At 39.7% G+C, this 272,396-nt stretch overlaps 2 protein-coding genes and 1 pseudogene across 7 annotated transcripts; 2 read left to right on the top strand and 1 right to left on the bottom strand.

Moving 5' to 3' along the window:
• The first annotated feature begins 85,749 nt into the window (after nt 1-85,749).
• Nucleotides 85,750-220,764, top strand: WWP1 (WW domain containing E3 ubiquitin protein ligase 1). 6 transcript variants are annotated; one of them, XM_051844600.3, is made up of 25 exons: nt 85,943-85,984; nt 121,018-121,113; nt 125,406-125,496; nt 129,291-129,429; nt 135,856-135,980; nt 157,036-157,173; nt 157,261-157,327; nt 160,475-160,659; nt 166,425-166,755; nt 171,680-171,775; nt 175,473-175,647; nt 180,654-180,708; nt 180,794-180,878; nt 181,472-181,600; nt 185,934-186,009; nt 186,112-186,183; nt 192,264-192,352; nt 196,418-196,577; nt 199,428-199,561; nt 199,661-199,801; nt 205,964-206,084; nt 208,944-209,048; nt 213,285-213,381; nt 213,813-213,885; nt 219,187-220,764. In XM_051844600.3, exons 3-25 carry the CDS (start codon nt 125,427-125,429, stop codon nt 219,284-219,286), a joined length of 2,763 nt encoding a protein of 920 aa, XP_051700560.1. In that variant the 5' UTR covers nt 85,943-85,984; nt 121,018-121,113; nt 125,406-125,426; the 3' UTR covers nt 219,287-220,764. The 6 variants fall into 6 exon arrangements, with proteins under 6 accessions (XP_051700559.1, XP_089191623.1, XP_051700557.1 ...); XM_051844597.3 differs by lacking the exon at nt 121,018-121,113 and having other exon boundaries at nt 85,751-85,984; XM_051844598.3 differs by lacking the exon at nt 121,018-121,113 and having other exon boundaries at nt 85,751-85,984; nt 157,264-157,327.
• On the top strand, nt 186,526-187,176 carry LOC138849935 (p53 and DNA damage-regulated protein 1 pseudogene; annotated as a pseudogene).
• Nucleotides 220,765-232,627: 11,863 nt separating the features above from the next.
• RMDN1 (regulator of microtubule dynamics 1) lies at nt 232,628-266,792 on the bottom strand. The gene is made up of 10 exons (XM_008255709.5): nt 266,507-266,792; nt 260,387-260,504; nt 250,463-250,550; nt 248,078-248,237; nt 244,993-245,082; nt 240,972-241,027; nt 238,966-239,053; nt 236,516-236,546; nt 233,211-233,344; nt 232,628-232,763 (listed from the first exon to the last, which is right to left on the bottom strand). The coding sequence occupies exons 1-10, from the start codon at nt 266,615-266,617 to the stop codon at nt 232,725-232,727; spliced, it is 915 nt and encodes a 304-aa protein (XP_008253931.1). The 5' UTR covers nt 266,618-266,792; the 3' UTR covers nt 232,628-232,724.
• Nucleotides 266,793-272,396: the final 5,604 nt, after the last annotated feature.

A 272,396-nucleotide genomic window follows, 5' to 3' on the forward strand; every position in this document is an offset into this window, starting at 1 on the left:
CAAGTCCCATTTGCAGGGCATTGCTGTTAATGACTGCTCTGTGTAAAAACCGCTATCGGTAGGATATTTGCCTAAATGTTACAATCAACTTCAATTATTTAACACAGCAACTCTCTCAGGTAACACAAGAGAACAAAATCCCAGCCTAGCATGTTTCGAAGAAGAGATGTCATTGGGGCATTCGAAAATCTCTGGCATTTTCATAAGGATGTAGAAGGCTATCTGCATCCGAAGGCTGTGCAAGTGCCCAGGAAATACCTGAAAGAACCCCAATCTGTCACCTTTGGCTGATCTTTAGGCTATGTGCAAACAGGAAGCAAAGCCTAAAATATACTGGGAAATCGCTTTAGCATCGAAGGAGTGCCTAAACACGTAAGGACAGAGCCCCTTGGCAAACAATGGAAGGTTTATTGACTCAAAGTACTTAAGGAAATCTCTATTAAGTCAATAGCTGTCTACTAAGCCTCTTAGTAGATTCTTTTTCTGAGAGGGGAAAAAAGAATCTTAGAGGGAAAATAGACAGAGTTAGTTTATCAGGATTACCATTAAAAGTGCCAAAAACTGGATGGCTTAAAACAACTGACATTTATGATCTCATTGTTCTGGAGACCAGAAATCAAAAAATCAAGACGTTGGCAAGGACGTGTTCTCTCTGAAAACTCTGTAGATGAGAATCCTTCCTGACTTCTTCTAGCTTCTGGAAGCTTCCAGCAACCCATGGAATTCCTTGGTTTACAGATGCATACTCTTGTGGGTCCTCATATCATCTTCTCTCTGAACCTGTCTGTCTCTGTGTCCAAATTTCCCTTTTTATAAGGACATCAGTCTTATTAAATTGGAGCCTACATTAATGTATTCATTTGAACTCACTCACATCTGTAAAGACCTTATCTCCAAATATAGACAATCCCTTATGATGATACGAATTATGATTGGTTAACTTTAAAATAATGCAAAAGTGGTACACACTCCATGGAAACTGTACTTCAAATTTTGAATTTTGCTCTTTTCCTGGGATAGTAATATGTGGTACAATACTTTCATGATGGGGGGGGGGGGCAGCAATGTAATCACCACGTTAAACAACAAGTACTCCACATTGTATTGTATTACTAAACTACAATGGTCATTAGCCTAGTTGTATTAAATACATCTTTGTCTTATATTTTTTCAATGTACAATGGTTTTATTTATTTATTTTTTATTTATTTGACAGGTAGAGATATAGACAGTGAGAGAGAGACAGAGAGAAAGGTCTTCCTTCCATTGGTTCACTCCCCAAATGGCCACCACAGCTGGCGCTGTGCTGATCTGAAGCCAGGAGCCAGGTGCTTCTTCCTGGTTTCCCATGCGGGTGCAAGGGCCCAAGCACTTGGGCCATCCTCCACTGCTCTCAGGGGCCACAGCAGAGAGCTGGACTGGAAGAGAGGAGCAACCGGGACTAGAACCTGGCACCCATATGGGATGCCAGCGTCTAAGGCAGAAGATTAACCAAGTGAGCCAAGGCGCCGGCCCCACGTGCAATGGTTTTATCAAGACATAGCCCCAGGCCAGCGCTGTGGCACAATAGATTAATCCTCCATCTGTGGCTCCAGCATCCCATATGGGCACCGGTTCAAGTCCTAGCTGCTCCACTTCCAATGCAGCTCTCTGCTATGGCCTGAGAAAGCAGTAGAAGATGACCCAAGTCCTAGGGCCCCTGAACCCCCGTGGGAGACCTGGAAGAGGCTCCCAGCTCCTGGCTTCAGATAGATCCAGCTCCGGCCATTGCAGCCATCTGGGGAGTGAACCAGTGGATGGAAGACCTCTCTCTCTCTCTCTCTTTCTCTCTCTTTCTCTCTGCCTCTGCCACTTTGTAACTCTGCCTTTCAAATAAATAAATAAATCTTTAAAAATAGACATAGCCCCATAATGAATTGTAGACAATCTGTAAGGTCACATTTTGGAGTACATGGGGTTAAGACTTAAACACCTTTATGAGAGGACACAATTCAGCACATACTACAGACTTTACAGAAATACACACACATACACACATACACATGCACCAGCAGCAACAGCAATAAAACAACAATAAACTCTGGGAAAGAAGGATCTGATTTTCAGAGGTGCCATATTATGTTATCAAAAATGTCAGGGGCCAGCATTATGGCATAGCTGGTAAAGCCACCACGTGCAATGCCAGCATCACATATGGGCACCAGTTCATGTCCCAGCTGCTCTACTTCCAATACAGCTCTCTGCTAATGGGCTGGAAAAAGCAGCAGAAGATGACCCAAGTACTTGTGCCCCTACTACCCTTGTGGGAGACCTGGACGAAGTTCCTAGTTCCTGGCTTCAGCCTGGCTCCACGCTGGCCATTGCAGCTGCTTAGGGAGTGAACCAGCTGATGGAAGATCTCCTCTCTCTCTCTCTCTCTCTCTCTCTCTCTCACTTTGTAACTCTGACTTTCAAATAAATAGATTTATTTTTTTAAAAAAAGATGTTGGTTCTGCTGACACTTGCCTGTTTAGCAAAACTCAGCTGAGGGGTAATTTCTGAAGGTGAAAGGAATAGAGCTCAGTAGTGAGTACAGGACAGAAACTGATGCTTGTCAGAGCAGCAAGAGAGGGAGAATTCTGAGAGTTTCTATAGAAAAAATAAATAAATAAACAAATATATAAATAAAATGAAATGTCCAGTTTTCAAAAAAACCTATGTGACTCAAGATTAAATAGAAAAGTGGCCATTCACACAAAAAATAAATAGTTAATAGAAAAATCTCCCTAAGGAAATCTGGATGCTGGATATACCAAATATTTTAAATCAGCTATTATAAATATATTCAAACAGCTAAAGGAAATTAAATGTAAAACAATTAAAGGGAAGCATGGGAGTGACATCTCACCAAATAGAGAAAAATAATAAGGATATATACATTATTAAAATAACCCAATAGAATTTACAGAGCTTTATAATAAAGTATATATATATATATATAAAGTATAATAATTGAAATGAAAAATTCACTAGAGGGAATCAACAGCAGATTTAGGTGGTAGAAAAGTAGAACCAGTGAACTTGAAAACAGCTTAAGTATTTGGTACAATAGTTAAGACGCAAATTAAGACTCCCATGTCTCTCATTCAATGCCAGTTCTAGCTCCTGATTCTAGCTTTCTGCTAACTCACACCCTGACACGCAGTGCTGATGACTCAAGAAATTGAATTCCTGCTACTGACCTAGGAGACCAAGTCTCCTAGGTGTGAGTTCTCAGCTGCTGGCTCTGACCCCAGCCTGGTCCAAGCCACTGCAAACATTTGAGGAGTGAACCAACAAATGGGCTTTCTCTCTCTCTCTCTGTCTCTCTTTCTTCCCTGACTTTCAAATAAATAAGAATGGGGGTGGAAGGAGTTGCACTGAAATAAACTTAGATTTTAATTCCATTTTCCACAAACTTTTTTTTAACATTTGTTTTACTTTATTTATTTGAAAGGCAGAGTGTCAGAGGGAGGGGGAGACAGAAAAAAAAAAAAAAAGATCTTCCATACACTTGTTCACTCCCCAAATAGCCACAACAGCTCTGGCTGGCCCAAGCTAAAGCCAGGAGCCAAGAATTCCATCCAGGTTTCCCACATGAGTGTCAGGGACCCAAGCACCTGGGAAGTTCTCCCCTGCTTTCCCAGGTACAATGGCAGGAAGCTGGATCGGAAGTGGAGCAGCCAGGACTTGAACCTGTGCTCTCATATCGGATGCCAGAATCTCAGGCAGCAGCTTAACCCATTTCACCAAAATGCCAGCCCCATATTCCACAAACTTTTTGAAACACATTCATAATTGAGTAACAAACACAACCACCATGACATAGATCATCTTCACCTTGAAACATTCCTTACTTCTTGTTTACAGGAATTCCCTGCTCCAGTTGTGATTCTGAGCAATCACAGATCTGCTTTCTGTCACTAAGTGTTGTATTTTCTAGAATTCATTATAAACGAAATAGAGTAGTATCAAGGACTTTTGTGACTGACTGCTTTTACAAATATACTGATTTTGAGAGTCACATATAGTGTTAAATGTTTCCACAGTTCATTCTTTTTTACTGCTGAGTTATAGAACAATCTGTGTATCCATTAATCAGTTAAGGGACATTTGAGTTGTTTTCATTTTTCAGCTATTATAAGTAAGGCTTATATTAACACACAAGTATAAGAAGAAGAAAAAAGATGTAACTTGTATACTCATCACATAGGAGGAGGAAGAGGGACTGGAACAATATAGGAGCAAGATTTCTGTACATATATTTTCAAACATTTATTTTTATTTCAATGGCAGAGAGAGAGAGAGAGAGAGAGAGATTGATCTTCTATCTACTGGTTCATTCCCCAAGTGCCTGCGATGGCCAGAGTTAGACCAGGCTGAAGCCGGGAGCAAGAATTGCCTCCAGTTTCCCACATGGTGGCAGGGATCCAAGTATTGAGCCACAGTTTGCTGCCTTCCAGGTGTCAAACTAGCAGAAAGCTGTGCTGCAAGTGGAGGCGGGACTCAAACACAGGCACTCCGATGTAGGGAATGGGTGTGCTAAGCAGCAGCGTAACTGCCTTATTACAGGGTCTGTCCCCAAAGTTCCTCTACATTAACGAAGCTAAGTATTATTAATCCAAACTAGATAGCTTTAAACTAAGACATCAGTGGTAATCCTCATGGAAAACACTAAGAAAATAACTTTTTAAGAAAGATTAAAAGAAGCAATATGGGAATTTAAATGATATATTAGAAAATATCTATCACCAGAAAGGGCAGTAACAAAGGAATGGAGGAACAAATACAGATGTAAGACATAGAAAACAAAATCAAGGTGGCAGTCATAAATCCTACCTTACCAGTAATGACTATAAGTGTACATAATTAACTACCATACCCTAAAAGGCAGAAGCAAGTCGAATGGATTCAAATAATGTGAACCAATTACATTCTATCTAAAAAAGAGAACTAAAATTCAAAGACACAAATTGGTAGTAAGTATGAAAACAAACCATCTCTAAAAAACCATGCAAATCAGTCAAGAGAAACACCTCCTGAGATGTGTCTGCGGGGTGTCCACACCCAGCCATGCATCTCCCAGCTCTAGCTGATGTGTGTGATGTACACATGGGTCTGTTCCATCTTAGCCACCTGGAGCAATCTTGCACGATCCTTTGTCTTTACCTATTCTTTCCTTATCTAGTCTCAGAATCTGTTTCTTAAAATTAATCACTAGCCTTATTTTCAGCACACTTGTCTCTGAAGATGTTTGTAACTGACTATGTTCTAAGAAAAATAATCTCTAACCTGTGGAGAAATGTACCCCTGCGTACTTAAAGGATACATGTCACATCAAAGTGTGCTCGTTGTGTAATGATAAATGAACATTTACTGTCACGGAATAAATAAATTCTGACTAGAATTTGACCACTTTGGAACACTCCCCAAAATACTTAAAAAATTGTTGAGTTTGTGTCTTCCAGGCCTAGGTCACTCCTAACTGCCCTGATTAAACTTCATATTAACCTTTTTTATAGAACTTGTTTATTTCTGTAAAAAGTTGCATATTGCAAACAGTACCCAAATTAGCACTGTAGTAGCTATGCAAAAAAAAGACAAAATTGACTTTAAGAACAAATTGCTAGTAGACAGGAAATATATCATACAATGATGAAAGAATCTCCTCAGTGTGAACAGATAATAATATTGAGCTATAAATACTTTTAACAACTGAACCCAAACTAAAAACTGACAGAATTAAAGGTATGAATAGAAAATTGGGCAATCATAGTTTTATGCTTTAATGCTTAACTTTCAAAAACTGATAGAACTAGAAAGGAAATTGGCAAGAATATATAAAACTTAAAAATAATTATCAACCAACTGGACCAAAAACCTATCAACAGCCGAATACACATTCATTTCAAACACACATGGAATATTCACTAGGATAGATAATATGCTAAACACTGACATAAGTACTAATGTTTAGAAGGAAGGAAATCATCTAAATGGGTCTTTTTATAAACCCAAACTGGAAAGGGAGCAGGAATTTGGCTCAGCAGTTAAGATGCTCTTTGGGAAGTCTGCATTCCATATTGGAGTGCCTGGGTTCAAGTCCATGCTCCACTTCCAATGCAGCTTCCTGCTAATGTCCATCCTGAGAAGCAGCAAGTGATGGCTCAAGTACTTGGGTCCCTGCCATCCACAGGGTGACCTGTACTGAGTTCTCAGCTCCTTGCTTCAACTGGCCCAACCCTAGTTGTCACAGATATTTGGGGGAGTAAACCAGTGGATGGATGGAGGCGTGCTCTCTCTCTCTCTCTCTTTGCTCTGCCAAATATTAATAAATAAATCTTTAATATATGTACGGACACTTTTCTCCAATATTGCTCCTTCCCTTCACTTCTTTTTTTTAAATTTATTTGACAGGTAGAGTTATAGACAGTGAGAGAGACAGAGAGAAAGGTCTTCCTTCCATTGGTTCACTCCCCAAACGGCCGCCACAGCTGGCACTGCACCAATCTGAAGCCAGGAGCCAGGTGCTTCCTCCTGGTCTCTCACACAGATGCTGGGGCCCAAACACTTGGGCCATCCTCCACTGCCTTCCCGGGCCACAGCAGAGAGCTGGACTGGAAGAGGAACAACTGGGACTAGAACCCAGTGCTCATATGGGATGCCAGCACCACAGGCGGAGGATTAACCAAGTGAGCCACGGCGCCGGCCCCACCTTCGCTTCTTATGTTCTATTGCACAGGGTACATCTGTTTTTCTCACACTTTTTGTGTTAATATGAGCTATATTCATTATAGCTAAAAAGTAGAAACAACTCAAGTGCCTGCAGTCACTGGGGATTGAGCACGTGGAGCGAGGATCACCCTCTTTTTCTATCCCTACCTCTGTCCGCCTGTCTCTCTCTCTCTCTCAAATGCTTGCTTTTAAATAAATAAAATACATAATAAAACTTTTAAAAGTAGAAAGAAACTACAGGAATAAAATTGGTATAATATTAGCAAAAGAAACATTGGACAATTAGGTCAAAGCAACATAATGTGGAGCCCAGAAATGGATCCACACAGACGCAGTCAATTGGTTTTGGACAAAAGAACAGAGATAAATCATTATAGGTGATTCTGGTGAGGACGAGGAAAAATCTTATCAAAAATCTTATCAAAGTGGTCACGACCAGAATGTTAATAGAAACATAGGCACTAAAGGCCATTCTGATAAAGTCTCAAATGGAACTGAAGAATTAGTATTAGAAACTGGAGTCAAGATCATCTTTGCTTTATTGTTGCAAAGAACTTGGCTTCACTGTGGCCATACTCAAAGATTTTATAGAGGCAGCGTGTAAGAGTGATGAACCATGTTTCTGTGTGGGAGCAAACTGTTGAAATCCTTACTTAAGGTATACTAAGCTGATCTTCTGTATATTAAGATAATCGAAAATGAATCTTGATGTGAATGGAAGGGGAGAGGGAGTGGGAAAGGGGAGGGTTGTGGGTGGGAGGGATGGTATGGTGGGGGGAAGCCATTGTAACCCATGATTCGTACTTTGGAAATTTATATTCATTAAATAAAAGATAAAAAAAATAAAAAAAAAAAGAGTGATGAACCAGGATACCTGGCAGAAGAAACTTCTAAACAGCAAAGCATTCAGTCTTCTGTGTGGCTACTTGAAACTGCTTACAACAAAATGAGAGAACAAAGACATAGGCTCAGCATTATAGTTAACAGGGAAACAGTGTAAAGATTTGGAACATTCTCAATTCAGCTGTGTGGCCAAGAATGAAAACCCATTTTGAGGCGAGGATGTTGCCAATCAATGGTTTGCTAAGGTGGCTAGTGTGGAGAGAAGAAATCATGAAGCCAATGGAGAAAAACTCTGAAGGCATTTCAAGGATGTTTAAAGCTGCCCTTCCCAGGACAGACCCAGAGCTGCTGGGGCAGAATGATGTGGGAGATGCAACCAAGGCCCCCTCCGTGGGCTCACTGCCCAGGGTTGTCTCAATGCTACAGCTGAACTCAATGCTACAGCTATCCCAGGAACTTGTTCTAGCTGTGACGAAGTATGAAGCAGACGAACAAACCAAGAAGGCAATTTTTCCCAAAAGATGTCATTGAAAAAAGCAGAGAGAGATTGAAAGGGCACAAGGGAAGCTCCAGGGAGAGCAGCCAGGAGGGGCTACTTCAGAAGGAAAAAGCCACAGAAGGGAAGTGATTAGGGGTTTTACACTCATTGGAAAGTTTGTGCAGGTCCTTTAAGAAAAGCATTCCTCGTATGGTGAGCTCATATCTCCCATTTGCTTGTGACTTTCTACAGGACAGAGAAAAAGTTCTATCTTGGGGCCTGGCGGGGGAGTGGTCTGTCTTCACCACACTCCCAAGACTGGTCATAGATGACTCCAGCCACCTGGCCTTCTGCATGGCATTGATATCACAGTCTGCTTTTCTCCCAAGTGACCAACGAAATTCTATCTCCTTTATTATCACATTGCATTCTAGCTCAGACCGGTTTCCCAGCTAGGCTAAGAAAACGTTCCGCATTACAGGAGGGGCCTGTTTGTTCTCTATACCTTTTGACCAGCCCTGCTTTAACTGACTCCTTTCATGAGGACACTGTTCTCTGCATTTCAGGGCAGTGCTCCTGAGCCACCCTAGCCCTGGCTCAGGCCGATTCAGGGGCCGCTTGATCTGTTGCTCTACACGACGCAAACAGTAAACCTTGTCGGCATCCATGTGGCTTGCAACCTGCAGGCACATAGAGCAAAGAGCGGGGGGGGGGGGGGGGGTGGCCATGGTTTCCTCCATCCAGTTTGCGAAGGATGTTGCAGATTCCCTTGGTGCCCAGGCAGAGACTTGTTGCAGTGCCAGAACCACCATGGAGGGTCCCAGCTAGAGTCTTGCCACGTGGTGTCATGGGGATAGGACTGCCGCTGAGAACCCAGAACTGTGGAGCTGCTGGCATGCAATGCCTGCCCTGGACACCTGCAGACATGAGACTCCAGCCTGAGACAGATGAAGCATGAGCTGAGACCAGCAAAGTCATGGAAGCTTGAGCAGCCCAAGGACCTAAGTGACCCAATGCTTGCACCAATGTGCACAAGACGTGGGACATGGAATGAAAGGAGATTATTCTCCAGCTTTAAGACTTAATGAATGTTATTTTCTCTGTGGGGTTTTAGGTTTACTTGGGGCCACTGACCCCTTTCTTTTTGCCTATTTACCCCTTTTGGAATGGGAACGTCTGTCCTATGCCTGTTCCACCACCATGTTTTTAAGTACATAACTTATTTTGATTCCACAGGTTCTTAGGTGGACTAAATTTGTCCCAGGAGGAATTGTGCCTTAAGTTTCACCCACATTTGATTCAGATGAAGTTCTACCTTTAGACTTTTGAGTTAAGAAACTGGGTCTACTGGAATTCAAAAAAGTCCAGAGGCAGAATGGTGTGATTTGAATCTGTCTACCAAAAGTTCATGTGTTGGAAGCTTAACCTTTAAATTCATATGTTAATGGTATTTGAAGAAGAGGCCTTTAGGACAGATAATTAGGGTTAGACAAAGTCCTGCAGGTGGAGCAACTGTGATGGCATTAGTGGCCTTCTAAGAAGAGCCAGCAAGCTGGCACATTTGCTCCGTCTCATCTCGTGCCACCTTCCACCCTGTTGTTACACAGCAACAAAGCCTTCACCAGATGCTGTGCAGACAGATGCTGGCACCACGATTTTGGACATCCCAGCTTCTACTACTGTAAGCCAAAGAAACACCTGTTCTTTATAAATTGCCCAGGCTCGGGTGTTTTGTTATCATAATGGAAAACAGACTAAGTCACTATCTAAAGACTGGATTCATCAAAGCGGAACACAGTTGTCTTACATCTATAGTGAAATTTTATTAACAAAGGAAGATTAAACTTATGCCAAAGGAAAGAAACAATGTTCCAGGCTGTTGTCAATTTTTCAGGCCTATTCTTTCCCCTTAAAAATCATTTGTTATCGATCTAAAGCTGCCTACAGTCTTTTCACTTCTCTCCCGCTACGAAAATGGTATTCAAGCTTCAACCATCTGGCCCTTCTTTGAATTTCACATATTGTATGACTCCCCTGCACTTGTGCCTGTTAACTTGTAGATTTGGAGGGTTTTTCTTCTGTTAATCTATTTAATGACAATTTACTTCAGCAGACTTAAAGACCTGAACCTTCAAATGGAGAGGGCAAAAATTTTTTCACTCCTGCATATGTGAGGAAACTAATTTTGCATGTGGAAAACCTAATGAGGAAACTTGAGCGCATATTTACTTATTTTAATAATTTACAGATTGAGGACAAAGGTTTATTTTCACAAATAGTGGTTTTAAAATTAGAGATCGTTCAACTATCCTGATTCTGAACTTTGGAATCTGGTTAAATGTCTGTTTAAAGTTTCAGGCTAAGACAGAGAAACATTGTTTCAATATATTCCTTTAAACTATCTGAATTTAGTAAAAACTACAAAGAATTTTCTGCTTGTTTCTCTTAGTTACTATGTAGTCAGTCCTTATAAAAATTACATAAGCTTGCTTTCAATATGTTTTACTCAACATTAAGCATTTTTTTCTGATGCTGTCAGTTTAAAACATACCATCTTATATTATTGTTTTGCCTTATTTGTCAGACATTAATGGAGTTGTGCCATTTCACTAATATGTATAATATTCATATATGCAGTATAATTATGCCCATGAATAAAAATATTGCTAAATAATCTATTTTTAACTATCATTTATGATACATATTTTGACTTAGGCAAGCAACTCACAATGTGACAGTGGCTTTTAAATAAGGATTTTATTTCTGTGGGGAATATGGGAGGAAATTATTTAAAACTGAAAATGTAGAAAACTTTTCCATTACTGGTGCTGTTACCTAACATGTTGTACAACATGTCAGCAAAACAAAAACATCACAAAATTCGTAATAAAAAATTGTCACACAGGTCATAAAAAGCTGAAAAGACCTCTGGATTCTTAATGAATATCTATCACATTGCACTGATAATGTGCATTGGACTAAACATGAGAAAGATAAAAAAAAACAATGAGTAGGAAAAGTCAAGATGAAACTCATTGATGAAAAAAATAGAGTTGGAGAGATAGATAAAGAAGAAAGGAAGGAACAAAATCTTATTTATCCTTTTGCTATTAACTAAATTCTATTCCCCAAATCTTAGTAGATCTTCCAAAGTGGAAGTTTTTGAATTGACATATACTAATGTTTTGATGGAAATGACCAACCTATAAATACCTCTTCTTCTAAAACTATCCAGTTTTCCCAGTTCATTTGAGGTGAGAGTCATAATTAGATAGAAAAATGGTAAATGGAAAGAGGAAATAGCCACAAATAAATGCACTTTTCAGTTCTGAAATTGGTCTTGAAATTTTCCATTATATTGAAAAATGGGGCAATATTCAGTTTGGCTCCAATATTATCAGCCCTCTAAGAATTTGGTATAATTATACTCTGGTATAAATATATTCCATTGTATCAGTTAAGGCTACATGCAAGTCAAGTTATAGGAAACCTGATTAAAAAAAAGATAGCCCTCTTGGGACTGGCATTGTGGCAGAGTGGGTTAAGCTGCCATCTGCAATGCCAGCATCACATATGGACACCGGTTTGTGTCCTAGCGGCTGCACTTCTGATCCATCTCCATACTAATGGCCTGGGAAAAGCAGTGGAAGATGGCTCAAGAATTTGGGACCCTGCCATCAACGTGGGATATCTGGATGAAGCTCCTTGATCCTAACTTCACCTACTTCACCTTGGCCAGCTCTGGACACTGTGGCCATCTGGGGAGTAAACCAGTGTATAGAAGAGCTCTCTCTCTCTCTCTCTCTCTCTATCTCTGGAGCTCCCACCCCCGTGTGTGTGTGTGTGTGTCTGTGTCTGTGTGTGTGTATCACCTTCTCTATCTGTAACTCTGACTTTCAAATAAATAAATAAATAAATATTTTTTAAAATAGCCCTCCTATTTTCTCACATAAGAGGAAGTATATAGACAGCAGTTCAGTGACTCAGCAACACTAAGGTATTCTAAAGACGTTATGCAATAGAACTAGCAATGGAAATGGAAAATTTTTCTGAATTTTCAGTTTCAAATAATCCCCCCAATTTTGGTCTAAGAAAATACAATCCTTAGATGAATTCTATAACCTTACGTCACACTTGTGAATTTTTGATCCAAGTCAAAACATGGATCACAAATGATAGTTTAACATTTGATTGTTTACCAATGTTTTTCTACTTACATGTATAAAAACATATTTCAATGTTATACCTATTAGCTAGATGATTTATCTTGTGACATGGTCACAAGATGGATGCTAGAGCTTTAGGCACAGCTCAAACAATCAGAACAAGAGCAAGGGGAAAGAACTATTGCTGCCTCACATGTTTATTTCACCAACATATCATGAAAATTCCTGGGAATTCACCAGCTAGAGTAATAACTCTTGAATCAGCCAATCAATAGTGTCAGCAATAGTTTTCAAGAGCTATCTTTGATTCTTGATCCTAAGATCCTTAGAAAATAAATCAAGTGTAAGAACTCCATAATGAACTGTAAGGAATTTATTTTAAAAAAATATATAGGAGTGAGTGTTTGGCACAGCTGTTCTGATGTGCTTGGGACATTCACATTCCATATCAGAGTGCCTAATTCAAGTTCCATCTCCTCTGCTTCCAAAGCAGCTTCCTGCTGATGTGCACCCTGGCAAGGCTTCAGGCAATGGCTCAAGTATTTGACTCCTGACACCCATTTGAGAGATCTGGGTTGAGTTCTGGGCACCTTGCTTTGGCCTGGCCCAGACCTTACTGTTGCAGGCATTTAGGAGAGTGAACCTACAGATGAGAGATATCTCACTATCTGTCTCATTCTCTCATTCCTGTCTCCTCTCCTCTCTCTCTGAGTATGTATCGGCCTTTCAAATAAAGTGAAAATCAATAAATTGAAAAAATTTTAAAGAATTACAAATTCTAGGAACTAAGGTGAATTTTACATTCTTAGCTTGCACTACAGTCAATAGTTTTATGCTGATCGTGGCTGGCATTGCATACCATCTTAGTCTGCTTTGTATGGGAATAACAAAAATACCCAATATTGGATACCTTATAAAGAAGAGCTATATTCGACTCAGCTTCTGGAAGGGCCAAACAGCATGATGGGCAAGAGGAGCGCAAAGAGAAATAGACACAAGCATAATAGTCTTGTGTGTGAGAAAAGACGCAAGAGAAGGGAAGGGGCCAGGTTTGTTCTTTTGCAAAAAGTCATTCTTGTGAGAACTAATTCAGTCCTGCAAGACCCACCCCTCACTCATGAGGATGGAGTCCTCATGACCTAGTTACTTCACACTAGGCCCCATCTCTGTCTGTTTTATTTTTTAAGATTCAATTATTTATTTGAAAAACAGTGTTACAGGGAGAGGAGACAGAGGGAGGGAGAAAAAGATAGGGAGAGACAGAGAGAGAGATCTTCCATCTGTTGGTTCACTCCCCAGATGTTCACAACAGCCAGGGCTGGGCCAAGCAAAATCCAGGGGCCTAGAACCCCTTCCAGATCTCCCAGGTGGGTGCAGGGGCCCAAGTACTTGGGCCATCTTCTGTTGCTTTCCCAGACACATTAGCAGGGAGCAGCCAGGACTTGATTAGAAGTGGAGCAGCCAGGATTTGAATATGGGATGCCAGTGTTGCAGGTAGCAGCTCAACACCTCTGGGCCACAACACTGGCCCCAAGCTCCATCTCTTAAAAACTTCTACCACCTCAACTATACCACACTGAGAAATAAGCTCCCTGCATATGGAATTTGGGGACAAACCATGTAAATCATGATACACACCTCTTTCTATGAAAATTCCCTTATCATTGTGTCTATCAGAGTAAGCACTTGGCTCCAGGGCATACACAGCTTCAATGACTTATGGATGCTCTTTGGAACCCAATCAAAAAACTGAATTGAGATGCCTTTCTAGATAAATTAAAATTTAACAACAAAGGAAAAAATTGTCGCAGTTGTGAATGTGAAAGCCTCCACAAAGTGAAGTGGATTTAGGATAATCAATATTCATGTGTAAAAAACGCTGTGATGGAGCAGGAATTTATCAAGTAAATTATGAACACTTATAATGCATCATTCAAACTTTTTTCCTACCAGATTTGGAAAACAAAAGGCCTAGCAAATTGCCCACATTAAAGTAGTGGAAAAAGAATAGCACTGACTTTCAGAAATACCTATTTACAGAAATACCTAGTTAGAGAGAGAGAGAGAGAGAAAGAGCGAGAGAGAGCAGGGAAGACAGAGATCTTCCATCTGCTGGTTCACTCTCTAGATGGCTGCAATAGCCAGGGCTGGACAAGGCCACAGCCAGGAGCCAGGAGCTACTTCCAGGCCTCCTATGTGGGTGCAGGGACCCAAATACTTGGGCCATTGCCCACTGCTTACCCCCACCATCAGCAGGGAGCTGGATCAGAAGTGGAGCAGTCAAGACTCAAACCAGAACCCATGGTGCCCTTCTAGGACACTGGTGTTGCAGGCGGTGGCTTAACCCACTAAGCCACAACTTCAGCACCTCCCTAAACACTTTGAGTTTTTATTGTCTAATGAGCATAACCGATCTTATTTTTCCTATTTCATAAAAATTCCACATGATAAACATTCAAGAAAATATCTCAGTATGGACATCATTTCTCTTGTCCCCACAAACTTCACACATAGTAGGTATTGATCAGAACTGTTCTCAGGGGAAAGTCCATCCATAAAATAAATTTAGAAATGTTGGAATCTATCTTCCAGGTGTAATGAAAGAAAGTGAGCAGCCATGTTAATGTTTCTTTCAGCAAGCTGTTAGCCACGTCAGGTAAAAAGAAGTTACTTAACATCAAAGATCCTCAAATTGTTCATAGAAGAATCCCCAGGTCTCTGTCTACTTATGGTTGGTGAAAGCAGGAACTAGCCATTGGGGTCCTGTTCTGTACCTTAGAGGAATTTTACATAAAGAGTGATTTCATCACATTCAGGGAAACTTACGGGTCTCACAGGACCCTCTGTAGGCACTATGTTTGAGATTATTTAGATTTTTAAATTACAGTTCATATTTGAGAATGGCATGAGTTTGTTCTTGCATCCATTGATAGGCAAAGGCAGAGTGGCCTTCATGGCTCAGCACCTGTAGCCAGAAAAGGTCATACACACAAATCAAGGAACTATTTTTGATAACTTGGCCTTGGGAGGACCAGCTTAGCTGTCTGTGAGCTATTTAAAACCTGTTCTGGATTCTCAGGCAGCACCAGCTCTTCCAATTACATGTTTACAAGCCAGCCCTTAAAGATCTGTGTGGTCTTCCCCTGCCAGTCAGGGCACCAAGGCTGTTCACCTTTCAAGGGAAGCCTTGATATAACAGAATAATCTCCATCAATATGTGTGTATGGAGGCAAGTGCAGTCCACCCCATTTTAGAGATCAGCCAACAAGTTCTTTAGCCATTGTCATCAGGAAAATTCACTTTAAAGCTGTCTCTTAATCTTATGTTTTTCCAGTGTATTCATAGCTCTCAAGATGAATGTGATGCATTGGAAATAACTGGAAGAAATATAAGATACATCCTGAGGAGTGTGAGATTATAGTGTGCAAATTCATAGCCTACAGAGCCAGACTGGCTACAACATCTGGCACACTGCTTAATCTGTCAGTCCCTCAGTTTCCCTTTTTAAAAATGGGACTGATGGTAATAAGCACCCCTCAGATTTACTCTGAAAATGAAAAGAGTTTGCTATTTATAAACAGTGAGAACCATTCACTGGAACATTGTGAGTATAGTTAGAGGATTAGCCATCACTGGGGCAATGCAAGAGATCCTGTGCTCCGTAAAGATTTATGTTCAAATACCAAAAACAATTCAAACTTACAACTTCTCTAAAAACAAAAATTGAGGTTGGAATTGTGGCACAGCGTGTTAAAACTCCATCTGCGACACTGGCATCCCATATGGGCACCAGTTCATGTTCCAGCTGCTCCACTTGCAATCCAGCTCCCTGCTAATGTGCCTGGGAAAGCAGCAGAAGATGACCCAAGTGCTTGGATCCCTGCACCCATGTGAGAGACCAAGATGAAGCCCCTGGCTCCCAGCTCCTGGCTTCAGCCTGTCCCAGCCCTGGCCATTGCAACCATTTGGGGAGTGAATCAGTGGATGAAAGATCTCTCCCTCCCTCTTTTCCTCTCTCTCCATAACTCTGCCTTTCAAATAAATCTTTAAAAAAATTGATGTTAATTTTTTGGTCTATCCCCCTTCTCTTACTTCAAAATAAAAAGGTCCCTATCAGCTGTGAAATAATAGATGAGAAGACTTACAACCACAAATATTAGTTGTGAAAAAGTTGGTAAGTAACTTTTATTTCTCTCTAACTGAATTAATTTTAGTCTCAAATCTCAATTTTTATCTGTAGTAGAAAATTCATTCTTATCAATTCAAAGTATCTTGGTGACTTGCAGTTTAAAACTCAGTATCTGGGGGCAGGTCTTTGATGCAATGGTTTGAATCGCCGCTTAAGATGTCTGAAACATATCAGAGTACCTGGTTTGAGTTCCAGATACTCTTCTTCCAATCCAGTTGCCTGATGATGCACATTCTGGAAATAAGAAGATGGTGGCTCAAGAACTTATGTCCCTGTCACCCACATGGGATATCCAGATGGAGTTCTGGGCTCCTCTTCTTGGCCTGGCCCAGCCCTGGCTCTTGTGGACATTTGGGGAATAAAACAGCAGATGGAAGATTCTCTCTCTCTCTCTCCCCCCTTCCTCTATTAAATACATCAATTTTTAAAGACAGCAGGTGTAGTGAGACACTGAGTTAAGCCTCTGCTTGCAATGCCTTTATCCCACATCAGAATGCTAGTTAGAGTTCTGGCTACTCTGCTTTCTAACCAGCTTACTGTTAATGCATCCTGGTAATTCTTAGATGATGACTCAAGTGTTGGGCTTCCGCCACCCACATGGGTGACCTAGATTGAGCTATTGGCTCCTGCCTAGCTTTTGCAGGCATTTGGAGAGCGAACCAGCAAACAGAAGATTTCTCTCTCTCTCTCTCTCTCTCTCCCCCTCTTCCTCCTCCTTCTCCTCCTCTTTCTCCTCCCCCCACCCTGGCTCCTCAGCCTTTCAAGTAAATGCAAATAAACTTCTTAAAAAACATTTAAAATGGTAAAGAAAACTCTGGTGACTATCACTCCTCTCTCTTCTTCTTTGTCTCTTCTTCCTGGAGTAAAGTTTCTGAGATTTTGCAAATTCTTAACAGATTTGTATTGTGCTTGTGAGAGAGAAAGTGTGTGTGTGTGTGTGTGTGTGTGTGTGTGTGTGTGTTAGTGCTGATCTTTCCGGATTTGATTGCAGGCTGCATGATCCTGGGCAGACCTGTCTCAGTGCCTCCCATATACTTGAATATTCTCGGTTGGCATAATATAGTCTGTTGTCCAGCATGGGTAGTCCACCCTGAAAATCCTGCTACAGTGTTCCATTCCTGGCCCTGTTTTCACATGTAAGGGGGAGAGGGAGAAGAACTAGCTCATGTTCTTCTGCCCAAACATGCCACACTATGACTTCTATTGAAGCTCTTTTGTTGGCATGAGACTATGTTACTCATCTATGGCTGTATAACATATTCCCCAACACTTAATGTTTTAAAACAACAAATATGTATTATCTCAGCTTCTGTTGTTCAGGAATTTAGGAGCAACTTACCTAAGTGGTTCCAGCTCAGGTTTCTTAACAGGCTGCAATCAAGGTGCCCAACAGGGTTATAGTTACCTGAAAGTTTGGCTGAGGCTGGAGGATCCACTTCCAAACACACTCAGTTCTTGCTGACTATTGGCCAAAAGTCTCTTCCTTTCCATGTAGGCCACTCTGTAGAGCTTCTGAAGGTTTCCCCAGGTCATGTGTGTGTGTATAGCAGCTAGCTTCTTCCAGAGCAAGCAATCTGAGAACAGAGACAAAACCCATTGTTTTTTATGACCTAGTCTCCAATGTCATCTATTATGAGTTCTGCCATATCTATTGGTTACACCAATTCAGCATGGAAGGGGAATACATGAGAATGTCAATACCAGGAGGTGGAACGCGGGGGAAAGCATCTTGGATGCCAACATTCATACGAGTTCTGTTAGGTTTCTCTTCTCCCAAAATACCCCCATGGGTTGCAGAGCAAAGTCATTCTTTCTTCTGATGTTAAAACCCTTCAGAGATGGCTCTGGAGTTTACTGTCTGTGTTTTAATTCTGCTTCACCACTTACTAACTATGTGACCTTGAGCAATTTACTTAATGTTTCTGTTTCCCCCACAATTATCTTCTTCAAACCAATGAGCAGCGATTATTGCTTATGGCTGTTGAATTTCTGCATGGGACTTTGTTTATTAATTTCCTTATGTGGTGTTTTAAAACTACTCTTATCATTACCACAACTTCATACTTCATAATGGCTATAGTATACTCTTTGCCCTAAGTTCACCAGCTTTGGTTCTTGGTGTTTACAGCTAAAATTTTGACATTCAGAGAACATTTTTTTTTCTCAAGCACCTGGCTCCTGGAAACTTTCATATCCTATTTTGGCATTCAAAACCAATGACTACAGTAATGGCTGATGTTCTTTAAGGGTCAGGCATTAAAGCAAGTGCTTTATAACATTAATTAGTTCAATCATCATAACAACTGCATGACACAGGGTGACGTAATAAGAAATATACATTTGGCCTTTGCCCCTGGTTCCTGGCAAAAAGCTCCTAAAATTCATGATTTCCAGAGTGGTGGGGGTATAGGAGCACCTTTTGTTACAATATTTAGCCTTAATGCCTGTTTCTTACACAAGAGCTTGGAATTTCCTGAGTGATGGGCTGAGAGGAGCATCTTTCATAATTCATAAGAAGCCATTTTCATCCATACCTGAGTGTAAGCAATGGAGATGATTCTGGAAGGATGGAAGTTAGTTGCCAGAGGAATCAACCAAGTAATTAAAGGGTTAGAAATTGCAGCTCTGTCCCTTGACCTTCAGGAAAGGGAAACAGACTAGAAATTGAGCCAATCACCAATAGCCAATGATTTGGTCAATTGCACCTACGTTGTGGAATCTCTATAAAAGCCTTAAACAAACTGTATAAAAGGTAATGATTTCAGAAGACATCTTTTTTTCAAGATTTTAGTTAAATGGAAAACACACTCCTGCCCAACTCTATCTCAGGCAGCTTTTCCATCACTATAATGAAACACCTGACATAGCCTACTTATAAAGAAACAGGGTTTATTTAGCTCACAGGTTTGCAGCTTCATTGGTGAACTGGGAAGCAGAGGAGGAGGACCCAGGCTTGCTCCTCTTACAATAACCTTTTCACAAGCACTACCTAAAGAGGGGCAATGCTGTGGTGCACTGGATTAAGTTACCCCCTGCTGCACTGGCATTCCATATGGGCACTGGTTGGAGTCCCAGCTGCTCCACTATCTATCCAGCTCTCTATTAATGTATCTGGGAACAGCAGAAGATGGTTCAAGTACTTTGGTCCCTGCCACCCATGTGGGAGACCCGGATGGAACTCCAGGCTCCTGACTTCATCTTGGCCCAGCCCTAACTGTTACAGGCATTTGGGGAGTGACTCAATGGAAGGAAGCTCTCTTTCTCTCTGTCCCTCTCTCTGTAACTCTGCTTTTCAAACAAATAATTTTTAAAAAGAGCTACCAAGAGGGTCCTGAAAGAGCTACCTAATACTCCCAGTGACCTAAGAACCTCAACCATGCACCATTTCTTAAAGATTTCCCCACCTTCCAATACTACCATCCTAGGGATCAAGCTTCCAACACATGGGCTTTTGGTGACACCCAAACTATTCCAAAGCATGCATCATGTGTGTGTCAGGATTATGACAACTTGCTGAGCTATGCAGCAGAAGGTAGTTAAGAAAATTTTTGTTGGGATAACAAGAGTAATCAAATCTTAGACTAGAAAATGCACAAAATGATAATAAATGCACAAAACATCATGAGCTGGGGCTGGTGCTGTGGCACAGCTGGCAAAGCCACCGCCTGCAGTGCCAGCACCCTATATGGGCGCCAGTTCACATCTCCGCTGTTCCATTTCTGATCCAGCTCTCTGCTATGGCCTGGGAAAGCAGTAGAAGATGGTCCAGGTGCTTGGGCCCCTGCACCCACGTGGGAGACCTGGAAGAAGCTCTTGGCTTCAGATCGGCATAGCTCTGTCCTTTGTGGCCATTTAGGAAGTGAACCAGTGGATGGGTGATCTCTCTCTCTCTCTCTCTGTCTCTGCCCCCCCCCCTTTGCTTCTGCCTCTCTGTAACTATGCCTTTCAAATACATAAATAAATCTTTTTTTTTTTTTAAATCATGAGCTGTGATACAGTCAGAATGCACCAGGTTAATGGAATAATTTAAGAACATTGTGGGGTGGGGGAAGAATAAAAATAATTGAGAAATAGCTCCCTCAGCCATTTCTTAATTTTGTTATTTGTCTGCCACCCAAATATCTCCACTGTTTATACCAGTATTACAATCACTAATTCCAAACAGTATAGTTAAGGATCCATCCTTCTGTTCTTGATTCATTCTGTGTTTACAAATTTTCTCTTAATTATTGAACACCAGAGTTAGGGGTAAACCTATCACTTAACACCTTTTAGAATATCAGTTAGTCAAATAACCACAAATAATGGAGAAAAAGAATGGGTAGAAGATGAATGTTAGCCAATTATGCCTTGTAATTAAAGCTAGCCTTGTAACTTTTAAAATGCTCATGTAGGGTGAACATTTGGCCTAATGGTTAAGTCACAGGTTGGGATGCCTTTCTCCTATATTGGAGTGCCTTGGTTCAAGTTCCAACTTTGGTTTGAATTCCAGCTTCCTGTTACTGAGCACCCTGAGAGACATCAGGGAATGGCTCAAGCAGTTGGGTCCCTGTCACTGCAGTGGGAGAACTGGATTGAGGTCTCAGCTCGCAGATTCAGCCTGGCTCTGCCCCAGCCATTGAGGGCATTTAGGGAGTGAAGCAGCAGATGGCAACTCTGTCTGACTGTCTTTCGCTGGCAAATAAGATAAATAGATAAACAAAATAAGATACAAGTCTACATCATGTAATAATCATAAACATAAAGCTGGTCTTCATCGTGTGTTTAGTATAAACCAAACACTACGCAGTTCTGCATTGACATTCATCCACTTATTTTTTCAACTACAAAGTGCTAGACACTCTTCTTGGTACATGGGCTATAGCAATAAAGAAATGATATCCTCCCTAATTTCATGGAGTATACATCCCAGTGGGGGAAGCCAAACAGATCAACATTATATCAATAGATGTTAAAAGCTATGCTAAAAAAAAAAAAAAAAACCAAGTGAGGCAAGATGGTTAGTGCATGGATGAAATTATCTCATTCAATATGCATAGGGAACAGAAGCACAAATGAGGACACATGAGACTCTGAGGGGTTAAGCGTCTAGCCACACAGCTAAGATCATACAGCTAATGAGTAGAAAACTTGTGCCTGATCCCAGAGCTTGAACTCTTAATCATTGTATAGGTCTCAGTGTTATTTTTATCTAATTATGTTCGCAACTTGATGACAGAATAGAACAAAGAATAGCAGAGAATAGAGGGAGGGAAAAGACTGCACTTCTTGGAACTTCCAAAGAAGCCATAGTTATCCTTGCCCAGTTAGCAAAGCCTCCCCAGTGCCAGGCATGCAGCATTCCTCTCCCTTATGTGATCCTCACCATGCTATAGTTGTAACCCATTGTCTGTTTTCTAACTGCACCAAGAGTCTGTGAACTGCTCGAGGGAAATGACTACCTTACAATCAATTTTATTTTTATTTTTTAAAGATTCATTTATTTGAAAGGCAGAATTACAGAGAGGCAGAGCCAGAGAAAAAGAGAAAGAGAAGTCTTGCATCTGTTGGTTCACTCCTCAGATAGTTACAATGGCCAGAGCTATGCCTATCCAAAGCCAGGAACCAGAAGCTTCTTCCGGGTCTCCCATGTGGGTGCAGGGGCCCAAGGACTTGGGTCATCCTCTACTGCTTTCCCAGGCCATAGCAGAGAGCTGGATCAGAAGTGGAGCAGCCAGGTCTCGAACCAGCGCCCATATGCTGGCACTGCAGATGGTGTCTTTACTCAAAACTCCAGCCCCTACAATAATTATATTTGCAGGATCAAGCACAGTCCTAAGACCATGGTTGGTGGCAAATAAATGGCTGCTGGATGATCAATTAGCAAGTAAAGTTGAATTTGAGAGAAGCTATTTTGAAGAAAGCTGAAAAGAGGAGAGAGTTGTAAGACAGCTCAGATAGTCTTTGTTCCAGGTGTCCTTTCCTACAGCATTGGCTTAGAGCTTTGACAGCAGAGCTGGAAATCCAAGGTAGACCCTCAGCCTATAAATGTGCTGCTCATACGCCCTTGGCTTTTTATTCAACTTATGAAAGCCTCAGTTGCTTTATCTACAAAACACAGACAATGAAAAATCTACTTTTTTATGTTGACATAAGGATTAGATATAGTAATGGACATAAAATTTGTGTAATGTGCCTAATATGCTGTAATTGCTTTGTATATCTTAGTTGCCATTATCATCATTGGCATCCTCCTCCTCATTATCAGCATTGTCTTGGGTACTTGGCACAAGCTTATTATATATTTTCCTAAACAGTTTCCTTAAGTCAAGATTTGGATCAACAATTATATAATAGGAATATTGTAACCCACTGTTTTTTATTTTTCTGTCAAAATCCTCCTTATCCTTTGAGGTATGGAAGACCAGTTTTCCTAAACCAAAGGAGTAAAGTTTAAAAAGTTGAAATGAAACTTGTAGGTGATGGATTGACATTTTTGTGTGGGAGTTCTCAAAGCATTACTTAAGAAATTGCCTACTCCACTTGTCATCTGGTTAAGAAGAAATGCTAGAATTTCTTCTTAAATGTTAGAATTCAGAATGCTAGTTTGTGAATCATTCAGTAATGTTTTTCAAACCTAAATGCTCAACTAGCTGCATAATTATTCAAACAAACCATCTTTTCTAGAGACCAGTAAGGGTCTTTGTCCATCCATGGAAAGAGCTATCTGCTATCTCTGTAATGAGGAATTATTTTGGCATATCAAACTTATGAGTTCTAGCTGAGTAGGGGCTACAGGTAAGATGCAAAGCAACAAACTGAAATACTCAAATTTAGACAACATTACTGTTGAATGAGTTCACAGTTGACTGAATGGTCAAAGAATTCTATACACATATGTTCTGTGTATCTGTCAGAACATGATAATAGTATCTTTTTCAAGGAAAGGAATATTTACATAAAGACATTCTTTTTTTATAAGATCTAGGTTGCATGTATTTACATTTCAGTTTCCTCTACAATAATAAGAAAGTCCCACTCTGCAAAACAAAAAGATTTTGTTTACTAAAATAATTGTTTAATTCAATGATCAAAATGAATAGACAATGAACATTATCATTACATCCATGACAGGAGAAATGAGGACATCGTGGATTGAGAATAACAAAGACATCTGCTGTCTTTTCTTGCAATCCTTTTCAGTTACACCAAAATGGTACTTTTAAAAATTGTTACTTAAGAGATAACTATTCTCACTCTGTGAATGATATGATTCTATATATAGAAGAACCTAAAGACAATACCAATAAACTATTAGAACCGATAAACCAATTTAGTAAAGTTGCATGATACAAGAGACATCCATATCTGGTTTTGTTACAGGAATCATATAATGTAGATGACACATTTGGATTCTCTAGAGAAGGAATCATTTTACTGATTCAAATTTGATATAGCTCTGCTATGAATAACTAAGGACATTGTATTCCACCTTTTCCTGAATTTTTAATGTAATGGATTCCCCTCTACCATATCTCACAAAATCCCTGAATATATTGACACTGCACTTAGCATACTTTTGATAGTCTTTTGTTTTTCCTAATACACATTGAACATTTTAAAGATTTGTTGTATTATTTTCATCTCCATAAACTTAGTTCCTGCTTTAATTTTTGACATAGTGGGTAATCAAAAAGCATTCACTGAATGGATGAATGGATGAATATTTTCCAAGGTTTAGTGACCCTGAGATGTAGTTACATGCTTCGGGTAAATGCATGAGACAAAGTGCTAAAATTGAAGACGGAGAGAGTGGAAGGGCGAAGAGAAAGAAGACAGAATAAGAGAGGAAAGAAAGGGCAAAGAACTATATCAGTGTATTCTTCTAACCATGAATAGCAGGGCATGCAGACAAAAGCAGCTGCTTCAGGCAGCACAGGTGTGTAAGGCATTGTTCAATTTGTCAAAATAAAGAGAAAAGAATTGCACTAATGTATATATATATTATATAAACATACATATTACTTACAAGGGAAAAGACATCAGTGCTTATAATCACCAGCTCTAGGGAGGCTTGTAGAAATCAAGCACACCAATAAAGAAAGTCACCATAAATGACATAGATGCATATGAATATTCTTGCAAAGAATATTCTAGCAATGGAAAATACATTTAAAGCATTTCTTCCAATTTTTGAAGTAATAGGTCCTAAAATGCAAAGTGTCCTTGAGGATTCATTTGCTCTGGAATTCAGAAACTCCCGTTTGTCTTTGATGGCATCAACATTTTGCCCTCTCATAAAACCATAACGATTTCCAGCATGATGAAATTAAAATGACATCATGTGGTTTAAGGATTTTAATAGCTTTACCAAGTTCATCTTTACAATGTCTAAGAGTTATTTTTATTCACTTGCCAATGCCCCTGTACAAATATTTGCATTCTTGTTTAAAGTTCCCTGTCTTATTCATGTCCAATAATGGCATTGATGGTGGCTGTTCCTGCTCACCCTTACTCACTGTCCTGTTTTTCTACAAGGTCATTGTCTACTAAGAATTTTGAAACGCAGTTACTCTAAAGCAGTCTCTCTAAGACATTTAAGTAGCAGCACAACAACAACAAAACTGCCAAACGATGAAATAGGTGCCATCTAATATCATACTTTTAACAAAAGTAGTGAAAGAAACAAACCACAAATTATGTAGCAGTATTGGACAATGCAATGTGCTAGACATCCTGGCCCTTCTATTGAGAGCATCTCCTATTCATCTTGGGGTGAATGAGAGATCCCTTACCCTAAATAGTACAAAATAGACAAATTAGTGATACCCAAAACTGGACAGATAAGAGTGACAGCAGTTTATAAGTCACACATACTCACATCCCAATGGGAAAAGACACCACACATCATGCAAGGCCAAACAGGGGTTGCACTCAGGAGCAGAGAGAATCAGGAAGAAGTGTTTAAATCGATTTTTGTAGTAACAAGCAGATGGAGTGCCTTCTGGATCCCACCACATGATGTTATCGACTGGTTTGAACAATGTTGTGGGTTGACGTAGAAGTGAAATCTAATAGGTTGAAAGTGGGTGGACTGCAGATGGTCCAACTGAGAAGGGTACTAGCCAAGTGCAGAGCTTTTCCAGTGGGTAGAGGTCATATCTGGCAAGGGCAGGGGAACTTTTGGTCAGACCTGTATGATTCTGTGAGGCTCAAAAATGTCAAGATGGCACTAGAAATATTAAGACTTACTCCTCTATACTAGAGTGAAGCAAATTCCTCAAAATTCTCTCTAATACTCAGGTTTTTGGAGTACAGCTAAGTGAGTCATCTTATTTTGTCATAAAAAAAATGAGTGATGGGAGAAACTGGTTCAGTAGAGGAAACTAACACTGACTCATTGTTCATGAGTCACATTGAATAGGAGAACTGATCTGAAGCCAGGCAATGCTCCCTCTTTACAATCAGTACCAAAGCAAGGAATGAAACTGGGGCAGAAACAGTGTTGTGTGCCCATCAAACCCATTTAATTTTCCTCCTGAGAACACATCTTCCCGACATCCCAAGGTACTTTGCAACCATACTGGGGCTGTGAAACTGAGTTTCAGCCAATGGAATGTGAGCAAAAGTTGCAAATGTCATTTCCAGATTCATATGAGGTCCTTGGTTTTTTGTTCTCCCTACATAGTTATGATGAAAGCCACATGTTGAAGATTCTGACCTCACAAGACAGAAGGCAATTAGCCCCTTAATGATTATGACCCTTCTCCCTTACAAGACCCTATTGGACTATAATGAAACAGATGTACGTTAAAGCATATAGCTCACCCTCATTGATAATCCCAACACAGAAAACTTTAACCTCAATTAAGAAAACTTTAGATATGATAGCAGTCTGGATATTGCTACAAATACTTACACCATTTCTTCTGAGCAACCCCTTCCTCCTCTCATACTTATAAGCTATTTAGAACATCTTTACAATGTAACAAAACATGTTACACATGAAGGACCTCTGTGGATGAGACCCCAGTGGAAAGAAGCAAAGAAAGATGTACTTTCTTCTGAAAGGAGGAGAGAACTTCCACTTTGCCTATGGCCTTGTCGAAATACTGAAGGAGTTCGTGGATCCAAAAGGCTCCCATACCCTAGGCAGCTCATGTCAAGAGCCTCAGGTGGTCATTGACATCATACGTAAGAGTGTAATTGTTAAACAACAGGAGTCGCTGTGCACTAACTTCTCATGCAGGACCTCTGTCCTCAAAGAGTTGTATTATGAGAGTTAATAGTAAAACTTGTTCTCAAAGAATTACTTCATTTTAGTGTATTAAGTGGAGGATATTCTTGTATCTCATAAGTTATAGTTATGTCTAAGTGCTAGCAAAAGATGTATCATTCTTGAGTTCTTCTACGACCTTGTCTAAATATGATCAGAGTCGGTGAACTCAAAAGGCTTCCATAGCCTTGGCAACTCATGACAAGAGCCTAGGGTGATTACTGAGGCCATAAACAAGAGTGTCAGTTTGTTAAGTCAACAACAGGAATCACTGTGCACTTACTCCTCATGTAGGATCTCTGTCCTTAATATGCTGTACATTGTGATTTAATGCTATAACTAGTACTCTAACAGTATTTTTCACTTTGTGTTTCTATGTGGGTGCAAACTGTTGAAATCTTTACTTAATATATGCTAAACTGATCTTCTGTATACAAAGAGAATTGAAAATGAATCTTGATGTGAATGGAAGGGGAGAGGGAGTGGGAAAGAGGAGGGTTGCGTGTGGGAGGGAAATTATGGGGGGGGGGGGGGGGAGCCATTGTAATCCATAAGCTGTACTTTGGAAATTTATACTCATTAAATAAAAGTTAAAAAAAATAAAGATAATTAAGTTTCTAAAAAAAAAAAGCAAAATTATCTTCGAGATGCAATGACTTTGAACAGCCCTTGTCTAGACTGTTGAGGAACAGTTTTTGTTTTTGTTTTTTGTTTCTTTTTTTCTCTTTCTTTTTCTTTTTCTTCCTCATACAAAGTGCTGAACTCTTTATTTAGAATAGAGTTAATCTTCTGTGTATAAAGTTAAATGAAAATAGATTTTAGTAAAAAACAAGACTGGGAATGGGAGAGGAAGAGGAACAGGGGCAGGAGTGTGGGTGGGAGGGTAGGTAGGAAGAATTACAATATTCCTAAAGTTATATTTATGAAATGCATGCAAATAAACAAAAATGAAATAAATAAAAAAGAAAACATCTTTAACTTTTGTTGCAGAAGAGAAAATCAACTCCTACTGGCTACAATGGAGAAAAGACTCAATAAGTAAATGTATTAGAGCAAAGATAAGTTCTGGACAACACTACCCAAGCAAGAATAAGGTGAAAAGGAGTGGGAAGACCATTTATTACATCGATAAATAAAGAGCTAAAAATTAGATGATAAGGAAAAAAGAATGAAAATAAATGGGAGATCATAAGAATTCAATTGGCTCTCTAAAGAACACCATTACAAATATAGCAAATAATGTTATGTTATTAGAAACATAATGGCCAGAGATGAAAATTGAATTACTGGGGTAGAGGAAAAATTTGATACAATCACTAGTAAAATCACTCACCAGATAGAAACACAGGAAAGGAAGACAGTATTGAAATAATAAAAAATAAGCAAATAGATATGGAGCACATCGGGTAAAATGAACTCACGCTACAATAAAACATTCCAAAGAACTGCACACAAAAAAGCCCCTGAAAGACTGATCCCAGAAGTCTGAATATTCCTACAAAATTGAAATAAATTTCATACAGGATAATCAACATTAATTAAATCATACCTTAGTAAAGTAATAATATTTTTGAAATAAAGAAAACAAACAGAAGACCTGGGTGAGTGAGGTGGAAGGGGGATGGGAAGGAAGCAGAAGGCATCCTTCAGGCAATCAGACCATCTTTGCTCTCACAGCATGATCCAACCCAAAGCACAGGGGAGAAATTTATGACGAAAGTTTCTAAAGGAAAAAATGCATATGGCCCAAGAAGATTGCATTCAATGAAGATGTCAGAACAATAAACCTTCTCAAACCTGAGACAACTCCAGGAATATAGGATTCTGGCTCTCAGTGAGAAGTGGAAAAAAAAGTAGAAAGATGAAAACAAATTTCAGAACTTAGAAATGGAAAATCCAAATAAGACAATGAGGGATAGGAATGAAATCCACCAAAATATAGAATAAATATTGAACTAGTGTGGTTGAAAGGCAAAGACATGGAAATCAATATAGGTAATACATAATTTGACATACAAAAAAAGTTCAACTAAGCAAAGTGAAAGGAAGCACCAGGATGAAGTCAGTGGTCCAAGGGCTCTGGACCCCGATTTGACTTAATATTTTGCTGTGTCCTTAGTGATATGGCCTTGAGTAATATATAATCTTTCTATACTGCAGTTTCTTCACTTAAAACAGGGGAAGGATACTTCTACCTCATGGGTTGTTTTAAGGAATACAGGATGCGATACACTCAAGGCATTTCAAATAGTGCTTGGCACATGGTTATCACTTGTGTTAGCTGTTGCAAGCAATGTTCTCATTTCCCAGAGCAGGACTTCAATCAATACTGTTTAAAATAGAAAGAAATTTATTTTAAGGAACATTCCAATTTCTTAATGCTTTTTGATATCACTTTTCTTAAGGTTAAGGAAATCTTTTGGAATATAATCTCTCTGCATTGCATTTCTCATAAAACCAATACATTTAAATTTAATATCCTTTATATATATTTTCATTGAAAAGTTATTTGCATCAATTTACAAATCTATGCTTTCATCTGTACTTATATACAGAAAGATTTATAGAGTAAAGTTGTTTCTATATAGTGGGATTGGCAATAATTTTTTTAACTTGTATTTTTAAAAATTTTTAGTCCTTTTTATGCTGATGCTGTTGCATTAAATCAAAATAATATTATTTGGGAACAAGAAAACTTGTTTCTTGCACTACTTAGATTGTTTATCTTTAGGATGTGTTTATTGCTAAGATATTCAGGGATTTTGTGCAATTGAACACTATATCTCTGTCAAAACTAGTTGCTTTCTTTTGATACAACTGTCTACTTTAGTGGAACCTGCAGGAGCATTTTTGTCAAATTCATTTTTGCATTTTGGAAGTCTTTTTAGGGGTGGGAGCCCATGGTTGACTTGCAGATCCTTGGGCATGACAATGAACACTTGTTTCTATAAACCACTGGATTTGGTATGGTTTGTTATGCAGCATTATTGCAGGAACCACTAATACATGGACAGTATGCTTTTCTTGCATAACACTGAAAAACTTATCCAATGCTATAATAAATAAATAGAAGATTGAAAATGAAAGATATCAGGACAGATTATGTCTCTACACACAAAAGTACATACTTGCAAATGCCTAGGAAACTCCTGACGTGATACAGCAAAGTTGCTGGAATGGAAATAGGACAGGGGGATTGTCAGTGAGAGAATTTAATGTTCTCTTGATATTTTACCTTGAACTTTTCTGATTTTACATTATTCTTCTAGCAAAGAATTTAAAAAGATTTTTATTTTTTATTTAATAAATGTGAATTTACAAAGAGCAACTTTTGCATTGTTGTGACTCCCCCCCACCACCAACCTCCCTCCCTCCTGCAGCCATCCAATCTCCCACTCCCTCTCCCATCCCACTCTTCATCAGGTTTCATTTTCAATTAACTTTATATACACAGAAGATCAACTTAGTATATACTAAGCAAAGATTTCAACAGACACCCACACACCCTCACTAGATATAGAGTACTGTTTGACTAGTAGTGTTATCATTAACTCTCATAGTAGAACACATTAAGGACAGAGATCCTATGTGGGGAGCATGTGCACAGTGACTCCTGTTGTTGATTTAACAATTGACACTCTTATTTATAATGTCAGTAATCACCCGAGGCTATTGTCATGAACTGTCAAGGCTATGGAAGCCCCTTGAATTCACCAACTCTGAACTTGTTTAGTCAAGGCCATATCACAGTGGAGGTTCCTTCCTCCCTTCAGAGAAAGGTGCCTCCTTCTTTGATGGCCCGTTCTAAAAAGATTTTTAATTTATATTTTTAAAAATTTTTCAAGAGGTCAAGAGATAGAGAAATAGAGAGACAGATAGACAGAGATGAGATCTGTAGCTTCATTCTCCAAATATCCACGTTGCCAGGACTGGACCAAACCAAAGACAGGAGCAGGGATCTCAATACATGTCTCCTATATGAATGACAGGGACCTAATCACTTGAGCCAGCACTGCTGCCAGCCAGGGTCTTCGTTAGCAGAAAGCTGGAGTCAACAGATGGAGCTTGGCATTGAACTGAAGCACTCCAGTGTGGGATGCAGGTATTGTAACTGTAAGGTCAAAAGTGCACCCCTATTCTTATTCTTCACATATTTTTTAGCTTCAACAGGAACTTTAAAATATTGCTATTTCAAATATTAATTATTTTCAACAATCATTGTCAAACTGATTTTACAATAAAAACTCAGAAGAATATTATGAATTAATGGTTTTGTGAAACACATACACATACAAAAATAAATCTTTAGTTTCTACTCTTTTAAGAGCTGATGCCTCTTCACAGCCATTACGATGATGCGGCTCACTAGGCTAATCCTCCGCCTTGCGGCGCCAGCACACCAGGTTCTAGTCCCGGTTGGGGCACCGGATTCTGTCCCGGTTGCCCCTCTTCCAGGCCAGCTCTCTGCTGTGGCCAGGGAGTGCAGTGGAGGATGGCCCAAGTACTTGGGCCCTGTACCCCATGGGAGACCAGGATAAGTACCTGGCTCCTGCCATTGGAGCAGCGCCGTGTGACGGCCGCAGCACGCTGGCTGCGGCGGCCATTGGAGGGTGAACCAACGGCAAAAGGAAGACCTTTCTCTCTGTCTCTCTCTCTCACTATCCACTCTGCCTGTCAAAAAAAAAAAAAAAAAAAAAAGAAAAGAAAAGAAAAAAAAGAAATACTGAAAATAATAAGTTATTGCAAGGATATGCAGAAACAGATAACTAAAATGTAATATATATATACATATACATGTTGGAATATTACTCTTTTGCGGCTGGTTTGTTGTACTTCACAAAATGTCATTGAGATACATCCATGTAGTAACAAGTCTGAAGTTCTTTCCTTTTTAAAGGCTGAATGATATTCCAACCTGTATATGTATGTATATACTACATTTTAGTTATCTGTTCATCTGTCAATAGATGCTTCAATTACCTCTGCATTTTGGGTCTCATGAATAGTACTGTTATAGATATGGGCATTCAAACATCCTTGCTTTCTCTTCTTTGGGGTATACATCGAGAAATTTAATTGCTAGATCATATGTTAATTCTATGCTAAAATTGTTGATGATTTAAGTACTATTCACCATACTATTTTAGCAGATACATCATTTTACATTTTCATCAGCAATGAATAAGGCCTCTAGTTTCTGCATATCCTTGCAATAACTTATCCTGTCCTGACTGTCGAGGAACAGCTTATTATTTTATTCTTTTCACTATTTTCTTTTTCTACTTAATATCATTGGTTGAACTCTTAACACAGAATTATTCATAGGTGTTTAAATCCAACTGAAAAATTGATCACTGTGAAAAATAAGAGTGGGAATAAGAGAGAGGAGATGTGCAGTTCAGCACACATTCTCTCAGATTTACCCCTAAGGGTGAGGCTAAAAACTTGCCATGGGACTCCAAATCCCATTAAGATGTGTGGTACTAATGCCATCTTACTAGTTAAAATGATCATTTTAAGTGCATAACTGATCACAAAAATAGGAATAATTTTCACAGAGATCACATAAATAAGACCAAGTATCTCCTAATAACAGTAGATAGAATTAAAAAGGAGAGAATGATCCAGGAGAGAATGATCCAACATTGGAAGCAGGCCACACAGCAGAATCATAGAATGACAAATGCCCTAAATAGCACTCTGGCCTCAGAATTAGCCCTTAAGGACACTGTGAAAAAAATGACCTACATGAAGGATCTCTGTGAGTGAGATCCCAGTGGAAAGAAAAGGCCCCAAAGTAGGAGATACCTTTCCCTGAGGGAGGAGAGAACTTCTGTTAGGAAAAGAGCTGCAGATTACTGCCTGCTCACACGGGGCACCAAAATGTTAGGAAAAGAGGCACAGAATAGAGAGGAGGCAGTGTATGAATTTACAGCTAGACTGAATTTACTCAGAGAAAATAAATTCTTAGAGGTGGATGACCAACTTCCCACGTGTACACTGGTGGAACATGCGGCAGAAGGCCATGACCCCCAGGGGCAGGGCCTTTTTAAGGAAGGCTAGGGATGGTGGTTGGGGTAGGGGACAGCAGGCAGAGGAGAATTCCTGGAACTGGGCAGGGGCTTGAGAACCTGGAAAAGAATGCAGAGTGGGGTAGAAAGGCAATAGGGTGTGAGAGCCAATTGAGATTCAAGAGCAAGGAATCAATTCCAATGTTTATCTTTTGGGCAAGGAGCAAGAATCGCTGAAGCTTATGTCCTTGTTCCATCAACTTCCGCTTTATTTATGGCCCTGTCTAAATACTGATTGAGTTTGCAGACTCAAAAGTCTTCCATAGCCTTGGCAGCTCATGACAAAAGCCTCAGGTGATCACTGACATCATAAATAAGAGTGTCAATTGTTAAATCAACAACAGGAGTCTCTGTGCACTTGCTCCCTATGTAGGATCTCTGTCCTTAATGTTTTGTACTATGAGAATTAATGGTAAAACTAGTCTTCAAACAGTACTTTATACTTTGTGTGTCTGTGTGGGTGCAGTCTGTTGAAATCTTTACTTAGTATAGAGTTGATCTTCTGTATATCAAGATAATTAAAAATGAATCTTAATGAAGAATGGAATGGGAGAGGGAGTAGGAGGTGGGATGGTTTGGGGGTGGGAGGGCAGGTATGGGGGGAAGAACCACTATATTCCTAAAGCTGTACCTATAAAATTTCTATTTCTTAAATAAAAGCTTTCAAAAAAAAAAACAGAAAAGAATCCTGTCTCTAGAGTCCTGTCATTAATTATGTAGTTTGGAATTATCTGGGATTCTTCTCTCTCCCCAAATAACAAAATAAAAAACATTATGAACAAAATAATTATTTCTCATTAGTTACGATTTCTAGAAAAGGTTATATTTTACAGTGGAAAGGAAAAGCAATGTTCGATACGCGTATCACACATTTCTCATGGTATTCAAACTTTCATGAAACTGGAAAACAATCTGAAACATTATTTGCTGTTTTCATGCAGAGTCCCAATTTCTGGTTTTGAAATATGGTCAATAAAAATAATGAGAATAGCAAGTTCTAGTCTCTACATTTCCAGTGTAAGTTGGAAACATTGGATCAGTCTCTAAGCCTCAACTTACTTAAAAGTGAAATGAGAGCTATAGTATCTACTTCGCTGTTGTTGGGAGGAATAGATATAATCAACATCCTTAAAAAATAGTAGATAATTAATCAGTCACTATTACTATTAATAATATTAACAGTGTAAGGACCTGGCTGCAAGAGGGGCATCTGTTTTAGATTATTTGAATCCTCCTGATAACTTTACTACTTACTAATAGGCATTAAGAAGAAAAAAGGCTTAGAAGTTATGTAAATGGGGCTGGCACTGTGGCACAGCGGGTTAACGCCCTGGCCTGAAGCACTGGCATCCCATATGGGCACTCGTTCTAGTCCCAGCTGCTCCTCTTCTGATCCAGCTCTCTGCTATGGCCTGGGAAAGCAGTAGAAGATGGACCAAGTCCTTGGGCCCTTGCACCCGAGTGGGAGACCTGGAGGAAGCTCCTGGCTCCTGGCTTCAGATCGGCACAGTTCTGGCCATTGCGACCAATTGGGGAGTGAACCAGCGGATGGAAGACCTCTCTCTCTCTCTCTGCTTCTCCTCTCTGTGTAACTCTGACTTTCAAATAAATAAATACATCTTTAAAAAATAAAAATAAAAAATAAGAAAAGAAGTTATGTAAAAGGGCAAGCATTTGGTACAGAGGTTAAGTTTCTGTTTGAATGCCTACATCCTCTGTCTATGTGCCTGGTTCAAGTCCTGCCTACTCTGCTTCTGATCCAGCTCCCTTTTAATGTACACAATGTGCAGATGATGGCTCAAGTATTCGGGTCTCTGCCACCCGTGAGGGAGACCTAGATTCAGTTCTGGGCTCCTAGCTTCAGGCTGGCCCAACCCTGACTGTTATAGGCAGTTGGGGAGTGAACCAGCAGATGGGAGATCTCACTGTATTTTTGTCTCTGTCTCTTTGTATCATGGTCTCTGCCTTTCAATTAAAATGAAAATTTTTAGGCTGGCACCGCGGCTCACTAGGCTAATCCTCCGCCTGCAGCACCGGCATACCAGGTTCTAGTCCCGGTCGGGGCGCCGGATTATGTCCCGGTTGCCCCTGTTCCAGGCCAGCTCTCTGCTGTGGCCAGGGAGTGCAGTGGAGGATGGCCCAGGTGCTTGGGCCCTGCACCCCATGGGAGACCAGGAGAAGCACCTGGCTCCTGCCTTCAGATCAGCGCGGTGCGCCGGCTGCAGCGCACCGGCCGCAGCGGCCATTGGAGGGTGAAACAACAGCAAAGGAAGACCTTTCTCTCTGTCTCTCTCTCTCACTGTCCACTCTGCCTGTCAAAAAAAAAATAAAATAAAATAAAAAAATAAAAATAAAAATTTTAAAAAAATGAAAATTTTTGAAAAGTATATTAGTGAAAGGTAATCAAACTCCATTATCATTTATCCTGGGAGCTTGACCCTAAAGGACAATAGATTACATTTTTAAATCTATCTCAGTTGTTTAAATTAGTGTCTTTAAATTGTCCTTACACAAGAAATATTTTATTTCAAAGTAAAAAGTATCACCCAGGCTCACAGCATACACTGACATTTTCTCGACTGCGGGTCTCTGTCCTGCACCAGTAAGGTGGAAAGGACTAAAGGAAAATTTGCCTGTTAACTTTTCTAAAACTGTCTTTAGGAGGAATGATGCTGACTTCAATTCCACCCCATTTCGCATGGAAACTAGAGGAAATTGGTTCTGATTGCAGTCAGAAAGATTTACTGTTATTATGCAAGTGTTCTTCATTTCGCTCTCCCCTCAAAATTGCCGTCCTATCATGCCTTTCTTTCATTACTAATGTCACAGTATTAGCTCTCTCTTACTACATGCAATGTGGCTTCCTTCTCAGGAATTGCTAGTAACTTCAACAGGATCCAGAACACCGCCTTCCCACTTCATCCTCTTCAACTACTCTGTGGCAGGTGAGTCATTGGTCCAGCCCTTCTTTTCTAATTCTCCCTGAACCTAATTTTCCAGCTTTGTGACTAGATCCTTTTCTCTCACCTGCCCTTTAAGAGTAGGCATTATTTAACCTATGCCAACTTCCTTCTTGTTTCCTGATTATCACAGACCCTTGGGTGACCTTACCTATTTGCATGACATCACCAGGATCTACTGGTGTATTACTGCCACCTTGGGCACAATGCCAACTTCAGAAAACATTCTGTTCTTTGCTGTCTCCTTACTTAGCCTTATTTCTATTATTTAGTCTGCAGGAAGTATTCTCTTCAAGGCCATTTATCAGGACCCAGACCTAATGCCTCCTTCTCCATGAAGCCTTCTCTTAACAGAATTGAGCTTTCCTTTCTATGGTTGTCCTTGATAACTTAGTTATATGTCCCTGATGACACTTAGATTTTGCCTTGTTGTTCTTGTATTCTGGAGCCTGAGTTCATATAGAAAGAAGCCACAATTCTGAGGAAGCATAAAATTCATATATTAGAGGACGAGGAATTTAACAACACAGTAAAACGAAGCTGTTGTGTAGAAGAGGCAGCGTGGGCAGGTTCCTAGAAGTTTATGGTTCCTCTGTGTCTCCATGTGCATCTTCACAAGGACTGCCAATGGTACATGTTTTTAAGCACACTTGAGTGGGCTTGCACTCCCAACTTGAGTAGAAAAATTTTGTCAAGTAGCTAGTGCACCATGAGAGGTATACTCATTGCTGGTTTCAGAACCATTGTACAATGCCAAGGGGAAATGAATGAAACAGTAGGTGACGTGTATGGCCCATCAAAGTATCTGCCATGCTTCATCTATTTTCTGACATAGGAAGAGACTTTTAAAGCACCAGGAATGAAAAGTATAAGGACAGCAGTAGTGGTACTCATGGTACAAAACTGACCAAACCATTGTCAAAGGACAGCACAGGTAGTTGTGAGTTCTGACTCCTTTTGAAAAAAGTCTTATGACACAAGCAGACTCATAGAATGGCAGATGCCCTAAGCAGCGCTCTGGCCTCAGAATCAGCTCTTAGGGCATTCAGATTTGGCTAAAAGCCCATGAGAGTATTTCAGGCATGGAAAGCCAAGACATTGTGGCAAAAAATGACCTACATGAAAAATCTCTGTGAGTGAGATCCCAGTGCAGAGAAGGGGCCATCAAAGAAGGAGGTAGCTTTCTCTGAAGGGAGGAGAGAACTTTCACTTTGCTTATGGCCTTGTCTAAGTAAGCTCAGAGTTTTTGGACTCAAAAGGCTTCCATGGCCTTGGCAGCTCATGACAAGAGCATCGGGTGATCACTGAAGTCATAAATAAGAGTGTTAATTGTTAAATCAACAACAGGAGTCACCGTGCACTTGCTCCCTGTGTAGGATCTCTGTCCTTAATGTGTTGTACTATGAGAATTAATGGTAAAACTAGTCTTCAAACAGTACTTTATACTTTGTGTGTCTGTGTGGGTACAAACTGTTGAAATCTTTACTTAGTATATACTAAGTTGATCTCTGTATATCAAGATAATTAAAAATGAATCGTAATGAAGAATGGAATGGGAGAGGGAGTAGGAGGTGGGATGGTTTGGGGGTGGGAGGGTGGGTATGGGGGGGAAGAACCTCTATAATCTAAAAGTTGTACTTATGAAATTTATATTTATTAAATAAAAGCTTTCTATTAAAAAAAGAAAAAGTCTTATGAAGCAAAGGCATGGATGGGGAAGTGTAACTAACCCATATCGAAAGCCAAGCACTTGTCTAGGTGGTAAGTAATGGTGCTTGAGGACTGCCTGAAGTATAGCTCTATGAGGCCAATATCATTAAACCCATTTTGTAGCTAGAGAAATTGAAATTAAATAAATTACTTGGCTCAATAGTTGCTCAATGAGTAAGCAGCAGAGGCAGGTTACTCATGTCTTTACTATGTTCCCAATGATAGTGCTCTTCCTGAACACCCAGGCAAGGGTATTAACTGCCATAGTCACTAGGAAAATTGAACTAAGAATGAAAACTGAATGAAGCATTAACTTTAAAATATAGGAATCATAAAAAAATGCTGAATGTCAGGTAAATATTTAATCTCTCCATAACTTTTGCAAATATTAAAATAGTCTACCAGCTTGTACTTAGTGATACAAATTTGTCAACAAACCATTGGGAATAAATGAGGCAGAGGACAAGTTAAAAATTGTTATTCTTTCTTTTCTCTCTCTCTCTCTTTTTTTTTTTTTTTTGAAGGTCAGTGATGGAGAGGAATAGAGAGAAAGAAACAGAGAGAGAGATTTAGAGAGAGAGATTGGTGGGGAGATCTCTGCTGGTTCACTCCCCCAGTGCCACAACAGCTGTGGATAGGCCAGGCCAAAGCCAGAAGCTCAGAACTCATTCCAGGTCTCCCACATGGTGGCAGAGAGTCAGCTATTTGAACCACCATCTGCTGCCTCCCAGAGTATCCATCAGCAGGAAGGTAGAATCAGAAGCAGAGCCAGTACTTGATAGGGGATGTGAGTATCATCCTAAGTGGCATCTAACAGCTGTGCCAAATGCTCGCCCCTAAATTATTATTATTAATGTAAAAGCTTGGAGATAAAAATTTGCTTCTACACATGATTTAAAGGAAATTTTTCAATGATATTTTCTGTGAATATTTGGATCTGGGATAACCTCTGAATTCAGATTTTCTGACCAGCTGAAGAGGGATCTATCTCTACTTCTCCCTGACTGCCCACATTCCCAACTAATTATTGCCTGAGGAAGGAAGCAGTAAGGCAATGAGATCAACAAATAAGTGAATTCCATTTTATCATTAATATATTTGCTTGATTGGGTTTAGCCATGTTTTTAAACGTTTTGCTGTAAAGTCATTATGGATTATCAAGCAGTGAAAGATAGTAGAGATCTTGTGCACTTTTCAGCCACTTTCTTCCAACAGTTGCATCTTACATAATTGTAGTGTAAGAGAAGTTTGACATTTGTAAAGTGTGTGTGGATGATTCTGTATCACTTTATAATAAAGTTGATTTGTGGAACCACCATCTCAACCAAGATACAGAACTGTCCATTCCTAAAAAGCTCTTCCCTCTTAATGCATACTAAACTGATCTTCTGTAAAAAAAAAAAAAAAAAAAAAAAAAAAAAAAGAAATTATCAATTCCCAACTTGACTCTCACTGGGATTAAACATGACAATAGGTCTGATCTGATTTCATCATCATTAAAAAAAATCATCTATTATTTTTCACTTTATGTTTCTGTGTGGGAGCAAACTGTTGAAATCCTTACTTAATGTATACTAAGCCGATCTTCTGTATATTAAGATAATCGAAAATGAATCTTGATGTGAATGGAAGGGGAGAGGGAGTGGGAAAGGGGAGGGTTGTGGGTGGGAGGCACGGTATGGGGGGGAAGCCATTGTAATCCATAAGCTGTACTTTGGAAATTTATATTCATTAAATAAAAGTAAAAAAAAAAAAAAAACTCTTCCCTCATGCTGCCACTTTATAGTCACACCCACTGTCACACCCCCTCACCATCCCTATCCCCTGGCAACCATTAATCAGCCTTCCATCTTTATAATGTGGTCATTTAGAGAATGTTATATAAACATTTAATGATTCATGTACTATGCAATTTCTTGAGACTGTGTTATTTTTCCATTTAACAGTCTTAAAATCTATTCGTGTTTTGTTTGTATCAATAGTTCTTTTTTGCTGAGTAGTATTCCATGGTATTGGTGGTTATCCCTTAGAAATGGTTTGTTTATGCATTAACATAATGAGAGAATTTAGGTTATTTCCAGGTTTTAACTAGTACAAATAAAGTTGCTCTGAGCAATTGTATACAGATTCTTATCTAGATATAAAAGCTCTCATTCCTCAAGTAAATGCCCAGGAGTGTGATCTGCTGCCACAAAAGATAAGTGTATGTTTAAGTTTTCAGCAAACTACAAAATTACTTTTCAGAGCAGCTTTATCATTTAACCTACAGCAATATATGAGAAATCCAGTTTCACTGAATCCTTATCAGCACTTAATATTATTATTTGAATAAAAAGTCTATACCAACTGATAAGTCATGGTGTTAACTGGCATCTATGTAATGATGAATAATGTTGCAGTTAACATTATTTGCTATTCATATATCCTCTGATGAAAAGTCTTCATGGATTTTATTCATTTTCAAATTGTATTGTCAGTTTTTTTGATGTTGATCTTTGAGAGTTCTGGGTATGGGTCCTTCGTGGAATATGTAGTTTGGAAACAATTTCCTCCAATGTATAGCTTTGTTTCCATCCTCCTCGTGTCTTTCACAGGGCAAAATTTTTTAATTTTTCAATTTTATGAATAACGCTTTCAGTATCATGTCTAAAAAAATCTTTGTCAAACTCTTGGTCAAGGAATTTTTACCTAGGTTATATTCTAGAACTCTCATCTTTTACATTGAAATCCACTATGTGTATTTTGAGTGTGCTTTTATTTAAGGTCTGAGGTTTACATTGAGGACCTCCCCCCCACATTGATTGATTTCACACTATGGGCTGAAAAAGCTATACCTTCTTCTACTGAATTGCTTTTGCGCTTGTGTCAAAAATCAGTTGGTTGTTCATGTGTGAACCCGATTCTTACTTCTGTGTTCTGTTTTGTTTCACTGACCAATGTATCTACCTCCCCCACACAGTCTTGTTTACTATCTTTATGCAATAAGTCTCAAAATTGGGTAGATTGATTCCTCCTAATTTATTCTTCTTCCAAAATTGTTTTAGCTATTTTCAGTCCTCTAGCAATACAAACTTTAGAGTATTACCTTTTGTCTATATCTGAGGAAGATCTTGTGGGTGTTTTGATAGCAAGTGAACTAATTCTGTGTATCAGTATGGGGGATATCAACATCTTTATTATCTTGAGTCTTCCAATCTATGAATACAGTATGTCCTTCCATTTATTAGATCATCTATGATTAATTTCATCATTGCCTTTTTGTTCCAGTCTGTATATCCTTTGTTAAATTTATACAGACATGTTTGAGTACTTACAAATGGTATCACATGTTATTTGTATAAAGGAATACAATTAATTTTAGTTTGTCTCTCCTGTATTCTGCAACCTGAGTGAAGTTACTACTACTTCTTTTCACTATTTATTTATTTGAGAGGCAGATCTTCTGTCTCCTGGTTCATTCCTCAAATGCTTGTGGCAGCTGGATCTAGGCAAGGCTGAAACCAAGAGTTAGGAACCCAGTACAGGTCTCTAATGTGGGTTAGGGACCCAAACACTTGTACCATTATTTTCTGCCTCCCATAATGAGCATTAACAGGAAGCTGGAATTGGGAGCCCACCCAGAACTTCAATCAGACACTCCAATATGGTATTCAAGCATTTTAAACACTAGGCCAAATGCTTCCATGACCTCTATAAGTTCTAAAAGTTGTTTTACTTTTCTTTTTTAAATGTAAAGTAGATTCTGTGGGAGCTATTTCTTCTGTCTAACTATTACACATTTTATTTCCTAATCTTGCCTTGATACTTTGGCTACAATATCCAGTATTAGGCTAATAGCTATGGTGTGAGTGGATATTCCTGCCTTATTCCCAATCTCAAAGAAAAATCATTCAGTCTTTCACAATTAAGTCTAATGTTAGCTGTAGGTCCTCTCTGCCAAATTGAGTTAAGGAAATTCTCTATTCCTGGTTTGCTGAGAGGTTTTTTTTCTTTTTTTTTTTTTTTATAATGAATGAGTATTGAGTTTTGTCCATTTTTTTTCCTCATTTAGTAAAGTGATTTATTTATTTGAAAAGTAGAATTACAAACAGAGAGGGAGAGACAGAGACCGAGATCTTCCATCCACTCTCCAAATGGCCACAACAGCCAGGGCCAAGCCAGGACAAAGCCAGGAGCCAGGAGCTTCATCAAAGTCTCTCCAGTGGGTGAAGGGTTCCAAGGACTTCTGCTGCTTTCCCTGTCACATTAGCAGGGAACTGGATGAGAAGTGGAGCAGCCAGGACTCAAACTGGTGATCATATGGGATTCCAGTACCACAGGTGGCAGCTCAACCTGTTAAGCCACAACACTGGCCCAGTGTGATTTCTTTAACCTGTATATATAATGGAAAACACCGGTTGATTTTCAAATACTGAGCCAGTTATGCATCCCCAGAAAAGTTTCATTTGGTTATAGCATATAATTATTTTTATGTTCTACTAAATTGTATTTATAATACATTTGTTAAGAATTTTTACATCTATATTCATGTGGGATATTAGTCTATAGTATTCTGTGTACTGTCTTTGCTGAGTTTTGGAATCAGGCTAACAGTAATAGCTTCACAGAATGAGTTAGAAGTAGTCCATCCTCTTCTTCTTAGAAGAAATTATGTAAAATAATAAGGTGCTAATCCCTCTATAAACATTTGATAGAATTCTCCAATGAAACCATCTGGGTATGGAAATTCCTTTTTTGGGAGGATTTTAAATGTAATTTTAATTCATTTAATGATAATCAGGTTATCACAGCACTGTGGCCCAGCCAAACTTATGCATAAAATTAAATCATCACAAGCAATTACTTAAAAATCTCTGTATATACATATAAAATCAAGCTCAAAAATACCACAGATAAATCAAAATTGAATTCTAAAAAAGATGTGCAAGCAACTAGTAGGAAAGCAGAAATAGAACACCGAGGAATAAAAAATAGCACAAACAGAAAAATCAAAATAAAATGGCTGATTTACGTGTTAATATTTTAGTAATACATTAAATGTAAATGGTCTAAATATTCAAATTAAAAGAAATGCATTGGAAGAGTGGCTTAAAAACATGCATCAATAATATATTGTATATAAGAAATTGACTTCAAATATATCAATAGGTTGGAAGAAAAAATATGGAAAAATATTTACCACAAAAGCATTAATTTCAAAAGGCAGTGGTGATTATGTTAATATCAGATAAAGTAAACCTCAGAACAAAGACAATTACCTAGAACAAGAAAGTACATTACATAATAAAAAGGATCAATTTAGAAGATACAGCAGCCCCAAATATCTTCACATGAAGCAACAAAGCTGCAAAGTCTGAGAAGCAAATATTGATACAAATGAAAGGAGAAATGGAAAAATTCAGAATTATGCTTTGATACATCAACAATCTTTTCTCAACAATTGATAGAACAAGTGCACCAAAAAATCAGCAAGAATGTAGAAGAACTTGGATATTTCTGTAAAGGTGTTTGGGGATGAGATTTATATCTACATAAGTAGACTGTATGTAAAGCATATTCCCCTCCCTAATGTGGGTAAGCCTCATCCAATAGGCCTGATTAGAACAAAAGACTAACTTCTCCAGATCAAAATGGAATCCTACATATTTTAACTCCAAAATATGTTCTTTCCTGCCATCCATGTAGGAGACTCAGATAGGGTTCTTGACTCCTGGCTTTAGCCTAGCCCAGACCTGCTGTTGCAACCATTTAGGAAGTGAGCAAGCAGATGGGAGGTTGGGAAATATATATCTTTCTCTCTATGCTTTTCAAATAAATAAATCTTTAAAAAATATGTAAGGTACTAGTTTTATTTCATTTTGGGGGGAAATTTCTATGTTGTAAAAGTTAGTTATCTTATTTTTTCTAATCCTTTCCTTTTGACTTAGACTAAAAGTTCATAACTGTTACAGCCAGCATGCTCCAAAAAAGAACTACTTCTTTTCCAGGAAAAATATTCTGAGAAAGCATTTAAAAGTGGAGAATCTTCTGCTATTGAATTTTTTCCATAGCATGCTGACTTGAACTCTTAAATTCATGAGAAAAATACCTGTCTCATGCAAAAACAGATAGTTCCAGAAAACCATCTGGGAAAATTACATGGAAAATAGCTACATTGTACCATCCTATGAACAAAGGAAAGAGTGCAAGTTAAAGGTAATGACTAAAGAACCAATAAAGGAAAGACAGAGGAGGAAGAAATACATGTGGAAAAGGGCGAAAGGGAAGAGAGAGGGAAAAAAGAGAAGTTACACAATTTGGGAAGAGTGAGAGAGAAAAATTATATTGAATAGTTTTTTTTATTTTTTTTAAACTTTTATTTAATGAATATAAATTTCCAAAGTACAGCTTATGGATTACAATGGCTTCCCCCCCCATAACGTCCCTCCCACCCGCAACCCTCCCCTTTCCCACTCCCTCTCCCCTTCCATTCACATCAAGATTCATTTTTGTTTCTCTTTATATACAGAAGATCAGTTTAGCATACATTAAGTAAAGATTTCAACAGTTTGCTCCCACACAGAAACATAAAGTGAAAGTACTAGTTATAGCATTAAATCTCAATGTACAGCACACTAAGGACAAAGATCCGACATGAGGAGTAAGTGCACAGTGACTCCTGTTGTTGACTTAACAAATTGACAATCTTGTTTATGGCATCAGTAATCAACCTAGGCTCTTGTCATGAGCTGCCAATAAAAGGTCATGGAAGTGTTTGTATGGGTTGTTAAGGTTTTAGACAAATAGTCAATGTGCAAAAGAATACTGCTATATATTTTTATAAAATTACACTTTGGTTTGCTCAGTTTGTTGAGGCATTCAAAACAGCAACAAGTAGTAGAAAAATACAGTAAATGGAGCTTTCAAGTATGATCACCTTTCAAAAGTTTGCAATGCATAGAACACCAGACAGAGGCTTTTCCTCCCAATATTTGGTTTCAGCAGTGGTGGGCCTTCCAAACATTTGTACATATTGTTAGTAACAAGTGTTTAATTCTTATAACTGATTGCTAACTCATGCCTATCTCTTTTTCCAGCAAATTGCCTCAGTCAGAGGGGGAAGTACCCTGGGGATTTAAGTTTCTCAGTGCATCTACTCAGCAGGAACTGAGACTATGAGCACACCTAGAGAGAGCTGGGCCAAGAGAGATGGAATATAAAACTGTATATGGATGAGTCTGCTCATATGGGGGACAATTTTCCCATAGCACAGAATTTAATATCTTGGTCAAGGCTTTAGATGGGTGTCCTAATGCACTACTAGGATAGCTCTTGGAAGCTTTGGAAAAGTGATGTCCCAAATTACAAAAAGCATATATAGCAGATCTGTCATAGCAAATTAATGAAGGAAGAGATCAAATGACTTGGTTGGGGGAGGAGGGGTGGCAAGTGTCTGGATGAGGAGCTAAGATGCAGGTTGGAATGCCTGCAACCCATATCAGAGTTCCCGGGCTCAAGTATGGCTTCATTCCTGAATCCAGCTTCTTGTTATTGTGCACCTTGGGAGGAGCAATGATGGCTCAAGTTGGGTCCCTACCACCCATGTAGGAAACCTAGATTAAGTTCCCAGTTCTCAGCTATGGCCTGGTCCAGCTCCAGCCTTTGTCAGTATTTGGAAAGTAATCCAGTGAAACAGAGATCCATTTATCTGTTTCTGTGCCTCTCAAATAGATAATACACTAAATTTTTTAATGTTTTTTTTAACTTTTATTTAGTAAATATAAATTTCCAAAGTACAGTTTATGGATTACACCGGCTCCCCCCCCCCATAACTTCCCTCCTACTCGCACCCCTCCCATCTCCCACTCCCTCTCCCCTTCCATTCACATCAAGATTCATTTTCTTTCTTTTTTTAATTTAATTAATTAATTTATTTATTTATTTATTTATTGACAGGCAGAGTGGACAGTGAGAGAGAGAGACAGAGAGAAAGGTCTTCCTTTGCTGTTGGTTCACCCTCCAATGGCCGCTGTGGCCGGCGCGCTGCGGCCAGCGCACCGCGCTGATCCGATGGCCGGAGCCAGGTACTTATCCTGGTCTCCCATGAGGTGCAGGGCCCAAGTACTTGGGCCATCCTCCACTGCACTCCCTGGCCACAGCAGAGAGCTGGCCTGGAAGAGGGGCAACGGGGACAGAATCCGGCACCCCAACCAGGACTAGAACCCGGTGTGCTGGCGCCGCAAGGCGGAGGATTAGCCTAGTGAGCCGCGGCACCGGCCTAAGTTTCATTTTCAATTCTCTTTATATACAGAAGTTCAATTTAGTATATATTAAGTAAAGATTTCATCAGCTTTACCCACACAGAAACACAAAGTGTAAAATACTGTTTCAGTACTAGTTATAGCATTACTTCACATTGGACAACACATTAAGGACAGATCCCACATGAGGAGTAAGTACACAGTGACTCCTGTTGTTGACTTAACAAATTGACACTCTTGTTTATGGCATCAGTAATCACCCTAGGCTCATGTCGTGAGTTGCCAAGGCTATGGAAGCCTTCTGAGTTCACCAACTCTGATCATATTTAGACAAGGTCATAGTCAAAGTGAAAATTGTCTCCTCCCTTCAGAGAAAGGTACCTCCTTCTTTGATGACCTGTTCTTTCCACTGGGATCTCACTCGCAGAGATCTTTCATTTAGTTGTTTTTTTTTTGTTTGTTTGTTTGTTTGTTTTTGCCAGAGTGTTTGGCTTTCCATGCCTGAAATACTCTCATGGGCTTTTCAGCCAGATCCGCATGCCTTAAGGGCTGATTCTGAGGCCAGAGTGCTGTTTAGGACATCCGCCATTCTATGGGTCTGCTGTGTATCCCGCTTCCCATGTTGGATTGTTCTCTCCCTTTTTTATTCTATCGGTTAATATTTTCAGACACTAGTCTTGTTTATGTGCTCCCTTTGACTCTTAGTCCTATCATTATGATCAATTGTGAACAGAAATTGATCACTTGGACTAGTGAGATGGCATTGGTACATGCCACCTTGTTGGGATTGAATTGGAATCCCCTGGTATGTTTCTAACTCTACCGTTTGGGGAAAGTCAGCTTGAGCATGTCCCAAACTGTACATCTCTTCCCTCTCTTATTCCCACTCTTATATTTAACAGGGATCCCTTTTAGTTAAATGTAAACACCTAAGAAAAATTGTATGTTAATTACAGAGTTCAACCCATAGTACTATGAGAAACAGTGACTTGATCAGCCCTTGTCCTGACTGTTGATGTACAATTTAATACTTTATCTCTTTTAGTATTTTTTTTGTTCTAGTACTATTGATTGAACTCTGTAATACACTAAAATTTTAAGAAAAAAAGACTGAGAGAAGTGGACATGCTAGGATAGGTTTACCATATAAGACTGGGAAACTCTCCAGGTGATATGTTCAACTCCAGATACTTCCAATCTTGAAGGAGGTAAATTCAGAATTTATTCTCAGTCAGAACAAGACTGATAGCACCTCATCCACAGGAGAGATATGAGATGAAGATAGTGATGGGGGAACAGAGATAGGTTCCTAGTCCTAGTTTATTACTAATGACTTTATTACTAATATTTTAAATTAATAAATTGAAGTATTTCTTGAACAGGCAGTGAGAAGGAAAAAGACAGAGACAGACAGAGAGAGATCTTCCATACGCTAGATAATTCCCCAAATTTCTGCAACTGCTGGGACTGGGCAAAGCTGAAGCTGGGATCTGGGAAATCAGTTTTGTTCTTTTATGTGAGTGGCAATGACTCCAGTCCTTGAGCCATTACCTCCTGCCTTTCAGGGTGCATGCTAGTTGGAAGCTGGAATTGGGAGTGGAACTCAATCACTCTGATATGGGGTGAAGGCATCTCAAGTGATTTCTTAACTGCTGCAGCAAAGGTTTACCCTTAATTAATGCATAAATATTTTACAAATGTCTTATTGCAGCAGGCATTTGACACATTGATTAAAAGACCACTTGGGCCGGTGCCTCGGCTCACTTGGCTAATCTTCCGCCTGCAGCACCCAACCCCAGGTTCTAGTCCTGGTTGGGGCGCCGGATTCTGTCCTGTTTGCTCTTCTTCCAGTCCAGCTCTCTGCTGTGGCCCGGGAGTGCAGTGGAGGATGGCCCAAGTGCTCAGGCCCTGCACCCACATGGGAGACCAGGAGGAAGCACCTGCACCTGGCTCCTGGCTTCGGATCAGCGCAATGCACCAGCCATAGCGGCCATTTCAGGGGTGAACCAAGGGAAGGAAGACTTTTTCTCTGTCTCTCACTGTCTAGCTCTGCCTGTCAAAAAACAACAACAACAACAACAACAACAGCAACAAAAGACCACTTGGGACACCCACATCCCATATTAGAATTCCTAGGTTAATGTCCTGGCTCCACATCTGTTTCCAGCTTTCTTCTAACGTGAACCCTGAAAGGCAGCAGGTGATGACTTAAGTACTTACGTCCCTGCCATTTATGTGTGAGACCTAGACTGAGTTCCTGGTTCCCAGCTTTGGCCCCCAGCCCCAGGTGTGAAGGTATTTGGTGAGTGAACCAGCAGATGGAAGATTTCTTCGTCTGTCTATCTATCTCATGTTTGGTTTAAACTACTGCAACCATAGGTAGATATAAACCATTTTATCAAACACTGTTTGGGGTCCTCAGGAATCTTTAAGAATGAAACCAATACTTGAGGCCAAAAGCTTGATAATTGCTAGAGGAATTTTACAAAGGTCCTTTCCCTTCCATAAACATTTGAGAAGAAACAGAATCTTCAGTAGAGAAACATAGATCAAAATGAATGGAACTGCATCCCTTTGGGTGATTACCATCCTGATAAGACAGTTCCTGCCACGAACCCATTGTACTGTGGCCTCTAACACTCCACAATGAATTTCATATCTTTACAATAAATTCACTTTGCTTGATTTCTGTCAGCTATAATAAAATCATACAAACAGATACAACATTGAATAATGCTTTTTTAATGTTTGTCTGGAAAATTTCACTTATAGTTCAAAGTCTGCTGTGTCTTCAGGCCAATGAAGACAGCATCATTGATATCAAGGGGTTCCACAAAAACAAGTGGGGAATTTAATTAGAAAACCAAGTTCTGTTTTTCCTGGTCTACTTTAAATCAGTAGCACACTGAAAGCATATAAGATATTACAGCCATTGCTGATTACATGTTGACAAACCAGTCATAAAAGATAAAAGGGTGAGGGTGCCGGCGCCATGGCAAACTAGGTTAATCCTCAGCCTGCAGTGCTGGCATCCCATGTGGGCACTGGTTCTAGTCCCGGCTGCTCCTCTTCCAGTCCAGCTCTCTGCTGTGTCCTAGGAAGGCAGTGGAGGATGGCCTAGGTGCTTGGGCCCCTGAACCGGGGTGGGAAACCAGGAAGAAGCACCTGGCTCCTGGCTTCGGATCGGTGTAGCTCCGGCTGTTGCAGCCATTTGGGGAGTGAACCCAGGGAGGGAGGACCTTTCTCTCTGTCTCTCTCTCTCTCTCTCTCTCACTGTCTGTAACTCTACCTCTCAAACAAATAAATAAAATCTTTTTAAAAAAATCTACGTAGGGGGTCGGTGCTGTGGCATAGCAGGTAAAGCTGCTACCTATAGGCATCCCAGATGGATGCCAGTTTGAGTCCCAGCTGCTCCATTTCTGATCCAGCTCCCTGCTAACGTGCCTGGGAAAGCACAGGAAGATGGCCTAAGTCCTTGGGCCCCAGAACCCACGTGGGAAACCCAGAGAGAAGCTCCAGACTCCTGACTTTGGATCGGCCCAGCTCCAGCCATTGCAGCCATTTGGGGAGTGAACCAGCAGATAGAAGACCTCTCTCTCTCTTTCTCTGCTCCTGCCTCTGCTTCTGTTTAACTCTGCCTTTCAAATAAATAAAATAAATCTTTTTTAAAAAAAAAACTAGCAAGGCCAGTGCTGTAGCTTAGTGGGTAAAGTCACAATGCTGGCATCCCTTATGGGTGTCGGTCCGAGTCCAAGCTGCTCCACTTCCGATCCAGCTCTCTGCTATGGCCTGGGAAAGCAGTGGAAGATGACTCAAATCCCTGGGCCCCTGCACCCACGTGGGAGACATGAAGAAAGCTCCTGACTCCTGGCTTTGGATTGGCAGAGCTCCGGTCATTGTGGTCATCTGGGGGGTGAACCATCAGATGGAAGACCTCTCTCTCTCTCTCTACCTCTACCTCTCTGTAACTCTGCCTTCCAAATAAATAAATAAATCTTTAAAAAAAAAGCAAACATTAAAACAAAGATATATTTAGTCCTCCACCCAAAGTCAGGGTATCTACTGTATTTTATCTTCAAAATGAGGTGCATCCGACAGTGGACTAATATACACAAATATGGCTATTGCTGGGACTCATTAGGCCATTTTAGAAAGTACAACAATTAAGTTTCTTCCCTTAGGAGCTCCAGGGAGTTAAAAATCTCATACCACTCAGTAGAATCTTGGTTCTCAGAGTAAACAGGAATGTTCAGTGTCGGTATAGAGATCATTTAAAAACAGAAAATTCATCAGACAAATTTTTATAAGGATTTTTTAAAAATATGCACAGATAATTTGTGGTGCAAATTTATTTTACTTCCATCCAAATTTTGCATTTATCCTTTCTGACACTGTTATTTAATTTCTTTTATCTTTTTCTAGAAGAATTTCTACCTGGAAAGCCTTATTTATTATCTTTGGTGAATGTAATTTTCAGGCCCTAGGCTTGGTAAAAGATTTATGAAATCTGAGAGTCAAGACACTTAATATCTAGAATTGTAAAAAGATAGTGCTGCCTTACACTGCCTTTGTCAGAATATATCTGAAGGGATTGTATGCATTCTTGGACAAGACCTATTTAGAAAGTATAAAAAGTAGGGACCAGCACCGTGGTGTAGCTGGTAAAGCTGCCGCCTGTGGTGCTGGCATCTCATATGGATGCTGGTTCCAGTCTCAGAAGCTCCACTTCCCATCTAGCTCTCTGCTATGGTCTGGAATACAGTAGGAGATGGCCCAAGTCTTTGGGCCCCTTCACCCCTGTGGGAGACCAGAAGAAGCTCCTGGCTCCTGGCTTTGGATCAGCACAACTCCTGTCATTGCGGCCATTTGGGGAGTGAACCAATGGATGAAAGACCTTTCTCTCTCTCTCTCTCTCTCTCTGCCTCTGCCTCTCTGTAACTCTGCCTTTCAAATAAATAAATCTTTTTTTAAAAAAGTACGTGAAATAGAAAATACTAGCCAGGTTGGTAAATCAGATCAAAGCCAGATATTTTGCAGAGAAATGTGGAATACTTAGTAGAGAGCCATGTGGGATAGGCATGACTTATTTAATTGAAAGAGATATTAGGCTGCATCAATTTATCACCAGTGTGTGAAAGGTATAAGCATAGTCTGGTGTCCTGAAGGTAGGTAATTCTCCATAACTGGGACGATGTGAACTTGGTGTGCTGTAATCATGCAAGTGTTCTAATGCTCAAATGCTTTCACTCTGTTACTCTTGCCTTTATTATTTAGATAGATTCCATGTCTGAATCTGAAACTCAGATTTTGAGTTAATGAGAGTATGGAACCTTTGTAATACAAGCTAATTTTGAGCTTAAAAGTGATCTATAAAGGATAAACAGCTCTATGTATGTATCTTGCTTGTAATTGTATACACACATTGCAATGCTTTCCTCAGGCATCTAGGAATACCAGAAAATAGGGAGGACGCTGTAGTGCAGCAGGTTAAGCCACAGCATGGGACGTCTGCAGCCTATGTTGGATTGACTGGGTGGGAGTCCCATTTAGCATTTCCCATCTAGCGTTTCTGGCAATGCATGCCCTGGGATGCAGCTCATGACTCAAGTACTTGAGTGCCTGACACCCATGAAAGCCCCGACTGAGTTCCTGGCTCCTGGCTTTGGCCTGGCCCAGCCCTACTGTTATGGGCATTTGAGGAGTGAACCAGAAGAACTTTTTCTATCTCTCCATCTTTTTCTCTCGTCTCCCTCTCCATTCCTCTGCTTCTCCAATAAATAAAAATAGACTAAAACAGAATACCAGGAAATAAATACAGAATGAAATAAGTTTAAGGTGGATTAATGAAGCAAATAGAGTTTGTCTCTTAATTTGCCATCAGAACCCAAAATAGGTTTCAGGAAATAGAAAAAGATTTTATATTCATTAACTTTTATTAACAGTGCATTCTAGATTTAATAGAGACGGAAAAGAGAACAGAAAGAATGGATGAGTGGGAAAGGAGAATGGAGGGTCTTTGCCATTGTAAAATTAGCTGCACCCCTCTAGATTGCAACCTCTACCAACCTGCACTTCTTTAAGAAGCAGCCCTGTGAATAACAGTACTTGATTTTTTTAACAAAAGAAAATACTCTTAAAAATAAATTCTGTGCAGTTTTTAAAAATATGCTTGTTACCATATGCTGGATGCTATATATCTAAATATACGTAGATTATATGATTGCACTTTTTTAAAAAATATGAAATATATAGGCCGGCACCACGCTCACTAGGCTAATCCTCCACCTGCGGCGCCAGCACCCTGGGTTCTAGTCCCAGTTGGGGCGCCAGATTCTGTCCCAGTTGCTCCTCTTCCAGTCCAGCTCTCTGCTGTGGCCCAGGAGGGCAGTGGAGGATGGCCCAAGTCCTTGGGCCCTGCACCTGCATGGGAGACCAGGAGAAGCACCTGGCTCCTGGCTTCAATCAGCGCGGTGCACCAGCCGCAGCGCACCGGCTGTAGAAAGGAAGACCTTTCTCTCTGTCTTTCTCTCTCACTGTCTAACTCTGCCTATCAAAAAAATATATATATATATATATATAGCAATTTTACACTGATTATTTTACCAAAGATTTATCTTTGTGTAGAATTTGGAGAATCCAATCTAGGTACCTCAGGCCAGGAAGTATTCAGTTGCAATTTTAAATATTAGAGGATTTGTTTTCAAACTAAATGGAATAAAATTAAAAGCACATTCAAGTTAATTATCATAAAAATTCTCCTGTAGCAAAAGAAGCAAAACATGGATTAAAATATATCTATGAAGACTTGATTATTAAGAGCAAACTCAAGCAGAAATTAAGGCTAACTGTTTAGTAGCATAAAAACATTTTTGAATGTTCCACCTATAAAAACCCAGGTAAATGTTTATATATTTTCCTTTGAAGATATAGGAAACAGCAGGTGAGTAAAATGGGGGGTTGGGGAAAGAGCTAATACTAACTTGTTAGTTAAGAACAATTTTCAGAAACACATTATAGGTTGTTTTATGATGAATATTAACCTTTAAGAATCAGATTGTTTATTTAAGCAGTGTCCCGTTTTTGGAGCCATGCTGGTGAGGTTAAGGTTTCTGTGGGCCAAAGTAAAATGAATTCTTCATGAGAATTTCCATAGCATGAACATAAGCACCAATGTCTCATTTGACAAATCTCAAGGCAGTAGACACCAGTGATAGAAAAAAACAAGTAAAAGTAAATTCAAATCTATTGTTACTCACAATCAGAGAAGATCTACACTGAACAGTGTAATTTTAGGCCTGTGGAGGGCTGGGCAGGACAGGCGAAACTTGGAAACTTGGCCAAAATAATTCTCCTTAAAATCTGCCAGGAGACACATAAATCTCCACTACCGCTTTCCCCTTTGATTTAGCACTTTGAAGATTTTGCAATAAACTGTTCAGCTTAGGAAAAAATAAACCAGGCAGACACTTTTGATGTATAATTTGAGAGAACTCCTCTCCTCTACACCAAAATATCCCCACAGCTAGTCTCAGATTTTGCACCCCATAATTAGATGTGCCTTCCTTCTTCCTCTCGAAGGGCTTTTGTGTTCAGTTGTTTTCTGCAACTGGAAGATACTCCTGGAAAAATAAATCTATCAGTTAACACTTTGGAGAAAATAAGCTCCTAAGTATGGAAGTGAGAGGTCAGAAGCAACAGAAAAGAAGAAAAGGTGGCCGGAGCCGCAGCTCAATAGGCTAATGCTCCGCCTGCGGCGCTGGCACACCGGGTTCTAGTCCCGGTCCGGGCACTGGATTCTGTCCCGGTTGCTCCTCTTCCAGGTCAGCTCTCTGCTGTGGCCCTGGAGTGCAGCTTGTGCCCTGCACCCGCATCTGAGACCAGGAGAAGCACCTGGCTCCTAGCTTCAGATCAGCTTGGTGCACCAGCGGCAGCACTCCGGCTACAGTGGCCATTGGGGGGTGAACCAATGGAGAAGGAAGACCTTTCTCTCTGTCTCTCTCTCTCACTGTCCACTCTGCCTGTCAAAAAAATAAATAAATAAATAAAAGAGAGAGAGAGAGAAGAAAAGGTGCTAAGCATGGTACACCTAAGAAAAATTTCAGGCACTTCAGTTGTCCCTAGGGCTTTGTAAATTTATGGGCGTAAGACTGTCAGTAATAAACTACGCTAATTGAATACATTACGTGTGGCAGTACGCCAATCTGCTCACTTAAGTAGTTTATTTCAAATAAATAGAAGACTCCCAGATGCTGCAAAAGGCACACCTTCCTCCATTTTTCTAGACTTGAACACAAATTAATTCGTGAGTATTTATATCCACCAACTGGGGAAAAATTGATATGTTCAAAGTAATTCCAGGCAAATATGCTTTGAAAAGAAGTAAATTCACAATTTAATGTAATCACATTGTCATCTCAGAGATGACTATGGGAGATGGAGGACAATGGATACTTTCCATAGTCTCTCAGCTTGGGAAAGGGATGCCCATTCTAACACCCTTCCCTGCTACTGAAGTATCCTATTCTTCCAGCTCTCGGATTATTGTCTCTTTGAAGACTTCAGCTTTCCACTTGGAAACTCAAAGGTAAGCAGTAACTGTTATTCCAGGCTAAATTCTAGATCCATCTGTTGATTCTAAGGGTAGAAGCCCAGAGCAAGCAGGTAACACTTAGGAGGTGTCAGGAATGAAGAATGTCTATATTAATACTGCATAAGGATTATACCACTACATATGCATTATTTTACTTCAACTTGTCCAAGATTAAATTGTTAGTGGGTGAAAAATCTGAGTGTTTACTCAGACATCACTGATTTCAGAGCTTACCCCTTTGTTATGGTGTCATTCAGGGGAAAAACAGAATCACCACCCACCTAAAGTCTTTGTCTGCTTAAGTTCAATAATTTGTGAAGTTACATAAGTTAGGTCTAGGGTAGGCTTGCTTGTACTACATTACAAAGATTCAGGTTCCTAAACTGGCTTTCGCAAGAGCCCCGTTTCATATGCCCCATCTACCTAGGTCACTTCACTTTCCCTGTGACTCTGAAAACATGAAGCTCATTCTGCTTTTTGTTCTATGAGTAATTAAGTGTTTCATTTCTGATCCAGGAATCTTATGTCCTCTGCCAGTATCTACAAAGCTGTAACAGGATTATTCTTAACCTTGCAAGTAGAGTAAAATCGCAGATCCTTTACCATTCTTAACACCCATAAAATGTTGTTCTTGTCTTGATGTAGTGCTTACTATCCTGTAATTCTATTCTCTCTATTAATATCTACCACATGTTCATAAATTGTAAACTGGGAATAGTGTATCAGTCGATTTAGGCTAAGTTGTGGCATGAAAGCAACTCCAAATATTAGTGATTTTAAACATAAGGGGTTGGGGTCTGGTGCAGTGGTTATGACATTATAGGTTGCCCACATATCATATCAGAGTGCCTAAGTTCAAGTTCTTACTCTACTTGTGTGCACACTGGGAGACAGTATGTGATGGTTCAAGTTCTTGAGTCCCTGCAACCCACATGAGAGACCCAGATAAAGTCCCTGACTCTTGGCTTTGGCCTCTCTCATGTTCAGTTGAACAGTGAACCGTTAGATAGAAGAACTCTCTCTGCCTCCGTCTCTATTTCTCTCTCTCTTTCAAAAGAAACAAACAAATATTGGATATTTGTTTGATAAACATTTAACAATGAGTTCTCAAAGGAAAAAAATCCTGAATTTTATTATTTGTCAATTTCCATAGTGTTAATATTCACACCTTGGTCAATTTTAAGCTGGGAATGTTATCTCACCTAACAGAGATTTGGGAGAAGAGCATCCTCTGCTCCCACAAGCCAGCACGAACCAATTTTAACACACAATTGTCTTTTTTTAAAAAAAAATTATTTATTTGAAAGACAGCTACAGAGAGGCAGAGGCAGAGAGAGAGAGAGGTCTTCCATCCACTGTCACTCCCCAAATGGCCGCAATGGCTGGAGTTGTGCCGATCCAAAGCTGGGAGCCAGGAGCTTCTTGTGGGTCTCCCATGCAGCTGCAGGGACCCAAACATGTGGGCCATCTTCCACTGCCTTCCCAGGCTAGAGCAGAGAGCTGGATCAGAAGTAGAGCATCCAGATCTCGAAATGGCACCCATATGGGATGCTGGCACTGCAGGCGGTGGCTTTACCCACTATGCCACAGCAATGCCCCCAACCACTAGTTTTATAGCAAGGGATTACTGCTTGCCAATGGTACCTGCTTTTTTGCAGTTCAGCTTCAACTCTGCATTGGGTCATGTTTTATTCTAGGATAAAGGCTGTAAACGCAGCTCTTATCTGGGATATAACAATTGTGTGGCAAAAGGACGAGAATAAGAGCAAAGCCATAGATGATTCTTAATGGTTCAGAATTGTTATAAATCACTGTTACTGACATTTTATTACCCAAAGTACATCATTTGGTCAACCCTGAGATCAATGGATTGAGAAGTATCCTAGTGGGTTGGCCTTGCAGGGCAGCAGGTTAAGCTGCTACTTGCAATTCAGGCATCCCCTATTAGAGCATCAATTCAAGTCCCAGTTGCTCTGCTTCTAATCCAGCTCCCTACTAATGCGCCTGGGAAGACAGCAGTGATGGCCCAACTACCCAGGCCCCTGCCACCCATGTGGGAGATTTGAGTGGAGTTCCTGGCTCCTGGCTTTGGCTTGACCTGGTCCAGTTCTGGTTGTTGCAGCCATTTGGGGAGTGAGCCAGAAGATGGAGGATCTCTCTGTTTCTCTCTCTCTCTCTCTCTTTCTCTCTCTCTCTGTCTCTGTAGCTCTGTCTTCCAAATAAATAAATAAATAAATATTTTAAAATACAAACAATATATAGTTATACAGATTTCATGGCATATTGATTATGAATTTGATGCAAATAATCTAAGTACTTATATTATTTTTAATGATTAATTAAGTTCTCATTAAAAATATAATGTTTTTAAAAATTCTATGTGGATCATATTAGTCATTTGAGAGATTTCTATTTCATTTTTCTTCCCAGTTTTGTTTTTATTTTTCTGTTGTTGGCTCTGGTTTGTATTTTTCAATTTCTAGCATGCTCTTAATTTGCCCTCATCCTCAGTGATCTAAAGAATAAAATATACCAGGCTATTTCAAAAGTTCACAAAGGGTCTGGTATTTGGCACAGCAGTTAAGACAGCACTTGGGTTGCCTGCATCCCATCTCAGAGTGCCTGAGTTACAGACCCAGCTGCACTCCCCATTCCAGTTTCCTGCTACTGCATTCCATGGCAGGCAGCAGGTAGTGGCACAAGTGGTTGGGTCCCTGCCATCCACATAGGAGACCTAGATTGAGTTCCAGGCTCCCAGCTTTGGCTTAGCACAGCCCCAGCTGTTGCAGATACTTTTGGAGAAACCAGGTGTTGAGGTGGATTTCTTAACAATGTTGCAGTGGATTAGTTTCTGAGAGGAGAAGCATAGTGGGAGTAAGAGGCACGGAGTCACCACACAGACCCCGGGAGTCAGGTGAAAGGGGGCCTGAGGCAAGCAGCCCACAGACTCATTTATTTCAGATGCTACAGCTGCTTATATAGCCAAGGCCAGCCAATCTGGTCAAGGGGCAATCTATGCCCCAACCAATCACAGCCTGTTGCCAGACAGTTTCCAAAGCCATCCAATCACAGCCTGTTGCCAGTCAGGTTCTTGTTGCCAGGCAGTTTCTGAAACCATCCAATCATGGCCTGCTGTCAGTCAGGCTCTATTGTCATGTGGTTTCTGAAGCCAACCAATCATGGCCTGTTGTCAGGCAGTTTCTGTTGTCAGCGGCCATCTTGGCAGGATCTTTTCACCTCAGCAGCCATCTTGATGTGACCTTTTCACCTCATTCCACCACAACCAGGAATGGGAGCTCAATCTCTCTGCTTCTCAAATAAGTTAATAAATTTTATTTAAGTTTGTGGAAAAATTGAATTAATTTTGGTACAAAAAAACTTTGAAATTCTTACATAGCTTTTTCATAGTATGCATTTTCCATAAAAACCTTTTGAAGACCTTTTATATGCATGGATTTCAAATTTTTTAACTCTGCTTTCCATGAATTTTTTGAAGTATCCTTATACACTTATATTATTGTATTTAATAGGTTCATGATTGAATATGTATTATATCAAAAACATAATAAACACAATTTAAAATGTTTTTATTCATATTTTCTAAAATGTTCTATTCTAAAATATGTAGATAATATATTAAAAATAAATGAACAAAACTCTAATCATGATTAATACACAGGAAAGCTTCAATTAATATTTAAATGAAACCAACATTTTAAATTTAATTTTTAAAATTTTAAATATTATTAAAAATTTTGTTAAAGAAAACTATTAGCAAGTTTATGCACTATGCCAAGTCACCCATGTAAAAAACTGATACTGTGCTTTATACATTCTATTTAGATGTACTTATACTCAAATTTAAGAATAAGTACAAGTTATTTAGCATTGCAATATGTTCCTCAAACCCTTTGTACAACCACTTTGAGTTTAGCTAATTTTTGTGTACTTCCAGAACCATGAATTAGGATAGATAAAAAGCAAGAAAATACACGCAGAGCATTACTGAGCAATAATATTTTATTTATTTACTTATTTGACTATTTACTTAACACACACATACACACACACACATAGGATATTACTGAGCTTTGATAAAAAAGAATATGGGGCTGGTGTTTTGGTGTAGCAGGTTAAGCTGCTATCTGTGATGCCAGCATCCTATATAGGTGCTGGTTTGCATCCTTGCTGCTCCACTTCTGATTCAGCTCCCTGCTAATGTGCTTAGAAAAACAATGGAAGATGGTCCAAGTTCTTGGCCTCCTGCCATCCACGTGAAAGACCTGGAAGAAGCTCATGGTGAGATGGAGGATTTCAAGCCTTAATTAGTTGTCTTCTCCTTAAGTGCTTTCACTACTCAAATTCTCCTAAGACCCAAAGGATTTGTAAAAGTGGATGTGGGGTGTACAAAACAGAGACTAAATTAATGGAGGTCTTAAGTTTTGACACTCACCTCCAGCTTTCTTACATTTCTTCACTTTCAAGTGGGACATTCTTAAAATTGGAATTTCAAGATTAAATAAAATAATCTATGTTGAGTTATCCTCATGATACCTGGCATGTAATAATCATGTAGTAAATATTAGCCATTATACTGCTTTTGAGGCACCACTTGGTAAAATGCCACTTTTCCAAAATACACTATATCTTCCCTCTCTATTTTTGCAAATTTGTATTTCTGTAAGTAGGGACCCATTGAAGAAGCTGTGGCAAAAGCTGAGAAGCTGGCCAAAGAGCATTCATGAGGGGTCTTTTTGGCAAACTGCAAGCACTCACTCCATGCTATCCCTCTCCTTACCTCTCCAAAACTTTTCAGTTTTCTGTGTAGGCCATACAAGAGCCTGAGCCTTGATAGAAGACATTATATTCTGTTTGCAATAAAATGTAACCCCTCAAAAAAAAAAGAAACCCATTAATTCTCTTATTTTTCTGTCAAAAATTCTATCTAGCAAGGCTTTGAAGAGGAAATAACTCTCCCGTCTCAAAAGAATGAAGATCAAATATTGAAAATGATGGGGGTGCTGGCACTATGGTACAGCAGGTTAAAGCCCTGGCCTGCAGTGCCAGCATCCCATGTGCATGCCAGCTCGTGTCCTAGCTACTCCTCTTCCCATCCGGCTCTCTGCTAATGCACCTGGGAAAGCAGTGGATGATGGCACAATTCCTTTGGCCCCTGCACCTGCGTGAAAGACTGGCAGAAGCTCTTGGCTCCTGACTTCAGATCGGCTCAGCTCTGGCCATTGTGGCCATTTGGGGAGTGAACCAGAGGATGGAAAACCTCTCTCTCTCTCTCTCTCTCTCTCTCTCTCTCACTCTCTGCATCTACCTCTCTCTGTAACTCTGTCTTTCAAATAAATAAAAATAAATCTTGAAAGAAAAAAAAGAAAGAAAGAAAATGATAGGGGATGGGTTAATGTCTGGGGATGCAGTTATCTTCACAAGCAGTTCTCTGTTCTGCTTATTAAATCTAATTTGCAACATGGGAATTTGGCCTAATGATAAGAAACTACTTTCTGATGCCCAGGTTTGAGTCCTGGCTCTACTCCCAATTCCTGCTTCCTCCTAATGTGCACCTAGGATTGGAGCAATGATAGTTCAAGAAGTTGGCTCCTTGCCACTCTCTCTGGAGACCCAGAATGAGTTCCTGGATGCTGGCTTTAGCTTGGCCCACCTGGGCTGTTGTGGGCCTTTGGGAAATGTAGCTGCATGGGGGATCTCATTCTATGTCTCTGAACATATCTCTCTCTTCCTTTCTCTCTCTCTCTCGTATAAAAGGAAAACATCTAATTTGCCAAATCCAAAACTATTGAGTACTACAGAATCTTATTTAATTAGCAATTCATTTTTTAAAAAAATTCACCTATATACAGGAAAATTGCATAAAAATAAGATATATTGCCTTGCTAAGAGACCAGAAATGATCTTTGTCTACCTGTTTCGGGAACTGTTTCTAATCACTAATGAGAAAATATTTTGAAATGAACTTAAAAGACCTCATACTCAATAGGATTTATATATAATACACTCTAATATACTGGAAAATTAGATCTAGGTCACATTATTGTTATATGTTTCACAATTAGATTATAATTAATTCTCCAAATTGAAGTTATGATTATGTTCTTACAAGAGAGCTGAACTTGTATTTTTTTAAGAAGACAGCTTTATTTTATTTATTTGAAAGGCAGAGTTACAAAGAGAAGTAGAGACAGAGAGGTCTTCCATCCACTGGTTCACTCCCCAAATGGCCACAATGGCTGGAGCTGAGCCAATCTGAAGCCAGGAGCCGGGAGCTTCTTCTGGGTCTCCCACATGGGTGCAGGTGACTAAGCACTTGGCCATTCTTCACTGCTTTCCCAGGCACATTAGCAGGGAGATAGATCAGGAGTGGAGCAGCTGGGACTCGAACTAGCACCCATATGGGATGCTGGTGCTATAAGCCGGAGTTTAACCTGCTGCACCTTTAACACAGCGCTGGCCCCTGAACTTGTATTTTTTTTTTAAGATTTATTTACTTATTTGAAAGGCAGATCCACAGAGAGGTGGGGGGGGGGGAGAGAGAGAGAGAGAGAAAGAGAATCTTCCATCCACTGGTTCACTCCCCAATTGGCGACATCCGTCAGAGCTGCACTGACCTGAAGGCAGGAGCCAGGAGCCTCCTCAGGGCACAGGGGCCCAAGAACTTGAGCCATCCTCCACTGCTTTCCCAGGCCAAAGCACAGAGCTGGATCAGAAATGGAGCAGCCGGGACTCGAACCGACACCCATATGGCCTCACCCACCGTGCCACAGCACCAGCCCGAACTTGTATTTTTGAATAGAGGAAAAATTTTAAAGCCCACTAACCTCTAAAAATGGTTTCTAAGTTTTAGTAGTTCTATCATTAATTATGTAGTCCAAAAGGGATTTACAAAGTGAAGATATTTTATCAAAGCAATTAAACGAACATGATTATCAAAATAGTTGCCTCGATAATCATTAATTATACAGTGCTAGCTGGAGAAGAGGAAGCCTTAAACTCTGAGAATCACAAGCGTAGCCAAAACGTTTGGCTAGCAGTTCAACTCAGTCTTGTAAGGAAAATGCATTAGTCAAAAAATTAATACGTTCTTAGGCAGAAACACCAAAAAGAATCTCCACTAATAGGAAGAAAACTCTTTTATCCCAAGAAACAAGCATTACATCTGCAGTGATGTACCAGGTAATTCCACTGCTTGCAGTGCTGGCATCCCATATGGGCACCAGTTCAAGTCCTAGCTATCCACTTCCCACCCAGCTCTCTGCTAATGCACGTGGGAAGGCAGCAGAAGATGGTCCAAGTCCTTGGGCCCATGCATGCATGTGGGAGACCCAGAAGAAGCTCCTGGCTCCTGCCTTTGGATTGGCCCAGCTCCAGCTGTTGTGGCCATTTCAGGAGTGAACTAGTGGATAAAAGATCTCTCTCTTTCTTTGCCTCTGCCTCTCTGTAACTCTGCCTTTCAAATAAATAAAGCAAAAGGGAGAGAGAAAGAGAGAAAGGAGAGAGAGAGAGAGAGAGAGAGAGAAAGGAGGGAGGGAGGGAGAGAAGGAAGGAAGGAAGGAAGGAAGGAAGGAAGGAAGGAAGGAAGGAAGGAAGGAAGGAAGGAAGGAAGGAAGGAAGGGAGGAAGGGAGGGAGGAAGGAAGAGAGAGAGAGAAAATAGTATAGTAACTTTGGTGTAGTGTTTCCTTACAAAACTAAATGTAGCCTTACTATGATCCAGTAATCACATTACTTCAACCCAAAGGTATTGAAAATCTGAACAAAAGTATTTAGAGCAACTTTGTCATTAACAGCTAAAACTTGGAAACAACCACAAAATCCTCATTAGGGGAATGAATAAACTGCGATACATACAGACAATGTAGTATTATTCAGTGCTAAAAACAAATGAACTATCAAGCCATGAGAAGACATGGAGGACAATAAAACACATATTATTTAGTGAAAGATGCCATCAGAAAAGGCTACATACTCTCTGATTCCAACTATGTGACCGGAAGCTGAGTAACTACGGAAAAGTAAAAACATCAGGGGATAAATGGAATTGGGAGAGTGAAAAGATGCAAAACAGAGAATTTTTAGGGCATTGAAAATACGCTGATACAATAATGGTGGATATACATCATTATGCATTTGTCCAAATCCTTAAAATATAGAACATGAAGAATGAACCCAATGTAAGCTATGGACTTTGGGTGATAATGATGTCAGTGTCATCATCTGTAACAAGAGTACCACTCTGGTGGGGTATATCGTTAATGTAGGAGGTTATGTATGTGGAAGGCAGAAAGTACATGGGAGATTTTTGCCTCTTCCTCTCAATTTTGCTGTGAACCTACAATTTCTCTTAAAAATGTCTTTTTAAAAAAATATTTTTGAATAGAATCACTAGTGATGTATGATTTAATTTTAAATTAAATCACTTCAATTTTAAATGATGGCAGAATGTTCCGTGATAAAGAATAATGTTGAAATCTATGCCCCCATTGCATTTAGCAGCATTAAATTTTCCTTCTTTAGCTGTATGTAATATCTTCTGTCTAACTCTAATAAAGCACCTCACTACTTCATCAATGTTGATTTTTATTTATTTCTTCCACCAAGCTACCAGTCATTGAAATAAGCTGTAAGAGAGGACCTCATGGAGATGTGAGCAATTCAGTTCTTAACATGTCATGAGCCTCCAGGGAGAAACGCTAAAAGGGAATTTAGATACATGAGTCCAGATTTAGAGGAGAAATATTGGCTGAAGAAATTAACAGCAAGTAGAAGTAGTTGCAATTGCCTAGAGAAGAGAGTAGAGATGGCTAAGAGATTGCAGCTTTGGATTGGGTTCTAGAAGATTTTAGCATTTAAAGGTAATATGGAGAAGAAAGAGTTAACAAAGAACAGAAGGTATGGTCAGTGTTAATAATAAGTGTGTTAATAACAAGAAGAGAAAGAAAATTTCAAAATAAAGAGAACAGGAGAGAGTTCAAGTAAGATTAAAACAATAAAATATCCACTGAATCCAAGAAAATACCCACCAAGAGAGGGAGGGAGGGAGGGAAATATCATTATGTTCTTTGAATTGTGTCTATGAAATACATGAGGGGCCAGCGCCGTGGCGCAGTAGGTTAATCCTCCTCCTGCAGCACCAGCATCCCATATGGGCACTGGTTCTAGTCCCAGCTGCTCCTTTTCCAATCTAGCTTTCTGCTGTGGCCTGAGTAAACAGTGGAAGATGGCCCAAGTGCTTGGGCACCTGCACCCACACGGGTGACCAGGAAGAAGCTCCTGGGTCCTGGCTTTGGATCGGCACAGCTCCAGTCATTGTGGCCATTTGGGGAGTGCACCAATGGAAGGAAGACCTTTCTCTCTGTCTCTGCCTCTCACTGTTTGTAACTCTACCTCTCAAATAAATAAATAAAAATCTTTAAAAATAAAAAAATACATGAAATCTGTTTTTATACTACTAATAATAAGCAAAAGAAAAGAAAAGAAAATACCGCCTATTGATGACTTTGACTAGAGCAATTTTAGGAGAGTAAATGTTAGTAGAATGGAATACGAGGGCCAGCTCCGCGGCTCACTAGGCTAATCCTCCGCCTGCGGTGCCGGCACCCCAGGTTCTAGTCCCGGTCGGGAGGCCGGATTCTGTCCCGGTTGCTCCTCTTACAGTCCAGCTCTCTGCTGTGGCCCGGGAAGGCAGTGGAGGATGGCCCAAGTCCTTGGGCCCTGCACCCGCATGGGAGACCAGTAGAAGCACCTGGCTCCTGGCTTCGGATCAGCGTGGTGCACCGGCGGCAGCACACCAGCTGCAGCGGCCATTGGGGGGTGAACCAACAGAAAGGAAGACCTTTCTCTCTGTCTCTCTCTCTCACTGTCCACTCTGCCTGTCAAAAAAAAAAAAAAAAAAAAAAAGAATGGGATAGGAGAAAGTGGAAGCAGAATCTATAGATAACTCTTTAGAAAAGCTTTGCTGTGAAGGAAATTGATACATTCAAAGTTGGGGGAAAGCACAAGAGCTCAGTCTGTGTGTGTGTGTGTGTGAGAGAGAGAGAGAGAGAGAGACTATATTAGTGGAAATCATCCTAACAGACATTATATAGTAGACAAAGAGTAATTGGTAAAGCATGAAAAAGCAGTCCTAACCAGAGGAGCAAAATCCTTGAGCAGATGAGAACATATAAGATTTTATTCACAAATGGAGACTGTGGCCTTCAGTAGGAGAAAGTTCTTTCTCCATTGTGGCACTGGGAAGAAAATGCAAGAGGAATTGTAGAACTCTTAGGGCAAAAGGAGGACGCTTCAAATCACTAACTTGTTTTCTTACTGAAGTGGGAGAAAGGTCACTAGCTGAGGACAAAGTGATCGGCAGATGAGGATGACATCATCACCCATAGGAAGAGGGAAGTGATGGCACTAGAGAAATGCAGTAGGTTTCTTGTGCTGAGGGCTCCCTTAACATGTGCAGTCAGGAATCGCAGTGAAGTTTGTGCAGTTTGGAGATTTTCTTTGGCAACATCCTGCTGTTCTTCTATAAGCAAAGAAACCAAGTAGATGGGTTCAGCTGGGGCTGGGGTTTTGCCAGACAATTAAAATAATCAAAGAGGTGAAGAAGTTTTTGTAAGGAGAGACTTTAATAATAGATGTGAGTCTAAGCATGTTTCTTAGTGAATATAGTAGGGTTTACAAATGGATAGTAATAATGTGATGGAATCTATGATTTGGAGGCCTCAAAATTACTAAGACAGTAAACTGGAAGAATGGGAGGTGATGGTTAAAGATGTTTAAAATCAAGACTTTGGAAATGATGACATTTATGGTGTAATCAAGTATTACAGGAATAGAAAGTTGTTTATTACCATATAATGATGTATAGAAAATCACCCTCAAAACTAGATGGCTTAAAACAACAATAATTTTTTTGATTTCTTACTTCTCTAGGTAAGCTTGGTAGTTCTGTTGACCTGGAAGGGCTTGGTTAATCAGCACTGGGCCCACTCATGATATCTGTAGTCAGCTTCTAGTTCTGCTTAGGGCTAATTTGCTCAAGATGGCCTCATCTAGGAAGAGTAGGCTCTGCTCGTAGAGTTTTCTGTGCCTAGTAGGCTAGCCCATGCATGCTCTTCAGTGAAGGCAGAGGTCCAAGAGAGAGAGGTTGCTGGGAGGAAGGGATGGGGCGTGGTTGGAGGGGTGGAGCATAGGATACATGGAAGTCCTCCTGAGACCCAGACTTAGCATTTACATAGTGTTCTTTTTATAATATGCTATTTTTCAAAGCAAAACACGAGCCAGCACAAACTGAAGAAATGGGGAAATAACTCTCTTGACTCATATCGTAAAGGCTGTGGATACAGGGAAGTATGGGAAAACTAAGGTCATTTTGTAGTCAATCTCCAGTAATGGGATCTAAAATGTAATGAAGTTATGATATAGCCTTCCTCTTATCATGTTACCGCCATTGTGAACATATGCATAAGCAGATTACATTTTTTTTTTTTTTTTTGACAAGCAGAGTGGACAGTGAGAGAAAGAGAGACAGAGAGAAAGGTCTTCCTTTTCCGTTGGTTCACCCTCCAATAGCTGGCGCACTGCGGCCAGCACACCGCGCTGATCCAAAGTCAGGAGCCAGGTGCCTCTCCTGGTCTCCCATGCGGGCACAGGGCCCAAGCACTTGGGCCATCTTCCACTGCACTCCCAGGCCACAGCAGAGAGCTGGACTGGAAAAGGAGCAACCAAGACAGAATCGGCGCCCCAACTGGGACCAGAACCTGGGGTGCCGGAGCCGCAGGCGGAGGATTAGCCTAGTGAGCCATGGCGTTCTGGCCAACAGATTACATTTGAATAGCTCTTTGGAGTTTGAAAACCCTTAACCATTTGATTGATCTTCACTACAACAAGCACTAAACTCCCTTTAATAAAGGAGGGGCATTTAGGGCCAGCGCAGTGGCTCACTAGCCTAATCCTCCACCTGTGTCACTGGCATCCCATATGGGCACCGGGTTCTAGGTTTCTAACTGGGGCATGTGGATATATCCTTAAGACAGGAAATTAAAGACAACCTGAAGATTTGAGACATAAGTGTAGTCTAATTAGTTCAAGTTTATGTGGAATGAGAGGTTCCTGGAAGACTTAAGCAGATATAAAACCAATTATTGGAAATATGAATGTGGAACTCAGGAACTCAAAGTTCAATATATAAAGGGCTAGCACTGTGGTGTAGTGGGTAAAGCTGCCTCCTGCAGTGCCAACATCCCAGATGGGCACCAGTTCGTATCCCGGTTGCTCCCCTTCCGGTCTCACTCTCTGCTGTGGCCTGGGAAAGCGGTGGAAGATGGCCCAAATCCTTGGGCTGCTGCACCCGCATGGGAGACTCATAAGAAGCTCCTGGCTCCTGGCTCCTGGCTTCAGATCTGCCACCTCCAGCCATTGCAGCCATTTGGAGAGTGAACCAGCAGATGGAAGACCTCTTCTCTCTCTCTCCTTCTCTCTCTCTCTTTCTCTCTCTCTCTCTGCCTCTGTCTCTGCCTCTGCCTCTCTGTAACTCTGCCCTTCAAATAAATAAATAAACCTTTAAAAAATGTTCAATATATAATCTATATAGCCTGTCAGTTAACACTATCTGTAAGAGAAGTGGTAATGAAAATTAACATATAAGGAACCAGTTTGCTAGGAAAAGGGTTATTGAAAGGAAAGATTAAAGTTTGAAATATAGGAAGAGAGTTAAAAACGGCATCCTGAAGAATATCAATGTTGAAGGATTGGTCTGAAAAAAAAAGAGGGGAATATAATCACAAAGAAGAAAAAGGCACGTGGATCCGGCTGAAAAGTCCATAAGAGTATTTCAGGCATGGAAAGCCAAGACACTCTGGCAAAAAAAAAAAGAAAAAAAAAGAAAAAAAAAGAAAAAAAAAAAAAAAACCTAAATGAAAGATCTCCGTGAGTGAGATCCCAGTGGAAAGATCAGGTCATCAAAGAAGGAGGTACCTTTCTCTGAAGGGAGGAGAGAACTTCCACTCTGACTACGACCTTGTCTAAATATGATCAGAGTCGGTGAACTCAAAAGGCTTCCATAGCCTTGGCAGCTCATGACAAGAGCCTAGGGTGATTACTGAGGCCATAAACAAGAGTGTCAGTTTGTTAAGTCAACAACAGGAATCACTGTGCACTTACTCCTCATGTAGGATCTCTGTCCTTGGTGTGCTGTACAGTGTGATTTAATGCTATAACTAGTACTCTAACAGTATGTTTCACTTTGTGTTTCTATGTGGGTGCAAACTGTTGAAACCTTTACTTAATATATGCTAAACTGATCTTCTGTATATAAAGAGAATTGAAAATGAATCTTGATGTGAATGGAAGGGGAGAGGGAGTGGGAAAGGGGAGGGTTGCGGGTGGGAGGGAAGTTTTGTGGGGGGAAGCCACTGTAATCCGTAAGCTGTACTCTGGAAATTTATATTCATTAAATAAAAGTTAAAAAAAAAAGACTTTCAAGGAGACAACAGACAGTGACCTGAAGAAAATCAAATCAAGTGATATCACAGAAACCAAGGAAAATCTAAGATGCCAAGAGATCTTTCAATGATGTAAAATACAGCTCATTACAAACCCAAAGGCCTAAGATTTATTCCGTCACTATGAAGGTCAGAGTTGGTCTAAATTAAAGTAGATACAGTAGTGGTAAGAGCAGGGCCCTGCTGTGGGGTTTCTAGCTCTCTTATAACCAAAGAAAAAGTCAGTAGTGGTACTGCGTAACATTTAAGGCTAAGTAAGCAAAGACAAGATAGCTTCTGCATTACTTGTGGGGACCCGCATCTTTGGAGCCATGAGCTGTCATGTAAGAAGTCTAAATACCTGAGACTGATGTGCTGGGAAGCCCAGACCACATGGGGAGATCTGGTCAGCAGTTACAGTCACATCTTAGCCCAAAGCCGGCAACAACTGCCAGACACTTAAGTGAATTTTCTCCAGGTGATTTCAGCCTCTGATTATGAGATCACACTTAGCTTTCAAGTTTTCTTAGCCAAACTTCTAAACATTGTGAAGCAGAAACAAGCCTTTCCCCTGAGCCCTATTCCTACTTCTGACCCACAAGATCCGTGACCATAATACATGAATAGCAGTACAATTTGTTACACAGCAATATCAATTGAAACCTCAGAGAAAGAAGCCACATCTCCAGAAAGAAAAGATATGCTTTTTAATACAATAATTTTTAAAGGATCTTAGATTGCAAAATATTCTTCCCAATTCAAACTCAAATATTTCCTAGTTTTAAACATGGAAAACATTTAAATTAGCTGTATCTTTCCATGAATGTTTTCCATGACTATTAGGGTACTTCAAAAAGTTGCTGGACTCTCTGCTGTGGCCCGGGAAGGCAGAGGAGGATGGCCCAAGTGCTTGGGCCCTGCACCCGCATGGGAGACCAGGAAGAAGCACCTGGCTCCTGGCTTCAGATCAGTGTGGCACGACGGCCATAGCGGCTATTTGGGGGGTGAACCAATGGAAGGAAGACCTTTCTCTCTGTCTCTCTCTCTCTCTCACTGTCTAACTCTGCCTGTCAAAAAAACAAAACAAAACAAACAGAGTGGCTTGAGCTCATGTCCCAGCACTTCCCACACTCTTGGTTTAATAAAAAAAAATGTTGCTGGAAATGGAATTAAAGGGTAAGTTTATTTGGGGGTCAAAAATGTTTTTAAATGCATGCACAGTGTTTACATAATATATATTTACTGCAAACTTTTTACAGACCCCCCTCATACAACAAGAAACTCCTATTATAATTTCCTGTTATCTGATTTCCAAAGCCTACTCTAAATGCTATCTTCTCTCTGAAATCTTAAGCAATAACTTTAGATAAAAATCATATGTTATTCCTATAGACCCTTTTAATAGGCCTTTTTAAAATGAATATAGATCTCTGCTGTGGCCAGGGAGTGCAGTGGAGGATGGCCCAAGTGCTTGGGCCCTGCACCCCATGGGAGACCAGGAGAAGCACCTGGCTCCTGCCATCGGATCAGCGCGGTGCGCCGGCTGTGGCGGCCATTGGAGGGTGAACCAACGGCAAAGGAAGACCTTTCTCTCTGTCTCTCTCTCTCACTGTCCACTCTGCCTGTCAAAAAAAATTTAAAAAAAAAAAAAGTTCATGGGAAAGTAGAATCAAAGTTTATTTGATGCAAAAATTATTTAATTCATTGCATAGCTTTTTTCAGAATATATCATTTCCAAGAACTTTTCAAGGCCCTGCATGCATGAAATTCAAAGATTTTTTGGCTCCAGAAAAATTTGTCTCTGAATTCTATCTTCTGAGAACCTTTTGAAATGCCTTCAAATTGATTATTGATACTTGAGCATTGTTCATAATAGGTGCTCAATAATATCTGCTGATTAACCCAATCATTACTGCAAATATTATTACTGAATTTTACAGTCGATTATTTTGCTCTGCATGACAAGAAAATGCACTCTAACTTCTTCCTTTCAATGGAAGATAGTATGTATATAGTCATCATATAAAGAATATATTCTCTTATTGTTTTCAAAATTTACTTTTGTTCATAGAATGCTATTTTCACTTTGATTAGACTGCCTAAAGAAATATGTATTTCAGGATAATAGTCTCCATGCTATTAAATATGTTCACAATACATCTGAGAATTGCTGGGCCAAGTTTGCACTCATTGATACAATTTTCTAAGAATGGAAAAGGAAATTGGGAGAGGAAGGGAAACTGACTCAGTAGGAGACTGTTTGTTAATTAGTAAACAAGTGCTGTATACATATTGAGCCATGTGGCTGCTTTTCAAAAAAGCAAAGTACATGAGAAATTGCAGCTGCTTCCTGCAAACAAGTTCACTTACACTTCCCTGATAAAGGCATGTTTTAATATCTGTGAGAACTGAGAAGTTTGTTTATTGATATAAAAGAAACAAAATGGGGGCAGCAGGGGTGAGGGGGAGCTGGAGAATCATCTTAGAAGCAGGCCGAAGAGGAAGCATTTGTGGCTGAGCACTTGTTCAACAATAGCAAGCAAGTAAAATATTCTTCTACCAGAAGGATAGTTGCATAAATCCTTTCTCATCTTAGAAAATTTACAATATTAGAGTTGAAGACAAAATTCAAATGAGCTCGGGGTGGGAGGTCAGTGCCAGTTGTTTTCCAAATATGTTTAAATTCTAATCAAGGATCACCAGGACTTGGCCTATTGTCCAGTCCCTTAGCCCATGACTTTGTTACTGAGTTCATGGACTTGTGTTTATTTATTCAATAAGTATTTACTGAGATCATACCAAGAGCCAGACATTGTTCAAGGTACTAAGAACACAGCCATGGTGGGGAGGAGAGGGGGGCAGACTAAAGTCTGTGTTCTAAAGGAATTTGCATTTTCCTGGTGGAAGATAGACAACAAGCAAATAAATAAGATTTTCAGATGAACATAACTATCATGCAGTAATTAAACCAGGGTGATGTAACGGGGATTAACCTTGACATTCAATAAAACAAAATCCCCCGTAAGGTGCCAGACTGAGCCCCCTGAGGTCTGATGCATCAGTGCACTTAGCAGGATCACAGGCCAGTCACAGCCCACGTCTGTGAGGAAGACAGTGCACTCATCCCTTTGGACAATAGCTGCGGAGTGTCCTAATTTGTCCCAGAACTCCCGTGGCTGCGAGAGGCTCTTTATTATCCAGAAGCAGGAATGTCGTCCAGTAGCTCTGAGCAGCTCTGAAATTATAGGCCTCTTTCAGCAGATGCTCTCTGACTGAAATAGCTGCTCCAAGAATGCCCTGATTTATAGCCTGCTTGTTTATTCTCCTTGACTGCCTTAATGTTCTTGGTATCAGATTCCATTTAACCTTGAACCTCACCTTCTTTCTCTACTGCCATACCTAGACTGTCCTGTTTGCTTTCTGCAACGAGTCAAGCTTGCTTAATCCCATACAGGGCCTAACTCTATCTAGTTGTGACTTGGATGGAACATGCTGCTGATATGTACCACAATGATGACATCATGGCAGAATCTGGTTTTTGCTTTCCCTATGTCAGCACCAGGATTTTTGCCAACATGACTAGTCTTACAATACTCCAGCAATACCTTCTGAATATACACTATCTAGAATATTTTATCAACTGAAGTTAAGACTGTAGCTTTGAATGCCTGATGTTAAAGGGATCTCCAAACTGTAGGGCTACTAGTTGACAGAGAAAAATCATAACCATTAGCATCTAAAATTTCAGCTCTCAGAGAGATACATATAGGCACCGTGAGAAATCACAGACAGCTGTGAAGACCTCAGGCCACTTGGTCACTATAGCCAAGAGTTTAAGGTCCCTTAAGTAGCTATGCAGCTTCTTGCTCCCAAATCACTTGCTTGTGTAGCTCAGACAAGCATTCCAATAGACCAGGTGAAAAGGGAATTTACATGAAGCGTACATGGATTCTCACATAATCCAACTGTAAATAGTACTGCTAGATCTCAAAAATGCTGAAAAAAATCTTTGGACAAGCTACTTTCTATCCTTTTTTTCTTTTCATCTTTTTTAACTTTTAAAAAATTTATTTATTTATCTGAAAGGCAGAGTTGCAAAGAGAAGAGAGAAATTTTCTGTCCACTGGTTCATTCCCCAAATGACTGCAACAGCTAGGGCTGGTCCAGAGTGAAGGCAATAGCTGGAACTCCATCTGGGTCTCCCACATTTGTGTGGGGGCCTAAGCACTTGGGCCATCAACCACTGCTTTCCCAGGCCACTAGCAGGGAGCTGGTTTGGAAGTGGAGCAGCCAGGATACAAAGTGGTGCTCATATGAGATGCAAGCAGTGGCTTAACCCGCTTCGCCACAAGACTGGCCCCTCTCTCCCTTTCTTTCAAGCAGCACCAGTTTCCTGCTCCACACCTTTCTTTAGAACTCAGTTTCACCCTCTTTTATGTAACTCGGCTTCTTTCCCCAGACTCTTGGTTTCTGTTCCTGGTTGACTTCAGCTGAACCTGAGCCTTTCCCTTGCTGTGGAACCAGCTTCAGTTCACACAGTTCAGATGTTACAGCTCCAGGGCTTGCCACTGATTACTAAGTCAAACTAAGTCAAACTCTTCTGTCTCTTAGCTCAAATTCTTGCGAAAGAGGATCTGATTGCCCCAAGTGGGTTTTGGGTTGCTTTTCCCTGGCTTATGTGTCTACTCAGCTATAGCAAGACCCAGGGGGAGGGGTGGAGATTTTTGTTTATTTTTTAAGATTTATTTATTTGAAAATTATATATATATATATATATATAGAGAGAGAGAGAGAGAGAGAGACTCCCCAAATGCCTGATTGCAGGCTGAAGCCAGGAGCCAGGAGCTTCATCTGGGTCTCCCACGTGGGTGCAAAGGCCAAAGCACCCAGGCCATCCTCTGCTTCTTTCCCTCGGCACATTTGCAGGGAGCTGAATTCGAAGTGAAGCAAACGGGACTTGAGCCGGTGCCCATATGAGATTCTGATGTCACAGGAGGCGGTTTGACCCCCTATGCCACAACACCAACCCCCAGGGGTGGAGATTCTATGATCCTGTACGACAAACATGGTAGCCTTAGGTGCGGTCAGCAGAGAAATTTCTTAGATGCTGGGCAGGGTGAGAAAGGAGGCAGTGATTAGCATACAATTCCAGAGAAACCTAAAAGCTAACTACCACCCACAGCTACCATGGAGGCCATTGTCTCATGGTCACAGCTTGCTAGTTGATTGCCATAAAGATTCTTACACTTCCAGCTTGTATGAATGTTTAAGTAAAGTAAGAACTGGTGAAGCAGTAGAAAATAAGAATGTGAACAAAATAATAGTCTGTAAGGGGCCAAAAGATGGTGGTAGCTGGGGCTGGCACTGTGGCACAGCGGGTTAAAGCTGTGGCCTGAAGCGCTGGCATCCCATATGGGCCCCAGCTCTAGTCCTGGCTGCTCCTCTTCCTATCCAGCTCTCTGCTGTGGCCTGGGAAAGCAGTAGAAGATGACCCAAGTCCTTGGACCCCAGCGCCCACGTGGGAGACCTGGAAGAAGCTCCTGGCTCCTGGCTCCTGGCTTCAGATCAGCACCGTTGCGGTCAGCTGGGGAGTGAACTAGCAGATGGAAGACCTCTCTCTCTGTCTCTACCTCTCTCTGTAACTCTGTCTTTCAAATAAATAAAATAAATCTTAAAAAAAAAAAAAGATGGTGGTAGCATTTCTTGCACTTATATATTCTGTTCTTTCTGCCTTAGAATGCCTTTCCCTTCACCATCTCCTTGGCAGTCTTACTCATTCTTCAAAACCTAATTAACCAACACTTCTAGAAAGCCTTTTCTTACAGGGCCTACTTTCAACTGTAATAGGCAAAGATGATCATTGTCTTCCTTTGTCACAGATGTTTCAATTTCTGTATGTTTTATTCTGCTTGGAACTCTACACACTATCTGCCACAAAACTTACATGGATTTTTAATGAATATATATTGATTAAAATTAAATAGCCAAATAGAGTTAGTTAATCTCACTTTACACAGAAACTAAGCCCATAGGCTACGGATCAGGACTGTAATGGAATTAGTTACTTTTAGACATCATAAACCACATACACTATATTCATGATAATTTCATCAAATTAACAGATCCATTTTTAAGTATGTATAAGTTTATTTTTTTAGTTTTAAAATTTAACAATGTTTTTTAAACATTTTTCCACATTTACCTCAAATGTAAACATTGTGTACTATTTTCTTCTTGAAAACGGAGGTATTAATAACACAGATTGAGGGATTCATGAGGATGATAATAACATGGGGAAAGAAGGGCATAGTGCTATTTATATGGTATTCAATGAAACAATATTTATAACTATATACCAATGACATGATATATGCACAATTTTTATACTCCATATTAACTTTCACAAATAAGAGAAAACGTGATATTTTTTCTTTCTGAGTCTGGCTTATTTCACTAAGAAAATGAAACAGATCCATTGTTAAGAGAAGACTCCTTATTTCTATCTTACTTCGAAAAATTTACTTGCTTTTATGCAATGGTATAAAAAGAACAAATTATAAAAGGTAAATTCTTTGAGGAAATACAAATTCATTCCTTTATTGTTTCAATCAAGTACTATTTATAGTGAATTTACCATGTGCCACACATCAACTATAACTGTGATATAATAATAATGCAGAAAGCAGATAACAAAATAAAAATGTGATAAATATGTAATCTTCATATTATAATCTTATTGAAGAGAGGCTAAAGGAAGCTAATACAAACTCTTCACTCTTTTCTTTTGTAATACCAGTGTGCCTATACATTATTTCTTCAAGACCTGTCTGTTTTCCTTATTGGACTACAAAATTCAGGTCTGATTTGTTACTATTGTACCCTGGTGTGCAGTACAATACCAGCTCCCAAACAAGTACTAAATAAACACACACTGAATCCTAAATAGTTGGAGGAGAAAAACAACACAAAGAGTTGCATATTTTTAAAATCCAAAAATAGAATCATTAGACAGAAGATTAAGCAATCCTTTTTTGAAGACAATTTGAGAAAGACAAGCTACTCAAGAAAATGAATCTGTGTAAGTAAATTAAAATAATAATTTAAGAGAGAAATTTACATTAGATTTTGACAAGGTTTGGCAAACTCAAGAACTCAGTAATTTGTTTAACAGATACATTTTGAATGCATACAAAGTGCCAGGCATAATATTGGATATTGAGATACAGATGAGAATATGAAAAGCTTAGTGTATGCTCACTTGGAATTTATAGAAATCCAGAGGCATTAGAGGATCCAAAGATGGTTTTTCCTAACAAATAAAACAAAACAAAACTTCTGTTACAAAAATAATTCCATATTTAACATTGAGCAAATGCCTAACAGATCTTTGATTATATGTGGACAAGCATAACTTCCAGTCCAGTTCATATTATTCTCTGTTCCAAATAATCTGTACTGTTCCACATTCTGGGTCACTAGTCATGATAGTTTTGTTTTCTGGAATCCTTTCCCACCCACACCCTTCTTTTACTTGTCTAAATCTCTTTATCCTCCAAGTTTCTGAGACACACATAGTTTCCTACTCAGCACCACACATTTCATCAGAAGCCCTTGTGTGCATTCCCTACCATTGGGTCTACCATACGATATTGAAATCATGATTTGTTTGTCTCTTTTCTGAATTCAAGCTCCCTTATGGCAGAAGATAATGTTCACTGACGTTGTATTTATAATACCATAACAAGTGATCAATAAATGTTTAAGTACCTGAAACCTCCATTTTTCCTATGTAGAAAAGTGGATCTGTCTAATATAGGATCAAAGTCTTCCACTTCATAACTCTTTATTTCCAAAATTTCTTTAACAGGCCTTCTACGATCTGAGTCATAAGGAAAGATCATGAGAGAAACCATGCACATTGTTTTATTTTCTTCCATAGTTCAAATCTACTTGAAAATTTGAGGCAGAGAACCTTATCTTTGCCATTATTATCACATAAAACTCACGTTTTTCTTAATACTTCAAACACCTAAGGATTGAATAATACACCAAGTCCGACTTCTTTTTTTGGCATTTAGACCCTAACATGCCACCAAAGACTTAGAGGAGAACAGTTTCTGAAACAATGACTGCTCCTGGGATAGTAAGATGAGTTTTTCAGTAACAGAAGGAAACAAAAGGATATATAAATATGAGACTATCATATACAAATGTCATCTCCAACTTGGCACATTAAATACACAGTGAATTCCCCTCACTGGTCAATCTTTGTTTTAGCATCTTTGTTGTTGATTGCTACAATAATGCTTCACACCAAATTGTCCCAAACTCAGTGCTTTAAAACAATAAGGATTTATTTAGTTCACAACAGGCTGAAGATTTCAAATGTGCTTAGCTAGGAGGTTCTTCTAATCTCACTGGATTTCCTCACTTATTTAGAGGCCGGCTGCCAGTTGGCAGATCTAGAATGGCTCAAGCAGTAATGTCTGGGACAGTTTTGCCCTTTTGCATATGTCTCTCTCATCTTTCCTATAGGCTAGTCCAAGCATGCCTCACAGCATGGCAGGGAAGAGTGAACAGGACCATTCATGATGCAGGGAAGCAAAAAAGTAGGTGAACTTTTCAAGCTTCTGTGTGAACGATCATGGCCAAAATCCTGGTAAACAAACTAAATCCCATGCCTAGACCCAGAGTCAGAGTGGGAGGGGACTTTAAAGTTATAGGAAAAACAATGTGAATCTGTGGAGGCCTTTAAGTAGGGTCATTAATTCAAGAAATCTGTGAGATACTTGATTTCTTGAACCTTCAGTGATACTGAACTTTTTTTTATTATTATTATTATCTGAAAGGTAGAGTTAAAGACAGTGAGAGGGAGAGAGAAAGGTTTTCCATCTGCTGGATCACTCCCTAAATGGCCACAAGGCCAGAGCCAGGCCCATCCAAAGCCAGGAGCCTGGAGCGTCTTCCCGGTCCCACACAGTTGCAGGAGCCCAAGCACTTGGGCCATCTTCCACTGGCCATAGCAAAGAGCTGATTCAGATGGGATGCCTGTGCACAGGTGGAGGATTAGCCTACTGCACCACAGCACTGGCCCTGATACTAAACTTTAAAACCATATTCAGAGGCAGCTGTTTGATGCAGCAATTATGAAACTTGGGACTCCTACATTCATATTGGAGTACCTGGGTTCAAGTTCTGGTTCCATTTCCTATCCAGCTTCCTACTAATGTGCACCCTGGGAGGCCCCAGATGATGGCTCAGGTACTTGTGATCCAGTCATATAACTGGGAGACCTGAGTTGAGTTCTGGGCTCTTGGCTTCATTCTGGTCCAGCCCTGGTTGTTCTAAGCATTTGGAGAACAAAGGAGTAGATGGAAAATGTGTGCATGTAGGCCTTTCAAAAAAATGAAAATAAATAATTTTATTTTATTTTTTTAGCTTTTATTTAATGAATATAAATTTCCAAAGTACAGCTTATGGATTACAATGGCTTCCCCCCCATAATGTCAATCCCACCCGCAACCCTCCCCTTTCCCACTCCCTCTCCCCTTCCATTCACATCAAGATTCATTTTCGATTCTCTTTATATACAGAAAATCAGTTTAGCATACATTGAGTGAAGATTTCAACAGTTTGCTCCCATACAGAAACATAAAGTGAAAAATACTGTTTGAGTACTAGTTATAGCATTAAATCTCAATGTACAGCACATTAAGGACAGAGATCCTACATGAGGAGTAAGTGCACAGTGATTCCTGTTGTTGACTTAACAAACTGGCACTCTTGTTTATGGCCTCAGTAATCACCCTAGGCTCTTGTCATGAGCTGCCAAGGCTATGGAAGCCCCCTGAGTTCACTGACTCTGATGATATTTAGAAAAGGCCATGGTCAAAGTGGAAGTTCTCTCCTCCTTCAGAGAAAGGTACCTCCTTCTTTGATGACCTGATCTTTCCACTGGGATCTCACTCACGGAGATCTTTCATTTAGGGTTTTTTGTTTGTTTGTTTGTTTGTTTGTTTTTTCCCCAGAGTGTCTTGGCTTTCCATGCCTGAAATACTCTCATGGGCTTTTCAGCCGGATCCGCATGCCTTAAGGGCTGATTCTGAGGCCAGAGTGCTGTTTAGGACACCCGCCATTCTATGGGTCTGCTGTGTATCTCACTTCCCATGTTGAATTATTCTCTCCCTTTTTTATTCTATCGGTTAGTATTTTCAGACACTAGTCTTGTTTATGTGATCCCTTTGGTTCTTAGTCCTATCATTATGATCAACTGTGAACAGAAATTGATCACTGGGACTAATGAGATGGCATTGGTACATGCCACCTTGATGGGATTGAATTGGAGTCCCCTGGTATGTTTCTAACTCTACCATTTGGGGCAAGTCAGCTTGAGCATGTCCCGAATTGCACATCTCTTCCCTCTCTTATTCCCACTCTTATATTTAACAGCGATCACTTTTCAGTTAAGTTTCAGCACTTAAGAAGACTTGTGTATTGATTACAGTATTCAACCAAAAGTATTAAGTAGAACAAACAAAAAAATACTTAGAGGGATAACATATTAATAATTTTAAAGAACATATTTAAGAGAAATACCATAACATTCCCATATAATAAATAATTCTGGATCATCAAGTAGAGTTCTCCAAGAAATGTACCACAGTGTTTAAAAGTTTTGAGGTTTTTTTTTTTTTGGAAGTTGACAGTTTTCTTCAGAAACAATGTTTATGTATAACAGATATACAATGTATTCACAAACAAGACAATTCTCCAAATACTAAAAAAGAAAAGAAAAGAAATGCCAGGAAGTTGAATTCATCATATTTTAAGAGAATAATTATACTGGCTCTGTTTCTTTTAAGCAACATAAAAGCTAACTTCAGATGATAAGGGGACATATAAAAAACATTCTCTTGATAGTCATGTGGCCAGGTATCCAGGGAAACTTGAATGCCATTGAGGATGGATAGATACTCTGTGGCTCCACAACTACAGTAACCCACCTGGGAGTCTCATTCTTCCTATTGTCGCTCCCCGTCTTCGTGGAGGAGCGACACAGGACCCTGCGCTGTTCTTTGGTCTGCTCGGCCCTCCCCGGGTTTGCTGCTGGTTCTTCCCGGGTTGGCTACCGACCCTTCCACCTCCGTGGAAGGGCGGTTCCCCCTGCCACTTTCCCCACTTCCGCGGGGGAGCGGCACACCGCCGGCCGGCTCTCTCGGGGGCTGCACAGGTGTTCCTTCAGATAGATGTTCCTTGTGCATGTTGTCTCTCTCCTCCTTTATAGTCCTCTTCCACCAATCCCAAGTCTGCTACCCACACGCCGAGTACGCTGCTCTCCTCCAATCAGGAGCAGGTCCTGCTGTTTATTGGTTGAACTGGAGGCAGCTGTGTAGAAGCTGTTTCTCCCTTCTCAGCGCCATATTGTGGGAGAGCAGATACATAGAATAAGTCTTAATTCCAGTAACTTAGTCTAGTCCGGGTTGCTCCCCACACCTATGATCTCTCACCAGCAAGTATCTGTTGCCCCCACTTTACCCTTCCCTATTTGTAGCTAAACTTAGCTCTGCTTGTATAGTGACGGCATTTCTGTTACTTCCATCTGACTTCCATCTTTTTATTTGAAGGGCAGAACATCAAGGGGGTCTAGAGGAATCTTCCATCTGTTGACTTAATCCCTACATGTCCATAATAGTTAGCAGTTGGGCTAGGCCAAAGCCAGCAGCCAGGAGCCAGGAATTCCAGCCGGGTCTCCCATATGGGTGCCAGGAACTCAAGGCCTTGGGCCATCATCCACTACCGTTCCAGATGCATTAGCAGCAAGCTGGATTGGAAGTCTGGTAGCCGAACACTCTGGTATGGAATGCTGTCATCCCAATAGCAACTGAACGCCCCGCGCCGCAGTGCCTTCAGCTAGTTCGTGGTTTTTGATTACTGCTTGTTTCTGTCAAACCTGTTTTTGTACCATTCTTTATCTGTACCTCATGTTGTCTGATACTGCCAGACCATCACCCCCCACGTGAGTGAAGGCAAGTCTTCTTCCAGATCATCGTTAAACAAACATTCTTAGGTAGAGAACTCATCGCCACTCTGCTCCGCTGTTGTCGAGTGTTGGTATTATTGGTCAAAAATTAATCTCACACAAGGATTGTAATCATTACAAGTACTCTGAGAATTCCTAATTGTCAAGTGCTTTCCATAGTGTGTTTAATATAGAAGCCACCACAAACAAGAAAAGACTAATCCAGGAACAAAAGACAAATCACTATGCAGAAAGTTGCCAATGAATCAAAAGGAGGAAATCACAAATCATTTTGAAAGATATGTTGAAAAAAAATCAAATGTTGTACCAGTATGGATTTGATATTATATAATATAGTTTTTTTTGCCATGTTACAGGAAACTCTAACATGGTGTTGAAGAAATATGACTAGATGTCTGATTTTTAGTGAAGAAACTCTTGGAAATGATAATGAAATTAAAGTGACATAACAGGACCTAAAAGCACCTGAATCCAGCTGTGCTCCAGGCCCCTCCCCCTTCCTGCAGCTTCCCTGAGAAGCATACACAGAGGAAATGATGACAAAGAAGAGCAAAGTCACACTTTATTATTAGGAGCCTCTGTCTTGACAACAGTCCCCAGCCATGATGTTTTTCCTGCCACCCAGAACCCAAGGATGTTGTGTTGAAGGAAAAGAGAGGAAAGAGGAATGGAGAAAGCTGAGACTAGGACAGTAATTGTATCTAGACCTATGCAAAGGAAACATACTTGTACAATAATCTTTGAACATCCTGTCACTGTTTATACATTATTTGCCTTTTTCAGGAATCAGGATAATGAAGAAGGGAGGGAAAGTGACAGAGTGGAAAGAGCCAAACACTGTAAAATATCATTTTACCCAAATGAATCTATAGGTTTAGTGCAATTCCAACCACAGTCCTAATGAGTTCTTTAAAAATTAGTCAAAAATATCAGGGCAGGAATTTTGTCAAGTGTATAAAGTGTGGGTTAGGATGCCTACATTCCCTATTGAAGCATCTGGGTTCTACTTTTGGCTCTTGATTCTAGATTCCTCCTTACGTATACCCTCGGAGGCAGCAGGTAATGGCACAAGTGATTAGATTCCTGACACCCACATGGGAGACCCAGGTTGAATTCCTGACTCCTGACTTTGGTCTGGCCCAGTCCCAATTATTGGGGATATTTGGGAAGCGAACCTAGTGGATGGGAGCTCGCTGCTTTTCTTTCTTTATGTCTGTTTGTCTCCATATCTCAAACAAATTAGCAAATAATTTTAAAAATGCCTCATATAACTGATAATAATAATGTGAGAATAATCAAGAATATTTTGAAAAGGAATAGTAATACAAGAGTCTATACTCAGAACATTATGTATCCTGAGGTTTGCTTTGATTGTCGGCCCATTTGTTCTGATTGGTTCATGCTTGTGCTTTACCAGGTGTTAAACATTTGGTAGGTCAGGCTTGCTTACAGGTATTCAATATATACTACAGATATGTAATTTAGAATGTGATATTAGTGGATGAAAAAACAAAAAAGACATATGAAAGGAACTGAATAAATGGCCTACACATAGATACTTATTTAGTGGAAGAAAAAAATTTTTAACATTTGACATCAAAGTTCCCTTAGGGAAAGAAATGGTTTTATTGAGAAATTATCTTCATATGAAAGTACTTTTAAAAATTCATGAAAAATGAAATTAAAAGATAAATTTACCTTCATGCAAGAAAATTTTGAAATCCATACATACCCTTCCTAAGATGTAATTGCTTTAAGTTACTCCCAAATCCTAAGTCTAACATACTTGATAACTGTGTCTGGTACTTTTAGGAAGGTAAGTAGGAGAAGACCATCAAGGGAGAACAGGCCTATCTCATGTTGTTTTCATGGCCTTCACAGGGGTCCCCAGGGGAGCAGCAGTTGTCAGGATAGGCACAGCTGTCAACGAGTTTCAAGCTTTGACCAACCAGGGAGTAGCAAAAGAATACTATGGTGGGTTAAGAAACAGGTGACACAACAACCAAATTAATAATGGATAGGAAACAAACCCAACTCCACCTCTTTAACTAGTGCAAGTGAAAGAGGAAACGTTTAAGGAGCAGAAGAACATAGACAAGTGGGTGCAGTGCTTCTCTAGCACTAAAGCCATTTGGCTCTGATAGTTCTTTGTTGCTTGAGTGGGATTGTCAGCACATTGCAGGATGCTTGGCACCTTGGTCTCTACTCACTAGATGCAAGTGGACGCTCCATCCCTCTGCTCCCAATAAAAAATATCTCAAGACATTGCCAAATTCCCCTGGGATGCAAAATTGCCCCAGTAAGAACCACTGGATTAGTATGTTTGTAATCTACTGCTACACTGTTAAAAAAATAATCTCCAGGGCTGTTGCTGTGACGCAGTGGGTTAACGCCCTGGCCTGCAGTGCTGGCATCCCATATGGCCACTGGTTCGAGACCCGGCTGCTCCACTTCCTATCCAGCTCTCTGCTGTGGCCTGGGAAAGCAGTAGAAGATAGCCCAAGTCCTTGGGCCCCTGCACCTGCATGGGAGACCCGGAAGAAGCTCCTGGTTGCAGCCAATTGGGGAGTGAACCATCGGATGGAAGACCTCTCTCTCTCTCTCTCTGCCTCTCCTCTCTCTGTAACTGCCTTTCAAATAAATAAATCTTTAAAAAATAATCTGCAAAATGTAATGACTTAAAAAAGATTTATTATCTCACAGTCACCGCGAGTCAGGAGTGTGAGTGATTTAGCTGAGTGGTTCTCGTTCAAGGTGTCTGATGAGGCTGCAGTCAGATGCAATTATCTGAAGGGTTGGCCTGGACTGAAGGATCTGTTAGATGTGTCAATCGTATGGGGATAGGCAGGAGGCCTCAAATCCTGCTGGTTGTTGGCAGGATGTCTCAGTTCCGTGCTGTGTGGGCCTCTGCACAGGGCTGCTTGACGTGTCCTTGCCACATCTCAGCTGCTAATGATCTGAGAATCAGGAGGATCCACAAAGACTTATTTTCAGCTTGTCTTGGAAGTGACACACTGACACTTCTGCCACATTCTGTCCGTTAGAGGCAAATCTCTAACTATAGCCCATACCCTCTAGGAAGAGAATTAGGTCCCACTTTGTGAGGAGGAGAATAGCAACACATTTATGGACATATTTTATGGCAACTACAGATACAGAAAGATTCTTTAACAAGTTGGCTGGGAAATACAATACCACGAGCTATGAAGAGAAAAGTTAGAACAACAGTCCAAAATAAATCCTAAATAATTAAACTATTTATTGAAAAAAGGGAATTGTCAAACAAGTAGGGCAAAAGTAAAGGCAGATAAATTATGTGATCTAAGGATGGGAAAAGATATGTGAAATAAAACAGAAAACAAAAGTGGAGAAGACCTACAGTTTCACCTATGGTCAATGTCTACATTTTTATAATGTGCCATTTTGTGAATCTTCTGATAAGAAAATGGGCAGCTAACTGATCAATATTGTTTACACATTTGAAAATATACCATAATGACTTGGGCACAATGAGGAAGCACATTTATGGTTCTGTGGGAAAACTGATGTCAACAATTATAACAATAGTAATTAATTGATTAATGTATCTTCAATATAAGTTATATAACTCAAGTATTTTACTTATAGCAAGCCTCTTTTTTTTTTTTACAATACATGTGGCAGTATTATATCAATTTTCTAGCTGAGGTGTAATCAGATTAAGTAACTTGGGCTAATCTCATAGTTTGTAGGCAACAACAGGGTTGGCTTATCCATTAAGCCTAGCAGGCACAGTGCCACAGGCTCACAATACTTGCACAGCCCATAAAAAAATTCTAATTTCTATTAAAACTAGGAGATAAAAAATATAAACGTTTAGGTCAAAGAAAATATGTTAATGTGTAATAGTAATATAATTGTCTTTATACCAAAGCAGTGTGGAAGCACAACTTGTAATATTAATATAATTTGCAATATTATTTTACGGAGGAAGAGGCCCACAAAGGTAAAAGTGCCCCGGGTCCTGAAAGTCAGGTTGGCAGAGCTGTTTTGATCACAGGTAATGTGACATTTGGACACATGCTCTTCCTGGAAGTCAACTTGTCAATTAGTTACAAAAGGACTAAACTTGTTCATATTTTCAATCACTTTGTAAGAAGTAACCTATGACAACAAATAAGGACATAGATAATGACTTGGGAAAACATATATATATATATATATATAACAGTGTGCATTGGAAACCAAAGGAACATTCCATAATGAAAGAAAAATGGTTCACTACTGGGTATCAATTTAGTGGGCTAGGTGAACTCTAGGCGCTTCTGTACAGAAACAAGCTGAGTGGGAAACTGAGCAACTGGGGGAGCTGAACGTGAGACAGAGAAGAGCAGGAAGCAGAAGGAAGCCAGCATGCACTCTGGAGGAGGGCGGATCTTGCTGGGAATTCTTAGGGAATTGCTGGGTGGGTTGGCGAGGGGGGGGGCGGTGAGTTGCAAATTCGTGGTGACATCTATTTAAAGGGACTGTTACGCAAAACGAAGAGGGCAAATCAGAGGACATCGTGGTTGAAGCACAGAGATGAGTGAGTACATTCAGGGAAGCGGAAGGAGTTTTTCCTAACAGGAGGAACAGAGTGTATGAGCATGAAAAGGGGCTTGACTATCGCGGTAACCTTCCTCAGGAAAGCTAGGAAGAGCCGAAGAATGAAGCAGCGGGGTGAGCGACGAGCTCAGACGGGCATTCAGAATGATCTTCGGGGATTCAATGGGGACCAAATTCAGGTGTGAAGGCAGAGGTCAGCACTCCTGCCCCGGAGTGGAAGGAAATGTGCATGTGTCCCACCAGGAGGTATTTATTGGATCCCACAAATATTCGTGGAGTGGCATCAACAATGACACTGCCACTCTACGAAAAGCTCTGTTGTGACAAAAGAAGAGAGAGCAGGAAGGGAGTTTTAAAGTCAATGGAAAGTTTAGGTGAGAAAAGTTTAAAACATGGTTATGCTAACAGGTGAGGTTAGAGAAGTGCCAGGAAGGGTCCCGAGAGGGAGTAGAGCGCAGGTTCGCTTGGGAGAGTAGCAGGGACACCAAGCCTCTGAGAGTGTGGACGTAGGTAATTTGTTGGGGTAGGTGAGGTGTTTGGGCAAACACTCGAGAAATTCATGCATGAGTAATGTGGCCCCTACTCACTTGTATTTGCTCGGCCTTCTAAAAGCAACACACGGGCACTTCCCTAAACAAGCTGACTCGGCGTGAATGATGGAAATAATAGACGCTACCTGATGAGACTGTTATGGGGACTAATTGCGCTGACACATACTCTTGTTCAACATGTATTAGCTTTATCACTGGGCTGACGTGGGCAGGGGTGGGTTGTGAACGTTTTGATTACCAATATACAGAAATTGCAAGTCTTCTGGTATGTCTGTCTTCTAAATGCATGTACTTTGGCAACGGGCTCTAAGTCAAGCACTCAGCTAGGTCAAGCAGACTTTATTAACAGCCTGCTTTCGCTGTAAGGCGTTCGTAAAAAAGGACGCCAGTGCCCTAAGGAGCCTGCTTGAGGTCACGCGCAGGTTGGGCCGAGTACCGGAAAGTCAAGTCAGCAGTACCTAGCACTGGCTTAAAGCCTCTTCCCAAACCTCTGCGGAAGCCCCACCCCTTTCACAGGTCCAGGCCACGCCCCCTTCCCCTATTGGCTGGCCCTCCCCCGCCCCCCCACACGAGTCGATCGCTCAGAAGACCCGGAGGAGTGGCCCTTCTAAAGGCGGCGGGGGTGCCCTTGCTGCGCATGCTCGCAAATCCGCCGGATTCCGGCTCCGGAGTTGGAGTCTTTAGGTGGCCGCTGCGTAGCGCGGTGCCCGGACGGGTGGAGGGGGCGCGCGCTCTGGGCGCGGCGCCGGTGACGCGGGCACGCGGCGTGCTCCCGAGGAAGGGAGGTGTGGGGTCGACTCGGGGGTGGCGCGTGGCCGGGGTGGGGGTGGGGGGAGGGTCGGGTGTCGGCAAACGCGGCGTGCGGGTTTCGAGTGGCTGCAGGCGGCCTGGGCTGCCGGGGCCGACGCCTGGGTGGCTGCCGCTGCCGCTGCCGCCGCCGCCGCCGCGCCTGCTGCGAGATGGCGATCTTAGGCGCGGAAGGTTGAGGGCGCCCGCCGCGGGAGGAGGCGCCGCAGCTGTGGCCGTCCGCTGCCGGGCGCCGGCAGCTTCGCGCAGGGTAAGGACGCCGGGGCGGGGGGCGCGGGGCGCGGGCCCGGAGCCTCGGCCGCGGTGTGGGGAGTCCGGCGCCGACCGCCCCCGGGCGGGACTCTCTCTCTCTCTCTCTCTCTCTCTCTCTCTCTCTCTCTCTCGGGGCCGTCGGGGGACAGTTCGCGCCGCCGTGTCTGCCTTCTCCAGCCCGGGGGGCCTGGAGTTTTCTGGGCTTGGGTCACGGGTCTTGCCCGGAGTTGGCCCTGGCACAGGCCTGGGCGAATGATCCTGGAGCGGGGCGAAGTGTTTCCGTGACTCTGCAGCCGCAGTTCCCCGTTCCCTTCGCCTTCTCGTCTGCTGCTTCTACGTTTCTGCCTCACACCTCCCTCAAAGCACGGACTCCCTGCCCGTGCCCTGACTTTCACCCCCTTCCGCCGTCCCAAACCAAGGACTCCAGTCTCAGAACGTCTCTTTCTGACGTGCTTTTTTTTTTTTTTTTAAATCTGGCTTTTCCACTGATTCCGCAGCCACCCCCCCCCCAACACAACCCCCACCTCTACCTTTTGTGACCTGGTAGATCTCAGTGACCTTGCAGATTTTGCCAGTCCCAGCCTCACGTGTGACTTCAATCCCCTTCTTTAATCTTTTTTTTTTTTTTTGAGGGGTGGTAGTGGTGGTGGTAAATTTAAATTGATACTTTGTCCATTGCTTTTACAACATTTAAATTGCCAGCCTCATATGCACAAGGACTGTGCAGAGCTTTTCTTTACTCCGTGGATGTGGAGTTGACTTTCTTTTGCTCCGGTAATTACGTGAGAGCTTCGTTTCCAAAAAGCAAAAACAAAAAACACACACCAAAAAAACAGTAGTTATCTATGTATAAATTTGATGTTTTTACTCCTTAAAGACAGAATATTTTGTAAGGGCTTGCTTTAGTTTTCCTTTTTTTATTTGGAAAGATTTTAATCTTTTTTGTGTGTAGGCTCATATGCATAAAGATTGGAGTTTTTGCTTTAAGATGCTAATGGTCATAGTAGCAAAAGCTAATGTCCGAAGTTATCTTTCTTCCCCCTCTCCTCTTTAATATTTTTACCTGAAACACCTGGTTTATAGCTGTCTGCAGGTTTCTACAAGAGTTCATGCTTATGTTTAAATCCATTTTTACCTGTCTCATCAAGTCTGTGTATTATGCAAGCAAAAAATCAGGTTTTAAAAAATAAAGGCATTCTTTTATTTATGTGACTTGTTTTTAGCCATAAAGCAGTATATTGTGTTACTGGAAATTATTATTTTTCATAAATAGTTAATATTTTTAAGTTGAAGATGTTAGTGGCCAAGAGTTGGGAGCTACTTGAACTGAAAAGTGTGAAATGTGTGGAATAGTTCTTTGGAACATAGCTTACAAACATTTCAAAGTGTTTTTCCCATAAAGTGAAGAACTGCTTGTAAGACCCACAACACCATCGTTTTGAAAAGCAGTCCTTACAATGCTTGTTTTTTGGAAGACTAACATGATAGAGGATGTCATAGATAAGGTCTCTGCCTTCAAAGAGATTGTAATCTTTGCTGTTTACCCCAGGACGATTGACATTTCTTTTCCTTCCTTGCACAGTTATTTAGCATCTACTGCATGAGGTATTTTGGGGAATACAAAGAATAATTAACAATTTCTGTCCCCAGTCCTGCGAATAATACACACAAATGCCCCGTTTGTCTTTTAATATATAGTAAAGTTTCATAATGATACAAAAATCCAACCAGAATTTAAATTCAGAAGTGGTAGAGTTGCGATCCTCTGGAAAGGTGCAGTTAGTTAGGAGAACTTCTGGCTTTCTAAATCTTAGTTTTGAAGAATGACTGACATTGGATAGACAGGGAAAGATAATCCAAGCAAAGAGAAGAATCTGAGAGGGCACCAAGTTCATACATCTGGGAAGAGGCACGTAATTATGGTTAAATGGAACACAGAGTTTTTGTACTAGGATAAAGGGTGATAAAGCTTTGGTAAAGGCTTGGGACTAGTTGTGGATTGTTTTTAATGCCATGCTAATGACCTTGAATTTCCTAAGCATTGAGGGCTCCGAAGATAATTTTTAAGTTGGGAGTGAAACAATTTTAGACTATTGTTTTAAGAGGCTTAATCTGGTAGCAGCTTGTATGAGTGGAGGACTAGAGATCCTGGAAGTAGGAACACTTCCTGATTGTCTTAATTGTAGGTGGGGAGGCTCTAAGCTGTTTTGGTAATAGGATTGGAAAGGAAAAAGGAAATAGAATAGCCAGAATTTGAGAGGGATCCAGGTAGATTGGAGGAATAGGACCATTTTGAGCAAGATCCTTGTAGACTTGACCCTCAGTGTTTGTGAGTTACTTTACAACTTTTTGCTGTTTATTAATCCTAACTAAAAAAGCTGCTAGCCTGGAAGACTTCCAGAGGCACAGTGAGGACTCTTCAAAGAGTTTGGAAAATGTGCATTTATTTTTAATTTCTTTTGAGAGACACCGCTCTCAGTTGCTGGTTCATTTCCCCAATGTTTGCAGCTGCAGGCTGGGCCAGGTGGAAACTGGGAGTCAGGAATTTAATCCAGGTCCCCTATGGAGGTGGTAGGGACCCAGCCACTTGAGCCATCACCTGCTGCCTCCCAGAGGCATTAACAGAACTGAAATCAGAGTGGAGCTGGGACTTGAACCCAGGCACTGTGATATGGGATGTGGGTGTCCTAACTGATGGCTTAAGTAGTAGGCCAAGCACCTACTTCACATTATTTTTAATTTTATTTTTGAAGTACTCTTGTATGCCTTATGGATATAATTTTAGGGGAGTCCATGGACCACCTGAAGCTCATTCATGAAACCCCCTTGGCCAGTCAGTTGGGCTGGGGGCTTCTGGGAGCTTTTTAAAATAGCAGAAGCTTCAGATTCTTCCATTCACTGAAAAGAAGACCTACTGTAGAGATAAACTGTGTATAAACCTAGAGACATAGTGTTATGCTTGTGTTGTGGTTGACAGTTTGCAGAGATTTTATACTGTCTCTTGTTATTTTATAGAACAAAGTAGCCAAGAGTATAAATGATTTGCCTTAGAGTTGCTGGTGGGTGAAGTGGAATCAGGAGTGGGGTGACAAAGATGGTTTTCTTTCTTGTATTCAGATAGTACAGCAAATTTACCATTACTTGGAAATACTTACTGCTTTAAGTGACCTCATCAGTAAGGACTAATTGATCCCAGGAAATGACCCTTCCAGCTCTGAACATTTTTAGATTCTTTAGTCTTAGATTTTCATTGTAATATCTGTACGCTTGTTTTCTCTTTGCCTGAAAGCTGGTAGGTCTGAGGAATGAATTGGTGGAGGGAGAGCAGGTAGCATTAGCACACTGATCATCTTGATAACTATTGTCCTGATATCTCTCAGCTTGGGAAGGGAGAGGGAGGTGATGTAAATGAAATAAACTTTAAGGACTTTCTAATCTTTCTGTTCCTATATGCCTTACTTATGAATACTCCTTTCAATCATTCAGGAAGCCCGAAGCAATTGAAAATGGAAACTTTACAGAACAAATGAAATGAGAATTCCTATTCAGTAATTTTTAAAAAAGGATTAAGTAGCTGTCTCTTACTATTATGGTTAAAGCACATTTTGATAAGTGAACAGTTGACATTTTTGTAACTGTTTTGTCTCTCTGGTAGGAAACCACGGCATGTTATTGTTTGTTGTCTGTTATAGTTCTGGAAACTTTGATTCCCTAGTTATTGGGAAGACTGGTCTGTTTAACTCTGCAGAAAAATATTATGTGATAATTAGCAGTGGAAAACCTGATAAATTAACCTTGTACTAGTGTCCAAAGAACTAGTTACTAATGTTTAATGAAGAAAAACTTGTCTGACAGAAACACATTCACAGCTGAATTTCACTCTTTGCTGGCATTAAGAGACTATTTCCTTCATTAGCATAGCATTTTATGTATTTTTTTTTTTTTTTTGACAGGCAGAGTGGACAGTGAGAGAGAGAGACAGAGAGAAAGGTCTTCCTTTTGCCGTTGGTTCACCCTCCAATGGCCGCCACGGCTGGCGCGCTGCGGCCGGCGCACCCCGCTGATCCGATGGCAGGAGCCAGGTGCTTCTCCTGGTCTCCCATGGGGTGCAGGGCCCAAGCACCTGGGCCATCCTCCACTGCCTTCCTGGGCCACAGCAGAGAGCTGGCCTGGAAGAGGGGCAATCGGGAAAGAATCTGGTGCCCCGACCGGGACTAGAACCCGGTGTGCTGGCGCCGCAAGGCGGAGGATTAGCCTAGTGAGCCGCGGCGCTGGCCACATTTTATGTATTTTCATAATGGCTGTATATATTTTATAATGGCTTCATATACTCTATCATTTGATTCTCATGGCAGTTGAGAACTAGGTATGTCCGGAGATCATCATTGATTTTTAGATGAATACACTGAGGCTCAACATAAGTTAAAAAGAAGTTAAGTTTCCAGGGAATATGACTAGTTTGAGGCAAAAATTAGAACTAGAACTAAAATGTATGTTTTTGTTCCTAGGTCAATATTCTTTTCCCACTAAGCTTCTGACTCTTCATCTGTGATGGGATGTTAGTTGAAGGCTATATGTGAAAATTTTGGATTTATTTCTTTGAAATGTGTTAAACTTTTGAACTGCTTAATTTCAAACGCCATTTGTGTTTCAATGAAAACCTGGCTAGAGTTGCTGTTGATTTTGAAATTTATAAGAATTGCCTCACAAAACAGCCTCCTTCCAAAAATAAAGTAAAAGTTGATTTTTTTTTGCCTAAAAAGTATAGGGGTACAATATAAGTATTAATTTCATTTTGAAGATGTGCTTTATTTTTAAAGATTTATTTATTTGAAAGTCAGAGAGGCCAGAGCCATGGCTCACATGCCTAATCCTCTGCCTGAGGTGCCGGCATACCATATGGGCACCGGGTTCTAGTCCCGGCTGTTCCTCTTCCAGTCCAGCTCTCTGCTGTGGCCTGGGAGGGCAGTGGAGGATGGCCCAAGTGCTTGGGTGCCTGCACCCACATGGGAGACCAAGAGGAAGCACCTGGCTCCTGGCTCCGGATTGGCTTAGTTCCGCCTGTAGTGGCCATTTGTGGGGTGAACCAACGGAAGGAAGACCTTTCTCTCTGTCTCTCTCTCTCTCTCTCCCTGTCTACCTCTGTCAAAAAAAAAGAGAGTTACACAGAGAGAGGAGAGGCAGAGAGAGAGAGAGAGAGAGAGAGAGAGAGAGAGAGAGAGAGAGGTCTTCCATCTGCTGGTTCACTCCCTCAGATGGCCGCCATGGCCAGAGCTGCAGAGCTGCGCTGATCTGAAGCCAAGAGTCAGAAGCTTCTTCCAGGTCTCCTGCGCGGGTGCAGGGGCCCTAGGACTTGGGCCATCTTCCACTGCTTTCCCAGGCTATAGCAGAGAGCCGGATTGGAAATGGAGCAGCTGGGACATGAACCTGGCTGAGGCTTTATCCATTATGCCACAGCGCTGGCCCCGATGTGTTGATTTTAATTATGCTGGTTTATTTTATTTTATTTTTTTTGACAGGCAGAGTTAGACAGTGAGAGAGAGAGAAAGGTCTTCCTTTCTGTTGGCTCACCCCCAAATGGCCATTATGGCTGGTGCACTGTGCTGATCCGAAGCCAGGTGCCAGGTGCTTCCTCCTGGTCTCCCATGGGGTGCAGGGCCCAAGCACCTGGGCCATCCTCCACTGCACTCCCGGGCCACAGCAGAGAGCTGGACTGGAAGAGGAGCCTCCGGGACAGAATCCAGTGCCCCAACCGGGACTAGAACCTGGGGTGCTGGCGCCGCAGGCGGAGGATTAGCCAAGTGAGCCATGGCACCAGCCAGTTATGCTGTTTTACAGATGAATTTTATTCCCCTTTTATAATTCCCTCATCCTTGAAAGGTAGTATGTTTGGGCATATAAATCAAACTATGATTTCCAAGGTATATATCATGGTATTTCATGATTTTTACCATTATGTACCAAGCTTTGACATTTAAAAGAAAAAGATATACCATTAAAACCCTCTTCTTGATGTACACTTCAAATTCATTTGTTTAAGCAAGCTTTTGAGGGGATGTATTATATTTTTATTAAATATATATGTATGACATAATACCTATTACGTATTTTATGTCAGTTTAATGTCAATATTGTTTCATGTCAGTGTTTTCTAAGTTGTAAGACTAGCATTTGTTGATTTAGTTTTGATGTTTCTTAAGCTTACTATTCATTCATGATACATACTGGTGTGCTTCCTACATGCCAGATATTGTACTAGGTGCTGGAGGTACAATTTTGAGATGACAAACATAAAGGCTGTCTTCTTTGGAATGTGGGGTTTAGTAGAGCCCCCAGTATCAAGAAGAACACAGACTTTTATCTTCTGAGGTTGTATGAATTTGGGGGAGAATAAACATATCCCTTCTTTGGAGTTTGAACAAAATGTGCAAAAACACAAGGAACCAGGTGAACATTTTTTCAGTTACCTATTGCTAGTTCAAGCACCCTTAAAACTAACTCACTTGAAGTATTTTATTTGTTCACAGTTTTGCTTTCCAGGGTTGGACTCAGTTGCGTGGTTCTGCTAGTTTTGCTGGTGATCTCTAATGGCTGCGTCCAGCTGGTAGTGCCGCTGGACGTACCACCTCTCTTTCTCCCCCACCCCCTTTAGCCCTTCATGTGGTCTTGGAGGCCTTTGCAGTAAGGTTTCCAGCCTTACCTGGGACCTAAACCAGAAGCATGCAAACCACTTAAGGCATGACTTGGAACCAGTGCAGCATCACTTCTGTTGTTTACAGCAAATCACAGATCTAGCCAAGATACAAGGGGAAGGGACTAAGTGCTTGGGGCCATCATTGTAACAGGGTACCACTAATTTTATTTTAAGTATGGCACCAGCTGTATTACACATGGCAGGGCTTCTAGAGAAGCCTGTTTTGGAGGATGAGGCTTAGGCTACATCCTGATGTCCATGAATCTAGATGTTAAGTCTGGGCTTTCAGAGGGAAAGTTGAGTCTGAAGTGCAGAAGATGGTACATTTGGCTTACTGCAAAGGTGAAAATAGTCAGTGCTGTCTTTGGTTAGAATTGAAGAGAAATTCTGAACCTCTGTGAGTTGACCTTGTATGCTACCATAATGTGGCAGGAATGACTTGTTCTACTTGAGGGCAGTGGGTTGTAAAAGTGCAGAACTCAGGAACCTAGGCTGCTTGGAATTAGTGTGGCCCAATCTCATGAATTGTTTCAAAGAGCATTTGGGGCAGAGAATGAGCCACAGGTGGGTGGAGGTCCATCTCTTTAGCTCTTATGGTTAGCTGTGAGACCTAGGGAAACAGATTTTCTTGGCCAGTCAGTCTGGCCCTGATCAGCCTTGAGTAGCTGGTGCCTCACAGATGTTCTGTTGGCAGTCTTGGAAAAAAAAAAAACAAAAACTGACAGGCCGCTCATGGGAGGCTTCATTAAAGTGGAGTGAATGCTGTCCCCCTCTAGAGTCTGGAGTGGAAGCCCTGGTTTGCAGAAATGTGTAGTAACATACTTTTTCTTTCCTAGAACTGGTAGATTGATTGGTTGCTGGCTGAGGTTTTCTCACTGATTTTTATCACTTTATTTTTGTCTTAGTGACATCTCCCCCTCTCCCCCCCTTTTGTTCAACTTAGCTACTAAGTAATGTCATGGCTAACTGTGGAATGAAGAAAATGAATGTTTAGTTTTTATTACATTATGTCTTCTGAGTAGTGATTTAATACATTTCACAGAAAGAATTCATGTTATTAATGTGTAGCTCACACTTAAAAATAGGCCCCTGCATCTTTGTGCAAATGTCTTTGCAGATTTCTCAAAAAGTACTTTGGCTGCTGTGAAGAGGAATTTGGTGATTGGATGTACTGAGAAATAAGATTTATGGAAATAGAAGTGGCTAGTGTGCAAAGAAGGCATAGATAGAATTGTATTGTTACTTGGTGGCTCTTTACCTTGCCCTGTATGACTTGAGCAGTTAATAGATGTCCCTGTAGTAACAGAAATGTGAGTACGATGGCTTTTTATTTAAGGGAAACAAATCCTTTTGATAATTATTCAGTATACCCATAATTATGATTAAATGGAAGCCGACTGTTGAGTCCTACTTGGCATAAGATACTGTGGCCATATATTATCCTCAGCTTGCCAGGATATGCTATTCCTTGTATATGTTGAGTTAAGATGTGAAGGAGAATTAGTTAAATGAATGTAGTCATTATAAATTAGGGTATTCTTTACCTTAGGAGTAGACAAACCAGCTCAGTTCTCCTCTTAAGGTTTTTAGTGGAGCACCCTTGGCATATGGGCTCAGAGCCATAGTAAAGTTTAGCAGATCTGACTTGTATCATTGCCCTTTAATACTGGTGTGTCTCAGTTTTTTTCTTTTGTGAAATATAAATACTTTCTGCCTTACTGGATTTTTGTAAGCATTAATTTAAATACTGTTTATAAAACAGAAAGCATTGTGGTTGCAACAAAATAAACCCTTAAATCACTTTCATTGCTCTTAATTCGTTGTTACTAAGTTGAAATTAAAATAAGTAGTCAAATAAGTTCCTGGGAAGGGTATTGTGGCACTGTGGGTTAAGCTGCCACTTGGGATTCCCATATCCTATCTCAGAGTACTGGTTCAAGTTTGGCTGCTCTGTTTCTGGTACAGCTTCCTGCTAATGCATCCTGGAAGGCAGCAGGTCATGGGTCAAGTGCTTGGGCCCCTGCCATCCATATAAGAAACCTGGATGGAATTCCAGACTTCTCTTTTAAGCCTGGCCCAGTGCTGGCCTTTGTAGGCATTCAGGTAGCAAACCTGTAGATGGAAGATCTCTTTTCTGTGTTTCTTCCTTTCAACTAGATGAAAATAAACAAACAAACATTAACCAGATAAGATGCTGAATAATTAATGATGAACCTGGAAAGGAGAGAAGTGACTCATTATATCAACTGGTGATGGTTTGGCTGTGTTACCTGGGAAGAAGAAATTGTTAAAACCTTCTCTAGATGAAGTTTGGTATAGACTAGTGTTTGTTAAAGTGCAGTACCTACATCATAGCCAACAAGACTAGTTGTTACATACATATATATTTGGATATCCTGTGGTTTGGTCCCTGAGGGTTGAACTCAGGAATCCTCATTTTTAACATATATCTCAGATGATTTTTACAAATTAATAACTGCTATTAGAACCTGTAATTTGGGGTCTTAGTGTGCCCCATCAGAGACCAGTTTTCCAGCTCTGGTATTCCTTAAGCACACATGTATAACATATATACAAAGAAATCTTAACATCTGAGTCTGCCAGATGTTTTAAAAAGGCTTAAAATAATTGCCAAAGACTTGGTTCAAACAAACCATAGAAACCTAACATAGGGGCAGAAGTTGTGGTGAAGTGGTTTGTAACAGCTGCCACTTAGGGTACCCGCATCCCATATCAGAGTACCTGAGATGCAGTCCCATCTCCACTTCCCATGCAACTTCTTGCTATTGCACACCCTGGCAGGCAGCAGATCATGGCCGAAGTAGTTGCATTCCTGTCACCCATGTGGGTGACCTGGATAGAGTTCCTGGCTCTTAGTTTTGGCCTGCCCAGCCCTGGCCTTTGCAGCCATTTAGGGAGTGAACCAGCAGATGGAAGATGGAAGATCCCTGGCTGTCTTGCTTTCTCTGTTTCTGCTTTTCAAATATAAACACAAATAACAAAGAATACCATCCCTTAAGGAAAAAAAAAAAGAGAGAGAGAGAGAGAGAGAGAGAGAGATAAACTGGTAACAGAGTAGTTACAGCAGGGAACAGGCAGGAGAAATGGACCTGCACAGGCATCTGTCAGGCTTCCTTGTTCAAAAGCTTCCCCCATTCTCAGAAAAAGAAATTCCTTTAAATGAAGAGTTTTCTTTTTGAAAAATGCCTCTGAAAGAGTTATTAGAGGGACTGGTGCTATGGCATAGTGAGTTAAGCCACCACTTTAAGTGCCTGGATCCCATATGGGCACCGGTTTGAGTCCTGACTGTCCCACTTCTGAGCGAGTTCTCTGATGACACATCTGGGAAAGCAGCTGAAGACAGCCCGAGTCCATGTGGGAGTCTCAGAAGAAGCTCCTGGCCCTGGCTTCAGCTTGGGCCTGCCCGGCTGTTGTGGCCGTTTGGGAAGTGAACCAGTGGGGGGAAGATCGATCTCTCTCTATAACTCGACCTTTCAAATAAATAAAATAAAACTTTTTAGAAGAAAAAGAGTTATTAGAAATGATTAGCAGATAGTTTGATTCCTTTTCATTTAGCCAAGAGAAGCCACTCAATTACAGATTTTGACTAAAGTATTTCAGATTTGAAATTTGGTCTTCAGGGTAGAAAGTAATTTGGCTTTCTTTTGGGAAAGCCACTGCTTAGTGTAAGGGCATTGACTTGGGAAAAAAGTCATGGGAAAAGGTTTAAATTTTAAATGAATGAAAAAAAAAAAAAGCTTCAGGCTGGCGCCGTGGCTCACTAGGCTAATCCTCTGCCTGAGACGCCGGCACACGGGGTTCTAGTCCCAGTTGGGGCGCCGGATTCTGTCCTGGTTAAATCTCTTCCAGTCCAGCTCTTTGCTGTGGAGGATGGCCCAAGTGCTTGGGCCCTGCACCCGCACAGGAAACCAGGAGAAGCACCTAGCTCCTGACTTCGGATTGGCGCGGTGTGCCGGCTGCAGCGCTCCACCTGTAGCTGCCATTGTGGGGTGAACCAACGGTAAAGGAAGACCTTTCTCTCTTGTCTCTCTCTCACTGTCCACTCTGCCTGTTAAAAAAAAAAAAAAAAAGCTTCAGACTAATCTCTAATTTGCTTAGGGTGGTGTGATGATAGCCTGTGTTGAACCCTTCTCAGCTTGTTAACAATAGGAACCCAAAATCTGATTAAATCTGTCATAAGAAGAGCAGATCTTTAAAAATTGTGGGCCATTACTAAAAAAAAAAAAATGAAAAAGTGAAATTATGGTTGATATAGTTGGTATAAATATTGGTTACCATGTTAGTACATTTTGTGGTAAAAAAGATGCCGAATCTATGATTCTGAATCTGAGTGGAAAGGATTATTTGACATTTCTGTTTGAGGAGCCTATTTTTGTGTTTGTTTTGTGGCTTTATGAGCCGATTCTTTTCTGATAAAAACAATAGACCATCTCTTTTGTTCTGTGACTTGTGAACTACATGTGATATTGATGTTTAGATATAAATGTTCAGAATGCAAAGTGTACATTATATTTGAGAATTTCATCATCTTTCTAGGTTAACGTTTTTGTGATTATGGCTAGCTTTAAAACTTTCTTTTTAATTTAAGCTTTTTCTTTTATTGTCTTAAGAGGTTAAGCCTTAAATAAAGTACAGCAAATTTAGATTTAAGATATGGAACTCAGTTATTGACTGAGTGATGGTGGTGAAGTGAACCTGAGTTTAAGCCCTAATTTTATATGTAAACTGGAAATTAATATGTACAGTAAGCTGATACTACCTAATTATGTGCGATTTAAAACTGGTTCTTGGTAGTCAGTAAGTGTTTACTAGGACTAGTTTTTCCTTATTTTTCATTTGAGAAGTGGAGAGACTGAATGAGAGAGAGAGAAAGAGAGAGAGAAAATGCTCCTATCTGCTATTTCATTCTAAAAATTCTGGCAATGGCCAGGACTGAGCTGGATTGAAGCCAGGAGCTGAAACTCCTGCTCTCTCAAGTGGGTGGTGGAGACCCATCCATCTGACTCATCACCTGCTGCTTCCTGGGGTGTGCATAGAAGGAAGCTGGATTGAGACTCAAAATTGAGATTTAAATGCAGATATTTCCTATATGGAGCAATGGCATCCTAACCAGCATCTTAACTAGTAGGCCAAATATGTGGTTTTAATGCCTTATCATGCATTGGTGTTAGATTGTCTCTGAGTGTTCTATAATTTTAAAAGATAATACATTCCAGAGTATTCTGTGTAAGATAAAACCCTGTGAAGTCTGTAGCGGTACCTCTACTTTGTTCAAATGTTTGTAAATGTGGATCAAAAAGAACAACAAATAGCCATATAACATGTCAGATTTTGCTGCTAAATGAGTCAGGTCAATTCAGTTTCTGCTACCAAATGAATTATGAAGGATTTTTCAGTTTTTACATTGTTTTTGTGTTTTGGATTTGTGGGTTAAGGATCCTTGTATTTTTACTGTATTTTCAATTTGAGAAGGATTATATTATTCCAGGAGTTGAGTTCTAGTTGTTTAATTGGTTATCTCATTTTAGCAAGTTTCCATGTTTTTTGGATTCTATTATTTTCCTTTGAGAATGAGGAAGATTTGTTGAAAGTTTATACTTTACAGCATTCTTAGGAAGAGTGTCTGTAGATAGCGAATCAACATTGTGTATCTGTTTCTTGACTGTCTTTAAAATATCTTGAAATTGTGTCTATGTAACAAAAAATGTGGCAATCCTGTTTTCCTCTTAAGGAATGCTTAAGTGTAATGCTTGTCTCCTTACAGTAGGTATGGATGGTTTTCTATATGTCATTTTGCAGAGTGACTGTGCCTTTCCTAACCTACTGTGCTCTGTATTGTTGTGGAAGCATGGGAGAAAATGACTGGAGTCTGTGTGCCTCCTGGTAATATAGTGTGGTATGAATGTTGGTTGTGCGTGAGGCCAGGATTTAGGAAGTTGACACTTAACGGGCACCTTCTGTATTCATAAATCTAAAAAAGAATTTCCGTTTTCTTGTGTTAATACCACCCTACATACACAAACTACATTAGTTTAGGATTGGTGTTCTCATTTTACAGAAAATAGTACTGAGACCCAGGGGTGGGCATTGTGTTACAGCAGGTTAAGCCACTGTTTGAGATACCCACATCCCATATCTCATTGCCAGATTGAGTCCTGGCTGCTCCACCTCTGTTCCCAGCTTCCTGCTGCCTCTTAGGAGGCAGCAGATGATATAGCTCAAATGTTTGGGCCACTGCCACACAAATGGGAGACCTGGATGGGGTTCCAGGCTCCTTGGTTTGCCTGGCTCAGCCCTGACTGCAGGATGGAAGATCAGTATTCTCTCTGTCTTCTCATTCTCTTTCTCTCTCTCTCTCTCTCTCTTTTTTTAACAAAAGATTTATTTATCTGAGAGGTAGAGTTACAGCGATAGGGAGAGTCTCCCACAGGGGTGCAGGGGCCCAAGCCCTTGGGCCATCTTTTGCAGCTTTCCCAGGTCATAGCAGAGAGCCGAATCACAAGAGAAGCAGACGGGACATGAACTGGTGCCCATATGCCACAACGCCAGCCCCTCAAAACAGGTTCTTTTTTTTTTTGACAGGCAGAGTGGACAGTGAGAGAGACAGAGAGAAAGGTCTTCCTTTGCCATTGGTTCACCCTCCAATGGCTGCTGCGGCCGGCGCACTGTGCTGATCCGAAGGCAGGAGCCAGGTGCTTCTCCTGGTCTCCCATGGGGTGCAGGGCCCAAGCACTTGCGCCATCCTCCACTGCACTCTGGGCCATAGCAGAGAGCTGGCCTGGAAGAGGGGCAACCGGGACAGAATCCGGCGCCCCTACCGGGACTAGAACCCGGTGTGCCAGCACCGCTAGGCGGAGGATTAGCCTGTTGAGCCGCGGCGCCGGCTCAAAACAGTTTTTATATTTCATTACCCTCATATGCTTTTCTTAAACTAGAAATTGTCACTTTGAAATTGAAGATTCAGGAAATCTCCATGGCTCTTTAAATCCTGGTATTTAGAAACAGTTGGGAAATGTTTGAGGGTAAACGTCACTTTGGGTTGTGCTATCTTGGTGATTCTTGCAGTGTAGAAGAGTACTGGGCTTGTCAGCAGGCCTGGCTTCGTCCTGACAGTAAGAAGTTTTGTGTTCCTGAGCCTCATAATCACCTCTTAGCTTCAGCTTCAGCTTCAAAGGTTCGGGACTCTGTTTCTTGGGGCTTGATAAGATGTAAAAGATTCAGTTGGCTCTTTGTAAACATGAGTTACAAATCTCTAGATTCAACCAACCTCAGATCAAAAATACTAAAAAACAATTGCATCTCTACTGAACAAGCATGGACCTTTTTTATTATTATTAGTATTCCCTGAACAAAGGAGTGTAACAGCTGTTTACATAGCATTTACATTATATTAAGTATTATAACTTATCCATTATAACGTATGACTCATATGGGAAGGTGTGTATAGGTTGTGGACATACTATATCATTTTATATAAAGACTTGAGCACCATGGATTTGGATATCCCTCAAGGATAGAGAGGGGCTACTGTATTTACATAGCTCGTTGTATATGCTGCTTTAAGTTCACTCTGTGAGTTTGGAACCTAATTTTTGATGTTTAGTATTTAAAGAGTTATTTTATTTATTTCAAAGACAGAGTTACAGGGAGAAGTAGAGACAGAGAGAGGTCTTCCATCTACTTGTTCATTCCCCAAATGGCTGGAGCTGAGCTGATCCAAAGCCTGGAGCCAGGAGCTTCTTCCAGGTTTCCCACAGGGGTGCAGGGGCCCAAGGACTTGGGCCATCTTCCACTGCATCCCCAGGTACATGAGCAAGAAGCTGGATTGGAAGTGGAGCAGCCGGAACTCGAACTGGTAGCCATATGGGATGCCGGTGCTGCAGGACAGAGCCTTAACCTGCTGTGCTACAGCGTTGGCCCCTGATTTATATTTTTTTGTTTATTTTTATTTTATTTTATTTTATTTTTATTTTATAGATTTATTTATTTATTTGGAAGTCAGAGCTACAGAGAGAGAGAAAGAAGTCTTCTATCCAATGGTTCACTCCCCAATTGGCCGCAACTGCCGGAGCTGTGCCGATCCGAAGCCAGGAACCAGGAGCTTCCTCTGGTTCTCCCACACGGGTACAGGGACCCAAGGATTTGGGCCATCTTGTACTGCTTTCCCAGGCCATAGCAGGGAGCTGGATTGGAAGTAGAGCAGTCAGGACCTGAACTGGCGCCCATATGGGATGCCAGCTCTTCAGGTTAGGGCGTTAACCCACTGTGCCATAGCACTGGCCCCTCCTGAATTATATTTTTATAAGGGGCATTGTGTAGCACGGCAGTGTGAAACTGATTTTTGCAGATGTTCACTAGGGAAAAATTTCCAAAATCATGAATATTTTGCTTTAAAAGTTTTGTTATTTTCTCATTGTAAACACAACAGAGCCTATTATAAAAAAAAATTGAGTAATTATAGCCCGTTAGAAAAGAAGCCTCCTCATTCTCAATATTGATATCATTTAGGTATGACTATCCTTTGTTGATGTGACTAGATTTTATTATCAGAAAAATAGGAGTGATTTTTTTTTTCTTTAAAGATTTTATGATTTTATTTGTTTGAAAGATAGAGTTACAGAGAGAGGGAGAGACAGAAAGGTTTTCCCTCCACTGGTTCATTCCCCAAATGGCAAATGCCTGGAGCTTAGCTGATCCGAAGCTAGGAGCCAGGAGCTTCTTCTGGGTCTCCAAGCACTTGGGCCATCTTCTGTTTCTCAGGTGCACTAGCAGGGAGCTGGATCGGAAGAGGAGGAACTGGGACATGAACCAGCGACCATAGGGGATTGTAGGCACCGTAGGTGGAGGCTTAACTTAGTATCTATGCCACAGTGCTGGCCCCTTAGGAATCACCTTCTTTTTCTTTAAGCAGAATCCTTTTAAAATATTTATTCATTTTATTTGAAAGGCAGAGTTACAGAGAGGCAGAGGTCGGGTTGGGGTGGGGGGGAGTTAGTTCTTCCATCCTCTGTTTACTTTCCAGATGGCTGCAACAGCTGGACCTGAGCTGATCCGAAGTGAGGAGCCAGGAGCTTCTTCCGGGTCTCCCATGCAGGTGCAGGGTCCCAAGGACTTGGGCCATCTTCCACTGCTTTCCCAGGCCATAGCAGAGAGCTGGGTCGGAGGTGGAGCAGTTGGGACACGAACCAGCACCCATATGGGATGCCAGTGCTGCAGGCAGAGGCTTTGCTCTCTATGCCACAATGTCACTCCCCCTCCCCGATTCATCTTAAAACTAAGATAAATAGGGGTGGATTTTGACTGAGCAGTTATACAAAATAGGGGTGGGCATTTGGCCTATAGGTTAAGACACTGGATAAGAGGTCTGTGTCCCATTTTGAAGTGCCGAGTGCCAGACTCCAGCTTCCTGCTAACGTAGATCCTGGAGGCAGTAGTCATGGTTCAAGTGATTGGGTTTCAGCCACCCATGGGAAACCTGCATTGAGTTTTTTGCTTGGGACCCTGCCTGTTGCAGACATTTAAGAAGTGAACTAAGGGATGGGAATTCTCTCTATCCATGAATCTCTTTCTGCCTCTCCAAAAAACCAAAGCCAACCAACCAAACATAAAAACAACCAAGAAGAGGGAATAATATGTTTGCCAATGCAAGATAAATAATTTCAGGCTTTTACTAGGATTATGTGAGGACTGTGGAGCAGGCAGAGAAGGAAAGAACAATGTGTTAACACATAGTAATGCTGCTGAAGTCTTATGTTTTTGTTTTGTTTTTAAGAGGCATTGCTGTTTAGATTAAAATTTGGAATAGTTGCTGCTAAATTTGATGAATATTTTATTTCCTCAGTGATTTTTTTCTAGTAAACAAAATATAGGATTTTTAAAATTTCCTTTCTTGCAGTAGAGTTCAGCTATTTGATTTTTAGGTAGTTGGTATAAAGTATTTTCATGTATGAAAACTATTCTTTTGGCCGGCGCCGTGGCTCAATAGGCTAATCCTCCGCCTTGCGGTGCCAGCACACCAGGTTCTAGTCCCGGTTGGGGCACCGGATTCTGTCCCGGTTGCCCCTCTTCCAGGCCAGCTCTCTGCTGTGGCCAGGGAGTGCAGTGGAGGATGGCCCAGGTCCTTGGGCCCTGCACCCGCATGGGAGACCAGGAGAAGCACCTGGCTTCTGGCTTTGGATCAGCGTGCTGTGCTGGCTGCAGTGCGCCGGCCGCAGCGGCCATTGGAGGGTGAACCAATGGCAAAGGAAGACCTTTCTTTCTCTCTGTCTCTCTCTCTCTCACTCTCCACTCTGCCTGTCAAAAAAAAAAAAAAAGAAAAAAAAAGAAAAAAAAGAAAACGATTCTTTTTATAGAGCAACATCACCATCTTGTGGCCTTTTAGAATATTGCCAAACTTAGGTTTTTCACGTCTTTGAGCATGATGATGTTATGCTCTGATGTTAGCCAGCAGGTTCATCAAGTTTGTAATTGGTAGTTTATACTGTAATGGGAGTGGGTGGTAGAAGATAAAATGATACTAAGATTGCACCTTTGTAAAAAACGTATATTTGAGAAAAATAATGTATAAAAATGAAACAGGCAAGTACAATTATGGATGGTTTGCTACTATTTATGTTTTTATGAAATATGCAGTATTTTCAATGAAATAATTTTAAGCCATTAATAGGACTGTTGTCTATGGAAGAAGACCCGAGGTACTTCAGTTAAGTGGTCAGGGTAGCAACCAAATCCCAAGGGTAGAGGGTGGGTAGGAGGTGAGAAGTTGGGCTGTTTTAAGAAGACTGTTGGTCAAATGATTTACCATCCCCCCCATTCCTCAACCTGCTTGTGTTTTATAAAGTGTGAGCTCCAAATTTGATAGGTGACCAGAGAAGAGGGCATAGGTGAGGGGGGAAGAGTATTCTAGGTACATAGCTTGGGAAATAAATACTTCATTTTCAAAGACTTAATACTATGCAGAGTTGTATGTAGTGGGTTTTTATAAACATTTTCATTACATATGATGTGTGGTAGATAGGATAAGCATCCTAAAAAGTAAAAAAGTTAAAAAAAAAAAAAGGATAACCTAAGTGTTCAGAAGAATTAACTAATAAAATCACATAAATACAGCAGGGCTATTCTTTCTATAAATACTTAATTTTCATTTTTGAAAATTGTTGTCCCTTATATTTAATATTATTCAATACTAGTATTTTCTCAAATTCTTAATAATTTAGTATTTATGTAGCATTTTATAGTTAATGAAGTGCTTATATGTAATATTAATCTCACTTGGAAGGTGTTAAGAGAGGCAATTACAACGAACTTAGTTATAGATCTAGTTGTCTCACATTCACAAGTGTCGAATGGTACAGTCTCCATTCTATAGAACAGAATGAGAGTGGAAGCAAGACTCAAACTCAGACACTCCAATACAGGATGGGGGTGTCCCAAGTGCTGGCATAAATGGTGCACACAACACCTGTCCCTGTGCCTGCATTTTCACTTTGGCCTGTCATATGAGGTCAGGTGTGGTACTTTCTACTTGTGTCATCAAGTCAATACTCAGTTCCAAAGTTTGGAGCTCATTCTGTATTATCATTTCCATGGATGTAAAAACTGAGGTCTATGCTGTAAAGAAGCTTACCAGAAGTCCGATGTAGTCAAGTGGAGCAGGATTTTGAACCCAGGCAGCCTGGCTGCAGAGTTTGTTCTTAACTACTGTTAGGCTGCTGCTTAAGTTAATTGTGGAAACAACTTGAAAACCAAATTCAAGTCAGATTGTGGCAAATGGCAGTTTCCTAATTTCAATTATTTGTTAGTTCCCTTTTATTTACCGTATTGGAAATAATTGAACCATCAGTTGGACTTTGGAAGTCTGTTTATCAGTGAAAGCTTAGTTGTTGACAGAACTCAACTCAAATTTCTTATAAATTCTAACATTACTAAATGTCGAAGAGTTTTACTTTGTAAATTTCTTGTATTTCTTTTAACTCCTAACATTACCAGATGTTTAAGTTTGTAATGAATATGATTTTCTTTTAATTGCTAACCTCTGACTTGGAAAAGAGTAAAACCAATACTCTTGTCAGCACAGAATAGAAATATCCTGATATTTGGTCTTATGGACTTGTCTGTACTTTTGGTATGTCATAGTTACTGCTATTCCAATGTCTAGTCTTTTGTGCAAAGTTTATTAATTATTCATTACTTTCTTAGGAATGAATGTTCAATGTGTATAGCCAAGAAGGCTGTAATTTTTGCTGGCTCAAAGTTTATATAAAGCATTTTGTTTGAAAGGATGGATGTTTGGTTTTATATTGAGTATGTAATTGTAACTACTTTTCATTTAACTGGTGCAAGCACTTTAGTAAGAAAAGTAAATTGGGGATGGGCATTTGGCATAGTAGTTAGGCCATCACTTGATATGCATGTTGGAATGCCTGGGTTTGAGTCCCAGCTGTGCTCTTCATCCTGGTTTCCTGCTAATGTGCACCCTGTGAGGCAGCAGATGATGGCTCAAGCACTTAAGTTTTTGCTATCCAAGTGAAAGGCCTGGATTAAATCCCTGTCTCTTGGCTGTGGCCTAGACCATCTTTTGTTGCCCTGAGCGTTTAGAGAGTGCCCAGATAGGAGATCTAGCTCTGTCTGCCTTTCAAATAAACATTTTTAAAAAAGATATATTTATTTATTTGAAAGAATTACAGAGAAGGGGGGAGAGATAGACATACAGACTGACTGAGAGAGACTGACTCTCATTTCCTGATTCACTCCCCAAATGGCCAGAACAGCCAGGGCTGGGCCAAACCAGCCAAAGCCAGGAGCCAGAAGCTTCATTTGGGTCTCCCATGTGGATGTAGGGGCCCAAGGATTTGGGCCCTCTTTCTCTGCTTTCCCAGGTGCATTAACTGAGAGCTGGATCAAGAGTAGAATGGACAAAACTCAAACCGGCACCAGTATGGGATGCTGACTTTGTAGACAGCAGCTTAACCTACCGTGCCACAGCACTGCCCCAAAATAAATTCTTTTTAAATAGTATGTTAAATTGGCTCTGATCATGTGTTTTCCTGTGACTGGAGCATTGCTGTGATGCAGAGCTAGATAGAAGGCAAGGAAGTTGAAGGAATTTTAAGTACTCAAGAGTCAAAAATTGAATAGAATTAGAATGAGAAGAAAATTAAGTTAAATACTTTGACTAATTATTTCTCTTGAATTTCTGTGAAGAAACTAAATTGAGTATGGAGAACTATGAAGTAGTAAATTGTAAGAAATTAATGAAGGGCCAGCGCTGTGGTGTAGCGAGTAAATTTACCGCCTGCAGTGCCAGCATCCATATGGGCACTCATTTGAGTCCTGGCTGCTCCACTTACTATTTCAGCTCTCCATTATGGCCTGGGAAAGCAGTAGAAGATGGCCCAAGTCCTTGGGCCGCTACACCCACGTGGGAGACCCAGAAGAAACTCCTGGCTCCTGGCTTTGGATTGGTGCAGTTCCGGCCATTGTGACCACCTGGAGGAGTGAACCAATGGATGGAAGACCTCTCTCTCTGCCTCTCCTCGTTTCTCTGTATAACTCTTTCAAATAAATAAATAAATCTTAAAAAAAAATTAACAGGCAGCAGTTGCAAATGTTAAGTTATAATCCTTTGGGAAAGCATAAGGTTAAATTCAGTGGGGCTTTGGTTACAGATTTAGGGACATGTTGTAACAATGTAAATGTTTGTTGCTTTGAAGAAGAAAAAGAAAATGTATATGTAAGTGATTGGTTGTGGAGTGATTTTGAGAGCAAGGCATTCAAAGAGTTTGGAAATGGTTAGATTTGACAATAAAGGAAATGCAGAGGTAGATGCCTGGTTCTTAGGATATTAAAATCGAGGGTTTTTTCTTTTGGTGCATTTTAGCATAAGGATTTTGTTTTTGTTGTTATTGTTGACATACTTTGAGATAACTCATTGTAAAGCAAAGGAATGTTTGAAGTTGTTTGAGAGGAATAAAATTCTAAAAATACAGTTTAATATAAACTCATTGTACCCAAGAAAAGGCAGGGGAGTGAAAAATAGAGTAAGAACAAATTTATGAAAAGGGGGATGTGAGGTATATATGGAAAAAAACAGAAAGGCCCAAACTTATGTTGCTGGAAAAGAAGTAAATGTTAGAGGATAAGTGAGAACAGGACAAAAGTTCTGAGGGAAAATTAATGAACTACCTCTGATTAAAAATGTGAAAAACTGAAATTGTGTAGAGGTGAACAAATAGAGCTGTATAAAAAATAATACCCTTCCAATGTAGAAATCTGCCAAATGGCAAAGATAAGCAAGAGAGAAAGGAACAAAGGCTATATAGAATAATTGGAAAATTTAATAGAATGACAGAAGCTTGCCTACTTATTGTTAATCTTGAACATAAATGGATTGAATTCCCCAGTTAAAAGATACAGGCAGGCAGAATGGATAAAGAGGGCCTAATGATAATACTGCCTACAAGAAACTTACTTCAATAGTAATGACAAACTGAAAACCAAAGAGTGGAAGGAGATATGCCATCAAAATGAAAAAAAACAAAAGCTAGCAGTGGGGGCGGGTATGTGGTACAGAGGGTAAGTTCCATTTGGGTTACTCTCTTCCCATGGAGGAATGCCTGGTTTGAATTCTGGCTATCCTTTGTCTACTCCCACTTCCTGCAAGTGTCTACTCTGGGAAGCAGCAGGTGATGGCTCGAGTACTTGGGTCCCTGCTGCCCACATGAGAGACCTGGATGGTGTCTTATACTCCTGGCTTTAGCCTGACCCAGCCTGGTTGTTGTGGGCATTTGAGAAGTTAACCATTGGATGAAAGATACGAAGATACCTTTCTCTACTCTGACCCTATCACTCTTTTTTTTTTTTTTTTAAAGATTTATTTACTTACTTGAAAGTCAGAGTTACATAGAGAGAGAGGAGAGGCAGAGAGAGAACGGGAGGTCTTCCATCTGCTGGTTTACTCCCCAGATGGCTGCAACGGCCGGAGCTGCACCGATCCAAAGCTAGGAGCTTCTTCTTGGTTTCCCATGCAGGTGCAGGGGCCCAAAGCCTTGGGCCATCTTTTACTGTATTCTCAGGCCATAGCAGAGAGCTGGATCAGAAGTGGAGCAGCTGAGACTTGAACCGGTGCCCATATGGGATGCTGGCACTGCAGGTGGCAGCTTTACCTGCTACGCCACAGTGCCAGCCCTGACCCTATCGCTCTCCCCCCACCCACCCACCTTTTTTAAAATCTCCCAGCAAAAGTGTAGGACTGGATAACTTCACTGCTGAATTTTACCAAACTTTTAAAGAAAAACTAGCACTAATTTTCATACTGTCACAGTATTGATAGGAAAAGAATCCTTCTAAACTCATTTTACAAGGCCAGCATTACCCTGAAAGTAAAAACTCGACAAGGATACAACAAATAGTTACGGACCAGTATCCTTGATGAACTTAAGAGCAGAAATTCTCTACCAAATACTAGCAAGTTGAATCTAACAGCACATCCAAATGAAGATACAACATGATAAAGTGGGATTTATCCTAGGACATAAGAATGGTTTAGCATACACAAGTAGGTAAATGCAATTTGTCATAAAAACAGAATGAAATATAAAAACTAAGTGACCACTTCAATAGGCACAGGAAAAACATTCAGTAAAATTCAACATGCATTCTTGATAAAAATCCTTTTAATAAAAATTAGATACAGAGAAAATGTACTTCAACATAATACCCAGAGCTTATATCATACTAACTAGGAAAAGTTGAAAGCATCAGGACCAAGACAAGGATTTCCACTTTGACCACTGTTATTCAGTATGTATTGGAAATCTTAGAGCAGTTAGGCAAGAGAAAGAAATAAACAGCATCCAGATACAAAAGCTGAAAGTCAAACTTTCCTCTTTTTGCAGATGACATGATTTTCTAATAAGAAAACCCTAAAGACTCCACAAAAAAATGGCTAGAACTGATATGAATTCATTTTAGTTGCAAGATACCAAATCACCAAAAGTCAATAGTTGTTGTTGTTTTTTTTTTGTTTTTTTTTTTTTTGTTTTTTTTTTTTTGACAGGCAGAGTTGACAGAGAGACAGAAAGGTCTTCCTCTGCCGTTGGTCCAATGGCCGCCGCGGCTGGCGCGCTGCGGCCAGCGCACCGCGCTGATCCGAAGGCAGGAGCCAGGTGCTTCTGCTGGTCTCCCATGGGGTGCAGGGCCCAAGGACTTGGGCCATCCTCCACTGCCTTCCCGGGCCACAGCAGAGAGCTGGACTGGAAGAGGAGCAACCGGGACAGAATCCGGCGCCCTGACCGGGACTAGAACCCGGTGTGCTGGCACCGCAAGGCGGAGGATTGGCCTAGTGAGCCGCGGCGCCAGCCAATAGTTTTTTTAATATACAAATAATGAAATTGCTGAGAAAGAAACTAATTTCATTCATAATAATTATAAAAATAAATAAAATGCCTAGATAGAAATTTAAGGAAGTGAATGATCTCTACTATGAAAATTACCATTAGGTCCCAAGATGGCATTTATAGTAACAGGATGATCTGAGTCATGCAAGACAAAATAGATAGTTAAAAAGGGGAGAAGATATATACTGGAGATAGAGCTGGGGGAAATCCTTGACAGGAAGCCAGGAGAGCAACAGAGACTCTACAGGTCCACTCTGAAAGAGCAGATAAGGGAAGGGACAGAGGCTTGGACCAGGGAGGTTGGCACCAGCCCCAAGCAGACCAGGTGAGAGGAGACATCACGGGTCAATGGAACTGCAAATAGCACAGGGAGGGAAAAACTGGCGAACTGCTTTTGACGTTCCACACAGGAAAAAAGAGAATATAGAGGAAAAGAGGTCTTGCACTCCCCCACACTTCACTTTCCCCCCATCCTGGACCTGCAGCTGGATGGGAGAAGCCATCTTGTTTGTTTACATATTTTTAATGTAAGCAGGGGACTGCCACCTTTGCCTCCCACCTACAGGCCCATCAATTGCAGGGGCCACCTCACCACACATCCCCACCCAGGAACGAGGACCACAACATTTCAGAAGAATTTCTTCCCCACCATGCAAGCTGTGCAACAAGGAGAAGTGAATATTGAAAGCTTGAACCTGCTCCATCCACCACAGGGAAATGAGCCAGGCTCTAGTAGGCAGGGCTTCATGCTTCCACTTGCAACACACAGACAGATAGCAGCTCATTACAGAGGGAAACCTCACCGTGAAAAATTCTCTACAGATTAGAGGTGCAGTTTGTTAAGCAGGGTGACATAACCCTGAACACACCAGAGTCTATCAATAGGGCATCCCAAAACTGTGAGGAAAAGGGCAGGTCATACCAGCAGAAGTGAACACCCTCCTCTAACCAAAAAACGAGAGAAAAGCTACAAACACCCATGGGGGCCTTATATAGAATACCTCCTCCACCCTGGAATACTGAAGAGAGAACTCAGAACTCCAGAACATACTTCTTGGAACTCCCTAAAAGTATAGATGTCCCACTGTATCACAAAGACACAAATTAAAGAGAAAAGTAATAAAAAAAAACACATGACAAAAAAAGGAAAAACCCTAAGAATAAGCAAGACACTAGTAGGACCCCAAAGGAACACTACAACTGTTCAATAATAGAAGGCGGAGATGAAGAGATCGAGGATATGCCAGAAACTGAATTCAGAAAATTGTCAGATTACTTAGAAACAATCTGAAGCAAATGCACCATCTAAATGAAAAGCTCTCCCAATAAATTGAGATATTAAACAGAAGGCAGAATGAAATATCAGAAATGAAAAATTCATAGATCAAATAAATAATGCGGTGGAAAGCCTAAACAACAGAATAGGTGAGACAGAAGAAAGAACATCAGGGCTAAAAGACTTCTGTAAATATTACAATTAGACCAAAAAATAAAAAGAAATTAGAAAACTAAAAAACATGGTTGGAGATCACAAGATACTGTCAAATGACTCAACATATGGATCCTAGGAGTTTCAGAAGGTGTGGAAAGAGAGAAGATTAGAAGGACTTCTTAATGAAGTAATAACAGAACACTTCCCCAATCTGGAGAAAGAAAGAGACATCCAAGTACAGGAAGTACACAGAACTCCCAGTAGACACAACCAGAAAAGATCTTCATCATGATACATTATAGTAAAACTCCTGACAGTAAAGCAAAAAAGATCCTAAAATGTGCATGAGAGAAACGCCAAATCACATTCATTGGAAACCTAATTAGACTCACTGCAGACTTCTCATCAGAAGCTCTACAGGTAAGGAAAGAATGATAAGATATATTCCAAGTCCTAAGAGAAAAAAAAACTGTCAACCCAGAATACTGTACCCTGCAAACCTCTCATTTATGAATAAAGGAGACATACATGACTTCCAAAACAAATAGAAATTGAAAGAATTTGTAACTACTTGCCCAGCCCTACAAAAGATGCTCAAGTATGTGGAACAGAACAGAAACACCAGAATCAATTCAAGCATTTACAGCAAACTTATATTTGACCAAGGAGCTAAAACCAAATCCCTGGAGCAAGGACAGTCTATTTAGCAAATGGTGCTGGGGAAACTGGATTTCAACATGCGGAAGAATGAATCAGGACCCATACCTTACACTTTACACAAAACTCTGTTCAAAATGGATTAAAGACCTAAATCTATGACCTGATACCATCAAATTACTAGAGAACATTGGAGAAACCCTGCAAGACATTGACATTGGCAAAGAGTTCTTGAAAAAGAACCCAGAATGGCTTGCGGGTTGGAGGGAGGTTATGGGGGGAAAACTGCTGTAATCCGAAAGTTACACTTTTGAAATTTATATTTATTAAATAAAAGTTTTCTTAAAAAAAAAAAAAAAACACAGAGACACAAGCAATCAAAGCCAAAATTGACAAATGGGATTACATCAAACTGAGAAGCTTCTGTACTGTAAAAGAAACACTCAGAAATGTGAAGAGGCAACCAACAGAATGGAAGAATTTTTTTGCAAACAAAGTAACTGATAGAGGATTAATAACCAGAATATATAAAAAGATCAAGAAAATGCATAACAACAAAACAAACAACCTAGCTAAGAATTGGACCAAGGACTTAGATATTTTTCAAAAGAAGAAATCCAAATTGCCAACAGACATGAAAAAAATGCTAAAGATCATTAGCTGTCAGGAAAATGCAAATCGAAACCACAATGAGGTTTCACCTCACCCTGTTAGAATGGTTTTAATACAGAAATCAACATACAACAAATGCTGGCGAGGATGTGGGTGAAAAGGTACCCCAAATTCACTGATGGTGGGAATCTAAACTGGGAAAACCACTGTGGAAGACAGTATGGACATACCTCAGAAATTTGAGTATAGACCTACCATACGACGCAGCCATCCCTCCTGGGAATTGACAGAAGGGAAATGAATTCAGCAAATAAAAGAGTTATCTGTACCTACTCCCATGTTTATTGCAGCTCAATTCACAGTAGGTAAGACATGGAATCAATCTACATGCGCATCAACTGAAGACTGGATAAAGAATTTATGGGATATATAATCTATGGTATGCTACACGGCAGTAAAAAAAAATGAAATCCAGTCATTTGCAACAAAATGAATAAATGGAAAACATCATACTTAGTGAAATAAGTGAGTCCCAAAGGGACAAATACCATATGTTCTCCCTGATCTGTGATAACAAATAGAGCACCTAAAGGTAAATCTGTAGAATGAAATTGACACTTTGAGAAGCAATGACTTGAACAGCCCTTGTCTTGACTGTTAAGGAACAGTGTTTTTTTTCTTCATATTATTTGTTGAACTCTTTACTTAACATAGAGTTAATCATATGTGTCTAAAATCAATTAAAATATACCTCATTAAAAAGTAAGCGGGAATAAGAGAGGGAGGAAGAAGCTTGTAACTGTAAAGCTGTATGGTTCTGTATATATCCCTGTGAACTTACTTCTAAGGGTATAGTTTAAAAACTTTCCATGGACCCCAAAATCCCATATTATTATTTTATTATTATTATTTAACAGGTAGAGTTAGACCGTGAGAGAGACAGAGAGAAAGGTCTTACTTCTGTTGGTTCACTCGACAAATGGCCGCTATGGCTGGTGCTGCGCTGATTCGAAGCCAGGAGCCAGGTGCTTCTTCCTGGTCTCCCATGTGGGTGCAGGGCCCAAGCACTTGGGCCATCCTCCACTGCCCTCCCGGGCCACAGCAGAGAGCTGGACTGGAAGAGGAGCAACTGGGACTAGAACCTGGCACCCAAATGGGATTCTGGCACCACAGGCAGAGGATTAACCAAGTAAGCCATGGGCCTACCCCCCCATATTAAGTTTTAAAGTGATTATATAGATAGGATTAACTGTTAAATGGATCATATAAATAAAATCAAGTGTCTGGTAATAATAATAAATAGAACTAAAAAGGAGAGAATTTTCCAACATGGAAAGCAGTCCACACAGCAGACTCACAGAATGACAGTAGCTCTAAACAGCACTCTGACCTCAGAATCAGCCCTTAAGGCATTCTGATCTGACTGAAAAGCCCTTGAGAGCATTTCAGGCATGGAAAGCCAAGACACTGTGGCTAAAAAATGTCATACATATATGAAGGATCTCTGTGAGTGAGACCCCAGTGGAATGAAATGGCCATCAAGGAATGATGTACTTTTCTCTGAAGGGAGGAGAGAACTTCCACTTTGCTATGGCCTTGTGTAAATACTGATAAGTTTTTTGGATTCAAAAGGCTCCCATAGCCTTGTTAGCTCATCTAAGACTTAGGTGATCATTGATGTCATACATAAGAGTGTTAATTTTAAATTAACAACAGTCACTATGCACTTACTTCCCATGAAAGACCTCTGTCCTCAATGAGTTAGGAGAATTAACTGTAAAACTTGTTCCTAGTTTGTGTGTGTGTGCACGCGTGCAAATTGTTGAAATCTTTACTTAGTTATAGAGTTGGTGTTTTGTGTTTAAAGATTATTGAGCCGGCACCACAGCTCACTAGGCTAATCCTCCGCCTTGCAGCGCCGGCACACTGGGTTCTAGTCCCGGTCAGGGCGCCGGATTCTGTCCCGGTTGCCCCTCTTCCAGGCCAGCTCTCTGCTGTGGCCAGGGAGTGCAGTGGAGGATGGCCCGGGTGCCTGGGCCCTGCACCCCATGGGAGACCAGGATAAGCACCTGGCTCCTGCCATCGGATCAGCGCGGTGCGCTGGCCGCAGCGCACCGGCCGCGGCGACCATTGGAGGGTGAACCAACGGCAAAAGGAAGACCTTTTTCTCTGTCTCTCTCTCTCACTGTCCACTCTGCCTGTCAAAAAATAAATAAAAATTAAAAAAAAAAGATTATTGATAATCTTAAGGGAGAATGGGACAGGGAGTAGAAGAGAGAGGAGGTGGAGTGGGAGTTAGGGAGGGAGGGTGGGTATGGTGGGAAGAATCACTATATTCCTAAAGTTGTACTTATGAAATTTGTACTCATTTATAAAAAGTTTCTTCGGGGAGAAAAAAATTAAAGAAAATTACTAAACACTGATGTAAACAATTGAAGAGAACGCACACAAAAATGGAAAGCAATACCATGTTTATGGATTCGGAGAATTAATAGTTAAAATGTCCATGCTATCCAAAATGATCTACAGATCAATGTAATTCCCATCAACATACTGATAACATTCTTCACAGAAATAGAAAAAAACACTAAAATGTGTGTGGTGCCATAAAAGCCTGGTAAGTCAAAGCAATCCAGAGTGAAAGGAACAAAGCTGGAGTCAGTACCTGACTTCAAACATACTGCAACGTACCCAAAGTAGCATGGTACTGGCATAAACACAGACATGTAGACAGATGGGACAGAATAGAAAACCCAGGAGTAAGTCAGTTTATTTACACCCAACTTGATTTTTGACAAATACAGCAAGATCATATGTTGGAGAAAAGAGATTCTCTTCAGTCAGTGGTACTGGGAAACTTGGACATCCAAATGCAAAATCATGAAACTAGATCTCTCTCTTTGAACTTACAAAAAATTAACTTAAAAGTAATCAGAGAATTAAATGTAAGACCCAAGATATGAAACAGGAAGAAGAAAAGATAGGAAGAAACAGAACATTGTTGTGGGCAAAGATTTTTTTGGACCAGGTCTCAAAATCACAGGAAACAAATGTAAAGATTGATCAGTTGGCTTAAATCAAATGAAAAAGCAAAGGAAACAATGAACAGTAAGGAGACAACCTACAGAATGGGAGAAAACATTTGTGAAGTATTCGTTTGACAAAAGATTAATTTTGTGAACTTATAAGGAACAGAAAAAAAATTAGCTGATTTAAAAGTAGAAAAATGACCTGAATAGAATTTCTCAAAAGATGATTTACAAATGGCCAAGATGATTATGAAAACATTGGTCAGCATAACTAAGCATTAAGGAAATGTAAATCAGAACAACAATTAGATATCTTACCTCAGACTGACTTTTATGAAAAAAAAAAAAAAACTGGGGTGAACATTGGCTTGTTAAGATGCTGGTTAAGACATCTACATCTTCTATGAGAGTGCCTGAGTTTGATTCTCAGCTCTGGCTTATGTTGCAGCTTCTTGGCAGTGCAGATGCTGGGAGCCAGCAGGTGATGACTTGAGAAGTTGGGTCCTTGCCGCCCGTTTGGGAGTCTTGGATTGAGTTCCTGGCTGTTGCCCAGGCCCTAGTCCTTACCATTGTGGACGCTTGGAGGAGTGAACAAGCAGATGGGAGCCTGTGTTTTCTGCCTGTCTGTCTGTCTCTGCCTCTCAAATACATTTTTCAAAAGAGAAAAAATAACACATGCTGGCAAGGATGTGGAGAAAGGGAGTCCCCTATACACTGTTGATCGGAATGTAATGGAAATAGTATGGTATTTCTCAGAAAACTACAACTCATTCCTCTAGTGGGTATATGAGTCTATATTCAAAGGAATTAAAATCAGTATGTTGAAGAGACATCTTCACTTATATTTATTACAGCTTTATTCACAATAGCCAACATATGGAATGAATTAAGTACCCATTGATAGAGGAATGGATACTGAAAATAAACAGTGGAATATTATTCAGCCATAGAAAGGACTGAAACTCTGTCATTTGCAATAACATGGATAGGAGTAGACATTAAGGAGTAGACATTAAGCTAAGTGAAATAAATCAGCCTCAGAAAGACAATTCCTTATTCTCATATATACAAGAGTAGTAAAGTAAGTTGTGGAAAATGGTATTAAGAGATGAGTTTGGGGGCCGATGTTGTAGCATAGTGGGTTAAGCCACTACCCGTAGTACTGGCATCCCATATGGATGTTGATACTAGTCCTGGCTACTTCAAGTCCAGCTCCCAGCTAATGGGCAGTGAAAGCAGCAAAGGATGGCCCAAGTGCTTGGACCCCTACACCCACGTGGAAGACCTGGAGGAAGCTTCAGGCTCCTGGCTTGGGCCTGGCCCAGCCCTGGCTGTTATGGGTGTTTGAGAAGTAAACCGGTGGATGAATCTTTCTCTTTCTCTGTAACTCTGCCTTTCAAATCAGTAAATAAATCTTTTTTAAAAAGTTGAAGAGATGAGTTTGTTTTGGTGCAAAAAAAAAAATTGAAATCTGTACCTATTTTCTTTATAATACACATTTTGACAGACTTTTTGAAGACTCCGCATATGAGGATGTGAACAGTTGATTTCATAGAAGTAGAGAACCGATTATGGTTACCAAGCCTGGGAAAGGTGTGAGGGAGGAAAGAAAGGAGGGAGTATGGTTAATACAGGGATGTGTTAGTATATGAAGAATAACTTAACAGTGTTCTATCAGGCAACTGTGGTTGGCAAGTTAATAGAATATTTCAAGATAGTTTATGAAGAGGATTTTGAATGTTACCAACACAAAGAAATGATAAGTGTCTTTGGTATTAGATATGCTAATTACCCATTATATGTTGTATTCATGTGTTGAAATGTCATACTGTACCCATCAATATGTACAATTACTATGTGTCAATTTAAAAAATTGAATATTAATACTGACTTAAAATTTGGCATTTTTGAAGATAAATACATTTTTCTCATAAAAAATAATTTTCATGATTCTTCCTGACAGAGCCATACTCATATATTGTGCACTAAAAGGAACTTTGAAATTGACTGAAAAATACAGAAAAGTGGATAAGAGGAAGATGAGGTTATTAGATTCTGTGATAAGGTAGGCATTCTGTGAAATCAACACCCAGGGCCAGCATTGTATTGTAGCGAGTTAAGCCACTGCTGCACTGGCGGCATCCCATAGTGTGCCAGTTTGTGTTCTGGCTGCTCCAGTTATGATCCAGCTCCCTGCTAATGCGCCTGGGAAAGCAGAGGAATATAACCCAAGCACCTGGGCCCCTGCACTCACGTGGGAGAGTTGAAAAAAGCTGCTGGCTTTTGCTGGGCCCAGCCCTGGCTGTTGTGGCCACTTGGGGAATGAACTAGTGGGTGGAAATCTGACTCTGTTTCTCTTTCTTTTTTTTTTTTTTTTTCTCTCTCTCTAACTCTGCCTTTCAAAAAAATAAATAACCCTTTTAAAAAAATAATTAACACTCAACCTGTAGACAGGTTAAAATGTACCATAGGGATAAGTGTTTGGCCCAGTGGTAAGATGCTCATGTCTCATGGATTTGACTTCTGGCTTTGGCTCCCAATTGCCATATTTTCTGCCAGTGCAGACCCTTGGATGAGATCCGAATTGAGTTCTTGGCTTCTGGCCCTGACCAATATGAACATTTAAGGAGTGATTCAGGGAATGGAAGCTCTCTGTATGTCTCTTCTGTCTCTGCCTCCACTGCCATTCTCTCTTTCTCTCATGATTTAGAAAAAAAAGATACCCATGAATCTTCATTTTTACTCATTTTAAGGTAGTTTGTGTAAGTACTTTTCAAATCACTGGAATGGTACAGCTTGGAAGTGGTATACTTTTTCACCTAGTGAAACGCTTGTAAATTATTAGGCAGTGACATTTCTGTGTATTGGGGTTAAGCAGATTATTTCGTGACAAGAAAACTCATCTTTATTTGCCCTTTGGCAGATATTGCAGGTCGCTGGAATGGTAGAGTTTACAGATGTTGTTTTTTACTCGGTGGCATACTTGGAAATTATGGGGATGTTGATATTACAGTGTTTTGGGTTTAAGTTGATTACTAGTGATATTTATAAAGATCAGTGTGAACAATAGAGCTTTATGAGAAGTCAGCTAGCTTCTATCCCAAGCAGTTGAAAGGATACATTGAGAACTTAATACGAACTTTATTTGAAGATACAGAGCAAAGGCACAGTGGTTAGAAACAGATCCTAGAAAGAGTATCCTTATGGGATGTGGAATACAAATGAAAAATAATGTTAATATTACATGAATGCTAATGCTAATAATAAATAATGTCAATATTAAAAAATAAATGCTAATAAATAAATACTGCTAATAATAATAATGCTAATACAAATGAAAAATAATGCTAATAATGGTAAAATTGGCAAGAGTTATATTTAATCCCATTTCTGTGCTGTACTTTATATGAAAATTTGAAACTGTGAAGTACTGTTGAAATGTGAAATAGTAATGCCAGTTGGTGCTAGTAGGAAGAGCTGAGGGGCTGGAGTCCCTGAGTTAAGGGGACAAATACTCCAAGAGTAGAGTGTACCATGGCAGTAATGAGTAGATAGTGCCCATCAAGTCCAGGATGGTCTCATTTGTGCTAGTGAGCAGAATGGAGATCAACCAGATACAAGGCTGGTGAGCTGCTGGCATAGATGCTGAGGCTATGAAGTGAAGTAGGGAAGAACAGTAGGATTGTTAGGAAGTTTGTGTAGGAAGATGGAAATGTCTTCCATTTGCATGAGTCAGTGGTGGGGATGACTTGGAGAGTTTGCTAATGATTCTGGGGGTTAAAAGAGTGGGCACGGAGAACTCTCTTACTTCTCCCTCTTCCTTTGTCCCAGTATGTAGTCTCAGTGTTATGATCTAGAGCCCTAAATGATGAGTGTTTTCTCTGAAATTGATTTTTCTCCTCTTTGAATTTGTAGGTCATGCTGAAATGAAAAATGTAACAGAATTGTGCTTTGTTATGACAGAATTCCACTAGCCTAATTTTTTTGAGATACTTCAAAAACACTATCTAGGCATGAGAACCATTATATTGTTATAGAGGTTATCAGATATCCCAGTTTCCCCAGACCTGAGATGTTGCTCAATAGGCAAGGCTAAAACTTGAATGTTCTGGGCAAATGAATGAGTTGGTCATTTTCGTATGGGTACTGTCCCATTTTACATGTTCATTGCAATGATCAATAATATATTGCATAAATTATCTATATAGATGTAATATTCCCATACTGCTTAAAATTATATCCCAATTTTATAGTTTACATTTTAATATAATATTTAACTTTTTTGCTATACTTTTGACTCTTAGATATATTAGGAGGAGAGAGGCTTCTTGGTTCATCAATATTTATCTTTGTCACATTCATTGAATTTTAAATTTTGTTGTGTTGATATGGTAGTTTTCCTAGATGCAGGCTTTTCAACTATTTGAAAAGCCTACATTTATTGTTCTAAACTTCTTTAGTACCTGCTATATACCATTGTATTCTGTTACTGAGTGGTTTCTTGTATATGGTCTTTAAAACTGGACTCTATTAAAACTATGACTTTCTCTCCTATCATTTTTTTAATTTTGCCATATCTGCTTTACAGGCTAGGCACTCAATAAAATGGCTCTTAATTGATCTAGCCAGATAGATATGTGACAGTATTTATCTGGCTTTTCAAAGTGTTAATACTATCTGTAGTATGCAGAATGAATCAGAGTATTTATTCCTTTTTTTAAAAAATTGCTTCTGACTTAAGAATGACATCTTGAAGTAAGTATACAATTAAGACAGATCTAAATGAGGTTTTGATAGATAACTTCAGACCACTAGAAATGCAGTTTATTATATGCATTCAGGACCCTCTTCTGTTGATTACAGTTGAATGATGATGATCCATTATACAACCCTGTGGCATTTTTAAAATGTTGAACTGTACATATGAACTTAGATAAAACTAACCATGTCCTCTGAGCGGAAGGTATGACTTCAGTTTATTTGGCTGAGTAATCAATTTGCTTTGAAGTTTGTTGAAACTCAGACTTTGTTTTTATTTCTTTGTCCCCACTCACTTTCTACATTTCTGAACCTGAATTGAACTTGCAGGTCCTTTCTCTTATATTTTAAAGAGCAGGGACAACTGGAAAGCATACCATCATGCAGATTGTTGTCTTTGTGGGTTTGTGCTAAGCACAGTGTTAGTACTGGTCAGCAGAAGTTGATCAACACCTTCTAAAATTCCTGTCAGTGTTTATCTACAGTATCTCCTCAGTGAACAAGCCCATTGTCTTTCAGTATAACATGATGTGAATGATTTTGTTTTTCCTATTCTACTGATACAGCCAATGAGCCATGGAAAAGTTAACCTGATCACACAGTTCTTAAGTGCAGAAATGAGATCCAAATAGTCTTAATTCAGAATTGGGTCTCAAAGACTGCCATATAGTTTCCCCACATTTCTCTTCTGCCTTTCCTTGTCATAGCAGCTGTATCCACCTAGATTTTTAAATAGGAAATTGTGTGTGTGTTTAATTTGAGAGAGAGAGAGGATGCATGCATGTGTGTGTACCTCTCCATTAGTTTACCCCCCAAATGCCTGCAATGGCAGGGACTGTACCAGGCCAAAACTGTGAGCCGAAATCTTAATCCAGGTTCTCCCATAAAAGTGGCAGGAATCCAGTTGCGATTTTTCAGGTTTCTTGTTCTTTGGAATGCTCAACCATGACATAGTCATCTGGTCAAAGACCTTGTACATATCCTAAGTTTCTTCCTTCTTTTGACCAATGCCCACTGTCTTAAATCTGATTAAACATCTGTCAGTTATTTTTTCCAAAATGCTATTCTCATTATTGAAATCCTTCAGTATGTATCGGTTACCTTTAAGATAAACTTTGAAGTAAAATGCAGGGTATATTTAGAATATATACTATATTTAGAATATAAACTATTCCGTAGAAGTCTTCGCTGTTTGCCTGTTAGCCTTACCACCTTACATTGTCCCTGTGTTCTATTGTCCAGGCATCCCAGTAGTTCTTTGGATGCTACATACTGTCTCTGTTACAGTTCACTCAAAGGTTATCTTGGTGAATCCTTCCTTATCCCTGTGGGTTGGGTTGTCTACTTTGTTGTCTCCTGTGCCCCAGTTGTACCAGTTTATATTTTGCTTCTATTTTGCTAACTGTCACGTTGAAATGTATTTGTTTACAGGGTTATCTCCTCATCAGACTATGAGCTCCTTGAAAGAAGGAATCGTGTCTTACTCATCTTTGTATCCCCAGAGTCTACCACAGTTCCTGATACGTAGTAAGTGATTAACACATTTTTTAAAAAACTATACTTAACGGTCAGACTCACCCTGGAAAGCAGCAAGTGAAAACCCAAGTACTTGAGTCCCTGCCTCCCATGTAGGAGACCTGGATTGAGTTCCAAGCTTCCAGCTTTAGCCTGACCCACTCTGGCTTTTGCAGGCATTTTGGGAGTGAACTAATGAATGGGTGGTTTCTGTCTGTCTCTTTTTTTCTCTCTGCCTTTCAAATAAATAAATGTATGAGTGAAGATTAAAAAACCATATTGATAGCAGCATAGACCCTTGATATAATGAAAATGCACTTGATATTTGTCTTCCTTATCTGCAAAATCAGTAGCTCCAGTTTAATATTGAGAACAGCACCAGATAAATCCCAGTAGAGAGACATTTTACAAAATATGCAAATACTAGTCTTCAAAATTTTCAAGGCCATTAAAAATGAGGAAAGTCTTGAGAAACTCATTGTCCAGAGAACCTAAATGAAACATGGCAACTAAGTTAAGTGATATTCTGGATGGGGTCCAGAATAGAAAAAGAATATTAGGTAACAATTAAGGAAACTTGAATAAACTATGAACTTACATTGAATTTGGTTCATTTATTATGACAATTGTAGCATACTAATATAAGATACTTGGAGAAACTGGGTATGGATCTATGAGAACTCTGTATTACCTGTGCAGCTTTTCCAAATCTGAAACAGATAAAAAATTTATTTAAACAAATTTTATCTGATTATTTTTCAAATGTACAGTCTAATTTTTATAGACTTTTCTCGCTTGGTCATATTTTATTTTTTATTGTGAAAATTAGTTTATAAAAGTTTTTATTTGATAATGATAATATTTAAAGCCCTGGAGAGGTCAGATTATTGTTTTTTGCTTCTGACTCACTCATGATGGTTTGTTTTCTACGAAATATGTGTTTTTAAATAAAAGGTTTAGATTTAGTTGCTTTTCATTTTGGGTAATCTCAGTGACTTAAATTGTGATATCCTCCTGAGAACATATATTCATTCTCAATCATATTCTGTCTCTGTTTCTCTCTTTCTCTCTCTGTCCCCCCCGTATACACAAATACACACATGCATATACACAGATGTGTGTGTGCATGGCATCTGTTGAATTTTGGGGGATACTGCTAACTTGAACCCTAGTTTAGTGTGGGGATCTGAGCTCCCTCACCTTGCAGCAGGCCCAAGGCCTTGTCTTTTGATCCCAATACTCCTATCAGCGTCCATATCCAGGGAACAGTGTAATTTTTATTTTCTGTTTTTTTTTTGTTTTCTACCTACCATTCTTTTCTGTTATTACAACTCAATTATTAGTTTTTTGGCTACTAGATGGGGTATTATCAGGCTTAATAATTTCCTATACTTCTTAAGAATGTAATATTGCTTGAAAATAGTGCATTTGTTTTCATTTATCCAGGACCTGTTTATGTTAAAGCAGGAAGGCCATTGAGAATGTCTAGTAGGAGCAGGCAGTTGGACAACCATTGAGACATTGATATCCCATATCAGAGTGGCTGGATTTGAGTCCTGATTCTGTGTTTTTGATTCCAACTTCCTGCTAATGTGCAGCATGGAAGGCAGCAAGTGAAAGTTAAAGTGTTGAGTCCCTGCCTCTCTCAGTGAAGACCTGGATTGAGTTCTAGGCTCCTGGCATCTACCTGGCCTGGTCCCAGGTATTACGGGCATTTGGGTAGTGAACCAGCAGATGGATGATCTCTCTATCTTTGTCTCTTTTCTGTCTTTGAAATAAAAACATGAAACAAATGGTATGTTTATTAAAAACAGCCCAAAATATCTAGTCTGCTAGAAATTGAAACCTTCAATTTTCAGTGACTTGTTATTGTTCATTGATTATTTAAGAGTTCTGTTTTCATTTGTTTTTTTAAAATGAATATGATAGTGATGATAGTGGATTACTCTCAGATATAATCCTTGAGCCTGTTTTCTCATCTGTAGAATCAGAGCATTGGCTTGAATAATCTTAGAACATGTGAATACGGTAGGCATTTAGTACAGTGGTTAAAATGCCACTTAGGATGCTTACACACCCTGGGAAACAGCAGATGATGGCTCAAGTAGTGGGGTTTGTGCTGCCCACATGGGAGACCCAGATTGATCCAAGCTTTGTCCTGACCAGAACCCAGCCGTTGTGAGCTGTTGTGGGCATTCAAGGAATGAACCACCTGAAGGGGAGATCTCTGTCTTCCCTGTCTCTCTATCTCTACCTTTCAATTAAATAGAAATAACTTTTTAAAGAAATTAATTAATTAGTTATAATTAGTTAATTAATTTGAAAGAAGAAATTAATTAGTTAATTAATTAATTTGAAAGGCATAGTTACAGAGAGAGAGAGGCAGAGGCAGAGAGAGAGATCCTTCACCCACTGATTCATTCCCCAAAAGGCTATTATGGCCAGGACTAGGCCAGGCTGAAGCCAGGAGCCAGGAGCTTATTCCCGGTCTCCCACATGGGTACAGGGCCCAAATACTTGGGCCATCTTCCGCTGCTTTCCCAGGCACATTAGCAGGTTGCTGGATTGGAAGTGGGGCAGCCAGGAATTGAACCGGTGCCCATATGGGATGCTGTTGCTGCATGTGGTGGCTTAATCTACTGTACCACAGTGCTGGCCCCTAGAAATAAATTTGAAAAGAAAAGGAACCCCTGAATATATGTTACCTAAAATCAGTTAACCGTATAGTAAATAGCTGTTTATCTTTCAATTTTTTTAAGATTTATTTATTTATTTGATAAGCACTGTCACAGACAGAGGAAGAGACAGAGAGAAAGGTTTTCTATCTGCTGGTTCACTCCCCAAATGGCAACAATGGCCAGAGCTGAGTCAATCTGAAGCCAGAAGCCAGGAGCTTCTTCCAGGTCTAATGGGTGCATGTGCCCCCATGTGGGTGCAGGGTCCCAACCACTTGGACTGTCTCCTACTGCTTTCCCAGGCCATACCAGAGAGCTAGATCAGAAGAGGAACAGCCGGGATATGAACTGGCGCCCATATGGGATGCTAGCAGAGGCCTATCCTACTATGTCACAGTGCTGCCCCCAACTGCTGTTTATCTTGTCTTTTACCTTCAAACATATAATACATGGCAATTATAAGTAAGTGAAGGGAATATAATGATGTTAGAGTGTTAGATCTCTGAATTTGGTTAAAGGCTCTTAATGGAACATTGGAAAGATGAAAAATGAGGGAAAACCAAGGTAAACGTTAATATTCATTCATATTTCTCAGTGTTTCCCAAAATATCCCACTTTATCTTTAGTAGGTTAAAGTGTATAGAAGTTCAGCCTTAAGATAGATTTATTGTTTATTTACATGTTTATTGAGTTTCTTATTTGAAAGGCAGAGAGGGAGTCATCTATACACAGAGAAGAAAAGAGAAAGAGAGAGGGAGAACAAGCTTTCATTCACTGGTTCACTCCCCAAATGGCCACAAAAGCAGGGCTGGGCCAGGATCTAGGAACTCCATCCAGGTCTCCTACACGGGAAGCAGAAACCCAAGTACTTGGGCCATGATCCACTGCCTTTTCAGCAGGAGGCTGGCTTGGAAGTGGAGCATCTGGGACTTTTAACCAGCAGTCTGATAAGGATGCTGGTGTTGCAAGAGATAAATTAAGCTGCTACACCACAACGCCAGTCCCTAGAACTTCATCTTTGAGCTATTTTTCATGCAGAAGAAAGCTGAAGTAGCTCTGCTTTGTATTTTATTTAAAAAGTAAACTGGGGCAGAAGTCTATGGAGCAGAACTTAAAAAAATTAGAAAAAGAAACCTGTAAGATTTACTAGGAGCAGAACAACTAATTCCATTTATAAACTAAGGTTAGATATTAAATTTAAAATTTTTTAATAAAGGACATTGTTGAGACAGTTGATAACTAGAATATGAACTATAGATTGGATAATAGTTAGGTACTAAATTCCCAAATTGATCATTGTACTTTGATTAAGGATATTTTTCTTATTAGGAAATACACACGTAACTTTTTAAGTGTAAACGGACAGTATCCTCAGGTTGTTCAGATTATAAACATAATAAATATATAAAATTTATTCATTTAGAAGTTTATTCATGTCAGCATGTGACTCTGAATTCTTAGTGTTATTGTTTATTGCCTAGGTGGACTCAGATACTGTTTTTATTGCCCGTATTCTATATTTATAATCCTGTCTTAATTTTAAAAGTAGGACAACTGTCCCAACAGTTATATTCATCTTGAAAATTACATTCTTTTGCCTGACTAATGAATAAATTATCCCTTTTATAGGTTTATGCTGAATTTTGGGACATGGCCACTGCTTCACCAAGGTCTGATACTAGTAATAATCACAGTGGAAGGTTGCAGTTACAGGTAACTGGTAAGTTATTTTCATTATAACTTTATTTAATATGGCGAGTCCCTGGTAAATCTTCCTTTTGAATGCCTGATTCAGCAGACATCTTCCATAAGTATCATTTCTTTTGGAGTTATGTACTCTTTAGGTCTCATATACTATTATGCGCATTTGTTGTAGCAGACCTCAAAGGTAGATGTCCTCTAAAATTATTTTGTTCATTCAGTCAATGTTTATTGAACCTCTTAAAAGATTTATATCTCCTTTGTGGTGGGAGAATTTGGGTTTTTGAATAATGGTATCTAGTTCATTGAAAATGATTAATAGGATAGGGCAGGATCCTGAAAGCCACCTTTTTTCATTCATTTAGCCATTTGTCTAATCATTTAGCAATTATTTGTTAAGAGGGAGTCCATGTATGAAAACACAAGACTCTGGTTCTCTAAAAATTCACTGCATAGTGGGTAAAGGAGATTTTGTGTGTGGGGGGGGGGCAGTTACCATGCAAAGTAATCTCTAACTAGGTTCCAGTGGCAGGATGGATTGGCAGCAAAGAGCATTTGAGGGAGAGGAAACAGCATCTGCAAAAGCAAGGAGGAACTTGGTCAGGAGGTTTTAGATAATTTATTCTTACTGGTTGAAATACATGATTGAGAGAAGAACGGTTCTTAGGCCAGCAATTTTATCTACTTCTAGGAATTTATGTTGAAGGTATTTAATCATTTAAAAAGACAACAGACTGGCAGTGGAATTATGGACAATGAAATGGAATGAATTAGCCAGGCTTCAAGAGCTGGTGTTAAGTGAAAAAACAAAGATGTGTTAAAAAAAAAAAAAAGAAATTAAAGGATTAGATGCAGCTGTGTGGTTAGAACATTAGAATAGAAGGAAACCGATTATAGTTTCTGTGGTTCTCATTACTGTGAGATTGTTTCTAGGAATTTTCTGTGAACATAGTTTGGAAATGTTTATTATCCTGAAAGCCGAAAAAAGAAAAGTAAAACTCTTGAGTTCACACTTAAACTTCCAATTCAGAATTATAACTCTAGGCTCTAAATACATTTTTCCATTAAAAGGAAAAACAAAGATACTTTAACTTGATTCAGTTTTGCATTTGTATCTTTCTTAACCCTAAAATCTTGATTCTAAGTGACACTAACATAATTTTATCTGTTTTTTCTGATATATTCAGAACAGTTTCAAAATAACATTTATATTACTCAAAACAGCAGGTCCCCTTTCTTGCAGTTTAAAATTTCTTTGTGAGTTTCCTGCCCTTAGAATATAGTTAGAATACATATTTCAAAGTATTTTAAAATTAGCCAATTCTCCATTTGATTATGCTACCAACTTGATAGACAGGTTCATTGTTTTCAGTTATTTATTTATTTGCTTAATTTTGTTTTATTTCCATGTAAAACATTTATGTAGTTCCAGAGTGAAGATCAAGCACATTTAGAAAGGTCTGCCTACTCAGTTTCCTCCTTTCCACTTCTTGCCCTTGTTCTTAGTTTTCGTTTATCTTTCACTTCTTTTTTGAAAATATGAGGGTACTTTAAAAAGCTTATGGAAAATGGTATTAAAAAGTAAGTTTGTTTTGGTCTAAAAAAGTTTGAAATCCATGTATATGCTGGGGGAGACTTCAAAAAGCTCATGGGAAATATATATTCAAGAAAAACTATGTATGGATTTCAAATTTTTGTAAAGGATCTCTGGCCAATGTACTTGAGGTGTACTTTTCCTTATCATGTTGACTCATGTATGAGAGTTCTTAGTTGGGGCCAGTGTGATGGCATAGCAAGTAAAACTGCAGCCTGCATGGCTGACATCTCATATAGGTAACAGTTGGAGTCCTGTCTGCTTCACTTCCTGTCCAGCTTCCTGCTAATGGCCTGGGAAAAGCAGCAGAAGATGGCCCAAGTACTTGGACGTATGCACCCACGTGGGAGACCTGACAGAAATTCTGGCTTCGGCCTGGCCCATTCCCAGCCATTGGGACCATTTGGGGAGTGAACCAATGGATGGAAGATCTCTTTCCCTCTCTCTAACTCTGCCCTTCAAGTAAATAAATAAAACTTTTTTTAAAAAAAAATTAAAGAGTTTTTAGTGGCAGAAACGAAAACCTGATATGGCTAATTTAAACTCGAAAGGAACTTACTGAAGTCGAGGGAAACAGTTGGAAAACAGTTGTGGACTAAGGGGTTCTAAGTAGTCAGGTAATCCCACTACAATGTTTCTCATTTTATACATCAGTTACTGCTCTTCTTTGAGATACAGTGATGCTTTTGGGAGACATTGGACTTGGATCTGTGCTAAATGGCACCACAATTTAGTATCTTGCTTTTGTATTCTTTTCTGCTTGCCTTTCTTTCATTTTTGTAGGGCTAATTTTTTAGAATTAAAATGCATATTAAAACCCGTAATCTTGTTCCTACTCCTGATTTATCAATGAGAGAACTCTAGGAATGTCCATCCCTGTGCTGTTTCCTTCTTGAATGTGAATAAGACCCACATATACTGAGGGAAACAGCAGTTTTATCCGGATAGAAGAATTTGATTGGGTAACTTTTTGTAATGCTTTGAGTTTTACAAAGACCTTGATAGTAACACTTCAGTCTAACAGAGAACACCCTTTGATTGCCCTATTTTGCTAATACTTAACCAGTAGTATTTGCTTTGAACCTCTCTTGTTAGTCCTCAGGTATTGAAGACAAATACTGTGCTTCTGAAGCATTTATCACATTGCATTTCAAATGTTTGTGTGACAATTTGAATTACTGCTGTTCTCTTACATAGCTTGTTCTTTTTCATTTCTTAATAATCCCATGTGTATGACAGTGTGGGAGGCTGTCCCCTTCTGACTTGACTGTTTAAGGGTAACTGATTACAGAGAAGATCTTGATAAGTGGTTGATGCTGCTTGGTAGTCAGTCTTCTGTCCTTTAAATATGTAACCCCCATAGTTCCTGTTTGGATTAGTAGTTCTAAATATTATTTAAAATCAAATGTTTAGCCTAAATTAGTTTCTTTAAATCTTTGGTAAGTGAGAATTAAAATTCACTTTCTCTAAATGATTAGAATTAACTTATTTAGTAATGACATTTTTATTTTTTAAAAGTTTTTATTTGAAAAAGCAAATACTACTTTCTTGGAGAGGAAGAAAACAACTTTCCATGTAAAACATTAAAGCATTTTTTTAAAGTGATACAGTTACGTAATTTCAGAAAGGTAACTTATAAATACTATCTAGCAGGAATGTTAATGCAGTGAAGTGCTAAGGCATGCCACAACATGGATGAACCTAGAAAGCATTATGCTAAGAGAAAGAAGGCCATCATAAAAAAGAACAATGTATTATATGGTTCCACATATGAAATATCCAGAATAGGTAAATCTGTAGATACAAAGATTAGATTAGTTGTTGCCTAGGGCTGAAGGTGAAGAAAGTGTGTTTGAGTAAACAGAAAGGTGACTGCTTAATAGTATGAGGTTTCTTTTTGGTTAATGAAAATGTTTTAAAATGGGATTGTGGTTTTGGCTGTACAACTCTGAATATGTTAAAACCATTGGCTTGTACAGTTTAAATTGGTGAGTTTTATGGTATGTGAATTATGTCTCAATAAGCCTATTGCAGAAAAACTCACATGGCTCTTGGGCATTTTCAACAGTATCCCCCACCTCCTTTTTATTGCATCTTCATTCTGTCAATGAGAAGTGTTCTACTTGCACAAGCAAGAAATATGGTCTTTGACTGATTTGTTAGTACTCTTATCTATGAATATCCGTTAGACTATATAATGATTATAATTTTTCTCTTAGTTTCTAGTGCCAAACTAAAAAGAAAAAAGAACTGGTTTGGAACAGCAATATATACAGAAGTAGTTGTAGATGGAGAAAGTAAGAAAACAGCAAAATCCAGTAGTTCTTCCAATCCTAAATGGGATGAACAGCTAACTGTGTAAGTATCTTACGTAAAGACTGCAATCTCTTGAAAAGGGAAAGTGCTTCTTGGAATATATTTTCTTTTTTGTAGGATATCTTCAAAGTAATGAGTCCCCTTTACCTCGGGCTGTTTAAAGTATGAAGAGATTTTTGGTTAATTTTCATTCTGTAAAAGAGGTAGAATAGTAATTCTTATTTTTCTTTCATAAACTCTATGTAACCATTATTTTCTCTGAATATCTTTGTATAGAAATAAATAGGGTCAAAGAAAGCAGTTATCCTTAATTTGGGGATTTCTAAAATATAATGGGGTACAGATTGGATTAAGGTGATGGAGTAGGGAGGAAGCTTGCTGCTCTAGTCTAGGACAAGATATTTTTTAAAAAGTGAAATGAGTGCAGTCTCAGGGAAGAATTAGGGAGAAAACAGAAGAGGAAACTCTATGCAAATTAAAGGGACATAGTGAACCTACATGTAGGGCATGGAAGCGCACAACTGAGGACCCCAGCAGTCAAGAGCCTCCACACCAGCATTGGAGAGTGAAGTGAGACCAGACTGCAGCAGCCCAAGCCACTGATGAAAAAGCTGTAAGAAGAGCCTAGAGGGAATCCAACTTGGAGCCCCATGGGGGGATATAGTACCCACCAAACTAGATTAGAAAAAACCAAGGGGGCACATTTTCTCTCCCTGATCACCTTGCAACGACATACTGCAACAAGCTGACAGAAAGCAGGGCCATTTTGGATATACATAACAGCTGTGCCTGCTCATATCCATGCCCATAAACCAGCCAAATGGAGACTCCTGAATCTGGTGGGGAGAACAGACAGGGCTGGGTGCTTGTGACTGTGGGAGGCTTGTGTGCCAGGACTGTGAAAACATTGAGGCTGCGTGGGAGACTCAGGGTGTGGCTAGGACACTGGGCAGTCACTGTGGAAGGCTCCACATGATCAGGGCTCCTGGTTACCTGATATGGTACGTTGCTGAGGAATCTGAGCTTACACTGAAGACTGCACACAGATCCTTTGTGTGGTCCTTTTGGCAGAGCAGACAGATACTCACTGGGGCTAACACCCAGGCACTGGTCTACTTTGAGGAGAGGAGCTCAGCTGAATCTATGCCAACAGACAATAATAAACCTCCCCTCTTTTAAAAAGAGAGAGAAAGAGAGATATCCACCATGTAAAACTTGGATTTGTCACATCAGACACAATCTCTATCCTAGAGCACTAAACAGAGCTCCCTGGCCATACCCACCACATGCCTGTAGGTATTCCTGAAAGCATAGTCCAAAGATAAAAGCCACCACAGTGAAAAAACAAGAAACCAACAAGTATCTCTACAATGCCAGATAACAAATTTGCACCAATTCAAGAAACAAAAATAAGGAAGACAACATGACACCCCAAGAGAACACAACACTTCAATACTAGATTGTGAAGATGATGAGATTGAAGAAATGCCAGAAATTGAATTAAAAAAAAATGATCATAGGATTGCTTAGAAGCAATCAGAAGCAAATGCATGAACTAATGAAATCCATACATGACATAAAAAAGAATTTCTCCCATGAAATTGAGATCTTACACCGTGGCAAAAAATGTTCTACATGAAAGATCTCTGTGAGACCCCGGTGGAAAGAAGTGGCCATCAAAGGAAGATGTACTTTTCTCAAAAGGGAGGAGAGAACTTCCACTTTGCTTATGGCCTTATCCAAATACTGACAGAGATTGTGTACTCAAAAGGCTTCCACAGCCTAGGCAGCTCATTAGAGCCTCTGTGTTCACTGACATCATATATAAGAGTGTTAATTGTTAAGTTAATAACAAGAGTCACTGTGTACTAACTCCCCGTGCCAGACCTCTGTACTCAATGAGTTGTACTGAGAGTTAACTGTAAAACCAGTTCTCAAGCAGTTCTTCTGTGTGTGTGTGCACAAATTGAATTGTTGAATGTGTACAAATTGTGTTGAATGTTCAACACAATTGTTGAATGTGTACAAAGTTAATTGAAAATGAATCTTAATGGAGAATAGGACTGGTAAGGGGAGAGGGAGGAGGAGGAGTTGTAGAAGTGTGGGTGGGAGGGCTGATATGGTGGGGAGAATAACTGTAATCCTCAAGTTGTTATTAGGAAATTTGTATTCCTTAAAACATACATGAAAAAAATAAAAAAAAAAAGAAATTGAGATCTTAAAGAGAAATCAAAATGAAATCTTAGAAATGAAGAATTCAGTAGAACAAATAAAAAATACAGTGGAGAGCCTTAACACAATCAGTAAAGCAGAAGAAAGAATATACAACTTATAAGACAAAGCACAGGAAATTACACAGTCAGACCAAACACAAGAAGATGAAATTAGAAAACTAAGAAACACTGTTAATAATCTACAGGAATCTATCAAACGACCCAACATACAGGTTTTAGGAGTTCCTGAAGGCATTGAAAGAGAGAAAGGAACAGAAGGCCTTTTTAGTGAAATAATAACAGAAAACTTCCCCAATTTAAAGAAAGAAAGGGACATCGAAGTATAGGATGCACATAGAACTCTTAATAGACATGATAAGAAAATATCTTCACCACGATACATTGTAAGCAAACTCTCCATAGTTAAAACATAAAGACAAGATTGTAAAATATGCAGGAGAGAAACGCCAGATTACTTTCAGAGGATCTCCAACTAGATTCACAGTGAACTTATCAGAAACCCTAAAGGCTAGGAGACAGAGCTATTTTCCAAGTCTTAAGAAAAAAAAAAAAAACTGTCAACCCAGAATACTATACCTTGCAAAGCTCTCATTTATGAACAAAGGTGAAATAAAGACCTTTCATGACAAACAGAAACTGAAAGAATTTGTCACCACACGTCCAGCTCCACAGAAGATGCTTAAGTATGTGCTATACACAGAAATACAAAACATGTTCATCAATACAGAAGAAAGTAAAGGAAGGAAATCTCCCAGTAAAAGTATAAAGGAAACAGAAAGTAAACGATGGAAATATTTATGGGAAAATGGCAGGGCAAAGTCATTGCTTATCAGTAGTCACCTTGAATGTAAATGGCCTCAACTCTCCAGTTAAAAGTCTCAGATTGGCTGAATGGATTATAAAACAGCACTCATCTATTTGCTGCCTACAAGAAACATATCTCACCAATAAAGATGCATGCATACTGAAAGTGAAAGGTTGGAAAAAGATATTCCATGCCAGCAGAAAACAAAAACAGCTGGTGTAGCCATCCTAATATCAGATAAAACAGACTTTGACACAAAAACTGCTAAGAGACAAAGAAGGGCAGTGTGTAATGATTAAGGGATCAATTCAACAGGAAGATATAACTATTTGCACCTAATTACAGGGCACCTGGCTATTTAAAAGAAATCTTGAGGGATCTAAAGTGAGACATAGACTCAAATACAGTAGTAATGGGGAATTTCAATACTGCACTTTCAGCAGTGGGCAGATCAACCAGACAGAAAACCAGCAAGGAAACAGCATAGCTAATCAACACTATAAACCAAATGGACGTAGCTGATATCTATACAACTTTTCACCCTACAGTTGTAGAATACACATTCTTTTCTGTAGTGCAGGGAGCTTTCTCTAGGAAACCTCTTGCCATAAAGCAAGTCTCAGCAAATTCAAAAAAATCAAAATCATACCTTGCATCTTCGAAGACCACAATGGTATGAAACTGGAAATCAATAACTCAGGAAACCTTAGAATATATGCAAACACATGAAGATTAACAACATGCTTCTGAATGAACTATGGATCATGGAAGATATCAAAAGAGAAATCAAAAAAATTCTGGAAACAAAAAAGACTGACAGTACAACATATCAAAATGTATGGGATACAGCGAAAGCAGAAGAAAGTTTATAGCAATTAGTGCCTACATGAAGAAATTGGAAAGGTACCAAATAAATGAGCTATCAGTGCATCTCAAGGATCTAGAAAAACAATAGCAAACCAAACCAAGAACTAGTAGGAGAAAAGAAATAATTAAAATTCGAGACAAAATAAGCAAAATTGAAACAAAAAAAATACAAAGGGTCAGCGTTAACAAAAAGCTGTATTTTTTAAAAAATAAACAAAATTGACACACCATTGTCCCAACTAACCAAAAAAAAAAAATGGGGAAGACCCAAATCAATAAAATTGTAGATGAACAAAAAAAATGTAACAACAGACACCAAAGAAATAAAAAGAATCATGAGATTACTACGAAGAGCTGTATGTCAACAAAACAGGAAAAATAAATGGATAGATTTCTGGACACATGTAACCTACCTAAATTGAGCATGAAGATAGAAAACCTAAACATACCAATAACCAAAAAAGGAAATTGAATCAGTAATAAACACCCTCCCATCCAAGTTAAGCTCAGAACTGGATGGCTTCGCGGCTGAATTCTACCAGATCTAATGCCAGTTCTTCTCAAGTTTTTCCAAAACAGTTGAAAGGGAGAGAATCCTCCCAAACTCCTTCTATGAAGCTAATATCACCTTTAATTCTTAAACCTGAAAATGAAACCATTATGGAAGACAGTTTAGAGATACCTCAGAAATCTGAATATAGACCTACTGTATAACCCAGCCATCCCACTCCTGGTAATTTATCTAAGGGAAATTAAATCAAATAGTTATCTGTGCTCCCATGTTGATTGCAGCTCAATTCACAATAGCTAAGGCATGGAATCAACCTATATGCCCATATACTGAAGAGCAGATAAAGAAATTATGGGATATGTACTCTATAGAATACTACACAGTGGGGAAAAAAATGAAATATGGTCATTTGCAATGAAATGGATGAATCTGGAAAGCATCATACTTAAAGATATAAGCCAGTCCCAGAGGGACAAATACCGTGTTCTCCCTGAACTGTGATAACTAATGGAGCACCTAAAAGGAAATCTGTGAAAGTGAAGTTGACACTTTGAGAAACAATGACTTGAACAGCGCTTGTCTTGACTGTTGAGGAACAGTTTTTTTTTTTCCTTTTTCTTCATACTATTTGTTAAACTCTTTACTTAAGATAGAGTTAATCATATGTATATAAAGTCAATTGAAAATAGATCTCAGTTAAAAAAATAAGAGTGGGAATAAGAAAGGGAGGAGGAAGTTTGTAACTATAAAGCTGTGTGGTACCATATATATCCCTATAGACTTACTTCTAAGGGTACAGTCTAAAAACTTGCCATGGAACCCCAAATTCCATTAAAGTAGGTGGTAAAAAGGCTATCTTAAGTGTCAAAGTGATAATATTAAGTGTCAAAGTGATCATTTAGATAGGATTAAATGTTAAAAGGATCATGTAAATAAGATCAAAGGTCTGGTAATAATAGAATTAGAAAGGCCAGAATGTTCCAACTTGGGATGCAGTCCACACAGCAGACTCACAGAATGACAGTAGCTCTAAACAGCACTCTGACCTCAGAATCAGCCCTTAAGGCATTCTGTTCTAACTGAAAAGCCCATGAGAGCATTTCAGGTATGGAAAGCCAAGACACTGGCAAAAAAATGTCCTACATAAAGGATCTCTTTGAGTGAGACCCCAGTGGAAAGAAGTGGCCATCAAAGAAGGATGTACTTTTCTCTGAAGCGAGGAGAGAACTTCCACATCGCTTATGGCCTTGTCTAAATAATAACGGAGATTATGGTTTCAAAAGGCTTCCATAGCCTTGGCAGCTCATGTAAGAATCTTGGGTGATCATTGACATCATACATAAGAATGTTAATCATTAAATTAACAACAGGAGTCACTGTGCACTTACTTTCCATGCAGAACCTCTGTCCTCAATGAGTGTATTGTGAAGATTAACTATAAAATTTGTTTCCAGTTTGTGTGTGTGTGTGTGTGTGTGTAAATTGTTGAAATCTTTACTTAGTTTAGAGTTGGTCTTCTGTGTATAAAGTCAATTGAAGGTGAACCTTAGTGGAGAATGGGACTGGGAATGGGAGAGGGAGGAGGAAGTGGGGTCAGAGTAGAAGTGGGAAGGCAGTAATGGTGGGAAGAATCACTCTGTTCCTAAAGTTGTACTTATGTAATTTGTGCTCATTGAATAAAAGGTTTCTTTGGGAATAAAAAATAGAATGGGATAAATGTATACAATAAAAATATAACCGATGCTCTCAGTTTTCTTAAATCTTTAGAAATTTGTTGAAATATAAATAGTGTTATTGTTAATTCTCAGTAAGAAATTGTAATGCTGGTATTTTGGTTTGCTAGTATAAAAATTTTTAACTAGTTATAGTTAAGTTATATTTGAGAGTAAATATTTTTAGTTATATTTCAGGTAGTTCACTGTCTCATATAGTAGTTCCTAAACTGAATTCATGGTTTTAAGAACATATTTGAAATAAATGGTTTAACACGAATTATCACTTAGAGTAATTCTGTGTCTTACTGTATTTTTGTTGCAATTTTGCTTTTATAGCAATGTGACCCCACAGACTACATTGGAATTTCGGGTTTGGAGTCATCACACTTTAAAAGCAGATGCTTTATTGGGAAGAGCAACCATAGATTTGAAACAGGCTCTGTTAGCACACAATAGAAAACGTAAGTTTTTTTCTTCTGACCTTTGTTTCCATGCAAGTTATTTTAAACTATTTGACCATATATTAAAGTCCAAGAGCAATAAATAAATAAATAAATAAATAAATAAATAAAATTGTTCTGTGTTCATGAAGGAGAACCTCAATTATTACTTTTGATTGCATTTAAGTTTGTGATATTATATTAAATAGCTAGTATTTACCTTGGACTGTCTTCCTTTTGCAGAGTTAAAAAATGGTCTCATTCACAAGTATCTTGTTATTAGGGCTCATCAGTCATTTATTATTTACTTATATACTTTAAAACTTAAAAATGGTCATTATCTGAGCATATTCTACTTTGCTACTTAAGTAATAACAATTTAAATTAGATAAAGCAAATTGTAACTCTTTTTGTTTTTTTATTATATAACTACATATGGAAAATATAGAAAATTACAGGTAATTCTATGCAAGAGTAACCACTCCTCATAATCTTTTTTCTTGTTCATAGACACAGTCATATTTTTGGTTTTCTTTATTCTACTAGTTTATCTCCCCAACCCCCTTAAAAAATTTATTTCAAAAGCAGAATGACACAGAGAGAGGGCGAGAAAGAGAAAGAGATCTTTCATCCCCTGATTTACTCTCCAAATGACTGCATTGGCTGGGTTGGGCAAGGCTGAAGCCTGGAGCCTGGAAATCCATCTGGGTCCTCCACATGGATGGAAGAGGCTCAGGTAGTTGCCCATCGTCTTCTGCTTTCCCAGTCACATTAGCAGGGAGCTTCATTGGAAGTGGAGCAGCTGGGACTTTAACTGGTGCTCCAATTTGGGAAGGCTGTGTGTCATAGTTAGCTGCTTAACCTGCTGGCCCACAGTGCAGGCCTGTCCTCTGCTTTTTATAATTTAATAATATACTATAATAAATCATACATTCATGATATTAAAATTTTCTAGCCTGGACTTTTATTTTTTATTTATTTATTTTTTTTTATTTATTTTTTTTTTTTTGACAGGCAGAGTGGACAGTGAGAGAGAGAGACAGAGAGAAAGGTCTTCCTTTGCCGTTGGTTCACCCTCCAATGGCCGCCGCGGCCGGCGCGCTGCGGCCGGCGCACCGCGCTGATCCGATGGCAGGAGCCAGGAGCCAGGTGCTTTTCCTGGTCTCCCATGGGGTGCAGGGCCCAAGCACCTGGGCCATCCTCCACTGCACTCCCTGGCCACAGCAGAGGGCTGGCCTGGAAGAGGGGCAACCGGGACAGAATCCGGCGCCCCGACCGGGACTAGAACCCGGTGTGCCGGCGCCGCTAGGCGGAGGATTAGCCTATTGAGCCGCGGCGCCGGCCTAGCCTGGACTTTTAAAGGTAGTTAAGATTTCAATGATTTTTTAATCTCCTATCATTGTTTGTAAAAATTGGGGGCTGATACTTACATATATTTGTAATTCTGGGGAGGAATTTATAGCTTTTTATATATTCTCAAATTGAATCATCTATTGAAGATTAAAAACCAGAGTTCTAGTTTAGGGTTTTAGGATCCACACAATTTTTTTTTTCATATCATGATGTACTTAATCTTCTATTGTCCGATGTTTAGGTGGTATCTTTTTTTTTTTTATTAACATGTAATATTGTATATTATTAGGGGATACAGTTCAGTATTTTTACACATGTATGCATTGTAAACTGATGCAGATAATTAATATCCTCCCCCCACCCCCTTTTATGTTTGGAGCCTACCAGTTCCTCTTCTAGTTTTTCATTCAGTATATGATACATTTTTGTGAATTATGGTCGCCTCACTGAGTTGTAGAATACTGGAATATATAACCTGTTATCTAGTTTCCCTCTGTTATCTCCCTCTCCTGCACCCTCTTTCTAACCTGTAGTAATCACTAAGTTCAGATTGACTTTTATTTTTCTTACTTACACATGAGAGAAAACATGGGGTTTGTCTTCTGGCTTATTTAACATAAAGATCTGGACACCTAGGTTGGGTGCCTATCTTGGCTGTTGTGAATAGAGTTTTGGTGAACATGGGAGTACAGTATCTCTTTCATATACTGATTTCATTCATATGTATACCCAGAAGTGGAATAGCTGGATCCTATGATCTATTTTTAGTTTTTTTAAAGATTTATTTATTTATTTGACAGAGAGGGGGAATGGAAGGTACTTCCATCTGTGGATTCACTCAAATGTCTTCAGTGGCCAGGGCTGTGCCAGACTGAAGGCAGAGCCCAGAACTTCTTCAGATCTTCCATGCAGGTGGCGGGGCCCAAGCATCTGGGCCATCATCTGCTGCCTTCCCAGGAGCATTAACAGGGAGCTATATCAGAAGCAGAGCAGGGACTTGAACTGGTAGTCAGATGTAGGATGCCAACGTCTCAAGCTGTGGCTTAACTTGCCCCACCACAGTACCAGCCCCTATTTTTAGTTTTTTGAGAACCTCCATTCTGTTCTCTATAATGGCTACTTATTTACATCCCCACTAACAATATATAAGGGTTCTCATTTCTTCACATCCTTGCTAGCCTTTGTTATTTTTCTTTTTGATAATAGCTATTCTACATGGAGTAAAATCATCTCCTTATGGTTTTGATTTGCGTTTTTCCATTGTTTAATTATATTGAGCATTTTCTCATATATTTGTTGGCTATTGTTATTCCTTATTTTATGAGAAATATCTATTTAAATCTTTCATTCGCAAATTTTTAAAGATTTATTTATTCATTTGAAAGGCAGAGTTGCAGAAAGTAAGAGAGAGAGAGAGCTCTTCCATCTGCTGGCTTACTCTGCAAATGGCTATGATAGTTGGGGTTGGGCCATGCTGAAGCATGGAGCCTGGAACTCCATCTACGTCTCCCACATGAGTGGCAGAGGCCCAAGCCCTTGAGCCATCTTTGATTATTTCCAGGCATATTAGCAGAGGGCTAGATTGGAAATAGGGCAGCCAGGACTCAAACTGGCACTCATGAGATGCTGGCATCACAGGCTAGACAGCCTAAGCTACTATGCCACAATGCTGGCCCCTGCTCAGTTTTTTGTTTTTTCTTTCTTTCTTTTTAATTTGAGAAGCAGAGAGATGGTGAGAAAGACAGACAGACAGACATATATACACATGCACAGATAGATTTCACATCCCATCAACCAGTGCCCATGCTGACCACAGGTGGGTCAGGCCAAAAGGAATCCAGTCTAGATCTCCCACATTGACTAACGGATCCAACCACTTTAGCCTTTGCTCATTTAAAAACTTGATCTATTTTTTGTTGTTGTTGTTGATGTATTTTTTTGAGTTCCTTATATTCTGGATATTAATTATCAAAGGAACAGTTTGCAAATATTTTCTCCTATTCCTATCCTGAGATTTGGGCAGTTTCCAATAGTTCACTCAAACTGAAGCCTTTGTTAAAATCTGTAAGTCTTCTCTCCTTAGAGATTTTCTCATTCATTTCTGAAAGTAGGTTTGATCAGTTAAGGGTTAAAATGCTAATGCTTAAAATAGTAAGTTGATTTATTAAAAATGTTCTTTCTGAAAATACACATCTAGTTTAAAAATCAGGTACCCCCCCACCTTTTTTTTGACAGGCAGAGTTGTCAGTGAGAGAGAGAGAGAGAAAGAAAGGTCTTCCTTCCGTTGGTTCATCCCCGAAATGGCCGCTACAGCTGGCACACTGCGCCGATCCAAAGCCAGGAGCTTCCTCCTGGTCTCCCATGGAGGTGCAGGGCCCAAGCACTTGGGCCATCCTCCACTGCCTTCCTGGGCCACAGCAGAGAGCTGGACTGCAAGAGGAGCAACCGGGACAGAATCCGGTGCCCCGACCGGGACTAGAACCCGGGGTGCTGGCACCGCAGGCAGAGGATTAGCCAAGTGAGCCACTGTGCCGGCCAAAAATCAGTTTTTGATATATTTTTGGATATCAAGAACTGTTAGTCAAAATACCAAGATGTCAATTATTATAGTTTATACTAGTTAGTATAAACCATGCTAATTATTATGTATTCTGATTTTAAAATATACATTCTATTGAAGCATTGTAAGTTTGATTCCCTGCTGTATCATAGCTTCTGGGGGCGGGCAGTGTCATGTAATTCTTCTTGGTACAGAATTAAGTAATAGGTGTTGCAAGTATTCAGTACCTAGTTTAGGTTATTATTGTTTAATCATGCCTTTGTTGTTGGACATTTAGATTGTTTCCAGTTATAACAGATTGTACTGAACCTGTATATAAAAATTACAATTACCTGTGACATAAAAATTATAATTACCTTCGACATAAAAATTATATTTTAATGCCAGTATACTTTGAAATTTGTTCATAAACTATAAATTTAACATTGTCTCTTAGGATTTAATTGAGCAGAATATGCTCAGTAAAAAAATAAAATTTTAATAAATGTTGCTACAGTGATTAGATAGTAACTGTAATAGTACCATCCACCCTAGGCAGCGAGTAAGATTTTTATTTTATCTTTTATATTTAAAAAGTATATGAGTTTGCTGGGTCTGCCATAACAGAATACTACAGACTGGGTATTTTAAACCAAAGGAGTTTCTCAAATTTCTGGAGGCTAGAAATCCATAATCAAGATATACAGGGTGTTGGGTTCTTTTGAGGCCTCTCACCCAGTTTATAGAGAGCTGTCTTCTCCCTTTATTTTCTTATGGACATCATTTTGTACATGTGGCTGTGTCCTGATTACCCCTGCCCCCAAATTTATTTGAGAGGCAAAAGGAGAGAGAGACAGAGTATGCTCCAGTCTACTGGTTCCCTTTCTCAAATGTCCCCAGTGTTGAGGTCAGACCAAGTGCCTGCTCCCAAATTTCTTTTTGTTATAAGAGATACCAGTTTTTTTTTTTAAACTTTTATTTAATAAATATAAATTTCCAAAGTACAACTTTTGGATTATAGCGGTTTTTTCCCCCAATAACCTCCCTCCCAACTGCAACCATCCCATTTTCCACTCCCTTTCCCATCCCATTCACATCAAGATTCATTTTCAATTATCTTTATAGACAGAAGATCAATTTAGTATATACTAAGTAAAGATTTCAACAGTTTGCACCCACACAGAAACACAAAGTATAAAGTACTGTTTGAGTACTAGTAATGCCATTAATTCAAATAGTACAACACATTAAGGACAGAGATCCTACATGGGGAGTAAGTGCACAGTGACTCCCATTGATTTAACAATTGACACTCTTATTTATGACGTCAGTAATCACCCGAGACTCTTGTCATGAGCTGCCAAGGCTATGGAAACCTCTTGAGTTCGCCAACTCTGATCTTACTTAGACAAGGCCATAACCAAAGTAGAAGTTCTCTTCTCCCTTCAGAGAAAGGTACCTCTTTCTTTGATGCCCATACTTTCCACTGGGATCTCACTCAGAGATCTTTCATTTAGGTCATTTTTTTTTTGCCAGAGTGTCTTGGCTTTCCATGCCTGAAATACTTTCATGGGCTGATCCGAATGCCTTTAGGGCTGATTCTGAGGCCAGAGTGCTGTTTAGGGCATCTGCCATTCTATGAGTCTGCTGTGTATCCCACTTCCCATGTTGGATTGTTCTCTTTTTTAATTCCGTCAGTTAGTATTAGCAGACACTAGTCTTGTTTATGTGATCCCTTTGACTCTTAGACCTATCATGATCAATTATGAACTGAAACTTATCACTTGGACTAATGAGATGGTATTGGTGCATGCCACCTCGTTGGGATTGAATTGGAATCCCCTGGCATGTTTCTAACTACCATTAGGGGTAAGTCTGATTGAGCATGTGCCAAACTGTACATCTCCTCTCTCTCTTATTCACACTCTTATATTTAACAGGGATCACTTTTCAGTTAAATTTAAACACCTAAGAATAATTGTGTGTTAACTAAAGAGTTCAACCAATTCTATTAAGTAGAACAAAAAATACTAAAAGGAATAAAGTATTAAGTTGTTCCTCGACAGTCAGGACAAAGGCTGATCAAGTCATTGTTTCTCATGGTGTCCAATCACTTCAACAGGTTTCCTTTTAGTTGCTCAGTTAGTGAGACACCAGTTTTGAGATTAGGGTCACTTAATGACTGTAACTTAATTACCTCTTTTAAGATCCTGTTCCCAGATACAGTCACATTTTGAGTTATTGGGTATTGGCCGGCGCCGTGGCTCACTTGGCTAATCATTCGCCTGCAGCGCTAGCACCCCGGGTTCTAGTCCCGGTTGGGGCGCCGGATTCTGTCCCGGTTGCTCCTCTTGCAGTCCAGCTCTCTGCTGTGGCCCAGGAAGGCAGTGGAGGATGGCCTAAGTGCTTGGCCGGTGCCGCAGGCGGAGGATTAGCGAAGTGATCCGCAGCGCCGGCAAAGATTTATTTTTTTATTTATTTGAAAGGCAGAGTTAGAGAGGAGGAGAGACAGAGAGAGGTCTTCCATCCACTGGTTCACTCCCAGATGGCCACAACGGCCAGAGCTGGGGCGATCTGAAGCCAGGAGCAAGAAGCTTCTTACTGGTCTCCCACTGCAGGTGCCCAAACACTTGGGCCATCTTCTGTTGCATTCCCAGGTACATCAGCAGGGAGCTGGATGGGAAGTGGAGCAGGTACATATGGGTGGGTTGCTATGCCACAGTGCTGACTCCAGAACCTACAAGATTTTACTATTGTTAACTTGAGTGGTTTGACTTTTGTGGAGCCCTGATGTTCAAACTAGTTTGAAGATTGCATGGCTAAAGATCAAGTCCCAGGAGCCAGGTGCTTTCTCCTGGTCTCCCATGCAGGTGCGGAGCCCAAGCACTTGGGCCATCCTCTACTGCCTTCCCGGGCCACAGCAGAAAGCTGGGCTGAAAGAGGCGCAACTGGGACAGAATCCGGCGCCCCGAGCGGGACTCGAACCCGGTGTGCCGGCGCCACAGGCAGAGGATTAGCCTGTTGAGCTGTGGCGCCAGCCTACTACATGGTTTTTTAAATAGTGTTCATTTTATCACATGAACAACATGCCGATTAGCATTTCGTGTTCTATTTGTCTAGCAGGCCGTTCCCCTTGCTCCTCCTTTTTGTTTCAACAGTGATATGGCTCTGTGGTGTACTTAGAATTTTTGTTTAAGTTCTGTTGGACTGTAACTTTTTGTTAACTACCCTTGTGTTTTGATGTAAACTTAGTTAAACCTAAATTCTTTTTGAAATGAGATGTAGGAGGGGTCGGCGCCATGTTGCAGTAGGTTAATCCCCCGCCTGCATGCCGGTATCCCATATAGGTGCCGGTTCTATTCCCAGCTGCTCCTCTTCTAATCCTGCTCTCTGCTGTGGCCTGGGGAAGCAGTAGAAGATGGCCCAGGTGCTTGGGCCCCTGCACCCGCATGGGAGACCAGGAAGAAGCACCTGGCTTCTGGCTTCGGATCAGTGCAGCTCCGGCCATTGTGGCCATTTGGGGAGTGAATCAATGGAGGGAGGACCTTTCTCTCTGCCTCTTTCTCACTGTCTGTAACTCTACCTCTCAAATAAATAAATAAAATCTTAAAAAAAAAAAAAAGTGAGATGGAGGTATAATAAATGATTCTGTAAATAAACAGATAAGCTATATGTAACAACTATAACTGAAGAAACCTGGAATATCATTCTAATGTAGGAATGAAATTTTTCTTATAGGTAATTATATTGGTCAGTTTGCTGCTATAACAAAATATCTGAGACTTAGTATTGATAAAAACAGAAATATAATTTCTGCAGTTCAAGGATCTGGAATTTCAAAATAAAGGCACCTGTGGGTTCTTTGTGTAATGAAGGCCAATTCTCTGCTTTCAAGATGGTGCTTCTTAGCTGCATTCCAAGAGGACAAATGCTATGCCCTCACGTGGGTGAAGAGAAAAGTGCTCAAACTTTTTCACCAGGGACCTGTTACCATCCGTAAGGGCTCTGTTCTCATGACATGAACTCGTTCAAGACCTCACATCTTAATACTCTCAGATTGGTCACTGAGTTTTAACTTGAATTTGGGGTGGGAAGAAGTGTTCAGACCAGAGCAGATAGGGTACAACTTTCTCTTATCCTGTACATTTTAATGGTTGTTGTATATACCTTAACTATCTCTTCATTTTCTCATTATTTCATTAGTAGTGGTGCTGTATGTTAGATATTTGTTTTATCAAAAAAGTATTTATTTTAGTACCATTTAAATAAGAATAAAATATCAAGATCTTTGAACAAGGCAGAAGGGAGTATCAAAAAGAGTAATAACACAAATTATATGAAGGTATTTTGAAAAGTTTGTGGAATAACACAGTTAAAAGATAATGTACATTTTCTGTTTCTTTTTGAAGACCCCTTGTCCTTTACATTGCTACTTGTCCTAATCATAATCTTGATTTCCAATCTTTTTTTTGGAGATTTATTTATGTATTTGAAAGGTAGAGTAACAGGGAGAAAGGAAAGGAAAGGAAAAGAGGGAAGGGTAGAAGATAGAAATATCTCCCATATGTTGGTTCACTCCCAAATGCCCACGACAGCTGGGGCTGAACCTGGCTAAAGCCAGAGCCCAGGTGGGCTATCATCTGCTGCATACCCAGGCACATTATCAGGAAGCTACATCAGAAGTGAAGTACCCAGGATTCAAACCAGCACTTTGATATGGGATGCAGTTGTCTCAAGCAGTGGTTTAACCCACTGTGCCACAATGCCCACCCTGATTTAAAATGTATTCTTATGTAATCCCACTATTTTCAAAATTTATTGACACATTCTTTTGGTGTTGTATATAATTTTCTTCTTAGTGAAATGTGAGCCTTATTAGCACAGTTCTCTACATGTTGCTCTTCTATAGAATTTTCTGCTGTGAATTATATGTTCTGCATCTGTGCTATCCAGTATGGCAGCCACTAAACACATATGACAATTGAATTTTTGGAATTTGGCTATAGCAACTAAAGAGCTTGGTTTTTTTAAACTTATTTCAACTTAATTAAATTTAAATTCAAATTCAAGTAGGCTCATGTAACTAGTGGCTAACGTATTGGACAGTACAGTCAAGTAAAGAGATAGATATAGAGACAGAAAGATCTTCTATCCTCTGGTTCACTCCTCAGATACCCACAACAGTTGGGGCTGACACAAAGCTAGGAGCCAGGATCTACTTGAGCTGTTGTCTGCTGCTTCTCAGGGTATGAGTTAGCAGGAAACTGGAATCATGACTCAAACTCAGGCACCCTGAAATGGGATGTTGGTGCCCAAGCAGCGTCTTAACCACTGTGCCAGTGTTAGCCTCCTCTTATGTATTTTTCTGTTTTTAATTTTATTTGTTTATACCTTTCCTTTTCTTCCTGTTAATTTTTTTCTTACCTAAAGTTTTAACTTTTTTATCATTAGGTTTCAGGTTATGTTTCTTATAAGAATTGAAAGTTCCTTATGTATTTTCTCAATTATTATTCTGGAATCTGTATTTTATTTTAGAAACGTTTCTCCCCCAGAGTGATTCTCTGTCATTTCTCTTGTATTTTATTTGGTTCTATTAAGGTTTGATTATACTGATAACATGAGACAGCACCTGTGTTATCAGTTGATCTAAGGGATTTTGATTGCTACTGTAACTCCTTCATTGCCTCCATTGCTGTATTGAAATTTTTGTTACCTTTAAATCTCAATTTTCACAAAATCATCTTTTATAATGGTTCTTATATGATTTTTGAAAAAATTCTGATTGTGTTGTTAACAATAAATCTTATTTCATTTACCTAAGATTTTAAAAGTTTTGCCATATCACTCAATGATTTATTCTTTCGACCTCTGCAGTCTTGTAAATTAGGCCTGAGTTGCTTTTTTTTTTTCTTTAATTATTCATTTGTTTGGGAGGAGAGAGAGAAAAAGAGAAAGGTGCTCTCTGTTTGCTCTCCAAATGCTCCACAATGGCCGGAACTGAGATGGACTATAGATAGGAGTTGGGAACTCATTCCATGTCTCCAACATGGGTGGCAGGAACCTAATTACTTGAGCTATCACTGTTACTTCCAAGGATCTTCATTATTTATTGATTGATTTATTTTGACAGGCAGTGTTAGACAGTGAGAGAGAGACAGAAAGAAAGGTCTTCCTTTTTCCATTGGTTCACCCCCTAAGTGGCCGCTATGGCTGGTGTGTAGCGGCCAGGGCACTGCGCCGATCCGAAGCCAGGAGCCAGGTGGAGCCAGGTGCTTCCTCCTGGTCTCCCATTCGAGTGCAAGGCCCAAGGATCTGGGCCATCCTCCACTGCCTTTCTGGGCCATGGCAGAAAGCTGGACTGGAAGAGGGGCAACCGGGACAGAATCCGGCGCCCCAACTGGGACTAGGAAGCTAGAATCAGGAACTAGAACCTGGTATTGAACTCAGGCACTCTTTTTTGTTTTTTTTTAAAAAAAAAATGTTGATTTATTTATTTATTTGAAAGGCAGAGTTACAGAGACAGAGAGAGAGGTCTTCCATCCTCTGGTTCACTTCCCAGATGGCTGCAATGGCTGGAGCTTTGCTGATCCAAAGCCAGGAGCCAGGAGCTTCTTCTGGGTCTCCCATGCGGGTTTGCGGATGCAGGGGCCCAAAGACTTGGGACATCTTCTCCTTTCCCAGGCCAGAGCAGAAAGCTGGATTGGAAGTGGAGCAGCCAGGACTTGAACCAGTGCCCTTGTGGAATGCCAGCACTGCAGGCAGCAGTTTTACCTGTTTTACCTGATGTGTCACAGCGCCTGCCCCTGCCCCTCAGGCACTCTTGAAATGGGATGTTGACCTCTTAACTGTGGTGTCTTTACTGCAAGGCTTTATACCACCCCCTGAGTTTGTTTTCAATTTTATTTTCCTGTAGGCTTAGCTTCTTTCTCTCTTTAACATTTAAAAAAATAATAAATATGGATTTTTGTTCAGAGCTTCTTGTCTTCCAAGGAGTTACATGTTTTACTTTCTGTGTGCTTTGGTAACTTCAGTGAAGTTAGAAGTCCTTAAAATTTTTAAATAGAATTCTTAAATTCTTAGTTTTTATTTCTTGACCTTTTATTTATTTGAAAGGCAGAGAGAGACAGAGATCTGCTATCCACTAGTCCATTCCTCCAAAGTCTTCAACAGTCAGTGTTTGTCCTGGGCAAATCTAGTAGTTGGGAACTGAATCTGGGTCTCCCATGTGGATGGCAATGACCCAACATTAGCAGGAAGGTAGAATCCAAAGCGTGCTGGGGACTTGAACCCAACAATTCCAACATGGGATGCAAACATTCCCTGTGATGTCTTAAACTGCTGTGCCAAACGCCCATGTTGTAGAAGTCCTTAAAATTTATTGTATTTTTTACATTCCTAGAACTGGGACTCTTCTTTTAATAAACATGTGTTGAGCTTAAGGAAGAAACAGACAAAACACATAAAGAATAAACGGTTTCGACCACTCCCTCACTTCACTGTAGTAAGAACAAAAGTCTCCCACGTTAAAATAGATTTTACAGTTGTTAAGTTCAGTTGTTCTACTTCAGATTTCTGAGATTACTTTCTTCCTTTGCTCAAGGCCCTGATATTTTCTTGTCATAAATTCATGGTTTGTTATCTATCCCTTCTGATAATATGAGTATTTGAGATGAGGATGGGAGTGTAATTTATTTGACTAGATATTCTATTTTTGAAGTTTTTAGGTTTCATCATCCTCGATAGTGTAATATAAGTTGTTAAAGCTATTCTTAATTTTAAGTAAAACCCATAACTGACCCAACATAAATCATCTGATCAGCCTTCCTCCACCCTCACCCCCAGAATTCCAGCTGTAGCTTGCTAGGGAAATTCTTTTTTCCCATGTAAGTCCTCATGAGCTTTTTCTCCCGCTCCCCTTAACCCTTGTTTCTATGTAATGACCTAATTGGTTGGTGTCCAAAGATTTTTCTGATATATACCTCTAATATTGTCTCAGAACTTCTGTAGATTTAATTGCCCATTTGTACCTCAGTTAAGCTTCAGTTATGTATTCAAATCTCATTCAAAGTTGGGAGTTTTATAGTTGGCTCTGCGGAGGTGTCTAGTAATTTTGGCATTCTTTCTTTGTCTTAACCACATTAGATACTGATATGAGAGATTTCACCTTCCCAGTCTTACTGTTTCTGAAGTTATACAGAACAAATTCCTCTGTTGTCAAACATAAAAAGAGTTGGACTCTAAAAGTGTAAGGACAGATTTTAACTAGTATTGTCCTTGTACAGTAGGACAGAGGGTCCATCATGAACTGAAGTTAATTTCTACAGAGGAGACTGAACCTTTTAAAGGGAAGAAGGGATTAGGAAAAGGGCAAGCAGAGATTCAGTAGAGTCCTAATTACAAAAAATTGGTTTGTATAAATTGATAAGGCCAGATGTGTCTGCTGGCTGGCCATTATCAAAGTTGGGATTCTGTCTCCCACAATGACTAGCAGACAGGGCCCCTTTCCCTTGCTGATGATTACATTTTAGAGGAATGACTTGTTTTCAGGTCTTTGAGAAAGATATTCCCAAGTTGTGGGAGAGATAGGAAGGATTCACCATTGTAAGCCCTATTTTATAAATGTTCTAGGACAGTGTTGGTTTTAAATTAATTAAATATATCTTGGTGTCTATTATGAGGTGTTGGCAAGAAGAAAATAAATTCTGGCAGCTTTAAGTGTTCTCAGGAAGAGATACCTTAAAGGAATCTAGAAGTACAACTCTGAGCTGTTAGAAACTGTGATAGTGCTTCTCAAGTCTGTGTGTGTGTATCATGGCATTTGTGCTGAGAATTTGCAGTTGATTTAGGCCAAGGGTGATACTTAATTACAAAAAAGGTTCAGAGGAACCTGACTTAGGATTGGTCAAGGAGATAATTTCAAGGGTTGGAGGTACATGTATAAGGGTAGTGTAGTTAATATATGGATTGGAGTGTAAACAGTACTTTTTGCTTCAATTTTGAGACTGGTAGAGCCACTTTAAAACAGGAGATACTGGGAATGACACTGAGTTTTTTTATGGATTTATTAGAACCAAAAATGTAGCTTTTGCTAAAGAAGCATTTTGAAATGCATTAAATTCATTTCAAATTTAGTTATACCCAAAATACTGTACTGTAAGCACTTCTCTCTGTAACTGAATGATAGGAAAATGCAGCAGAGAAATGTGTCACTTATGATAGAGGACAGAGCATAGTCAAAATCAGTTCCAGTTAAAAACTTTTTTTAGGCTGATTTGCTTATCTAATTTGCTAGTCTAGCTGTTTGTTTAGTTTACCAAGACTTAAGTTCCTGTTATTTCAAAGATGAATTTTTTGAACAAATAGTATGTATTTCTAGTGATAAAAGTGTATCTCTCAGACTTCTTTTAAAAGATTTTTAGTATTGAAATTACTAGATCAAAGGGAAAGAAATGTTTTTTTCTCTAAAGAAACCATTTATTTAATGAGTACAAATTTCATAAGTACTACTTTAGGAATATAGTGATTCTTTTCATCTTACCTGCACTTCCACCCTCACTCCCACCCCACTACCTCCTTCCTCTCCCATTCCCAATCTCATTCTCCATTAAGAAAAAAAGGCAGGGGCAGACTTCCTCAACAGTCAAGACAAGGTCTGTTCAAATCATTGCTTCTCAAAGTGTCAGTTTCACTTTACAGATTTCATTTTAGGTGCTCCATTAGTTATCACAAATCAGGGAGAACATATGATATTTGAAAACCCTTTGGGACTGGCTTATTTCACTAAGTATATGTTCTCCAGATTCATCCATTTTGTTGCAAATGACTGGATTTCATCCTTTTTTAACACTGTGTAGTATTCCATAGAGTACATATCCCATAATTTCTTTATCCAGTCTTCCATTTTTGGGCATTTAGGCTGATTCCATTAGCTGTTGTAAATTGAGCTGCAGTAAACACAGGGGTGCAGATAACTCTTTATTTACTGATTTCATTTCCCTTGGGTAAATTCCCAGGAGTGGGATATTTGGGTCATATGGTAGGTCTATATTCAGTTTTCTGAGATATTTCCAAACTGTCTGCCATAGTGGTTTTACCAGTTTACATGCCCACCAACAATGGATTAGGGTACATTTTCTCCCTCATTCTCGCCAGCATTTGTTGTTTGTTGATTTCTATATAAAATCCATTCTAAAAGGGTTGTGGGGAAACCTCATTGTGGTTTTGATTTGCATTTCCCTGATGACTAATGATCCTGGACATTTTTTCATGTGTCTGTTGTCCATTTGGATATCCTCTTTGAAAAATGTCTGTTTAAGTCCTTGGCCCATTTCTTAACTGGGTTGTTTGCTTTGTTGTGGATTTTCTTGATCTCTTTATATCAGTTCCCTTGTTTGCAAATAATTTCTCCCATTCTGTCGGTTACCTCTTCATGTTCCTGAATGTTTCTTTTGCAGTACAGAAACTTCTCAATTTGATGTAATCCCATCTGTTGATTTTGGCTTTAATTACCTGTATCTGGGGTCTTTTCCAAGAACTCTTTGCCTGTACCAATATCTTGAAGGGTTTCACTAATGTTCTCTAATAATTTGATGGTATCAGGTTGTAGATTTAGGTCTTTAATCCATTTTGAATGGATTTTTCTGTAAGGTATAAGATAGGGATCATACTTCATACTTCTGAATGTGGAGATCCAGTTTTCCCAGCATCATTTGTTGAATAGACTGTCCTTGCTCTAGGGATTAGTTTATGCTTCTTGGTCAAATATAAATTGGTTGTAGATGCTTGAATTGATTTCTGGCATTTTTATTCTGTTCCATATGTTATATCCATCTATTTTTGTACTAATATTGGGCTGTTTTGATTATAAATGCCTTGTGATATGTCTTGAAATCTGGTATTGTGATACCTCCAGCTTTGTTTTTGTTGTATAAGATTGCTTTAGCTATTTGAGGTCTCCTGTTTTTCCATATGAATTTCAGCATCATTTTTTTTCTAGATCTGAGAAGAATGTCTTTGGTATTTTGTTTGGTATCGAATGGAATCTGTAGATTGCTTTTGGAAGAGTGAACATTTTGATGATGTTGATTTTTCCAAAATCTGTGAACATGGAAGATTTTTCTGTTCTTTTGTATCTTTTATTTCTTTCTTTAATGTTTTGTAATTCTCATTGTAGAGATCTTTTACTTCTTGGTTAAATTTATTCTAAGGCATTTGATTTTTTTTTGTAGCTACTGTGAATGGGATCGATCTTAGAAGTTCTTTTTCAGCTGTGGCATTGTCTGCATAAAAAGGCTTTTGATCTTTTTGTATTGATTTTTATATCTTGTTATTTTACCAAATTTTTCTATGAGTTCCAATAATCTCTAGGTGGAGTCTTTTGGATCCCCTATATATAGAATCATGCCATATGCAAATAGGAATATTTTTACTTCTGCATTCCTAATTTGAATCCCTTTGCTTTCTTTTTCTTGTCTTATGACTCAGGCTAAAATTTCCAGGACTATACTGAATAGCAGTGGTGAGAGTGGACATCCTTGTCTGGTTCCAGATCTCTCAATGGGAATGCTTGCAGCTTTTTCCCATTCAATAGGATGCTGGCTATGGGTTTGTCATAAATTGCCTTGATTGTGTTGGGGAATATTCCTTCTATACTCTAGGTGCTTACAGTTTTCGTCATGAAAGGGTGTTGTATTTTATCAAATGCTCTCTCTGCATCTACTGAGAGAATCATAATGGTTTTTGTTCTTTAGTTTGTTAATGTGGTGTATCACATTGATTGTTTTGTGAATGTTAAACCATCCTTATATATCAGGAATAAATCCACTTGGTCCAGGAGAATGATCTTTCTGATATGTTGTTGGATTTTATTGGCCAGAATTTTGTTGCGGATTTTTGTGTCTGTGTTCATCAGAGAAATTGGTCTGTAGTTCTTTCTCTGTTGTATCTTTTTCAGATTTAGGAATTAAGGTGATACTGGCTTTATAGAAAGAATTCAGAAAGATTCTCTCCCTTTCAATTTTTTTTTGAATAATTTGAGAAGAAGTATAGTTAGTGGTAATGAAATGTTTTAAGCTGTTAGCTAAACATAGCTATCCAGTGGCCTTCTTAGAGGTTATACCAGTTTCTGTACATTGAAACATGTGAGTATCCATTTGGTAAATATTTCCACTTTAATACATAAACAGATGAAGATTTTTCTTACCAAATCATTCATACTTCATTTAATATTATCTCATTCTTTGTACATTTTCCTAACTGGTTTATTTTCTCTCACTAATTTATAAGAGCTCTTACTTTTATCTCCCAGGTAATCATTTGCCTCTTTATTTATTCTGAAATTTTTTTAAAGATTTTATTTATTTATTTGAGAGGTAGAGTTACAGATAGTGAGAGGCAGAGACAGAGAGAGAGGTCTTCCTTACGTTGGTTCACTCCCTAGATAGTCGCAATAGCGGGAGCTGCGCGGATTCGAAGGCGGGAGCCAGGAGCTTCTTCCTGGTCTCCCTTGCGGGTGCAGGGGCCCAAGCACCTGGGCCATCGTCTACTGCTTTCCCAGGCCATAGCAGAGAGCTGGATTGGAAGAGGAGCAGCCGGTACTAGAACCGGCGCCCATATAGGATGCTGGCTCTGCAGGCAGAGGATTAACCTACTGTGCCATGGTGCTAGCCCCAATTCTGAATATTGGTTTAGATAGAAGTTTATTATTTTTTCAGTCATTAAGTTTTATTGATCTTTTATTATTTTTATGCACAGAAAACCCTTCCTAATCCATAGGGTTTATAGTTATAGTTATTATTTTATTTTTAATTTGATGTCTTATAAATTCTAAAGTTTATTTTATATGGTAGTATGTTGGAGCTTACCTTTGTGAATTAATGAACATTGATTTCAAGCATGATATATGGAAAGACTTAAGAGTGGGAAGGCCTGGTTTTTAATGAGGTTGTATAACCTAGTACTTTCATTTTGCTTCTAAAAATTCAATTTTTGTCATATTTATGTGTATATTGGCTGGCCTACAAAATGGCCCCTAGGCATTCTTACCTTTTGTTTCACGCACTTCCCCTTTGAATCGGAGATGGTCTGGGTGACAAATAGGACGTGGCAGAAGTGATGGTAAACAACTTCCATGACTCAGCCATAAGAGGCTTCTCCTTTCTTGCCTTGGTGTCCAGGGTTACTCATCTGAGTTGACAGGCAACCACTGTGAGGACTCTCAAGGCCTTGTATAGAGGCACCCATTTGTCAGACATGTTTGGGCCTCTCCTGGTCCTAGTCCACAGAAACTACTAACCATAGTGGTTACTGTTATTTAAACCACTAAATTTTATACTTGTTATTCGGGTAATAATTAATACATTATTTAAACAGTTTTTAAAAAGCACTCCAGAATGTGTTTCTGAAATAAAAATAAATTTGTATAACCTAAAGATGAAGATTTTTAAAGATCATTTATTTTCTGTGGAGACATAAAGGGTGCGTATCTTTAGCAAATTTATGATTACAAGATAAATTACCTAGTTATATACATGGCTCCTCAAGGATTCGTTCTGTTGCCCTCTTAAAGATGAGGAAAAATGTAAAAGATGTCCAAAAAGTCAACTTCTGCCTTATAAGAATAAATTTCTTAAGGACAGGACTAGTGTCTTAATCATGTTTTTTAAAAAAGATTTATTTACTTGAAAATCAAAGTTACACAGAGAGAGAAGGTGAGGCAGAGAGAGAAGTCTTTCACCCGCTGGTTCACTCCCCAATTGGCCGCAACGGCTGGAGCTGGGCTGATCCAAAGCCAGGAGCCAGGTGCTTCTTCTGGGTCTCACACATGGGTACAGAGCCCAAGGACTTGGCCATCCTCTACTGCTTTCCCAGGCCATAGCAGAGAGCTGGATTGAAAGTGGAGCAGCCAGGACACGAACTGGTGCTCATATGGGATTCTGGCACTGCGGGCTGCAGCTTTACCTGCTATCCCAGAGCGCCGGCCCCAGTCACTTATTTTAAATGTTTAGTAAGCACTTTCTAAAGGGTTTATCACTGAATTAGTTGGACAAAGCAAAACAGAAAAATTCTGGTGGTAATAAGTGATAAGTCCACTAAGAAAATAAGCAGAGCATAGGTAGGGATGTCTGTGTTAGGGCTGTCAGGGTCTATCCTGCCTCTCTAGGCACTCAAATGTCCGCTAAATATGTCTGAGTTGGTTTGTTTATATTATGATAGAACCTTATGCTTATCTCTCCTACATACACATGTAGATATGAGAATTATTTATGTGATAGTTCACCCAGTTTTATGATTCAGAAGGTGACACCTCAGTCTTCCATGTTCATAATTATTAAAGACTATATGCCTTAAACAACCTCAACCTTCCACTGCAGAACAGCACATGTTTGTGGCATTGATGATTTTTCAAAAAGCAGAGGCCCTTTCTTCAGAAAAAGAGAAGAGGCAAATAGAGCTTCATGAACTAGATTTAAAATAGGGGCCCATGCTGATAGCCACTGTCATCATACTGTGCCTTTTGGCCACCAGTCAGATGCAGGCTCTGAGCTTAGATTCCCTGATTCTAGACTCTTGGGGGGACCTCTAAGCCACTGTCAGAATTAGAAACCAAACCTGACTGAATGCCAAGAGATTATCCTTAATCTGCTATTGGATAATGAACCCATCATCAAAGATCACAAATTACAATAACCTACACAAATAAGACTCCATAAGAAGAAATTAGCAGATGTTTTCTATAAAGAACCAGATTGTAAACATTTATGCTCTGAAGGCATATAGTCTGTGTTATACCTATTCACCTTTGCTATTTTAACATAAAAGCAGCCAAGGAGAATAGGAATGAATGAGCTTGAATGTGTTTAAGTAAAACTTTACTTATAAAAATGAGTAATGGGCCAGGTTTAACTTAGATAAAGTAATTTGCTGACCCCTGGAAGAGGGTAGAGTTAAGGACATATTTTAAGAGATAATGGCTGGGCTCAATAGGCTAATCCTCCACCTAGTGGCGCCGGCACACCGGGTTCTAGTCCCAGTCGGGGAGCCAGATTCTTTCCCGGTTGCCCCTCTTCCAGGCCAGCTCTCTGCTGTGGCCCAGGAAGGCAGTGGAGGATGGCCCAAGTGCTTGGGCCCTGCACCCCATGGGAGACCAGGAGAAGCACCTGGCTCCTGCCATCGGATCAACGTGGTGCGCCGGCTGCAGCGCGTCAGCTGTGGCAGCCATTGGGGGGTGAACCAACGGCAAAAGGAAGACCTTTGTCTCTGTCTCTCTCTCTCACTATCCACTCTGCCTGTCAAAAAAAAAAAAGAGAGAGATAATGGCTGGAGTTTTTGCTACTGTGCTTTCAATCCATCTCCAAGCTAATATGCTTGGGAAGTAGTGAATGATGATACAAGTGCTTGAGTTCCTACCATCCACATGCGAGACCCAGTTGGAGTTTTTGGGGCCTTGCTTCAATCTTGTGGCCGTCTTGGGAGTGAACCAGTAGATGGAAGATAAATCTCTCTCTTTCTGTCTCTCATCTCTCTCTCTTGGTCTCTCTCATTTTGCCTTTCAAATGAATGAATAATCTTTTAAGAAGAGGAAATGGCTGCTGTTTTTTGAGCACTAATGAAAAACATAAATCCACAGTTGCATACTGTCCCAAGTAGGACAGCAGAGAGAAAATTGTACTTAGATGTACAGGGTCTTGGCAAGAACAAAGATAAATAGATTTTAAAAGCAGCCAAATAGAAAAAAGTCATTTATGTGGATTTATAAAGGACTGTAGAATTAACAATAGTAAGATAATGGTAAAATACCTTCAGAGAGTTGAGTGAAGATCATTAGCAAAATAAAATTCATGTCCAACACATTTATCTTTTGAAGACAAGAAAACAAACATTTATAGATTCATAAGTGAGTTTACCAAAGGGATTTTGAAAGTCTGTTCTGCAGGAATCTATTCAGTAGATGAATATTTTAGGAAGAAGTTAAATCTCTAAACTCCAGATGCTTTAGATGGAGGGAGATAATATGAAAGAGAATATTGGTCAATATAGTTTTCATAATTTTCTCTATTTGTTATCATTATTATTTATTTTTTGTTATGGGGTGGAATTGAAGTTTGTGGTGCTACAGATGTTAGGAGCAGAAGTTCTATAAAGTCTGTTTTTATGGTTCCAGTACAGTAATTAATAGTTATAGATTTTGTCTTGTTTTTTTCTGCATTTGGATAAATATTTAATGGGTTTATGTTGGACACTTAGTAAATCTGTTGAAAATTCATTTAAGACATGAAATGTACCATGATTTCAAAAGCTGCCAAAAGCCACTGAAGGTCAAATTGAAGTAATCAGCCTCAGTTTGGATAATAAAGTATCATTAATAACTTTTTAAATTTTGAAGTTTAAATTTTAAAATTTAAAGTATAAATTGACAAATTATAATTATACTTAAGGGGTACAAAATGATGTTATGATTTATGAATACACAGGAAAAAAACTTCGATTCCTACTGTCTCATTGGTGCTTTGTACCCTTTCATTATCATATCTCCATTCTTCCCACCACAACTAATAATCTTTATTGTGTGTGATACAATTGAAGCACAGTGACCTTGAGTTTAATTAAGAACTAGATGTCCTGACAATGGCAAGTATTTGGCCTTATATTTAAAAATGACTATTATTACTTAGTATTTATTGAGTGTTTGTTGTGGTCAGATGTGATGATAGTAGAACTCTGTCTGATTTTGCATTAAGTCCATATGACTTAAGTCTCTGTTTTGTAATGAGAAAATTGAAGCCTAAGAAGTTTTGAATAACTTATTGAAAGTACAGCCAGTAAGTAGCAGAACTGGAATTTGTAGCTGGACTACCTGACTCTCTTGTAGAAATTTTGCCTCAATCACAAGAGTCTTCTGTGTACCTTGGGCAAAAGATTAAAGTTTAGGCAGTTGCTATGCTTATTTGATATATTTATATGTTACCTGAAGTTTATAAAATACCCAGATACAATTAAAGATGATAGTGAAAGCCTGGGATTGGGGAAGAGATTACTAAATTAGGTATGCAAAGGATTAATTCTGGTGTAGTAGAGAAGGGTCTACAGATAAAAGTGCACAGAATTCCTTTCAAATGTAGCTGATATTTTTGCATTTGGCAAAAGCCTTTAAATTAGAATAATTAGAGTATTCTTTTTTTTTAGTGGAAAGAGTGAAAGAACAATTAAAACTTTCCTTGGAAAACAAGAATGGCATAGTGCAAACTGGTGAATTGGCTGTTGTGCTTGATGGATTGGTGATTGAGCAAGAAAATCTAACAAACTACAGCTCATCTCCAACCAGTAAGCTAAGTTTATATTTTTTTAAAACTTTAAAAAAATAAGCAAGAAGCATATAAAAACCTAGTTTATTTTTTTCTCGTTGTTTAGTAGAAATACGACAAAATGGTGATGCCTTACATGAAAATGGAGAGCCTTCAGCAAGGACAACTACCAGGTAGAATATTTTATTTTAGTATTTGTGGCCAGATGATGCAACATTTTCCACATATAAAGTTGTAAGTTTTAACCTAAGGTTAGAATTTGCCACAAAACTTAAAAGCTTATATCTAAATATGTCGTTTGAATTCTCGTGAAATCTTTTTTTTAAAGAGTTTTACTCAGATATAATTCATATACTCTAAGATTCATTTTTTAAAGTTTACATTTCTATGGTTTTCAGTATACTCAGAAGTGTGTAACCATCACCACTGTCTAATTGCAGAACATGCTCATTATCCCAAAACTATCCATGAGTAGTCACTTCCAGATCCTGCTTCCTCCCAGATCCGAGCCCTGTGATCTACTTTCTGTCTCGATGGATTTATTTGCTTGTTTGGCCATTTCGTGTAAACAGTGGCATACCAAATGTAAACTTTTGTGACTGGCTTCTTTTACTTAACATAGTTCCTTCCTTATGGTTCATTCATGTTGTAGCATGTATTAGGGTTTCATTTTATAAAACTTAAAAATAGCTTTAAAATTCTATATTTGGGTGAATTTTATTGATAAAAAGAGTCGGATATTATGGAAAAATTTTATTGCTGCCTGAATTAGCTTTATGCTGTAAATCTCAAGATAGATGTTCCTTACGTCGTGGTCTTCTCTCGAAAATCACCCTGTCCCTTGAAAAACTCTCTGGTATTCATGTTTCATGATCACTGTGATAGGCTCTTTGAAATATTTAGATAGGAATAAAATTATGTATTGGATCAAATATAGTGAAATTAATATCCAAAAATATATTGCTATAAAATTGTTAAATTTGAAAAAGTATGCTGGTATAGAATGTGACTTTTATTAATCCAAAAATCTATTAATTATGTTAATCCTAAATTGCCAAAACATAATTCTCATGAGAGCTTACTTACTTAAATAGATGTTTGCCTTCAAAATGTACATTTGATTTAAATAAATGTATTGAATGTCCATATTATATTTTCCATTGAAAAAGTTTAGGACTGAAAGGGTGCAACAGATTAATTAAAATGTATTAGCATCTATACATATGTTTTTGTAATTTTTTTTCTCATTTAAATTATTTTTTAAATTTATACATAAGCATTGTACACATTTAAGGGATACTGTGTGTTGCTTTGATACAAGTATACATGTTTTTCTAATTTTTAAAGTACAGTTTTAGATGGATAAAGGAGCTCGAATGACAACTAACTTAAAACCTAGTATTATTTATTACACAATAACACATTCTGAATCAAAGATAAGTTCTATAGTACTACCCTTCATATTGGTTCTTTAGCATAGACTCCTGTATCTCTGATTTGTTGGGGAGGGGTACACAAATCAGAATCCTTTGGGAGCCTTTTCAGACTTTACTTGCCCAGACTTCCTACACAAGTCTCATTCCAAATACATAGGTGGCAGAAGGAGGACCAGATTCATGAATCATTTGTTTCTCAGGACTCTGCAGAGAACTCTCATGGAAAGTGCTGTAGGCCCAGGAAATAGCAGGTTCAAAGACCTTGAGCTCAGTAACAGTTAATTTGTGTTCTACAAATTCTTCTGATTTTGGAGTATAATACTTAATCTTCTCTGATAATCTTGAGTTCATTGTAATTTTATTGCCTAGTATATATTAGTTGGTAATAAATATTTAAAGGCTTTTCATCATACTTTTCGTGTTAGTAAGATTGATACAAAGCATCTTTTGCAAGGTGAGCAAGGAAGAGCTTGGAGAGAAAATGGATTAGAGAAATAAATAGGGTGGGAGTGGTACAGATTTTCAAAAGTTTTGTTGACTGTTATAAGAAATCTAAATTTTTTTCCCAAGCATAGTGGATTTTAAGCAGAGGAAGGACTTGATCTGATTTGTATATTTAAAACAACACTCAGGTTACTCTGTGGAGAACATATATAGGGTAGCCGCTCTACATGGAAAAGCTCTTCTGATCATTCAACAAGACTTAAGATGTTTACTTTTGTAGTTGTATTATTTATTTCTTTATTTGCAGTTAACTTATATATACTGTAAATTCTTAAAATTGTTGTGTGTGTGTGTATGTATGTATGTATTTGAGAGACAGACACAAAATTCCCATTTGCTAATTTGATCCTCAAATGCCTCTAATAGCCTGAGCTGAACCAGGCCAACACTGGGAGATAGGAACTCAGTCTAGTTGTCCTAAGTGGGTGGCAGGGACCCAGCTACTTGAACCATCACCAGGTGCTTTTCAGGTTTTTCTTAGCAGGAAGCTGGAGTCAGAAATGGAGCTCAGGACTTGAAACCAGGCATTTCAATATAGGATGCAGACATCTCAACTGCCAGGCCAAATGCCTGCCCATGTACTATAAATTCTTATTAATAGCTAGCTTTTTATGATCATTATATACTCTTACAGTGCCTAATATATCATTTGCAATTAATATTGACAAACTTTTTCTGTATTCAATAAAATTAAAAGTTTAGAATATATTTTTGCACGTTTCATATAATTTCATGAGCTTTTTGTAACTACTTTGGAGCATTAAAATAATTTAGTATTTCTACATTTAAATATTTAAAATGTACAGATTCATTTGACTGAAAGTATATTTATATATTCCAGTACTTTTTCATCAGTTTGGGTACAGTTAGAATAATGGAAGTATGTTGTATTTGTGTTCATTACTCTTTTTTTAAGATTTATTTATTTATTATTTGAAAGTCAGAGTTACACAGAGAGAGAAGGAGAGGCAGAGAGAAGGAGAGGTTTTCCATCTGTTATTCACTCCCCAATCAGCCACAATGGCCAGAGCTGAGCCTATCCGAAGCCAGGAACCAGTAGCTTCTTCCAGGTCTCTCTCATGGGTGCAGGGGCCCAAGGACTTGGGCCATCTTCTAGTGCTTTCCCACGCCATAGCAGAGAGCTAGATCGGAAATGGAGCAGCCAGGACTCAAACCGGCACCCCTATGGGATGCCAGCACTGCAGGTGGTGGCTTTACCCACTTAGCCACAGCACCAGCCCCTGTGTTCATTACTCTTTATACCTGTTCTTTTACTCAAATATTAAAGTCGCAAATACTTCTTACAAAAATTATGGTGAAAAGTTGTTTAATTGTGCTTAACTCATTGAAGTAAAGTTTTTTGTTTTTATCATTTTACAGGTTGGCTGTTGAAGGTACTAATGGAATAGATGATCATGTATCTACAAATGCTGTAGTCCAAGACTCTTGCTGTTCGCATGTAGTTAATGGAGACAACACACCTTCATCTCCATCTCAGGTTCCTGTCAGACCCAAAAACACACCAGCTCCAAAACCACTCACATCTGAGCCTGCCAATGACACTGGTAAGCATGGCTGGGAATGACACGTTGTTCAAGTAAAAACTAAGTCAAGTGTATGTATTTATGCCTGTGTTTCCTATATTGTACAGTCTTGAGCCTGTTCTGTGATAGAAATTTTAAAATTATAGTGCTTGGAATTTTTTCTGAATTTGAAAACTTCTAGATAATTTAAGGAGATACTTCAAAAATATGTTAGTTTAGAGGTCACAACAGATTTACTAAGCAAGTGCTGTTGTATACTAGTTAAATTCTTGGCTTTATGGCAAAAAATATTGTTAATTAATGGTATAACATTTATTTCTGAAAGAACTATGCTGAATTCATGTGTTGGGAAAAGTAATTGGTGGTTCCTTTAAGATGTCTTTTTTTTAAGATTTTATTTGAGAGTTAGAGTTACAGAAAGTGAGAGGGAGAGACAGAGAGAGAGGTCTTCCTTCCGTTGGTTTACTCCCCAAGTGGCCACAATGGCCAAAGCTGCACCAATCTGGAGCCAGGAGTCAGGTGCTTCTTCTGGGTCTACCATGCGGGTGCAGGGGCCCAAGGACTTGGGCCATCTTCTGCTTTCCCAGGCCATAGCAAGAGCTGGACTGGAAGAGGGGCAGCTGGGACTAGAACTGGCGCCCATAAGGGATGCCAGTGCCGCAGTTGGAGGATTAACCTACTGCGCCGCAGGGCCAGCCCCAACATGTCTTTTAGTATACAAATTTTCTTTCTTTTTTTGTTTTATTACTTAGCATCTGATTTGGTAGAAAGATGTGTGAGCTGATACAGTTCTCAAAAAATTTTGTGTTTCTAAGAGTAAGCATACTCTTAAAAAAGAAATGTCTACAGAAAGGTTTCTTCCTTAATCCTGTTTTTCAGTGGACTCACCTGTAGGATTCATAAATTATTTTTTGTTTGGTCTTTATAGATTAACTCCTTCAAGATGAGTCTCCTGAAACTTGGGACTTACCAACTTACTTGCTTTTGTGCTGGCAATCAAGGTGTAATTCTGGTCTTTCGATTCTGGAGACTGACTGTTCTTTCATATGTCTATTTATGGGGAAGTATTCAAAATTAGGAATATGTAAAAGAATAGTTAGTAATTACCTGAAAATAGGTGGATTTATAAGAAGACTGAATTTAATATTTATACCTAAGGTTGGGGGAAGGGGGATATTTGCCAAGAGTTATCCTGAGAGGCTTTATAAACATGAGAACTGACATATGAATGGTACTTTTTAAAATGTATTTATCAAAACTACCCTACCCCCCCCCCATTTTTTACCCTAAGATTTATTTTATTTATTTGAAAGACAGAGTTACAGAGAAAGAGAGAGAGAGAGAGAGAGATCTTCCATCCCCTGGTTCACTCCCCAAATGGCTGCACCACAGACTAGGGCTGGGCCAGGCTGAAGCCAGGAGCCAGGAGCTTCCATCAGGAAGTCGAGTGTCTGGGACTCATAAAGCACTTCAGCGTGGGATGTGGGTATCCCAAGTCATGACTTAACCCACTGGGCCTCAATGCCTGCTCCTCCTCTTAGCTTTCTTTTTTTTTTTTTTTTTTTTTTAATGAGGTAGCAATTTGTTTAAGATTTTACTTTATTTATTTGAAAAGCAGAGTTACAGAGAGAGGAGAGATAGAGCTATCTTCCATCTGCTGGTTCACTCCCCAAATGGCTGCAACAGCTGGAACTGGGCCAGTCTGAAGCCAGAAGCCAGGAGCTTCTTCCAGGTCTCCCATGTGGGTGCAGGGGCCCAAGTACTTGGCTGATATTCTACTGCTTTCCCAGGCCATAGCAGAGAGCTGAATTGGAAGTAGAGCAGACAGGACTTGAACTGGCGTCAAATGGGATGCTGGTGTCTCAGGAGGCTGCTTTACCCACTAGCCACAACACTGGCGCCTCCTCTTAGCTTTTTAATTTGAAATAATTATAAATATACAGATTTGCAAAGAAATATACAGGTAGATCCCATGCACTCCTTAGGAGCACCCCCCACAATTATATATATAATCTAGTACAGTGCCAAAGTTGGGAAATTACCATTGATATGATACATAGAGCTTGTTCCCATTTCACCATTTCTATCTCCACTATGTGTGTTTGTGCACAAGTTTTCATATGTGTGTGCTTATTTTTGTGCAGTTTTATCATGTGTGTAACTTCCTGTAACTTCCACTAAAATTGTAGGACTGCACTGTTACATAAGGCTCTCTTGTGCTTTATCTTCTTTATTGCGACACCCACTCTCAAATATGAATTGACTCAAAGAAACTTAGAGCTATATACAAGCAGATATTCTTCATGTTAAGTTTTCAAAGGCAGTGAAAATGGTGTTTTTAGTACTTTTCCTCTTGTTCTTACAAAACACCTAACTCTGGGTAACTTAGAAAGAAAGGAAGTTTATTTAGCTCACAGGTTTGGAGGCTGAAGTCCGAGATTGGGAGGCCTTATTAGTTTGGTATCTAGTAAAGGCCTGTGGCTTAGTTTAGCCACACACACACATACACACACACATTCTATTCGTTAGTTCACTCCCCAGATGGCTGCAGTGGCCAGATCTGGGCCATGCTGACCCAATAGCCCAGAATTCTATCCAGGTCTCACATGTGAGTGACTGGAACCCCAGTACTTGGGTCATGATCTGCTGCTTTCCTAGGCACATTAACAGGAAACTGGATATGAAGTGAGAAGCTGGAACTTGAACCAATATTCCTATATGGGGATGCCGGTGTCACAAATGGCAGCTTAACCCACCATACCACAATGCCAGCCCCCCTTTTTTGTTTCTTTACGTATGCCAATTTCTGTAAAAATTTAGTGTTTTTAGCTGTAATATACATAGAGTTGAAACTCAGAACTGCCTCTTTAGTTTAGAGATTTACATCAGGTATATTAGCTATATTATTAACTCATATCATTAATAAGGTTTTCATAATGCACTGTTACCTGCAGTTTTTTTCCTTTTAAAGATTGATTTATTTGAGAGGCAGAGTTACTGAGAGAGAAGGAGAGAGTGAGAGAAAGAGATATTTTTCCTTCCACTGGTTCACTCCCCAAAGGACTACAATGGCCAGGGTTAAGCCAGGCCAAAGCCACGAGCCTGGAACTCCATCTGGATACCCCATATAGGTAGCAGGGGCCTAAGTACTTGGATCATCTTATGCTGCATTTTCAGGGAGCTGGATCAGAAATGGAACAGCCAGGACTCGAACAGCTTCCTATATGGGATGCGGGCATTGCAGGTGGCTTAACTTGATGTGCCACAACTCTGGCCCCATCGGCATAGTTTTGAGGCAGGTGTGTTCAGTTTTCTTCATGATTTTTCTTTAATTTATTCATTCAACAAGTATTTATTTTTTTACATGTCAGGCACTTGTTAGCTTTTAGAAATATAAAACTGAATGAATCTAACAAAGCTTTTGCACTCTAAACTTAATGAAAAATGATATAAACAAATAAATGATTTAGAGAAAGAAAATGTGGTGTAATATCAAACTAGAGTGAGGGCAGGGCATGTATAACATTAAATAAGGTGTTCAAGGACTGCCTTTCTGACAGAAAGATTCAGTATGGACTCCATATGATGAGAAAAGCCAGTATCAAATATTCAGAAATGATAGGAACAATAAGTGCACTTCCCTGAAGTGGGAAGGAGTTCATTCTACTTAAGGAACAGAAAGCAATCATTGTGGGAAGTCAGTGATGGCTGTGGATCAACTTGCTTTTCTACTTGATTTAGGAATCCATTGGTATGTTTGCTCAGGGGAATTTTGAGATCTATTACGTGTTTTTAAAATGTCACTTTGGATGTTGTTTGGAGAATGGATTTTTAAAAAGATTTATTTATTTGAAAGGCAGAGTTATAGAGAGAGAGAAAGAGGGAAAGAGAAATCTTCCATCTGCTGGTTCACTCCCCAAATGGCTATAATGGCTGGGATTGGGCCAAACTGAAGTTTGGAGGCAAGAGCTTTATCTGGATCTCCTATGTGGGTGCAGGGACCCAAGCCCTAGGACCATCCTCCACTGCTTTCCCAGGCACATTAGCAGGGAGCTAGATCAGAGTGAAGCAGTGGGAATTTGAACCAGCATCCACATGTGATGCCGGCCTCACAGGCAGTGACCCACCTGCTATGCCACAACGCCAACCCTGGAGAATGGGTCAGACCAATTCGGAGGTTTTGCAGTTGTGTAAACAGAAAGTGGTAGACTAGAATGTAGTAGTAAAGGTGAAGAGAACTGCTGAGATAGCTTGCTGTTGAAATGTATATGGGGACAAAATGTTTGCCTTGACTGACTGGTACAATCTCACATTTGATTTTCTATTTCTAATGGTTTGTGTTTTCATGTGCTAAGTTTCAGTGTTCACAAAGGTATTTGTTTCTTGTTAGGCTGGTTTATATCTTCCCTCAAATGATACTCTTATTCCATTTAAATCGTTTGGAAAACTGCTAATCCTTTTTTTTTTTTTTTTTGATGGGACTTTAATTTCCATACCATGAAAGAGTAAACATTGAGATAAAGACTGTAAGTAAACATTATGTAGGATACATAAAAATTCAGTCTCTCTACACACACTCTTTATGTGTCTCTATGATGTCTAAATATTGGGTAGGGGATAGCTCTGGATTTTATTTCTTGGATTTCAATGTTGATGGTTTTTTTCCCAAAGCCATTCTCTTCTATGCTTGATATAGAACTTGATTTATTCTGTTCTTTGGAACATACCATTTACTTTCTTGAATAGTACGGTAGTCTTGCTACAGTTTAATTATTTTTATTTCTTTGAAAATTTACCTGGAGATTTCATTAGTCTATGTCTTCCTCTGCTATTTTCATTGGAACTTTGATGGTACTTTCCTTTTTTTTTTTTTTTTAAGATTTTTTTTATTTGAAAGGCAGAGCTAGAGACAGGCAGAGGCAGAGAGAGGTGGGTAGGTCTTCCATCTGCTGGTTTACTCCCCAGATGGCTGCAATGGTCAGAGCTGTGCCGATCTGAAGCCAGGAGCCAGGAGCTTCTTCCTGGAAGAAGCAGGAGCCCAAAGACTTGAGCCATCTTCTACTGCTTTCTCATGCCATAGCAGAGAACTGGATCAGAAGTAGGGCAGCCAGGACTCAAGCCGGCACCCATAAGGGATGCCAGCACTGCAGGCCGCAGCTTTACCCACTACCCCACAGCTCTGGCCCCTTGATGGTACTTTTCTAATAGGTTTTGTTCAATGATCTCTTCTTGCAATTTTATTTTTACTTACTTTCATAGTAACACATAGTTGAAGTCAATTAATCTCATTGAAATATGAAGTAAGAAAACTATATCACTAGGTCTTAGTGCTAAATTATTTCTTTAGAAAGTATAGAATGGATTCCTGAATCTTTTTATGGTTCTCTATAGTACTATCATAATTAAAGCCATCATATATTTTTCATTATTGGCAAAAGTGTTGGTACTAGCTTACCACTTGCATATGAGACAGAAGATTGTAAGGGATCATTTTACAGTTTTTATATAGTGCATGCAGGCTTTCTCTCAGAACTGATCATTTGGAGGGAAAGCACTTGTTATTGTAATGGTGGTTTCTCTTTCCTTAAGGTATAGTATGTAAACGTAAAATTTTATCATTTATATATTACATGTGAACAATGAAAATATAACCTTGATCTTATGTTTTCATTACCTGGTACGTACGTTGTTCAGTTTGGATTAGACTCTGAATAAATGTATTGATTGATTAGGAAATTGGTTGCCTTGCTATTACTTGACAGATTATCTTAACTTTCCCTTCTCAGTTAATGGAGAATCATCCTCATCTGCGCCAACTGACCATGCTTCTGCCATTGGCACTCCAGTAGTACCTGAAGAAACCACCTTGTCTTCAGACTGCACTAGCACTACTGTTGAAGACCCTCTCGTTCAAGAGATACCCACTTCCTCAGAAAACAATGAATGTATACCTTCTACCAGTGCACAGTTGGGATCTGAAGCTAGAAGCATACTAGATGCTGATCATTCTAATTCTGCAAGTAGTTCTGCTTTTGACAAATTAAGGCAGCCAGAGGGGTGTGCGGAATCTGTACGGCAACAGTCTGGAAATGCCAACACAGAAACTTTGCCATCAGGGTATGTTAAGGATGTTGTTGGTTGTTTGACTTGCCTTTATGTAGCAACTTTTTGACAATATATAACTATTGAATATGTATGTAAAATGTTTTCATTGTTGAGAAACTTGAAGTCTGGCTTTTAATTTGATTTGCAGTATTAGTTTATTAGCTACAAGGCACATACTTTTTGAAACTATAGATTGTTGCTCGTCTAGTTGAACTGTGACTAGTATGAAGGGGAAAAAACCTGATTTTGATTTGCAAGATTCTATCAGTTTGATTTTAGGTTTACTTTGGTAAGGGTGAGTGTGACATCTCATATAATAATGTCAATTTTCTAGCTTCCTTTATGGTCTACTCTCCAGACCTCACACTTGAGAATAAGTAGCTGTCATCTTCCTCAGTATTATAGTACTGAATCCTTGAGAAAGTCACATATCCTTGCCGACTAGGTCTATTAACAAACTTAATTTTTCTTTGCTGTCTGGTAATCTTATAGACTGTTCATGGGGCCGGTGCTGTGGCATAGCAGGTAAAGCCTGCAGTGCCAGCATCCCATATGGGCACAGGTTCGAGTCCTGGCTGCTCCACTTCCGAGGCAGCTCTCTGCTAAGTCCTGGGAAAGCAGTGGAGGATGGCCCAAGTCTTTGGGCCGCTGTTCCTGCATGGGAGACCCAGAGGAAGCTCCTGGCTCCTGGCTTTGGATCAGCACAGTTCCAGCCATTGAGGCCATCTGGGGAGTGAACCAGCAGAAGGAAGACCTCTCTCTCTCTTCTCTCTCTCTGTGTCTGTGTATGTGTGCGTGTGTAACTCTTTCAAATAAGTAAATAAATCTTTTTTTAAAAAGTTGATTGATTTTTTTTTTAAGATTTTTTTTTTTTATTTGAAAGAGTTACACAGAGAGGGAAGGAAAGGCAGAGAGAGAGGTCTTCCATCCACTGGTTCACTCCCCAGGTGGCCCCAACAGCTGGAATCAGGTGCTATAAAAAAAAGAATGCTAAAAGAACTGGAAAATCTTTTGAAATTTAATACAGTACAAAATTTGGCTGGTAGAAGCAAATAATTTGCTAGAAAGTAGAGCAAAATGATAAAATTATAAAGTAGAAGTGATGTAAAAAGCTGAGAGACCAGTTCTGAACATTTAATAAGAAAATTTCTAGGGGTTAGCATTGTGGTATAGTGGATAAAGCTGCTGCCTATGACTCTGGCATCCCATGTAGGCACTGGTTGATGTCCTGGGTGCTCTACTTCTGAGGGCAGCTCCATGGTAGTACACCTGGAAAACTCTAAATAGAGAATGACTGAAGTATTTGGACCCCTTGCCATCCATTGTGGGAGACCTGGAAAAAGTTCTTGGCTCCTGGTTCTGACTTCAGCCTGGCCCTACTCTGGCTGTTGCAGCCATTTGAGGAGTGAACAAGTGGATGAAGATTCTCTCTCTCTCTCTCTCTCTCTCTCTCTCTCTCTCTCTCTCTCTCATCTATCTTTCTGTCTCTTTTTGTGCTTCTTTTTCTGTAACTCTACTTTTCAAATAAATAAAATCTTTTTTAAAATAAAGGCAAAAAATTGTTCACAAACATAAGGAATTTTATTGAAAGGCTCACCAAAATTCTAGGTACTAAGTGAAAATAGACTTATTTTTAAGAAAATTTATTTTGAAAATATTAGTATATTCTGACCAAAGAAAAAGTCTTTAAAATTCTAGAGACTAAAAGAAAAAAGAAAGTAGGCTTCACTCTAATCAGACTGGCATCAGACTTGTCAGAATCAACAGTAGAAACTAGAATACAGTGGGCCAGTGCCTTCAATGCTGAGGGAAAATGTATCCAGCCTAAAGTTTACCTAGCCATGCTGTTGAATGTGTGCATAGAAAAAATACATTTTCATACATCCTGGATTTCCAAAAATTCACTTACCATGTCATCTTTCTTAGGAAGGGATTCCTGTTACTTCAAAAATAGACAGTCAAATGGAAGATGTGGGATCAAGAACACACAGGATTGCTAGGAGAGGCAAGAAAGGAATTGGAGCATGATGGGAAAGGCAAGTCCCAGACAGCGATAGGCTTCACACCCAGTCTAGACTGGACGATGATCAGAAGGCAGGTGTAGTTGGATGGACATCCTAAAGAGCTTGAGCATTTCAAAAGGACATTTTTATGATGGAAAAGTATTTCTGGTTAAGTTAATGACAGATATGTAAAAAAAATAAGCAGAGGGGTGAGAGACACAATTGCTCTAGCTCAGGGTTTTTAATTTTTTTTTTTTTAGAAGTCATGTCCCAAGACTCAATTGTCAGGAAGGTTTATATAGAGACAGCAACAACTATAAGGAAAGATACAACATGTGTATATTTGGAACAGCTGGAATGAGGGTGTTTTATTAGAGTATGTAAACGTGCAGGAACAAGACTTGCAGCTCCATCTTTCATAGTGAGAAGTCAGTGCAACATATTTGAAATTAAATAATCATGTTAATAAGAAAAAACAGGTAAGCTGGCACCGCGGCTCAATAGGCTAATCCTCCGCCTGTGGCGCCAGCACACCGGGTTCTAGTCCTGGTTGGGGCGCTGGATTCTGTCCTGGTTGCCCCTCTTCCAGGCTAGCTCTCTGCTGTGGCCTGGGAGTGTAGTGGAGGATGGCCCAAGTGCTTGGGCCCTGCACCCGCATGGGAGACCAGGAGAAGCACCTGGCTCCTGGCTTCGGATCAGTGCGGTGCGCTGGCCGCAGCAGCCATTGGAGGGTGAACCAATGGCAAAGGAAGACCTTTCTCTCTTTGTCTCTCTCTCTCACTGTCCACTCTGCCTGTCAAAAAAAAAAAAAAAAAAAAAGGTAAATACTAAATAATTTGAGTAAACAGTTGAAACTGTTGCCTTTAGGAAGGTACAGTGAGAGAGATAGGTGCTATTGTTTTTCTTAGAGCCTCATAGACTAAAAGTTTAGACTATATATAACTATGAAGGTATTAACTGTGAAAGTATTGATAATTTTTATTAAAAAACTGAGGTTAAGTTAAAAATAATAAAGAGCATTTGTGAAGAAAAGTTGGAAACCAGAACATCTGGTTGTGTGATAGGAGTGATTATAGGAAGTAATACTAAAAAATGGCAAAGTAATAGTAGATTCATGACATGTAATTGAGTTTTAGGTGTTCATTTATTTTTGGTATTTAAGCTTTCATACAGGTAAATAGCTCATTAATAGGTGTTGTAGGTGTTCTTGAAATGCCTTTAGAATGAAATTCCAGGGGCTGGCACTGTGGCGTAGCAGGTAAAGCCACTTCGTGCAGTGCCGGCATCCCATATGGGTGCCATTTGGAGTCCCAGCTGCTCCACTTCTGATCCAGCTCTCTGCTATGGCCTGGGAAAGCAGTAAAAGATGGCCCAAGTCCTTGGGGCCCTGCATCTGTGTGAGAGACCCAGAAGAAGCTCCTGGCTCCTGGCTTCAGATTGACCCAGCTCTGGCTGTTGCAGCCAATTGGGGAGTGAACCAGCAGATAAAAAATGTCTTTCTCTCTCTCACTCCTTCTCTCTCTCTCTCTGCCTCTGCCTCTCTGTAACTCTGACTTTCAAGTAAATAAATCTTTAAAAAAAAAAAAAAAGTGAATTTCCATATTGAAATCTTGCTTTTTCATGAACTTTTTATACAAATGAAGTAAATCTGAACTTTCAGGTTATTTTTAATGAAATCTTTTTAAGGACAATCTATATTAATATTTTAGTATCATGCTTTATAAGGATTATGTACATTTTTGTAATATAGATAGCATGAGTGTTCCATTGTTGAATTTTATAGCAGTGTTTTCTAATAGATAAGGTTAATAATTTTTGTGATCCTGAGTCAGTTGTAAACTTGGGGATCTTTATTGTTCATGGTTACTACTTGTAAGCAATTTGTGACTTAGATTCGTTAGATACAGCTTACTAAATTACTAAGTTTGAGTGTGTGTTTCTGTGTGCACAAGTGCGTGCATGCCATTTCTGTGTATATATAACCTAGTACGTCCTAGTACGGTAACTGTTGGTGAAAATAATTTGAGGAAAATGATTTAATAACTTAAGATCTCTCATCACAAATTTAGTTGGGTTCCTGTGTTTTAGAGAAAGAGAAATATTTTGTTTGCCTTACTTTAAAATTAAAATGAATAGTAAACTGAGAAATGCCAGGTCTTAATTTTTTAAATTGTTTTTGTGTTCCATGTTAAGGCAAGACTGTAAAGAAAGAAAAATGGGATCACAGATGAGAAAATGAAAGTAGGGAAAATCATAGATTGAAATCTTCAAAATGCAAAACATCTTCAGAAAATTCATGGAAAATATGTATTATGAAAAAAACTGCTTGAATTTCAAAGAAAATTTTGCACTAAAATAAACTTGCCTTTTATTTCCATTTTTACACAAACCTTTTTTAATCACCCTTATAGAGGAAGGAAAAGAAAATTATGAATGTGAATTGAGAAGCCTACAAAATACAAGGGAGGGAGATACATACACTCTAAAAAGGCATTTATTCACATAGATGAAAGAATTTTCACTGAGCAGCATGGCCACATACTTCCTTAAACCTCCTAGATCATAGGTGAAATGGATATTCTTGATTGACATTTTGTGCCTTGGACTTGGTTTAGGCTGAAGATTTCTCTATTCTTGATTAAATGTCTGCTTTCTGTTATTCTGTCATTCTGCAAATTAGTAACTTTTCAAGCTTATAGATATTATGATTCTGTTCTTTCTCTGGTAACTACAATTACTATTTGAGTTTTTAGTACTATAATTTAAAAGGCACATGTAAGTGACTAAAAAGCACTTAAAATTGAGAAAACAAATACCTTTATAATTTATATTCATGGCCTTTTATAGTAAAGCTTATTTGTAATTGTCCTGATTAAAAGAGGGATTTCTTCGTATTGTCCAAACTTTTACTTTTATTTATATTTTTATTAAAGGTGGGAACAGAGGAAAGATCCTCATGGTAGAACCTATTATGTGGATCATAACACTCGAACTACCACATGGGAGAGACCACAGCCTTTACCTCCAGGGTAATGTATCTTTATGTATTTTCAGTTTATTTCATCATAACATATGTTTTTTTAAATTTATTTAATATAGTATAAAGAACATGATAGCCTCTAATGGTAAAATTAAACTCTGGCTAATTTTTGGACAACAGTTTCAGTGAAATCAGCCCTCTGTTATGGCACATAATAAATGAGTTATCACCTTATGCCCGTTAAAATGACTATTATCAAAAAGACAAAAGGTTACAAATACTGGTGAAATATAGAGAAAAGGGAGTCATAATATACTGTTGATGGGAATGCAAATTAATATAGCAATTATAGAGAACACTATGGAAATTCATCAAAAAGCTAAAAACGTGTATCTACCATATGGTCCAGCACTCCCACTTTGTGTGTGTGTGAAATGAAATGAAATCAGCACTTTAAGAGGGATACTTGTACTTCCAGGTTTATTGCAGCACTATTCACAATAGCTGCGATACAGTCAACCTAGTTATATATCAGTGGATGAAAGGGTAAATAAAATGTCTTTATATATAAGACAGTGGAATATTACTTAGCCATAAAAAGAATGGAATCCTGACATTTGCAACAAAGTAGATGGAACTGAAGATCACTGAAGTAAATGAATTAAGCCAGACCCAAAAGAACAAATGTTCCCTATTTTGTCTCATATATGGAAGTTTAAAACTAGCCATTAATTTCAAAATTGTTTGCATCAGATAAAATAATTCCATTTTTCTATGTCATTTTTGAAGTATCCTTGTATATCTATAAAACATTTTGGTTATTGTCAGATTTTTCTGCCACTTTTTTTTACCCCCATTTACAATGTATAAAGGTGCCTATTTACTCTTAGCAATGACAAAGAGTGTTATCATAGTTTGGATTTTTGCTAGTTTTAAAGTTTTTAAATTTATTTGAAAGATTCAGAAATAGTTTCATACTATCATATTAAATTTTTTTTTTTTCCTCCCTGGGGCTGGTGTTAGCAGCAGGTTAGGTTGCTGCTTGTGATACTGGCATCCCGTATTAGAGGGCTGGTTTGAGTCTCAGCTTGCTCCACTTTGCCTCAAGCTCCCTGGTAATGCACCTGGGAAACAGTGGATAATGACCCAAGTACTTGGGTCCTTCCTACACACTTGGGAAACCTGGATAAAGTTCTGGAGTGGCCACATGTGTTGTGGCAATTTGGGGAGTGAACCAGTAAATGGAATTATCTCTGTCTCTTGGTCACTATGCCTTTAAAATAAACAAATAAGTAACACTTAAAAATTTTATATTTTTAATTATGAAAAAAATGAGTTAAATGAATGATTTATCACATTGTGATCCTGTGATAGTTAAAGTGAACTTTATGGTTTGTTGTATTGAAATGTCAGGTCCATGTGTTCCCATGATGAGGCCTGGGTACTTTATTCTGTAAAAGGGAAATATTTCACAGAAATAACATACTACCAGCTTTAAATTTTCTGGGCTTTGAATGTGTTATATGTTAGTGTACTTACATTGAATCTAGAAGGGCAGATCTTCTGAGTGTCAGAGATAATAAAGGACATATTTGGGTCCAGACACTGTTTTGGAGGAAAGAAAATAGTGTAAATCAACTAGATATCAGTGTAATATGTATAAAGAGTTACAAAAGAATACAAAAGTAAAGGAAAATAAGTTTGTGAATGACCCTAAAAGCCTAATAGCTAAACTTTACTTAGGTTAGTAAGTAATACAAATATTTTTAGTAATTAAAAATTCTCTATAATTTTAGGTATAATGTTATACAGGTTTACATGTAGCCATCTCTGTAGATCATTAGTGTGAACCACTCTAGTATCTCTTATGTCATTAGATTTTATGGAATAACCTAGTTTAGGCTGGCGCCACGACTCACTTGGCTAATCCTTCGCCTGTGGCACCGGCACCCTGGGTTGTAGTCCCAGTTGGGGCGCCAGATTCTGTCCCGGTTGTTCCTCTTCCAGTCCAGCTCTCTGCTGTGGCCCAGGAAGGCAGTGGAGGATGGCCCAAGTGCTTGGGCCCTGCACCCACATGGGAGACCAGGAGGAAGCACCTGGCTCCTGGCTTCAGATGGGCGCAGCGCACCAGCTGTAGCAGCCTTCAGAGGGGGTGAACCAATGGAAAGGAAGACCTTTCTCTCTGTCTCTCTCTTTCACTAACTCTGCCTGTCAAAAAAAAGAAAAAAGGAAATAACCTAGTTTACATCACTAAACAGATCCATACATATAAATTGTTCAATCCTATTGTATTTTTAGTAATAAGTGTATAGAATAAAATTAGAATTGGTTGCTGGAAGGATTCTGATACATAGTTGGTAAATGATTTATGACAAAAATTGGTTTAAAAGATCCAAGATGTGTGGAAGAAGCTGAAGAACTGAACCTTGGAAGATGAGTAGAATTCTAGTTGGTAGGGGAATAGGGAAGATCATGCTATGCTGGAAGACTATTAAAAACACGACAGAATGAAATATATAATACCCTCAGAATCAGCAGGTAGTTAGTTTGGCTCTCATATGGGGCCTTTGAAAGATCTCAAAGATGAGGCAGTTGGAGGAGTTCATTTCTATGCCAAGCCAAACAGCTGTGATTGGCAGAATAACATAATTCTATCTTCACTTCAAGAATTGGCAGCAGTTTAACAATGGGAAGAAGAGGTAAAAATCAATTAAAAACAAAGTGTTCAGTAAATGTCCTGAATGTGAGCCGTGTCCACAGGGCAGGTTGCTTGGTATATGGTAAACATTCTCAGTAAGTTGGATATTTAAAAAAGAAACAACGTGGGAAAAAGTATTTGGATTGATACTGAAATGTTGCCTCAATGGCCTCTTTTATAAAACCATCTTTAGAAATTATGTTAGTGATAAAATGGGATGATAATTTCGTTGAAATATTAGGTCATAGTTTCATGTATTTTTCTAAAGAATAAAAATTTCTGCATTCTTTTAAGGTTTTTTTTTTTCTTCATTCTATTTGTTGAACTCTTTTACTTAGTGTGAGTTAACTATATGGTCATTAAGTAAACTGAAAATAGATCTTTGTAAAAATTAAAGTGAGAATGTGAGAGGGAGGAGGAAGAAGGGTTGGTGCATGGATAGGAGGGAAAGTGAGGGGAGAAAAGTATCATTGTGTTCCTAAATCTGTATATATGAAATACATGAAGCTTGGATAACTTAAATAAAATTAAAAAAAAAAAAAAACACAGAATTTCTACAAAATTATATTTTCCAGTTCTAACTTTATTATACTGCATCATTAGTATTTTCTTTAGTATAACAAATCCTTTATTGACTATTTTAAATGTACCAAACAATAGCCCATTTTATGAATGTGTTAAACTTAGTAATAATGATATTTATGTATTTTCTATAATGTTAAATAAATTATATTTAGAATTTATATTACACAAAATCCTAAAACTACAATGTCAAACATGCCAAAATATGTTGCAAGCAAATAAAAAAAAAATACCAGATAGCAAAGACTTTAGAAAGGAAAATTTTAAAATATCTTAATTATTATATTGATTGCATTTTGAAATAATATTTTGGCCACATTGTGTTAAATAAAACGTTACAATTTTTAAAAAAGGTTTTTGTGCCTTGAACTTGATTTTTAAATTCTATGAAGTAATAACTACTTTTCATTTTTTTATATGGAGAGATTATTTTAGTTTTGTTATTTTATAATTTTGTTTACGGTAGTTGGGAAAGAAGAGTTGATGACCGTGGAAGAGTTTATTATGTGGATCATAACACCAGAACAACAACATGGCAACGGCCTACCATGGAGTCTGTGCGGAATTTTGAACAGTGGCAATCTCAGCGGAACCAATTGCAGGGAGCTATGCAACAGTTCAACCAACGATACCTCTATTCGGTAATTAACAAATTATAAAATGCTGATATAGCTTTTTCTCTCAGCCGTTTGCCCTTTGCTGCTTTAGTGATTTTCTCAAAGAAGATTTTGGGGACCAGTGTTGTGATATAGTAGGCTAAGCCTTGCTTGTGGCGCTGCCATCCTTTATGGGCTTGGTTCATGCCTCAATTGCTTCTCCTCCAATCAGGCTCTCTACTTATGGCCTGGGAAAACAGTGGAAGATGGCCCAAGTGCTTGGGCCCCTGCACCCACGTGGGAGGCCTGGAAGAAACTCCTGGCTCCTAGCTTTAAACAGGCCCAGCTCCAGCCATTGTGGCCATTTGGGGAGTGAACCATTGGAGATGGAAGATCTTTCTGGCTCTCCCTCTCTGTGTAACTGCCTGTCGAATAAATAAATTTTTTTTTTAAAAAAAGATTATGAATTGCATTACAACATATTAAACTATTTTATTTTTTTAAAATTTTATTTATTTATTTATTTATTGACAGGCGTGAGTGGACAGTGAGAGAGACACAGAGAAAGGTCTTCCTTTTTTTCCATTGATTTACCCCTCAATGGCTGCTGTGGCCAGTGCGCTGCAGCCAGTGCACCGTGCTGATCCGAACCCAGGAACCAGGTGCTTCTCCTGGTCTCCCATGCGGGTGCAGGGCCCAAGCACTTGGGCCATCCTCCACTGCACTTCCGGGCCACAGCAGAGAGATGGCCTGGAAGAGGAGCAACCCGGACAGAATCCGGCACCCCGGCCGGGACTAGAACCCAGTTTGCCGGTGCCGCAGGCGGAGGATTAGCCTATTGAGCTGCGACACCGGCCCAAACTCTTTTTTAAAGATTTATTTATTTATTTGAAAGGCAGAGTTACAGAGAGGGAAAGGCAGAGGCAGAAAGATCTTCCATCTCCTCTGGTTCACTCCCCAAATGGCCACAACAGTCAGGGCTGATCCAGGCTGAAGTCAGGAGCCAAGAACTCCATCTGGGTCTTCCTCTTGGGTGGAAGGGGCCCAAGCACTTGGGCCATTTTCTGCAGCCTTCATTAGCAGGGAGCTGGATTGGAAGTAGAGCAGCTGAGAGTTGAACCGTTGCCCATATGGGATTCCAGTACAAAAGGCCATGGCTTTTTTATTCCACAACGGCAGCCTCACAATGTATTTAATCTTTAATAAATAATTACTATTTTAACATACATAAGCATTCTAATTTTTAAAAATGTTCTAATTTATTTGCCTAACTATATACTCAGTTTTATACCCTTATTAAAGAGGTAATTCTGTATATGTGATTTCTTGATTAAATAATATCTTACCAATTCCCAACCTTCTACCTTTAAGTATAAAAGTTTTACTTTCAATTAAACCAGTTCCCTCATGATTTTACTTAGAGCCAGCCTTACAATATTGTAGCTATTCTGATTCCCATCCTTGAGTCTAAAAAATAGGTCTACCAAAAAACCTACTGTCTGGACATTTGACCAGTTGGTGATTTATTTATTGCCATAAGCAAACATCTATAAGAGGAGTGGAAAAAATAATACCTCTGATAATTCGCTTGATCAAAAGATGTAGAAAAGGTAAATTTCAAATTCTGGGCAATTCTAGATAGCATTTTTTTTAAAACTTTTAAGAATTTTATTCAATGAGAGAAATGTTCAGTGAAGTGAGGGCTTTATTTAGAGGAGAAGGAGAGCTCTAGAAATTAAGCTGGGTCCATATCAAGCAGAAAGCAGACGGCTGCCAGCAGTAGAGCAAGAATGCAAGCAGGAAGTCAGAGAGTGGGCGGCCAGGAAGGCCACGCACCCTCTGGAACAAGGGAAGAGCCCTTTAATCTACTTCCAAGGGGAGTGGTTACGTAGTCTTATTGGCAGGTGGGCATACAGGTGGGATCAGGTAGGGGCATGAGGTCACATGGGGGGGGTGTGGTGGAGGGCATGGTCTCCAACTTACAAATCTAATCAGTTTTACTAGATAACATTTTGAGGCGACTTTGAAGAAATTCAAAATGTAGAGCCTGCCAGATTCAATCAAGAAAGTAGCAAAAACATACAGAAAGAAAAATTTAACTTACTTTACACCTACCCCAGGCTGGCTCTTTCAACTTTCATTCTTTCAGAGATTAAATGGTGAGTTCTCATTTATAGATTAGCATACTCTCCTGGTTATCTGTAGCCAACAGGGAGGGAGTGGGACAAGCTGGTTTCCATCTCCTACTGTCATCAGTTGCTGGTTTTTTAGTGGCTTATGTAGAAATCTGTGGTAAAGGTCTGTAGTCTGGCACTGCAGACTGAGCAGCCCATATCTAAAGCTTTTTGGAACGAGGAGTAGTTCAGATTTCAGAATATTTACATAGGCTTTACACATTGAGCCTTCCAAATCTAAAATCTGAAGTGCTCCAAAATGTGTTTTTTTTTTTTTTTTTTTTTTTTTTTTAATGTTATGGAAGTAGTTGCCAAGAGATTACAGTCCCTGTGGCCAACTTCTGGTTGTTTTACCAATGCATATTCAGTCTGCATGGTTTCCAGCTCCAGACACCTTAACCTTATGTCTGATGTTGGCCTTGGGCACTGTGCACGTCTCTGGAAAGAACCAGATTATTACTATAAGCAGTGATATTTAAGAGGAAGAGGAGGGTGTGGAAGGGGAAGTGGCTAAGTTGTACCCCATCCTTCCTGACAAAAAAAAGGGTGGCAGGCCCCACCTTTCCACGTTCATCTAGCTGTCTGGCACTTGTGCATGTACCATGTTCCTGGACACATTTTCAAGAATCTTAAGTGTTTATTCTCCATTGAATAGGAGAATTTTAGGTTAAGGGGGACTGGGACTCATTCTCTATAGGGCGCTAGTATTGGTCCTACATCATGCTTGGGGTTTCACATTTCTCGATGGATAGAAGGAACTCTGAACTTCTATCCTGACTGTCTGTCTCCTCCCACTTGCCTGTGCGGACTGAAGTCAGTGTAAAGCACAGAACTATACATTATAGTGCTTTCTCTATTTCTGAATGAAGTTGGAAATAAAGTAGTATGGATCTCTTCACAAAAAAGGTCCAGAGTTCAGCGCATTTCCAATTACGAGTTTTCAGATTAGGAATGCTCAATGCTTATATAGTAAATAAGAAATTCGGTGCTGTGTGGGTTTGTTTCTGTAAGGGACTTAGCTGTTCACATGAGTACACTGAGAAAATAAGTCAGAACTAGGTACTAGTTATTTCAGAAGTGTGTTCTGCAAATAGCATCTACTTAAACTGACAGAGGTTTAGTTATCTCTGTGCCTCTTAAGTTTGGGATAGGAGTCTAGAATGAACACCACATTGGCTCAGTAGCACCACCACGTAAACAAATTTTTTTGCCATTTTGCTTCTTCATCTTTATCCTGCTTTGTGCTTGTTACTTTGACAATGTGGAGCTGCTGCTCTCTGGACCTCACTTGCACAGTCTCGGCAAGAAGAAATTGAAAGGGGAGATGAGTTTGTTCTGGTTGTCTTTTCACCTGGCCTGCCCTTGCTGTAACTATGCTCTTAAGCCTATGCCTCATTGGCCGGAACTGGTTACTCTACCAACTTACCTGCAAAGGAAACAGGGGATAGAATATTCTTTATGGACATTGCTATCTCAAACAGAGCAGTAGTTCAGTCATCAATAAAGAAGGATTGAGAAATGAATATTAAGGACAATTAGTATCTGTGACAAGATTATAATATATTCAGAAGGTGCATATAATATATTCAGAAGGTACATAAGAAGCTATTTTTCAGGTAATAATTTTTACATTTGTTCTTTTAGAATTTATGATAGAATTTATTTTTTCCTCAAAATATATATATATATGTGTGTATATATATATATTTAAAAAGATTATTTGCAAGGCAGAGTTAGAAGGAAAGAGCAAGATCTTCTATCTGCTGGTTCACTCCCCAAATGACCGCAACAGCCAGAACTGGGCAAGACCAAAACCAGGAACCAGGAGGTTTGTCCTGGTCTCACCCATGGATGTCAAGGGCTCAAGCACTTCAGGCATCTTTTGCTACTTTCCCAGGTGCATTAGCAGGAAGCTGGATTGGAAGCGGAGTAGCTGGGACTTGAACTGGTGCCCGTATGGGATGCTAACATCAGAGGTGGCAGCTTTATCTGCTATGCCAGAGTAATAGTTCCTTAGAATATATTTCTGGGTTGTAATAAAATATATAAGCATATACAAAAATGTGTTTACATATGTATGAATGCTCAAAGATACTAATTAAAATAAAGATGATAACTAGAGTTTGCTACTGATTTTACTAAAAGAATTTGTTTTAAATAGTATTATGATAGTTGCTCTATCTTAAATAATATTGCCTCATTTAAAAATAATTTTCAAAAAAAATAAAAAAATAATTTTCAATATGCTTTTTGTCCATCTCATCTCACCACTATAGATTACTATGGAAGGACTAGGAGATAAAAATGTTACTGTCAAGATATTATTAGGGGCTGACGCTGTGGCATAGCAGGTAAAGTCTCCTCCTACAGTACCAGCATCGCATTTGGGCACTGGTTCAAGCCCTGGCTGCTCCTCTTCCAATCCAGCTCTCTGCTATGGCCTGGGAAAGTGGTGGAGATGGCCCAAGTCCTTGGGCCCCTGCACCCGCATGGGAGACCTGGAGGAAGCTTCTGGCTATTGGCTTTAGATCATCTCAGCTCAGGCTGTTGCGGCCATTTGTGGAATGAACCAGAAGATGGAAAAGCTCTGTCTCTGCCTCTCTGTAACTCTGTCTTTCAAATAAATAAATAAACCTTAAAATATATATATATATATATATATATATATACACATACATTCTTAATCTTTTTAATAATTTTATCAAGTGATTGACTTCTGTTGCCTTACGATATTTTTAGAACTTTTTGTCTTGAAGTTACTATTTCCCAGCCTTATTATATTTTTAAAAATTTTAAAGTGTGATCCTAACACTTAGTTTATTTCTACTTTTATATGAAAATATTGTTTTGTCCTCCCCCCCTTCCTTCTCCGATCAGGCTTCAATGTTAACTGCAGAAAATGACCCATATGGACCTTTGCCACCAGGCTGGGGTAAGCCAGTATGTTGTTGGTAAAAATATATGTAAGATATATGTATGAAAGAGTTATTAAATGGTATGCTCACTTTATCTTTTAGAAAAAAGAGTGGATTCAACAGACAGGGTTTACTTTGTGAACCATAACACAAAAACAACCCAATGGGAAGATCCAAGAACTCAAGGGTATGTATATACTATATTTATAGCATTGTTTGAGTCAACTTGCGACAAGAAGCCTTCAAAGAAATTCATGGAAAATGCATATTAAGCAAGAATATAGATTTTTGAAATGTTTTTGTACTAAAATAAACATCTTTTTTAGAGATTTATTTACTTATTTGAAAGGCACAGTTACAGAGAGACTGAGGCAGAAGCAGAGATAGAAACAGGGGTCTCCCATCTACAGGTTCACTCTCTAAACATCTGCAATGGCCAGAGGTGGCCCAGTCTAAAGCCAGGAGCCAGGAGCTTTTTCCACATGGGTGCAGGGGCCCAAGCGCTTGGGCCATCTTCTGCTGCTTTCCCAGTCTATAACAGAGACCTGGATTGGAAGTGGAGCAGTTGGGTCTCGAACCGGTGTCCATATGGGATGCCACCTCTGCAGACAGTGGCTTTACCTGCTGTACCACAGCATTGGCTCCTAAAATAAACATCTTTTAATTCCACTTTCCCTGACCTTTTTAATGTTTTATCTCTGGGTAGAGTCCATAAACCTTGAGTCAGATTATTTTAGTATGTAGATAATGCTCACCTTGTGATTACAACTTTGCTTTTAGCTTACAGAATGAAGAACCCTTGCCTGAAGGCTGGGAAATTAGGTATACTCGGGAAGGTGTTAGGTACTTTGTTGATCATAACACAAGAACAACAACTTTCAAAGATCCTCGCAATGGGAAGTCATCTGTGTAAGTAGAAACCTGATATTTTTCCTAAATGCTGCTCCGTGTGGACTTGAGGATTAATTTCTAATTTAGCCTCAAATTTGTCAATAAATCTGACTTTCTGGTTCTAGTAAGCTGCACACATAATACCCTAATATACCTTTCTTTGCTGTCTCATTCATAAATGGATTTGTGGCATATAATTTCTTTTCTTTTTTTTTTAAACTTTTATTTAATGAATATAAATTTCCAAAGTACAGCTTATGGATTACAATGGCTTCCCCCCATAACATCCCTCCCACCCGCAACCCTCCCCTTTCCCACTCCCTCTCCCCTTCCATTCACATCAAGATTCATTTTCGTTTCTCTTTATATACAGAAGATCAGTTTAGCATACATTAAGTAAAGATTTCAACAGTTTGCTCCCACACAGAAACATAAAGTGAAAACTACTGTTTGAGTACTAGTTATAGCATTAAATCTCAATGTACAGCACACTAAGGACAAAGATCCTACATGAGGAGTAAGTGCACAGTGACTCCTGTTGTTGACTTAACAAATTGACACTCTTGTTTATGGCATCAATAATCACCCTAGGCTCTTGTCATGAGCTGCCAAGGCTATGGAAGCCCCCTGAGTTCACCAACTCTGATCATATTTAGACAAGGCCATGGTCAAAGTGGAAGTTCTCTCCTCCCTTCAGAGAAAGGTACCTCCTTCTTTGATGACCTGTTCTTTCCACTGGGATCTCACTCACGGAGATCTTTCATTTAGGTTTTTGTTTTTGGTTTTGTTTTTGTTTTTTCCCCAGAGTGTCTTGGCTTTCCATGCCTGAAATACTCTCATGGGCTTTTCAACCGGATCCACATGCCTTAAGGGCTGATTCTGAGGCCAGAGTGCTGTTTAGAACATCTGCCATTCTATGGGTCTGCTGTGTATCTCACTTCCCATGTTGGATCATTCTCTCCCTTTTTTATTCTATCAGCTAGTATTTTCAGACACTAGTCTTGTTTATGTGATCCCTTTGGTTCTTAGTCCTATCATTATGATCAATTGTGAACAGAAATTGATCACTGGGACTAGTGAGATGGCATTGGTACATGCCACCTTGATGGGATTGAATTCGAATCCCCTGGTATGTTTCTAACTCTACCATTTGAGGTAAGTCAGCTTGAGCATGTCCCAAATTGCACATTTCTTCCCTCTCTTATTCCCACTCTTATTTTTAACAGCGATCACTTTTCAGTTAAGTTTCAGCACTTAAGAAGAATTGTGTATTGATTACAGTATTCAACCAAAAGTATTAAGTAGAACAAACAAAAAAGATACTAAGAGGGATAACATATTAAGCTGCTCATCAACAGTCAGGGTGAGGGCTGATCAAGTCACCGTTTCTCATAGTGTTCATTTCACTTTAACAGGTTTCCTTTTTAGTGCTCAGTTAGTTGTCACCTATCAAGGAAAACAAGTGGTATTTGTCCCTAAATAAGCATATAATTTCTTAATAGCAAATATTATCTTCCAGCAGCCTCGTAAGTTAGACGCCTCTATTTTTCCCTTTACCAAGTGAGGCAGCAGTGGTGTAGGGCGTTCAGGAAGGTCATAAGGAAAGTCATGGAGTTGATTGCAGACAAAGGTAATGTGTCACCAGAGTCTGTACTTTAGGCCGCCACATCATACTGCAGTAGCGGGAATGAGACGTACCATGAAACTCAGGTTCTTAGATAAGGATACCTTAGTTAAGCTGTTGACAGATCTCCCCTTCATCCCTGCTCTCAGGTGTGATGTCTTTGCATCCCTTAGAAACTAGCGATCATGAAAGGTCTTTTGGAAATTCCCAGTATCTATCTACCTATGAGTATCTGTCCTCCTTCTGGTTCCTAGAGATGAAATGTCATTTTTCCTGGCAAAGCCCAGTCCCTCTGCTGGTTCATCATTTCTGTCTCCCACCCCATTCCCACACTTAATTGCTCTAGCAGTTATTTAACTTACATCATCAATTTTTCCTTCTCTACTAAATTGTTCTTGTCAACCGTTTTTTCCTAGATTTAAGAAACAGAAAGCTAAAAATACCACAACTGTTACCCTTTTCCATCCATTTGATGAGTTTGTTCTTATTGCTGCTCTTTAAAGGAACACTACTTAGAACTGAGTTGCTGTTGTATTTGTTTCTAATTTCTGTCTTTAAATGACTCCAAGGAAGTTCCTCTGACACCAAACTTGATAAGGGCACCTGTGACCTCCACGTTGTTAATCCAGAGGTTAGCTTGTCTCATTTGACTTCTCACGGGTGTTGGACATAATACATACAGACAGTACAGGTGTCCACAGACTTGATTTCCCTCAGCCTTCCTGGTCTGCTTTCTTTCTCTTAATGAGACTTCCTTTCTTCCCTTTCTCCCCAGCCTCTAACACTGAAGAACTTCATCCTCAGTTCTCTTTTTTAACTACACTCATTTTCCTGCTGACTCCTATTCGGTATCATGTTTTCAAAAGGATCTTCTTGATAATGACTTACAAATATATGTGACTCACACTTCTCCCTTAAAATTTTGCTTCCTATAGTCAGCTGCTTATTTGCCATTACTACTTGTAACTCTTTCCTGATAGCACTCTTAAAATCTGTGCTGCCTGTGAAATTCCTCAGCTCATTCATTGTAACTCCACTTTTCCATGTACTTAGGCCAAAAATCTTGGAATTGTCCTCGACCCCTTCTCTCACTATACACACACACATAATCCATCAAGAATTCTCATTACCCCAACCAGACAACATATTCAGAGTGAAGCTACATCTTAATACCTACAATACCACCACTTTGGTCCAACCTACTGTTGCTTTCCAACTATCAGTGTGGGATCAGAGTCCTGTTTCTTAGTGTTCTGCCCACGTCTCATGTAATGTTATGATCTTTTAAAAAATCTAAATATAATTTGCATGTAAGCCTTTAATAGGTTTTCTTCTCAGTAAAAAACACTCTTTTTACAGTGGCCTACAAGGCCTCATGGGATCTGACTCCTATTATCTCTTCACCTTTCTTTGTGCATGTCCTCCGTCACTCTACAGTAGGTATGCTGGCCACCTGGTTGTACCGTGAACACCTTCTCCCCTGGATCTTAGCCCTTATTCACTCTGCTTGGTATGTTCTTCTGCCAAATATTTACATGAGTTATGCTGTATCCTCATAAGTTTGTTCAAATGTCACTTTGTCTCTGAACCCTACTCTATTCATCGTTTTCAGAATTACAAAATTCTCCCGGTACCACTCCTTATCCTTTGTCCTTTTACCAGTGCCATTTTGTTTGTTTTAGGGGCAAGGATGTAAGATATTTATCCCTATTCTAACAAGCATATATAATTTACTTATATTTCTTGTTTGTCTCCTTCACTACTATGTAAATTCCATGAAAATGGGTATTTTAATATATTTTATTAAATGCTATGTCTAGAACAGGTGGGGAGTGTCCTTCCCACAGGCAGTCTAAGGCCTACAAAATCACTGGGTGTGGCCCTGCCAAGGCAACCACAGTCAGGCCTTGAAATTCAATAAATCTACGGAAGGCTACTTTTTAAATTTATAATTTTGTATGGCCCACAAATGATGTTACAAATATCCAAATAGCCCTTGACAGCAAAAAGGTTCCTCATCTTTGTTCTAGAAGAAATCCAGTACATGCTATGCATTTAGTAAGTATTTGTATAAATGAATTCAAATATTCATGAACCTTATATAACAAGAGGATACTTTCCATCCATTACAAAATATTCCCTAAGATTATGAAAGTTCCTCGTGTTTGTCTGTTAGACCTTCACTCAATAGGTGAGGGACCCAGGCCCTCTGTGACTCAAACCATGTTGTAAACCTAACATTCCTGGATACCACCCTCTCTGACTCTTCTCTTGTGATTGCTGGGCCATGAGGCCTAGATGTCACTTGTTATTCTGAGGAATTAGATTTTGCTTCGCCTGTTATCTCCAGCAGTATATACATTGGTTTCAGGTTAGGCTTAAGGTGAGGTAGAATTTCCTTCCTATGTGTTCGTCCCAGGGTCTCTGTCTTTCTTAGATTTAAGGATTATCAAAGGCTTTCTTTGAAGGAGTCTTGTAGACATTAATATTTCATTGAACTGACTTCTTAACATGTAATCCCCCTGCTATCTGTGTCCTGTTGCTAAAATTGCCTTTATTGCTCAAGCCTCTGTCGCTCACTAAATCTACCTCAGCTTTTCTCTGTGCAAATATGAAACTTTCCCAAAGTTATTTGTTGGGCTGTGCTACACTGTGATTTCTTCCTGGATGTTAAATATTCCGTTTTATTTTGAAGTAATATATAGTTTTATTTTTGTTTTTCTTTAGAACAAAAGGTGGCCCACAGATTGCTTATGAACGCAGCTTTAGGTGGAAACTTGCTCACTTCCGTTATTTGTGCCAGGTACTACAGTGGTAAATAAATCTTATGTTCATAATCACTTAGTTTTATCTTCACATAGTACATATACTGTAGCTTATATTATGATACTATTTTTGTTTTTAGTCTAATGCACTACCCAGTCACGTAAAGATCAATGTGTCCCGGCAGACATTATTTGAAGATTCCTTCCAACAGGTAAGGAAGAATTCATCAGACTGAAACAGTACGCTTTTCCCCTTTTATTCTATATATCTGAAGGGAGTCAAAGGTTTCAGTGATTTTAAGCCTTCTGGAATATGGCTTTAGTAATGGCTTCCATCACCTAGTGGACATTTTAATAATGGCTATAATAAACCTCCCTTTGTGTTGAGTGATTGCCATTTTCTTGGCACTGGCATCTTAGTTATCATTTCATTCCTTACAACCTCCCTTTGTATCTTATCATTATGTACATTCCACAAGTAAAGGTTCTGAGGCTGAGAATCATTCTGCCCTGGAATCAGATGTATACTTCCTAAAAAAGCTTAAATAGCTTTTAGAACAAGTGGATTCATTTTGACACTTATTTACTTGGCTAAGAGCTTATTACCACAAACAAAAGCATTTTTTATAATGCTGGCAAGTTAAATTGGAAGGTACTGGGGTGGTGCTGGTGGTGCGGCCGCAGCTGCTGGGTGCCATGCCATCCTCTGAGGCGGAGTGAGTGCTGTGTTTCCTGGTGGAGGTGGAGAAGCTTGAGGAGGCGGTGTTGGCAGGCAAGAGGCAGGTTGTGGACTTGGACACCAAAAGGAATTAGAATTGTGCCTGAGGGCCCTTCAGGAGGACCTCAGCCTCTCTGAAGATGTCGTGGCTTGCTTCGGCAGTATGTTTTTCAAGATGCTGCACCCTCAGACCAAAAGGTCGGGATCATCTTAGACATCTTAGACATCATAGACAAAGTTCGGAAACAACTCAAAGTTGGAGGCCCAAGGCAAACTGGAATTGAAGAGTTTTAACCTGAACCTTCTCAACCAGGATGTGCTTAAAGCTCTTCAGCTCACCTTGAAAGAATGAGACTCGGGTACCACAATGGGGGATCTAAGACTAGCATCCCTGCAAGGACAGCTGTGCCGTGGAGGCAGTAGGCATCAGGAAGTTTGCCACGGCTCCATATGAATGCTTTGTAGTGCTAGGCTGCTTGGTCATGGCAGGAGGGGTCCTTAGTCTGTCTATGTCTGCTGGCCCTGACCATCATGACTTGATGGACACAAGACCTGTTGACAGGCCCTGGTGGCTACCAGTGCGTGTCTTGGGGTGAGAATGACTGCAACAGACATTTCCCAACAATGCCCTGCTGTTCACATGGGCCCCAGGCAGGAAGGAGAGGGGCAGAGCTGGAGCTTTGTTCAACCTTCATCTTAGGGAAGAGACATATTCCATGTAGCATCTGTAGTGGAACTAGAATAAAGCAGAGGCTGGCAGCTGACTTCTGAGTGAAGGACTGACTCGGTGCTTGGTGGGTCGCTGCAGCCATCTCTGGGGCATACACACAAGTTTCCCCTGCTGCTTCCAGTTGGGCCCTTTTTTCCTGCAGGCTCTGGGGCACAGGTGCTGCTTATCAAGTCCCTGAGGCAGCGGTTGAGTCAGCAGGGCTTGCAGAGTACTGCCCCAGGGTGAATGAGGCTGCTGCCCCCTAACATGCTGCATGTGAAGGGTGCCTCTACCCAACCACCTAGAATCCTGGCTGCCTTCAGTGGTCTCGGCTGTTAGTGGGCAAACTGTCCTGTGTTCATAGGGGGCTCAATAAATGGTGGTGAAATAATAAATAGGGAAATACTGTATTTCATTTTAGTATTTCTTTTTTTAACTTTTATTTAATAAATATAAATTTCCAAAGAAAAACTTTTGGGTTATAGCGGCTTTTCCCTCCATAACCTCTCTCCTACCCACAGCCATCCCATCTCCCAGTCCCTCTCCCATCCTATTCACATCAAGATTCATTTTCAATTATGTTTATATACAGAAGGTCAACTTAGTATATACTAAGTAAAGATTTCAACAGTTTGCACCAACACAGAAACAAAAAGTATAAAGTACTGTTTGAGTACTAGTTATGCCGTTAATTCACATAGTACAACATATTAAGGACAGAGATCCTACATGGAGAGTAAGTGGACAGTGACTCCCGTTGTTGATTTAACAATTGACACTCTTATTTATGACATCAGTAATCACCTGAGACTCTTGTCATGAGCTGCCAAGGCTGTGGAACCTCTTGAGTTCACCAACTCTGATCTTACTTAGACAAGGCCATAGTCAAAGTGGAAGTTCTCTCCTCCCTTCAGAGAAAGGTACCTCCTTTGATGGCCCGTTCTTTCCGCTGGGATCTCTCTCTCAGAGCTCTTTCCTGTAGGTGTTTTTTTTGTTTGTTTGTTTTGTTTTGTTTTTTGCCAGAGTGTCTTGGCTTTCCATGCCTGAAATACTCTCATGGGCTCTTCAGCCAGATCCACATGCCTTAAGGGCTGATTCTGAGGCCAGAGTGCTATTTAGGGCATCTGCCATTCTATGAGTCTGCTGTGTATCCCGCTTCCCATGTTGGATTGTTCTCTCTCTTTTGACAGGCAGAGTGGACAGTGAGAGAGAGAGAAACAGAGAGAAAGGTCTTCCTTTGCCGTTGGTTCACCCTCCAATGGCTGTCGTGGCCGGCGCGCTGCGGCCGGCGCACCACGCTGATCTGATGGGAGGAGCCAGGTACTTATCCTGGTCTCTCATGGGATGCAGGGCCCAAATACTTGGGCCATCCTCCACTGCACTCCCTGGCCACAGCAGAGAGCTGGCCTGGAAGAGGGGCAACCAGGACAGAATCTGGCGCCCCGACCGGGACTAGAACCCGGTGTGCCAGTGCCGCAAGACGGAGGATTAGTCTAGTGAGCCGCGGCGCCGGCCTCTCTTTTTTAATTCCATCAGTTAGTATTAGCATACACTAGTCTTGTTTATGTGATCTCTTTGACTCTTAGACCTATCATGATCAATTATGAACTGAAACTTATCACTTGGACTAATAAGATGTCATTGGTGCATGCCACCTCGTTGGGATTGAATTGGAATCCCCTAGCATGTTTCTTTTCTTTCTTTCTTTTTTTTTTTTTTTTTTTTTTTGACAGGCAGAGTGGATAGTGAGAGAGAGAGACAGAGAGAAAGGTCTTCCTTTGCCGTTGGTTCACCCTCCAATGGCCGCCACGGCTGGCACGCTGCGGCCTGCACACCGCGCTGATCCGAAGGCAGGAGCCAGGTGCTTCTCCTGGTCTCCCATGGGGTGCAGGGCCCTAGCACTTGGGCCATCCTCCACTGCCTTCCCTGGCCACAGCAGAGAGCTGGCCTGGAAGAGGGGCAACTGGGAAAGAATCCGGCACCCCGACTGGGACTAGAACCCGGTGTGCTGGCGCCGCTAGGTGGAGGATTAGCCTACTGAGCCATGGCTCCGGCCAACCCTAGCATGTTTCTAACTACCGTTAGGGGTAAGTCCGATTGAGCATGTGCCAAACAGTACATCTCCTCCCTCTCATATTCCTACTCTTATATTTAACAGGGATCACTTTTCAGTTAAATTTAAACACCTAAGAATAATTGTGTGTTAATTAAAGAGTTCAAACAATGGTATTAAGGAATAAAGTATTAAGTTGTTCCTCGACAGTCAGGACAAGGGCTGATCAAGTCATTGTTTCTCATAGTGTCCATTTCACTTCAACAGGTTTCCGTTTTGGTGCTCAGTTAGTTGTCACCGATCAGGGAGAACATATGATATTTGTCCCTTTGGGACTGGCTGATTTCACTCAGCATAATGTTTTCCAGATTCCTCCATTTTGTTGCAGATGACCCCAGAGGCACAGGCAGTCAAAGCCAAAATTAACAATTGGTATTACATCAAATTGAGAAGTCTGTACTGCAAAAGAAACGCTCAGGAAAGAGGCAACCAACAGAATGGGAAAAAATATTTGCAGACTGTGCAACAGATAAAGGATTAATAACCAGAATCTACAAAGAGATCAAGAAACTCCACAACAACAAAACAAACAACCCACATAAGAGATGGGCCAAGGACCTTAATAGACATTTTTCAAAAGAGGAAATCAAATTATTAGAGAACAAATTATTAGAGAACATTGGAGAAACCCTGCAAGATATTGGTACCGGCAAAGACATCTTGGAAAAGACCCCGATGGCACAGGCAGTCAAAGCCAAAATTAACATTTGGGATTGCATCAAATTGAGAAGTTTCTGTACTGCAAAAGAAACAGTCAGAAAAGTGAAGAGGCAACTGACAGAATGGGAAAAAATATTTGCAAACTGTGCAACAGATAAAGGATTAATAACCAGAATCTACAAAGAGATCAAGAAACTCCACAACAACAAAACAAACAACCCACTTAAGAGATGGGCCAAGGACCTCTATAGACATTTTTCAAAAGAGGAAAGAAAAATGGCCAACAGGCACATGAAAAAATGTTCAAGGTCACTAGCAATCAGGGAAATGCAAATCAAAACCACAATGAGGTTTCACCTCAGCCTGGTTAGAATGGCTCACATGCAGAAATCTACCAACAATAGATTCTGGCAAGGATGTGGGGAAAAAGGGACACTAACCCACTGTTGGTGGGAATGCAAACTGGTTAAGCCACTATGGAAGTCAGTCTGGAGATTCCTCAGAAGCCTGAATATAACCCTACCATACAACCCCGCCATCCCACTCCTTGGAATTTACCCAAAGGAAATGAAATTGGCAAATAAAAGAGCTGTCTGCACTTCAATGTTTATTGCAGCTCAATTCACAATAGCTAAGACATGGAATCAACCTAAATGCCCATCAACAGAAGACTGAATAAAAAAATTTGGGATGTGTACTCTATAGAATACTATACAGCAGTAAAAAAAATGAAATCCAGTCATTTGCAACAAAATAGAGGAATCTGGAAAAAAATTTTAGTATTTCGATAATTACTAATCATTTATTCTCATCAAGTTTCTGTCATAATCTCAGAAAGAACCTTGTCTGAGCATGCTATTTAAGATGGTTCAGTACTGGCATTGTGGACTGGCAAGTAAAGCTGCTGCCTGTGACACCGGCATCCCAAAGGGTATATTAATAAATATAAAATGAGTATATTTTGATAAAAATATCATTTGATAAAATGACAAATGAGTATATTTTGTTTACCTTTCCCAAATCATCTGCAGAATATTTAAAGATAAAAAAGTCAGAATTCTGTCCCTTTTTTTTGATGAAGTGGATTTTTCATATGAGACTTCTCATTCCCCACCCTCTCTAAATATTACAATGATGAAACAAAGTTCTCTGTGTATTCAGGTACACACAGACTTATTTGTACTTTGTTCAGGTAAAGAAGGACTAATGCTGAGAAGTCTGAGAGGCTTTAAAAACCTACTTTAGTTTTACTATCTGGTAGACTTTGAGCAAGATAGTTTATGTAGCTATTATCAAGGTGTTTTTTTTTTTTTTGCTTTGAATTAATTAAATTCTTAGGAAAATAAGTAATTACAAATTGATCAACTTGTTCTAGACCGTTGAGTTGAATTTAGGAAGTGTACATAAAAGTTCATGGTACACTTCATTTGCTTTTTACTGTCTTGAAATCATGGTCTATTTAATGTTAGACTAAGACCAACTTCCGGTGGACTGCAGATGAGCTGCCCTGACCCAGACTTGCCAGTTTGGACTGTGGTTCTGACATATGTGTGGTGAAAGTATTTCGTTTTTATCCAAAAGTAAAGTCTACTTACTAGTAACCTTGATTTAAGAAGTACGAAAATTGGTATAAGTATTGGTTTTTATCATCCTAGGATTAATTGTAGCTAATTTCCTTTCTTACAAAGATATGAAATGTGTGGTATAAGCAGAATGCAAAAAAACTTATGCCTCCAGGTGTTATTAAGTCACCTGCTAAAAGTTATTTGGGAGTGGACGAGAATAAACTATTTCTAGCCCTAAAGACATCTGTGTCAAGTTCTTCTCTTCCCACTATCTCAAAACAGAAGCAGCTTCATTGGATATTAAAGAGGGGAAAGAGAGTAAATGAAAGAGAGTTAGAAAAAGTTTCCGAGAGTGATGGATAATTATCTAGTTTGTGGAACAAACCACTTGATTTTTTTAGTTAAAGTATTGTTGCATAAGGAAGTACATAATTTTAAAAATACAGATTAAATATAAATTGAGTTGTTTGGGGAGAAACTTGTGCTGTGATAAGTGTTTGAATATTTGTGTTTTTGTTTTTAATTAGATTATGGCATTAAAACCCTATGACTTGAGGAGGCGATTATATGTAATATTTAGAGGAGAAGAAGGACTTGATTATGGTGGCCTAGCAAGGTAAAATAAAAAAACACATGAATACTTTGAAATAAATTTATCACATTTTATGCAATGAATATATTTTTAAAAAGATAGTGAATAGACTATGCATGTTCATTAACAGTTCAGAGCTATTTTTAGAAAAACAAACATCAAAATATTTGTACAACTCTAGACATAGTTATTATTTATCTTGGTTAGCCTTCTATACATTTTCTCTGCTTATATAATTTTGTATATATAAGTAATACAATACATATTTGCTATTATGTTAACAGACCTATAAGATGTACGAAATAAAGAACTTGATTTTATTATTTTAAATGCCATGGACAACTTTCTGTATTAGTATATAAAAAGAGCTAATATTCTCTTTTTCTAAAATGCCTGCGCAGTAACTCATACGTGGAGATGTCTTAATTAATGGATCAGCATGCATAAGGTTATTTCTTACTTTTTGCTATTTTAACATTGTATGTTAGTTTTATGTCTGTATTTTTAATTTAATCTCATTCTCTTTCTCTTGAGAATAAGGTGTTCCAGATTCATTAAATATACTGTTAATATAAGTAGAGATTTGTGAAGCAATATGAATGGAGAATCCTTTTAACTTTCATTACCACCTCCCAACCCCCACCCATGCTTTACTTGGCAATAGTTTATATTTTTAGCAGAACACTTTTTATTAAATCTTCCCAAAGAATTCAAATCGCTTTTCATAGAAACAACTGTCTTTGTGAACTTGTATTTCACAGGTATAGGTACAGAATTAGAGAATCACAGTTTTAATACAACTGGCAAATAGAGATGCAGGACCAAGCACAACTGAAGGAAGTAGATATATGATAATATGTGTGAGACTGCCAGAGTTGTGTTTATATTAATGTATTTCCTCATACAGAACATTATTATGCTTTTTCAGAAAAGAAACATCAGTTAACACAGTAAATGGATTACATCTTTTGTGAGTTTATCTCAATTTCAGAAATGTTTTTAGACATTAAAAATAAAGGTACAGCTTAGAAATAAGGAGATGTGACAGTGTCTGACTTTACAATGTTCTCATTCCTTTCCGAACCTTTATTTACGTCAGTTGTTTGGGTCTAGTTTTATTTTTTGTGTTTTTAATGCATATAGCCAGTTTCTCCTATGATAACTCTTTTATTCCTAAATTCTTTATCTAATTCATGTGGTGATGGGCTAGATTCATGATCAAGTGGTTTATTCGAGACTTCACAGGTGTGATATATTCCTATAGTCTTTGCATGTTTCAGAATGTTTTCTGTTACTGTTGTATATAAACAACAGCTTCAATAGATAAACATTTCTTGTACAACAGCTGTTTCTCGAATAACCTGTAGATATTGCTTCACTGTTTTCTAGCACTGAATATTAGTACTCTGAAGTATGAGGACCCCCTTGTAGGAAACTTTTTTTTCCAATGGGTGCCCACACAATCCTTTTCCTTGAAGTTCATTGATTTCATTGTTGATTGTTTTATATCTTTTTTTAGGAACATATTAAGATCTTCCTTAATTTCAGGGAAGTTTTCTTCTATTATATCTTTGAATATTTTTTCTATTCCAATTGTTCCATTTTTCTTCAGGAACATCAATCATGGGTATGTGGAATCTCGTTTGTCAGTCTTACCTGTTTGTCATCTTTTCTCTCATCATTATTATCTTCGTGCTTTTTCATTTTATTCTATTTTTCTCCAGCCTATCCTTATGTCACTGTTGCAGTACTGCCCTACATTTTGCTGCTTCTAATGTGATTTTTCTTCATTAGTAGTTTTACTGTTTTCTTCATTTTCTTCTCTAGGCTCTGCTAGCTCATCTGTTGCCTCCTGGTTTTTTCAACCTCTTGTGTCTCTCTAGTTTATCTGCGAGTATAGAGAAGGCTGTATTGAAAGTTAATTCTTGTTAGTTAGGAATTTTTTCTTCTTTTCTGCTATTACAAAGGTAAAGTTTAGTGCCACATTATTGCCATTCTTCTTTGGAATGGGACTGATTTTTCTCCAGACTGCTATTTGCTAATAATCTGAAGCAACTGGAGATTTTATTCCTTGTTTGTGTGTGTATGTCTAAACATATTCTCACTAGATCTGCTCAGTCCTGTTCCCTGGGGTTAAGTCTTATTTCATCCTCCTCATACAGGGAAGTCATTAGTTAAACTACAATATTAGGACTGGATTGAGTTTTATGAATTTGTGTTTAGCATTTCTTTGTTGATTAGGGACTCCCTTCTCTACCCTAAGGCAGTTTCAGGGATTGTGTTTTAAAAGTGCTAGCAAAGTAATTGTAAACAGGTTCCCAGGGCAGATCCATTATTATTTTAAAAATTTTAAATTACTTGATAACATTCAAAGACCACTAGACTATGTTAAAGAATTAAGATTTCTGGCTTTTCTTTAAAAACATCAGACCTACATTCCTATCTTCTCACTTGGCATCAGTTGGCTGAATTAATAGCTGTTTCCTCTTTAGGGAAGCAAGCATTTGATTTCACTACAGTGCCTGCCACTGCTCAGTCATCTACAGACTTTGATAATGCCTAGAAATTCTTCCTCTTTAGAGACAGTTTGGCAAGGTTATAATGAGCAATAGGGGATTATGGCTAAGCAGAGAACTTAAACCCCATCTAGAGAAGAGAGAAAGAATTCCCTTATACTCACTCGTTACCGTAAGCATTAGAGTTTGGAACTCTGCTTTAGAAAAAATTGTGGTTAAAAGAGCCTTTGCAAATTGAATTTATTTTGTAATATAAATTATTAATCTTTAGTTATATTTCATTTATTGAACCTTTTTAAATGAGGCAAAAAGTGGTAAAAAGTTAAATTGTAAAATAAATTGCTGATCACATTTTAAGATTTCACCTTTTTAGTTTTAGTTCCCATGTAATACATTGACAATAAACTTAAAACTTGCATAGCAGCAGTACATTGTATCTCTGTATGATCAGCTAATATTTTTTTAAAGATTTTATTTATTTGAGAGGTAGAGTTACAGACAGAGAGATGTGCCGATCTGAAGCCAGGAGCCAGGTGCTTCTTCCTGGTTTCTCATATAGGTGCAAAGGCCCAAACACTTGGGCCATCTTCTACAGCTTTCCCAGGCCACAGCAGAGAGCTGGACTGGAAGAGGAGCAGCCAGGACTAGAACCGGCACCCATATGGGATGCCGGCACTGCAGGCAGAGGATTAACCTGCACCATGCGCTGGCCCCAGTCAGCTAATATATTTAAAACCCATTATGTACATTTCTTAAAATACTTACAAGAGTTAAGGATGCAAAAAGTATATAAGTATTTGGCTTTTTAAAAGATTTACTTATTTTTTTTAAAAGGCCAAGTCACAGAGAGAGGGAGAGACACAAAGCTCTTTCATAGCTGATTCACTCCCCTAGTGGCCACAATGTCCCCAGCTGGGCCAGGCCAAATCCAGGAGCCTGGAACTTCCATCCCTCTCCCATATGGTTAGCATAGACCCAAGTTACTTGGGCCATCTTCTGCTGCTTTCCCAGCAGCATTATCAGAGAGCTGGACTAGAGGTGGAGCAGCGGGGTCTCAAACAGGCCGGAGCTTAACCCATTGTGCCACAACATTGTCTCCAAGATGTGGCATTTGTCTTTGAGAAGCTTAGAATCTACTGGGTGGGGCAGTCCTATTCATAAGAAGGAACAATTGTGAGGTTGATGCCATGAAGTATTCAATGGCTACTACAGATACAGCACTGAAAATTGCTTCCAAAAAATGCTGAAGTTGGATTTAAGCTAGACTGAGAAAAAGTGAGATCTGTGTTGGTTGAATTGAAGTTGAGGACATAATATCAAAACAAGACATGGTATAGAAATAAGCACATGTTGTATGTGAGGAACACTGAATTTATGGTTTGACAACATAGGTACTAGCAGGTAATTTTGAATGTAGAACTAGGTCATAGAAGAGGAAAACTTGACTGGAGGGCTGAAGAATTGGGCAGTGGAATTGTTAAGGGTTAAAAGCAGAGATATGATATATAAATACATATGTGTTTTTAAATTCATGTATATATGAATGCTAAAACATAATATTATTTTCTTATAGAGAGTGGTTTTTCTTGCTTTCCCATGAAGTTTTGAACCCAATGTATTGCTTATTTGAATATGCGGGCAAGAACAACTATTGTCTGCAGATAAATCCAGCATCAACCATTAATCCAGATCATCTTTCATACTTCTGTTTCATTGGTCGCTTTATTGCAATGGTGAGTTCTTAATTTTTGGTTTTATTTAAACTGTGCTTATGTCAAAAGCATGCTAGAAAGACTTAGAAAAATAAGCATTATTTTTTGATATTCACAAATTTTGTTACCAAGGATGTTTGCCTTGAAAGACAGCATCAAAATATAGTAAACTTTTCATACTTCCTATATGAAATCAAGATTATGACTACAAGGATTATTTATATAGCCACTTGATCTTTAAAAGTCCATTCATTTTATAAACTGAAGCCTAATTATAATGTGACTATTTTTTCTGTGACAGGAAAGTGTGAGTTTTCTTGTAACTGCACTGGATTGATGTTTTTGGAGTTTTCAGATCTTTGCAGAAACCCTTGTGGAACTATTGTCCTTTTAGAAGTGTTTGTATTTATTTATTTATACTTTATTATCTGTTAATTCATTCAGCAGATATTAATTGAGCACCTGCTATAATGCCAAGCACTGTTCTAGGCACTGAGGATTGAAGAAAAAAAAAAAAAAAAAAAAAAACCTGTTCCCGCACTCAGGGATCTAAATTCTATTAAAGGGAGACAAATAATAATGACAGATTAATGACAGATTTGCTGAGAGAAGACAGTGTTGCTCTTTTATATGGTGAAGTTAGAGGAGGCTTCTCTGATGGATGACACGTGAACAGAAATGTTAAGCAGGGGAGGGATTGAATGAAAGTGCATCTTCAATGACAAAGAGAGTTTTATGGCTGGAGCTGGGGGTGTGAGTGAGATGAGACTGAGATTCTATGCAAGACCTTTACATAAGGGTTTAGAGAGGGGAATGAGTGTGGCATGATCTGACTTAAATTATTTAAAAACTGCATTGCTGCTGTGTAGAAGAGAATCTGGAATTGGGGCAAAGCAAAGAAAGTTACAAGCAGGAAGACCACTCACAACAATTCAGGTGGTATGGCAGTGAAGAAAGGGAAAAGCAGTTTAGATTCTGTGTATATTCTCAAGCTAGAACTAATAGGGTTTTCTTACAGATTAGAAGAAAGATGTGAGAGAGAGTCAAATATGGTACCAAATTTAATGATCTGTTTGAATTTTATGTCTTATTTCCATTGTTGTTTCCTAATATGGGCTGGGGTGCAGCAAGAACAAATTTTGGGGATAGGGAAAATCAGGAATCTGGATTTGGCTTATAGACATTCAGGTCAACATGTAGAATAGGCAGTTGGATATGTAAATCTGGCCATGATATCTAGATTAGAGAGAGGCATTTAGGAATTCTTGACATACAGAGAATATTAAAAGACTGTGATTGGGAATAAGCATGGACAGAGAAGTTTAAGTCAGAGAAGGAACAAGCAAAAGAGGTGAGATAAGAGATCAAATGAGAGTGGTGCCCAGAAGACAAAAATGAAAGGAAGTGTGTTTAAGGAAGGAAGACATGTTTAACTCTATCATATGTTACTTATAGGATGAGCAAGATGAGGCCTGGGAATTGACCATTTGATTTGGCAAGGTGAGATATTGTTGGATGGCAGAAAGGAAGTTGATGTGAAGTCAGTAGAGAATAGAAGAAGTGGAAACAGTAAATATGAAAAAATTTTTATTGAAGGCTGCTGTAAAGGATCATAGAGAATTGGGCAGGTACTACAAATGGATAGAGTCAAGAATGGGAGAATAAATATTTGTATTGCTAATAGTGATGATCAAATAAAGGATAGAGAATTGATGAGGCCAATAATATAAGGAATATGGGAGCAATGACCTTGAGTAGGAAGGAGAGGAAAGGTTTATTTAGTGTCCATAAAAGTAATAGAAAGCTTATCTGTAATAAGAGTATATGGATTCAGATGCTACAGTTGTGCACAGTGCAACATCCAAAAGTTTTCTTCTGGTTGCTTCTATTTTCAGTGAAATAAGAAGTGAGAGATTATCAGCACCATGTATGTAATGAGGAACAGGAGGTATTTGAGAAAAGAGGAGTGGGGATGAAGTAGTTGTCTGGGAGAGCAGGAGAGTGAATACAGTGGGGAAATATTACCAGGCAGCACTAAGCTTCCACTGATGTCATGAACCAGTTAGCTTGGCATACGCATTTCTAGCATGTTCTGCTGCCTGGGTATAGGCATTGATTAAGCTGAAAATGTAATGGTGAAGTGGGGTTTGAAGGTAAACAAGGATACTTTAGAAAGTTTGTAGGAAAATGGGACTAAAAGTAAGTTTCTTTTGGTGCAAAGAAAAAAAATTGAAGTCAGTACATAGATTTCTCATAATATGCATTTTCCATGAAATTTTTGAAGTACCTTTATACAAAGGAGTAACTTTAATGATTGATGGTGGAATCCAACTTGAGCAAAAACTTAATGAGCAGACTAGAGAGACACCAATAAGGTTATAAGTTATATTGGATATTTTTTTAATAGATCCATGTGGGGTCAGAAATTGCTGGGAGTCTGGGGCATCCTGTGTAGAGTGTTGTAAATGGGGGCAAGGCACAATGGTATTAGTACTGCAGACCTCATAGGCAGCTGTCACAGTAAAAAAGAAAGGATTGGGGTGCACAGAGCCCTTCTTCATTTTGGTATCCGATTTTGTTATACATTAAACCCTGGAGAGAGTCAGAGGATTGGTAATAAAAGTCCTTTGTTATCCTATTTATACTTTTTGTTAGTATATATTACATAGCTCTGTGATCTCTAAGAAATAGATTTTTAACTCTATAATTTGTTTTTCATACTCAGCATTTTACAAGTTTAAGTTTTTGTGGTTGATGCCATTCATATATGCATTCTGTTTGGTCTGGAAAGCCTCATTAATTCTGTTGTTATTATGGTTTAAATGAGTAATTATTGTTTTATAAATTTTAAATATTTTGTTTTCTTGGCAGGCATTATTTCATGGAAAATTTATTGATACTGGTTTTTCTTTACCATTCTACAAGCGTATGTTAAGTAAAAAACTTACTATTAAGGATTTGGAATCTATTGACACTGAATTTTATAACTCCCTTATCTGGATAAGGTTTGAAGATTTATTTTTTCAATAAGGTATTTTTCTGAAACCCATTTATATATTTTGTTAATCAGTATATATATGTATATATATATTTATTTTACCCAGAGACAACAATATTGAAGAATGTGGCTTAGAAATGTACTTTTGTGTTGACATGGAAATTTTGGGAAAAGTTACTTCACATGACCTGAAATTGGGAGGTTCTAATATACTTGTGACTGAGGAGAACAAAGACGAATATATTGGGTAAGGTGATATATCTTATTAAGGTTAAATTCTAGAATTTACAGAATACTATAGAACTAAATCGTGTATCTGTCTCCTTAACTTTATCCTTTTCTCATTTCTTGTGTTCTTCAAATAAAAGAATATACAAGCACGATGACTTTCACTTTTCCATTGCCACTTGCTATAAGCTTCTGCCTTCCCCAGATCAGAAGTCTTAAGAAATTGCTAGTAAAAATAGCTTTGTATAATCTATGTAACTTTCCATTTTTTTTAAATTTCAGGTAAATTTTATATATACAGATTCAGGAACACAGGGATACTTCCTACCTGACCCTCCCTCCCACCCATGCTCCTACCCTTCTTCCTCCTTCCTCTCTTATTCCCTCTCATAATTTTTACAATGATCTACTTTCAGCTTACTTTATGCTCCTAAGATTAACCCTACACTAAGCGAAGAGTTCAACAAATAGTAAGAATAAGACACTGTTCTTCAACAGCAGAGATAAGGGCTTTTAAACAATCATTGAATCTCAAAAGGTCAATTTCATTCCTATACATTAAATTTTTGGTACTCTATTAGTTACCACAGATCAGGGAATACATACAGTATCCGTCTTTTTGGGGACTGGCTTATTTCACTAAGTATAGTGGTTTCCAGTTGCATCCATTTTGTTGCAAAAGACAGAATTTCATTCTTTTTTATGGCTGAGTAGTATTCCATTGTGCACACACACACACACACACAAACACACACACCATAATTTCTTTATTCAGTCATCAGTTGATGGGGATCTGGGTTGATTCCATATCTTAGTTATTGTGAATTCAGCTTTAATGAACATGGGGGTACAGATCACTCATTTATATTCTGATTTCATTTCCCTAGGGTAAATTCCCAGGAGTGAGATTGCAGTCTTTCATTTTTAAATGAAAGGACAAAGGCTCGGTTAGGCAGCAGCAACACCAGTCTGAATCCCATCTTTGACTCTCATTTCTTTTTCTTATTTCTAGTCCATGTCTCTTTCCCTTTTTAAACTTAGGCTTTTAATATGGCTCACCACAACCTTGTTTGAAACTCTGATTTTCTCGAATCCCATGGTCGTGTATAATACTGATTTTCTTCACGTTCTCTTAATGGTGGTTCTCTAAATTTTCATTTCTTAAATACAGGTGTTTTTTCAAGGTTGTTTTGTTTACCCTGATTTTCTAAATGTTTTGCCACCATCACTTATATTTTCTGTTAAAGGAATATCTGAACTTTAGAAATAATTTTCACTTTTCACCCAGGTAAATCCAAACTTTATTAGGAAAAAACTAGGCAGCAAATATTTAAGGTTGTGGGTCACATATAGTCTTACTGCATTACTCAGCTCTACTGGTGTAGTACACAGCAGTCATAAACAACATGTGAACAGATAAGTTTGATTATGTTCCAGTAATGCTACTTATGAGTACTGAAAATGATTTCCAAAAGTGTTCATGTCATGCAATATTGTTTTTAATATTGTTCAAGCACTTTTCCAAAGTGTAAAGACCATTCTCAGCCCCCTTCCTGTGCACAAAAAAGATGATGGGCCAGATTGTGCCTATACACTGTATGTTCACCAACTCCCAAACTTCTAAAGGATTCATATGCTTAAATTTAATTTGTCCAGATTTCTCATTTTTTTTTCTACTTGTTGTTTCCTCTTAATCTATTTCTATTATTCATACTGCCATTTTCGCTCTACTTTACACTTGGATTCTAGCTGTCATCTTTGTCTCTTTCGGGTTTTTTTATTTTTTATATTTGTTGCAAAATGTGTGTGTATCAATACACAGACATATCCATACACCTTACACATTATTCTATATACATACACACCAAATATATCTACACACACACATACACCTTACACATTATTCTGTACTTTGCTATCTGCATCATTCAGGTCAAAGGTGATAAATCTAAGCTTTTTTCTAACAGCTAAAAAATTATGGTATATCCATACTATATTAGCCATTTCTGCTGCCTGGGGTCATTCAGGTAGACTTTTTATGTTTGATAAGCTTAAACCTCCTACAGAGTCCAGCAGTAATAATTAAATAGCACTACTGAAGCATTTCAAAAATGTTACCTGTTTCTAAGTACCAAAAGCAATTTCAGTAAAATGTCATTTAAGCTTTAAATTTTCTTTGCTACTTTGAGCTTTTTACTGTGTTGAGATTATTACTATTATTAGAAATCTTATCTGTATAGTATTACTATGTAAGAGTTGTTATCTAATCCTGAATACAATTTTTGTAGGATTTAGTTTCAGTATAAAAGAGTAATAAACTTTTCTTGTTTTTTAATCTTAACTCTTGAAAATGTTGTGATAATACATTTTAGTTGAGATACTTGATAAATATTTGTGAAGTTCTCTGGAATCTAAAGTGGAAAATGAGCATTTGATTTTGTCTGGAAGAGCCAGAAGGATTCTCCTTAGGATGCTGTGTGTAAATTAGATCTTAAAAGATGCATGAGAGCTTGCCTGATAGAGAAATGGCTTTTTGGAAAGGAGAACTAGCAAGAGCAGAGATATTGAGGTATTAAAGGGATTAGTTTATCCTGGGGATTTTCAACTACACTAATCTAGGAGTGGTATAACATGGTAGAAATAGTGACTAAATAGGAGTTTAGAATGGTAGTCAAATTTTACATAATTTAAGGATATCATATTTCTTTTTGAAGTTTTTGTTTATTTGAAAGGCAAAAAGAGACATCTCTCATCCGTTAATTTACTCCCCAAATGCCTCCACACATGGGGGTGGCAGGGACCCAGTTACTGACTCAACAACTGCTGCCTCTTTAGGGAAGCTGGAATTGGAAGCAGAGCCAAGACTCAAAACCAGGCACTCTGATAGGAGATGTGGGCCTCTAAGAAACCAGGGCTTTTTCTCCTACATTACACAAACAAATATGGGATGATCAGGTTTGTTCTTAGAAAGATAGCTGTGGTGGGGCCGGTGCTGTGGCAGAGCAGGTAAAGCTGTTGCCTGTAGTGTTGGCATCCCATGTGGGTGCTGGTTCGATTCCCGGCTGCTCCACTTCCAGTCCAGCTCTCTGCTATGGCCTGGGAAAGTAGTAGAAGATGGCCCAAGTCCTGGGCCCCTGCATCCATGTGGGAGACCTAGAAGAATCTCCTGGCTCCTGGATTCATATCAACCTAGCTCTGGTCATTGCAGCCATTTGGGAAGTGAACCAGTGGATGGGAGACCTCTCTCTCTCTCTCTCTCTCTCTCTCTCTCTCTCTCTCTCTTTCTCTCTCCCCCTACCTCAACCCTCTCCCCCTCCCTCCCTCTCTGTCTCCCCGCCTCCCCTCTCTCTCTCCCTCTGTAACTCTGCCTTTCAAATAAATAAATAAATATTAAAAAAAAAAAAGTGTAGGGGCCAGTGTGTGGCATAGTGGGTTAAGCTGCCACTTGTGGCACTGGCATCCCATATTTAAAAAAAAAAAAAAAAACAAAACAACTCTGGCATAAGTGTGGAGGGTGAATTGGGAGTGACAGCTAGGAAAGGAAGTGATTTGAGACTAGAAGACTAGTTAATCAGTACTCTGGTTGTAAGGTACTATAGACCTGTAATGGGGCAGATGCAGTAGATACAAAAATGAGGGAATGAATTTTTAAGAATGTTACAAGAATAGGATGGTTCAGATTCAATGACTGCTTGATTGAATATACTGGGGGATTGGTTGCCAGTTGGATTTTGTTTTTTTGTTTGTTGTTGTTGGTTGTGTTATTTTTTGTGGTTTTTTGTTTTTGTTTTTGTTTTTTTGACAGGCAGAGTTAGACAGTGAGAGAGACAGAGAGAAAGGTCTTCCTTTTCCATTGGTTCACCCCCCAATGGCCACTGCAGCCGGCGCACTGCGCCGATCCGAAGCCAGGAGCCAGGTGCTTCTCCTGGTCTCCCATGCGGGTGCAGTGCCCAAGCACTTGGGCCATCCTCCACTGCCTTCCCGGGCCACAGCAGAGAGCTGGACTGGAAGAGGAGCAGCTGGGACAGAATCCGGCACCCCTACCGGGACTAGAACCCGGTGTGCCGGCGCCACAGGCAGAGGATTATCCTATTGAGCCGTGGCGCCAGCCCGCCAGTTGGATTTTGTAGCAGGATATCCAAGGAGTGATGTCCTATAGACATCTTAATTTCAGGAGGGAAGTAGGATTTGGGAGTTCAAAACTTGCTGGCTTTTCTGTGATAGTTGAAACTTTGGTAGTTGAAAATCCATCTTTAGAGAGCAAATAGCTAGAAGAGCAAAGAAGACAGACACGCAAGTAGCACCAACATTTTTGGAATAGTGAAATTAATGAAGGGGACTGTGGGGAGCAACTCGGACTAGACTAAGTTACTGGAATTAAGACTTATTCTATGCATCTGCTCTCCCACAATATGGCGCTGGGAGAGAAGTAAACAGCTTCCGCACAGCTGCCTCCAGTTCAACCAATAAACTGCAGGACCTGCTCCTGATTGGAGGAGAGCAGTGTACTCGGCGTGTGGGTAGCAGAGTTGGGATTGGTGGAAGAGGACTATAAAGGAGGAGAGAGACAACATGCACCAGGAACATCTATCTGAAGGAATACCTGTGCAGCCCCCGAGAGAGCCGGCCGGTGGTGTGCCGCTCCCCTACGGAAGTGGGGAAAGTGGCAGGGGGAGCCGCCTTTCCACGGAGGTGGAAGGATCGGCAGCCAACCCGGGAAGGACCAGCAGCAAACCCGGGAAGGGCCGAGCAGACAAAAGAACAGCGCAGGGTCTAGTGTCGTTCCTCCACGAAGAGGGGGAGTGACAGGGGACCAGGAGCCACCAAAGCCAAATCAGGAACAGTGGTGTTACCAGACCTGAGAGCAACTGCATGAGAGCTGGGAAGGCTAATGTCTAGTGTAACAGGACGTTCGTGTGGCGTGAACCTAAGAAGAGGGTGCTGGATTTTGTAATTGGGAATTCCTGGGTGACACTTGTAAAGAAAATTTTTTATTCTTAGAGGAGATATTGAAACCAAACTGCCATGGTTTAAAATTTGGAGGAATTGGAGGTGAGAAGCTGGAGGTGGTACTTGTGGTAGTAAGAGAACCAAGAGAGTAGTATAAGAGTTATTCTGCGTTGAAGGAAGGGTTTTGGATGAAAGCAATCTGAACTGCTCTGTGGGCAAACGGGAAGAAGAGTAGGATGGTAGAGTTGACATTATGGGGCAAAAATGGTTAGTGATTAATGATGGGAAGTTTTGAAGGCAGCAAGCATGGAAGGTTTGCCTCAGAATAGCATAAGATCAACTTCCCCTAGACACAAGAAGGACTTACAAATGGGAGAAGCATGGATAAATTTGCTTTCTTTTCACCACTAGAATCATTGGTTTCTCCTCCTCAAGCAGTATCTGCTGTTACTCCAGTGGGTCTTCTCCAGACCCATCTCCTTATAAAAGATTCTTGGACAAATTTTGTGTCTAACTGATTTTCTTATTTCTACACTTGATCTTAGCCAAAAGGCCGAGAAGTGATGGTATTCTGTTTCTTATCATGAGTACTTCCCTACCACACAACTGCTTTACGTCTCCTCAGAATGTTTTATTTCCATATTCATTTCTTCCCTTCTGGTTAGGTAGTCTTCATGTTCTCCAATAAACCAGCATGTAAAGAACCTATTCTCCAGCTTTAAGCCTGCTTAAACCACACACTGAACAAGCATGTGGCCTGTAGACAGATTGCCCTTGCATGCTATTGGGACAGTCCTTTGCTTCTCTGGTGGGCAAGGCTTTGAATTGGAGTCCTCAGATCTTTGGCAAATGCTTTGTGGAAGGAGAGCTATTAAATGCCCTTGCCTTCCTGTGTCAAAACACTGTATTTGGAATTGCTTGTCTCAATATAAATGGGAAATAATTAGTACTAGAATTTGTCTAGCTTACTGATAAGAACTTACTTTTTAAAAAAGCCCTTTCAATTGCTACTGGTGTGTTAGAACTGTATTCTCATGGAGAATCATATACTAACTCTAAAGTTATGTCTGCATATTGTACTACATAAATACAGACATACTCCTATATGTTTGTTTTATGTGTATGTGTATGTGGTATATTTAGAAAGAGAAGGAGCTTTAAAAAATTATGGTTTTTTAAGTCTTTTACGTCAAATACAAATGACCTGCTTTTAAAATATATTTATTTTCAGTTTAATGACAGAATGGCGATTTTCTCGAGGAGTACAAGAACAGACCAAAGCCTTCCTTGATGGTTTTAATGAAGTTGTTCCCCTTCAGTGGCTACAGTACTTTGATGAAAAAGAATTGGAGGTTAGTGTAGGGAATGTTAAGGGTGGAGTGTATGTGCTGTTTTGTGGTTTTATAGAATAGTTTCCACTCATTTTTAAATCATGTAGTACAGACAACCTTGGATCCTTTCATTTGTCTGAATGTTTAGATGGTATTAATACTAACATTAGGTGAATCTTGATGGCATTCTCTGAACCATGATGATGATAAAAATGTAGAATCATTAATGCCAGTTGTTAAGGATCATAAAGAGTGATTGAAACATTATTAATAATAATTCTTAGAACTTTGTGAAAACCCAGTTTGGTGGTGAGTTGCTTTAAAGATCAGATTTTTTTAAAAGTATTTTTTTTTAAAGAGAGCATCCACTGATTTATTCCCCAAATGCCTGCAGTGGCCCCCTGTCTAGAAGGTGGGGAAGGGAACATAGCCAGGATCCAGACATCAATCCAGGTCTCCTACATCGGTGGAAGGTGGTAGGAACCCAGTCAGTTGCACCATCGCTGCTGCCCCCAGATTCTGCATGAGCAGAAAGCTGGAATCAGGAGCCAGACCTAATTATTGAACCTAGGCACTCTGAAATGGGACCCAGGCCCCCTTAACTGGCATTTTAATGGCTAAGTCAAACATCTACCCCAAAAGATCAGATTTTTAAGTCATGAGTTCTTAGTAGTTTTAATAGTATTGGGACTTTATATATATACTAAAATAGCTGTCTGTGTTAATATTTAACACTGTAGCCATCTTGGGCTCTCTAGAAATAATGGTGAATTTAACAAGGCTATGGATACAATTTAATAATAAAAAATTGGTTTTATTTCTGTGCATCAGTGACAGACACTTGGATGTTGAAATTTTAAAGTTTCATTTTCTAGAGCATTAAAATTTAACAAGATTGCTAAACCAAAAACAAAGATATACTACCTTATGTTTTAGATGTCATTTTCTCCCTGCTGACCTAGAGATTCAACAAAATCCCTGTCAGTACCCCCAAATATTTTAAAGAAAGTCATAAATGTAAATGTGAAAGTTTTAAGAAAAGATCTTGATGTAGGCAAAAATTCCTTAGAACACCAAAAGCCAATAACAAAAAATATGGGTAAATTGGACTTCATCAAAACTAAAAACTTGAGCTGTTAAAATGAAAGCATTAAGTAAATGAAAAGGACGACTTACATACTGGGAGAAACTATTAAGATAATGGTCTGACATCCATTTTAGAAACTCATAACTCAAAAAAATTTTAAGTACACAAAGACCCACTTCATAAAAGAAGTTAACGCATGGGAAGTGCAAATTAAAATTAAGTGAAATACCACTTTGGGATGCTGTTGGTAGTTTCTTAAAATGAATGTACGTCTACCTTATGGTTTAGCAGTTCCACTATTGTCTGTTTACCCAAATGAAATAAATTATATATCCACATAAAAACTTGTGCATAAAAGTTCACAACTCAATTCATCAAAGCCAAAAAAGTGGAAATGACTTACATGTCCATAAACAAATGAATGGGCAAACCAATTGTGGTATATGTGATATACTCATATCATGAAATACTACTTACCAATACAAAAGAATGAAATACTCGTACCCACAATAACATGGATAAATGTCAAAAACATTGTGCTGAGCAGAAGACAAAAAAGCAGAAGAGTATGTGTGTGTGTGTGTGTGTATATATATATATATATGTATGACATGGATTCTCAAAAAGGCAAATGTAATCTCTGGTGAAATCATTTATCACCTAAAGCAGAGATGGAGATGATGGTTTTGACTGTAGAAAAGGGAAATAGTAAAATATGCTCTAACTTGATTGTGATGTTGGTTATACAAAGTATATACATCTGTTGTAACTCATCTGGCTTTATAAACTTATGCATTTTATTGTGTGCAAATTATAACTCAGAGTTGATTTATGAAAAGATTGAGGTAAGATTTTAGATTATTGTGCCTGAAATAATTTTTATCCCATTTATAACAAGTAGAGGTTATTTGAAAATTTCATCTGTGAATAATCTTTTAATAATAAATAAGTTATAAGAGGTTAGGATATTTTTGATTCCTAAGTAAGATGGTATAGATTTATTATTATTATTATTTGAGAGGTAGAGTTGCAGTGAGAGGGACAGACAGAAAGGTCCTCCATCTGCCAGTATGCTCCCTAAATGGCCGCAACAGCTAGAGCTGCACCGATCTGGAGCCAGGAGTTTCTTCCAGTTCTCCCACACGGGTATAGGGGTCCAAGCGCTGGGGGGCCATGTTCTACTGCCTTCCCAGGCCACAGCAGAGAGCCGGATCATAAGAGGACAGCCAGGACTAGAACCACTGTCCATATGGGTTGTCAGCGCTGCAGGCAGAGGATTAACCTACTGTGCCACAGCATTGGACCCAGTGTTAAGATTTTTAAAAAAGTAGAAATTGATCTTTGAAACTAATCAATTTATGTACACAAGTAAGGGGATTATGTATATATGTGTGTATGTATATATATGTATTTGTTTATATATATATTATACACACACACACACACACACACAGAGATTACATTACCACAAGTGGTAATGTTTCTACTGATGAATACTCCAAATGCTTTTGGTTTGAGTTCAGTGAACATGGATAAAGTACCAAAGAATCCTTTATGCTAAATTGTCACTGATTGTTAGAATTGCTTACTGTGATTATTTCTCATGCACACAGTTTTGCGCACTGTGCATTGGAAAATTTCAGTTACCTAATTGTTCTCTTCACTAAGTCTTTATTGTATCCCAATACCTTCTCATTTCCTAGGTTATGTTGTGTGGCATGCGAAAATTTCAGTTACCTAATTGTTCTCTTCACTAAGTCTTTATTGTATCCCAATACCTTCTCATTTCCTAGGTTATGTTGTGTGGCATGCAGGAGGTTGACTTGGCAGACTGGCAGAGAAATACGGTTTATCGACATTATACAAGAAACAGCAAGCAAATCATTTGGTTTTGGCAGGTATTTGCTTTCATCTTCTTGGAAGAAAGTATACAAAGAAAATAATTTCTAATAAAATGGTTTAAAAATAACTTTTTTAGTTGAGACTGCTTTTGGATATGATTTTTAGCCTTCCAATTCTAAATCTAAAGTGAATAGTGTGAGTACTTGTTAAAAGTATGTTTCATTGTTTTTATGAATAAAGACATGAATAACAATCTTATATAAGAATGATTTCATGGTAATAGTTGTAGGTATAGCATTATTTTCTAAAGGTATCAAAAGCATTCTATAAATTCCATTTAATCTCAGAAGTAAATGAAGACATGCTTTTTTTAATTTTTTATTTTTTTTAAAGATTTTATTTATTTATTTGAGAGGTAAAGTTACAGACAGTGAGAGGGAAACACAGAGAGAAAGGTCTTCCTTCCCGTTGGTTCACTCCCCAAATGGCTGCAATGGCCAGAGCTGTGCCGATCCGAAGCCAGGAGCCAGTGCTTCTTCCCGGTTTCCCGTGCAGGTGCAGGGGCCCAAGCACCTGGGCCATCCTCTACCACCTTCCCAGACCATAGTAGAGAGCTGGATTGGAAGCAGAGCAGCCGGGACTAGAACTGACGTCCATATGGGATGCCAGCGCCGCAGGTGGAGGATTAACCTACTGCGCCACAGCACCGGCCCCGAGGACATGCATTTTTTAATGAGAAAGTTAGTGCAGAAACTTTGATTCTTTTTAAGATAAGATGCTAGGGAATTATAAAATCTAGAGGATAATGTCCAAGGATACTTATTTCCTTATTTTAATCAACTTTTTGCTTGTTTTCTATGTTTGAGAATTTAAAATCTGTAGTTCAAGGATGTCCTTCACATATGTATTCTGATAATTAAGACTTACTTGATCAACTTAATGCCTGAACTTTTGGTTCACCTCTGTGTAACTGTTTGATTTACAGAAAAACAGTGACCCGGGGTTTTATACTGGTATAGATTTTCCAGAAGTTCTATCTTTCATAAGGACAATGTCATGAATTTATTGCTTAACATTTTCCATTAGTGTAGCCACTTCTAGAGGTTTAGCTTAAAATATACAATAACATGTACAGATGGCACATACCAAAGTATTTAATGCAGTGTTATCGGTGTACTAACAGAGATTTGAAACAACCTGAATGTTCATTAGGAGAGGACTGAGTAAATAAACTATCATTTATCCGTTTTATACTTCTATACTTTATATTAATCATTCTTTTTTAGAATACAAATTAAAAACATTGGAGAATATGTTTTAATACAATATTAAGGAGAAAATGGAAGGTACTAACTAATGTGCATTGTCGCTCCCCGTCTTCGTGGAGGAACGACACAGGACCCTGCGCTGTTCTTTCGTCTGCTCGGCCCTCCCCGGGTTTGCTGCTGGTTCTTCCCGGGTTGGCTACTATCCCTTCCACCTCCGTGGAAGGGCAGTTCCCCCTGGCCACATTCCCCACTTCCGCAGGGGAGCGGCACACCGCCGGCCGGCTCTTCTCGGGGGCTGCACAGGTGTTCCTTCAGCTAGATGTTCCCCTTAGATGTTCCTGGTGCATGCCGTCTCTCTCCTCCTTTATAGTCCTCCTCTGCCAATCCCAACTCGGCTGCCCACACGCCGAGTACGCTGCTCTCCTCCAATCAGTAGCAAGTCCTACAGTTTATTGGTTGAACTGGAGGCAGCTGTGCGGAAGCTGTTTACTTCTCTCCCAGCGCCATATTGTGGGAGAGCAGATGCATAGAATAAGTCTTAATTCCAGTAACTCAGTCTAGTCCGGTTTGCTCCCCACAGTGCATAATATGCTGTTCTTTGGTTAAACAGAAATTTGCATTCTGTATAGTAAAAGTATGCTATTATATGAACTGGCTATTTCTAAAAAGGCAGGAAAAAAGTAGCAGTGGTTCTAGAAGGCAGGTGAGCACTTGGAGGCCAAGGTGGGAAAAACTGCTTTTCATACTCTAGTCTTTTAGTCTTTTTTTTTTTTAAAGATTTATTTTTATTTATTTGAGACAGAGTTAGAGAGAGAGGTAGAGACGGAGAGAGAAGTCTTCCATCCACTGGTTCACTCCCCAAATGGCTGCAACGGCTGTAGCTGAGCCAATCCGAAGTTGGGAGCCAGGAGCTTCCTCCAGGTCTCCCATGTGGGCACAGGGGCCCAAAGACTTGGGCCATCCTCCACTGCCTTCCCAGGCCATAGCAGAGAGCTGGATTGGAAGTGGAGCAGCCAGGACTAGAACTGGCGCCCGTATGAGATGCAGGCACCTTAGGCCGGGGCTTCAACCCGCTGCACCACAGCGCCAGCCCCTAGTCCTTTTGAATTCTGTGTTACTACTTATTATAAATAAATTAAAATGAAAGGAATAAATCCATTTGCAGACCTAAAATACCTGAATTGCATTACACACTGTGTATATAGGTGTCTGCAGTCTTATTAGGCTCTTTACTAGCTTTGTTACACTTTTTATTCTCGTTTGGACATTTCTATCTGTGTAGCCAGGGAGCTTAAGCTTAGGGTTATATAAATATGATATTTGTATTTTCTAAATTGGATTGAAGGAAAATGATGTTTATACCAGAACTGGTAATAAACTCTGTTTCCTGTCTGATGAAATATGTACCCGATTACAGTTCTAATGTGAAACGTTTTTGGTCACTATTAGCACATTTCTTTGTCTTAAACTTAAAGATTATCCCCTATGTTAATGATACCTCTGTTTTCAAACTGTTCCCTAAGTACCTTGCTTTCTTTTATACTCAAACCAATCAAATCTGTATTTTACCACATTACCCATTTCTGTTCTGCTTTAAAAAGTACTACTCAGCAGGCACCATGGCTCAATAGGCTAATCCTCTGCCTTCGGCACTGGCACCCAGGGTTCTAGACCTGGTTGGGGCGCCAGATTCTGTCCCGGTTGCTCCTCTTCCAGTCCAGCTCTCTGTTGTGGCCCGGGAGTGCAGTGGAGGATGGCCCAAGTGCTTGGGCCCTGCACCCGCATGGGAGACCAGGAGAAGCACCTGGTTCCTGGCTTCCGATCGGCTCAGCGCTCCAGCTGCAACATGCCAGCTGTAACATGCCGGCAGTAGCAGCCACTTGGGGGGTGAACCAACGGAAAAAGGAAGACCTTTCTGTCTCTCTCTCTAACTCTGCCTGTCCAAAAAAAAAAAAAAAAAAAAAAAATTACTACTCATGATTACTACTCATGGGACCAGCACCATGACGCAGTAGTTTAATCCTCTGCCTGCAACACCAGAATCCCATATGGGTGCTGTTTCTAGTCCGGGCTGCTCCATTGCTGATCCAGCTCTCTGCTATGGCCTGGGAAAGCAGTAGAAGATGGCCCAAGTCCTTGTGCTCCTGCACCCACGTGGGAGACCAGGAAGAAACACCTGACTCCTGGCTTCGCATTGGTGTAGCTCCGGCCATTGCAGCAATTTGGGCAATGAACCACTCTCACTGTTGTAACTCTACCTCTCAAATAAATAAAATTTTAAAGTACTACTCCATGAACTAGACAATTTCAAGGAATATATAATTTGTTTTTTTGGGTACCTGTCAGGAAGAACTCAAAGCACTGGGAAAAGTGTTCAGTGGCAGAAATTACCACAGATTATTCTGAGTGCCAATAGGAAGGTATTCATTTGTTTTCTGTTGCTTAGAAGGGAGATGGGTAGCTGACTCAGAAAAATACAATGGTTTAGAACTCAACCAGACTCAAGTCCAGATGTTAGTTCTTGAGAAGGACAAATTATTTAACCCATCTAGGTCTCTACTTTCTTGTATGTGCGGTGTGGCTGCAATAATAATACCTATCTCAAATAATTTCTGTGGGAATGAAATACATAAAAACACATGGCACAGTGCTTGGCAGGAGCCCTCATAGAATAGCTGCTATTTTACAAGCCAACAACTTACCTGTCCTCTTCGCACTTTTAGTGGTATGACCTTATTAGTCAAGTGATACCTTAAGCCTCTTGTTTATTTCCTCCCTTTAAGAATGTAATACTGGCCAACCTATAGTGCTACTGTGAGGATTAACTGAAGTTAAGATTCATAATGGATTTATCAAAGTGCCTAGCCTTTATACATGAGAAATGTTACAATCACTTTTTATCACCTTTTGAACCAATGTCAGTGTTAAACATGATTTAATTTTTTTCAAGTGCCTACTAGTTTCATTATTGAGGATAAGTTAGCACTTATTTTATATTAAAGTACATTTGATTTTGTTATACAGTTTGTCAAAGAGACAGACAATGAAGTAAGAATGCGACTATTGCAGTTTGTCACTGGAACCTGCCGTCTACCTCTGGGAGGATTTGCTGAGCTTATGGGTAAATGCCCGATTCACTGCATGTAATGACAGTATTGGCCTTTAGAGATACAATAGACTGGAACAGAAGGATTATTATTCTATGCTCTGAGAGGGCTTCTACTGGAATGCAAAAATGAGTGGTTAATATCAAAGGCATGTGTAAGCCAAAAATGAAAGTTGTCTCATAAAGCCTAGGAAACCATTGCTTTCCTTCCTAGAGTAATTGTGAAGGGAGCAAGAATCTGTGGAAAGTTATTTTTCCACTCAAAGAACTGTTAATGCTGGGTGTCTGCACTAATGAGCCTCTACAGGTAGACATACCTTGCATTCAGAATTTTTTCGTTTATTCTGTATCATTCATGATTATGTGACATACTCTGTTATTTAACTAGTTGTCAAAACCAAGAAGTCCAAAGGATCAGATAAATTTTGTCTTGTTTTCTGGTTTAGGAAGTAATGGGCCTCAAAAGTTTTGTATTGAAAAAGTGGGCAAAGACACCTGGTTACCGAGAAGCCATACATGGTAAGTTTAATAATCCTAAATAGGAAGGTCAAAGCCAGAATATCTTGTTTTCTAAAATACATATCTACGTTCCAGTGTGACTGTCGAGTCACTAGTTAGAATCTGTATTTTAAAAACAGACTAATGCAGCATTCTCTAAACACTTTAGGAGAGTTCTTATCAGTGAAGAGAAAGAGTTGAGAAATATATCCATTGACTGAACAAATAGAGTACCCATTAGGTATAAAGTAAAACTGAAGTGCCCTCTTCATTCTGTGAACTTTATGCTTCCTGATGGGCTACACATGAGAAACAGGTAAACAAATACTGTGGAAATAAGTAGACTGCTCTAACAGAACAGCTGACAAGAATGGACTTTAGATTAGGTGGTGGAGATTCCCTGGAAGGGACAGTAGCTAAGTTTGATAAATAGCTTGCTGTGGGAATAAAGAGGGGTAAAAGCACTCTTTGAATAGAAATGTTGCAGTAAAGCAAAGATCATGAAGTAAGAAATTGTTTTTCAAGGAAATGAATGACCACTGATTTGACTGGAACTTGGTGAATCAAAGGAGATGAAAAAGAATTTGGGGTTTCACTCTAAGAATATTTAGAAGACTTTAAAGAGTAATGGAACCTAACGAAAAAAACACTCTGGTAACAGTGCAGAGAAGGAATTGGATGCAAGGATGAATGCAGGAAGATTAGATGCAAAATAATTATGGTAACCAGTGGAAAGATGATAGCTTAGACATACATGGTTCTTTCCAGAGGTCAAAGTATTTTCATTCTAAGCCATTATTTATCTTTTTTATTGTTTTGACAATTGTATTTATATTGCAAAATTGCTTGCCATGTCTTAGCACAAAACAAGGCAGTGGCACCAAGCTCATGACTCTGTTCCTTATATTCTTCAACATCACACCCTTGATAGATTTAAAGAACAACAACGAAAAAAAGGCCACATGCATTCACCATGGTTCTTTAGCTTTATTAAATCTCAGTGCTTGCGTATATGTTTTTCTAACATTCTGTGTTAGTCTGAACAAAGCACTTTAAGGAACTTTTTTTTTTATTTGACAGAGTGACAAATGACTTGAGCAGACTCTGAGGAATAACAAACAGACATTTGTTGGCTGCAATTGAATTTTCAAGCAAAAACTGGAATTTTGGAAAATTTGTATATACTACCATAGATTTGACAGTTTCCTAAGACTTTAACAATAAGATTAGTGGTAGTAGTGTTGCAAATAAATATAGTTTCTCCCCTTGTTGTCTACTTAAAATAACAACATTTAGAAAAGCTTTTTTACCTTGTTGAAACAGTATTTTCAAGTGACCAACAAATGCATGCTATTACAAAATCACACAAGGACAAAATGCTCATTGAGAGTGCAAGAGAGACCAATAGATCTTATAATGAAGTGCAAAATATTCTTTGATAAGACTTCAGACCCCTCCTTGTGCATAACCTTGTCAAATTTAGTGCTGTATCAAAGAAGAATATCCACAGTCATCTGAAATGATGACTATAGTTTTCTAACTACTTATCTGTGTAGGGCCAGATTTTCATAAACTTTGTCCAAAACAATATGGTACAGACAGATTAATAAATACAAGTATGTTTTGGAATCCAAATACAAAAAGGCCTGTTAAACTCTAAAATAAGCTCACTGGTTACACTATTTTGTAGTCATTTTCTTTTAATATAATTTACACTTATTTTAAATTAAATATTTTTAAAATCATTTTACATTCTATTATGGTAAAATATTGATAGATGTAATTCACTAAACAAAATCTCTTTAAGGTTCTCAGTAGTAAGAGTGAAGAGTGGTCCTGTGACCAAAAGAATTGGAGAGCCTTTGGCCTGGATAAAAGCAGCAGACAATTTGTGGAGGCAAAATAAAGAGTTAAAGTAAATTTTAGATTTTATAAAGGTTTCTATTGAAGTATGAGGGGACTTCACCACATAAGTACAGAAAGTGGAATTAAAAGGTTTATCATGATGTAGAAACAAGTTTTAATTCCATTCATAGCAGGATCTTCAGAAAGTTCTTGGAAGATACATGGATTTCAGAATTTTTTTTACCAAAATAAACTTGTCTTTGAATTCCATTTTTCCTTGAACTTTTGGAAGTACCTTCATATATGGTACTTTTGAGAACATATTGGAAGAGCTGGCAGAAAATAGGCAGGTGTTAGAGAAACGTGGCTAAGAATGCTGGGCAGTATTGGATTGCTTGTTTGGATTTGGTAGTTCATTTAATGACAACAGTCAGCCTGACTGCAGGATTTCCACCCACCTGCTTCCTCCACGCTCCCACCATACACTAATTTTCAGCTATTAAGGTGCGAGGACCAAGAAAACAGAAGATGGATACATTTAGCACTTGATTTTTGACTTCTTATTTTAAAATGGGGAGAGATGTAGAATTTAAAAGTATTTGCAAGGTATTGATTATAATGATGTATCATGATTTCTAAAGTAACTATAATGATGATGTATGGATAAAGAGAAGGCAGGACAGGGCAATGAAACAATAATGGGTTAACAGGTTGGTATTATCTAAGGTGGAATGACAGGTGGTCAGAGAACAGAAGTTTTAAATTAGAAATTGACTTTACTGCTGAAGGCAAGGCACCATCCTGAGATGAGTAACTGAAGTACAGTAGGAAAGCACTAACAGTTTGCAGGGCAAGGGATGTGAAGCCGTGAGGAGGGAGAGGAGGACTGAGCCAGGTGCCAGTGTTGCTACTGAGTGAAGCTCAATAGGTACCCTAAGGTGGGCTCAGTGGACAGCCTGCGTTTCAGAGAAGGAAAGTGTTATTGATTGGCTGCAGGGAAAATAGTGCATCTTAAGATGATTAGATTTCAGATATGTCAAGAGAAAAACAGTTATTAACACTATAGGAGTCTGTAAAATCATGAAATAGAATTTGAGAAGAATGGATTTGAAAGATCTGAGATGGAGAATGGAGACTGGGAATTCAGACCAGGGGAAATGCAGGGCAGTATTGGGATGAGCATTGGGAAGAAAACAGAAGTAACGAATGTGGTTTTGTGTATGTTACACACACATCAGACTTACTGTTAGAACTAAAACTTAAAATGGTATTTTGATATTTATATAGTATGCAATAAAATATTAATGGATTTTAGCATATCCCTGTCCTTTTACTTGTAAAACAGTGCAAAAATATAATGGCTAATGTCTTAAAACAGAGGCCTGTTTTGGATGTTTTCAGGTAATCCTCTTTCTATTGTTATTCAGCTCAATACTGACTAAGTGTTATATATTTATATTTATATATATATTATATATATTTATATTTAAAGCAGAACAAAGGTATAAGAGTAGAGCGAGAACTCTGCCCTCAGAATTTGAGAATCTAACAGGAGAAACCAGCCTGTCGTAATAAAGAATAGATTACAGTGTATGTTAAAATGTAAATAAAATAGCTTGTGGACAAGTGAATTTCTAAGTCTATGTAAGATACTCAAAGAGAACTTCCTGGAGGAAGTTGGAGCGTTTGTACTGATTCTGATGAATAAGATTTGGGCAGAAAAGGTATTCTGGACCATAGCACCATAAAGAGCACTGCCATAGAAAAAGAGGATGTGTTGTATTTAAAGAGCATTAAATAAATTGGTGGAGGCCGAGGCCGTACTGAGGAGCATAGACTTCCTTCCCTCATGTCAGGCACGTGCCATCCACAGCAGTTCAGAGCAGCAACAGTCATTAAGAGTGGCATAAAATTAGTATGTCCTTTTAGCAGAGCACCCCTGCAGTGATACAAGACTAGGTAGGTTGTAGAGAAAAAATAACATTAAAAAAAAAAAAAAGAAGAAAAACAGAAAATCTAGTAAGATACTACTAAGGTAGATACAAGGATGTGTTGGCAACAGAAATGATCAGGAGGGAAAAGACAGGAAAAACTGGTAGAAAGATAACAATTTGTCATAGGTTATATATAAAAGATGTAAAAGAACAGAAAATTACTATTATCTGGACTTAAGATTGTGTCTACAGTGAAGCATAGTTTAAAATAAAGGGGAGGGGCCGGCGCTGCGGCTCAATAGGCTAATCCTCCGCCTGTGGCGCTGGCACACCGGGTTCTAGATCCGGTCCGGGTGCCGGATTCTGTCCCGGTTGCTCCTCTTCCAGGCCAGCTCTCTGCTGTGCCCCGGGAGTGCAGTGGAGGATGGCCCAGGTCCTTGGGCCCTCACCCACATGGGAGACCAGGAGAAGAACCTGGCTCCTGGCTTCGGATCAGCACGGTGCGCTGGCCGCAGTGGCCATTGGGGAATGAACCAACGGAAAAAGGAAGACCTCTCTATCTCTCTCTCTTACTGTCTACTCTGTCAAAAAAAAATAAATTAATTTAAAAAAAGGGGGAGGGCAATAATATCTTTACCGTTTTTTAAGATACAAACAATATTTATGTTCTGAGAGCAGCACTGTTTTAACTGGCTGCCTTGTTTCAAAAAGCTTTTAATTTTCATCTTTCGTGACTCCTACATGAGCCGAGGCAAGGGCAGATGAGCAGTAGAGTGGTAGGAGGTCACCTGGATAATTCATAGAGGAAAAGCTCCACATGAGCGAGTTACTGTATAGACAGGTTCCAGCCTGAGAAGCTGTTTCACTGGTCACAGAGAGGGAACCAAAACACAGACATTGAATCATACTGCTGACCAGTATTGTATCCTAGGAAATTAAATGTTACTCTGACTTTGTAAATTGAAAAACAATACATTATGATTTTAAGCATTTTCAGTATTTTTATATTTTTCGTCAGTTAGTCCCAGAAGTCTGACAATACTGAAAAGGTGTCATTTTAGATGTTATACATATGGTGAGGAGATTATTTGAAGAGACATAGAAAAGTATGTATTTGTTCACTGTCTCCACCCCAGAACCTGAGGTCCACGAGGACAAGGCTTTGAGTTTTTCATCCCCATCTCATCAGCTTCTGGCACAGTATACAGCATGGAAAAGATTCTCAGTAAATACTGAACTGATGAATGAATGAGTGAATGAAAGAAATGTACTCTTAACCCAAGAGAATTGAGTAGGGAGCACATACATGTGGCAGTCAGGAATACTACAGAAAAATGATTTAAAAAATTCTTTGGTGCTTCAGTTACTATTTGTAATTTATTTTCTATGGGAAATGTTAAAATATTATTTATGTATAGGTCTTAAATAGCTTGCTCTTGGAAATGCTGATATATAGTAATAATGTGCTTAAAAATACTGTATTAGAAATGTCTCATAGCTTATTTTATTGAAAACATCTGATTTTGTTTTTGTTTTTGTTCAGTTTTAATCGCTTGGATCTACCACCATATAAGAGTTATGAACAACTAAAGGAAAAACTCCTTTTTGCAATAGAAGAAACAGAGGGATTTGGACAAGAATGAATGTGGCTTCTTGTTTTGGAGGAGCTCTTGCATTTAAATACCCCAACCAAGAAAATTGCACAGATAGTATATATAAGCTGTTCATTCTGTACAGGAGTTTTCTGAACCTTTCAAAAGTATAAATGTTTTCCGTTCTTCCACAGAAATATGCAAAACCATTCATCTTTTTCTACTTTATTTATTGTTCCCTTGAAATGACTGACCAGGAAAAAGATCACCCTTAAATTTTGAAACAAGCAAGAGACTTTATTAAAAAATAAGAAGTATATATCTCTATTAAGCATATATGATAGTGGCTCTAGTTTTATAGAGCTCCAAGTGTATTAAACATCACAGCTGTTCTTCACAAAGATCTGGATTTGCTTTACCTTTATTATCCAGGGGAAAAAGTGCAAACTGCTCCATGTTCTTCATGTAACAACTCCTGAGGGCATTTAGCTGCATGGCTGTTCAGGAAGGTATTAAGGGCTTAAGCCAAATCTTACTTTGAGTATATTTAAAAATGCTGCTGGCTTTTCTGAAGACAGGTGCTTAAACCTGTCAGTTTGTTTTAAATAAATAGAATAGTTGAAAATTTTTCCCTCTTTGCTACATTAGTAATACAGTGAAAGTATGAATGGAGACCATACTTACATGAAAGTTCTATTAGATCCAATACCACTTAGTTTATTATAGAGATTGGTAAAAATTCATTCAGCAGACTAGAGGTTTGTTTACATGTTACTTTGGGATATTAGGTATTTGTGAATTAAAAAATCAGGCACTTCTGTACTTTTCTTTTTAAATCTGTGACATCCTTCAAATTTTATTCACAATAAATTGATGCAGTTTGATACATAGGAACATATAAAAGGTAATGTGAACTTTGCCACTTTTGTGTTCAAAATTCCAGTTTTATAAAAGCAGATGAATTGAAAAGTTACACAAGCATTTGAAACACAAATAGAAGACTAAGGATTTTCTATTACTGTTTGAATATCTTCATTCCTTTCAAATTCATGAAAATTCTATGTATCTGAATTAAACAAGCATATTAAAAACCTTCTGGGTCCTCTTTCCCCCCTTTTACAATTATTTTTGTTCTAAGTAAATAACACTTGTTTTTCATTATAAGGGCATTTGCTGAACTACAAAGATGTATAACAAAATCTGATGTGAATGATATTAATGCTACTTTTAGCAAACTGGACTTCTTAATTAATACAAAAATTTCAATTTCCATTTGTATCATGCTTTCAATATGCACTGTAAACTTCTTTAACTTAAACTTTTTTTTATAACCATTGAACTGACTTAGGAATGTGTTACCTGTAAATAATTCACTGCTAAGTGCATACAGAAAATACTAGTATACAGTTAACTTCCGTACAGTTTTTGCTTTCCAAAAATTTTATTTTTCTACATAATAATTTAGATTGTGTTCTGCATTTTATTCAAAATTCACAGTAAAGGTAAAATAAAGTCAGTGATCCACTTGATTGAATAGATTCCTTTCCCAAATCCTAACTCCAGACATTCTGGTTATTTTCAAGTCTTACAGAATTTTTAAAAAGAATTCTAATGTATATGACAGGTTACACAATAGAAAGTGATTAACCTTCAAAAGGAGTGCTTAAACTGTACCACTAAAGTTAGACATTAGACACACAGGTGGCGTAGCGCTGTAGAGCATTCACTGTGACAGAAGTTCCCGAGTACCACCACTCAGTGGAGCTATACCAGAGTATCAGATTTACGTGGTTTTCTGGGTAATTACCCCCCTCAACATTTCAAGTAAGAAACTACCTTGTACCACGAACTTACAGGGAGACCAAACCAGTTTTTTGGGAAGACTAGTTAAGAGAAGTCAGGAGAGCTTTCATAGTCAATGATAGACATCCAGAGGTACATGATTTGTCTGTTCTGCAGTAGAAAAAAATGAAGAAATGTGGCCCCACCTTTTCTCATCTCTTCCCATCCCTGTTCTGTCCTGAAAGAACCACTGAGAAATCAAGAAATGCAATGCTTACTGTGCTCACAGTTAATGAGGAAACGGGAGGTGAGAAGGAGGCTCAGAAACAGGTTCACATTGCTAAATTCAGGTCATTGACACGCCCCACCAAGCCCAGGAATGGATAGCACACAGGCTTAACACAACTTCATGAGGCAAATCAACTGTCTACCAAGAAAGATGCCACCACAGTTATTTCTTCTATTTCTTACACAGCTGAAAGTGAAAAGGTTAGCAAAATCATTTACTCTTAAATTCAGTTAACCAACTAGCTCTTCTTAACTTGGATGGTATGAGTGTTAACTACATTGCAGAAACTTCTGTTAAAAGTGGCCCCTACTGGTAAGTTTTATCTATACGGGGAAACTCAGAAACATGAAGCCCTAACTTTGAGCTTTCTTGAGTGTAAAATCTTGTACTGCATGCCCCTTATGAAGACCCTGAGCTATCGCCTGGGGAGATAAGAGTACTTGCAGAGCTGTGTAGATGTTCCACTACGGACACTGCTGCTGTTAAGGTCATGTTCTGAAAGGAAACCTGACCTTGCCATGCTGTCCAGCTGTAGTTCCTGTCCGACAGCCTTCTAAGTACTGCACGTGGAGCCCATTGTAAGCTGGCTGAGTCTGAATGTTTGGTTCACCCTAAGATCTGGTAAATATTGCAGAAGTAAAACAGAAATCTCTAGAAATACACAAACATTCCTGTCTTAATATGTTGAACTTAAAAGCCGAGCTTGTGGTCAACTATGGGTTTCTTTCCAATCTCAGCCAAGGAGAACACACTCAGATGGCAGTAGGATTTTTAAGTATTTACTGATATTCATGGTAATAAACATTTTACACAAGTTATTTAACCCTCACAACTCCATGGGATTGGTGTCTTGATGACTGAAAAATGAGGAACGTGAGTCTTAAGAGAACTCATTTTTATGACTTCCATAGCTAATCCACAGTGCATGACTTAAAAACTCAGGGGCCTAGCATTTTGGCGCAGCTGGCTGGCATCTCATGTCAGAATGCTAGATCACATCCTGGCCACTCCATTTCTGTTGCAGCTTCCTGAGGATGGCTGAGGTGCTTGGGCCCCTGCCACCCATGTGGGAGACCAGGATGAAGTTCTTGGTTCCTAGCTTCAGCCTGGCCCAGACCTGGCTGTTCTGGTCATTTGAGGAGTGAATAGCAGAAGGAAGGTCTCTCTCCCTCTTTGTTGGTCTGCCTTTCAAATAAATACAGCTTGAAAGCAACAACCAAAAAAAAAAAAAAACAATTGAGAAAACTGTCAAAACTTCCAAGTTCTTACAGGATCATGGCCACTTTGAAAATTCAAGTTTCTTATATCTTCAGAAGGAAGGAGACCTCCGTAAGGAGGTATATTTACCCAGAGCCCTGCGTTATGTTTTAAAGCCTTAATACTACAAATTCTAACAAAATGCATGCAGGGAAATAATTATGTCAAACCAGCAGAGTCAGCTCTGGAATGCACACAAGAACAGTGAGGTGGAGACTGTAGAAGGAGCATGTAAAGGGGCCCTAGGGTTCAGTCTTGGAAGTAGTGGGTCTGACATGCCAGGGAGGGAAATGCCAAGAATGCAACACCTAGTGACTCAGGCTCTTGGGAAGTTAAAATTAGAAGGGATTTAGTGTAGAGCATCAGCATCTTGGGAAGGCACCACATCCTGGAGAAGAAAGCTATCCCTAACGGAGTAAACAGAAAACAAGGTAAAAGGTCTATATAGGAGCCAGCCGTCACAGCCTTGGGCATTTAGCCCATAGAGAGAGAGTTTATGCTGATAGAAGAACCAAAACAATAAGGAAACTGCCTTTCAAGGTGAGTGCCTGAGGGTAGACATGGGAACCCTGTAAGACACAGATCTGTCTGGGATGTCCGGCTGTCTGTGTGAGCAAGTAGGATCATCTCTCCATGGGGTGGGGGAGTAATAAAATAGGGGAGCCCCAGTAGCCCCATCTCCAGGGACATGACCTCAGCAATCTCAGCTACAGGAAGGAACCACAATTGTTACAGGCTCCCAAGGGGAGCTATCTGGAACAGGCATGCTAGTTCTGCTGTGTTCCCCCAGTCCTGGCCTCTGACCCTCAGATCACAGGTTGCAGATGCCATCCCAAGGAAGGAGTCGTGTCTGGAACATGCTGCCCTAAGGTCAGAGTTCCTGGTTATACCAATCCCAGGACCCCACAGACACTCTAGCACACTTTAAAAAAAAAGAAAAAGTCGGGCCGGCGCCGCGGCTCACTAGGCTAATCCTCCACCTAGCGGCGCCGGCACACCGGGTTCTAGTCCCGGTCGGGAGTGCAGTGGAGGATGGCCCAGGTGCTTGGGCCCTGCACCCCATGGGAGACCAGGAAAAGCACCTGGCTCCTGGCTCCTGGCTCCTGGCTCCTGCCATCTGATCAGCGCGGTGCGCCGGCCGCGGCGGCCATTGGAGGGTGAACCAACGGCAAAGGAAGACCTTTCTCTCTCTCTCTCTCTCACTGTCCACTCTGCCTGTCAAAAAAAGAAAAAAAAAATTAAAAAAAAAAAAAAAGTCTACAGCGTCATAAACCCAAGTAGACCTAGCAGCAACAGTGAACCCTGCCCCTGCCCCTCCCTCACCCTAGCCCAAGCTATCCAGAAGTCACTCCAATCAGCAGGGCAGCTTCTGATCTCAAGACATTAGATGGGGAGGCAGGTGGGTGCCTTTGTCCATCCCACCACCACCCTCTCCTTCCCCTCAGACTTAGGCCTGTTCTCATTGTGGCTCCCTCCCCAGTCCTACCCCAGCTACATTGGGTATGGATGGCAGCACACGCCTACCCTTCCCAGACTCGGGTCAGGCACTCCATGCCCCTGACCACTGTCCGCAGGAGCTGTATGGGCCTACCAGGACTGAAGGAGCCTCCCTTGCTGCTGCTGCTGCTGCCATTGATTACAGTGGAAGATGGTAATTCACTTCAGCATCCAATTAGAACTAACGCCAAATTAGCCTACAAAACTGGCACCCAAAAACAACTTCGGGAAAAAGCCCACTTTTCAAGAGATAAGAAGAGCTGATTCATGATCCAAGAAATACAGCAAAGAGATGGAGATCTTGAAAAATAACCAACAAATGTTAGATATGAAAAACTGCAAAAGTCAACTAAAAAATGCAGTTGAATGCCTCAGCAGCAGACTGCGCAAGCAGAAGAAAGTAATGTGAATTTGAAGACAGGTCTTGTGAAAGACCCCAGCAAGATGAAAAAGAATGAAGTCAGCCTCTGTGATCTGTGAAACACCGGTAAGTGAATTAATATTTGTATAATGGAAATTCAGGAAGGAGGTAAGACTAAAGGCACAGAAAACCTATTCATTGAAATAATAGCTGAAACTTCCCCAACATGGAGAAAGATAGGAACGAATACAGGAGGCGTCTAGGATCTCAGACATGACCACAAAACAATGTCACTGCTACAAATTATAATCAAGCTCTCAAAAATATAACAAAAACACTAATATTTTCAAGAGAAAAGCCCTTATAGCACTTTTATTTATTTATTTATTTTTTATTTTGTGACAGGCAGAGTGGACAGTGGAAGAGAGACAGAGAGAAAGGTTTTCCTTCTGTTGGTTCACCCCACAATGGCCACTGCGGCTGGCGCACTGCGATGATCCGAAGCCAGGAGCCAGGTGCTTCTCCTGGTCTCCCATGCGGGTGCAGGGCCCAAGCACTTGGGCCATCCTCCACTGCACTCCCGGGCCACAGCAGAGAGCTGGCGTGGAAGAGGGGTAACTGGGACAGAATCTGGTACCCTGACCGGGACTAGAACCCGGTGTGCCAATGCCGCATGTGGAGGTTTAGCCTATTGAGCCGCAGTGCTGGCCCTTATAACACTTTTAAGGGAATCCCAAGTAGATTAACATTTATCATTGGAAACTTTACAGATCAGGAGGGAATGGAAGGTTATATTCCAAGTTATGAGGTAAAAATATCTGCCAATCAAGAATACTGAAGGCCGGCGCCACGGCTCACTAGGCTAATCCTCCGCCTTGCGGCGCCAGCACATGGGGTTCTAGTCCCGGTTGGGGCACCAGATTCTGTCCCGGTTGCCCCTCTTTCAGGCCAGCTCTCTGCTGTGGCCCAGGTGTGCAGTGGAGGATGGCCCAAGTGCTTGGGCCCTGCACCCCATGGGAGACCAGGAGAAGCACCTGGCTCCTGGCTTCGGATCAGCACCATGCGCCGGCCGAGGCGGCCATTGGAGGGTGAACCAACGGCAAAGGAAGACCTTTCTGTCTTTCTCTCTTCTCTCACTGTCCACTCTGCCTGTCAAAAACAAAAACAAAAAAAAAACTGAAGTGCAGGGGTTGTGAAACAGTGCCTGGAATTGAGTCCTGTGTCTGCTTCCAAGCCAGCTCCCTGATGTACATCTGGGCAGGGAGCAGATGATGGCTCAAGTGCTGCATCCCTGCCACCCTGGTGGGAGACCTTGAAGTTCCTGGTTCCTGGCTCTTGACTTCAGGACTGAACTGGCTCCAGCTGTTGCATTTGGAGAATAAACCATCAGATGGAAGAACCTGCTCACTCTATTGCTCTGCCTTTCAAAAATTTTAAGGAATACTTAGTGAAGCTATCTTTCATAAATTAAACAAAAATAATGACTTTCCAAGACAAGTAAAAACATTCACCACCAGTAGACCAGCCTTACAAAAAATGCTTCATACAGAAACAAAGATAACTACCATTATGAAAACATGTCAAAGTGTAAAGCCTACTAGACAAAGGGTATTCAAAATAAATTTTCAAAAATATATCAACAAAATCATTACTTAATAATGTAAATGGACTCCCTAATTAAAAGATAGAGACTGTGTGAATGGATTAACAAAACAACACCCAATGATATACTGCCTACAAAAAACTAACTTCACCAGAAAAGACAGACTAAAAATGAAAGGATGGAAAAAGGTATTGGGGCCAGCCTTGTGGTGTAGTGGGTTAAGCTGCTGCCTATGATGCCGGCAAGCCATATTGACACTGGTTTAAGACACAGCTGCTCCACTTCCAATCTAGCTCCTTGCTATGGGCCTGGGAAATTAGTGGAAGATGGTCCAAATCCTTGGGCCCCTGTACCTATGTGGGAGACCCAGAAGAAGCTCCTGGCTCCTGGCTTTGGCCTGACCCAGCCCTGGCCGTTGCTAACATCTGGGGAGTTAACCAGTGGATGGAAGGTCTCTCTATCTCTCCCTCCCTCCCTCTCTCCCTCCCTCCCCTCCTCTCTCTGGATTTCAAGTAAAAATAAGGTAATAATAATAATGAAAAAAAAAGGTATTCCATGCAAATGCAAATCAACAGGTTCCCAAAACTATAAAATTTTTAAAAATGTAAACAGAGACATAGTCACTATATAATGATCAAGAAGTCAACAAGAAGATGACTGCAAACATATGTAACTAATGCCGGAGCGACCAATTTACTGAAACATTAGATCCTAAGGGAAATTATAAGCTCTAATACAATAATATCTGAGGACTTCAATACCCCATGCTCATTAATGGACAACTTATCCAGAACACCCCTCACCCCAAATCAGCAAAGCAGCATCAAAGTTAAACTACAGCACAACCAAATAGACCTACAAGACACACACAGAACATTCCATCTAACAGCTGCAGAGTACACATTCTTTTCATTCTCACATTGAACATTCTCAAGGATAGACCACATAGTAGGCCAAAATATAACTCAACATATGCTAACAACCTAGCTCCCTGCTTTTTAATAAGATGTTTCCATTTATCTGTGATCTAGAAAATACACTGAAAACTTGTTAGCACTGAATGCAGCATAAGAGTAAATCTGCTGCATTAAAGACGCCACCAAAAATGGTCAGAATCTTAAAACCTAAAAACCACCAAAAAAAAAAAGAAAAAAGAAAAACCTATTGGAACTGAACTGATAAGTTGTAGGTATGAAATCAACAATCAAAAAATCAGTAGCATTTGTATACACCAATAATGAACTTACTGAGAAAAACAATTATAGAGCAATTCCACTCACAATAGCTATGAAAAAATACGTTGGCATAAATTTAACCTAAGATGAAAATTTCATCTATATAATAAAAATTATAAGACACCAATGAGGGGCTGGCACTGTGGCATAGTGGGTTAAGCCGCGGCCTGCAGTACCAGCATCCCATATGGGTGCCAGTTTGAGACCCAGCTGCTCCACTTCTGATCCAGCTCTCTGCGATGGCCTGGGAAAGCAGTGGAAAATGGCCCAAGTCCTTGGACCCTTGCACCCGCATGGGAGACCTGGAGGAAGCTCCTGGCTTTGGATCCGCACAGCTCCAGCAGTTGCAGCCAATTGGGGAGTGAACCAGCAGATAGAAGACCTCTCTATGCCTCTGCCTCTCGTTTTCTCTCTGTGTAACTCTTTCAAATAAATAAATAAATCTTAAAAAAAAACACTAGTGAAAGAAATGAAGGCATACAAAATGGGAAGACCACCTATGTTCACAGACTGAATTAATATTAAAATACCCATACTATCCAAAGTGATTTACAGATTCAATGGAATCACCATCAAAATACCAGTGATGCTCCTCATACAACTACCAAAACAAACAAACAAACAAACAAACAAAACCCCTGAAATTCATATGGGAGCACAGAAGACTCCAAATAGCTATGGCAATCTTCAACAAAAAAGAATAAGGTGGGCCGGCGCCATTGCTCACTTGGCTAATCCTCTGCCTGTGGCGCCAGCACCCTGCGTTCTAGTCCTGGTTGGGGTGCCAGATTCTGTCCCAGCTGCTCCTCTTCCAGTCCAGCTCTCTGCTGTGGCCCGGGAGTGCAGTGGAGGATGGCCCAAGTGCTTGGGCCCTGCACCCGCATGGGAGACCAGGAGGAAGCACCTGGCTCCTCGCTTCGGATTGGCACAGCGCGCTGGCTGTAGCAGCCATTTGCGGGGTGAACCCAAAGAAGGAAGACATTTCTCTCTCTTACTGTCTAACTCTGCCTGTCAAAAAAAAAAAAAAAAAGAATAAGGTGGAAGCATAGCATCACAATATCAGGTTTCAAGACAGATTACAGAGCCATCATAATCAAAACAACATGGTAATGGCATGAAAACACACATATACCAGTGAAACAGAATAGCCACCCCAGAAATTAATCAACACATCTAAAGACAACATCTTTGACAAAGGTGCCAAAAATATATCATGGAGAAAGAATAGTCTTAAGTATCTAGTGTGGCAAAAACAAAGTTTCTATATGCAAGAGATTCAGTTTATCCCATGGGGCCTGGCATTGTGGTATAGTGGCTTAAGCCACCACCTGCAATGCTGGCATCCTTATGGGTACTGTTTCAAGTCCTAGCTGCTCTACTTCTGATTCAGCTCCCTGCTAATGTGCCTGGGAGAGCAGAGGAAGATAACCCAAGTGGTTGGGCCTCTACACTCATGTAGGAGCCCTAGAAGAAGCTCCTGGCTAATGGCTTCAGCCTGGCATAGCCCCAGACATTAAGGCCATGTAGGGAGTAAAGGACACCAATCCAGTAAGTGCAGCAAAGGATGGAACCAAAGATCATTATGTTAAGTGAAATAAGCCAGACACAGACAAATAACTGCATGTCATCTTCCATACTGGAAGTTAAAAAGTCAATCTAAAGTCAGAATAGTGATTACTAATGATTGGCAAGAGTACAGAAAGCAGAAATAGAAGGAAGCTGAATAACAGGTAGGAAAAATAAAACTAAAGTGCTAGTGTCACAAAATGGACTGGGGTGACTACCATTCACAATAATTATTATAGTCTATAAAGAACTGGGAGAGAGGAACTAATATAATAAGTAAGCTACAAACACAGAAATAGGGAAATTCAAAGGGTAGTTTCCTGATTTGATCAGTTTATGCTATGTGTATGCATAGAAACATTGTATTATATGCCATAAAAAGTACAAGTATTACATACTCAAAATTTTTTTTAAATAAGGGATTTCATAGCAGCTTTATTTTTAATGACTAAAAATTGGAAAACACCTAAAATCCCTTCAAGGGTGATTTAACAAACTGGTATATCCATAAAATAAAATACTAGGCAGTTAGCAATAACTACTGTTAGAATTTATTTGTATTTCAAGGGGAATCATACAGAATGAAAAATGACAATCTCAAAAGGTCACATATTATATGATTCAGTTTGTATAATACTCATAAAATATCAGAATTAGAACAGTATAATGGTTGCTAGAGTTAGGGACGATGGGGTGGGGAGTTTGTGGGTGAGATTATCAAGGGCTAGCACTAGGGATCTTTAGGATGATGGAACAGGTCTGTACACTGATTATGATGCCAGTTACAAAAAAGTCTAGGTATGACAAAACTGGAACACACAAGTAAGCAGAAGTACATGAAATCTGTACTATTTTTTGCATGTGTATCCATAATTATTTCAAAGTAAAACTTCTAAAAAGTTTCATAAGTCATCAGAAAACAGATCCTCCTCTTCAAAAAAGGTGCTTTTTTGATGAAAACTACTTCAATTCACAAAAGCTACTAAGAATAAGGTATTCTTGATCCAACACATACCCCTTGCTTCTTCCTTGTATTGCTGTTAACATACACAAAAAGTCTATCTCTAGAAAACACTCTAAAGAGAAAACTGAAAATGAGGGAAAAAAGTAAAATTCTTTATTATAATATCCTAATATTAATTAAATAATTATAGATATAAAAAAACCCCAAAGTAGAAATTGAACAAACTTAAAGCTGTAAAATGGCTGCCGACAATTAGGGAAGGACACCAAAAAGAACATCTCTGAGTTGAAAACAATTATCAAACAAAGAAGAAATATAAAACCACAAGTAAAATAAGGGACATGGAAGAGAAACAAAAAGAATCAAGAAAATTAAAGAAATAAAAAGATTAAGAGAAACATCAGAGGGAAAGAGATAATTATGTTAGTTCTAATATACATATAATTAGAGTCCCTAAAAATAAAGAGGAACAGTGGTTCTCAAAGTGTGGTCAAGGGGCCGGCGCTGTGGCGCAGCAGGTTAAAGCCCTGGCCTGAAGCACCGGCATCCCATATGGGCGCCAGTTCTAGTCCCGGCTGCTCTACTTCCTGTCCAGCTCTCTGCTATGGCCTGGGAAAGCAGTAGAAGATGGCCCAAGTCCTTGGGCCCCTTCACCCATGTGGGGGATCCTGAAGAAGCTCCTGGCTCCTGGCTTCAGATCATCACAGCTCCAGCTGTTGCAACCAACTGGGGAGTGAACCAGTGGATGGAAGACCTCTCTCTCTGTCTCTATCTCTCTCTGTAACCCTTTCAAATAAATAAAATAAAAATCTTTAAAAATAAAAAAGTGTGGTCAATTAGGCCAATCTGGAATTCAGGACAATCTAGATGGCATTCAAGATACTCCTTTTTACAAAACTTAAGATTTTGCAGTGGTGGCAACCTAGCCTCAAGAAAGTAGCACTATCTTGCCTATTTAAAACATCTTAATTTCCATTTCGTCCTGAAGGTGCATATTCTTTTTATCTCTTTAACAAATAGAATTTAGGCTTTGCCTATTTGAAGAATTCCAAGGTGGCTTATGTCTCCGCCTCGGCCTGCACTCGCGGCTTCATCCTCCCTAACATTTTTCTCTACCCGGTATGTTTCCTTAAGTTTTCTTCCAACAATATTCCTCTCATTTCTCCTGGCTTCTCCCCACAGTCCGTATCCGAGTCCAAGCCTCCTCCAGGTTTCACTTTCGCTTTCAATCTCCTAGCTTCCCCGCCATAGTCCGCATCCGAGTCTATGAAAGCTTTCACTTTCGCTTTCAATCCTAACTTCTTTCCCACAGTCCATATCCGAGTCTATGCCTAGGCTTTCAATAGCTTCTTCCGGCACCTTTTCCGTCCAGCTTTCCCCTAGGCTCTTTGCTAGTCTCTCTCTCCGGTATTTTCCACTTCTTCCCTCCTAAGTTTCCTATCCGTCCTAGGTTTCCTATCCGAGTCATTATGTCGCTCCCCGTCTTCGTGGAGGAACGACACAGGACCCTGCGCTGTTCTTTCGTCTGCTCGGCCCTCCCCGGGTTTGCTGCTGGTTCTTCCCGGGTTGGCTGCTGGTCCTTCCCGGGTTGGCTGCTGGTCCTTCCCGGGTTGGCTACCATCCCTTCCACCTCCGTGGAAGGGCGGTTCCCCCTGCCACATTCCCCACTTCCGCGGGGGAGCGGCACACCGCCGGCCGGCTCTCTCGGGGGCTGCACAGGTGTTCCTTCAGATAGATGTTCCCCTTAGATGTTCCTGGTGCATGTTGTCTCTCTCCTCCTTTATAGTCCTCTTCCACCAATCCCAACTCTGCTACCCACACGCCGAGTACGCTGCTCTCCTCCAATCAGGAGCAGGTCCCACAGTTTATTGGTCGAACTGGAGGCAGCTGTGTAGAAGCTGTTTCCCTTCTCAGCGCCATATTGTGGGAGAGCAGATGCATAGAATAAGTCTTAATTCCAGTAACTTAGTCTAGTCCGAGTTGCTCCCAGTTGCTCCCCACACCTATTAACAAATTCAATCTACTTGTGAGACTATACCACATTTAAAAAAGGAAACCTTATGGAAGTTGGCTCCAGGACACATCATTTAACTACCTTATACCAAGAACCCTCAATAGCCTAACTGCCTAACTTTCACTGCACCTTCTCTGTAAAATCTCAAGTTTGCATCAAATCTAACTTGGTAACTAGCTTGCCTATATCCCACCTCTTCCACACGACTTTTTCTTGATATCCTCCCATCCTGATGTGATCAATCCTTAGAAATCTCATTATCCCTAAACATGTACATGACAAACATAAAATTTGCTTACTTTAAATAAAAATATTTGAACTAGTAAGTAATAAAGGTGATTTCATTAATTCCCTCATCCCACCTCTCCATTATGGTTCGTGTTCATATGCATAATAACTTCTCCACCTGAGCCATAGAGATTTACTACTATACTTCTTATGGCAATAATGGTAATTACTTATCTTGTTATTTACGAAGAAATCTAGAATTTTGTTCTCATATATTTAATCTGTTACATAGTCATAACAGAGGCAGGTGATTAGCATAGCAATTCAGATGTCCATTTCCCACATTAGAGTACCTGGGTTTAATTCCTCTACAGCTCCTAACACCAGCTTCCTGCCAAGCAACCCTCGGAGGAAGCAGATTTGGCTCAAGTCATTGGATTCCTGCCACCTACTGTGGGAGACCTGGATTGAGTCCCTAGCTTGCAGCTTTCACCCTGGTCCAGCCCAATTTGGGGAGTGAATCCAGGCATGGGAGTTCTCATGCTCAAAAAAAAAAAGTCACAACATTGAAAGAACTGAGAAAAAGAGCCATATGATAGTTTTGGTTAATGTATTATCTTTAGAATTCAATGAAAAGGCAGTATCTGTTAGGTATTTTAGGTATTGTCTTCTCTGAAAAGTTATCCATTCTTGTCACAAACCTGTAAGCAACTGTGCAGCTTCTGTCTGTATCTAAAATGGAAAAATACATGTTACAAATAAAACCACACAGCTTGGAGATCAACTTGTGAATTTTAAGTTCTTAAGGTAGACTGGTTTCTAAGAGTTTCCAGAAACCAGGACAGGACACTGCAAGGATTTCTTGACGGTGACTGGGTGAGATTCTCAGAGAACTCCTACACTTTCGCACACAACCCTTGATTTTTATGTTGCTAATATCTTACTTCATCTTTAATATATGTCACACAAAACCAATTCTGTACTACAGCCGGCAACTCCTCTAACATTTGCTTTGTGACAGTAATAAAATCCATACAGTAGTGATATAAATGTCAATGAATTCACATTTGAAATGAAATGCATTTGGACAAGTACACTTTTAAAGATCTTAAATTCACCTTTATTTAATAGTGCCTCAATGCTAATCCATCTGCGTTATTTTACCGGAGATGGTTTTACCTGTTTATCTTCCTCTGTGTGTGCAGGATAGTCCTTGGCTTTCAGCAGCCACAAAGCAGCAAGTTTTTTGTTATGTAGCTTCAGGTATGTCTTTCCTAAAAGCAGCAAGTTCTTGCTGTAGAAGTTTGGATCCACTGTATAAAAGGAACAACATTTGCTGCTTTTAATTTGAGAAGTTTAATTTACTGGTCTAAATTCTAATAAATTTGTGTGGTCAATAAAGGATAAGGATAACTGAATTTTCTTTTGTTTGGTTATTCATAACTGAAATATCTGTAAAATAATCACTACTGAATGTCTACTCTGTGCTAGGCACTATATTACACATATTTCTCATTTCACAATAATTTTATAAAGTAAATATTTCTTTTATAAGTGAGAAGTTGAGCTTCCAAATAGTATAAGTTCCTAACAGTGATTTTTTTTCTAGTTATTTTGTTCCCTATTGTAATCCCAAGTGCCTAAAACAGTGTCTGGAATATAACTATTGTACCTCCACATTCATAAGCTTTTTGTTCATGCTTTTCCCTCACCAAAAAATTTCCCCATCTTTTCTCTTAAAATCCTATTCACTCTCCAGGTCAGCCCAGGTATAATCTCTGTTAGCTGCTGCTTTTCTCCTTTGGTTTCTCATGGTATTTTAAAGTGTTCACACTTAATAAAGCATTTTCTTCATTCTTATGTTACATTTAGTTGTGTTCATGTTTCTTTCCATCATAAAGTCCCAAAGAGCAGAAGCTGTTTCTTCCTCTCTCTATGGTTAAGTGGAACTGACGTTAAGTAAATGATCACATCTATCTATGCATATACCATCATGATTCGTTCATTCATTGAGTGCACGTTATGTCCCAGACATAGTGTAATGGGCTGGGAAGAGGGAGAAGAAATGAAAGGAGGTGAGATCATGGGTACCAACAAATAGTTAAGACAGAGGAATAAGTTTTGAAGTACTAGACACTAGGAAGGCTATAGCTTACACTTTATCAGACAAAATAACTAGAAGAGTTCAAAGGTTCCCAACACAAAGAAATGAAAAATGGTTAAGGAGATGCAACTACCATGATTTGATCAGTATATACTGTGTGTATGTATATACATGTAAACATAAGTATACCAAGCTATCACACACTGAATCCCTTAAATATGTACAGTTGTCATGTGTCAAAATTTAAACAACAATTTTTAAAAAGTCTAAGAATGAGGGGTTGGCACTGTGGTGCAGTAGGCTAAGCCTCTCCCTGTAGTGCCAGCAACCCATATGGACACTGGTTCATGTCCTGGCTGCTCCTCTTCTGATCTCTGCTATGGGCTGCGAAAGCAGTGGAGGATGACCCAAGTGCTTGGGCCGCTGCACCCAGCATGTGAGAGACCAGAAGAAGCTCCTGGCTTCGGATCAGCCTAGCTGTGGCCATTGCTGCTATCTGGGGCATGAACCAGCAGATGGAAGACCTTTCCATCTGTCTCTCTCTCTCTCTAACTCTACATCTCAAATAAATAAATAAATCTTTAAAAAAAAAAAAAAAAGAGGTCTATGAATGAAAGCACAAAACTATCTTGCTAACTTCCATTCTCAACAGCATCTTCCTAGCAATTTGGAGCCCTCTATATTTAAAATATATTTTACCATGGATAGAATTTACTCATAACCCAAATTATCATACTTCTTTACACATAAGCACATTCAAATAAAAGGCACATTAGCAGGGAGCTGGACTGGAAATGGAGCAGCTGGGACTCAAACCAGTGCCCCTATGGAATGCCCGCACTACAGACCGCAGCATAACCTGTTACACCACAGCACCAGCCCCAATGATTACATTTTATAGGAATATAGCTGCGGTGATTTCTATGGTGTATTTGACAACATGCTTCTGTCTCTTACTTCCCTACCAAGTATTATTAATATTAAGAAGGATAAGTTCAGGATAGGCCAGTGACAGTTTATAGGGCCAGTCTTTCTTTTTCTTTCTTTTTTTTTTTTTTTTTTTTTTTTCAAAAACAAGAATAACTGGGGCCAGTGCTATGGCCCAGAGGGTTAAGCTGCTGCCTACAGTGCCAGCATGCCATATGGGCAACAGTTTGAGTCCCATCTACTATACTTCCTATCCAGGCTCCCTGCTAATATGCCTGGGAGAGCAGTCGAAGATGGCCCAAGTTCTTGGGTCCCTGCACCCACATGGGAGAACCCAGAAGAAGCTCTGGCTTCTGGTTTTGGCCTGGCCTAGCCCAGACCATTTGGGTAGTGAAACAGTGGCTGGAGGATCCCTGTGCATGTCTCTTCTCTCTCTGTGACTATGCCTTTCAAATAAATAAATAAATATTTTTTAAAAAATAACATGAAACTCTTTTTCACAAAATATCTGCAACTGAACAAAAATTAACCTGATTTAAAACCATGGTTCCTATCTAAATGCCTCTAATTAGTTGTGTAACCTTAAATAGGCAGTTAACCTGACATAGCCTCCTCTCCAAAAGGCAGACTGAATTACATCAAATGAAAGCCCATTCCAGAATTACAATGCTGATTCAGTAGTGGCCTATTTCCCACTCAGGTGCTCTGAACTGAAAAATTCCTGTTTTAAAAATTCTTACTACACTGGGGCTGGTGTTGTGGCACAGTGGGTTAAGCTGCTGCTTGCGACGCTGGCAACCCATATGGGCACTGGTTCGTGTCCCGGCTGCTCCACTTCTGATCCAGCTCCCTGCAAATGTCTGGGAAAAGCAGAAGACGACTCAAGTTTTTGGCCCCTGCCACCTTAGTGGGAGACCTGGAAGCAGCTCCTGGCTTCAGCCTGGCCCAGCCCTGGCTGTTGTGGCCACCAGGGGAATAAACCAGAAGATGGAAGATCTTTCTCTCTCTAACTCTTACAAACAAATAATAAATCTTTTTTTAAGAATTATTTTATTTATTTGAAAGGCAGAGTTACATAGAGAAGTAGAGCCAGTGAGAGAGGTCTTCCATCCCATGGTTCACTCCCCAAATGACCGCAACATCCAGAGCTGACTTGATCTGAACCCAGGAGCCAGGAGCTTCTTCCGGGTCTCCCACATGGGCGCAGGAGCCCAAGGACTTGGGCCATCTTCTACTGCTTTCCCAGGCCATAGCAGAGAGCTGGATTGGAAGTGGAGCAGCCGGGACTCAAAATTGGCACCCATATGGGATGCCAGCGCTGCAGGCTGGGGCTTTAACCCACTGTGCCACAGCGCCAGCCTCCAAATAATAAATCTTTTAAAAAAATTTTTACTATATATTCAGCATTCATGCAATTTTAAGTGTATTAATAAGTGAAATAAAAAAATATTACCTTGTTCTGCCCTGTGAAAATAACCTAATGCCTGTTAAAAACAGAGACCCAACATTAGGAAAAGGATTAAAGCTCACTCAATATTACAAATATTTATCAAATGTCTATTTATATATTAAATGTCAGGAAATAAGTCACCTTGAAGTCCAATTTTTTTACAGTGAGAGTTAACATAGCTAAATTGAACATAATACTGTTGACTAATTAGAACATTACAATATGTGGACCACAAATGATTTTTTTTCCAACTTGTACCAAACTTAGCATCATTACCAAACCTGCATCATGTACAGAAAAGGAACATTTTCATGTATAATGTAGCTATTTTGAATTTTCTCTTAAATTCTAACTGTGACTACTAGTAAAAACTAGATATAATCAAAAGATGAATTTACTCAGTGATACAAGAGCTGTACAATTTTAAAAAGTCTACAGAAATTTCCAAATAGAATGTTATTGTGGGGGCCAATGCTGTGGTGCAGCAGGTTAACCACCTGGCCTGAAGTGCCAGCATCCCATATGGGCACCAGTTTGAGACCTGGCTGCTCCACAGCGGCCATTGCGGGTGAACCAACGGAAAAGGAAGACCTTTCTCTCTTTCTCTCTCTCACTGTCCACTCTGCCTGTCAAAAAGAAAAAAAAAAAAAAAAGAATGAATCCCAAGGAGAAAAGGATACAATCAGCTGTACACTAACAGATTTGTAATGTGTCTGAGAAATGTCATTAGATAATGCATTATAAAACATTTTAAAAACATTTTAAGTGGGACTATATTAGCGGTTAGATTCACAGTAACATTCTTTTTTTTTTAAGATTTATTTATTTATTTGAAAGTCAGAGTTACAGAGAGAGGAGAGGCAGAGAGAGAGAGAGAGAGAGAGACAGAGAGCAAGCGAGAGAGGTCTTCTATCCGCTGGTTCACTCCCCAATTGGCCGATCCAATGGCAGGAGCCAGGTGCTTCTCCTGGTCTCCCATGGGGTGCAGGGCCCAAGCACTTGGGCCATCCTCCACTGCAATCCCGGGCCACAGCAGAGAGCTGGACTGGAAGAGGAGCGACCAAGACGGATCCGGCGCTCTGACTGGGACTAGAACCCGGTGTGCCCGTGCTGCAGGCGGAGGATTAGCCTATTGAGCCTCGGTGCCGGCCAGGATGCATTCTTTTTAATAATAATATGGGATGGGCATTTGGCACTGGAATTAAGCCAGGGCTTAAGACACTCACAACCCATTTTGTCAGGCTGGGTGTTCAAGCCTCCTCAGCTCTGCTTCCACTCCAGCTTCCTGCTAATTGCACCCTGGGGAGCAGAAGTGGATGGCTCAAGTAATTTTTCCTGCTGTCCATGTGGGAGACCTGGATTGAGTTTCTAGTTCCTGGCTTTCACCTGGCTTAGCCCAGGTAGTTGTGGGCATTTGGGGAGTGAACCTGTGGTTGAGAGATTCTTCGGTCTCTCTGCTTTTCAAATAAATTGTAAAAACCTATGTTAAAAATATTTCACAACTGTATTCTTATCATAGAACTAAATTTTCTAAACATCAAATTCAACACCAGAGTGCCCTGGGGTGGAGAGAGCACAGGAACTCCTTGTTATGATACAAGTATTGGGAATTTACTTTATTGCCTATTTCCTTATTCAGAAAATGTTGTGATGAGTAAGCCCAAAGAGTTTAGCCAGAAATCCCTTTCAATTTTTATTAATGGCTATTTTCATTTGAGAGGTAAGGGAGGGAGAGAGGGCTCTCTCTCATTGGTGGCTTACTCCCCAAATGCCCAAAGGGTCTCCCAACAGGGAACAGCTTGAGGAGCTGGGAACTTATTCCAGGTTTCCCAAGTGGATGGCAATCACTTGAGCCTCCCAGGGTCTGCATTAGCAGGAAGCTAGAATCAAGAATATAGCCTGACATGCAGCCCAGGAACTCTGGTATAGGATGCAGGTATAACTAGCATCTTAACCATGAGGCAAAAATTTGCCCCTCAAGTTTCATTCTTACCAGGAAAAGCAAAAGGCTATAGGAAAATATGAGAGAATGTGAGCCTTCCATAACCCCTTTTAATAAAATGTTGTAATTGTTGTTCTTCTATTAACTTAAACAGATGCTTTGTTTTCCTAAATGACTGTATTACTGTGTGAAATGCACCTAAAACACGTTGGGTACATGTTGTATTTCTTATACCTTTTAATTTTTATGGTATTGATTTCAAACACAAAATTAAGGTAGATTTTAGCTATGAGCTATTTTAGTTGACTATGTACTAGAATTATTAGCCACTCACCTAAAGGAAAAACAAAAAAACACTCACCAGTCATGGATAATAAGTATTAAGCCTTTGGATTAGATCATTAGTAACTTGGACAAGTCCCTCACTGAATCAGCTCCATATGTGTGGACACTGAAGAATGGTGCTGTAGTTAAGAAATTGGTACTAACTTAACAAAGGACATCATACTACCTCCTCATAGGTGGAACTAGGAGGAGTTGCAAACAGCATTTTAGCAATTCTTCTTTGATACCAAGGCATTTCAGCAAATGTATAGCACCTACAGAGAAATAAAATAACACTTACATTCAAAATTATATCTTCTTTTATCCAAAGAGTGATATGATTCATTAGTAGGGATTAAATATAAATAGGAAAGAATAGTATGAGTAATGATAATACAATATATTTTGTAATCAATATTTGTATTCAATATTGATATTGTACAAAACTGAACACAATATCGATATATTGAATACTATATATATATTTACAATGTATCATCCACCATTGAGTGCTCACTTTGTACCAGTGCTAGAATAAATGATGCTCTCCTATCTACTCCAAACAAAAACTGAGATAATACCATTATTAATTGTTTCATAAGAAAAACTCAAAAGTTTCAAAAACTTACTCAAGAAAAAAATGACAAAACTAAACAAGATGTACATAAATAACAGTAGCAACCAAAAATTTAAGCCCCTTTTTTTAAAAAAGAGGTAAAACAGATAGTTACTATCCAAAGACATTTAGAAGTTTCTGAAAGAAGTATGGGAAAAAAGTTTTCCATCTTTAAGAAGGTTCTGAACTCCTGAGGCACAGACTGTCTCCTTCCTGCTTACTTACTGACTTAGTAACTCTTGCTCAATCACTGCTAATTTACTATGTCCTTTATCATCTCCTTTATCCTGAAAGATACTTATTTCATTTTTAAAAAACTTTTGATACAGCACAATTTACACTTACTTTTTTGAATGACACTGAATACTTAGTTCTACAGTCTAAACCCAAAGAAAACAGTGACCAACCTATCTTCAAGAAAGACTCTTAAACAAGCAAGGTTAACACAGTGATGTAATGACATACCAGCAAAACAATGATCTATACTGGACATAGGATCACATGAAAATGGGAAGTTACTGAAAGGCAGATTGTATTGTTTCTCAGATGAGTCAAGACTGTATTTGATACACTTTAAAGTAAGATGATCTGGGGCTGGCACCGTGGTGTAGTGGGTAAGGCTGCCGCCTGCAGTGCTGGCATCCCATATGGGTGCCGGTTTTTGAGTCCTCTCTGCTCCACTTCTGATCCAGCTCTCTGCTATGCCCTGGGAAAGCAGAAGATGGCCCAAGTCCTTGGGCCCCTGCACCCACGTGGGAGACCTGGAGGAAGCTCCTAGCTCCTGGCTTCTGAACGGTGCAGCTCCAGCCGTTGCAGCCAATTGGGGAGTGAACCAACGGATCGAGGACCTCTCTCTCTCTCTCTGCTTCTCCTTCTCTCTGTGTGTAACTCTGACTTTCAAATAAATAAATAAATCTTAAAAAAAAAAAAATAGGAAGATCTTCTTGGGGCATCCTACTATTTTACAAAGACTAACCTAATTTTATTTAGCATGGTAAATGAGAACAGTCTCACAACAAAGGGGATTTAACAGGCTAACAAAAAATTTTAAGGCCTTTTTAGGCTAAGTATATGTTTCTAAATGACGTCAGTAACATGTTTAATACACTCACAAATTTAGTATGTTCCATACATAAGTGTAAATTAATGGATTCAACATTCTAAACTCAGTATTTTTAAATATTTCACAATTTGCTTTTTTTTTTTTTTTTGACAGGCAGAGTTAGTGAGACAGAGAGACAGAGAGAAAGGTCTTCCCTCTGTTGGTTCACCCCCCAAATGGCCAGGAGCCAGGTGCTTCCTCCTGGTCTCACATGGAGGCACAGGGCCCAAGGGCTTGGGCCATCCTCCACTGCCTTCCCGGCCACAGCAGAGAGCTAGACAGGAAGACGAGCAACCAGGACAGAATCTGGCGCCCCAACCGGAACTAGAACCTGGGGTGCCGGCGCCGCAGGCAGAGGATTAGCCTAGTGAACTGCGGTGCCGGCCCACATTTTGCTTTTTATACATCACAAAATATTTGTATGTACAACAAAATAAGATCATATTAAATACCACTTAAATATAAGTTCACTTACCAAATACCCATAAGATGAATCGAAGTAGCATCCTTAGGATTCAGTTCAATTGCTTTCTATCAAGAAATGAGAAAAATCAATCATTTTTTTTCCCTTAAACAACAGTAAATGCTTTACTGTGTCTGCTAAAGAAGCTATGATTAGGGGCTGGCGCTGTGGCGCAGCAGGTTAACGCCCTGTCCTGAAGTGCCGGCATCCCATATGAGTGCTGGTTCTAGTCCCGGCTGCTCTACTTCTGATCTAGCTCTCTGCTATGGCCTAGGAAAGCAGTAGAAGATGGTCCAAGTCCTTGGGCCCCTGCACCTGCATGGGAGACCTGGAGGAAGCTCCTGGCTCCTGGTTTTGGATTGGCGCAGCTCCCGCCTTTGCAGCCAATTGAGGAGTAAACCAGCGGATGGAAGACCTCTCTCTCCCTCTCTCTCTCTCTCTGCCTCTTCTATGTGTAACTCTTTCAAATAAAATAAATAAATCTTTAAAAAAAAACAAATAAAATAAATTTTTACAAAAAAACCATGATTATAAAGAAAAAAAAGCACAGCTCTATGTTTCAATTTTTCTATGATAAGGAATTTCAATTTTCTTCCTCCTGATTCTTTAATGATTGAATTTGTCTCAATACACTATTAATGATTTGTACTAAGGTACTGTGTTATAAGGTTCAGAAACAGATGGCAAGGCCTATAAGGATGAGAAAAATCATAAAATATATAAATCTAATTTTTAAAAAAGCAATAACATATAACTTTCAATGTTCCTTTCTTAAAGGAAAAATAAATGTTTTTTTTTTATTTTGGCCATATCTTGAATGTTGAAAAAAACTATTCACTAAAAGAAAAGCTAAAAGTATATAATTTTAGAAAATCTCTTCCTATATGGGAATTTTTTTCAACTTCCCATTTGTCCTTACCACAGGAAAATACTATTTATTCATAGAAAATGTGAATCAAATAATTATATATACAATGTAAAATATGCTGATAAAATCTAACTTGCTACTATGTGAATTAGTGTAATGCAGAAACTACAGAATAATTTTAAAGAAATTCCTCATTTTATTTATATTTATTTATATATTTTATATATTTTTTATATATTTATCTATATATTTACTTTTATAAAAGCTACTAAGGAAATCTCACAGATTAAGATTAACCCTGATAAAAATAAGACTATTTAAAATATTAAGACTAAGATTTCCTAGTTTATGCTTTTATAAAATCTCATATTTTCACTTTCAGTTTGCTAATGCCTGAGATACACATTTGCACATATTTATAATAGTTAAGAAGATGGGCTCTGAAGCCAGACTGCCAGGGTTCATAGCTCAATGTCCTCTAATTTGTTGAACTTAACATATTTTATATTCTTGCTAAGACTGAATTTTGAATTATACAAATACAACTACCTCATAAGTTTGTGGTTAAAATGAGCAAATAACAGGAGATGCTTCATGTAATGATATTTTGTATCACCACCATCAATTTCCTGTTTTCATAATGTAACACCAGGAACTTAATTCCCAGCTTACATTAGTTAATGTTCATAGTAGTAGTAGAGACAATTGCTTAAATAAAGCTGACCAAGAATAACTTGGCAGAAATCTTGCTTACCTAATATGGGTAAAAGTCAGCACTGAGCTGTTTTACCTCTCTTGCAATACAGCAATATGATTATACAAAATGCATTTTAAAGTATTCACTTATAACTAAAATACTAAGCAACCTTTCCCAATTGAAGTGCTGCATAAACTTGTAGGAGTAGTCATTTTCTTCCATCTCCTGTGAAAGAGAATATAGAGCCAGTACCACTTGAGATGCATGGAGAAAAGATAGTTTGTCACATGCAATGGGTGTCTTGGGGCACAAGGGTTTAGTTTTCTTATGGGAAGGGTTTGAGAAGGACTACTTTAAAAAAAAGCCTTTTCATTATAATCCTTCCTCCCATTATATCTTCCAAAACCAATCCAAACATGCTAATTCCTTAAGACTTCAGATGTGATAATGGAATTTCAAAATGGAAGTACTATAATGACTTTTTTGGTATATAAATATTAAATATTAATTCTTTGTATATTTACACATATACATTTGAAAGTAAATAGAAATACTGTAGTTGTTTTGTTTAATCAACAGCCATCTCATTAATGTTTTCTGCAATTTTTCATTGTTCACATTGGAAGTTATGAATTTCTATATCCTGAGGCATAAAATAATTAAGCTATTTACTTATTACACTAAGAAAATTGCTGTTTTTCAATCTAAAATTCTAAAAATTGTATTTCACACCATTATTTTAGGTAAAAAATTAAAAAGAAGGGGCCGGCGCCATGGTGCAGTAGGTTAATCCTCTACCTGCGGTGCCGGCATCCCATATGGGCGCCGGTTCTAGTCCCAGCTGCTCTTCTTGCAGTCCAGCTCTCTGCTGTGGCCCGGGACGGCAGTGGAGGATGGCCCAAGTGCTTGGGCCCCTGCACCTGCATGGGAAACCAGGACGAAGCAGAAGCACCTGGCTCCCGGTTTCGGATCGGCCCAGCACCGGCCATAGTGGCCATTTGGAGAGTGAACCAGCGGAGGGAGGACTTTCCTCTCTCTCTCTCTCTCTCTCTCTCTCTCTCTCTCACTGTCTGTAACTCTGTCAAATAGATAAATAAAAATCTTTAAAAAAAATTAAAAAGAAAAAAACAATGTCAATGATAATGTAAGGTACCACTGAAAACTTAATAAATCTGATTTCAAACATCCAAAAATGTGAAATATATAAACTATAAAATGTAATTAGATATACATATTTCTACTGATGCCTACATAAGAATTAGGTTTCCTGTCTCCAAATGTTCCTTTTTACCAATTGTTATATAAACTAGGAATTGAGACTATAACCATAAAATTCTGCAAAGTTAACATATCCAGCACTATTCCATGAATTTTTCCATTGCTTTTTTCTTCCTTTGTATTTTTACATGATCTGCAATATCAAGAGATATAAATATGCTGGTTTCATCGTGGTACTATTTTTTAAGGATGGAGTAGTGTGCATGAACAATATGAAATAAATAGACTCCTACAGAATTTTTAGCAGCTTAAGGAAAAACTTGCAGAAATAAGTAAATTAACTTCAGGAAGAAATATAAACCACAACACACAGGCAGAACACACACACACAGTTCATAATCTAAAAAGGGATGATTATTATTGGGAGTGGTATGTCAAATAGCTTAAACACACTGTTATAGACAACACTGAGGTCTTCAGCCTTGTGCAACTGGTTCCATCTGAAAGAACTGGGCTAGTCACGTGATTACTTAGGGCAATAGGGTATCAGCAAGTAGGATGCAAGCTTAATGCAAATTTGCACACTGGAACATTTCAAATGTTCATTCTCAGAAGCCAGCTAGTATGCTGTAAAGAAGCCTGGACTATATTACTAAATAGAAAAAAAAAAAGGTGGGAGAAACTCTGGTAGATGAGAGGCTTTTTTTTTTTTTTTTTTTTTTTTGAAAGGCAGAGTTACAGTTACAGAGAGAGGCAGAGGCAGAGGTAGAGAGAGATCTTCCATCCAATGGTTCACTCCCCAAATGTCTGTAACAGCAAGAACCGGGCCGATCTGAAGCCAGGAGCCAGGAGCTTCTTCTGGGCCCCCATGGCAGGGCAGGGGCCCAAGCACTTGAACCATCTTCTGCTGCTTTCCCAGGTGCAATTGAGCAGTCGAAATATGAACTGGAACCCATATGGGATGTCGGCTCTCCAGGCAGCGGCTTTACCCACTACACCACAGCGGCCAGCTCCAAGAGAGGCCATCTTGAACAATCCAGGCTCACATACGCATTGAATGTAGCTGTCAAAGTAACTGCAGCTAAGCAAAGAAAAGCAGAAGCACTCACAGAACTCTAAGAAATAACTGTCAATGCTCTGAACTGCTAAGTTTTAAGTAGTTTGCTAGTCAGTAATAGGTAACTGAAACAAATCTGTTCAGAAAAATAACTTACTTTTAAAATTCATAAATTTCAATAATTCAATAGTACCTCAAAATGCTCCTTGATAATGTAGGCATTCGCAATTTTAACCTTGATACCTTCATAATCTCCAACATCACTAATGCAGATGGCATACCACTAAAAGTAGAAAAAAAAGAGTTATAAGAGCAGTTACTCTTAATGTTCCATTCAATACAAGAAAACAATGTCTATTCCTCAAAAGTCATTCTCATTCAATAAAAAGATATTGAGCATAAAGACTGTCAAAGTCTACACTACAAGGCAAAGTGGACATGGTCCTCCAGGATCTTAGAGACAGAACATATTTATAGAGAATAATACAAGATAAAAGGTGGCGAATCATCTAAATTACCAACAAAAGAAGAGGAAAATGGATCATTTTTATGATCTTAGTAAAAATACAGAAAAATTTTTACTTGAATGACCATAATTTTACCTTCCATTCTCTTCTATGGAAGCTGCCTCTCCTACATCTGCTTTGTTATAGTAAGAACAACCACATCACTGTATTGTGACCTTGTCTCCATAGCCACATTTGGATAACAGACCCAAATTTAGACAACCTGAGTTTATTCCCCAGGAACTAAACTAAACAGTATGCAAGCTTCATAAAGTCAGGTGCTGTGGAAAATCACTAGACTTAAGAAAGGAGAGAAAAGTTTATTGTGATAAAGACTTGCAGTTAACAGCAGAGAGACAATAAGGAAGCCTCAGCACAATCAACTCACATTTTTCCTTAGGGCCAAATGCATTCTGCTTTTGAGTTCTATTAAATACAACAGCTGCTCAAAGCAAATGCCCCTTCTTTTATGTTTGTTTTTAGCAGAATTATAATAAACATAACAAAATGACCTTAACTAACACAACTTTTGTTTAAATCTATCCACTAAAATCTTTTGTATTCTGATATAATTGAAAAAAAGTATAGTTTATCTCTCTCTCTCTCTCTCTCTCTCACACACACACACACCCTGATCTATAGACTATATGCTATATGCTCATTTAAATTCCATTGACAGCTTTCCAGTTGCCCGAATCAAGTTGACTTGAAGGGTCATACAGTGTTTCAAACTTGGTGTCTGATCTGCTTCAATGTATCAGAGCTCAGGATAAAATCATCCTTGTGCATTTAACTATCATATCCATGTGAAGCAAACTCAAGCTTGAAGATGAATCCTAAAAATTGTAATTACCCTTGACAAGATTGTCATTTACTTTTCAGCACTCTTCATTAATGATCATATTAGCAAGAAATGATGTGATCACAGATTTTGTTTCCAAAATATTTGTAATTTTTTCAATTTCCAAAATGTTTAGTGAGCTTGCATTTTTAAAGATAGAAAGCTTTGCTTTAAATAGATACTCTAGTCAAGAAGGAGGAATATAGATACCAGACTTCTCCTGACTGAAATACTACAAAAGAAAAAAAGGTAGAAAATATGTAAGAAATAAAGATTTTCAAGATATCAGACCTAAGGCAACAGTGACACCTTGGAGACAAGAAATGAGTGAAGGTCTGGTGGTGTGGCACAGTGGGTTATAAGAGCTGGGCACTGGTTCTAGTCCTGGCTGCTCCCCTTCTGATCCAGCACTCTGATATGGCCTGGGAAAGCAGAAGATGCCCCAAGTCCTTGGGCCCCTGCACCCATGTGGGAGACCCAGAAGAAGCTCCTGGCTTAGGATTGGCTCAGCTCTGGCCGTTGTGGCCATTTGGAGAGTGAAACGGCCGATGGAAGACTTTCTCTCTCTCTCTCTCTCTCACCCTCTCCCTCTCCTTCTGCCTCTCTCTGTAAGTCTTTCAAATAAATCAGAATAAATCTTAAAAAAGAAGAAGAAGAATTTGGCTGTCACAATGACCCAGTGAGGGAGGGAGTGCTTTACCAAGGGCAGTCCAACGTGATTAAGAAATGTCCTAACCCTAGATGCTAACAACCTCCCCTAAACTCACCCTAGCCTATTGTAAATACTTGGTTTTTGTTTGTAGAGATTTGAAAGGAAGAGTTGCAGAGGGAGAGACAGAGACAGAGACAGAGAGAAAGAGAGAGAAAGAGAGAGAGAGAGAAAGAGAGAGAAAGAGAGAGAAAGAGAGAGAGAGAGAGAGAGACTCTTCCATCCTCTGATTCACTCTCCAAATGGCCACAATAGCCAGGACTGGGTCAGGCTGATGCCAGGAATCTACAGAGTTGTATCTCTGAGTCTTCTACATTGATCCATCTTCCTCTATCTTCCCAGGCAGATTACAGGGAGGTGAGTTGGAAGTAGAGTAGCCAGACTCTTACCAGCTCTCACGTAGAACCCCAGCACCACAGGTAGTGGTTTATCTTGCTGTACACCAAGCTAGCCAGGAAAAACACTGTTTTAAACCCACTAGAAAATTCAGAAACTAGCTAAGTTACATGTGAAAAGTCATATACTAGGGCCAGTGTTATGGGTTAGCAAGTAAAGTCACTGCCTGCAATGCTGGCATCCCATATAAGTGTTGGTTCAAGTCCCGGCTGCTTCATTTCTTATCCAGCTCCACGCTTATGCACCTGGAAAAGCAGTGGAGGATGGCCCAAGTGCTTGGGCCCCTGCATCCATGTAGAAGACCCGGAAGAGGCTTCTGGCTCCTGGCTTTGGACTAACCCAGTTCTAGCTGTTGTGGCCATTTTGGGAGTGAACCAGTGTATGAAACATTTCTCTCTCTTTCTCTCTCCCTCTGTAACTCTTTCAAATAAATAAATAAATCTTTAAACAAACAAAAAAAAGTCATATACTATTCAGTCTCAGTATTTACTATATACTGTTAGATTACTACTTCTACATAAAACAGAAATACGTGATAAAAATGAGAATTTTTGACAAGTGCTTGTAGTGCTAGAAATAAATAGGAAATTAATGAAATGATTATCACATTTGTTTAAAATTAAGCATTAAGAAAAGTAACTTATCAAACATTAATGAGGGTAAGCTAAATGTTTAAGAATGCAAAAAACTACTTATTTTGAAAAATGTTATAAGAATAAATTTCTTCCCTTCCTAAAAATAGAACAATTTTCTTCCTTATGTACATTAGATTACACAGCAATGTACCCCTCCGTAGACAACAGCTTAGTTACTTTAAGCAACTCACCTTATGAGCTGCAAAACTTGATTCATTTTTCTCTAGTGCTTTTTTTGCATACTCTAGAGCTTCATACACCAACCGCTTTTTCTCCTCTTCTGAGGTTCCGCTAAGCTGAGCTATATCACGTGATGCCCGTGCCAAACGCCACAGTAACTCTGCATCTTCACTAATTTGAAATGAAAAAACAACTATTTCAGCTCATACTTAAAAATTATTAAAGCACACCACCTCACTAGTATATACATTATGAGCTCGCAGTTTAGTTATGAAATAACAAGCGACAAGATATCCAAAATCATTATTCATAATGCTAAATTTTTTATAGAACTTTTATTTGCAAAAATTTTTATAAAAATATTGTTATTCACAAACATTAACTTACCTATAGTATTTAAAATAAAAACACCATAGAAAATATATAGTTGAATGAATGCTTGCCCCATTCAATTCAATATATAACATAAAGTTTGACCTCCTGGGGCCAGCACTGTGGTGCAGCAGATTAAGCCAAGACCTACAGTGCCGGCATCCCATACAGGCACTGGTTAGAATCCCAGCTGCTCCACTTCTGATCTAGCTGTCTGCTAATGTGCCTGGAAAAGCAGTGGAAGATGGTCCAAGTACTTGGTCCCCCTGCACCCATACGGGAGACCTTCCAGGGAGACCTGGAAGAGGCTCCTGGCTTCGGCCTGGCCTAGTGCCAGCCATTGAAGCCATTTGGGAAGTGAATGAGCAGATGGAAGATCTGTCTCTTCTTTTTTGTCTCTCCTTTTTTCTTTCAAATAAACAAATCAATCATAGGAAAAAAAAAATGTTTGCCCTCCCTAGCAATGTGCTTCATACAACTCACTAACTGGTTTATACAGTACCATTAAATACATAAACTTTATAACAAGGTCATATCCTAAACAAACAAAATTATCCAAACTACAGCATCTGGCACAGAATAGGTATATGACAAATATCTGTTAATGAATGGATGAACAAATATAATGCAATCTAATAGAAAATCCTATGTGTGAATGCCATGACATGATGCATGGTTTATTTCGAGTAAGAGCACTGGACTCCTGGAAGAACTGTTACTTCAATATAACTATAGAAAATAAGAAATGGTCAATAAATTAGTAACCACAATTAACAGAAATATTTTTTAAAACTTTGCATTCAGTTTTATTAAATGTTTGTCTTTAAGCCTTTTTTTTTTTTTACAAAAACAATAAAATTTTGAATCCAAAGGTAGTGATAACATATTTGTTATTCAATTTATCACTGAAATGACTATACAGTGTCAAACCAGCCATCTCAATTTACTAAAGGGAAAAATGCAGAAGGCAAGACTATCTTTTAGATATCTATGAAGAGAAATTGATGGATCTTGAGGGAAAACTTGACTTCAGGAATCTAAGAAAGTTAGCTGAAAATGACCTGTTATTTTTAGTTTAAGAGATGAGCTGAATTAGTGATCTGGAAATGCCACTTAGCCTTATTTGACACATGCCAAGGGCTGAGTTTCCCTCCACCCCATCCTCCAAGAAAAGTGAGTAAATATTTATTATGCTACACTAAACATATAGTCTAATACTAAAAGTAGAAAAAGAAGGTATTTCTGGTTTCTCTGAAAGATTGGTCCTCTAAAGTGATGTACACTTAATGGTGACATACAATCATTCTAAATCCTAGTGAATTCATTTAAATCTTACACCAATAAGAAATTACTTTAAAAAGACAGATACATATACAATATAGATAGGGTAAACATATTCAACGACTTCTTCTATGAAACCAAGCAAAACTACGGGCCAGCACTGGCTCACTTGGCTAATCCTCTGCCTATGGCACCGGCACCCCAGGTTCTAGTCCCGGTTGGGGCACCTGGTACTAGTCCCAGTTGCTCCTTTTGCTCCTCTTCCAGTCCAGCTCTCTGCTGTGGCCTGGGAAGGCAGCAGAGGATGGCCCAAGTGCTTGGGTCCCTGCACCTGCATGGGAGACCGGGAGGCTTTGGATAGGCGCAGCGCTGTAGCAGCCATTAGGGGAGTGAACCAACGGAAGGAAGACCTTTCTGTCTCTCTCTCACTGTCTATAACTCTACCTGTCAAATAAAAAAGAATTAAAAAAAAAAAAAGAAACCAAGCAAAACTGAAAAATGGGAAAGAAGTTTCAACATTCCATTAGAATGAATAAGAACCACTTTTTACAAGCAGCAATTTTCAGTTGTTTAATGTAAAAAAGAAACTGTATACTATAACTTAAATGCTAAGAAACAGTATTTTGAAATAAAAAATAAAATAATCCATTACAAAAATTTCAGGGATTAAGGATGACTTTAATCATTAATAACACAAAAATTTTCAAGAAACTATAAAGCCATACCTATACCACTTTGCCTACCTTTCCTTGTATTGAGTTAACAACTGGTAAAGTTTCTCTGTTTCTCCACTTTCATACAGGTAGTCTGCTTGTTCAAGAACTTCTTCAACTTCAAAGATTATGAAAGAAAAAAGGCAATAAAATTGGTTTTCCCAAGTCAGGTGGCAATACTTCTAAGAAACATAAACACTTTTATAGATAAAGAAATGAAATAAGATAGAAAAATCACCTGTAAAACCAATAATTCTGAGGAATCTAGATGAAAGTATAGTAAAAACAAATATAAAGCTATGGTAATAAATGATTTATTGAAAACTAAAAATTAGAAAACTTATTCTGATCCTGAGGAAATATGATAGATTTTTTAATGAAAAAAAAGTGTGTTTCTGTGAGAAATTTTGGTCTATATACCCACTAGGCAGACAAAATCTTTATTGTTGGTGCTGTTAAGTATCATCCATTATACAAATGACGATGTAACGTATCACTTGCAGCACTGAACGTGGAATGAAACATTGTTTTACTAGATTCCCATATGACCTAACGTATACACAGACATTGTTAAGGAAAAATGTGAACTGTCATCAAGAACTGAGAGAAAGTCAACAACACTGAAATCTCATTGGTATTACATTCCAATCAACTCACAACTAGTACATATGTGACTACAAAATACACAAGCCTTATTAGAAGTGTAATACCATAATAGGCCAGCACCACGGCTCAATAGGCTAATCCTCCCGCTGTGGTGCCGGCACACCGGGTTCTAGTCCCAGTCGGGGCACCGGATTCTGTCCCAGTTGCCCCTCTTCCAGGCCAGCTCTCTGCTATGGCCCGGGAGTGCAATGGAGGATGGCCCAAGTGCTTGGGCCCTGCAACCACATGGGAGACCAGGAGAAGCACCTGGCTCCTGGCTTTGGATCAGTGTGATGCACCGGCCACAGCGCGCCGGCCACAGTGGCCATTGGAGGGTGAACCAACAGCAAAAAGGAAGTCCTTTCTCTCTCTGTCTCTCTCTCTCACTGTCCACTCTGCCTGTCAAAAAAAAAAAAAAAATACCATAAAGAAAAGCCTTACTAACTGAAAAACAAGTTTCAAATTCAGAAAATCCCAATTACTATTTAGGAACACACAATTTTGTCATCTATATTTGACTACTTAATCCTACTTATAAGCCAACATTGCAATGTTTAGTTTCTTTATTACTTATCAGTTTAACAGCTTTTTACTTTTTTAATTTTTAAATAATTTTTTAAAAAGACATTTATTTGAAAGGCAGAGTTACAGAGAGAGAGGAAGAAGACAGAGAAAAATCTTCCATCCGCTGGTTTACTGCCCAAACGGCCGCAACAGTGAGAGCTGTGCCCCTCCAAAGCCAGGAGTCAGGAGCTTCAACCAGGTCTCCCACTTGGGTACTTGAGCCATCTTTCACTGCTTTCCCAGGCACATTAGCAGAGAGCTAGATCAGAAGTGGAGCAGCTGGGACTTAAATGTATCCATATAGGATGACAGCACTGCAGACAGCAACTTAACCCACAATGCCACAACACTGGCCCCAATTTTTAAATAATTTTTAAAAATATGTATTTATTTGAAAGGCGGAGTTACAGAGAGAGGAAGAGACAGAGAAACACAGAGATAGCGAGAGAACAAGTCATCTTTCATCTGTTGGATCAATCTCCAAATGGCCAGATTGGTAGGGACTGGACCAGGCTGAAGCCAGAAGCCTGGAATTCCACCTGGGTCTCCCACATGGGTGGCAGGGGCCCAAGCACTATGCCACCTTCAGCTGCTTTCCCAAGTGCATGACCATAGAGCTGGATTGCCAGTAGAATAGCTAGACTCAAAACAGCAGCCACATGGGATGCTGGTATCTCAGGCAGAGGCTTAATTCAATATGCCACAATGCTGGCCTGTTTTAAGGTTTTAAAAAATTAAAATCTAGGGGTTGGTGCTGTGGCATAGCAGGTAAAGCCACCGCCTGCAGTGCCTGCATCCCATATGGGTGCTGGTTCGAGTCCCAGCTTCTCCGCTTCCAATCCATCTCTGTGCTATGCCCAGGGAAAGCAGTAAAAGATGGTCCAAGTCCTTGGGCCCCTGCATCTGCATGGGAGACCCCAAAGAAGCTCCTGGCTGCTGGCTTTGGATCGGCCCAGCTCCAGCTACTGCAGACATTTGGGGAGTGAACCAGCAGATGGAAGACCTCTCTTTCCCTGCCTCTACCTCTCAGTAACTCAGTAACTCTGCCTTCCAAATAAATAAGTAAATCTAAAAAAAAAAAAAAAAAAAAAAAAAAAAAAAAATTTTAATTCTAGGTCAGCAAAAAATTCTATGATATCTATGACATGATAATTTGTGTGAAATATTTTCTAATTTAAGATAATCACATAAACATATTAAAGGACAAAAATGACAGTAGCAAAAAAACTAAAATAAAGATTTTTTTTTTTCCCTCAATAATCCTAACTTCAATCTGTTTAGGCACTGTGGAGTTTAATAATATTCAAAGGGTTGGTTAACTTTCTGAAGATTGCTTCCATGCAATTCTATGTTATAATTTTAAATGAAATGTTGTGTTTTGGCTGATTCTCCGAAGTCTTCATTTCAACAACCCAAAGATTCTTATAAAGAATAAGTAATAACTTTAGCATCATTAGCTGATATTTGTGATAGGTAGAATAATGGCCCCCAAAGATGTCCATAGGAAATTATCCTGGGTTATTCAAGACCCAATGTAAATGCAAATGTACTTAAAAGAGGAAGAGGAAGGAAGAAAAGTCAGACAAGAAGATACGACAATGGAAACAAGCTCAGAAGGATGAGACAGCTGGTTCTGAACACACAGTAAGGGAACAGTCAGCCAAGGAATGTGGAAAGCTCATCTAGAAGATGAGAAAATTAAGGGACAGGATTCTCCTGCAGGACCTTGGAAGGTCCCTATCAGTCCTATCAACACTTTGATTTTAGCCATTGAGACCCATTTTGGACTTCCGAACTACAGAACTGTTAACAAGTCTGTACTGCTTCAAGTCCTTAAGTATTTTACAGCATTGACAGAAAACTAACATAACAGTAATGAAATATGGTTATCTGGCTTATTTGAATGGGTATTCTAAGTATCAAAGCTAATTTTACTCAAATAATCTGACTCCCTATAACTGATTTTTTTTTTTTTTTTTGGACAGGCAGAGTGGACAGTGAGAGAGAGAGACAGAGAGAAAGGTCTTCCTTTGCCGTTGGTTCACCCTCCAATGGCCGACGTGACCGGCACGCTGCGGCCGGCGCACCGCGCTGATCCGATGGCAGGAGCCGGGTGCTTCTCCTGGTCTCCCATGGGGTGCAGGGCCCAAGCACTTGGGCCATCCTCCACTGCACTCCCGGGCCACAGCAGAGAGCTGGCCTGGAAGAGGGGCAACTGGGACAGAATCCAGCGCCCCGACTGGGACTAGAACCTGGTGTGCTGGTGCCGCAAGGCGGAGGATTAGCCTAGTGAGCCATGGCGCTGGCCCCTATAACTGATTATTGCTCGTAATGGGAATTCTACTTTTCATCACCCAAGCAATTAAAAGAAAACTGTAGAAATTTAGTGAATAAGCTTTGTCATGTATATTTTTTTACAACATCTCAAATTACTGAGCTCTAATATCTTTATTCTACAGTATAGTACTATATGGCATCCAGGCTGTGTGTACTTGTATGTGTATATAGATAGGTAATTTATTTGCCTGATTTTAAATTTTATAAATCATACAATGTATAATTTTTAAGAAAAATACTTACTAAAGTACTACAGACTCAGATTGGCACTAGGTGGGAACATGTAGACCACTCCACATATCTGTGGATCAGCTGACATTTTACTTAATGCTCTGTACTTTCCTGAAAATATTTTCAAAAAAAGCTGTTACTGACAAAAATGGACGCTGCAGCCGGCGCACCGCACTGATCCGAAGGCAGGAGCCAGGGGCTTCTCCTGGTCTCCCATGGGGTGCAGGGCCCAAGCACTTGGGCCATCCTCCACTGCACTCCCTGACCACAGCAGAGAGCTGGCCTGGAAGGGGGGCAACCGGGACAGAATCCAGCACCCTGACTGGGACTAGAACCCGGTGTGCCGGCGCCACTAGGTAGAGGGTTAGCCTAGTGAGCCACGGCGCCAGCCCGAAATGTCAATTAACCTACAACAGTACAGTGACATCTTAAATTTAGTCTCAAATGAATATGCACTAGATGATAATTCTTAATAGTTTTTTAAAGAAAGAAATGTCAATGATGTAATAACCTGCATATGTATTCATTTGGTTTCTAGTATTTCTTTTTTTTTTTTTTTAAGATTTATTTACTTATTTGAAAGAGTTACAGAGAGGCAGAGAGAGAAAGAGAGAGAGAGAGAGAATCTTCTACCTGTTGTTTGCTGTTTCACTCCCCAGATGGCTATTTCAGCCAGGGCTGGGCCAAGCTGAACCTAGGAGCCAGGAGCTTCTTCCAGGTCTCTCACATGGGTGGCAGGGGCCCAAACACTTAGGCCATCTCCCACTGCTTTCCCTCGTGCATCAGCACGGAGCTGGATCGGAAGCAGGGCAGCCGGGACACAAACTGACACACATGTATAGGACGCCAGTGTCGAAGGCAGTGGCTTTACCTGCTATGTCACAATGCTGGCCCCTAGTATTTCTTTTTTTAATTGTACTCTAGCTATGTGAGAGGTATCAGGACAAAAATAAAATACTCCTTAGATATTCCTCTAACAAGCACAATTCCTCATTTCTTAAGTTTTTTTAATATAAGATTTAAAAACTAGAAATATCTCAGTATCTAGATCCAAGGCTCTAAGTAGCAACATCATCAAAACATAAGGCAAATCTTTCACAATAGAATACTATTTTAGCAATAATAAAAGTGGCACCCTCAGAGATGCCCTTAAGTAATATAAATGAATATAAATGATGAAACACTGATGTCATTTTGCAGGTTTATCAATAGAGGAATTTTTAAAGAAGTATATGAAAAACAAGACAACTGAAGTGATTTATGATCCTTTTTTTCAAGTGGGCATATCCAATTAACTAATCTGTTAAGCATTACATAAGGGAACTTTCACACACAACACAAAAGTACTGTGAATGGATTAGAATATCTGTTTTTTTAAGGGGGGTTAATATTTGTCGATTTGAATGAAATAATAAAATAATTCCTACTGTTCCTTTAGTTACTGTTGTCGCTCCCCCTCTTCGTGGAGGAGCAACACTGAACCCTGCGCTGTTCTTTCGTCTGCTCGGCCCTCCCCGGGTTTGCTGCTGGTTCTTCCGGGGTTGGCTACTGTCCCTTCCACCTCCGTGGAAGGGGCAGTTCCCCCTGGCCACATTCCCCACTTCCGCAGGGGAGCGGCACACCGCCGGCCGGCTCTCTCGGGGGCTGCACAGGTGTTCCCCTTAGATGTTCCCCTTAGATGTTCCTGGTGCATGCCGTCTCTCTCCTCCTTTATAGTCCTCCTCCGCCAATCCCAACTCGGCTGCCCACACGCCGAGCACGCCGCTCTCCTCCAATCAGGAGCAAGTCCTACAGTTTATTGGTTGAACTGGAGGCAGCTGGGTAGAAGCTGTTTTCTCCTCTCCCAGCGCCATATTGTAGGAGAGCAGATGCATAGAATAAGTCTTAATTCCAGTAACTTAGTCTAGTCCGGTTGCTCCCCACAGATCCCCCTTTCTTTTTATTTTTTGGCGTTGATACACGCCTGTCTTCGGTGTCCCGCGGCACACACTCTGCTCTACTTGCTAGAGTTGCCACAGGTTCTTACAAGTCCTATCAATCAGGCAAACCGAATCCGGGTCCTCTCTTCGCCATGTTGTGAGGAGGTTTTTAGGCGCTGATGCGTGCCTGTGTTCGGTGACCTGCGGCTCATACTCTGGTCGAGCCGCCTGCTGGTGCTTACCGCCTTAATCAGGCAGACCGAATCCAAGCTCTCTCATTGCCATGTTGTGGGGTGACTTATTGGTGTTGATTCGTGCCTATCTTTGGTGACCTGCGGCGCATAAGCTGCTAGCTGCCCGCAGGTGCTCATCGCCTCACTAATCAGGCAGACCGAATCCAAGCTTTCTCATTGCAGTATTGTGGGGAGGCCTTTCTATTTCTCTCTTTCTCTATCTCCGGGCATTCCTATTTCTCCTATTTTACTTCTACCTTCCAGCATTCCTATTTCTCTCATTTTACTTCTAAACTTCTGTTTCTCTTATCCCTGCGGCTTCCCGGTGCCCGCCCCGAAGCTGCTTCTCGGCACCTCGCCCCGCGGCAGCTTCACGGCTCTGCGCGGCTTCCCGGCGCCTCGCCCCGCCGGCGGGTTCCAGGCTCTGCGCGCACGCTCCGCAGTCTCCACGCACTTCGTGCCCGCACCACGGCCTCGCGCCAGCCCCGCGTTCCCTATCTATTCACGCCCCGTGCTCTCTCTGCACGCGGCGGCTTCCGCGAATGTTTCCGCCACCACCGACATTCAGTCCAAGTTCCCCGGACTAACCTGGCGAATTCCAACCTGGCGGCCCACATCTCTGGTTCCAGATCTTCGCCTCTTGCTCCCCAGGGTGACTTAAAGAATTCCAAGCTGGCTTAAGTCTCTGCCTCGGCCTGCACTCGCGGCTTCATCCTCCCTAACATTTTTCTCTACCCGGTATGTTTCCCTAAGTTTTCTTCCAACAATATTCCTCCCTCATTTCTCCTGGCCTCTCCCCACAGTCCGTATCCAAGTCTAAGTTTCTTATAGGTTTCACTTTCACTTTCAACCTGCAGTCCGTATCTGAGTCTAAGTTTCTTCTTGCTTTCACTTTAAATCCTAACTTCTTTCCCACAGTCCGTATCCGAGTCTATGCCTAGGCTTTCAATAGCTTCTTCCGGCACCTAGGCTCTTTGCTAGTCTCTCTCTCCGGTATTTTCCACTTCTTCCCGTTTCTTCCCTCCTAAGTTTCATATCCGTCCTAAGTTTCCTATCCGTCCTAGGTTTCCTATCCGAGTCACGGCACCATTATGTCGCTCCCCCTCTTCGTGGAGGAGCAACACTGAACCCTGCGCTGTTCTTTCGTCTGCTCGGCCCTCCCCGGGTTTGCTGCTGGTTCTTCCGGGGTTGGCTACTGTCCCTTCCACCTCCGTGGAAGGGGCAGTTCCCCCTGGCCACATTCCCCACTTCCGCAGGGGAGCGGCACACCGCCGGCCGGCTCTCTCGGGGGCTGCACAGGTGTTCCCCTTAGATGTTCCCCTTAGATGTTCCTGGTGCATGCCGTCTCTCTCCTCCTTTATAGTCCTCCTCCGCCAATCCCAACTCGGCTGCCCACACGCCGAGCACGCCGCTCTCCTCCAATCAGGAGCAAGTCCTACAGTTTATTGGTTGAACTGGAGGCAGCTGGGTAGAAGCTGTTTTCTCCTCTCCCAGCGCCATATTGTAGGAGAGCAGATGCATAGAATAAGTCTTAATTCCAGTAACTTAGTCTAGTCCGGTTGCTCCCCACAACTGTTAACAAGTGTGCATCTGGTACCACCTTGTAGTCAATACAGGCATAGTACTAGCTAAACAATCCTATAATAACATTCAGTTGGAAAGTCAGTCACATATGTGCTTTTAAACTTTAATTAAATTTTTAAAAACTCCTATTTCAGAATACAATTTAGTCCCAGCAAATACAAGAGGAAAAAGCTTTTGAACTGGTTTCAATGAACATGAAGCAAACCTAAAGAGATATGAGGTAGAAGTTTTAATGAATGAAATCTGAAGACCAATTCATAAAACATACAACAAACAGAAGAGAGATATATAACAAAGCAAAATTTCTCAGAAGCAATAGTTATATTTTTGTAGAAATGTGTGCCATTTTCTAAATTAAAAAATTGTTTCTCTATTTTATCAATGTTTTTTCAAGTGCTATGGGCTGTAAGCTCACAAACTATATGGACTATCTCACTCACAATACGCCTCAAAAATGAAAAGCATAGCAGTTTTCAATTACGTGCATTATTAAAAGACAGATAGCAGTGTGAAAAAGAAATCAGAATGTAGGTAGTAATTTTTTGGCATTATTCTCAAAATCTTCTATCAAAACTTTAAAGACCCCTATTCAAAATCAAATCTCTACTTTTTCCCACAATCAACTTCTCCTTTATAATGGAAAAGGACTGTGAAAATCTATAAGGATTAACCCACAAATTAAAGTGGTATTTCAGGGGCTGGCACTGTGGTGCAGCGGGTAAAACCACCACCTGCAGTGTTGCATCCCATAGGGGTGCCGGTTCAAGTCCTGGCTGCTCCTCTTCCGATCCAGATATCTGCTAAGATCTGGGAAAGCAGTAGAAGATGGCCCAAGTCGTTGGGCCCCTGCAGCTGTGTGGGAGACCCGGAACAAGATCCTGGCTCCTGGCTCCAGATCAGCACAGCTCCAGCCATTGCAGCCATTTGGGGAGTTAACCAGCAGATGGAAGACCTGTCTGTCTGTCTTTCCCTCTCTCTGTAACTCTACCCCTCAAATAAATAAATAAATCTTTTTTTTTTTTTTTTTTTTGGACAGGCAGAGTGGAGAGAGAGAGAGAGAGAGAGAGAGAGAGAGAAAGGTCTTCCTTTGCCGTTGGTTCACCCTCCAATGGCCACCGCGGCCGGCGCGCTGCAGCCGGCACACCGCGCTGATCCAATGGCAGGAACCAGGTACTTCTCCTGGTCTCCCATGGGGTGCAGGGCCCAAGTACTTGGGCCATCCTCCACTGCACTCCCGGGCCACAGCAGAGAGCTGGCCTGGAAGAGGGACAACCAGGACAGAATCCGGAGCCCCGACTGGGACTAGAACCCAGTGTGCTGGCGCCGCAAGGCGTAGGATTAGCCTAGTGAGCCGCAGTGCCGGCCCAAATAAATAAATCTTTAAATAAAAATAAATGGTACTTCTGTAATATACTGAAATTTTGATTCTGTCTATAAGGACAATTCTTTTTTTTTTTTTTTTACAAATTGACATGTCTTAACATTATTTACCTATCTGTATTAGGCCAAATAAAAATCTGATGGAATTTTTTAAGTTTTCAACAATTGATAAGCTGCATTCTGTCTGTAAATAGAAAACTTCTATCTCAAAGTACTAGAGCTTTTTCTTCAATGTATTAAAGAGAAATAAAATCATTATTCTGTCATTACAAAGCAAACTTTTTCTATAAAAGCAAACTTTTTCTGTAAAGATCCATAAAGTAAATATTTTAGGCTTTGTGAACCACACATAGTCTCTGTGACAATTCTTTTTTTTTTTTAAACCTACAATCCCACAATCTTAACTCTTTAAAAAAAAATTAAAACATTCTTAGCTCATGAGTCCTACAAAATTTAAAGAAGCGATAGCTTATTTTATCATTGAAGCATTCGGTTTCCAGAAAGAACTATACTTATGTGCACATATATTTAGTGTGTGTATGTATACATATTTATATACCCACGTAGACTAATAAGTAGAGTGAAAAATTAAAAAAAAACCACAAATTTTAATTTCTATATCAATTAAAGATAACTGTAGGATCGCAACAAAATAATTTACAATGTAAGTATTCCAGGCCGGCGCCACGGCTCACTAGGCTAATCCTCCGCCTTGCGGCACCAGCACACTGGGTTCTAGTCCCGGTCAGGGCGCCGGATTCTGTCCCGGTTGCCCCTCTTCCAGGCCAGCTCTCTGCTGTGGCCTGGGAATGCAGTGGAGGATGGCCAAAGTGCTTGGGCCCTGCACCCCATGGGAGACCAGGAGAAGCACCTGGCTCCTGCAATCGGATCAGCGCAGTGCGCCAGCTGCAGCGTGCTGGCCACGTTGGCCATTGGAGGGTGAACCAACGGCAAAGGAAGACCTTTCTCTCTCTCTCTCTCTCTCTGTCCACTCTGCCTGTCCAAAAAATAAATAAATAAATAAATAAAATAAGTATTCCAGATGTTTAATTTAGGTTTACCTTTGGCTGCGGCATGAACCACAGCAGTCTGAGAAATGAGCTGGTAAGTTTCAAAACCCAAGTAAGACAAGGCTGAGAAGAAAAGGCCTCTTTTTAAAGGTCCTGGATGTGCCAACACCTATGGAAAAATATGATTAGAATAATCAAACTTACAAAATCTGCACAAACTGGTACTCCAAACAAAATTACATCAACTTTTCCCCCCACTCTCACAGCAGTCAATCATTAGAAAACTAGAAGCTCAAAAATGACTACTTCAGCAAATCCCTCCTTAAAATTATATACCTTTTTAAGAAAAAGAAAAAGAAAATTATATACCTTTTTAAGAAAAAGTAGGAGGAAGTAGTAACTCATCTAAAAATCAGCATCATGCTAATAAGTGCTGGATTGGAAGAACTACAATTTATTTGTGGAGGCATGAATATTGTAAACTGTATGCAATAGGAGCAGGCATTTGGCATAGCAGTTGGGTCACTGCCTGAGATCACTACATCCCATATCGGAGTGCCTGGTTTTGAGCCCCGGTTCTTGTTTCCAGTGCAGCTGCATGCTGGTGTGCATTCTGGGAGGCAGAAAATGATGGCTTAAGCATCTGGGTTCCTGCCACCCATCTGGCGACCCAGACTTCTGGCTTCATCATGGTACAGCCTGGCTGTTGTGGCCATTTGGGAAGACAGTCAGTAGACGGGAGATCCCTTGTCTTTCTCTGCTTATCAAACAATAATTGGATTTTTAAATGTACACAGCTTTAAGTGACGGTATCTTCAAAAGTCACCCATAAAACTTGTGGTTTCTAAGTAAATGATAAATAAAATAAAGAATATATCCAAACAGATTTGGAAGTTAACTTTCACAATTATGGCCAGATTTTTGAGATGGATGTCAAAGGAAGAAATATGGGTACCATTTCAAAAACTCTTCCTTTTCTACACAATTTTTCTTTCTAACATAGCATCATTTTCCCCTTTCTGTTGATTCATTCCCATCAGCATAAAAACCAGCCATACTGTCTTTGTTGGAAAATAAGCTATATTGTATCAATTCTTTAAAAAAATAAAATAAAGCTTCCCCTTGACTCCACATCTCCTTCAATCTCACTTACCAACTTCTGTTTTTTGCAAAATTATTTTTAAAAATTTACTCTGTTGTCTCTACTTCTCTTCACATTCTCTCTTGAACTCATACAAATTATGCTTTTCTACCCACAACTCCACTGATGGTATTCTAGAAAACGCTATGAAGGATGTTCTATGGGTTTTCTATCTCATCCAAAATGCCTGGAACTAGACCTGTTTCAGATTTTTTACAATTTTGGAATTATCTACATAAATACCATGAGATAGCTTGATATACCCAAGTCTAAACACAAAATTCATTTATATTTCATCTTCACCTTAGGCTACCATATTTTTGTTGTGCCCAAGTTTTGCCTGTGGGTGCTCCAAAATTTTCAGATTTTCCACATGAAAGATGTTCCACCAGTATTTCCTATGGTCAATTCTGAATTCTCATGTTTCTTTTTTTTTTTCTTTTTTGACAGGCAGAGTGGACAGTGAGAGAGAGAGACAGAGAGAAAGGTCTTCCTTTGCAGTTGGTTCACCCTCCAATGGCTGCCGCGGCCGGCGCACTGCGCTGATCCGATGGCAGGAGCCAGGTGCTTAATCTGGTCTCCCATGGGGTGCAGGGCCCAGGCACCCGGGCCATCCTCCACTGCACTCCCGGGCCACAGCAGAGAGCTGGCCTGGAAGAGGGGCAACCGGGACAGAATCTGGTGCCCCGACCGGGACTAGAACCCGGTGTGCCGGTGCCGCAAGGCGGAGGATTAGCCTAGTGAGCTGCGGCGCTGGCATCTCATGTTTCTTTATCTATCCACACCATTCGAAAATTTATCACTTACTCTTAAAACAAAATGAATGGATGTTTAATTTTTAGAACCAGCTTGATATATAATTGACATATAATAAACTGAATATAAAGTGTGCAATTTGTTAAGATGTATGTATAAACCTATAAAACCGTCACCACCACAATCAAGATGATATTCATATCCATCAATCTCAGAAGTTTCCTCTCTATAATGCCTTTGTTCCAACACTTGCTGATTTGTTACTCTGTAAATACTCTTCACTTTGCTTTTGAAATACTACTATGTTGAGATTCCTCTGTCTCAATGACTGTTCCTCCCCCTCTATTGGTTCCTCATCTCTAATATCTCATTGCCCAGGAGTGTTCTGAGTTAGTACAGATCTTTTCTCTACAGGTATATTGTTTGGTAATTTCATTTCATCTTATGGCTTTAAATATCATCAACATGTCCCAAATACCCAATGTCTAGCCTACATGGCTCCTCTAAACTTCAAAAATTTTATGTCCAATTGTCTACTGTTGCTAAATGAAGTCTACTACCATCTCAAGTTTAACAGTCAAAACAGTTCTTTTCCCCAAACCCACTCCTCTCACAGTTTCTCTATCACCAGTAAATGGTGACTCTATTCTTTTAGTTGTTCAGGTTAAAACAAAACAAAACAAAAACCTTGGAAGTGCCAGCACTGTGGTATAGGAGGTAAAGCCACCGCCTGCAAGGCTGGCATTCCCAGTTCAGGTCCCAGCCACTCCACCTCCTATCCACCTCTCTGCTAATGGCCTAGGAAAAGCAGTGGGAAAAAGGCCCATGCATCCATGTAGGAAACTGGTTGAAGTTCCAGGCTTCAGCCTGCCTCGGCCCTGGACTTCGCAACCATCTGCAGAGTCAATCAGTGGATGGAAGATTTTTCTCTTTGTCTCTCTCTCCTTTACCCTCTCTGCCTCCTTCTCTATCTCTCTTCTTCTTCCCACCCCCACCCCCAAGCTCTGACTTTCAAATAAATAAATCTTTAAAAAAAAAAAAAAAAAAAAAAAAAAAACTACTTTGGAGTCATTCTCAACTCTTTCAATCACAAACTACAGATGTTCAATCACATTTGAACTTCTGATAAGGATCTAGGGTAGGAAAAGGGAATCCAGCTTATTTCAATTTGCTGAATGCTTTGTTTTCTTGAGCATAAATATTCAAGATACAGCAAACAACTGGATTAAAAACAAATCAGTAGCAAAGTGGTAAACTAATTTTGTCATAGTCACATTTTTAGCACTTACTTTTCAATGGAATATGGGCAGAGTATGTGTGTGCAGTAGTGATGCCTAGAGGGCAATATGAGGGGGCCGGCAGTGTGGCATAGCAGGTAAAGCCACCACCTGAAGTGCCGGCATCCCATATGGGCACTGGTTCAAGTCCCAGCTGCTCCACTTCCGATCCAGCTCTCTGCTATGGCCTGGGAAAGCAGTAGAAGATGGTTCAAGTCCTTGGGCGCCTGCAAACGCATGGGAGACCCAGAAGAAGCTCCTGGCTCCTGGCTTTGGATTGGCGCAGCTCCAGCCACTGTGGCCAATTGGAGAGTGAACCAGTGGATGGAAGACCTCTCTTTCTCTCTCTGCCTCTCCTTCTCTCTCTCTCTAACTCTGACTTTCAAATAAATAAATAAATCTTTAAAAAAAAAGAGAGAAAATATGAGTTTATCAGTAAATATCTCATTTTTTATTATTTTGGCAGGGATATAAAATAGTAGAAAAGGTTATGTACACTACAATAGCTTTAGGAAATTTGATATAAAGAATGTTCAACTTTCTCTGCTAAAATAATGCTAACAAATAAAATCTTAGCTTTCCTACAGGGAAGAAAATGGTGCCTCTGGAAACTGATAGAGATGGAGATAAATATTTCTTATTATAAATTAATGGACTGACATGTTAATAGTTGGCTCTTGCCAGTTTGGTTAAGTGAAGCAGCTTTTTTCTTAGCTCTGAGAAAATAAGTAAAAATCATGTTTCGGGACTGAAAAACAAATTAAAAGAACCAGACTGCTTAGGGTGGATGTCGTGGTACAGCAGCTTGGGATGCCTGTATCTCCTGTCAGAATGCCAGCTGGAATCCAGCCTACACTACTTCCAATCCAGCTTTCTGCTAATGCATCCTAGAAGCAGATGATGGCTCTTTTGCTCAAGCCTTGAACCTCTGCCACGCATGTAGGAGACTCTCATATGAACTGCAGGGTGCTGGTGTTGCCCTGGCCCAGCCTTAGTTGTTGCAGGCATTTGGAGAATAAATCAGTTGATGGCAGATCTGTGTGTGTGTGTGTGAAAATTAATAAGCATTACAAAAAAGGATGCAGTGGCAATCTAAGATATTGATAACTTATGAGACTAAAACCATGAGAATATGCCATTTCACATTGTACCTACATCACCTTTCATATAAGAGTTCTCCAAAAATATTTGTTGAACAAAAGAAGCAAGCTCACTCTGAGATACACATTTCCTACAACGTGGATTGTACCAACCTTAGAGCCGAAATGAATTAAAATATACAAACTCATAATTAGATGGAAAGGATGTCACCATCCTCTACTGCTTTTCCTCTTAAAAATCCTGCCAGCTCCACTGTGGTCTAGCGGGTAAAGCCGCCACCTATGGTGCCGGCATCCCACATGGGTGTGGATTAGAGTCCTGGCGGCTCCACTTCCAATCCAGCTCTGGGAAAGCAGAGAAGATGGCTCAAGTCCTTGGACCTCTGCTTCTACGTGCGCTTCAGATCGGCACAGCTCTGGCCATTGCAGCCATCTGGGGAGTGAACCATCAGAAGGAAGAGCTCTTTATCTGCCTCTGCCTTTCTGTAACTCTGCCTTTCAAATAAATTTTAAAAAATCTTGCCAGCTCCTCCTCCTGTTATAATTCTTCCATGATAAACTCTAGGTCGTCTTCTGGATTTATTAACTATTTTAATTTACCATGGCTTCAGTTACAACTATATGTCAAAGGCCTCTGGGTCTGTAGCTCTTACCCAGGTCTCCGACTACTGCCTATTCCATGTCAACTTGACTGCCATACCACATTCCCCTTAACTGGTCCAAAATATAACTCATTTTCCCCAAAACTCCCCAAATCTCTTGCGTTAGTCATATCCCTGTAAGGAGTACTACTATCTACGCTGTTACCCTAGTCAGAAACCTTAGAAACTTCCTTGACTCTTCCCTGTTCAGCCCCCCACATTGAAACTTTAGGTATGCATACACTTATTTCCATTTCCATGGCTACCACTAAGGGTTAAATTACCACATTACTCACCTATCCTAAAGTAAGGATCCCTCGCCTGGCTTCAAGCTTTCACTCTAGCTCAACCACTCTTGCCACAAAAAAGTGTTTAATGCAAATCTGACCAAATGACTTGCACTTAAAACATTTTAATGGTTTCCCATAACCTTTAGACAAATATCAGAAATACATGCAGGGCTGGCACTGTGGCATAGCAGATAAAGCCACTGCCTGCAGTGCCAGAATCCCATAAGGGCATCGGTTCAAGACCCGGCTGCTCCACTTCCAATCCAGCTCTCTGCTATGGACTGGGAAAGCAGCAGAAGATGGCCCAAGACCTGGAGGAAGCTCCTGGCTCCTGGCTTTGATTGGCACAGCTTCGGCCGTTGTGGCCATTTGGGGAGTCAACCAGCAAATGAAGACTTCTCTCTCTCTCTCTGCCTCTCCTCCTCTCTGTAACTCTTTCAAAGAAATAAATAAATCTTAAAAAAAAATTTTTTTTTAACGAATGAAAGAGGCCCAGGAAGAGTCTAAAGACAGAAATGCCACGAGTGACCCTACAAACCAACATCCCTGTATATTTCCTGAACATTGGGCAGATTACACAAGCAACTCAGAAATATTAAAACAGCAAAACCTAAAGCCGCTGGAATCTTCAAAAGCGCACCACAACCTTTTCTGAGAGCCTCAAGGGCTGTTATCTGGCACTGCTGAAAGTGAAAATTACTTCACAGAGGCGCGGGGGTCCTCCGCACACCTGTTCTTCACACCACAAGAGAGAAAGCTTCCCGCGGGAGCCCTACCCCACTCCTTTCCGGACCTAACCCCGGGTTTCGTGCAGACACTCGCGGAAGGGGGTGGGCCCGCCACGGTCACGGGGCGCGCGGCAGCGCACCTGGCCTGAGTTCTTGCCTCAATGCACGTGCCCACGGGTGGCGCGAGCCCGCCGCCTGCAGACAGCGCAGGGAGCGGGAGTCAGGTCAGCGGAGGTACCTCAGAGCCGCCGAATCGCCAGGGACTGCACTGCGCGCGGCTGCCCGAAGTCCTGGTCAGGAGCCGGGGCCCCACAGGGAGACAGCGCCACAGTCGCACGGCCAGCGCCATCGCCAACACCTGACGGGCTCCACCCTTCGCGCCTCCCCGGCGCTGCGGAACGGGGCGGTGCAAAAGGCGCCTCCGTTCTGCCCAAGAAACCCACGCCCGCCCGCTTCCTAGGCACCGCCGCTTCTGCCCCCTCGGCTTCCGGTGCACGGTGCAGGGGACGGGAAATACCCCATTGGGTGGGACTTGGAAGACGTTCCGCGCCTGCGCCCAAGGCTCTGGGCGCTCGGACGCTGTCTTCCGGGCGCTGCAAGTGAGCGCCCGCGCTCCGGCAATATTCTGGTTTTGGCTAGCAGAATTGAAAGCTCAGAAATAGACCTGAGGATAGATGTAGGAAAGAAAAGATTTGCTATTTGTAATTCTCGTCTGCCTTCAAATGTAGGGTGAAACCTGGCATTAGAGCAAGGTTTTTTGGAAATAAATACTTGGAAGAATTAAACTTCCTCAACGTAAGGAGGGGAAAGAAAGAGATTGAGACTGGAGGAGAGAGAAGCCTGAGAAGAGGCTTAGTGGGTCTTAGTGGGTCTTAGCAACACTAGTGGGAAATGACCTTTTAAGAAGTGGTTGACGGGGGCCGTGGGTTAAAGCCCTGGCCTGAAGTGCCGGCATCCCATATAGGCACTGGTTCTAGTCCCAGCTGCTCCTCTTCCGACCCAGCTCTCTGCTATAGCCTGGGAAAGCAGTGGAAGATGGCCCAAGTCCTGTTCCTGGCCTCAATTCAGCAGAGCTCCGGACATTGCAGCCATCTGGGGAATGAACCAGCGGATGGAGGGCCTCCCTCTCTGTCTCTACCGCTCTCTGTCTCTACCTCTCTCTGTAATTCTGTCTTTCAAATAAATAAAATACACTTCTCGTCAGAGTGGGATTCTTTCACAGGGAATGAAAAGATTTTCAATCCCACTTCAGGACTGGCTACAAACGAGGTACATATTATATGGATTACAACACAGGCTGTAAATGAAATATCTTCTGTATGGATTACATGAAAAAAAATTTCATGAGCAATCAGGGAAACTAGTTATAGTTTTTAAAAATTAAGTTGCAGGGGCCAGCACTGTGGCACAATGGGTTAAGCTACAGTCTACAGTTCCAGCATCCCAGATGGTGGCTTCTGATGCAGCTCCCTGCTGATGCACCTGGAAAAGCAGTGAATGATGGCCCAAGGGCTTGGACCCTTCCATCCGTGAGGGAGGCCAGGATGAAGCTCCTGTCTCCTGGCTTTGCCTGGCCCAGCCCTGACCGTTGTGGCCATTTGGGAAGTGAACCAGTGGGTGGAAGATCTCTTACTGTGTCTAGCTGAGTAATCCTGACTTTCAAATAAATACTAATTCTAATTAAATCTTTTTTAAAAAAATTAAGTTGCATTTATATGATACTTTTAATACCACATAGTGAATTAATACACTCTTTTATTTTCCCATCTGCCTTGTGAAAAGATTATCCCAGGCTTACAAATCAGGACACTTCAGCTCAAAAAAAAAAAAAAAATCGTTACTATAAGCACACAGCTAAGAGACATGAGTATTGTCAGAAAATTGGAATCTTTGTCTTCTGACTCCAAGCAGTGTTCCTTCTCTTACATTATTTTTGCCAACACCAGTTCCCACTAAATCAGCCATCATTTTTTAAAATTACATCCGTGTTATCTATTTCTATTTCTCCTCTGAACTCTAATTTTTTTCTCAGGAGTAATTACTTTTCTCTTATTTTTACATATTCCTACTGGTGACTGCCTCAGTATTGCTAAATAATATGTACTACCGGATGCCATGATAAAGCTGAAAGTTAATTTCTGATATTTTAGATAGAGTGACTTTTTAATTAAAAATTCACTTAAAAATTTAGATCCTTAGAAAAGTTGCAGGAACTCTCATGCACCTAGATTCAACCAATGTTAGTATTTTCTTACACTGACTTTATCCTTTCTGTATAGATATTCCATTTGATATACATACTATGTTCCTGTTATTGTTTTCTACTGTTGATTATTTTGAGTGTAGGTGACAGGTATCATAACTCTTCACTCTTAGAAAAAAAAATTTAGTTTCAATGTAATTATCAACTTCAGGAAATTGAAATTGATAAAATACTATTATTTAACATACAAATTTTACCAAGTTCCTAGTGCCCTCCTTCATACCAACCATGGTTTCCTTTTTCTGAAATCAAATTTGGATTATATGTTGTGATTTTACCTAGGGTGGTGGTCACTGCAAACCTCAATGAGGGAGACAACTGGATAAAGACCTAAGGAAGAAGCAGTGAGCCATGAGTTTCCCTCAGGCAGTACATTCCATTTAAAGGAAAATGAAAGTTCAGATGCTTACATCGCAAAGACAAATGGCATTCCTGTTAATGGTAAGTCACATAGATGGGGAAGAGTGAGAAAAGAGTAGGAAAGAAATGGGTGTTGGTGCTGGCCCCGTGGCTCACTAGGCTAATCCTCCACCTGCGGCGCCGGCACAGCGGGTTCTAGTCCCGGTCAAGAACCAACAGAAGGAAGACCTTTCTCTCTGTCTCTCTCTCTCACTGTCTAACTCTGCCTGTCAAAGAAAAGAAAAAAAAAGGCGGGGGGAAGAAATGGGGGACTAATTAGTGTAGGACCTCCTAGACAATTGTAAGAACTTTGGTGCCTGTGTGATTTTGACATTCTCTAATTTACATTATAATGAACCAATAGACTCACAAGGAGCAAGTAGAAAGCACGTGCTAGGGTGTTACAAAGTCTAGGAAGAAAGAGCAGTGGTTTGGGGTAGGCTGGGAGATATGAGTAGCCAGTACATGGACATTCTCTGAAGGAACAGCTGACAGGATTAGCTGACGCACCACAACAGGTGGGATGGGATGTGACAGCTGTCAAAGATGACTCCAGGAATTTCAGTCCAAACTAGAAAAGTGCTTTGTCTTTGTGTGAGACAAAGAATACTATGGAAGGAACAGCTTTGAGAAGGAGGTTGCTGTATTAGACAAATGTGGTAGCCAGACTCCAAAACAGCCTCTGATAGTCCTTACCTCCTGGATTTACCGTTTTATGGAATTCCCTCCTATGCTAAATCAAGACTGGTCTGTTTATCCAGCAGAATACTACAAAAGTGATAGTGTGTGATATGCTAAATAATAAATCATTACAGCTTCCAATTTAGACTCTTGAATTATTTGTTTGGTAGCAGGAGGCTGCCAGTAGCCCTGTGAAGATGCTGAGGTATTGTGCTAACAAACAGCATGAGTCTTGTGAATGAGCCACCTTGAATGTAACTTCTTCAGCCCCCATCCAGCCTTGGATGACCGCAGCCCTGGTTAATATCTGACTGCAATATCTTGAAAGATGATGAGCCAGAACCACCCAGTAAAGCCACTCCGAAATTCCTGAACCACAAAAGTTATGAGAGATAATAAATAATTTTCTGTTTTAAGCCACTAAATTTGATACACTCCATCAAAGAGCATATGATAGTTAATCCAACATCTAAGTATAAAGGAAGGCAGTTGGGATCTGGAGTTTCAGAGAAACGTTATAAAAACTGGGGCTTGCATTATGGCATAGTGGGTAAAGCCACTGCCTGCAGTGGCAGCATCCCATATGGGCACCGGTTCGAGTCCTGGCTGCTCCACTTCCTATCCAACTCTCTGCTATGGCCTGGGAAAGCAGTGGAAGATGGCCCAAGTCTTTGGGCCCCTCCATCTGCGTGGGAGACCTAGAAGAAGCTCCTGGCTCCTGGCTCCTGGCTTTGGATCTGCTCATCTCTGGCGGTTGCAGCCATCTAGGGAATGAACCAGCAGATGGAAGAAACCTGTCTCTCTCTCTGCCTCTTTGTAGCTCTGCCTTTCAAATAAATAAATCTATTTTTTTTTTTTTTAAAGAAAGTTTGGTAGCTTCAAGAACAGAGATGGAATTCAAAGCTGCAAAGCAAATGAGGTAATTAAGGATGTAAGTGAAAAAAAGAAAAGAACTTAAAAACTAACCTCTGGGGGGACATGAGGATCAAAAAAGCAAAAGATATAATAAATAGCTTATGAAGCAGAGGGAACATCTAGGAGAGTGTTTATCAATATTTCATTCATTTCAACATGTATTTAACTCTCCACCAGGTGTTGGGTCTCATGTTTGAGGCACCTGGTATGCATGGTACATAATATGTGTTTAATACCTGTTGAATTAATAGGTGACTATATAAGAACAAAGGTAGAATGGAATTTAGCCTTTAGTTGAAAGGAATTGATAGGTACATGGAATAGCTATGGCATTATGTATTCAAATGGTAAGTTGCCTTTTGGATACTAAAAATACAAAATCACCCCTTTTCTGTCTTTTTCCTATTTTAGTGGAGATAAAAGTTCTGAAGGATAAGTTTAGATAATATGCATTCTGGAATTTTGAAACTTGCAATCAAATTAGTGGTGTCCAAGAACCTTCATTTAAATATAAAAATGGAATAAGAAGTACAACCAACAATTTTAGTAAAAGCAAAAATAAAACATTGCTCCTCCCACCTCCTCACTGTACTCCACTCCCCATTAAGCCTTTGTTTCTGCACTTGGAATTTGTGAAGTTAGTTCCTAGCTTTGCCCCTGCCATCATTCCTCTGTCCCCTGATCTTTGCATGACTAGCTCCTTAATTTTTATGATACAGATAAAATATTAGTACCTTAAGGAGGCCTTCCCTGACCCCTAATCTAAATAAGACCCCATCACCCCTAACTCCCTTCCTATCACCTCACCTGCCGTGTACTACTTTCCTCATGGACTTAGGACTGTCTGAAACCTCTTTTTTTCTTTAATAATTTACTTACTATTTGTTCCCCTGCCCGGGGTAGAAAAACCACTGCCTGTCTTGCTCACTGATTTATCACAAGTCTGAATCAATCCTCAATTGCTGCGATATGATTGCTTTAAAAATGTCTAGTTTGCAGTTTTTGGATTAAGAGTAAAGTTTTTATTTAAGATGTCCTTTGCTTCATTTTCCACTTCTTATATAACACTAATATTTTATTTTTCTCATTTTCTATTGATTTTTTCTTATCAATTTAAATGAACTTGATATACTAATAACACATTTTATTTTTCTCATTTTCTATTGATTTTTTCTTATCAATTTAAATGAACTTGATATACTAATTGCTTGTCAGTTTTGTGGCAAATACTGTTTCCAATGTGTTTGCCTGTTGTTTTGTCCCTGTTTTTGGAGTGAGGGGGCAGAAATTTCAAGTCAACATGCAGCAATGTTTTCCAGTGGTTTGTTGAGTCTAGTGGCAGTCAAGTGGGCTCTTTGAAGTGAGTTAAATCTGCGACTTTAGGCAAGTAAGCCAATTCAGCTACCAAGTTGCTACCAAATTGCTTGTTATTCGATCGCAGTTTTCTCATTCGCAAAACGGGCATAACTGTACTAAATACATCACAAAATTGTTGTGAGGACTAAATGAAATTGAGGATGTAAATAACACGGGTAGTGTGCACACTGAACCCCCTCAAGCACGGTGAAGAGCGAGTATTTCACTATGTTCATGTTGAGAGTCTCTCGGCTCAGAAATGGTATAAATGTCCTCAGTTATTTACATTATTTTGTTCTTGGCAGTTGTGACACAGTGGGTTAAATAGGCATTCAATATGGGCATCGCTTGGCGTCGCTTGGCGTCCCCGCTGCTCCACTTCCCATCCAACTGCCTGCTAATTCGGCTGGGAAAACGGCACAAGATTGGCTCAAGTATTTGGTTTTCTGCCAGGCAAGTGGGAGACCAGGATGGGGAATGAACGCGGAGATGAAGATATCTTTCTGTCACTGGC

Source organism: Oryctolagus cuniculus, chromosome 6, assembly GCF_051225735.1.
Source record: "Oryctolagus cuniculus isolate XC-2025 breed Fujian yellow rabbit chromosome 6, ASM5122573v1, whole genome shotgun sequence".
NCBI classification, from domain to species: Eukaryota; Metazoa; Chordata; class Mammalia; order Lagomorpha; family Leporidae; genus Oryctolagus; species Oryctolagus cuniculus.

Coding starts and splice junctions, on each gene's coding strand:
- WWP1 (XM_051844597.3), top strand. CDS start 125,427: ATGGCCACTGCTTCACCAAGGTCTGATACTAGTAATAATCACAGTGGA. Junction 166,756..171,679: donor ACAGAAACTTTGCCATCAGG/GTATGTTAAGGA, acceptor TTTTTATTAAAG/GTGGGAACAGAGGAAAGATC. Junction 199,562..199,660: donor AACTCCCTTATCTGGATAAG/GTTTGAAGATTT, acceptor TATTTTACCCAG/AGACAACAATATTGAAGAAT.
- RMDN1 (XM_008255709.5), bottom strand. CDS start 266,617: ATGGCGCTGGCCGTGCGACTGTGGCGCTGTCTCCCTGTGGGGCCCCGG. Junction 245,083..248,077: donor CAAGTTTTGCAGCTCATAAG/GTGAGTTGCTTA, acceptor TTCTACTTTTAG/TGGTATGCCATCTGCATTAG. Junction 239,054..240,971: donor ATTCATCTTATGGGTATTTG/GTAAGTGAACTT, acceptor ATTTCTCTGTAG/GTGCTATACATTTGCTGAAA.